At 41.2% G+C, this 288,358-nt stretch overlaps 4 protein-coding genes and 1 long non-coding RNA gene across 8 annotated transcripts; 2 read left to right on the top strand and 3 right to left on the bottom strand.

Annotated features, from left to right (window-relative positions):
• Window positions 1–54,226: 54,226 nt before the first annotated feature.
• On the top strand, window positions 54,227–240,520 carry si:ch211-207d6.2 (SRC kinase signaling inhibitor 1). Of its 2 annotated transcripts, none has more exons than XM_063461399.1 (23): window positions 54,227–54,916; window positions 111,334–111,662; window positions 148,165–148,363; window positions 164,560–164,758; window positions 167,628–167,721; window positions 180,664–180,940; window positions 181,458–181,734; window positions 187,630–187,950; window positions 188,824–188,919; window positions 189,162–189,199; window positions 189,294–189,463; window positions 191,268–191,443; window positions 197,584–197,720; window positions 201,610–201,757; window positions 201,830–202,148; window positions 202,775–202,897; window positions 218,403–218,694; window positions 219,702–219,797; window positions 221,250–221,454; window positions 221,545–221,629; window positions 227,060–227,260; window positions 234,786–234,908; window positions 238,731–240,520. In XM_063461399.1, the coding sequence occupies exons 1-23, from the start codon at window positions 54,667–54,669 to the stop codon at window positions 238,755–238,757; spliced, it is 4,182 nt and encodes a 1,393-aa protein (XP_063317469.1). In that variant the 5' UTR covers window positions 54,227–54,666; the 3' UTR covers window positions 238,758–240,520. The 2 variants fall into 2 exon arrangements, with proteins under 2 accessions (XP_063317469.1, XP_063317468.1); XM_063461398.1 differs by having other exon boundaries at window positions 227,057–227,260.
• Window positions 108,208–116,053, bottom strand: LOC134616539 (uncharacterized). 2 transcript variants are annotated; one of them, XM_063461401.1, is made up of 4 exons: window positions 115,064–116,053; window positions 113,371–113,526; window positions 113,050–113,145; window positions 108,208–110,361 (listed from the first exon to the last, which is right to left on the bottom strand). In XM_063461401.1, exons 1-4 carry the CDS (start codon window positions 115,304–115,306, stop codon window positions 110,233–110,235), a joined length of 624 nt encoding a protein of 207 aa, XP_063317471.1. In that variant the 5' UTR covers window positions 115,307–116,053; the 3' UTR covers window positions 108,208–110,232. The 2 variants fall into 2 exon arrangements, with proteins under 2 accessions (XP_063317471.1, XP_063317472.1); XM_063461402.1 differs by having other exon boundaries at window positions 115,545–116,053.
• LOC134616538 (uncharacterized) lies at window positions 128,560–133,831 on the bottom strand. The gene is made up of 2 exons (XM_063461400.1): window positions 133,713–133,831; window positions 128,560–133,410 (listed from the first exon to the last, which is right to left on the bottom strand). Exon 2 carries the CDS (start codon window positions 129,870–129,872, stop codon window positions 128,697–128,699), a length of 1,176 nt encoding a protein of 391 aa, XP_063317470.1. The 5' UTR covers window positions 129,873–133,410; window positions 133,713–133,831; the 3' UTR covers window positions 128,560–128,696.
• Window positions 153,516–156,427, top strand: LOC134616540 (uncharacterized). Its single transcript, XR_010091461.2, has 7 exons — window positions 153,516–153,684; window positions 154,345–154,456; window positions 154,768–154,856; window positions 154,970–155,121; window positions 155,235–155,267; window positions 155,572–155,756; window positions 156,215–156,427. It is a non-coding gene; the product is annotated as an uncharacterized LOC134616540 (long non-coding RNA).
• A 24,948-nt stretch (window positions 240,521–265,468) lies between the features above and the next one.
• On the bottom strand, window positions 265,469–288,075 carry paxip1 (PAX interacting (with transcription-activation domain) protein 1). 2 transcript variants are annotated; one of them, XM_063461709.1, is made up of 23 exons: window positions 287,899–288,075; window positions 285,689–285,823; window positions 285,422–285,465; window positions 285,084–285,147; window positions 284,857–284,967; window positions 284,583–284,658; window positions 283,737–284,258; window positions 282,290–282,399; window positions 276,666–277,302; window positions 271,116–271,210; window positions 270,918–271,013; window positions 270,486–270,623; window positions 270,210–270,331; window positions 269,612–269,796; window positions 269,287–269,330; window positions 268,780–268,847; window positions 268,556–268,658; window positions 268,244–268,412; window positions 268,000–268,100; window positions 266,846–266,980; window positions 266,544–266,619; window positions 266,357–266,416; window positions 265,469–265,788 (listed from the first exon to the last, which is right to left on the bottom strand). In XM_063461709.1, the coding sequence occupies exons 1-23, from the start codon at window positions 287,977–287,979 to the stop codon at window positions 265,772–265,774; spliced, it is 3,189 nt and encodes a 1,062-aa protein (XP_063317779.1). In that variant the 5' UTR covers window positions 287,980–288,075; the 3' UTR covers window positions 265,469–265,771. The 2 variants fall into 2 exon arrangements, with proteins under 2 accessions (XP_063317779.1, XP_063317778.1); XM_063461708.1 differs by having other exon boundaries at window positions 265,470–265,788; window positions 276,666–277,401.
• Window positions 288,076–288,358: the final 283 nt, after the last annotated feature.

Here is a 288,358-nt window from a genome sequence, read left to right as displayed (position 1 = left end):
CCTTTTAAGCAGAATCTTTGCCTTTTCACCTCTTTTCAGCAAACGTTTCTGTTTTTTCACTTGTTTTCAGCATAATTTTTCAGTTTCTTTGCTGCCATACAATTTTTGCAGCTTTTCATCTTTTTCAGTCATTTTCAGCAGACAGCTTCAGCGTTCCGGCATCCACACAGCATTTTCGCAGGAAATGCAAACTTTTTCTAGTTGTGTGGATGCCCTAAAGGGCTTCCACACTATTGTTTTCCTGTTTCTCTTTATTCTTTATTATTCCTCTAGTTGCTTCCGTACGTTTTTTGCCGATTAACTACTCCCTCAGTTTTCAGCCGATTTTCTCAGTTCAAACTCTAAACTGTTCTGCTCTTTCTGCTAATGCCAGCTATGACTTTTGGTGTTTATTACTATTATACTTTTTAAAATATTACACTTTTTTCCTTTAATTTGTCCCATTGAAATGAATGGAAAACTTCCACAATTCTGCTAAAACTTGCTTGTTTTTGAAACTTAACTGCTTCCTCATACTTTCACCTAGAAACTCCATTCAAACTTTAAAATGTTCTCAGATTATTGGGCTATTCCTGTGTGATTCAGCTTTTTCAGATCTTCTACCGTTTTAATTTTATACCTCTTTAAGTTTTCAGTTGCAAAATTGTGATTTTTCAGAAAATACATGCGTTGTTATGGTTGCTATGCAATTAACTCAGAGTGAGTGCTGGTCTGTTCTGAATTTTCTCTTCATGTCCGAACAACTTCTTGCTACTCGCTCAATTTCCACTCAACCCCCACAAATTATACATCAAAACGTAGGTATTTTTGCTGGCTTTCAGACAATGTTACTGTCTTTATTGTGAGATTTACCGTTTTTTCGCAATTCACCTCGAAGTGACACATGGTCAGGTTACTTCCCATTCAAAGGCTATAGGGAGGTTTTGAAATTCAGAGCTGAAATTCTGTAACAGGAGGCATTTTAAAATCGCCATATCTCTTGAACAAAGCAAAGTTAGGACATGAGGCTTGTGCCAATATATCTTCAGACACTGCTGACACTCACAGTGGAATCAGTTTTTACAATTATCTTACCGTTGAGCAATGAATTACGTTTGTTTGAGGGGTGGAAATCTGTCCTTCTCTCAGTCTTCAAACTCTGGAAATGAAGCCGTTTCTTCTCTCGTCATATCTCCGCGACGGAGGTACAAAGAGCTATGAAAATCGCAGTCAAAATACACCAAAGTCCGCTGATTCACCCAGTACAAGAATTATGCTGCTAGCCCTCCTAGTTTTTGAGTTACACGACGTTTTGTAACTCCAAAAACCGGCGTTTTTCGCCTCTCACCGCGATCTATTTCTGATTGCTGATCTACTTGTTTTTCAACCGCCCGCCCCCTTCCCAGGTGGCGCAATCAGTAATGACACGGCTCTGCACCTCAAAGGTCCTGGGTTCAATCCCACCTTGCTTCAACATTTTTTTTTCATTATAAATTCATACACTATCACAGACCTGTCATTTATATTGATCATTTATTACAATTCTGCAAAGTTTTATCATTTTAGCAGCTTTTCTAATATGGACCGAAATACATACAAGTACCCAGCCTAATGAAGCACACAGAGGCAGTAGCTCTGATTGGTGAATTTGAGCAGAATCAGGTTGTTCTTTCATTTCATTTCTTTATTTATTTCACACATGGTTCATCCTGTTTCTTTTTCTACATACAGAACCTTCTGCCTCTTTTCAGCAGAAATTCTGCCTCTTTTCAGCAGAAATTCTGCTCATTCACCTCTTTTCAGTGCAACGTTCTGCTTCTTTGCCTCTTTTCAGCAGAAATTCTGCTCATTCACCTCTTTTCAGCGCAACGTTCTGCTTCTTTGCCTCTTTTGTGCAGAAATTCTGCTGATTCATCTCTTTTCTGCTCATTTCAGCCTTTTCACCTTTTTCAATGCTTTCATCTTTTTCAAATCATAGAGTTAAAATCAAAATATAGTATTTTTACCAAAGCATTGTATTTGTACGGAGTACAGTATTTCTGCCAAATCATAGAATTACTGCAATTTCATAGTATTTTGAGGAATCCCTTTTGTTATAGTATTAGTTCTAAGTCATAGTATTTCTGCTTTGTCATAGTATTTGTACTGAAACATTGTATTTCTGCCAAATCATAGTATTACTGCTATTTCACAGTATTTGAGTTAAATTACAGTGTTTCTGCAAAAACATTGTATTTCTGCTACTGTATTTCCGCTGTATTACGTAGTGGCAAAGTAGGAGGCTGACTGTTACTAAGTGCATCAGTGTACATAGGTCATCTCTTGTGTTGGAGTGCCCTCTTGTGGCGCCTTTTGGGTAGTGCCTTACTAAATGTGAAAATGTGAACACTGCAAAGAAGTGGTATCAGACTGGTTTGTAGTGGAGGAATTTGTTGCCAGTTTCTTTCATCTTTAATCCGTATTCCTGTTGTAATGTAGTAGTACCACAATATGGTAGAAACACTATGTTTTGGCACAAATACTTTGATTTGGTATACTTTAGCTTCTTCACCCCTTTTCAGCACAAATTCCAGCTTTTTTGGCTGTTCTCAGAAAAAAAAAACTCTTTTCAGCAGAAACTCTGCTGATTCATCTCTTTTCAGCGCAAGTTTCTGCTTCTTTGCCTCTTTTCTGCAGAAATTCTGCTGATTCACCTCTTTTCTGCAAAATTTTCAGCCTTTTCACCTCTTATCAGCACAATTCTCAGCCGCTTCTGCTCATTCCACCATAATTGTCAGTCTTTCCATCTCTTTCCTTGTGAGAGTGAGTTTGGCACAGTGAGATGAGTCTCTGCCTTGAGCCCAGGAGGGCCAGGTTGGAATCCTCCTCAGGGAGGCATTTTTTTTCACACCACCATAAACTTTTTGCAACTTTTCATCTTTTTCAGCTTTTCAGCAGACAGCTTCAGCGTTAAGGCATCCACACAGCATTTTCGCAGGAAATGCAAATTTTCCAGTTCTTTATTATTCCTCTAGTTGCTTCCGTACGTTTTTTGCCGATTAACTACTCCCTCAGTTTTCATGCTATTTTCTCAGTTCAAACTTTGAAAAATTCTGCTCTTTCTGCTAATGTAGGCTATGACTTTTGGTGCTCATAACTTTTATACTTTTTGAGATATTGAATTTTTTATGCAATATTTTTTGCCCATTTCTGCCATTTTATCAGTGGCCTCACTGATTTTCCTTGCCGAGATGACCTGTGTTTTAGCTCAGTGAGATGAGCATCCGTTCTCAGACTGGGAGGCCGGGGTTCAAATCCCGCTTATGGCAACATTTCTGTCAGTTAACAATTAAACTTTTTCAACTCTTTTCAACACAAATTTCAGCTTTTTGACCTCTTTTCAGCAAAATTTTCAGTTTTTTCACCACTTTTCAGCACAAATCCCAGCTTTTTCAGCTATTTTCAGCAAAAACATCTTTTCAGAAGAATTCTGAAAAGAGTTCTGCAGAACTCTTTTCAGCAGAAATTCTGCTGATTGAACTCTTCAGCAGAATTTTCAGAATTTTCACCTCTTTTCAGCCTAAATTCTGCCTATTCACCTCTTCTGCAAAATTTTCAGCCTTTTCACCCCTTATTAGCACAAATCTCAGCTGTTTTCAGAAAAAACTCTTTTGAGCAGAATTTCTGCTGATTCATCTCTTTTCAGCGCAACTTTCTGCTTCTTTACCTCTTTTCAGCAGAAATTCTGCTGATTCACTTCTTTTCTGCAAAATTTTTAGCCTTTTCACCTGTTATCAGCACAATTCTCAGCAGCTTCTTCTCATTTCAGCAGAATTGTCAGTCTCTCAACCTCTTCCTTGTGAGAATGAATTTAGCTCAGTGAGATGAATAGTTACCTTCAGACCAGGAGGGCCAGGTTCGAATCCTGCTCCGGGCGACATTTTTTTCTTCACCACCACACAACTTTTTGCAACTTTTCATCTTTTTCAGCTTTTCAGCAGACAGCTTCAGCGTTAAGGCATCCACACTGCATTTTCGCAGGAAATGCAAATTTTTCTAGTTCTTTATTATTCTAGTTGCTTCCGTACGTTTTTTGCCGTGGAACTACTCCCTCAGTTTTCAGCCGATTTTCTCCGTTCAAACTCTAAACTGTTCTGCTATTTCTGCTAATGATGGCTATGACTTTTGGTGTTTATTACTATTATACTTTTTAAAATATTACACTTTTTTCCTTTAATTTGTCCCATTGAAATGAATGGAAAACTTCCACAATTCTGCTAAAACTTGCTTGGTTTTGAAACTTAACTGCTTCCTCATACTTTCACCTAGAAACTCCATTTAAACTTTAAAATGTTCTCAGATTATTGGGCTATTCCTGTGTGATTCAGCTTTTTCAGATCTTCTACCGTTATAATTTTATACCTCTTTAAGTTTTCAGTTCCAAAATTGTGATTTTTCAGAAAATACATGTGTTGCTATGGTTGCTATGCAATTAACTCACAGTGAGCGCTGGTCTGTTCTGAATTTCCTCTTCATGTCCGAACAACTTCTCGCTACTCGCTCAATTTCCACTCAACCCCCACAAATTATACATCAAAACATAGGTATTTTTGCTGGCTTTCAGACAATGTCACTATCTTTATTGTGAGATTTACCGTTCTTTCGCAATTCACCTCGAAGTGACACAAGGTGTGTTAACTCCCCATTCAAAGTCTATGGGGAGGTTTTGAAATTCAGAGCTGAAATTCTGTAACGGGAGGCATTTTCAAATCGTCATATCTCTTAAACAAAGCAAAGTTAGGACATGAGGCTTGTGCCAATATATCTTCAGACACTGCTGACACTCACAGTGGAAGCAGTTTTTACATTCATCTTACCGTTGAGCCATAAATTACGTTTGTTTGAGGGGTGGAAATATGTCCTCCTCTCAGTTTTCAAACTCTGGAAATGAAGCCGTTTCTTCTCTCGTCATATCTCCGCGACGGAGGTACACAGAGCAATGAAAATCGCAGTCAAAATACACCAAAGTCCGCTGATTCACCCAGTACAAGAATTATGCTGCTAGCCCTCCTAGTTTTTGAGTTACACGACGTTTTGTAACTCCAAAAAACGGCGTTTTTCGCCGCTCACCGCGATCTATTTTCTGACTACCCAAGTCTCTTTCTTTCAGCCGCCCGCCTCCTTTCCAGGTGGCGCAATCAGTAATGACACGGCTCTGCAGCTCAAAGGTCATGGGTTCAATCCCACCTTGTTCATCATTTTTTTTTCACTACAAATTTATACACTATCACAGACCTGTAATTTATTTTGCTAATTTATTACAATTCTGCAAAGTTTTATGATTTTAGCAGCTTTTCTAATATGGACCTCAGATTCTTGTTAACGCTCCATGGCAGAAACAAGTACACAGCCTGATGAAGCAGACAGAGGCAGTACCTCTGATTGGTGAATTTGAGCAGAACCAGGTTGTTCTTTCATTTCATTTCTTTATTTATTTCACACATGGTTCAACAGTGTTTCTTTTTCTACATACAGAACCTTCTGCCTCTTTTCAGCAGAAATTCTGCTCATTCACCTCTTTTCAACGCAACGTTCTGCTTCTTTCCCTCTTTTCTGCAGAAATTCTACTGAGTCACCTCTTTTCTGCAAACTTTTCAGCCTTTTCACCTCTTATCAGCACAATCCTCAGCAGCTTCTACTCATTCCACCATAATTGTCAGTCTCTCCATCTCTTTCCTTGTGAGAGTGAGTTTGGCACAGTCAGATGAGTCGTCACCTTGAGCCCAGGAGGGCCGGGTTCGAATCCTGCTCAGTGTGACATTTTTTTTTTTCACCACCATACAACTTTTTGCAACTTTTCAGCTTTTTCAGCTTTTCAGCAGACAGCTTCAGCGTTAAGGCATCCACACAGCATTTTCGCAGGAAATGCAAATTTTTCTAGTTATTATTTTCCTTCTTCCGCCTAAAATTTCGCCGCGTAACTCGCCCCACAGTTTTGACACAAGGTTCACATATGTTACATCATTTTGTGCGGCTGGATCTGGAATGGTGTGCTATGACTTTTGGTGTTTATGACTTTTTTAGTTTTTTAAATATTAATATTTTAGTGCAAATTTTCCCGCGCTTATCTGCCACACAGTTTTGACACAAGGGTTACATATGTTAGATCATTTTGTGCGGCTGGATCTGGACTACTATGCTATGACTTTTGGTGTTTATGACTTTTATATTTTTTTTAAATATTCAGATTTTAGTGTATATTTTGGGCCTTTTCAAGGCCCATGAGAAAGATTCATCTTTTGGCCCCATAGAAACAGATTTCAAACTTCATTTGTGGTGTGTTGGCTCTCTCTAGTGGTATGCCGGGAGTAGTACGACCTGTCTACCCTTATTTGGATTACCGTAGTAACGACAAATCAACGGCGTGCACAGCGTCGCTGCTTTCAGGAACCATTGGAAGTTTTAAGGTTGCGCGAACCATTGAATACTTACGGTAAGCGAAATGGTGTGTGCTTGGTGGAAAACTCCATATCCCACAATTCATAGCACACCTCTGCCGAGTGCAACAATGGCGGCCGCCACCTCGTTTTTATATTCCTCTTATTCGTGTTTCTAGGTCACAAAATAAACTTTTAAGATATGTTCAGGCGAGAATGTAGGTGTGTAAACTTCAAATATCTGCTCGTTTTATCAAGACATCCCATATTAGCAACAGTTCTCTTACGTGTTGCTGCTAGCCGGCTAGCTAGCTAGCGCGGCTAGCAACCCTTCGCTAAAATGCACCCGGGCTTGGCTTACAGTACCTTTCACCCCCCGATCGCTCGCAAACAGTCTGTGTCTCAGCTGGACGTATTTTTCGTTTATATGGGCCGATGATGCTGGTCGATGTGGAAAAAATAACTGAGTTGTTTGGTGGTGGCTAACGCGGAGCTACAACAGAGGGCAGCTAGCCACCGACGTATGACAGAAAGGACATAAATATTTATTTTACATGTTTGATGTGTGTGGCGGGGCGTGGTCTACAGTGCCGCTGCAGGGGAGGTGGACCCACCTGAGCAGCATCTGCAATCACGCCTCTCGGGCGTAAAGTCTGTGCTGTCTCGGCTGTTTTTTGGGTGTGTGTCGGGCTGGGAGTTGAAAAGCTATAGCTGGCTGTGTGGGTAAACCAACCATGTGTGAAAAGTGGTCCATAACGTAATGCTTCAAAGCGTGTTCATGCAAACATTGTCGGGTCTACCATGGTACAATGGGACTTTTGCTCATGAACCTGTGTGCACAGCGTCTGCAAATCGGGACTGTACGAAGTCACCTCATCTTTACACAAAACTGTAAGCTGTCATCTGTGAGGTGCGAGCGGTGTTTGTTTTTACCATAGTTCATGGTGGAGAATGGCTGCTCTGGTGAGTTTTGCTCTCTGTAGCCGTGTGAATGGCAAACTACACTGATTAGCAGCGGCATAGGCACACTTAAAATTTCTTCTGAAATTTTTGCTTTCTAGTTGTTGTTGTTATTATCAGCATTATTATTATTATCATGTCAGTGTAGGTTTAGTTTAGTGTCTAGTCATCCCTGCCCATGTGTGCCCTCTGTACTCTGTCAGTATGGTGTCTCTGAGTTCAGTCAGTGTATTTCATGTTTTACTTTGAAGGTCCTTGTCTGACGTCAGTGTATTCTGTTTTGTGTCCTCCCTGTCTCATCACGTTAATTAGGTTCAGCCGTGACTCCCTCCTGTGTGCTGTTTCCTTGTTTTCCTCTGTGTATATTTATTGTGTGTTCTCCTGTGTTTATTGTCTGTGTTCCTCCGCTCATCATGCGCTGTGTTCCTTTGCTTATCATCATGTTTTTTTCCCTGAATTTTATGGTTTCAGGTTTGTTTACCAGTTATTTCTCAGTTCTGTCCGTGCCACCCTCGGGAGACACATGGTTTGAAAGAGGAGTGAAAGAAGCCATCTATGTCCACTGTGCTTAACATATTTGTGCTTAACACTAACACTTCAGTGGATGCATTAAAGACTGAATTGGGGTTAGTGCGGATATTTGGCATCCATTCTGGAGCAGCCAGGGGTCAAACTACCAACCTTCGGATTAGTATATGACCTGTTCTACCTGAGCTACAGCCACTCCATTTACCCCTACATCACAACACAATACAAAATGTTTGGTTTAATTAAACGTTAGAGCTTCAGGTCATTAAGGCTAAAGGAGTATTTTTAGTTCACTTTTTTAAAATTGTTAATCCAAACTTACAGTTTATTATTATTTATTATTATTAATAAAAACATTACAAATCTTTATAATAATATTTTTAATAATGATATATAACACAGGGTACTTGCACATACAGGCTACTTGTGCCTTATAGTGTAATTATTTCATTGTTTCCTGCAGAAATCTGTGTTATTGCCAAATTGCACATAACAGGGTATTTACGCCTTATTCGCATGTCGCATTATAAAGTGTTACCGTAATAGTTTTCCAAATTAAGCAAAACAAGTCTTCCCTCTTATTTTGGGGATAGAAGTTTTTTGAAATTAATCTGGGTTATTTTGCTTTGCCACAAGAACTTCAATAATTTTTTTCATCCAATGCCCAACAATGAATTGCATGGGCAATGACTGTTAGGGATGGGTATCGAAAACCGGTTCTTGTTGAGAACCGGTTCCCACTGTTTCAATTCCTTGGAATTGTTTGCCATTTTTGCAAACGATTCCCTTATCGATTCCAGTCACCCCGAATGACGTCACCGCGTTGTGGAGCGTCATTTACCTGGCAGGAAACATGGCGGCTCAAACGCTAAAAAGTTTGGTTATACTTTACGAGAACGGATGACAACAGGGCAACTTGCAATACTTGCAAAGTAGATATTTCATATAAGGGAGGAAACACTACGAATATGCAAAAGCATTTGCTCACAAAACACGCGATGACCTTAAATGAATGTCGTGTTTTTAATTCCACTCCGGACTCGTGTATCTCAACCCAGCAGCAGCGGTAATGTTTGCACGTCCTCTCCCATTAATGCGGCACTAACAGTGCATATTATGTTAGCGCGATCTGCCTTATTACAAAACCTGCCATTACTGTGCATTTAGGTGACCATGATGAGAGAGACAGACAGAGTCTGGCTGGCTCAGATGCTGGCAGTTTTCGCTGCAGTCTACCGGTAGCATCTCCTTTCAGGCCAGAATGTCACCAAGCAGTGACTAAGTTTGTGGTAAAAGGCATTTGCCAGACCAGATGCCCCCGATTTTCGGTAAGTGAATGTGTTTAATTGCAGGCAGGGAGATTACTGGATATTCTAGTGTAATTGCTACAGAATAATTTATGTTATACTTTGTTATTGCTACAGAAGAATATTTATTTTATTATTTTACATTTACAATTTTTTTCCCCGGGGACCCTGTGACACCCCATTGAAGAGCCGTAGGCTGTGGATCTCTTAAGATCTCACTGTTGGGTTTGTAAGGCCATGTTACTCCTAAATTTCTATCTTGTTCAAAGAGAAGATATAAAACAAAGTTCTGAGCTAATCGACCTTAGTGTTCTCCTTTTTAAAAAAAAAAGAAAAAAGGAATCGATAAGAGAATCGATAAAGAATTGAATCATTAAACAGAATCGAAAATGGAATCGGAATCGTGAAAATCTTATCAATACCCATCCCTAATGACTGTAAATAAATAGTACATTCATCCTCACTGTTTCTATTCTTCCTGATAAAAAAAACTATATGGGAAGGTCTTCACTGATTTTATGTGTCTTATTAGCTTTCCATAGTTAGCTTCATAAAGATGTGATATAATAGGTGTATCCATTATACCCAGGTATGTGAATCCTTTACCAGTCCTACTGAAATATTTTTTTTCCTTCAATTCAGTCAGACATTCACGCGCTAAAATCAGGGCTTCTGATTTGCTTTCATTAGTCAGGTATCCATACATTTGTCAATATTCAGGCTGGACCAGTGATGGGATTAGCATGATTGGTTGTGGAATCTAGAGTCAACCATTATGCTCCTATGTTTCATCTCTAATACTTTGATAATACTCTCCAAAACCTTTTGTTGTTTCAACCTCTCTTTTTTTAAGCCTAGAAGTTCTATCTATAATATTTCCTCTTCTCACTACTTTTTCAGCATCCCACAGTTTATAATGATACTTCTCCATTACTGATTATTTTGCTTAATTTTGGTTAATTTCTTGTATCATCTTTTTAAGTGATATAATTAAAATGTTCCTGACTGGCCATCAGGCCCGGTGGGTCGATGGTGATTTTTTGTTTTTACGGGCCAATGTTTTTTGTTTTGTTTTGTTTTGTTTTGTTTTTTTTTTCATTCTAGCATTTTGCTAGAATGAAAAAAAGACACAAAGATGGAGTTATTCTGTGTCTTTAAGCTGTGAAGCTGCTTCTTCTTTTCTCATTCTCTCTCCCTCCCTCTCCTGTTATCTAACCCAATTAGCCGAATGGGCATACTTCCTTACATGTGGCAGTGGCAGGTCCTTAATTAAGGTGATGGTACCTCTCCTGCAACACTCCAATTGGGTAACTATGGCATGCTAGGCCAAGTTCCTTTGCAGTGAAGGCTCAGTGGATCTTGAAGAACGTGTCAGGCTGTGAGGCAGGAGAAATGGAGAATGCCACAGCGGTACTATGTATGGTACAGATGTCTTGACAGACAGTGTGGAGTGCAAGGTCCTTGGCAGTAGCGGTTTTTGATACGGGCGACACGGGCAGTTGCCCGGGGCGGCATCGTGGTGGGGGGCGGCATCACGGGCATCGGCAAAAAAAAAAAAAAAAAAATACTCGTACTCTACCGCCCATTTGCTGGGAGTAAGGGCGCCCTCCGTTTGCGAGGTGCGCCTGCTACTTGCGGCACAGGGAGGAGAGGGCGGGGCGGCGGGGGATTCTCTGGCTGGCTGGAGCGGCATCTAATAAACAACTCGCAAAATAAAACAAAATAAAAACAAAACAACAAACACGAAAACACCAGACATCATGATAAAGACTTATAATTTGCACCGATGTTTTTTCGAAATTCTATACGTGAAAAGTGAGCGCGAGAGCCCTCGGTGCGCCTGCTTGCTGCTGAAGTCAAAGTAAACTTTATTGTCATCTCCGCTTTATACAGTCCAGTATATAGAGAGACGAGACGACAAAGCTTCAGTTACAGCAGTGCAAGTAAACAAACAATAAATATAAGAAGAGTAAGAAAATAAATATACACTTTAGGACCAGGGGTAAAGGGATCAATAACAATTTAAAATTTATAATTTTGTTAAGATTCATAAATTGAGGGGGATTCCAAAATAACGACCACTGATCCGGCCGGGTAAAGTTAGACGACATTTTAATGAATACACGCAGCGTGGAGCCAACACTGTACAGATTCAGTGTTGAACTCTCTTACAATAGTCAGAACACAGTATTTATAGGGGTGAAACAGTACAGCCCCCCTTCTGTTGCCAGGCAGACTCAATATCTCCTACGTCAATCCAAAACCACAATGACTTTTAACATAGTTTAAAAGAACATCGTCTCGTCTCCATCCAGGTGCTTCCCCTCAGCTCGCCTTTGCTGTCGCTTGTCTCTGGAACATCCTGCACCTGCTTCTTCATCAAACAGTCACATATGCACGCACAATTTTGCAGTTGCAAGCAAAACATGATTAACTTTTACCTATATAACTGAGTCTATCTACGATGTGTGTGTGTGTATGTGTCAGCCTCTGCTTGCACTTTGTTTCACCTCTCAGCTCCCCAGCTAGACCTTGTAACCTTTCCACCAGACAGAAGGCCAGCACGTACACAACTGAAACTGTATGTGTAATTTCTAGACTAAATGTCACACTCAAATGATGTTACTCAAAATATAAACGAGACTGCTTAACTCTTAAAACTTAAAACTTTAAAACTTAATCAAAGCTTAATCAAAGATATAAATGCATAATAAAATAACCTGCTCAAAATACTTGCACTCAGACTCTGCTTTCGGTTTCACTTTTGCAAAGCATACTCTGCACAAGCCTGTGTCTCCTGTCAAGACCTTGTAGGCCTAAAGTTAGACCTTCTCTTCTATAAAATAATGTGGCCAGGAAGTACGTATTCAGATTATAAATTTAAATCTCAATAGTTCCCCCTTTTTGTGTTTCCATAGAAACACAACACAATTCCTAGTTTTAACCCTATCTGTCCCCTCAAAAGGTTGTATGTTTTCAATGTTTCTTTATTATTTTGTCATAATCAAATAAGCTGTGACCGGTCCTAAATCTACTTCCTTCACCCCCTTTTCACCCAGTTTAGTTTCCTTTCAATCCTAGTTTAAACTCTTCCTGACTTTTCTTCATATATAGTCTTAAACATCCCTTATTGTAATCTACAATATTCTAACAGTCTTAAAGCGCTGCGTTCACGCCCCTGCATATATTTCCTGCTGCTCCCCTTATCTCATCATCAACATCCTGTACTGTCACAGCTGCATGTAACTCTCATCTAAAATCACCTTTCACAATAAAAATCATCATAAACTCCTATTCTACTAAAGGATTGAAGAAAAAACAACCATTCTAATCAACTAGATGTAAGCATATAATCAATTACTATGTGTTAACCCTAACTTAATTTTTTAAAACCCACATTTCCTGTGTTATTTCGATTCTTGGTATAACATTTTATTTCATTCTGCTGCTCTTAATGTAATGATACATTCTAATTTATACTTTATCAGACTTAACCAAAATATATAAGCTTTCTCCGTTTACTTCTTGTTTTAAAGCAAAAAACTTGGTCACTTCCCCAAGCATTTGTTATTCTGTAACTGCATTTTATATAATAAGACTAATTTAGAGCTGCATGTGTTATCGCAATCTTTTACATGTCGCACAGTTTAGTTACAAGCAAACTCATATTCAGTTCCTCTTTTCTGTCACCTGTTAGTGAGCCAACTCAAATTCAGATAAAAGCTAAAGGAATTTCAGGCCCTTGGCCTCAACTCAATACTGTCATGTGTGTTAAGAACTCCATATGTCTGTAAGCGTGTGCAATCCTCCAATAACTCAGGTCATTCTCACAATAGATTGGCTAATCATTAACGCTAACCAAAAGTTTATAACCCTCAAGAGACGACTTTCTGAGCCACAACTCCTTTAAAGGCACAGAATGCAATGTGTATGAAATCATTTCTATGTATGTAATCTTCAATGCTATTCCTTTGGGTCAGTGACACTTTTAACATCCTCATAAAAAGCTCTCCTCTACCCTAGAAATAAATCTATTTAATATCTGTTTCTAAAGCCTACATTATAACAGCTTATTCTAAACATCAAAAGAAATCACACATTTTCTGCTCGTCAAATCCTCACTAATCTTCCCCGTTATTATTATTATTCCCACAGTTTCCCTTTAAGTTTTCGTGTACAGCTTCTTATGAACACCGACATTTTATCTTCTGAACAGAATTCAGTTCATTTTAATCCTTTTTTAGAAATAACAATTTCTGCCTCAGTACTACCATATCTAAATTATCAACAAACCCCAATAATTATAAAATCATACTAAAACCCATTTCAATCCCCCTTTTTATTTGGACTTCACATGTGTGTCCAAACAAAACTCAAAATGTGTCACCTGGGCTTAAGAAATCAAAGGGAAAAAAGTTTAGTCTTGTCATCTCTCCAAACACTTCAGCCATCCTCCTCTCGGGTATTTTGCTCCGGCCCTAAAAACCTGTGTTTAAGGAATAAAATCAATTTAATCATCATGACACATCTCCTCGAACTCCTTGCTCCATTCGAAATCTGGATCCTTGGAAATTCCTGGAAACAAAACCTGTACTTTACATTTCATAACCAACTCTCCCCCTTTATGATCCAATCTGTGTTATACCAAAAATAAACTTAAAACAGAACAGTTATCAATCATGTGTTACTTCAGTTAATGGTAACTTCAGTTACATCAAAAAATGTTTCCCTTTTCGCATTTAGCATTTTATAATGTATTAACATAATCTACCCCCAGTCAGTAAAACAGAAATTTTCTCCAAGCAACTCAAAAATCAGCATCCCCAGAATTAAGTCTTCCACTCGTCCTGCTTATGACAAAAGCAAACCAAAGCATCCCATTTCTCTTCCTGGCATGGTAAATTGTTTGTCCACATTTATTCACCCCCACCTTGGTCCAGTCACTCACATTCACTCACACGCATTCACACATGATATTTGCTGATAGGGAGCCTTCCACGCAAATAATGAGATACTCCACATCAGCAAAATGAGCTCAATCATTTGTTTTATTTATTTTTCCTGTTTAGGAAAATAGTTCTCTAGGCCTTTGACTGGATTGAATCGCTACAATCCTTTAAAACAGAGACACACCACCAATCAGGTCCCCACGATGGACTCCTCTTCAGCCAATTACAATCTGAAAAGCCCACCTTATTTTTTCTCCCGAGAATTTTGTCAGCGCCGTCAGTTCACTCTCTTCCAGGCCTTCTTCAAAACAAAAATGAGAAAAAGAGAGCTGATTATTAGCTCATCAAAACACAAAACAAAATCACCTGACAGGTTTTTTCTAAGTGCACTGTTACAAACTAATGGGCCCCCTTACACATCTCCATGTTTATTAAAACTCCCCCTATTGAAAATAAAAAACAACAACCTCAAAAATCTTACACAATCTTAAATGTCACCCGTTCAACACACCAAAAACCTCGTCAAAAGCTGCACCGTTTTCCACACAACAATGTCTCCCTAGACACTTCACAATAATTAGATTCAGCATAAGATATACACCCATTACAACAACGTATCATCACTAAATTATAAATTTCCTGTCCAAATCTGCATCTCTGAACAGACCTGACCACCGTAATCAATTATCCTGTTACTTTACCATTATATATTTCGCCAAATGATCCTCCCCAGTCACTGCTCTGTTTCCTCAACTGAAAGCCTCAGTCACACACGCACACAGGAAGCTTCATCGTCACCACTCACTCCAGCTAATTTGCATACTTAGTCATATCTCAACAAGTTAACCTAACAAGAGAAATACATGTTTAAACCTTATCACATTATTCAATCATTTTAATTTTCTTTCTATACTAATCACTTGCTTTGATCAATCAGTGCAAGAGCACTCCTAACTCACTCTTTTAAAAACTACTTTAATCACTTTTCTTTTGCTTGTTTTTCCATAACTCACTCCCCTGTCATACAGCTTCTTTTGAGTCAACTTCAAGCTTTAAGTCTATTTTATTAAACATTCACACCTATTTTAACACTCATGAAATTAGCAAGCTGATTTAATTACATATGTTTGTGTTCTTAGCCAAGTTTAATCACTATCTATGCATTAATCTTCCTGAGCTTGTCTCTGTAAGGTTAGTGCGTTTTCCGTTTGTATGTGTGGTTTTTTTTAAATGTTTCTTTTACTGTGTTTCAGACTCCTTTTAGACAGCGTGTTTTTCTCTCTTTGACTCATCCCTGGTCATTGTCAATGACATTTCCCCCCTGGCTCTGCCCAGCGGCTGTACCCTTGAAGTCCCATCTCCACCAGTGAGTCCGAGCTCACACGGACTTAGGTCAAGTAGTCGTGACTGTGCCTGCCTTAGGTTGTCCCAGGATTTTCAGGTGGGATCTTACCCGTCATGGGCTATCCAGCCTTCCGTACTCGCCTGATACAGGGGCCAACTGGGCAATGGTGTTATCAGCTTAGGGGACACACTGGTTCTGGAAATTAAAGGAGTGTAAACTGCTTTCTTTATTTCATGTGTATATTAAACTTTCCAACAATAATCTCACATGTAACAATTGTGTACGTGCGTTTTCAATTCATTAATGTAATTGATAGTTCTTCTATTTATTTTCTCGGTCTTTCTCTTTTAAAATTAATATAATTTTATTACTTTCTCTTAAGACATTCATTCGCTTCATCTTCTTAGAGTTTACCTCGTCTGTTTCTCTTTGTCAGCTGTCTTGACACAGTCAGCTCCTTTTTATGGGCATGCAAAGTTCCTCTCACAACCACCGCTTCCTCTCACACACAGCAGCACAGTATTTTCTGTCTCTCTTTCCTGTTTCTACAGATTAATCAAACTCTTTTGTTTTTCATCGTATTTATAGTCTACAGACCCTCTTTAATTCTACTAAATCTTAATCTAAAATACACCTTTATTTCCTGCACACTTTTAAATATTCTAACCTCTTTCAGACATCATGAATCGTCTCACACACACTGCCTTTTCTCTCAAACTTTCACTTTTTCACTCACTCTACTATCAACCTCCTGAGTGTTATTATTACCTATTTACTTATTTTATACAAATCACGCACAGTCACTCAAATACTTACATCATTCACACAGTTAAAATCACTCAAAATACACTCTCCTAGGAGTATTTTAGACATGCTTTTCATAATCATAAAAGCAAGTCAAAGAAAAACAATTTAAACCTCTAATCATTCTCACAGCACACACATAACTGAAAAAATAAAACACACCAGCATTTGTGGCTCAAGATAGGTTACTACTTTAAAATAATATATTGGTCTTAGGTACTGTACAATGCACTCAATCTATATATATCTATCAAAAGTCAGTCAACTCCTGTACATCTACAGTAATCAATTCACACTCTATTTATACAATTCTAGTGAGCAAAACCAGCATCTGTCCCAGGCATTTAGCAAAATTTACAGACAATAGTTATAAAGCTCAATCACACTCTAAACTGAAAGCAACACTCTCCATGCGCGTCACCGCCCCTCATTTGCATTCTCACACACACACCATCAGTGCACATCCGGCAGTGCACTGATGACTCAGAGACTTCTCTCACACAAAGATCTCTTATTTTATATTACACAGACGTCTTATACTTACAACTGCACAGATTTTAGGCCTGTTAGCTCCTACCGAATTTAGATAAATTTATCCTAACGGTCCAACCGATAAAGCCTCTGCTTTTTTGCGACCAATTCACCAGGCCAGACTCGAACTGCTCTGTCCAGATTTCTAACCCTAACTTAATTTACCAGTAGCCAAAAAAGCGCAAATAGGAGACTCGAACTCCTAGCAATTTTGAAGGTTCCCCAGTTCTTCCCGGCTGTCGGCCGTACTAACCCTAGTCGCCGGTAGGTGAAGGATAAACGTCTTTATCCAGCAGGGAGCGTTGCCTCCGAGAAAATACGCTTCTTAACAGACGCCGCTGTCGTTCTAGAACAATTTATAATAATTTAAAACAACAATCTACCCCCAAAACAGGATTAAGATTGAGGCAGATCTATCCTTGTGGACATAGGGGACTCGAACCCACAAAATGACCATCACAAGATAGACCAAATGACCAATGGGACTTGAACCCACCAAAAATGACCAAATTCCCTACTTTCTACGTGAGACTCGAACTCACTTTAATTCTTTTCCTTTTCCTTTATTCTCTTTAACTCAGTACTGTCACTTTATCCCTTTCATTTCATTATCATTACTTCAACTTCAGTTTCCATGAGATTTTCACCAAAATCAAAACAGACATTCACCAGTAATTTCAGTGATTAGGCTTTAATTTTGTCATGTCCAATTTGACACCTTTTGGAAATATATTTCAACAGGCAGTGTCTTACCTTTAGATACGCCGGCGAATGCCTCCTCACTTTCACCACTGATTAGCGTCTGCCCGTCTAATCACCACGGACCCCGGAGCTCTCCACCTACACCTCCAAAATCCCCCTCAACCCCCGGACGAGCCCCCAAATGTTAAGATTCATAAATTGAGGGGGATTCCAAAATAACGACCACTGATCCGGCCGGGTAAAGTTAGACGACATTTTAATGAATACACGCAGCGTGGACCCAACACTGTACAGATTCAGTGTTGAACTCTCTTACAATAGTCAGAACACAGTATTTATAGGGGTGAAACAGTACAGCCCCCCTTCTGTTGCCAGGCAGACTCAATATCTCCTACGTCAATCCAAAACCACAATGACTTTTAACATAGTTTAAAAGAACATCGTCTCGTCTCCATCCAGGTGCTTCCCCTCAGCTCGCCTTCGCTGTCGCTTGTCTCTGGAACATCCTGCACCTGCTTCTTCATCAAACAGTCACATATGCACGCACAATTTTGCAGTTGCAAGCAAAACATGATTAACTTTTACCTATATAACTGAGTCTATCTACGATGTGTGTGTGTGTATGTGTCAGCCTCTGCTTGCACTTTGTTTCACCTCTCAGCTCCCCAGCTAGACCTTGTAACCTTTCCACCAGACAGAAGGCCAGCACGTACACAACTGAAACTGTATGTGTAATTTCTAGACTAAATGTCACACTCAAATGATGTTACTCAAAATATAAACGAGACTGCTTAACTCTTAAAACTTAAAACTTTAAAACTTAATCAAAGCTTAATCAAAGATATAAATGCATAATAAAATAACCTGCTCAAAATACTTGCACTCAGACTCTGCTTTCGGTTTCACTTTTGCAAAGCATACTCTGCACAAGCCTGTGTCTCCTGTCAAGACCTTGTAGGCCTAAAGTTAGACCTTCTCTTCTATAAAATAATGTGGCCAGGAAGTACGTATTCAGATTATAAATTTAAATCTCAATAATTTACAGTTTGATGATTTAACCCTCTGGGGTCCAGGGTATAATTGGCCGTTTTTGACTACTTTTGATTTTACCTCTATATTTCACCTTTAAAATATGTTTTTCTTGCCTTGTTTGGTATTATTATTTTCAGCACAACCTCAAATATCTGAAATTTGAGTTATTTTTTCATTTTGGCATACTATATTAGCACAGTTGATCTAAATTCAGACAAAAAATTCAAAATCCGAGTAGAAAAAAGTTATATTTTTTACTGTAAAACCCACAAACATGTTTAACGAATCATTTTCATAACTTGAAATGCAAATAGAAATTGTACATTTCTAAAAATTATGCACAAGTTTTGCAAACAAAGTGATATGGTACTCTTTACCTAAAAATGCAGCAAAGGCCTCAGGCATTTTTTTATATAACCATTTAAATCTATTTACAGAACAATCAGGTGTGCTGGATCAAATATGAAGGCACACAAATTATTTGTGCCAGTCCAAAAAATGTAGTTTGTGTTCAGTATAAGACAGAGGAGAACACCACAGGCCTAAACCCTGCAGGTCTGACTGCAGGAGGTGCATCAGTCCAGTTTTCCATGTGGGAACATGCGTTTACACTGGAATCTGCCTTTGACGGCTTTTTTAGAGCAAATATGAAATTTAGCAGTCTAACTTCAATTCAATTTAATTTTATTTATATAGCGCCAAATCACAACAAAAGTCGCCTCAAGGCGCTTTATATTGTACAGTAGATAGCACAATATTAAATACAGAGAAAAACCCAACAATCATATCATATGACCCCCTATGAGCAAGCACTTTGGCGACAGTGGGAAGGAAAAACTCCCTTTTAACAGGAAGAAACCTCCGGCAGAACCAGGCTCAGGGAGGGGCGGCCATCTGCTGCGACCGGTTGGGGTGAAAGAAGGAAAACAGGATAAAGACATGCTGTGGAAGAGAGACAGAGATTAATAACAGATATGATTCGATGCAGAGAGGTCTATTAACACATAGTGAGTGAGAAGGTGACTGGAAAGGAAAAACTCGATGCATCATGGGAATCCCCGGCAGCCTACGTCTATTGCAGCATAACTAAGGGAGGATTCAGGGTCACCTGGTCCAGCCCTAACTATATGCTTTAGCAAAAAGGAAAGTTTTAAGCCTAATCTTGAAAGTAGAGATAGTGTCTGTCTCCCGAATCCAAACTGGAAGCTGGTTCCACAGAAGAGGGGCCTGAAAACTGAAGGCTCTCCCTCCCATTCTACTTTTAAATACCCTAGGGACAACAAGTAGGCCTGCAGAGCGAGAGCGAAGTGCTCTAATAGGGTGATATGGTACTACAAGGTCATTAAGATAAGATGGGGCCTGATTATTTAAGACCTTGTAAGTGAGGAGCAGGATTTTGAATTCAATTCTGGATTTAACAGGAAGCCAATGAAGGGAAGCCAAAACAGGAGAAATATGCTCTCTCTTCCTAGTCCCTGTCAGTACTCTTGCTGCAGCATTTTGGATTAGCTGAAGACTTTTCAGCGAGTTTTTAGGACATCCTGATAATAAAGAATTACAGTAGTCCAGCCTGGAAGTAATGAAGGCATGAACTAGTTTTTCAGCATCACTCTGAGACAGGATATTTCTAATTTTAGAGATGTTGCGCAAATGGAAGAAAGCAGTCTTACATATTTGTTTAATATGTGCCTTGAAGGACATGTCCTGGTCAAAAATGACTCCAAGGTTCCTCACAGCATTACTGGAGGCCAAGGTAATGCCATCCAGAGTAAGAATCTGGTTAGATACCATATTTCTAAGATTTTCAGGGCTGAGTACAATAACCTCAGTTTTATCTGAATTAAGAAGCAGAAAGTTAGCGGCCATCCAGGTCTTTATGTCTTTAAGACATTCCTGCAGTTTAACTAATTGGTGTGTGTTACCTGGCTTCATGGATAGATAGAGCTGCGTATCATCTGCATAGCAGTGAAAATTTATGCTATGTCTTCTAATGATGCTGCCTAGGGGAAGCATGTATAATGTAAATAGAATTGGTCCTAGCACTGAACCCTGAGGAACACCATAATAGACCTTAGTGTGTGAAGAGGACTCTTCATTTACTTGAACAAATTGGAGTCTATTAGATAGATATGATACAAACCACTGCAGCGCAGTACCTGTAATACCTACAGCATGTTCCAATCGCTCTAATAGGATATTATGATCAACAGTATCGAACGCTGCACTAAGGTCTAGCAGGACAAGCACAGAGATGAGTCCACTGTCAGAGGCCATAAGAAGATCATTTGTAACCTTCACTAAAGCTGTTTCTGTGCTGTGATGAGCTCTGAAACCTGACTGAAACTCTTCAAATAAGCCATTCCTCTGCAGATGATCTGTTAGCTGTTTGACAACTACTCTTTCAAGGATTTTTGATATGAAAGGAAGGTTGGAGATTGGCCTATAATTAGCTAAGACAGCTGGGTCTAGAGATTGCTTTTTAAGTAAGGGTTTAACTACAGCCACCTTGAAGGCCTGTGGTACATAGCCAATTATTAGAGATAGGTTGATTATATTTAAGATTGAAGAATTAATTAATGGCAGGACTTCTTTAAGCAGTGTTGTAGGAATGGGGTCTAAAAGACACGTTGATGGTTTGGAGGAATTAATTATCGATTGGTAAAGATCGATTGGAGAAAAAGAGTCTAACTTAACATCAATGGTACTAAAAGTAGCTGTAGATAATATTACATCTGTGGGATGATTATTGGTAATTTTTTCTCTAATGATAAAAATTTTATTTCTGAAGAAGTTCATGAAGTCATTACTAGTTAACGTTAAAGGGATGGTTGGCTTAGTAGAGCTCTGACTTTTTGTCAGCCTGGCTACAGTGCTGAAGAGAAACCTGGGGTTGTTCTTATTTTCTTCAATCAGTGACGAATAGTAAGATGTTCTGGCTTTGCGGAGGGCTTTCTTATAAAGCAGCAAACTATTTCTCCAGGCTAAATGATGATCCTCTAAATTTGTGACACGCCATTTCCTCTCCAGCTTACGAGTTATCTGCTTTAGGCTACGTGTTTGAGAATTATACCACGGAGTCAGGGACTTCGGATTTGAGGCCTTAGTTTTCACTGGAGCTACAGTATCCAGAGTCGTACGTAGTGAGGAGGTAAAATTATTAACAAGATAATCGACCTCTGTTGGAGTAGCGTTCAGATAGCTGCCCTGCTCTATGTTGGTACAGGGCATTGAAGATGATAACAGTGGGTGGATTATATTCTTAAACTTAGTTACAGCACTTTCAGAAAGACATCTACTTTGATAAAGTCTACTCTCCATTGCTGTGTAATCAATCATTGTAAATGTAAATGTTATCAGGAAATGATCAGACAGCAGAGGGTTTTCAGGAAACACTGTTAAATGTTCAGTTTCTATGCCATATGTTAAAACAAGGTCTAGAGTGTGATTAAAGTGGTGGGTGGGTTCTTTTACATTTTGAGAGAAGCCAATTGAGTCTAATAACAGATTAAATGCAATGTTGAGGCTGTCATTTTTAGCATCTACATGGATGTTAAAATCACCCACAATAATTATTTTATCAGAGCTGAGCACTAAATCAGATAAAAAGTCTGAGAAATCAGAGAGAAACTCTGTGTAAGGCCCAGGTGGACGATAGATGATAACAAGTAAGACTGGTTTCTGAGTTTTACAGCTGGGTTGGACAAGGCTAAGCATCAGGCTTTCAAATGAATTAAAAGTCTGTCTTGGTCTTTCGTTAATTAATAGACTGGTGTGAAAAATTGCTGCCACACCGCCCCCTCGGCCTGTGCTTCGAGGTTTCTGGTAGTTAGAATGACTCGGGGGTGTTGATTCATTTAAACTAACATAATCATCCTGCTGCAACCAGGTTTCTGTAAGGCAGAGTAAATCGATTTGTTGGTCAATTATTAAGTCATATACTAACAGAGACTTGGAGGAGAGAGACCTAATATTTAATAATCCACATTTCACTGTTTTACTCTTTGGTTCAGATGTGGATTCTGTATTGTTCTTTCTTTTTGATTTTTTATGTTCAAGTTTTTTATTGCTGGTTTTTGGTTTGTTTTTTGTCTTTTTGGGAGCTGACACAGTCTCAATGGAGATGGGTTTTTGGGGGGGTAGCAGGAGGAGAGAAGCTGCAGAGAGGCGTGTAAGACTGCAACTCTGCTTCCTGGTCCCAACTCTGGATAGTCATATTTTGGGGGGGTTTAATAAATTGGTCCATATTTCTAGAAATGAGAGCTGCTCCATCCAAAGTGGGATGGATGCCGTCTCTCCTAACAAGACCAGGTTTCCTCCAGAAGGTTTGCCAATTATCTATGAAGCCCACATCGTTTCTGGGACACCACTCAGACAGCCAGCAATTTAAGGAGAACATGCGGCTAAACATGTCACTCCTGGTCTGATTGGGGAGGGGACCAGAGAAAACTACAGAGTCCGACATTGTTTTGGCAAAGTTACACACCGATTCAATATTGATTTTAGTGACCTCCGATTGGCGTAACCGGGTGTCATTACTGCCGACGTGAATTATGATCTTACTGTATTTATGTTTACCCTTAGCCAGCAGTTTTAAATTTCCTTCAATGTCGCCTGCTCTGGCCCCTGGAAGACAATTGACTATGGTTGCTCTAGCTTCACATGTCTGAGAACAAAATCACCAATTACCAGAGTTTGACCCCCGGCGGGTGTGTCACCGAGTGGGGAAAAACGGTTAGACACATGAACAGGTTGGTGGTGTACCTGGGGCTTCTGTTTAAGACTATGCTTCCTCCTCACCGTCACCCAACCGCCCTCGTTCCCCAGCTGCTTGGGGTCTGCCGGGGGAGAGCTAGCGGGGCCTACGCTATCGTCGGCTGCACCAGCTACAGGGGCCTGGCTAGCTACGGGTGAATGAAGGGTGCGAAGCCGAGTCTCCAATTCAGTAATCCTGGCCTCCAGAGCTGCAAATATGCTACATTTGTTACAGGTATCATTACTGCTAAAGGAGGCCGAGGAGTAACTAAACATCTGACACAATGAGCAGGAAAGTGCAACAGGGACAGGTGAAGTAGCCATGGTGCTAACGAGTCGGCTACGAGCTAAGCTAAGCTAGCGAAACAGTAAAGAGACAGTGAGTGAATACTTTGGCTATAAATTAGGTAGTGAGCACACAGAAAGGGTGATTCAGATGAAGCACGTTAAGATTATACTATGAAAAAGGGATGTATCAAAAGATTTCAATTAAATTGCTAAGCAGAAAAGCTACTCAGAAACACCACTGTGTTTGAGCAGGAACAGGAAGTGATACTCTACCACAAAGCGAGCGAAACACCAAGTGACAGCGCCACCCACAGACCAAGGACACACAATACAAGACAATAACTACACAACACACTAACTATAGCCTCCAAACACGCTAAACGTCACTAATGTCTCACATATGAAAACTCGCTCTCTCTCTTTCTTTCGCTCGCCTGCTTTCCGTCGCGGGTGTCACTCCTAAAAACGTCCCCTTCTCCCTAAACAACCAAGTGCCACATGTTGCCATATCATTTTTTTGATTGGCTGACATGGTAAATTCTAACACCAATAGGGAAGGGGTATTTTTTGTTATTCTTTTTTCACTCGCAAAGGGAGAGTGTATGCTAGCGCTGTCCGTAGAAAACGCCGTTTTTACCGTTCTTCCCGCTGTAAACACCACTGTTTTGTTCAGAAAAAAACATCGCGTGTATTTTTTATCATAACTCTGGTTTTACGTGGCCCATCGACACAATTCAAAAACTGGTATGTAGTTTGAAGTCCGCACTTTCGACCCAAGTTGAAATGGAGACTCTGACGTGCTGCATCTTGTAGCTGTGTCGTCCTAAATTGGTCATGTGATTTTGACGCGCCGGCACGTCCAGCGACACCAGAGGGTTAAAGTCTCACACACAACCCGTCGAAAGGGGAGGGGGGCCGGCTGCTTCCAAATAGAGCACATTTCATTCATAATGATGTAAATCCAAGCCCATTATGTATTCATGATTTGAATCCTGGGTTGTGCGAAATCCCAGAAATACACCTTAGACAAAGTGAATATGTGAACTAAGGTGTAGGTCTATTAGGTTATGTTGTGGCGATCCTCGATATGGGGGATTTGTCTTCATACTGGAGTGCAAAATTAAAACCAATGGAAGATGGACAAGAAAAGTTCAAAGCTATCAGGTGCTCAGTTTAGAAAAAACAGAAAAGAAGAGGAGGAGAAACGAGCAAAAGATACAGGTAAGCAGATGTGTCATTGGATAATGGTGGGTCATCCTGAAACAATCAGAATCAGAATCAGAATACTTTATTAATCCCTAAGGAAATAATGTGGGTTACAGTTGCTCCAAAAAGAAATGGTGAAAATAGTAACAGTAACAGACTAAACTCCAAACAATACATTATGTTACAGATTTTAATATCAATTAGTTCCGACAACAGTTTTATGTTAATGTACAATCCTTAATCTGTTTTAAGTGTATGTGTGTGTGTGGGGGGGGCGGTGCCAGAGGGAGTGTTCGCCTGGGGCGCCAAATAGGCTAGGACCGCCACTGGTCCTTGGCTTTCCCATGAAGCTCCAAGCAATCACCTGCTTCACATCAAATATAGCATAGGTCTCAATCATGTTGTTCGTGCTCTTAATAATGACATAACTTAGCTTGAGTAACACCTGACTGCTATTGATTGGCCCACATAGCGAGTCTCAGGAATGGAACTCACTAAGCAGGTGCTTTCCTGCAGCGCACTCGTTGAATCAGAAGCTGTAGCATTTTGGCTGGTATTCAGCTGTAAATAGTACATCAGCAGAATTTCTGCTGAAAAGAGTTCTGCAGAACTGAAAAGATGTTTTTGCTGAAAATAGCTGAAAAAGCTGGGATTTGCTGGGATTGAAAAAGTTTGCATTTCCTGCGAAAGTGCTGTGTGGATGCCTTAACGCTGAAGCTGTCTGCTGAAAATAGCTGAAAAAGATGAAAAGTTGCCAAAAATTGTATGGAGGTGAAGAACTGAAAATTCTGCTGAAAACAGGTGAAGAAGCAGAAAATTTTTGCTGAAAAGTGATGAAAAGCCAAAAATTGTACTGAAAGGGGTAAAGATGGAGAAATCTTTGCTGAAAAGTGGTGGAAAAAAACCTTGCCATGAGCAGGATTCGAACCTGGCCCTCCTGGTCTCAAAGCGGCCACTTAGCTCATTGAGCCAAACTCATTCTGACAAAGACTAGATGGAGAGACTGACAATTTAGCTGAAATGAGCAGAAGCTGCTGAGAATTGTGCTGATAAGAGGTGAAAAGGCTGAAAATTTTGCAGAAAAGAGGTGAATCAGCAGAATTTCTGCTGAAAAGAGGTAAAGAAGCAAAAACTTGCGCTGAAAAGAGATGAATCTTGAGATGAATTTCTGCTCAAAAGAGGTTTTTTCTGAAAAAAGCTGATATTTGTTCTGATAAGAGGTGAAAAGGCTGAAAATTTTGCTGAAAAGAGTTCAATCAGCAGAATTTCTGCTGAAAAGAGTTCTGCAGAACTCTTTTCAGAATTCTGCTGAAAAGAGGTTTTTGCTGACAACAGCTGAAAAAGCTGGGATTTGTACTGAAAAGTGGTGTAAAAACTGAAAACTTTGCTGAAAAGGGGTGAAAAAGCTGAAATTGAGTTAAAAAGAGTTAAAAAAAAGTTTAATTCTTAACTGAAAGAAATGTTGCCATAAGCGGGATTTAAACCCAGGCCTCCCAGTCTAAGAACTGCGAAAATGCTGTGTGGATGCCTTAACGCTGAAGCTGTCTGCTGAAAAGCTGAAAAAGATGAAAAGTTGCAAAAAGTGTTATGGTGGTGAAAAAAAAATGTCACCCTGAGCAGGATTCTAACCTGGCCCTCCTGGGCTCAAGGCAGCTACTCATCTCACTGACTAAAACTCATTGTCACAAAGAAGAGGTGGACAGACTGACAATTCTGCTGAAATGAGCAGAAGCTGCTGAGAATTGTGCTGATAAGAGGTGAAAAGGCTGAAAATTTTGCAGAAAAGAGGCGAATCAGCAGAATTTCTGCTGAAAAGAGGTAAAGAAGCAGAAAGTTGCACTGAAAAGAGATGAATCAGCAGAATTTCTGCTCAAAAGAGGTGAATGAGCAGAATTCTGCTGAAAAGAGGTTTTTGCTGAAGAAAGGCTGAAAATTTTGCAGAAGAGGTGAATAAGGAGAATTTGGGCTAAAAAGAGGTGAAAATTCTGCTGAAGAGTTCAATCAGCAGAATTTCTGCTGAAAAGAGTTCTGCAGAACTCTTTTTAGAATTCTGCTGAAAAGAGTTTTTGCAGAAAACAGCTGAAAAAGCTGGGATTTGTGCTGAAAAGTGGTGAAAAAACTGAAAATTTTGCTGAACAGGGGTGAAAAAGCTGAAATTGAGTTAAAAAAAGTTTAACTGTTAAGTGAAAGAAATGTTGCCATAAGCGGGATTTGAACCCCGGCCTCCCAGTCTGAGAACGGATGCTCATCTCACTGAGCTAAAACACTGGTCATCCTGGCAAGGAAAATCAGTAACGCCACTGATAATATGGCAGAAATGGGCAAAAAATATTGCAAAAAAAATTCAATATCTCAAAAAGTATAGAAGTTATGAGCACCAAAAGTCATAGCAAACATTAGCAGAAAGAGTAGAATTTTTTAAAGTTTGAACTGAGAAAATCGGCTGAAAACTGAGGGAGTAGTTGAGTGCCAAAAAACGTACGAAAGCAACTAGAATAACTAGAAAATTTGCATTTCCTGCGAAAATGCTGTGCGGATGCCTTAACGCTGAAGCTGTCTGCTGAAAATCTGAAAAAGATGAAAAGTTGCAAAAAGTTGTATGGTGGTGAAAAAAAAAAAAAAAAAAAGGTTGCTCTGAGCAGGATTCTAACCTGGCCCTCCTGGGCTCAAGGCAGCTACTCATCTCACTGACCCAAACACATTCACACAAAGAAGAGGTGGAGAGACGGACAATTCTGCTGAAATGAGCAGAAGCTGCTGAGAATTGTGCTGATAGAAGGTGAAAAGGCTGAAAATTTTGCAGGAGGTGAATCAGCAGAATTTCTGCAGAAAAGAGGCAAAGAAGCAGAACGTTGCGCTGCAAAGAGGTGAATGAGCAGAATTTCTGCTGAAAAGAGGCAGAACAACTTGGTTCTGCTCAAATTCACCAATCAGAGGTACTGCGTCTGTCTGCTTCATCAGGCTGTGTACTTGTATGTATTTCTGCCATGAAGCCTTAACAAGAATCTGAGGTCTATATTAGAAAAGCTGCTAAAATCATAAAACTTTGCAGAATTGTAATAAATTAGCAATATAAATTACAGGTCTGTGATAGTGTATAAATTTGTAGTGAAAAAAAAAGTTGACCAAGGTGGGATTGAACCCATGACCTTTGAGCTGCAGAGCCGTGTCATTACTGATTGCGCCACCTGGGACGGGGGCGGTCGGCTCAAAAGCATAGACATGACCAGTCTGAAAACTTAAAGAGAGATAAGATTAAAACGGTAGAAGGTCTGAAAAAGCTGAATCACACAGGAATAGCCCAATACTTTGAGAACATTTTAAAGTTTGAATGGAGTTTCTAGGTGAAAGTATGAGGAAGTAGTTAAGTTTCAAAAACAAGCAAGTTTTAGCAGAATTGTGGAAGTTTTCCATTCATTTCAATGGGACAAATTAAAGGAAAAAAGTGTAATATTTTAAAAAGTATAATAGTAATAAACACCAAAAGTCATAGCAGGAATTAGCAGAAAGAGCAGAACAGTTTAGAATTTGAACTGAGAAAATAGGCTGAAAACTGAGGGAGTAGTTAAGTGCCAAAAAACGTACGGAAGCAACCAGAATAACTAGAAAAATTTGCATTTCCTGCGAAAATGCTATGTGGATGCCTTAACGCTGAAGCTGTCTGCTGAAAAGCTGAAAAAGATGAAAAGTTGCAAAAAGTTGTATGGTGGTGAAAAATAAAAAAAGTCACCCTCAGCAGGATTTGAACCTGACCCTCCTGGGCTCAAGGCAGCAACTCATCTCACTAAACCAAACTCATTCATACAAAGAAGTGGTGGAGAGACTTACAATTCTGCTGAAATTAGCAGAAAAGAGGTGAATCAGTAGAGTTTCTGCTGAAAAGAGTTTTTTTTTCTGAAAACAGCCAAAAAAAGCTGGAATTTGTGCTGAAAAGGAGTGAAAAAAATGCAATTTTTGCTGAAAAGGGGGTGAAGAAGCTAAAGTATACCAAATCAAAGTATTTGTGCCAAAACATAGTATTTCTGCCATATTGTGGTATTTGTGCCACAAAAGTTACTACATTACAACATGAATACGAATTAAAGATGAAAGAAACTGGCAAAAAATTCCTCCACTACAAACCAGTCTGATACCACTTCTTTGCAGTGTTCACGTTTACTAAGGCACTACCCAAAAGGCGCCACAAGAGGGCACTCCAACACAAGAGATGGCCTATGTACACTGATGCACTTAGTAACAGTCAGCCTCCTACTTAGCCACTACGTAATACAGCGATATTACAGTGTACAAATTCACATAAATTTGCAGGTGGAACAAACAAAGCAGGAACAAGCCCAAAACAATAAAATAACTGGGCTGCCATAGCTATCGCTAACTAGCACATACGCTAAAGGTAACTAAAACCAATACACACAAGTAGCAGGGTAAACATCTTAAGCATGGAACATTAACTCACGCTTATGTGACACACACCATCCCCAACAAATACAGGATGAGGTGAAAAAGCTGGAAATTGTGCTGAAAAGAGCAGAAGAGTCTGAAAATTGTGCTAAAAAGAGGTGAAATAGCTGAAAAATTGTACTGAAAAGAGGTGAATCAGCAGAATTTTCTGATGAAAAGAGGTTAAGATACTAACCCCATGTTTGCCTACTGGTGGTGGTCAGAGGGCCCGGTGGCGCCTGTGTCCGGCAGCCTCGCCTCTGTCAGTGCGCCCCAGGGCAGCTGTGGCTACAATGTAGCTTGCTATCGTCAGTGTGTGAATGTGTGTGTGAATGGGTGAATGACTGAATGTAGTGTAAAGCGCTTTGGGGTCCTATGGACTAGAAAAGCGCTATACAAATGCAGGCCATTTACCATTTAAGAAGCAGAACTTTGCGCTGAAAACTGTTGAATTTGCAGAATTTCTGCTGAAAAGAGGTAAAGAAGCTGGAATTTGTGCTGAAAAGTAGTGAAAAACTGAAAAATCTGCTAAAAAGAGGTGAAAAAGCTGAAATTTGCGTGGAAAAGAGTTAAAACAGTTGAAGTGTTAAGTGAAGAAGATGTTGCCATAAGCGGGATTCGAACCCGGCCCTCCTGGTCTGAGAACGGCTACTCATCTCACTGAGCTAAAACATGGCTCAGCCCGGCAAGCAAAACTGGTGATCACACTGATAATGTGCTCTCTGTCAGCAAAAAGGGCCAAAAAATGGCATAAAAAGCTTAATATCTCAAAAAGTATAAAAGTTATCATCACCAAAAGATATAGCAGTCGAAAGCAGAAATAGCAGAACAGTTTAAAGTTTGAACGGTGAAAATCGGCTGAAAACTGAGGGACTAGTTAATCGGCAAAGAAACGGAGCAACTAGAACTAGAAAATTTGCATTTCCTGCGAAAATGCTTTGTGGATGCCTTAACGCTGAAGCTGTCTGCTGAAAAGATGAAAAAGATGAAAATTTGCAAGGTGGTGAAAAAAAAATGTTGCCCTGAGCAGGACTCGAACCTGGCCCTCCTGGACTCAAATTAGCTACTCATCTCACTGACCCAATCTCATTCTTACAAAGAAGAGGTGGAGAGACGGACAATTCTGTTGAAATGAGCAGAAGCTGCTGAGAATTGTGCTGATAAGAGGTGAAAAGGCTGAAAATTTTGCAGAAAAGAGGTGAATCAGCAGAATTTCTGCAGAAAAGAGGCAAAGAAGCAGAAAGTTGTGCTGAAAAGAGATGAATCAGCAGAGTTTCTGCTGAAAAGAGTTTTTTTTTCTGAAAACAGCCAAAAAAGCTGAAATTTGTGCTGAAAAGGGGTGAAAAAAATGAAAATTTTGCTGAAAAGGGGTGATTACTAAGGCACTACCCAAAAGGCGCCACAAGAGGGCACTCCAACACAACAGATGACCTATGTACACTGATGCACTTAGTAACAGTCAGCCTCCTTGAATTGGCAGAAATACTGTGATTTAGTAGTAATACTATAACAGATATACTGTGATGTTGCAGACATAGTATGTTTTTGCACTACTCATTTGTAGTGAAAAAAATTAGCAATATAAATTACAGGTCTGTGATAGTGTATAAATTTGTAGTGGAAAAAAATGTTGACCAAGGTGGGATTGAACCCACGACCTTTGAGCTGCAGTGCCGTGTCATTACTGATTGCACCACCTGGGACGGGGGGGGTCGGCTCAAAAACATAGACATGACCAGTCAGAAAATAGATCGCGGTGAGCAGCGGAAAGCGCCGTTTCTTGGAGTTTCAAAACGTCGTGTAACTCAAAAACTAGGAGGGCTAGAAGCATGATTCTTGTACTGGGTCAATCAGCGGACTTTGGTGTATTTGGACTGCGATTTTCATAGCTCTTTGTGCCTCCGTCGCGGAGATATGACGAGAGAAGAAACGGCTTCATTTCCAGAGTTTGAAGACTGAGAGAAGGACAGTTTCCACCCCTCAAACAAACGTAATTCATTGCTCAACGGTAAGATAATTGTAAAAACGGCTTCCACTGTGAGTGTCAGCAGTGTCTGAAGATATATTGGCACAAGCCTCATGTCCTAACTTTGCTTTGTTCAAGAGATATGGCGATTTGAAAATGCCTCCTGTTACAGAATTTCAGCTCTGAATTTCAAAACCTCCACATAGACTTTGAATGGGGAGTTGTCAGACCATGTGTTACTTTGAGGCAAATTGCAAAAAAACGTTAAATCTCACAATAAAGATAGTAACATTGTCTGAAAGCCAGCAAAAATACCTACGTTTTGATGTATAATTTGTGGGGGTTGAGTGGAAATTGAGCGAGTAGCAAGAAGTTGTTCAGACATGAAGAGAAAATTCAGAACAGACCAGCACACACTCTGAGTTAATTGCATAGCAACCATAGCAACGCATGTATTTTCTGAAAAATCACAATTTTGCAACTGAAAACTTAAAGAGAGATAAGATTAAAACGGTAGAAGATCTGAAAAAGCTGAATCACACAGGAATAGCCCAATAATATGAGAACATTTTAAAGTTTGAATGGAAACAAGTGAAAAAACAGAAACTTTTGCTGAAAAAGAGGTGAAAAGGCAAAAATTCTCCTTCAAAGGGGTACAGAAGTTCAAATTTGTACTGAAGAGAGGTGAAAGGGTTTCCTCTGAAATGAGCAGAAGATACTGAGATTTGTATTGATAAGAGGTGAAAGGCTGAAAATTCTGCTTAAAATAGGTGAATCAGCAGAATTTCTACTGAAAAGAGGTAAAGAAGTAGAACGTTGCACTGAAACAGGTGAATCAGCAGAATGTCTGCTAAAAAAGAGATTTCTGTTGAAAACACCTGAAAAAGCTGGGATTTGTGCTGAAAAGGGGTGAAAAAACTCACAATTCTGATGAAACGGGGTGAAGAAGAGGTGTTGGGCTGTTGAGAAGAGTTAAATAAGTTGAACTGATATGTTTGGGTACAAATACTATGATTTGGCAATAATACTGCGTTTTAGCACAACTACTGAGATTTGATTGAAATACTATGATTAAGAAATATTATGACTTTGTACAAATACAATGTTTTGGCACAAATACTATGATTTGGTTCGAATGCTATGATTTGAAACAAATACTATGATTTGGCAGAAATACTATTATTTAGTAGAAATACTATGATTTACCAGAAGTACAATGTTTCTGCAAAAATACTATGATTTTGCAGAAATACTATGCCTTAGTAGTAATACTATAACATCACAGATATATGATGATTTTGCAGACATTCTGGTTTTACACAAATACTATAATGTGGCAGTATACTATGTTTTAGCACAAATACTATGATTTGCTGTAAATACTATGATTTGGCACATATACTATATTCAGCACATATACTATAACAAAACAGAAAGTCTACGACTTAGTAGTAATACTATAACATAATAGATATACTATAATTTTGCAGACAGTCTATGTTTTTGCACAACTAGCACAATATGGCAGAAATACTATGATTTGGCACAAGTACTATGTTTTAGCACAACTACTGAGATTTGGGTGAAATACTATGATTTAGAAGAAATACTATGACTTTGTACAAATACAATGTTTTGGTTCGAATAATATGATTTGCAAAAAAACCCATGATTTGGCACAAGTACCATGATTTAGTACAAATACTACGATTTCGCTCAAATACTATGAAACTGCAGTAATACTATGATTTTGAAGGAATACTATGATTTGGTAGAAATACTATGCCTTAGTAGTAATACTATAACATAACAGATATACTGTGATTTTGCAGACATAGTATGTTTTTGCACAAATACTACCATTTCGCTCAAATACTATGACATTGCAGTAATACTTTGATTTTGAAGGAATACTATGATTTGGTAGAAATGCTGTGCCTTAGTAATAATACTATAACATAACAGAAATTCTACGACTTAGTAGTAAACTATAACATAACAGAAATTTTAATTGGGCACAAATAACATGATTTGGCACAAATACCATGATTTGGCAAAAAAATACCATGATTTGGCACAAATACCATGATTTGGCACAAATACAATGATATGGCAGAAATACTATGATTGGGTACAAATACTGTGATTTGGCACAAGTAATATGACTTAGTACAAATACAATGATTTGGCACAAATACTATGATTTGGCAAAAAAATACCATGATTGAGCACAAATACGATGATATGGCAGAAATACTATGATTGGGTACAAATACTGTGATTTGGCACAAGTAATATGACTTAGTACAAATAACATGATTTGGCACAAATACTATGATTTGGCAAAAAAATACCATGATTTGGCACAAATACCATGATTTGGTACAAATACCATGATTTGGCACAAATACTATGATTTGGTAAAAAAATACCATGATTTGGCACAAATACGATGATATGGTAGAAATACTATGATTGGGTACAAATACTATGATTTGGCAGAAGTACTATGACTTAGTACAAATACTATGATTTGGCACAAATACTATGATTTAGCAGAAATACTATGTTTTAACATAAATAATATCTTTTGACAAACATTTCTGCTAAAAGGTACTATTTCTGCTTTTTAGCAGAAATACTGTAATTTTGCATAAATACTATGATTTGGCAGATATACTATATTCAGCAAATATACTATAACATAACAGACATTCCTCCACTTAGTAGTAATACTATAACATAAAATGAATATTATGGTTTTGCCCCAAAACCATGATTTGGCACAAATACCATGATTTTACAAAAATACTATGATTTAGCAGAAATAATATGATTGAGCAGAAGTACTAAGATGTAGTAGAAGTACTTTGATTTAGCACAAATACTATTATGGAGGAGTAATACTTTAACATGGGAGAAATATTGATACACACACATATACACAGAGCCTAAAGGGAACAGTGGCTGTTAAGAGTCGGGGCTTGGTATATCTAGGTCAGTTAAATTAGCTGCACCTGCTGTAATCAGCACTTACACACACAGACACAGAGAGACGTGTGAGTTTTCTTCAGTGTATTTCTCACATTCAGGATTCCCCTCGAACAAATGGCCATAATTTCCTAACCGTAGGGGCTAGAACGCTCATTCTGACACCGTTTTGTTCAGAAGAGATGGGGGAATCTGCAGGTCTTCATAAATCAGAGATAAAATATAAATTATTAAAGATATATGACTTGTAATACACTGTAACTGAGGAGAGGCAAAGCAAAACTGTCTTGACTTGCCCTCAAACAATGTTTTGTAACTCTAAATCTATATGGAGCATCAAAATCATTCTTTCACCGTAAGAAACAGCAGGCTTTGGTGAACAGTCATGGGAATTTTCAGGTCTCTGTGGAAATCCATCAAAAAGATATGATGAGAGAAAAAAGTGCCTCATTTCCAGAGTTTGAAATCTGAAGAAATCTGAGCGAGGGACAAATTTCCTATCCTCAAACAAGTGTAATTCATGGCCAAACGGTAATAGGTGAGGAAAAAATTCTTGAATTGTGAGCATCAGGGATGTCTGAAGATATATTGGCACAAGCCTCATGTCTCAACTCTGTTTTGTTAAGGAGATATGATGATTTGAAAATGCCTCTCATTAGAGAAATCCAGCGCTGATTTTGAACAAACTCTCCATCGACTTTCTATGGAGAGTTTTCAGACTTTGTGTTGCTCTGAGGAGATTTGCAAAAAATGTGTAAATCCAACAAGAACGATAGTGACATTTTGTGAAAGCCAGCAAAAATACCTACGTTTTGATGTATAATTTGTGGGGGTTGAGTGGAAATTGAGCGAGTAGCAAGAAGTTGTTTAGACATGAAGAGAAAATTCAAAACGGACCAGCCCTCACTCTGAGTTAATTGCATAGCAACCATAGCAACACATGTATTTTCTGAAAAATCACAATTTTGCAACTGAAAACTTAAAGAGGTATAAGATTAAAACGGTAGAAGATCTGAAAAAGCTGAATCATACAGGAATAGCCCAATAATCTGAGAACATTTTAAAGTTTGAATGGAGTTTCTAGGTGAAAGTATGAGGAAGTAGTTAAGTTTCAAAACCAAGCAAGTTTTAGCAGAATTGTGGAAGTTTTCCATTCATTTCAATGGGACAAAAAAAAGGAAAAAAGTGTAATATTTTAAAAAGTATAATAGTAATAAACACCAAAAGTCATAGCAAACATTAGCAGAAAGAGCAGAACAGTATAGAGTTTGAACTGAGAAAATCGGCTGAAAACTGAGGAAGTAGTTAAGCGGCAAAAAACGTACGGAAGCAACTTGAAGAATAACTAGAAAAAATTTGCATTTCCTGTGAAAATGCTGTGTGGATGCCGGAACGCTGAAGCTGTCTGCTGAAAATGACTGAAGAAGTTGAAAAGCTGCAAAGATTGTATGGCAATAAAGAAACTGAAAAATTATGCTGAAAACAAGTGAAGAAGCAGAAACTTTTGCTGAAAAGAGGTGAAAAGGCCAAATTCTGCTTTAAAGGGGTACAGAAGTTCAAATTTGTACTGAAAAGAGGTGAAAAGGTTCCTTCTGAAATGAGTAGAAGATACTGAGATTTGTATTGATAAGAGGTGAAAGGCTGAAAATTCTGCTTAAAATAGGTGAATCAGCAGAATTTCTACTGAAAAGAGGTAAAGAAGTAGAATGTTGCACTGAAACAGGTGAATCAGCAGAATGTCTGCTAAAAAAGAGATTTCTGTTGGAAACACCTGAAAAAGCTGGGATTTGTGCTGAAAAGGGGTGAAAAAACTCACAATTCTGCTGAAACGGGGTGAAGAAGAGGTGTTGGGCTGTTGAGAAGAGTTAAATAAGTTGAACTGATATGTTTGGGTACAAATACGATGATTTGGCAATAATACTGGATTTTAGCAAAACTACTGTGATTTGGGTGAAATACTATGATTTAGAAGAAATATTATGACTTTGTACAAATACAATGTTTTGGCACAAATACTATGATTCTATGATTTGGTTCGAATGCTATGATTTGAAACAAATACTATGATTCGGCAGAAATACTATTATTTAGTAGAAATACTATGATTTACCAGTAGTACAATGTTTCTGCAAAAATACTATGATTTGGTAGAAATACTATGCCTTAGTAGTAATACTATAACATAGCAGATATAATGTGATTTTGCAGACATGGTATATTTTTGCACGAATACTACGATTTCGCTCAAATACTATGAAATTGCAGTAATACTATGATTTTGAAGGAATACTATGATTTGGTAGAAATACTATGCCTTAGTAATAATACTATAACATAACAGATATACTGTGATTTTGCAGACATGGTATGTTTTAACACACATACTACGATTTCGTTCAAATACTATGAAATTGCAGTAATACTATGTTTTTGAAGGAATACTATGATGTGGTAGACATACTATGCCTTAATAGTAATACTATAACATAACGGAAATTTTAATTTGGCACAAATACCATAACTTGGCACAAATACCATGATTTTGCAGAAATACTTTGATTGAGCAGGATGGAGGAGTAATACTTTCTGCAGAAAAGACGGAGAGAAGCAATCACAGTAGCTGCTCATCTCACTGAGCCAAAGCAGTTCTTGTTCCAACAAGAGATATGATGAGAGAAAAAATATGCAGGGGGGCCGAAGAAGCTGAATTGTTGTGAAAAGAGGGGAAGAAGCAGAACTGTATGCTCGAAACAGGTGAAAATGCTGAAATAGTGTTGAAAAGAGGTGGAAAAGCTGAAATTCTTCTGAAAGAGCAGAACAGGCTGAAAATTTTCAGATACTCATTGAGCCAAACTGGAAAAGAGGTGAATCAGCAGAATTTCTGCAGAAAAGAGGCAAAGAAGCAGAAACTTGCGCTGAAAAGAGATGAATCAGCAGAGTTTCTGCTGAAAAGAGTTGTTTTTTTCTGAAAACAGCCAAAAAAGCTGGAATTTGTGCTGAAAAGGGGTGAAAAAAACATGAAAATTTTGCTGAAAAGGGGTGAAGAAGCTAAAGTATACCAAATCAAAGTATTTGTGCCAAAACATAGTGTTTCTGCCATATTGTGGTACTACTACATTACAACATGAATACGGATTAAAGATGAAAGAAACTGGCAACAGATTCCTCCACTACAAAACCAGTCTTATACCACTTCTTTGCAGTGTTCACGTTTACTAAGGCACTACCCAAAAGGCGCCACAAGAGGGCACTCCAACACAACAGATGACCTATGTCCACTGATGCACTTAGTAACAGTCAGCCTCCGTGGATTGGCAGAAATACTGTGATTTAGTAGTAATACTATAACATAACAGATATACTGTGATGTTGCAGACATAGTATGTTTTTGTACTACTCGTTTGTAGTGAAAAAAATTAGCAATATAAATGACAGGTCTGTGATAGTGTATAAATTTGTAGTGAAAAAAAAATGTTGACCAAGGTGGGATTGAACCCACGACCTTTATGCTGCAGAGCCGTGTCATTACTGATTGTGCCACCTGGGAAGAGTATGGACGGCTGAAAAACAAAGACATCAGCAATCAGAAATAAAAGAGGTTTCTGTTGAAAACACCTGAAAAAGCTGGGATTTGTGCTGAAAAGGGGTGAAAAAACTCAATTCTGCTGAAACGGGGTGAAGAAGAGGTGTTGGACTGTTGAGAAGAGTTAAATAAGTTGAACAGATATGTTTGGGTACAAATACTATGATTTGGTAATAATACTGTTTGGTAATAATAATTTTGGTAATAATTTTCAGCCTTTTGAAAAGGCTGAAAATTTTGCAGAAAAAGAGGTGAATCAGCAGAATTTCTGCAGAAAAGAGGCAAAGAAGCAGAAACTTGCGCTAAAAAGAGATGAATCAGCAGAGTTTCTGCTGAAAAGAGTTTTTTTTTTCTGAAAACAGCCAAAAAAGCTGGAATTTGTGCTGAAAAGGGGTGAAAAAAATGAAAATTTTGCTGAAAAGGGGTGAAGAAGCTAAAGTATACCAAAGCAAAGTATTTGTGCCAAAACATAGTGTTTCTGCCATATTGTGGTACTACTACATTACAACATGAATACGGATTAAAGATGAAAGAAACTGGCAACAAATTCCTCCACTACAAACCAGTCTGATACAACTTTGCAGTGTTCACGTTTACTAAGGCACTACCCAAAAGGCGCCACAAGAGGGCACTCCAACACAACAGATGACCTATGTACACTGATGCACTTAGTAACAGTCAGCCTCCTTGAATTGGCAGAAATAATGTGATTTAGTAGTAATACTATAACATAACAGATATACTGTGATGTTGCAGACATAGTATGTTTTTGCACTACTCATTTGTAGTGAAAAAAATTAGCAATATAAATTACAGGTCTGTGATAGTGTATAAATTTGTAGTGTAAAAGAAACGTCGACCAAGGTGGGATTGAACCCATGACCTTTATGCTGCAGAGCCATGTCATTACTGATTGCGCCACCTGGAAAGGGGGGCGGATGGCTGAAAAACAAAGACATCAGCAATCAGAAATAAAAGAGATTTCTGTTGAAAATACCTGAAAAAGCTGGGATTTGTGCTGAAAAGGGGTGAAAAAACTCAATTCTGCTGAAACGGGGTGAAGAAGAGGTGTTGGACTGTTGAGAAGAGTTAAATAAGTTGAACAGATATGTTTGGGTACAAATACTATGATTTGGTAATAATACTGTGTTTTAGCATAACTCCTGAGATTTGATTGAAATAATATGATTTAGAAGAAATATTATGACTTTGTACAAATACAATGTTTTGGCACAAATACCATGATATGGCAAAAATACTATGATTTAGCAGAAATACTATGATTGAGCAGAAGTACTAAGATGTAGTAAAAGTACTTTGATTTAACAGAAATGCAATTATGGAGGAGTAATACTTTAAAATGGGAAAAATATTGATACACACACACACACACACACATACACAGAGAGCAAAGTGTACAGGGGCTGTTAAGAGTCTGGGCTTGGCATATCTAGGTCAGCTAAATTGGCTGCACCTGCTGTAATCAGCCCTTACACACACAGACACAGAGAGAGCTATGGGTTTTCTTCAGTGTATTTCTCACATTCAGGATTCCCCTCAAACAAATGGCCATAATTTCCTAACCGTAGGAGCTAGAACGGTCATTCTGACACCCTTTTGTTCAGAAGAGATGGGGGAATCTGCAGGTCTTCATAATTCAGAGATAAAATGTAAATTATTGAAGATATATGACTTGTAATACACTGTAACTGAGTAGAGGCGAAGCAAAACTGCCTTGACTTGCCCTCAAACAACGTTTTGTAACTCTAAATCTATATGGCGTATCAACATCATTCTTTCACTGTAAGAAACAGCAGGCTTTGGTGAACAGTCATGGAAATTTTCAGGTCTCTGTTGAAATCCATCAAAAAGATATGACGAGAGAAAAAAGTGCCTCATTTCCAGAGATTGAAATCTGAAGAAATCTGAGCGAGGGACAAATTTCCTATCCTCAAACAAGTGTAATTCATGGCCAAACGGTAATAGGTGAGGAAAAAATTCTTGAATTGTGAGCATCAGGGATGTCTGAAGATATATTGGCACAAGCCTCATGTCTCAACATTGTTTCATTAATGAGATATGACGATTTGAAAATGCCTCTCATTAGAGAAATCCAGCGCTGATTTTGAACAAACTCTCCATAGAGTTTCAATGGAGCGTTTTCAGACCTTGTGTTGCTCTGAGGAGATTTGCAAAAAATCTGTAAATCCCACAAGAATGATAGTGACATTTTCTGAAAGCCAGCAAAAATACCTACGTTTTGATGTATAATTTGTGGGGGTTGAGTGGAAACTGAGCGAGTAGCAAGAAGTTGTTCAGACATGAAGAGAAAATTCAGAATGGACAAGTGCACACTCTGAGTTAATTGCATAGCAACCATAACAACGCATGTATTTTCTGAAAAATCAAAATTTTGCAACTGAAAACTTAAAGAGGTATAAAATTAAAACGGTAGATGATCTGAAAAAGCTGAATCATACAGGAATAGCCCAATAATCTGAGAACATTTTAAAGTTTGAATGGAGTTTCTAGGTGAAAGTATGAGGAAGTAGTTAAGTTTCAAAAACAAGCAAGTTTTAGCAGAATTTCAGAAGATTTCCATTCATTTCAATGGGACAAAAAAAAGGAAAAAAGTGTAATATTTTAAAAAGTATAATAGTAATAAACACCAAAAGTCATAGCACACATTAGCAGAAATAGCAGAACAGTTTAGAGTTTGAACTGAGAAAATCGGCTGAAAACTGAGGAAGTAGTTAAACGGCAAAAAACGTACGGAAGCAACCAGAATAAAGTATAAAGAATAAAGAGAAACAGGAACTCAATAGTGTGGAAGCCCTTTGAGGGCATCCACACAATAATAAAGAAGAAAGAGAAACAGGATCTCAATAGTGTGGAAGCCCTTTTAGGGCATCCACACAACTAGAAAAAATTGCATTTCCTGCGAAAATGCTGTGTGGATGCCTTAACGCCGAAGCTGTCTGCTGAAAATAGCTGAAAAAGATGAAAAGTTGCAAAAAAGAAAAAAAAAATTGTATGGTGGTGAAGAACTGAAAATTCTGCTGAAAACAGGTGAAGAAGCACAAATTTTTTGCTGAAAAGTGGTGAAAAGCCAAATGTTCTACTGAAAAGGGGTAAAGACGGAGAAATTTTTGCTGAAAAAAAAAAAAAAAAAAGGTTGCTCTGAGCAGGATTCTAACCTGGCCTTCCTGGTCTCAAGGGAGCTACTCATCTCACTGACCCAAACTCATTCTCTCAAGGAAGAGGTGGATAGACTGACAATTCTGCTCAAATGAGCAGAAGCTGCTGAGAATTGTGCTGATAAGAGGCGAAAAGGATGAAAATTTTGCAGAAAAGAGGTGAATCAGCAGAATTTCTGCAGAAAAGAGGCAAAGAAGCAGAACGTTGCGCTGAAAAGAGGTGAATCAGCAGAGTTTCTGCTGAAAAGAGTTTTTTTTTCTGAAAACAGCCCAAAAAAGCTGGAATTTGTGCTGAAAAGGGGTGAAAAAAATGAAAATTTTGTGCTGAAAAGGGGTGAAGAAGCTAAAGTATACCAAATCAAAGTATTTGTGCCAAACCATAGTATTTCTGCCATATTGTGGTATTTGTGCCACAAAAGTTACCACATTACAACATGAATACGGATTAAAGGTGAAAGAAACTGGCAACAAATTCCTCCACCACAAACCAGTCTGATACCACTTCTTTGCAGTGTTCACGTTTACTAAGGCACTACCCAAAAGGCGCCACAAGAGGGCACTCCAACACAAGAGATGACCTATGTACACTGATGCACTTAGTAACAGTCAGCCTCCTACTTAGCCACTACATAATACAGCGATATTACAGTGTACAAATTCACATAAATTTGTAGGGGGAACAAACAAAGCAGGAACAAGCCCAAAACAATAAAATAACTGGGCTGCCATAGCTATCGCTAACTAGCACATACGCTAAAGGTAACTAAAACCAATACACAAAAGTAGCAGGGTAAACATCTTAAGCATGAAACATTAACTCACGTTTATGTGACACACCATCCCCAACAAATACAGGATGGGCTATTTGCTCCCCTTCCCAGCAGCTCTCTCCTCAATCGTTAGCCCAGGAACGAAGGAAGACCATCTAGATCAAAAGTCCCATGAATTCCCTCACTGCTCAGAGGCTGCTGGGTAATGTAGCTCACAATAACACAGGTTTTTCTACAAGCACAAATACTATAACATAGCAGAAGTACTGTGATTTTGTTGAAATACTATGCTTTAGGACAAATACTATGATTTGGCAGAAATACTATGTTTTAGGACATATACTATGATTTGGCTCAAATACTATGATATAGCAGCAATACTATGTTTTGGCACAAATACTATAATTGAGTGCAAGTAATTTAAGATAACAGAAATACTACGATTTAGCAGAAATACAATGTTTTTGCAGAAACACTAATTTCACTCAAATACTTTGAAATAGCCGTAATACTATGATTTGGCAGAACATAACAGAAATTCTACGACTTAGTAGTAATACTATAACATAACAGAAATATTCATTGGGCACAAATACTATAATTTGGCACAAGTACCATGTTTTGACAAAATCCCATAATTTGGCACAAATACTATGATTTGGCAGACACTATGATTTAGCAGAGATAATATGATTTGGCAGAAAAATACTAAACTTTGGCACAAATACTATAATTGAGTACTTTAAGATGAGAGAAATACTATGATTTAGCAGAAATACAATGTTTTTGCAGAAACACTGTAATTTCACTCAAATACTATGAAATAGCAGTAATACTATGATTTGGCAGAAATACTATGTTTCAGTACAAATACTATGACAAAGCAGAAATACTATGACTTAGAAGTAATACTATAACAAAAGGGATTCCTCAAAATACTATGAAATTGCAGTAATTCTATGATTTGGCAGAAATACTGTACTTTGTACAAATACAATGCTTTGGTACAAATAGTATATTTTGATTTGAATACTATGATTTGGCACGATTAGTATGATTTAGTACAAATACTATGAATTGGCAGAAATACTGTGACTTAGTAGTAATACTATAACATAACAGATATACTGTGATTTAGCAGACATAGTATGTTTTTGCACAAATACTACGATTTCGCTCAAATACTGTGAAATTGCAGTAATACTATGATTTTGAAGGAATACTGTGATTTGGTAGAAATACTATGCCTTAGTAGTAATACTATAACATAACAGATATACTATGATTTTGCAGACAGTCTATGTTTTTGCACAACTAGCACAATGTGGCAGAAATACTATGATTTGGCACAAGTACTATGATTTAGTAGAAATACTCTTATTGGCACAAATACTATGTTTCAGTACAAATACTATGATTTGGCAATAATACTGCGTTTCAGCACAACTACTGAGATTTGATTGAAATACTATGATTTAGAAGAAATACTATGACTTCGTACAAATACTACTATGTTTTGGTTCGAATACTATGATTTGCAAAAAATACTATGATTTGGCACAAGTACCATGATTTAGTACAAATACTACGAATTGGCAGAAATACTGTGACTTACTAGTAATACTTTAACATAACAGATATACTGTGATTTAGCAGACATAGTATGTTTTTGCACATATACTACGATTCTGCTCAGATACTATGAAATTGCAGTAATACTATGATTTTGAAGGAATACCATGATTAGGTAGAAATACTATGCCTTAGTAGTAATACTATAACATAACAGATATACTGTGATTTAACAGACAATATGTTTTTGCACGAATACTACGATTTCGCTCAAATACTATGAAATTGCAGTAATACTATGATTTTGAAGGAATACTTTGATTTGGTAGAAATACTATGCCTTAGTAGTAATACTATAACATAACAGATATACTGTGATTTAGCAGACATAGTATGTTTTTGCACAAATTCTACGATTTCACTCAAATACTGTGAAATTGCAGTAATACTATGATTTTGAAGGAATACTGTGATTTTGCAGACATAGTATGTTTTTGCACAAATACTACAATTTGTCAAGAAATACTATGTTTGGGCACAAATACTATGATTTGCTATAAATACTATGATTTGGCACATATACTATAATCAGCAGATATACTATAACATAACAGAAATTCTACGACTTAGTAGTAATACTATAACATAACAGAAATTTTAATTGGGCACAAATAACATGATCTGGCACAAATACCATGATTTGGCAAAAAAATACCATGATTTGGCACAAATACAATGATATGGCAGACATACTATGATTGGGTACAAATACTATGATTTGGCACAAGTAGTATGACTTAGTACAAATACTGTGATTTGGCAGAAATACTATGTTTTAACATAAATAATATCTTTTGACAGAAATTTCTGCTAAAAGGTACTATTTCTGCTTTTTAGCAGAAATACTGCAATTTTGCATAAATACTATGATTTGGGATAAATACTATGATTTGGCAGATATACTATAAACAGCACATATACTATAACATAACAGAAATACCTCCACCTACTAGTAATACTATAACATATCAGAATTGTCATGATTTGACACAAAAACCATGATTTGGCACAAATACCAAGATTTGGCAAAAATGCTATGATTACCCAGAATTACTATGATTGAGCAGAAGTACTAAGATGTAGTAGAAGTACTTTGATTTAGCACAAATACTATTATGGAGGAGTAATACTTTAACATGGGAGAAATATTGATACACACACACATACACAGAGCCTAAAGGGAGCAGTGGCTGTTAAGAGTCTGGACTTGGTATATCTAGGTCAGTTAAATTGGCTGCACCTGCTGTAATCAGCACTTACACACACAGACAGAGAGAAGTATGAGTCTTCTTCAGTGTATTTCTCACATTCAGGACTCCCCTCGAACAAATGGCCATAATTTCCTAACCGTAGGGGCTAGAACGCTCATTCTGACACTGTTTTGTTCAGAAGAGATGGGGGAATCTGCAGGTCTTCATAATTCAGAGATAAAATATAAAGTATTGAAGATATATGACTTGTAATACACTGTAACTGAGTAGAGACAAAGCAAAACTGCCTTGACTTGCCCTCAAACAACGTTTTGTAACTCTAAATCTATATGGAGCATCAAAATCATTCTTTCACCGTACGAAACAGCAGGCTTTGGTGAACAGTCATGGAAATTTTCAGGTCTGTGTGGAAATCCATCAAAAAGATTTGACGAGAGAAAAAAGTGCCGCATTTCCAGAGTTTGAAATCTGAACAGATCTGAGCGAATGATGAATTTCCTACCCTCAAACAAGTGTAACTCATCTCAGAACGGTAATAGGTGAGAAATAACTTCTTGAATTGTGAGCATCAAGAGTGTCTGAAGATATATTTGCACAAGCCTCATGTCTCAACTTTGTTTCGTTAAGGAGATATGACGATTTGAAAATGCCTCTCATTACAGAAATCCAGCGCTGATTTTGAACAAACTCTCCATTGACTCTCTAAGGAGACTTTACAGACTTTGTGTTGCTCTGAGGAGATTTGCCAAAATTCTGTAACACCCACAACAATAACAGTGACAATTTCTGAAAGCCAGCAAAAATACCTACGTTTTGATGTATAATTTGTGGGGGTTGAGTGGAAATTGAGCGAGTAGCAAGAAGTTGTTCAGACATGAAGAGAAAATTCAGAAAGGACAAGTGCACACTCTGAGTTAATTGCATAGCAACCATAACAACGCATGTATTTTCTGAAAAATCACAATTTTGCAACTAAAAACTTAAAGAGGTATAAAATTAAAACGGTAGAAGATCTGAAAAAGCTGAATCATACAGGAATAGCCCAATAATCTGAGAACATTTTAAAGTTTGAATGGAGTTTCTAGGTGAAAGTATGAGGAAGTAGTTAAGTTTCAAAAACAAGCAAGTTTTAGCAGAATTTCTGAAGAATTTTAGAACTTTCCCATTCATTCCAATGGGACAAAAAATTGCATAAAAAGCTTAATATTTTAAAAAGTATAATAGTTAAAAGTACAAAAAGATATAGCACAAATGAGCACAAATAGCTGAATATTGTGAAATTTGAACTGAGAAAATAGCACAAAAACTGCGGAAGTAGTTAAGCGGCGAAGAACGGAGCAACTTGAAGAATAAAGTATAAAGAATAAAGAGAAACAGGAACTCAATAGTGTGGAAGCCCTTTTAGGGCATCCACACAATAATAATAAAGAACTAGAAAAAATTGCATTTCCTGCGAAAATGCTGTGTGGATGCCTTAACGCTGAAGCTGTCTGCTGAAAAGCTGAAAAAGATGAAACGTAGCAAAAGTTGTATGGTTGTGAAAAAAAAAAAATGTTGTCCTAAGCAGGATTTGTACCGGACCCTGCTGGGTTCAAGGCAGCAACTCATCTCACTGTGCCAAACTCACTCTGACAAAGGAAGAGATGGAGAGACTGACAATTATGGTGGAATGAGCAGAAGCTGCTGAGAATTGTCCTGATAAGAAGAAGAAGAAGAAGAATAATCCTTTAATTGTCCCACAAGGGGAAATTTGGTTGTAACAGCAGCCAAAAAGATACATATACAAACAGACAGTACACAGGACACAGAACAGAAACATACACAATTTTTCTTAAATATTTACATTAAGGAAAATGGTTATAACACGTAAAAGGGTTGAAAATTTCGCAGAAAAGAGGTAAATCAGCAGAATTTCTGCAGAAAAGATGCAAAGAAGCAGAACATTGTGCTGAAAAGATGTGAATCAGCACAATTTCTGCTGACAAGAGGCAGTACAACCTGGTTCTGCTCAAATTCACCAATCAGAGGTACTGCTTCTGTCTGCTTCATCAGGCTGTGTACTTGTATATATTTCTGCAAGTTTATTGTGCTGATAAGAGGTGAAAAGGCTGAAAATTTTGCAGAAAAGAGATGAATCAGCAGAGGTTCTGCTGAAAAGAGGGTTTTTTTTCTGAAAACAGCCAAAAAAGCTGTAATTTGTGCTGAAAAGGGGTGAAAAAAATGAAAATTTTGCTGAAAAGGGGTGAAGAAGCTAAAGTGTACCAAATCAAAGTATTTGTGCCAAAACATAGTGTTTCTGCCATATTGTGGTACTACTACATTACAACATGAATATGGATTAAAGATGAAAGAAACTGGCAACAAATTCCTCCACTACAAACCAGTCTGATACCACTTCTTTGCAGTGTTCACATTTTCACATTTAGTAAGGCACTACCCAAAAGGCGCCACAAGAGGGCACTCCAACACAAGAGATGACCTATGTACACTGATGCACTTAGTAACAGTCAGCCTCCTACTTTGCCACTACGTAATACAGCGGAAATACAGTAGCAGAAATACAATGTTTTTGCAGAAACACTGTAATTTCACTCATATACTATGAAATAGCAGTAATACTATGATTTGGCAGAAATACTATGTTTCAGTACAAATACTATGACAAAGCAGAAATACTATGACTTAGAAGTAATACTATAACAAAAGGGATTCCTCAAAATACTATGAAATTGCAGTAATTTTAACTCTATGATTTGAAAAAGATGAAAGCATTGAAAAACATGAAAAGGCTGTAATGAGCAGAAAAGAGATGAATCAGCAGAATTTCTGCAGAAAAGAGGCAAAGAAGCAGAACGTTGCGCTGAAAAGAGGTGAATGAGCAGAATTTCTGCTGAAAAGAGGCAGAAGGTTCTGTATGTAGAAAAAGAAACACTGTTCAACCATGTGTGAAATAAATAAATAAATGAAATGAAAGAACAACCTGGTTCTGCTCAATCTCACCAATCAGAGGTACTGCCTCTGTCTGCTTCATCTCTGAAAAGAGGTGAATGAGCAGAATTTCTGCTGAAAAGAGGCAGAATTTCTGCTGAAACGAGGCAGAAGCTTCTGTATGTAGAAAAAGAAACACGATGAACCATGTGTGAAATAAATAAAGAAATAAAATGAAAGAACAACCTGATTCTGCTCAAATTCACCAATCAGAGTTACTGCCTCTGTCTGCTGTCTGGGTACTTGTATGTATTTCGGTCCATATTAGAAAAGCTGCTAAAATTATAAAACTTTGCAAAATTGTAATAAATGATCAATATAAATGACAGGTCTGTGATAGTGTATCAATTTGTAGTGAAAAATTTTTTTTTGACCAAGGTGGGATTGAACCCGCGACCTTTGAGTTGCAGAGCCGTGTCATTACTGATTGCGCCACCTGGCAAGAGGGCAGGCGGCTGAAAAACATAGAGATGAGCAGTCAGAAAATAGATCGCGGTGAGCGGCGAAAAGCGCCGTTTTTTGGAGTTACAAAACGTCGTGTAACTCAAAAACTAGGAGGGCTAGCAGCATAATTCTTGTACTGGGTGAATCAGCGGACTTTGGTGTACTTCGACTGCGATTTTCATAGCTCTTTGTACCTCCGTCGCGGAGATATGACGAGAGAAGAAACGGCTTCATTTCCAGAGTTTGAAGACTGAGAGAAGGACAGATTTCCACCCCTCAAACAAACATAATTCATTGCTCAACGGTAAGATAATTGTAAAAACGGCTTCCACTGTGAGTGTCAGCAGTGTCTGAAGATATATTGGCACAAGCCTCATGTCCTAACTTTGCTTTGTTCAAGAGATATGGCGATTTTAAAATGCCTCCTGTTACAGAATTTCAGCTCTGAATTTCAAAACCTCCCTATAGCCTTTGAATGGGAAGTAACCTGACCATGTGTCACTTCGAGGTGAATTGCGAAAAAACGGTAAATCTCACAATAAAGACAGTAACATTGTCTGAAAGCCAGCAAAAATACCTACGTTTTGATGTATAATTTGTGGGGGTTGAGTGGAAATTGAGCAAGTAGCAAGAAGTTGTTCGGACATGAAGAGAAAATTCAGAACAGACCAGCACTCACTCTGAGTTAATTGCATAGCAACCATAGCAACGCATGTATTTTCTGAAAAATCACAATTTTGCAACTGAAAACTTAAAGAGGTATAAAATGAAAACGGTAGAAGATCTGAAAAAGCTGAATCACACAGGAATAGCCCAATAATCTGAGAACATTTTAAAGTTTGAATGGAGTTTCTAGGTGAAAGTATGAGGAAGCAGTTAAGTTTCAAAAACAAGCAAGTTTTAGCAGAATTGTGGAAGTTTTCCATTCATTTCAATGGGACAAATTAAAGGAAAAAAGTGTAATATTTTAAAAAGTATAATAGTAATAAACACCAAAAGTCATAGCACACATTAGCAGAAAGAGCAGAACAGTACAGAGTTTGAACTGAGAAAATCGGCTGAAAACTGAGGGAGTAGTTAATCGGCAAAAAACGTACGGAAGCAACTAGAGGAATAATAAAGAATAAAGAGAAACAGGAAAACAATAGTGTGGAAGCCCTTTAGGGCATCCACACAATAAAGAGAAACAGGAACTCAATAGTGTGGAAGCCCTTTTAGGGCATCCACACAATAAAGAATAAAGAGAAACAGGAACTCAATAGTGTGGATGCCTTTGAAGGCATCCACACAATAACTAGAAAATTTGCATTTCCTGCGAAAATGCTGTGTGAATGCCTCATAGTGGAGTCTGAAAACAGCAGAAGGAGAACAATCTGCTGACAAGAGCTGAAGAAGCTGAAGTTTGTTCTGAAAACAGCTGAAGAATCTGAAATTTGTGCAGAAAAGAGGTGAAAAACTGAAAATCCTGCTGAGAAGAGGTGAAGAAGCTAAAATTTGTGTTAGAAAGAGTTTAAAAAGTTAAAGCGCTCACTAAAGGGTTTTTCGCCATAAGCATAATTCGAACCTCGGCCTCCTGCTCTGAGAACACCTGCTCAGCTCACTGAACCAAAGTGGTTTTCCGGTAACTGAAAGTTGAATAAGCTGAACTTTGTGCAGAACAGAGGTAAAAACCGAAAATTCCGCTGAAAATAGGTGAAAAAACTGAAAATTCCGCTGAAACCAGGTGAAAAAGCTGAAAATTCTGCTGAAAACAGGCAAAGAAGCTGAAAATTCTGCTGAAAAGAGTTGAATCAGCAGAATATCTGCAGAAAAGAGGCAAAGAAGCAGAACGTTGTGCTGAAAAGAGGTGAATCAGCAGAATTTCTGCTGAAAACATGTTTCTGCTTAAAACAGCTAAAAAGCTGAGATTTGTGCTGAAAACAGGTGAAATGTTGCCAGATTTCATACCTGGCCCTCCTGGTTTCAAGGTGGCTACTCATCTCACTGAGCCAAACTTGTTCTCAAAAAAAAAAGAGATGGAGAAACTGACAATTTTGCTAAATGAGCAGAAGCTGCTGAGCTTTGTGCTGAGAAGAAGTGAAAAAGCTGAAAAATTTGCAGAAAACAGGTGAATCAGCTGAATGTTCAGCAAAAAAGAGATAAGGAACCTGAAAATTGTGCTGAAAAGAGGTGAAAAAGCTGGAAATTGTGCTGAAAAGAGCAGAAGAGGCAGAAAATTGTGCTAAAAAGAGGTGAAATAGCTGAAAAATTGTACTGAAAAGAGGTGAATCAGCAGATTTTTCTGATGAAAAGAGGTTAAGAAGCAGAACTTTGCGCTGAAAACTGTTGAATTTGCAGAATTTCTGCTGAAAAGAGGTAAAGAAGCTGAAATTTGTGCTGAAAAGTAGTGAAAAACTGAAAAATCTGCTAAAAAGAGGTGAAAAAGCTGAAATTTGCGTGGAAAAGAGTTAAAACAGTTGAAGTGTTAACTGAAGAAGATGTTGCCATAAGCGGGATTCGAACCCGGCCCTCCTGGTCTGAGAACGGCTACTCATCTCACTGAGCTAAAACATGGCTCAGCCCGGCAAGCAAAACTGGTGATCACACTGATAATGTGCTCTCTGTCAGCAAAAAGGGCCAAAAAATGGCATAAAAAGCTTAATATCTCAAAAAGTATAAAAGTTATCATCACCAAAAGATATAGCAGTCGAAAGCAGAAATAGCAGAACAGTTTAAAGTTTGAACGGTGAAAATCGGCTGAAAACTGAGGGACTAGTTAAGCGGCAAAGAAACGGAGCAACTAGAATAATAAAGGATAAAGAATAAAGAGAAACAGGATCTCAATAGTGTGAATGCCTGTGAGGCATTCACACAATAAAGGATAAAGAACTAGAAAAATTTGCATTTCCTGCGAAAATGCTGTGTGGATGCCTTAACGCTGAAGCTGTCTGCTGAAAAGCTGAAAAAGATGAAAAGTTGCAAAAAGTTGTACGGTGGTGAAAAAGAAAATGTCACCCTGAGCAGGAGTCGAACCAGGCCCTCCTGGACTCAAGGCATCTACTCATCTGACTAAGCCAAACTCATTCTCACAAAGAAGAGGTGGACAGACTGACAATTATGCTGAAATTAGCAGAAGCTGCTGAGAATTGTGCTGATAAGAGGTGAAAAGGCTGAAAATTTTGCAGTAAAGAGGTGAAACAGCAGATTTGTGCTGATAAGAGGTGAAAACGCTAAACTTTCTACTGAAAAGAGGCAGAACAACCTGGTTCTGCTCAATTTCAGTCCACCAATCAGAGGTATTGCCTCTGTCTGCTTCATCAGGCTGTGTACTTTTGTGTAAAAAAAAAGAAAGAAAACGTTATCATGAGCAGGATTCGAACCTGGCCCTCCTAGTCTCAAGGAAGCTAGTCATCTCACTGAGCCAAAGTCACTCTCAAAAAGAAGAGGTGGAGAGACGGACAATTCTGCTAAAATGAGCAGAAGCTGCTGAGAATTTTGCTGATAAGAGGAGAAAAGGCTGAAAATGTTGCAGAAAAGAGGTGAATCAGCCGAATTTTGGCTGAAAAGAGGGAAAGAAAGATGCACTGAAAAGAGGTGAATCAGCAGAATTTCTGCTGAAAAGAGCTTTCTGCTGAAAACACCTGAAATAGATGGGATTTGTGCTGAAAAGGGGTGAAAAAACTCACAATTCTGCTGAAAAGGGGTGAAAAATGAGCAGTATTTCTGCAGAAAAGACAGAAAGAAGCAGAACATTGTGCTGAAAAGAGGTGAATGAGCAGAATTTCTGCTGAAAAGAGGGTTTTTGTTTTGAAAACAGCAGAAAAAACTGAAAATTTTGCTGAAAGGGGGTGAAGATGCTCAAATTTGTGTTGAAAACAGTTAAAAAAAAGTTTAACTGTGAACTGAATAATTTGTTGCCATAAGTGGGATTTGAACCCGGGCCTCCCAGTCTTAGAATGGCTGCTCATCTCACTGAGCTAAAACACAGATCAGCCCGGCGAGCAGAAATAAGTGACCACATTGATAATGTGTTCCATTCATTTCAATGGGCAAAAATATTGCAAAAAATATTCAATATCTCAAAAAGTATAGAAGTTATGAGCACCAAAAGTCATAGCACACATTAGCAGAAAGAGCAGAATTTTTTAGAGTTTGAACGGAGAAAATCGGCTGAAAACTGAGGGAGTAGTTAAACGGCAAAGAACGGAGCAACTAGAAGAATAAAGATAAAGAATAAAGAGAAACAGGAAAACAATAGTGTGGATGCCTTGAGGCATCCACACAATAAAGAGAAACAGGATCTCAATAGTGTGAATGCCTGTGAGGCATTCACACAATAAATCCGACAAATAGTAATAAGTGTGCCTCTTGGCATAGGCACACTTAATAATAAATCCGAGGAATAGTAATAAGTGTGCCTCTTGGCATAGGCACACTTAATAACAGATGGCCCAAGAGTAGAAATGACCTCTTTAAATAATCAAGGTGGAACATCATCATTAGGGGATCCTGAGTACTTCAGATAACAAACAACCTTGTGTCACGGGGTGGAAATGGACAAGTTAACTAGGTTTTTAACTCGCATGAGTTGCTGTGTTTTATTATTGTTAATATTTTAATATTGTATAGTGTTTTATTCTTGTTTTATTGCATGCTTTTATTGTATTTATTGTTGACTTGTCCTGGAGAGACTCGGTTTGGTTTAATTGCTTTTAATCTTTTAAACGGTTTTTGGGTAATAAATTATATTTTAGTGATACAGTTTTTATACTGTTCTATTCCCTTGGCTGCTCAACTGCTCCGTCCGTTTTTTGGAGGGTTTCCCTCCTTAGAATAACATCTGTTAATCCACTATTACACTTGTACAATAAAGACAAAATTACAGACTCAAACTGGTAGAAAGTAGTAGAGCAAGGAACAGGGACTGAAGGGTCAAGAGCAGGTAGTGTTATCTGAGCCCTGGCATCATTCACCTTTTCGACAAAGAAATTCAGAAATTTCTCACATGCTTCAGAGGAACGTTCCATACCATCAGACTGAGGAACATTTAGAACAACATCAACAGTATTAAATAAAACACGAGGTCTAACAGTTTAACAAAATGATATTTAACAGATACTTTATTTTGGCATCTTTCACGGTCTTCTGATACCCACAGTCCTCTAGCATTTGAAATGTCATATGGATGTTATATGTATATATTCAGAAAAACAGTCACTATTCTTCCGCCTGAGCCTAAAGTCCGGGAAGAATTAAAATAAGCACAGATAGGCGGTAAGAAAAGATGCTGGACTCCCTGACATTCACCAAGGTCTCTGTTACGTAGAGGAAATAGAGGGTATTGAAGGTGAAGGCAATTGATCTTTCTGAGTTAACTAACTTCTTCCAAACCATCCACATGCCTTTTAGATATTCCTACAAGACTGCTCAATTAATTCCTATCATTAATCATCCCAATACCACTCTGCCTTTAATCATTAGTCATTATTAATCTCGGTCTCTCTTTTACAGCATCTCTTTGTTCTGTCTTTCTCCCCTCACCCCAAACCAGTCGCACAGATGTGTGCCCCTCCCCGAGACTGGTTCTTTAGGATGTTTATTCCTGTTATAAGGGAGTTTTTCCTTCCCACTGTTGCTTAGGGGGGTGATATGACTGTTCGGGTTTTTTCTGTTTTCTTTGTATTTTTGTAGTGTCTTTACCATACAATATAAAGTGCCATGAGGCAACTGTTATTTTGATTTGGCACTATATAAAATTGAATTGAATAAACTTAAGTGTCATTGCTGTTTGTTACAGAAATGTTCCAAAAGGTGACGTAATGAAACATGGATATAAGAAGTTGGATATTGTATTTATCAACGTTAGAAGCAAGTGGAAAAAGTGTTGAAATGAACAAAAAGGGATAATGTCTGGTTAATGTGGGAATTGAGATATCAACATACATTAGTCTGTTAGAAAGTGAAAAGAGCAAAGTGTCTTAAGAAGAGCATAGTATTCAGCAAACACGGCTGAGTCATGACAGTGGAAGGAAGTGAAAGCTGAAAAATTTTAAAAGGGAAACAACAGAATTCATAGTGGCAATAGGAAAGAGAAGAAAGTGGGAGAGAGAGAGAGAGAGATTGCAAGAGAGAGAAAGACAGAGTAAAACAGAGAAAGGAAAAGCAAGAGAGCTAGTGTGCTATGCCCGAGGACTTGAGGCTCACAGACAGAGCACAGTGCTGACAGAGAGACAGCAGGAGAGGGGAAACTATAGAGAGAAATGGCTTCACACTCTGTGAGCAGCCACAGCTTTTCACAATGATCGCTACTGTTAACGCAGGGACAGTTCTGCAGTACACAGATAACAAGAGCTGAAAAGGGATTAAGAAAACTCCAACTGATCCAAGATTGAAGAACAGCGGAGTGGAGCTGGAAAAACAGAAGCCCACAGGAGGTAGAGGATAACATGAACTAAAGAGACAACCTGACAAAACCAAAACATTTTCAATCCCTAAAAAAACAACCAGACACACAGGAAGGAGACTGTGGCAGCTTTCTTCAGTTTTTTTTTTTTTCAAACAGCCATAAATGCCTTTTTGAAGACAAAACTTGAAGAAGCCGAAACTCTGGAAGAAGAAAAGGACTAACCCTGGAGTATAGAACTAATATTCTGCTCAGCAGCAAAGATGCCAAAGTCCTCCACCCATCTTGGTCAACCTGGATCAGCAGGTTCTAGAAGTCCCAGCTTAAGAAAAGAACAGCAGTTCAATCGCTCATGCATGCTGCGGATTGGAGAGAGGCTGATGAGGGCAGGCAGTGAGAGCAACCTGGTCCAGAGACCCACTCCAGTGCAAAGTCAAAACCAGACTTCCTCATCTGGATTAGGGCAAAGGTCAAATGGCAGGACACAAACTTCAGCCCATGAGGACAAGCTCAGTAAGTGTACAAGAATAACCTCCAGCAAGGGTAGGAAGTCTTCCCTCTGTTAATCTAACTGAATGCTTTAATAACAAAATGTAACAAAAGTTATTCTCCAGATATATTTCAGAAGTAGAAAACAGAAAAACAATCTTCCAGCACAGCTGCTGTCACTAAACTGGTTTTAAATTGAAAAAAGCAATGACTTTATCCATAATGTATTTTACCAACCATCTACATGTCCTCTTTCGCTACATCCATGAATCTCCTCTGAGGTCTTCCTCTTTTCCACCTTCCTGGCACTCTATTTTCAACTTCCAATATATAAACTATCCCTCTGTTGTATGGCCAAATCATTTCAACCTTGCCTCTCTAGCTTTTCTGATTTCACTTCTAATTTTGTCAATTCTGGTGACTCTCAATAAAAATCTCAACGTCTTCAACTCCACCTACACCACCACCACCTCCAGTTCAGCCTCCTGTCTTTTTGTCAGTACCATACATCATAGCAGGTCTCTTTACCATCTCGTGAACCTTCCCTTTCACTCTTGCTGCTATCCATCTGTCACAAAATCCCCCTTGACACTCATCTGTTCTATCCTGTCTGGACTCTCTTCTTCAACTCTCTTGTGCAGTATCTGTTGCTTTGGATGGCTAATCGCACGTATCTGCCTTCAATATATCTACTCCTTGCATGTTCATCTCTCCCCATGCCTCCCTCATACACATGTATTTTCGTGTTTCTAATAACTTTCACTCGTCTGTAAATAGCTGTAACTGAAAAAAGACTTCCAGTTTTTTTCTTGACCTCTGTAAACATGCTGCAGTGTTCATTGCCTTAATTACGGGTCATACTGAATGAAAAATCAAATATATTTTGTGAAATATTTCATATCACCCCCAAAGCCTCTTACTACACTCTTCATTTCTTTGCACTCCTTTCTGGCAATTGAATTGTAAAATTATGATATAACTATAGTTATCTATTTACTATTAGTTCATGCCTGGAACACCTCACTCAGGAGGTGCCCAGGAGAGATCCGTCTCAGATGTCCGAACCATTTCAACTCGTTCCTTTCGTCTGGAGGAGTAGCGGCTGTACTCTGAGGGACTCCTGGATGGCCGAACTCATCACCTTATCTCTCATTTCCACCACTGGTATTTTCAATCTTCTTTCAGTCAATACCCAAAGCTTGTGACCATAGGTGAGGGTGGGGACGTAGATCCATGGGTAAATAGAGAGCTTCGCTGCTACGTTCAGCTCTCTCTTCACTACGATAGATCAGTGCAGTGTCCATATCACTGCAGCCACAGCACCAGTCCGCCTGTCAATCTCCCACTCCCATCTTCCCTCACTTGTGAACAAGACCCTGATATACTTAAGCTGCTCCACTTGGGGCAGTAATTCGTTCCTGACTCAGAGTGGGCACTCCACCCTTTTCCGGCTGAGGTCTCAAGTCTGAAACCTCAGCCGGATTGTTCTTTTTTTTTTTTTTTTTTTTATAAACCTGTCCCGTTTGGTTCTTTTGCCATCAGAATTATTGTCTAAAGGCGAAGAAAGATGCCCAACGGATTTACTTTACCAAATGGAACATCCCAGCCTTGCCGTAATGGTCCATTTGATTTACCTTTTATTGTTTATTTTATTTTATTTTATTTTATTTTATTTTTTTTTACTTGCTAGATACGGGACAGGGGAAAAGGAAAGGGAGAAAGAAAGAGGGGGAAAAAAAAAAAAAAAACAGCGGAGAAGAGGGACGGGGATAAAGGGCAAAAAACAAAAACCAACAAAATAAGCAGACAAAAAATACATATATCGATCACCTGGATCACCTGTTGAGAAAGAAAAAAGAAAACAAGCAGAAGAAAACGAGAGTAATAGAATAAACAACATCACAATGATATATGGGAATATAACACTAAATACTTAATATTAAACATTATTGTGCAGCACGTAAGATCGACAGCGCACAGTGTGCTTTGAGGTAGGAGCCAAAAAGGGTGTAGTTTGTGTGTGTGATCACCTGTGTGTACACCTGTGAGCATGAGTGCGCTTGTATTTAAAAGGTTCCTTAATGTAATGATCTGCTAGAGGGTGTGGGGGGCCACAGTCCCATCCTCCAGGGCATGAAGCAGGTATGGAGGAGATCAAAACTCCAGACATCCAGAGGCCCCCAGAACACAAGAGACCAAGGAAGACCAACAGAGGGGCAGCCGTGCCACTGTCCCAGAAAGAGCTGAGGAGAGTCCCAGATGAGGGATCACTCAGCAGCCGCGGAGCAGAAGCCAGGGGGGGGTTACAGTGATGTGCCCGTGAGCTCCGCCGGCAGCCAGCTGTGCCTGAGTGACCGAGCCCCAGGCCGAGAGGCCGAGGGCACCCCACCCCCGAAGTGGCCCGAGCGAGCCCCAGGTTCCAGGCCCCGATAAGCAGCCATCAAGGAGTGAGCCGGTGTGTACCCGGACGCCCACCCCCGGACACAAAGAACCACCAACGCATCGATGTCTGAGGGCGTCTGCCACCGGCAGGGGAAGCGGTGGGGGGAGATAGGCCTCCAAACCTTGGAGGGCCTGAGATGTCCCCAGAGAGGTGGCGTCTGATACCCAACCTGACATATAGACACAGACATACAGGCACACTCAAATACAAACATCCATTCCCACCCTCATGCTCTCATAGGCAATTACTCCACACTCAACCAACGTGGAGACAGACATAAAGAGACGCTGTACACACAATCACACTCCCCAAGCGTACTCTAAGAACCGGGTCTAGGTACCCTTGCCCCTGGAGGGGGAAACTGCACCCAGACCCAGGTGGTGTTACCCTTTTCCCTGCAGTGGGGAGAAGCAGACTGCCCCGACTCCGCAGCAGCAGGGAGGCCCCACACACCAGACCCCAGTCGGACGGCCAACTCCTCCTCCTAGCCCCCCCGCTCCAGCAGGCCGCAGAGACCGGGGGTGTGAGAAGACTCCAAACCTCCCTCTACCCGCTTATATGTAGTGTTGATGTATGTGTGTTCTAAGGTGCAATTAAAACCCAGGAGGGCATGGAGCTACCTGCCAGAGAGCAGCAGGTAAGCGCATAGCCCCTTCTGATAGCCCTCAATGTCTACGTGTATTTAAAATTGAGAGGTGGGCAACGACGCCAGGGGTGAGGTGTACACCCTGATGGTAATTTGGAGTCCGTGTTGTGAGCCCACCCCCAAGATCCTATATGTATGTGTTATGAGAGTGTGAGTAATGTGAATGTCTAAGTTGTGAGATAAAATTGAGGCAGAGGCAGCCAGAAGGGGACAGAGGGGGGGGATGCCTCCTCTGCACCCTGGTGACACACCCCTACCCCAAGGCCCTGCATGTGTGGGTGATTGTGGTGGAGCGGGAAGAGGGAGGCAGCTGGAGATGGGGAGGGAAGAAAGGGAGGGGCAAGTGACCCCTCCCTGGGGCCAGCTCCCCCGCTGACCCCAGTAGGCACCCCCATGCTCTGCAACCCGCCAGGGAAAGGGGGCCCAGGCCCATCCGGACCAGGGCCCAGTGCAGCAGTGCCGCCCGGCCCCACAGAGCCCGGGACAGCCCACCCGACCCCACTACAGAGAAAACTGCACCCACCCCATCATCCACTCATCTTCCAGACTACACAAGACAATAGACGCCCAGGCTGAGATCTTCCTCCACCTCTCCTATATCCCCCCCTCCTGCAGAGAGAATTCCTGAGGCGAGGAAAGCTCCTGCAAGATGTGACAACCTCCCCCACCAGTTGAAGAGTCCCCCAGGTGGCTCGATGCACTGGCGGCGCCCTGCGCCAGGACTGAGCCCCCATATACCCACCCGCCCACAACCCCAGCAACACACCAACCAGGACCCGAGCCCCCGAGGCCCGGCCAGGGCCCCAGCCCAGAGACGGAGCGCCCCCAGAACCTCACGCCCGTCCCGGACCCACCCAGGGGCAGCCAGGCTACCAGGTCAGTAACCCACGTCCGTCAGCACAGACCCTCCCTAGCCCCGCTGCACGCAGCCACGAGGAAACCGTCACCTAAGAGCCAACAGAGCCCTTAATTGGCCATGACCGCTACCCCGGGTTGAGCCCCCCAAGGAAGATGCTCCTGGGGAACCCCCCGACGCCCTAAGCCTGTCCCTACCCCCACACCAATCACAACAGTGAAGGTGGGACCAAACTATGACCCCCCACCCCCACTAGGTGATGGAGCTGATCAAAGGAGCCCAGAGCAATTGATCTGATGTGGTGGCAGAGGCTGTATCAAGACTAATGTAATCTACTAGATAATTTCTATACTGGTTAGAATTAAGATTATTTTTATTTTTCCAGTTCATGAGGACTGTTTTCTTGGCTATGCATAGGGCAGTGAAAACCATGTGGGCTATATTCTTTTCTGAAGTGACATTATCTAAGCTGCCCAACAAACACACTAAAGGAGAAGTTGGAATGTTACATTTCAGACACTTCGATAAGTCTTCACATATCTCACGCCAAAACTTCTGAACTGGTGGACAGAACCAAAGAGCGTGGATATAATTGTCCGGTGAATTGGTTTGGCAGTGTGAGCAGTTGTTGGTAGACGTAAAGCCCATCTTGAACATCCGATGACCTGTATAGTGCACTCTGTTAGAGTGAATTGATAAATGTTTGTCATTTTTATGCTTGACCATCCATCTCTATATAGTTTAACTGTGGGATGAAAACAATTCCACTCTCCCCCTCCCCAGATTCTCGAGGTTCTGGGTGCGAGGTTGAAGTGTGTTATCACAGGTCTTTTGATGTAAGCTTCCTGCGGTTACGACCCTTTGGTCAGCAGGAGGACACACACACACACACACACACACACACACACACACACACACACACACACACACACACACATTCCTACTTACATATAGAAATTCACACATGGCATACAAAGCTTTGTCTTAGAACTATGTGGGCGTTACTTCTTGTGTGTCTCAATAAAAGGCAGCAGGAGGAGGTCATCGTCGGGGGTCATTTTCGTGTGAGACACAAGACGATACTTCCCTTGCAAGTGAAAACGATCGATTGCTGTTGACTTGTATTTCTTTCACGGGAATAAGTCTCTAGAATTAGTGGGGTCTGAGTTAGACCCAACACACTCTATGTAGTATTTTGTATTGAATTAATTGAAGACTGGGATTTCTAATTAGATGAAAGGTTTTTAAGCAAATCTGAGACCAGAAGTTTTGGTCTAAGTTAACTGATAAATCCGCTTCCCATTTTGCAATAGGAAGTGATATTGAATCATCTATTTTAGAAAGCATTCTGTATATTTTGGATAGTAATTTGGGGGTTTTAAGAGTAAGAAATTGAACCACACTTGGTGGTGTTTGTAGTTCAACTTGACCCGGTTTAAATTTCTTTTTTACTATGGATTTAATTTGTTGATATTCTAAAAATCTTTTCTTGTTGATCCCATATTGTGTAACTAGTCTGTCAAATGAAATAAATTCTGTTCCTTCTAGTATATGTTCTAAATATTTGATTCCTTTACCACTCCAATCTGAAAAGTTTATCATATTATTGTTTTGTAATATGTCAGGGTTGTTCCAGATAGGTGTACGTTTGCATGGGATTAATGAAGACTCTGTCAACTTCAGAAACTCCCACCATGCTGTCAGAGAGGAGCTAATGTTGACGCTTTTGAAGCATTCATGTCGTTGAATGTTTGAGCTGATAAATGGTAGATCTGAAATCTCTAGATTATTGCAAAGTGCTTGTTCTACATCTAGCCAAGGTTCATCTAAGAGGGTATGTTTTAGCCATCCTGAGATAAATTGGAGCCTGTTGGCTAAGAAGTAGTGCTGAAAGTTAGGTAGTTCTAATCCTCCTTTATCCTTGGTCTTTTGTAGTGTTTTTAAGCTTATACGTGGGGGCTTATTTTTCCAAAGGAATTTGGACATATATGAATCTAGAGATCTGAACCAATCTTGTGGCGGTTTAGTTGGGATCATTGAGAATAAATAATTTATTTTTGGTAAGACCATCATTTTTATAGTGGCAACCCTTCCCATGAGTGATATGGGTAGACATTTCCACCTAGCCAGATCGCCTTCTACTTTCTTTAAAAGTGGGATATAGTTTAATTTAGTTAGATCTGCAAGCTTGGGAGAAACATTAATACCTAAATATTTTATATTTCCCGATTGCAGTGGAGTAGAAGAGGAATTATGGAAGGAGCAATTAATCGGAAGGACTGTAGATTTTGACCAGTTAATTGAGTAATCTGATATTCTTGCAAAAGAGTTTATCAATTCAATCACCCCAGAGATATTGGTTTGCGAATTTTGGAGAAAGAGTAGCACATCATCCGCATAAAGGCTGATTTTATGTTCCACGTTCTTGCATTTTATGCCCTTAATTACTGAATTCTGTCTAATTGCTGCTGCTAGTGGTTCAGTAAAAATTGCAAACAGTGAAGGGGAGAGTGGGCATCCCTGCCTGGTGCCCCTCAGGAGACAGAAGCTGGAGGATGTCTGGTCATTTGTTCTGACACAAGCTGTTGGGGAATTATATAGTATTTTTAACCAGTTGATGAAAGAAGATCCAAAACCAAATTTGTGTAAAGTTGCAAATAGAAATTTCCAGTTAACTCTGTCAAACGCTTTTTCTGCATCTAAAGAAAATATTCAGCCGGATTGTTCTTCCCGCCACTTCACACTCAGCTGCAAGCCACTCCAGTGTGAGTTGGAGGCCACCACGTTTCAACTGATGTCTGTATTTTAGATTTCACAATGCAAGCACTGCTTGAATTGCTTGCACTGATGAAAAACCACTGCCATGTTTCAAAACAAAAGCTTAGCTGTGGCATTTTTCACTTGCTCACTGGCTAAATGAAGACAATCTTGCTTTTTCCCTCCGGGGCACATTTGATGGTATTACAGTGAATATGTTCCAAGGCTGGCTTTTTGTGTCATCAATACAGATATTACTTTCCAAGGTGAGGATTGGCCTGCTCTTAATAGAGCTTGAGGGCTTTATTGGATGTTGTCTTAAGAAAGCTCAATACATATATACTTTTTCAATAAGCAAATCTACCCTGAAAACACTATTTAACTCTAAGAGAAGAAAATGTGTGAAATGAATAATAATAAGTTAGGCTTTACCTCAGTGCTATTCAAAAAAAATAATCCTATTTCCTTAAATCCAAACAGTGGCAGCAATCTACCACTGCACTGATTTCTCAGACTTTTTATCTGATTTAGTGCTCAGCTCAGATAAAATAATTATTGTAGGTGATTTTAACATCCATGTAAATACTAAAAACGACAGCCTCAAAACAGATTTAATCAGTATTAGACTCAATTGGTTTCTTTCAAAATGCAAAAAGAACCGACCCACTTCAGTAACACTCTGGATCTTGTTCTGACATGTGGCATAGAAACTGAACATATAGCGGTTTTCCTGAAAACCTCTTTTGTCTGATCATTTCCTGATAACATTTACATTTACAATAATTGATTACACAGTAGTGGAGAATAGATTTCATCACAGTAGATGTCTGAAAGTGCTGTAAGTAAGTTTAAAGATATAATTCATCCACTGTCATCTTCTTCAATGCCGTGTGCCAGCACAGTACAGAGCAGCTACCTGAACACTACTCACACCAAGGTTGATTATCTTGTTCTTGTTATTTTTAATTCTTGTACTTGACTCCCTAACACAACTCTCAAACACGCACCTTAAAACTAGAGATGGACCGATCCGATATTAAGTATCGGTATCGGTCCGATACTGACCTAAATTACTGGATCGGATATCGGCGAGAAATTAAAAAATGTAATCCGATCCATTAAATATCAAAAAAGCACCTCACAAAACTTGCGACACAACGTAACTCGGCTTGTAACCGTAGCACATCGAAGCAGTGTGCTCACGATAGAGCGGCTGTGTTTATTTGTAGCCTCGCTAGCAATCCAGCATTTCATCTCCGAGGAAGTTATCCCAGAGAGAAGTAAAGCAAGTGTGTAAGTTCATCTCTGAATGTTTGTAAAGCGTACCTACGTTAAGCTTAACAACCGATATATGGAGCCTCTTCTCTCTCCCTCTCTTGCTGCTACTTCAATCATGAAACTGCTTAATGATCAGCTGATCGGCTTTTCTGTCGCGAGTCCGTCTCTCTTCTTTGTTTTTGGCCCACTTTGCACCAGAAAGAGGAAACCAGCGGCTGAACAACAGCAGCATGTTTAACCTTGATAAGCTGTTGTTAGAATTTATTTAATATTACTTTCTACACCAGGATCCTTTTCTACGTAGCTGACGGCTGGTAACTGTGCAGGGGCGGATCTAGCAAAGTTTAGCCAGGGGGGCCGATAGGGCATTAACAGGGAAAAGGGGGCACAAAGACATACTTATCTTTCTTATTCTCATTTAAAATGTCTAGCTTTTAATAAATAATTATCTGAATCTTACACCCAAAGTTTTAATCTGATGTAAAATGTATAGAAGTCATTACTGTATATAGTAACTGTTAAGTCTAATATACCCTAGTAAGCTATACTACTTTTTCCTTTGGGAACCATCTGTGCAGTCTGCAATTCTGTAGAAGAAAGATGTTGAATATATTTAATTATTCTTGAAAAATAATTTATTTCTGTGCATTTTTTTCACACTGCATCAAATTAAAGTTGATTACGTCGATTAAGCATCATGAGGTGGAGGGTGGGGGTGGTTCCCTTTTTTTTTTTTTTGCTGGGAGTTTGCAACCCTATTAGTTAGGTTGCTTAATATTTCTGCTAAGTACTCTTTAAAATACCAGAATAGGAAGGATGGAGTAGGTTTAAGTTTATTAGATTGATCGGTATTGCTGAACTATGAAATATTTTGGGTGCAGTGTATTTTTTACATACAGGTATAACAGAATAGCTTTAGTGTTGTTGTTTATTTAAACTTGAGTATGAACTTATACAAAATGCAGCAAGATATTAAAAAAAAACAGTTTTATTGATTAAAAAACACACTATATCGGATTAATATCGGTATCGGCAGATATCCAAATTTATGATATCGGTATCGGTATCGGACATAAAAAAGTGGTATCGTGCCATCTCTACTTAAAACAGATAACTCATAAGCTGGAGAGGAAATGGTGTCTAATTTAGAAGATCATCATTTAGCCTAGAAAAATACTCTATAAAAAAGCTCTACATAAAGCTAGAGAATCTTACTTTACTATCTCAGAGTGAAAAAAAACAAGTTAAAAAGTAGTTGATCCAAAATGCTGCAGCAAGAGTCCTGACAGGGACTAGAAAGAAAGATCATATTTCTCCTGTATTGGCTTCCCTTCATAGGCTCTATATTATCTGGAGCTGGGTCGCGGGGGCAGCAGCCTAAGTAGAGAAGCCCAGACCTCCCTCTCCCCAGCCACCTGCTCTAGCTTATCCGGGGAACACTAAGGCGTTCCCAGACCTAGGACACGCTGGGCATCCTTGTCAGATGCCCGAACCGCCTCAACTGGCTCCTTTTGATGTGGAGGAGCAGCGGCTCTACTCTGAGCCGCATCACTGCGGCCGCAGCACTAATCCAACTGTCGATCTCCGGCTCCCTTCTCCCATCACTCGCGAACAAGACCCCGAGATAATTGAACTCCTCCACTTGGGGCAGGAACTCATCCCCGACCCGGAGTGGGCACTCCACCCTTTTCCGGCTGAGAACCATGGCCTCAGATTTGGAGGTGCTGATCCTCATTCCCGCTGCTTCACAATCGGCTGCGAACCATTTCAGTGCGAGCTGGACGCCATCACCCGATGAAGCCAACAGAACCACATCATCCGCGAAAAGCAGAGATGAGATTCTGAGGCCACCGAAGTGAAAGCCCTCCGCCACTTGGCTGCGCCTAGAAATCCTGTCCATCAAAATTTCTGTTAATTCACAATCAAATTTAAAATCCTGTTCCTCACAAAGAAAGTCTTGAATAATCAGGTCCCATCTTACTTTAATGACCTTATATTACCGTATCACCCGGATAGAGCACGTTGCTCTCAGACTGCCGGTTTGTTTGTGGTTTCTAGAGTACCAGCTTCCAATTTGGATTCGGGAGACAGACACCCTCTCTACTTTTAAGATTAGGCTTGAAAGGTTCCTTTTTGACAAAGCATATAGTTAAGCTTACCCTGAATCCTCCATTAGTTCACTGCAATAGGTGTAGCTCGCTGGGGGATGATGCAATGAGTGTTTCCTCTTCCTCACCCTTTTTACTCACTATGTGTTTATACATCTCTCTGCATTTAATTATTGGTTATTATTAATCTCTGGCTGTCTTCCACAGCATGTCTTTGTCCTGTCTTCCTCCACTCACTCCTAACCAGTCATGACAGATGGCCACCCCTCCCTGAGCCTGGTTCTGCTGGAGGTTTCTTCCTCTTAAATGGGAGTTTCTTCCTTCCCACTGTCACCAAAGCACTTGATGTTAGGGGTTTCTTAGGGAGTATGTGAGTCATTTGTGTCAGAGATCATTTTAGTGATAAAGGGGAGAAAAAATGATCTTGTCAAGCCAAAATGTATGTTTCCACAAGACTACTTCGTCTGTTCTGGACAAAAGAAGACCTCATTATTTTCATCCAGTGTATGCTATTGTTTATCATCAGCTGCAAGGCTAGAAAGGGGGCCAGGGTAGAGCATGTGAGTCATGTTTTAGTTGCATGTGTGCTTCTAGATGTTAATATAATGTACTAGACAAAGTTAGAAAACTTTGAAAAATATGATGGTACCATCAAGGGAGTGATGATGTGTTCGTTATTTTTAATAATAAATAATCAACAATGTGATCACCCAGATGGTGCACACCATCAGGGTGCAGCAGGGGAGCAGAGGACTTCAACCTACTTGAAGTGGCTGAAGCCTAAAGACTCTCCTCGTTTGACCATAAACTGAGCTGTGAAACCAGAAAAACTGGGTCAAGAAAATGAAAGCTCAGAAGAAAATTGAGGCCAAACATTAGGACCTTTAAAACTGACCAGAAACAGCCGTCTTTCAGCTCCATGGTTGCTTTAAATATATTTATTGGAGATTGTTTGCACGGCATGATCTGGAAGAAAACACATGATCAGGAAGACCAAGGACACCACGGAGATTATTTCCGCTACTGTGGGAATGCCTCAGTTTTTCATTAGAAGAGCTGGAGGAGGTAGCTGGGTCTCTCCATCAGTCATGTGAGGTCCATGTGTCTCTCTTGCCCAGGCAATCTAGACTTGGATAAGCGGCAGAGGATGGATCAATGTATGGAGGGATGATTTTGTTCATAATTAGTTGCAGCTTTTTCTGTCCATCTAGTTACTGCAGATTACAGTCCACTGCTGATTAGTTACAGTCCTTCTCGTATGACATTCTCCCTTTCATTATAACGTTTCCTTTCATCATCTCTCTGTGCTTGTCCTTTCAAAAGATAGAGGGATGAGGAAGGGGGGGGGAGTTAGAGAGGGAAAGGGGAGAGAGAAAGGCTAATGGTGTGATAGCTAAGACACTGTAATGTCCTTACCATGCAGAAGTTTGCTGGTTCTAAATTAGTGATATATAGGGATAGAAAGTAAATAAACAACTTAAGCTCAAGTGCATAGAACAGAGTAGCCAGTAGTGGATGCCCATTCATTAATATCCACTTCTGAACAGAAAAATTGTTTTGTCTCTTGTAAGTTCATTTGGTCTGAGACATTAAAGTTCCCAAACTAGAGAATAGTTGGGTTTAGGATACTGTCCTTGAGGCTCTGTCATGGGTGGAAGAAGTCTGCAGGAAAATGCCATAATTTGTTTGTGAGAATAAAGGACCCAAGGCACAAAGCACTGACGGTACATGGGAGCTTTATTTGCAATGTTTATATTCGCACCTGTGCAGGTGCCTTGTTCCGTGCCACATCTTTCTTGTCAGGTCCCGACATCCTACTGAAGTAGGGAGGCATGACAGGGTGATGGAAAACAGCTGTGTGGGCCAGCCTTCCCTGACACCACACGCTTGAACCTGTTGCTCCACTCTAGGGCTGCCACAAACGATTATTTTGATAGTCGACTAGTCACCAATTATTTTTGCGATTAGTCGACTCATCAGATCATGCATCCATTGGACATAAAACGTACAGCTTATTGCACCAGCATGCATCTGCTCTTATATAACTATCATTAGCTTACAGCTTGAAGTGTTTAAGATATGTGCTAACTAAAAATAAAGACAAGATGATACTTTATTAAATTTTAATGAAATTAGCAGATTGTCTCAGTGGAGTTTAATAAACTCAGCCGTCTGCTCCTTGCTATCTAAAATATAACAGGATACCGAAGTATATTCTCGAGCATCTCACACTTCTAATCAGTTGTCTGCTTGACATTTATTCAGCTGTATAAATACTATAACTTTAATCTCAGCCAAACCGATTTACTCAGGAACAAATAAGATACTGAAAAAAGCCAAACAATAACATTTTTAAGTTATCTAAGTGACTTATATATCATGTTTAACCTGAGTAGCGAAAGACAGCGGCGAGTTTGAAAACTGTTTGCTGGGAGTCCGCTGTTCTCACCGGCTCTAGTGAGCCTTGAACCCCGGCTAGCTATCGAGCTGGTGGGTAACAGACATCTCCGAAAACATCGGAGCACTTTTGAAAATATGTGGCGTCTTGATAAACCAAGCAGATATTTGAAGTTGCAGCTGAGCTACAAACCACACCCCGCCACATAGTTATCATGTCTTTTTTGTGAGTCTTTGGGTTTGTCCCAATTCCTAGGCCGCATCCTTCGGAGGCTGCATTTGAAGGCCGATTACATCACAGCCAGGCGGCGAAGGCTGTCCCAATTCAAATGCATCCTTCATCACCCCGGATTTCAAGGATGGGTCGGGTGTATCTTTCATGGCCCAACCTATTACAGAATTCATAGTGCGGCCCAAGAATAACTCCAAAACTTTAATTTTAAGTGTCACTTGTAGGCATTGCTTGAAATAGAATCAAATGTGGAAAAAAAAACAAAAACCAAATGAAAGCTGTAGCATAAACTTGTTATTTATTGTATTTATATATTTATTTTTGGCACGATAGTATAGTAACACAATAAAGATGTTCTTCTTCTGATAATGTTATCAGAAAAATGTGATTAGAAAAACATGACACTGACACTAATAGAAAATAATTACCTAGACCAGAGACTCTGCTTTGCCAAAAGGCTGGAGGGCTTTCACTTCATATTGTGCTACTGCTTTGAAACATTCACTGACCCTGTCCTGGCTCATTTTTGTCTTTGCTGTAAGGGAAAATTGTGTTGGCTCAACTCTATGCTACAGATGCAACTGATCAAATAAAATCGAGAGGGGGGGAGAGAAAAAAAAAAGAAAAGATAAAATCTACTTTATTCAGTAAGTACAAGCTTCTTCTTTTTTTAAAGACACACTATTACATTGATGTGCAGCAAGGTAGCTTTGTGGTTAGCACTGTTGCCTCATAGCAAATGTCCTGATTTCACTATCTGACCGGGGCCTTTCTGTGTGGCGTTAGCATGTTTCTCCCTATGCTTGTGTGAGTTCTCTCTAGGTACTCCAGCTTCCTCCAACAGTACATTACCATACTACAACTTTGGGGTGAAAATTGAACCAGTTCCTAAAAAGGACAAAGCAAATAAGTATGGTGAAGAGAAATATCTTTTGTTCAGCTTAGAAGGTTTGACTTTAGATAGCTGCCTATCTCTTTTCACAACAGAGAGAGATTTACATATATTTGTGATCACTCGTCTTGATTATTGTAATGCAGTTTATGTTACATTTACTGTTACGTTTACAAATAATCCAGCATGCTGCTGCTCATTACTGACATAAACAGTCACATGGCAGGGCACATGGGAGAGGCACAGAAATTAATTGGCAGGAATACCACAGGGGCAAAACACCTACTGGTAGAACTAGAACTATAGAACTGTATAAAATCAACAGGGCCTTGAGAACCTTCATCAAGAATTCAACTGGGATGTCACAGTCGTGCCGAACCCCAGTTGTGGGACAATGGACCCATGATCGACACAATCAGTACTGGAACTGTTCATGTATTGGGAGCAGGCATCAGTGGAGCAGCAACAACTCAACCGGCTGCAGGAACCGCCCAACATCGCCAATGATCCCCCTAGCTCCAGAGGTCCTCTTTGAGTGCATTGGAATGGAGCTCATTGTGCCATTTCACAGGAGTGCATTTCTTTGTATTAGTTCTGGTGGATCATGCAACACGATATCCCGAAGTAGTGCTGGTGTGCACCATTTCTGCGAAAAGTGTGGTGCTGTTTCACGTCATCTCTCGAGTAAGCATCCTGTAAGTGTTACTCATTGACCAGAGCACATTGTTCAGGTCTCCCACACTTAAACTGTAAAAACTACTGGGCATTAAATATGTTTGGAAGCTGAATAAGACCATGATTCGTATGTTCATTCATGAGAATGAACGCAATTGAGATTGCTGCTTTTGTTTTCAGTGCATGAGGGCACAGCCTTCATGTCTTGCACACTAAAGGACCTGTATGAATTACTGGGCATTAACTCTCTTTGGACCACCATCTGCCAACCTCAGACTGACAGGCTGGTGAAGTGCCACAGGCCTCCACGGGGTCTTCTGCCTTTGAATTATTGATAGGTAGGAAGCCGCAGAGCATACTGGGCATTATTAAAGAAAACTGCTTATAACCAGTGTAGGGACTAACGCGTTATTAAGTAACGCGTTACAGTAACTACGTTATTATTGTGTTAACGAGCACGGTAACTAGTTATTATGCCAAAATCAGGAACTCGTTAATCTCTACTGAGATTTAGATAGGGTCGTTATTCGTTACTTCTTGCGGTGCCTATCGCGGAGCTTCCACAGATTCAGTAACATTAGCAAGTGGTGGAGGCCAGCAGGTGGATGAGGGAAAGGGGAGGCAGGTGAGTGTCAGGTGAACTGAACTTCAGGTAAGAAGTTATGACCTGCAGTCTATCTGGGTCAGGTATATACGGAGCCCCTCTGATGACATGGTCCAAAAAATAAATAAATGTGGCCACAAAACGGTTGTATCTGGTGAGAGGGAAACATGAAGATGAAACCAGGAGATGTCCTTACTGAATCATCAGAGCTGAACAGGTGATGGAGAAACAGGTTTACCTTTTAGGTGACATGAATGAGTTGAAGGGAAGTTATGAACTGTTTCTGAGAGACAAATAACACCAGGATCCTTTTCTAGCTGACAGCTGGTAACTGTGCAGGGGCGGGTCTAGCAAAGTTTTGCCAGAGGGGCCAGGTAGGGCATTAACAGGGAGAGGGGGGCACAAAGAAGTACTCTTCTTTCTTATTCTCATTTAAAATATGTAGCTTTTAAAAAATAATTATCTGAATCTTACAACAAACGATTGATAGATTGATGCATATATACCAATCAAAACAGTGTACATCACTGTCACAACAGCGTTTGTGTTCATTCAAAGGCTTTATGAGTTTTCCTATAATGGTGGGCCGGTCTCTAGTCAAAATGCCCGGGCCTATTTTTTTATTCCAAGTCCAGCCCTGTATGCAGCTCATCTGCAGTCTGGTGTTGCCTACATCTTCCTATTCGGAAGGCAGAATTTCCGAGTCCTGAGTACAATCGAAAGCACCATGACTGCAGTTTTCGTGTTGGATGTAAAAAGCGCACGTGATGCTGTGACGTAGGCTAGAATCATGGTGGCGGTCAACGACAGTCCAGGCGTGGGATTTCTCTCTTGGAAATACGCACATTAGGTCTCCACCAGACGGTGGCGTGGCAGCCGCAGGACCAGACGGCGGCGTGGCAGCCGCAGATAGTGATATTGCAGGCCAGATGGATCCCTCAGACCCTCCAGCGAAGACAGACGGCGGCCAAAGCAGACCCTCGGACCCTCCAGCAGGGTAGAAGACTAAACACAGAACAGAGGGCACAGAGAAACATGAGGGGCAAGGGATCAAAACCTAGGAACCATAGAATAAATCACAAATGAACTTGACATAATACAAAAATCACAAAGAACTGAAAACGCTGGGTCAGGAGACCCAGGACCCACACAAGCTATTTTCAGAGATAAGAAGAAGAAATATGCAGTTTGATGGAGGGAGGGAGGCGCAATATTTGTGGTACCACAAAGAGGCAGGGAGGTGCATCCACAAATGGATAAAAAGGCAGCCATCACATCCTATGAGCCTATGAGCCAGTTACTGAAACTCCAAAAGTTGATTCTGTTCATATGGACGTAGCATTTTTCAAAACGCTGCGATTTGCTTACCTGGATGATTGAGAATGCATCAAGAAGTTCCTGAAACTGTTCAAACTTGTCCCTTATTTTCAACCCATAAGAGAGGGAAGAGCACTTCAGATCTGGCCCCCTCCCAAGCCTCCTCGTGTACATCCAGTGGACCTCTGACACTGTGACCATACAAGAGCTGAAATGGAAAAAGCTAAAACGAGAGCCATTGATCCCAGTCTTTTCCTGAGCTTTTTTACACACTTCCTCAACATTGATTTCAGGGTTTTGTTAAACCTCTCAAGAAGTGCATCAGTTAGCATATGGTAGGGACTTGTTTTGGCTCCAGTAATTTCCAAAGATTTATAGATTTCCTTCAACAGGTTGGAAGTGAAGTTTGATCCTTGGTCTGTCGGGATTTCTTTGGTAATACCCACCCTTGAAAACATCTGTATCAGATAATTATCAATTTAGCAGGCTTTAACAGTTCTCATTGGAAAGCTTCAGGATACCTTGTTGCATAGTTGCACAACACTAAAGTGTACCATGTCCTGAACTACTTCTCTCCAATGTGCCAACAATGTCCATGGCAACACAAGAAAAGTGGGTGTCTATCACAGGCACAGGGATAAGTGGTGCTCGGTCTCCTTTCCTACTTGAGGCTGTCAACTGACACTGTGGGTATGATTTACAGAACTGGAGAGTCTCTGAAAATTGCTGTGGCCAAAAGAGAGAATAGCCATTCAGGAGGTTTTCAGATGCCCTAAATGACCTGCCCAAGGAACTGAAATGAAAACTTACAGGCCTTAGGCTCTTACAAAAACACAGTCGTTCGTTCTTTACAATGAATATGTCTGTGAAGGTTCTCGGTCATCCAGGTCATCGTAGTCTAAGGAGCTTGGAAAGAAAAGCCTCTGGACTTCTTTAAGTTGCTTAAAGACATTTCACCTCTCATCCGAGAAGCTTCTTCAGTTCTAAGGGTCAAATGGTGGAGAGTCCCAGATTTAAGCCCTGTGGAAGTAACCCACTGAGAGGGACAATGGACCCCCCAATGATCCTCTACCTTTACAATGAATACTTATGCGGTCTGTAATCTGTGTTGTTTCTTCAGCACATTTAGCAAAAAGGGGTGCTAAAGAGGGGTCCTCCCTTTGGAGTTGGACAATATTGCTTGGGACAACCAGTAGCTCATCAATCTCTGGTTCAGGATGTGAGCATTCCAGAATCACCTACTGCACCTTCCAACAGTGGCTGATGCTCCCAGCGTTCTGACTGGACTTCCTGCTGAAATTGACTGAACTGGTGTTGCATTTTCAGCCACCATTTATCTGGCATTGAATGTCACATGAACGGTGCTCTAGGCCCAGGAACATCACTGGCCTGATGCAGCATGCTACATTGTTTGTTCCTGAACAAAGGGACAAACAATGGTAAGTATAACCAAAGCAACATTAACAAACATAATTCACCAGAACGTTACCTTTTAACAGAAAAAAGAATCAAATTATATGACAGTTCAGTAGTATTTGCTTTGAAAATATATGCATGTGTGACCAAGTGGTCAGAGGGGTTAAATGAAACTAATAAAATGACAACTCCACCTGGGGGAATTTCACCCCCAGGAAATATGAAATCTTTTAAGAACAAATAAAAAGGGTCACACAAGTTCAAAGATCCACACTGAGACAGGTTAACTCAAATATTAAGACAGATTTATTTGGTACTTATAAAAATAAAATGAAGAATAAAACATTAAAAAAAACAGAATGTAGCACTGTATTTGGCAGTGTCTTAAAATACAACAAAACAATCATGGAACTGGGACTTACCAGCAGCCATGGACCCAAAAGAAAATCACACGGAAAGAAAAATCACTATGGCCTGCACCCAGTGCTGTACAAAGTGTGAAAACGACCCACCACCTGAGTGTCGTGTGAGGGCTGTGTGCAGGCAGGATAGGAGGAATGATGGACCCAAAAGTGCAGACTCAAATCAAAGTTTTATTACTAAATGGCAAAAACAGGAAACTGGCTAAACTGGGAAACACAAGCTAAACTGGAAGGGAGATGGACGGAACACACAGCATGGGATGATGGAGATCGCGACACAGACAAAAGAAAACACAAAGCTTAAGTACACAACAACGGAAACAAACAAAAAACAAGGAGCTAGACTTCAAAAACAGGGAACAAGAGTCCAAAACAGAGTGCCCACAATGGCACTGAGGCCCAAGAACAGTTCAAAATGAAAAAAACAAAAAAAAAGCCCATGAAAGGCGCCGGGGCCCAGGAAACTGTTCAGAAAAGGTTCAGGGGGCCGGCCTGGAGGTTGACAGCACAACAGTCCAGTTCAGGAGGCTGACTGTGCGAAAAGCAGCGGCAGCGACGCAGGCGAAGGAGGGCCGGAGGCCGACCGTGCAGAAGGCAGCGGCAGCAACGCATTTCAGGAGGCCGTCCCTGATGGCGATGATGTCCAGCCAGTGGTCCAGAAAGTGCCTGGCGACGTTGAGGTGGCGGCCATAGAAGAGCCAGGTGTGCTGGACATAGACGTGCTGTCCAAGCAGGTTGCAGACAAGACAGTGGCGTGGCAGCAGCAGGACCAGACGAGGCAGGACCAGATGAGGTAGAACCAGACGGCGACAGCGTGGAAGCCGCAGATGGTGGATCAGGTGGTGGTGCTGCAGGCGATTGGGTGCACTGCAGGCTGGATCGGCCCCTCTGAGGTGCTGAGATTTTATCTATGAGATAGTTTAAGAAGATTTCATAGAGAGCCAGAGAGGCCTCCCTCTGAATAGCAAAGCAAGGGTTAATCACAGAATTAAAGATATTGAACAGGATTTGGGGCTTTTGACTATTAGTCGTAATGATACCCAACAGAAAAGCGGCTCTAGCAGCTTTAACAGTCTTCTGATATTTTGATAGGTATTTACGCAGGATATCAAAGGACACCTGAAGTTTGTCTTTTTTCCATCTTTTCTTGGCCTGGCGACATTCACGTCTGAGAGTGCGGGTACAGCCATGGTTGGGTTTAGAGCGTTTAGTCTTTAAAGGAGCCAGAATAGAGGAGCATGCAGTATTAGAGTTAGTAAGCTCATCAACAGATAGAGCTACATTGCGGTTGGCATCATAAAGGGCAGAATTCTGTCTGTCTGTGTTGTGTGTGTAAGGTCGGGGGGGGGGGGTCCCATTTCACTGCAGGGCAACCTGCATGTGGCGAATAAAGCCTTGATTGATTGATTGATTGATTGAATTCGTAAAGGCAGCAGAAAAGTGAGCAATTGCCTGGGGATTGATCATCCTCACTTAGCGCAGGGGACCCTCACCTTTCAACTCCACATTACGTATTTCTACATTAAGCGTGAAGTGAAAGAGAAGATGGAGCCGGGTGTCATGGCACGCCGTCTCTCGGTTCTGCAATATTTATGTTTTGTGTTCTTAGTGGTGTCCCTGCTAGTTTTAAAAACCCACTCTTTGTTGGCGTATGAGCGACAGACGCTGCTTAATATCCGTGACTCACTGCTGAAGCTTCCCAGCGTTAGCGAGCGATGTGGAGGACTCCCGCCGCCTCTGGCGTCGGTACCGGAGGAACTGCATCGCCGTGATCCCCCCTGGAATCCTTCGAAACGGAAGCGCTGGAGAAGTGGACGTATGCGCGGAACGCGCTCTGGGAAGCATGTTCGGGTCAGAACTCAGATGGGGCGGGTCCTTACCATCGGCGACCCTGGCTGTTTAGGACTTTATTGTGGCCTCAAACAGCGCTGCCTTCTTCCTGTTTACCCGACGTCATCGGAGCATGCTCACCCAACGGTGCTTTATTGGTCGCCATGCTGACGGATATGAGGGGAGGTGGAGCAAATATAAACAAACCTACAATTACTGCCTGCTACCACGGATGGACAGAGAGTTAAATTAGCTCTCTTAAACGCAAGATCTGTATCAAATAAAACTCATGTTCTTCGGGACTTTTTTGATACTCATAAGCTGGACGTCATGTTCCTAACTGAGACATGGCTGCGCGTTGGTGAAGTGGCACCCTTGCTGGAACTTTGCCCCTCCGATGCCAGCTTCTTCAGCTCCCCCAGGTTGTCTGGGAGGGGAGGCGGGGTAGCCTCTATCATCAAAGACTGTTTTAAATGCAAACAGATACAAAGTCCTGGTGTTTTTCCCTCATTTGAGTCCCAACTCCTGACTTTAAGCTGTCCTGTGGTTCTAATTATAGTCATCTATCATCCACCTAAATATAATGACTTGTTTATTTCGGAATTTTCAGACTTCTTGACATGTTTTATCGCTCACTATGAAAGGATTCTTATAGTGGGGGACTTTAATATTCATCTGTGTTGTGAGGATAAACCCCTGGTCAAAGATTTCTTAAATGTAATTGATTCCTTAAACTTCACACAATTTGTGTCTGGGCCAACACGTAAGGGCCACACCCTAGACCTTGTCTTGGGTTACGGACTGAATGTATCAATGACTGAAAATTGTGTTTTACCTATCTTAGACCACTCAGCAATTTTATTTGATATTTTAATCCCTAAATCTCCAGCTTCTGAGAGGGGAAAATTGCCCCTCAGATCATCTCATTATATTAACCCCGAAGCATTGCTTGGAGTTAAATTACATCTACCTGATGTGTTGGACCCTATTTTTACCCAGGGGTTATGTGTGGACACCTTGACTGCAAACCTTAATAATACACTTCTTGAACTACTGGACTCTGTTGCTCCCGTAAAGAAGTTAAAATGTCAAAAAAGGAACCCTATGCCTTGGCTAAATGAGGAGCTCTTGAACTTGAGAAGAAATTGTAGAAAAGCAGAGCGTCACTGGAGATCTTCCAGACTAGAAGTATTTCTCCAGGCTTGGAAGGACTCACTGTCTACTTTTCAATCAGCGATGTTGGCAGCGAAAGCAAATTATTTCTCAAATCTCATCATGAGTCATAAACATAACTCAAAACGCTTATTCAACACAGTGTCGCAACTTACAGAGAGTAAGTCAACTCTCTGCTGTTCTAATTTGATAGCTCATGACTTTCTTACGTTTTTCAGAGACAGGGCTGAAACACTTAGACATCAGATAACTCCCTCCTCAAGCTGTTCATTAGACTACTCTGCTGCTTTGCCTGTTGCTGCTGATAAACTGTTCTCTGACTTCAAGGTTATTTCTCTGTCTGGATTAACTAAGGTTGTAAAAGCAGCTCGATGTACAACCTGTTCTTTGGATCCTCTACCAGCCTGGACTATAAAGGAACTGTGGTCAGCATTAGGACCCTACATTCTGTTTCTTTTAAATACTTCATTGACGACCGGAGTCTTCCCTGAATGTTTTAAATCAGCTGTGGTAGTGCCAATCTTGAAAAAGCCTGGACTGGATGTTAACATGGTCGCAAACTATAGACCCATCTCACATCTGTCTTTTTTATCTAAAGTCTTTGAAAAAGTGTTTTTTTAAGCAGCTCACTGAGCATTTGTCAATCTGTTTGAACCATTTCAGTCTGCTTTTAGACCAAATCACTCCACAGAAACAGCTTTAGTCAAAGTGGTAAATGATCTGCTGGTAAATGCAGACAACGATCGCGCTTCAGTTTTATTACTGCTGGATCTAAGTGCTGCGTTTGACACTGTGGATCACTGCATTTTATTGGATAGGCTTGAACATTTTATTTGAATTACAGGAAATGTTTTATCGTGGCTGAGATCTTACCTGTCTGGGAGGTCTCAGACTGTTAGTTTTAAAAATGATCTCTCCAAGACCTGTGCAGTGAGGCATGGGGTCCCTCAGGGCTCTGTACTTGGACCATTGCTGTTTTCTATGTACCTGCTGCCTCTTGGTGTTCTTTTACGTTCTTTTAATGTAACCTTTCATTGTTACGCTGATGACCTGCAGCTTTATGTTCCTTTAACCATTGGAAATTGTGCTGAAGTCTCTAAACTAGAATCTTGTCTATCTGCAATTAAGGGCTGGTTATCGGATAATTTCTTGCTCCTAAATACTGATAAAACAGAGTTGATGGTCATTGGGCCACACAAATTTCAGCACTTGTCCGAAAATTTCATCTTGAGAATTGATGACAGTGTCATAAATTGTAGGGACAAGGTAAAAAACTTGGGCGTGTGGTTCGACATGGTGCTCTCTTTCAAGTCTCATGTAAAAGAGATAACAAAGACCGCCTTTTATCATTTGAGGAACATAGCCAGAATCAAATTTTGTCAAGCGACACTGCAGAGGTTCTTGTCCATGCATTTGTGTCCTCAAGTATTGATTATTTTAATGCTCTTCTTTCTGGGCTACCAAAGAAAAGTTTTAGAGGTCTACAGATGGTGCAAAATGCAGCTGCTTGCATTTTAACAAGAACTGGGAACTTTGAGCACATTAGCCCTATACTGAACTCTCTTCATTGGCTACCTTGTCAGGTTCGAGCAGATTTTAAGGTCCTGCTGCTCACCTACATAGCTTTAAACGGATTGGCACCTTCATACCTCTCCGACCTTTTACATCTTTATGTTCCATCCCGTGCTCTCCGATCTCAGGACTCTGGCCTTCTAAAGGTTCCTAGAGCCAGAAAAAAGACAATTGGAGAGCGTGCTTTTTCTTTTCATGCCCCGTTTCTGTGGAACACCCTCCCTCAAGATATTAGGCAGGCATGCTCTGTGGAGGTTTTTAAAACTAAGCTGAAGACACATTTGTTCACCCTATCTTACATGTCTTAATTCTATGGCTTTTAGTTTTTAAATTTTTACTGTTTTTAACTTGTATTGTGTCTTTTACCTGTATTGCTATGTATTGCTTTTATTTTATTTATCTTTTTAGTTTCAAATAGTTGTACAGCACTTTGTTTGAAAGCGCTTTATAAATAAAGTTATTATTATTATTATTATTATTATTATTATTATTATTATTATTATTATTATTATTATTATTATTATTATTATTATTATTATTATTATTATTATTATTATTATCCAAAATCCCAGCGTCCTTGATGTCTGTAATGCAAATGTCCAGACCATGGGACAGTACCAGATCAAGAGTATGACCTTTTTGTGCCTTGGTTCGCTTACCCACTGGGTCAAATCAAAGGAGTCAATAAGAGCAAGGAACAAATATGGATGTTAAGTGGCCAGCAATGAGAACACAGTCATAGCGTAAGAGAAGACTTCCTAGTAGATCAGCAAATTCACAATTAAATTAAAGTTTCGGCGGTTGGTACACCACAGCACAGAGAATCAGGCACAGTTCAGCTCCAGTAGCTGCACTTCAAAGCTGGTGTACAGGACAAAAGGCAATTGCCGCACTCGAAATTCACTTTTAAAAACCGAGGCTAGCCCTCTACCTCTGCCAGACGTCCTGGGAGAGCTAATAAAAGTACAGTTGGGGCAGAAGTTTCGAGAAGGAGAAAAACTCACCAGGGCAAATCCAGGTCACCATCAGGAACAGGAAGTCTCGCCCCAATGAGAGCAAAAAGTCATTTAAAATGAAAGTCTTGTTAACCAACAGGTCCCCTGTGATTTTAAGCAGGCCTTGATTCGAACACATGTACCATTTCGTTTACCCCGTCTCCTAGGTTGTTTCTTATGTGGAGGGGCAAATGGAGGGCGCCATATGTAAGCAGAAATGTCCGATGGAAGTGGGGGGAAATTCCCTGGTTTCCATTTCAAATCCGGCGGTTGGTGATTCAGTGGCCGAAGATTCAAAGGAGTTTGACAATCATAGGCAATTATCGGGGTGACCTCCGGGCAACACACAGAAAGCAAAATAACAAACAGCAGGCAAAACTTGAGGAGATGGAGACGGAGACTGCTCGCCGTACACACTGGCACAATCTTGAAAAAAAAAAACAACATTTAAAAAAATGAAGCAACAGCAAGTAATATTATTAACCAGATAATACACAATTATTGTTTCTGAAATTCTAATCAGTGAGATCACAAAAGTATCAACAAAATGAACGTAAGAAATCCTTAATTTTTAGCTATAGATATTGAACCATGGCAGAATCTATAGCTGGTAAACTGACTAACTGAAAGTCATGTTGCTAACTAACTGATTTATTGGTTAAGCGGGCGACTATCTGCCCACATTGTTATCCAAATATTCACACAGTACTGCCAAGCACAGTGGAGAACTGAGATTTACCTCCAGGCATCCACTGAACTAGATCAATCAAAACTGTTCTGTCAACACAAGAGTGAGACTGAGATAAAGAGAGTGTAGGAGAAGAAACAAAGTCATTCATGATTTTTTTTTTAAAAAAAGAAACGTATTGTTCTTTGTTTCTTTGGCTGTATAGTTTCTCTTTCCGCTCCTTAGCCATAATTATTTTTTTCATGGGTGGCTGTGGCTCAGGTGGTAGAGCAGATCAGCTACTGATTGGAAGGTTGGTAGTTTGATCCTTGCCTTCCCCAGTCTACATACCAATTATCCTTGGGCAAGATACTAACCCCAAGCTGCTCTCTGATGTGTTCATCGGAGTGTGAATGTAGATTAGTTTGAATTTGAGTTTAGAAGTGCTTGTGTAAATAGGTGAATGAAGCATGTTGTGTACAGCACTATGAGTACTCTGGCAGAGTAGAAAAGCGCTATATAAGAATCTGTCCACTTACCATTGATCTTCCTTTGGCTCATTGACCAGAGTTTCTAAGGTATGCGGATTTTTCCACGAAAACATCATGGAAAACAAATCTATCATTAACTTGGTATATTCTGAGAAAAAAATGCTGTTCTGCAGAGAACAGAGGTGGATGATCACAGAATTCTTTATTGTGTTATAGAAAAAAAACGTGAAGTGAGAAACCCTCGAAGAGGTAGACAAGTCATTATTCCAGTCTACCTCAAAGAGAAAATATACAGGTTGACATGTTCACCCCACAAAAAAAAACCATTCACATGAGCTTCAAGATATAAATATTAAATAATAAATATTTTGTCAAAGCTGACTGAATGAAATCAGGCCCGGACTCGGGGAAAAAGTGCAAAGAGAAGGGAGAGAGAGCCTTCCTGGATACCGGCTAAAATTGGCACCTAACAGGTCGATAGCCATACCTTCTGCCCTAAAGTGAATTTAGGTGCTTGGCTGCGATGATGGTCAGCAAGGATCTTGTTGCATATCTTGGGCTGGAGTATTACAGCTCAGGTAGCTCTCCATGCCAAGCAGCACCTGTTCCCTCCATACACCTGATGCTGTATGGAGGGAACAGAGTGCTCACCTTCTAACCCTATTGCCGGGAAAAGTGGGGGTTGGAAACTGAGTGAGGCTTCAAAAGGTGACATTCCTATGGTTGAAGAGGTGAGGCTGTTATGGGCATACTCAATCCAAGGTAAATAATTGCTCATTCCAGATAGATTGATTGGTAGCGGCTACACAGCGGAGAGGGGCCGCCAGTTCAGCAGAATTCCTTCCATACCCAGCAGATGAATTGAGGTCCCCAATCTTCGGGAACACAGTGGAGTCGGAAAACCTGTGTGCTGAGTAGCCCCGTTGTTTCAAAGGTGAAGGGGAGCTTTGGTAGGGTGACAAAATGTGCAGCTTTTAAAAAGTGGTCAATAATAATAATTAAAGCTGCAAGCAGCGATACGAGGGCCCTCGCACCCCGGCGCGTCGAGCCAAGCCCAACACCTAAAACCAGCACGTCCGATCTGATGTCACATTGATGGAATTCATGCATTTAACCACCAGCTAAAATTTCATCTCATTCAATCATGATTATAGTCGTCCCACTAGGTGGCGCTGTAACCATTACTGACAAATGGCATAAACATTTACAAGCTCAAGTCTCATCACGCTTGTGACCTTTGGGAGAGATTGGACATTGTGTTTTTGATTGACAGCAGATTACTGCTTTTTGGCGAGTGATTGAAACTCCACGTGCCGCCACGACCACCCCGTTTCCCTGAACGTAAAAAGCTTCGCAATTTAACATCACAAAGGTCTTTAGATTCCATGCACAGGAGATCGCGTAAATCTGATGAAATCCCTTGGAGGAGTTCGTCAAAGAAAGGTGCCTGAAAAGAAGGGAAATTGTCGCCAAAATTACACATTAATTTTAAAATGGCTGACTTCCTGTTGGATTTGGGATATTGCTCCAAGAGACTTTTTTGTACATCTTGATATCTTCCATAAGCTTACCAGGTTTCAGACTCATACATAAAACACAGAGCAGGGGCTGTTGTTTTGAAATTTTGTAGGGGGCGCTGTGGAGCCATTTTGGGCTATTCAATGAAAATGGTAAAATAACAAGAAAGCGCTCATCACATTGGAGGTGTACGCCAAATTTCAAGACATTTTAAACTTTCCAAGCCCCTCAAAAGCCACTTCATTGTTCATGGTGAACCGCGTTGCCACCAGGGTGCGCCGTTCAGTTTAAAGTCACAATTTTCTCACTGAAGCATCATGAGGGACTGATGGTGATATTCACCACTTTTGAAATGGCCACGATGAACCAGTGAAAATCAGTGCAACAAAATGAAAGACATGACATTTCCTGTTCCCACTAGGTGGCGCTCTACGTATTCCTGACATTGGGCACATCAATCTGTTCAGGGCGGGTCTGACATCATGCCTGTAAAGTCTGGTTCTGATCAGACTGGATTTCATTGAGTTATATTCATTTGTTTCTTCATGGCGAGACATCAATGTTCGCCATGCTGCTGGGGTCACACCCTTTTGCGAAAAGTCACAGTTTTCACTGTAACCCAAGACCAACTGCTTAAGGCTTTCCTGGAGAAATTTGAGGCTGCAGATGTCACCCATCACAATACTGTACACCAAAGTGTAAAACATGACATTTCCTGTTCCCACTAGGTGGCGCTGTCCCTGGTGTCAAATATGGCAGTTAAAATATGTTCAGGGGTGGAGCCCTATCATATGTGTGCTCTTTGGTCCATGTCGGAAAATGTATGAGGGAATGAGAGACAATAAGATTTTCATGGCGAGTCATCGGAATTCGCCGTGGCGTCACGGCCTCACAGTATCACGAAAACTCAAAAGCTCCGCAATTTAACATGGCCCAGGTGTGTAGTTGAAACTGACCAAATATGAAGCTTATACGACCAAATCCCAAGGAGGAGTTCGAAAAAGTTCGAGGCATGGAAATGGCAAAATTAGAGCCAAAATGTCACGTTCACTTCCAAATGGCGGACTTCCTGTTGGGTTTAGGACATGGCCATAATAGACTTTTTTGTGCGTCTCCTAACGTTAGATAGGTGTGCCAACTTTCATACATGCAAGTCATACCCATCTCGGGGGCTCGCGTTTTTCATTTTTCTAGGTGGCGCTACTGAGCCAATTTTCCCTGGACATGTCTACAGACATTAAAATACGTAAATTTTCACCAGACCTGACGCGTGTGCAAAATTTCATGAGTTTTTGAGCATGTTTAGGCCCTCAAAAGGCCGATTCATTTGCCAGAACAAGAACAAGAAGAACAAGAACAAGAAGAATTAAAGCTGCAAGCAGCGATATGAGGGCCCTCGCACCCCCGGCGCGTCGAGCCACGCCCAACTCCTACAACCAGCACGTCCGATCTGATGTCACATCGATGGAATTTATGCATTTAACCACCAGCTAACATTTCATCTCATTCAATCATGATTATAGTCGTCCCACTAGGTGGCGCTGTAACCATTACTGACAAACATACATACACAACAAACATTTCCAAGCTCGAGTCTCATCACGCCTGTGACCTTTAGGAGAGATTGGACATTGTGTCCTTGAGTGATAGCAGATTACTGCTTTTTGGCGAGTGATTGAAACGCCACGTGCCGCCATGACCACACCGTTTCCCTGAACGTAAAAAGCTTCGCAATTTAACATCACAAAGGTCTTTAGATTACACGCACTGGAGATTGGTTCAATATGATGAAATCCCTTGGAGGAGTTCGTCAAAGTATGAGGCCTGAAAGGAGGTGAAAATGTCGCCAAAATTATACATTAATTTTAAAATGGCTGACTTCCTGTTGGATTTGGGATATTGCTCCAAGAGACTTTTTTGTACATCTTGATATCTCCTATAAGCTTACCAGGTTTCAGACTCATACATAAAACACAGAGCAGGGGCTGATGTTTTGAAATTTTGTAGGGGGCGCTGTGGAGCCATTTTGCGCTATTCAACGAAGATGGTTAAATAACAAGAAAGCGCTCATGACATTGGAGGTGTGCGCCAAATTTCAAGACATTTTAAACTTTCCAAGCCCCTCAAAAGCCACTTCATTATTCATGGTGAACCGCGTTGCCACCAGGGTGCGCCGTTCAGTTTAAAGTCACAATTTTCACACTGAAGCATCATGAGGGACTGATGGTGATATTCACCGCTTTTGAAGTGGCCACAATGAACCTGTGAAAATAAGTGCAACAAAATATAAGACATGACATTTCCTGTTGCCACTAGGTGGCGCTCTTCGTATTCCTGACAATGGGCACATCAATCTGTTCAGGGTGGGTCTGACATCATGCCTGTAAAGTCTGGTTCTGATCAGACTGGATTTCATTGAGTTACACTAATTTGTTTCTTCATGGCGAGACATCAATGTTCGCCATGCTGCTGGGGTCACACCCTTTCGCGAAAACTCACAGTTTTCACTGTAACCCAAGACCAACTCCTTAAGGCTTTCCTGGAAAAATTTGAGGCTGCAGATGTCACCCATCACAATACTGTACACCAAAGTGTAAAACATGACATTTCCTGTTCCCACTAGGTGGCGCTGTCCCTGGTGTCAAATATGGCAGTTGAAATATGTTCAGAGGTGGAGCCTTATCATATGTGTGCTCTTTGGTCTACGTCGGACCATGTATGAGGGAATGAGAGACAATAAGATTTTCATGGCGAGTCATCGAAATTCGCCGTGGCGCCACGGCCTCACAGTATCGCGAAAACTCAAAAGCTCCGCAATTTAACATGGCCCAGGTGTGTAGTTGAAACTGACCAAAGATGAAGCTTATACGACCAAATCCCAAGGAGGAGTTCGAAAAAGTTCGAGGCATGGAAATGGCAAAATTAGAGCCAAAATGTCACCTTCACTTCCAAATGGCGGACTTCCTGTTGGGTTTAGGACATGGCCATAACAGACTTTTTTGTGCGTCTCCTTACGTTAGATACGTGTTCCGAGTTTCATACATGTAGGTCATACCCACACCGGGGGCTCGCGTTTTTCATTTTTCTAGGTGGCGCTACTGAGCCAATTTTCCCTTGATATTTCTGAGGACATTAAAATACGTAAATTTTCACCAGACCTGACGCGTGTGCAAAATTTCATGAGTTTTTGAGCATGTTTAGGCCCTCAAAAGGCCGATTCATTTGCCGTAATAATAATAATAATAATAATAATAATAATAATAATAATAATAAGAAACGGAGCAGATACAATAGGGCCTTCGCACTCTCAGTGCTCGGGCCCTAACAAGAACAAGAAGAACAACAAGAACAAGAAGAACAAGAAGAAGAGCAGATACAATAGGGCCTTCGCACTCTCAGTGCTCGGGCCCTAATAATAATCAGAAGTGCTGTTACCTGCGGAAGGCAGCAGTCCGGTGATGAAGTCCAGTGCAATGTGGGACCAGGGCCACCCGGGTGCGGGTAGTGGTTGTAGTAAAATAGTCCGTGGTCGGTTGGAGGATTGGAGGACAAACAGTACAGTTGGTGAAGTACTGCCGGGGCTCCTGTCCCCAACCAGTCTCCTCAGCCAGAATGCAAAAGTCCATTGAAAATCCGACATGCTCTGCTAACCTTGCTTCATGTCCAGTAAGTGGTGGCCGGTGGCTGCCGTGCTTGACCCTTTATGAAAACGTTCTTGAATTTGGCAAGAAACTCGGGGTAAGTTACCTCAGGATTTGCCTTTAACACAGCCTGCGCCCACTTTAGCGTGCAATCGCGCAATAACTGCACAAAGTATTCTTTGCCCCATCATCCTAATACATGTGCTGCTGCTGATGAAAAAAAACAGAACACTGGGTAAGGAAACCACCACATTTTTCTAAGTCACCAGAGTACAGTTCCGGAGTGGGTAGCGATCGCTCCAGCAGCGGAATCAGAATCAGAATACTTTATTGATCCCTGGGGGAAATTATTTAAGCGGAGGAGTGAAAGCGAACATGGCTGGTACAGCCACTGGAGCCAGGTTTTTCGGTGGTGGGTTATTTCAAGGAGGTGGTGAGTTGGAACTGGCCAGGGGGTGTGCTGGCCTATCCCCTCTTTTTAGAGCCGGAATTTAGTGAGCCGATCTTTCGGATCGGCTCACTAAATTCCGGCTCTTTCGGCTCCCAACCGGTTCTTCAGGTTGTTTTGTCACTTTAATTAATTTATTATCAACAACAATGTAAAATTATGCACAAAATGAATTACTAATGTAAAAAAAATGTGTTTTTCATTTATATGTTTATTATATAAATATGCTTTTATTTATTCTCTCCACATAAAATGTAAACAAAAAAAAAAAATACAAAAACCAACTATTTGCAGTTCAAGTTTTAACTATTTAAATTTTAAGCTTCTTCCTTTTAATCAAATTTAAAGTAAAACAACACAAAACACTGCAAGCCACAACACAATAAAATATAAATCAAAATATGCAAAAGAATAAGAAAATGCATGTTCTCTGTCATATAGGCCTGGGATGATTTTTTGGGAGAGTCTTTTCCTGCTTGGAATTGCATACATAGGATTCAGTGCATGAATAAACTTCCTGAATCTTTTATCATCCACAACTGAAAATGGTTGGAAATCAAGTGCAGTCATTTTTGCCAGGTCTATATCAATTGAGCTCTCTCTTGCTGGGGTCACAGACTTCTGCAAAAATTGTCTAATAGAGCTCTGGGTTGGTTTAGGTAGTTGTGGTGATATACTGCAAGATGCTGTAGATGCAGCAGCAGCAGCAACAGTTGCAGGACACACTGGCTGGAACCTTCATTAATATCACACTCAACTGTGTTTTATCTTCCCATTGCACTGATGGGTGGACAGTTCTCAGGTGCCTGTTTTCTTGCAGACTCTACACCAGGGGTAGGCAACCTTTCTGATGGTGAGTGCCATTTAAAATTTCCTCAGAAGTCAGTGTGCCATATGATTGCATTAGCAATAAATTTAATAATGCTCTATATGAACAGTTACACACTCTATAGAACCACTTTATAGAATTATATTTGTTTGCAGATGTTGGCAGCTATCAGTGAATAGTTATCAGCCATTTGGAAACAAAAAGACACTTTTTATCCATAACAGCAAATGAACTGTACAACAGAAAATACAAATGCTATTTATGGTCTCCTCACAACAATGATAAGAAAAATAAATTAAGCCAATATGGCATGTTTGTTAATACAGAGACACATGTTAATGTGATCACTGGTGTCCCACTCAGAGACACAGGTCTCCGAGTGTCCAGCATTCAGACGGCTGCATGAGGACACTCTTCATGTGAAAGAAGATCTGCTCACACAGATATGTAGAGCCAAATACTGTCAATAAGGCCTCTGCAATGTTCTGAAGAAAGTTAAACTTGTCAGGTAGTGCTGTCCAGCAGGTGAAAATGCAAGCTCCATGAACACGCACAGCTGTGGATTCCAGCTGCTTCGATGTTGCATTAACTGGCATTAACTCAGCCAGCATTTTGACTAAAGACCGGCCCACCAGGTATTAAAGCCATAAAGCCTTTGAATGAAAACAAACACTGTTGTGACAGTGATGTACACTGTCTTGTTGGTATATGTATGATTTCTATACATTTTACATCAGATAAAAACTTTGGTTGTAAGATTCAGATAATTATTTAATAAAAGCCAGACATTTTAAATGAGAATAAGAAAGTATTTCTTTGTGCCCCCCTTTCCCTGTTAATGCCCTACCTGCCCCCCTGGCAAAACTTTGCTAGATCCGCCCCTGCACAGTTACCAGGTGTCAGCTACTTAGAAAAGGATCCTGGTGTTATTTGTCTCTCAGAAACAGTTCATAACTTCCCTTCAACTCATTCATGTCACCTAAAAGGTAAACCTGTTTCTCCATCACCTGTTCAGCTCTGATGATTCAGTAAAGACATCTCTTGGTTTCATCTTCATGTTTCCCTCTCACCAGATATACAAACCGATATCATGACCAGCAGGTTTTACGGCTGTGGCTCCAGCAAACATCAGATACTAGAAAGTAATATTAAATAAATTCTAACAACAGCTGATCAAGCTTAAACGTGCTGCTGTTGTTTAGTGCGACAGCCGCTGGTTTCCTCTTTCTGGCGCAAAGTGGGCGATAAACAAACAAGAGAGAAAAGCCGATCATTGATCAGTTTCATGATTAAAGTAGCAACAAGAGAGAGGGGAGAGAATGAGAGAAGAAGAGGCAGCTGTGCAGTGTAACGACAGAATAAATTCACCTTTGTGTCTTTTTCCATCCTAGCCAAACTGCGTCCCTTCTCAGCTCAACACGAAACGCATAATAATTTCTCTGAATGCAGGACGATTCCGTCTTTTTAAGGGACGGTTGGCAACTCTACTAAGTAACCTTATGAATAAAATAAAATTCACTATCAGTAACATCATAGCACCCGCCCAGCTGTATAGAAACTCCGTCATGCTAGCTAGTACGCAGTACGAGTTATTGTAACTGACTGCAAAAAGTCAGCACAACGAAAATAAACTCCACCTAAACTTGGTTTATATCTGATCCAGAGACTGCAGGTCATAACTTCTTACCTGAAGTTCAGTTCACCTGATACTCAGACCGGCGGCTGCCTCGGGTCTCTCCTCCTCCTGCCTCCCCTCTCCCTCATCCACCTGCTGGCCTCCACCACTTGCTAATGTTACTGAATCTGTGGAAGCTACGCCATAGCCACCACCAAATAATTCAGTTATTTTTACACACCGGCCAGCATCTGGCCAATCCACCACCTTTCATTGTTTATACCATTACAAAAAAAAAAAAAAAATCATCATCATCGGGCCACCGAGCAAATGCCCGGTATGCCCAATGGCCAGTCCAGCTATGGTCGTGCCATCAGTTAACCCTTCGGTGCCAACTGTGGCATGCATGCCTAGGGTGTCATGTACCGGCTGTGCGAAGGCAGGGAAAGGACCCAAAGTGCAGACTCCTCGACAGGAAAAAGTGTACTTCCAAAACTCAGCTTTATTGCTGGAAGGCAAAACGTAACAAAAAAAACGGAAAAATACAAAATAAACTTACACAGGCAGGCCGACAGACAGAAACCACAGCATGAATGATGGTAGATCGCGACACGGACAAACTGAAACACAGGGCTTAAATACACAGAGGGAACAATCAGGGAATGAGTAACAGGAGGGAAACACAGCTGGGGCAAATCAGAACTGACGAGACAAGGAAGCGTAAACTGAACACACTGAGATAAGACAGAGACCTACAAAGTAAAACAGGAAACACATAAACAGACTGAACAAAAGACACAGACTCACATGCAGGCACTACACCAGAGGGAACAGAGACGTGGGACCAGGGCAGACACAGACACTGACTAGACGTGGGGATACAGCAACATGGAACACAGACAGAAAACCAGAAACCCATAAAGCAAAGCTAAAATATAATGAAATAACAAAAATCAAAGAACCCAAAACACAAAACACTGGGTCGACGACCCAGGGACCCTAACATAGGGTTGCCGACCTTTGCTCTACACTCTGCCTATGTATTGTCAGTAAAATTGAAATGGTTCCAGATTTTGCTTCTTTTCTTGATGTCACTGATTTTCTTTACTATACCTTTCTAATGTGTTGATGTTGTCTCTTGTTGTTGCCCCTGGCTCTCGTTCTCTCTCTTACTCCTGCTCTGTTTGTGTACTACTGCAAGTGTAACTACCGCCCTTCCCCCCTCTGCTCAGTGCAAACACCAAGGCTCACGTGTTGTGTGAAGCGAAAAAAAGTGAAAGAGAGAGTGGGGGGTGAGAGAGAAAAAAAAAACACAGCCGGCTCCTGTCGTTCGCTTTTGCTCGTGACCGACACATCACTAGTTAGTATCTTGGCCAAGGATATTTGGCATGTAGACTGGAGTAGTCAGGCATGCAATCTTCTAATTAGCAAATGACCTGCTCTACCTCCTGAGCTACACCCATGGGATGGCTTTGTTTAAAGACAGAACAATTCAATTCAAATAAGTTTTAGTTATATTGAACCAATTCACAACAGCCTCGAGGTGCTTTATGTTGTAAGGTAAAGACCAATGAGCAAACACCTGAAGAAGGTTGCTGTTAAAAACCTAAAAAGGAAAAGTTGAAATCTAAGGGTTCCAGAGATTTGGATCTGAAAAATAATTTATGTTTATTTTAGTGCTGTCAATAGATTAAAAGAACTGACTAATTAATCTCACAATTTTCTGTAATTAATCGCGATTAATTCCAATTACTTGATCAATAGCCTGGTTGCACTTACATTTTTTCAATTTTATATTTAAGCTTGTAACTGACATTTATGCAATATAATGAAGTAAATGCAGAATAAACACAAAGAATGTACTTACATTCAAAGAGAATTTGAATAGTTTTCAGTCTTTTAGGACAGGTTCTCTCCTGTGAAATACAACTTTTTAAAAAACCCTATATACTAATAGGTAAGTATACACTACTATATAACATATATTAGTGCTGTCAAATAGTTAAAATGTTTAATCAGATTCTTCACAGGGTTACAGTGAATTAATTTTGATTAATCGCGATTAAATATCATTCATTTTTTATTCTATATTAATCGCATTTCATTTTGCATGACCAAAAAGACTCGAGAAAAAACGGAAAATATACGCACTTAACATGTTTATTGAACATCTTGCACATTCATGTTAACAAAAAACTCTGGAAACAATTATCCACTCTCTCTGCCACTCTTGGGGAGGCACTTCAAGTCCTTGAAACGAGGAACCAAAGTTATGTAGGCGCATGTTCTCAACGATATTAATAGGTCTGCAGTTTGTTGTAATCCACTTCTCATTTGTGTCTGTCAATATTTCTGAGGTAGCCTTACTGAGTCCCCGATACTCCGTGAGTGGTTTGTCACAAGCTGGGTGACGCATTAGCCAAAGTGCTAGCAGCATACTCCGCATCAATGTGATATTTTAAGCTGGAAGTGCTTCAGTGAAAAGAAAATTCCTTCTTGCATAATGTGCATAATACTTTATGTCGGTCAACTATTCCGTCTTGTTGTTTTTTTAATACTCAAATTTCCCATCAAGGGCCAATGTGCGTTTATCACCTTCCATATTGAGTTGATTGGTGCAGCTGCCCATCACTACCAGATCAACTGCCCATTTGTGCATGTGCGAAGGTAACTCTACTTGAACAAACTGCCCGAAATGCGTTGACAGAAAAAATTCAGGGATTTTGAGTCATTCTGCACTTCAGATGTATAAATTGCATTTAAAAAATTTAATCGCATTGACCGTGATGGCAGATTAATTTGCGTTAATGCGTTAATTTTGACAGCACTAGTTTATTTATGATTTATGATTTGTTCAATTATATTTGAAGCTCTGAATATAAGGCCTGTATATAAAATGCTTGTAATTCACTGAGAGTCAGATGGCATTGATCAAATGCAAGGAAAATCAGAGCTGGGGTGGGAATGAGGTGGGGTTTTCTACATAAAAGATCACTGCTTCCCAACAGCACAAGCTGTTTGTCCTGTATAAAGTACACGTAAATGTCTCTTCATGCTGATGGTGTAATCTGAGTCTATGGTTCTTAAGATCATGGGTTGTCACAGTTTTCTCCAGTCACTGAGTTAAGTAAATGCATGTCCAACCAAACACATGCACACACTTTCCCAGTAGAGCAGCTTGTATCATAAGTTGTTATTATTGATAAGATATTACTGAATGTTGACTTGTTTTGAAAGGATATATAAACCGTGATTTTAAAATCCTTCATCCTGATGGTCTAAAAGTCGGACTTGTTTGAGTAAAATTGAAAAAAAGAATCCCTTTCCACTTCACTGTTTTTCTCATTGTGTTAGATGAAAGTACTCGAAGAGTGGACCAACATCAGTGTATATAACGTTTTTCATTCAAACATTTAAAAAAATGTAAAACTGTCACGATTTACGGGGAAAGCCGTGTGGGATTTAAGTCCGAAACAGAAAAATTGTCCTTTTTACTCACCACACCCGGCCGATCTGAAATCCCGAGGTCTGACTGTGGCGAGGGGCATCGACGGCGAGGGGCATCGACGGCATGAGCGCCGCTTCCTTTTCGAAGGCTGGACCGACGGGCCGGACAGAACATCCTCCGGCAGGCCGGGCAGCGAAGCAGTAGTGGCTGGATGAAGGTTTGGTGTGTTAAAGATGAAGTCCTGTGCGATCGGGGGAAGCGATCCCAGTAGCCACGGAAGGCTGGAAAAGAGCCGTTGTAGCCGGCTTTCAACTGCGCAGCGAAGCTCCTTCAGAGGGTGTTCCAGCCACAGGTTGAGGAGAATCTCCGCCATGTAAATAATGTCATCTTGGAGCCACTCAAGTAGTTTGAGGGTCACTGCATGGTCAGTGCTCTGATTACTATGGGAGACCACTGTTGCCTTCATCCTCCACATCTTCTCGAGTTTCTCTCTCAGTCCTTGGTATTTCTTGAGCTTCTTGAGTTCCTTCTTCCTGATGATATTCCTGTAAGCATTTCATGCATGCCCTGCCTATTAGCATCTTGCACACTCCTGTTATGTGCTGGATTGACCCTGGGTCATCTTTGCACAGCCTGCACATGGGGTCTTGCCTGGTGTGGTAGACCCTAGCTTCTATCGATCTTGGGCTTAGAGCTTCTATCGATCTTGGGCTTAGAGCTTCTTCTGCCATGATTAGTGCCTCTGTGCTTTCTGGCTATATTCCTGATGTACTCATGGATCTTTGCCATTTCAGCCTGGATTGCGGATCTGATACTTACTAGTCCTCAGCCTCCTTCTACAATTAGTGTAGAATTTCAGTGTGCTGGACTTTGTTTGAAAAACCTCCCTGCATGGTAAGGAGTTTTCTGGTTTTGATCTCAGTGGCTTGTATTTCCTCCTTTATCTTATATCAGGAAGGATGTAGCATTCAGATCTTGTTCTTTCCATTCAGCTGACCCCTCAGAACTAGCATTAGAATTACTGACCCTTTTTTTTCCTGGTGCAAGTCCATACTACTAGATTTACTAACACTGCGCAAATTTGTGTAAATTCCCTGAACCTAACACCTCTTAGCACCCCGCTGAGATTTTTACAAGCCTTCAGCTCCATTGTTCTCCTGCTTTTGTTGTGCAAACACACCCTCCCCCAAACTAGGGCTGGGCGATATGACCCAAAATTCATATCTTGATATTCTTTAGCTGGATGGCGATATAAGATATATATCTCGATATTTTTTAAAGTAAGAACAAAAAGAGAGCCAGATCTCACACAGGCACTTTTATTAACATACAGCATAGATGTATATGAAAAAAACTACTCAAAAATAAATTATGAGCATTTATTAAATAATAATGCTCCATAAAGAAAAGATAACTATGCTGTTTTTGTGCATAACAAAAAGCTCACAATTGTGCAGTCAAAATGTAAACTAACAGACGCTGAGCATAATAACATAGACAGATTTCACAGCTGCTCTGTTCCCAACTTCTACTGCGTGACTGACAGCCTGGAGTTTGAAATCCGCTTCGTAACCATGTCTCTTAACAGGTGCCATTTATAGTCCTTATACACACACAATACGGTAATATTACGTTGAAGCGCAGTATGTATTACTACGCGAGGCTCCTCGGTAGCCGTAATGCTCCGACAATCCATCAAGCGGTGCAGCTCCGTAGCTTGCCAAAGTCGTACTAAAACATTTTTTGACAGATTGCTGAGCACCGTGTACCACATAAAATCGGTTCGCGGTCATCAAGCACAACCAGAATTCATACATAAGGCGCGCTGTCAACTTTTGAGAAAATGAAAGGATTTCAGGCCGTGCATGGCGTTAGCGTAGTTAGCTCGTTAACACGTTGACGCCGTCCAGCCCCACACACGGGGCGATGCGCAGTAACTCGTTAACGGAGATTTGCCGTGTCCATCTTGTCGCTGCTTGCAGGTGAAGCGATGGGGAAGGAGGGGGAGTTGTGTTCAGTGAAGGAGAGGTGAGGTCGAGTAACATTGCGTAAAGACGAAAGTGGACGAAAGAGAGGCAAACTTGTGGCTCCACAACTATAATTATAACGTAACATAGACTATATCGATATAAAGGATATTGTCACATCTTATATCTCGTATAAAAATATATCGATATTTTTAAAAAACTCGATATATTGCCCAGCCCTACCCCAAACCCCAACCAGGAGAGATTCAGAAGGTCTTTCCTTCCAATCATTTCAAGACTCTACAGCAAGTACCTGCAGCCAACAATACACCATGGTAGTTTCTATGTGCATTATTTCTCATATGCAATATTAGTTCTTGAGTTCTATTAGTCTGTCTCTACATTGCGTGCCTGTCCATAAAAATATATACACAGTGTTGTACATATAATTATATATCCACTCTGTACATAATATACATACAGTCTATATATATATATATATATATATATATATATATATTGATCTTTTGATCTTTGATCAAAGTAGCACGAAGGGAGGTTAGCCAACTAACGGAGTTGCAGACAAAGAAGACGACAAAGAAGGTGCATAAGAAATACAGCAAGCTGTCCATACCTGAGGCCTTGGAAACTGCCAAACAAAGACTCACAGCCTTGGCCAGCCGCTTGAGGAGGTACACCAGAGAGGTAGAAGGCAGAAGAATAAACCAGCTGTTCTCCACAGAACCAGCAAAGGTGTACTCTCAGTGGCAAGGGAACAATAAGAGAACAGCACCACCAAGGCTGGAGACGGAGCAATACTGGAAGAGCATATGGGAGAAGGACGCAACCCATAACGGCAATGCTCAGTGGCTAGTGGATCTGAGGGCAGACCATAGCGACCTCCCTGAACAGGGTCCAGTAACCATCACAGTGGCAGACATCCAAGAAAGGGTCTCCAGTATGAAGAGTTGGACAGCACCAGGGCCCGACATGGTTCACGCCTACTGGCTGAAGAAGCTGACTGCACTCCACGAGCGTCTGGCAGCACAAATGAACCAGCTGCTAGTTAACGAGAGACACCCGGAATGGCTAACCGAAGGTCGGACGGTCCTGATCCCCAAGGACCCCAAGAAGGGACCGGTCCCATCCAACTACCGACCAATAACCTGCCTCAGTACTACATGGAAGCTCCTGTCAGGCATCATATCGGCTAAGATGAACAGGCACATGGGTCAATACATGAGCGGGGCACAGAAAGGGATTGGCAAGAATACCAGAGGCGCAAAACACCAGCTACTGGTAGACAGAACAGTCAGCCGAGACTGCAAGACCAGACTGACCAACCTGTGCACAGCCTGGATTGATTACAAGAAGGCCTATGACTCAATGCCCCACAGCTGGATACTGGAATGCCTAGAATTGTACAAGATCAACAGGACCCTAAGAGCCTTCATCAGGAACTCAATGGGGATGTGGCGTACAACACTAGAGGCCAACTCCAAGCCCATAGCACAAGTCACCATCAAGTGCGGGATCTACCAAGGAGATGCTCTGTCCCCACTGCTGTTCTGCATAGGCCTGAACCCCCTCAGTGAGATCATTAACAAGACTGGCTACGGATACTGACTTGGAAACGGAGCGGTTGTCAGCCACCTCCTGTACATGGATGACATCAAGCTGTATGCCAAGAGTGAACGAGACATCGATTCACTGATCCACACTACCAGGCTATACAGCAATGACATTGGAATGTCGTTCGGACTGGAGAAGTGTAGTCGGATGGTAACAAAGAGAGGGAAGGTAGTCAGAACTGAGGGGATTGAACTACCAGAAGGCAACATTGCAGACATAGAGGACAGTTACAAGTACCTGGGGATCCCGCAGGCGAATGGGAACCATGAAGAGGCCGCTAGGAAAGCTGCAACCACCAAGTACCTGCAGAGGGTCAGGCAAGTCCTGAGGAGTCAGCTGAATGGTAAGAACAAGATCCGGGCCATCAACACCTACGCCCTGCCCGTGATCAGGCACCCTGCTGGGGTAATAGGCTGGCCAAAGGAGGAGATAGAAGCCACTGACATAAAGACAAGAAAGCTCCTGACCATGCATGGAGGGTTTCACCCCAAGTCCAGCACCCTGAGGCTGTACGCTAAGCGGAAGGAAGGGGGCCGGGGACTGGTGACTGTCAGCACCACAGTCCAGGATGAGACAAGAAACATCCACGAATACATTACAAAGATGGCCCCAACTGACAGCGTTCTCAGTGAATACCTCAGGCAGCAGAAACCCAAGAAAGAGGAGGAAGGCGAGGAACCATCATGGAAGGACAGGCCCCTGCACGGTATGTACCACCGGCAGATAGAGGAGGTGGCTGAAATCCTACCAGTGGCTGGACAAAGCTGGACTGAAAGACAGCACAGAGGCACTAATCATGGCAGCACAAGAACAAGCTCTGAGCACAAGATCCATAGAGGCTGGGGTCTATCACACCAGGCAAGACCCCAGGTGCAGGCTGTGTAAAGATGCCCCAGAGACAATCCAGCACATAACAGCAGGGTGCAAGATGCTAGCAGGCAAGGCATACATGGAACGCCATAACCAAGTGGCCGGCATAGTGTACAGGAACATCTGTGCCGAGTATAACCTGGAAGTCCCGAGGTCAAAATGGGAGATGCCCCCAAGGGTGGTGGAGAATGACCGAGCTAAGATCCTGTGGGACTTCCAGATACAGACGGACAAAATGGTGGTGGCTAACCAACCGGACATAGTGGTGGTAGACAAACAGAAGAAGACGGCTGTAGTGATCGATGTAGCGGTTGACAGCAATATCAGGAAGAAGGAACACGAGAAGCTGGAGAAATACCAAGGGCTCAGAGAAGAGTTCGAGAGGATGTGGAGGGTGAAGGTAACGGTGGTCCCCGTGGTAATCGGAGCACTAGGTGCGGTGACTCCCAAGCTAGGCGAGTGGCTCCAGCAGATCCCGGGAACAACATCGGAGATCTCTGTCCAGAAGAGCGCAGTCCTGGGAACAGCTAAGATACTGCGCAGGACCCTCAAGCTCCCAGGCCTCTGGTAGAGGACCCGAGCTTGAAGGATAAACCACCCGCAGGGGCGAGATGGGTGTATATATATATATATATATATATATATATACCAATATTTTTCAATACACGTGTGCACTTTTTATACTGTACTCTTGGTACAGTTTTTATTTTTGCCGCTTTTGTCTTGTACTGTCCACTTTTCTGCAATGACAATGCAGATTTTCCACTTGTGGGACTAATAAAGACAGATTTGCTGCATTTGTGTGTGTGTGTGTGTGTGTGTGTGTGTGTGTGTGTGTGTGTGTGTGTGTGTGTGTGTGTGTGTGCAACATTTGCATTTGTTTACTCTGAGTAGCTCAGATCCAAGGCAGGCCAACCCTCTGTGTTACAACTTTCAGAAATGCCTGCCGTATCTATACAAAAGACACACATTCAAAATATATTGATACACAAGTCTGTTTTATTTTAAAGTGTTTCAAACTTTACAACGTTTGCAGACCCAGTATCCATCATCCCTGCATTTGGCACAGGCAAATTTCTGACACAGCTAAACCTGCTGCGATTCCTGTTGCAAGTGGAGAATACCTCTCACTGTGCAGTGTCTTTTGCAAGTTGAGCAAGTTCTCGCCAGACTGTATTCACCGTGCCCAGTAACGTTGTTTTGCGCTGCAGGAGTCTGTGTGACAGTGACAGTGAAGTAAAGAAATTGTCCCTTGTGACATTTCTCCCATTAGGGCTGTGCGATATGACCAAAATCTCATATCCCGATATAAAACATCTATCGTCCCGATAACGATATAAATAAAAAATAATGTAACATTTTCTTTAAATTCTGTGAATCTCGGGCAGCTTGACTTGCATGAAGTGTTTCCAGCTGGGCGTCGTGTACCTGGAGTCGAGTGTTTTAACCGATGAAACAATACATTTTTAGACATAAGTTGTAGCTTTTTTGCTTCTCATCCGTAAACTCTCTGCATACTCTTTCATATGATTCAGTTTATTTTGAAAAGTCTCAACAGGATCTTGAGCTTTATTGTGAAAGGTTTATGTGGAAAATACACAAGCAGACACGCGATGGTTTTACAGTCGTTGTTGCTAACAACAACGCATAAAAACAGGCACTTGTCCGTCTGTAGTGTGGTTATATTAAATATAAGAGAAAGAGAGAACTTTAAGAAATTAATATAGCCACTACAGTGACCATCAAAACCATGAAAAAATATTGCCGTAAACAGTTTATTTTACGACACCACGAAACAAACGATAGCGTAAAATCAAACGATAGACGTTTTTATATCGTCATCCGATATATATCGTTATATCAAACAGCCCTATCTCCCATCATTCAAAAACGGCTCCACCAGTTTCATGACCACGTTCTCTGCCAGCCTTTCACCCCAAGGGGTCCTTTCCCAAGTAAGATGCATTGGAGACATATTTTGTCTCCAAATCCGTGGCCATCCAGAACTTGATCCCAAATTTGTCTGGATTGGTTGCGATATACTGTGTGAATGGACAACGAACCTTGGTAGGGAACAGCTGTTCATCTATGGTCATGTGTTCTCCTGGAGTGAAACTCTTAGCACAGTTCTAGTTGAAGCATGTCCAGATGTCGGAGATCGCCACAAATCTGTATGTTTTCACCCGTTCTGCCCGCATGTCCTTGTCATCAAATCGAAGGTGTTGCATAATTGAAATGAATCTATCTCGGGACATTGTCTCTTTGATTACTGGCACCAGAAATCCTTCTGACCAGCAATCCAGAATGGCACCAACGGGACACATGATTGCTTTTAAAAACAGAATTGAAATGAATGCCATCAGTTAATTAATTGACAAATTCCAGTCCTGCTCTGTTCTGCGGGCTTGATGGACCGTACACTCCCTGATGGGGAGTAAATAAATAAATAGAGAATGGTAAATTAACATGAAACTCACTCTAAATAGGTTTATATAAATATCATATGTACTGGGTCCAGCTTGCGTAGTGAAGCATGAGCAATTTGCTACTGCACTGAGTATTCCAATATCCTCCTCTACCCATACAGTGCCGCCTTTGACGTGTGGCAAAAGAACAGAACTGAGGGACAGAATTTATTTTTTATGTTTTTTACTTTTTGCTATTTTTACATGAACAGGCAGAGGAGAGAACATGCAAAGCTGGAGAGATCACACATGTCACTCATGTCATTGTATTAGCAACTTTTCATTCTGTTTTCACACATTTTTTTATAAATAAAACAGATTTGCGTTTCCATATATTGTGACTGTGTGTCTATCTATTTGCAGGTCAGTCAATGTGTGGGATATACGGCAGGCATTTTTGAGGGTTGTAACACAGATTTTTCTCCTGCCTTGGATCTGAGCTACTCTGAGTGAACAAATGCAAATGTGCCAGGCCTCAAAGATAATGGGTGGTTTGCACAACAAAAGCAGGAGGAGAATCAATCTGACGACCTGTGAAAATCTCAGCAGGGGTGAATAACACCTTGGGACTTGCGCCAGAAAATAAAAAGTAATTCTAGATGGTTTTAGGTCCAGGGGATTTACGCAAATTTGCGCAGGGTTAGTAAATCTAGTGCTAGGACTCTCTGCAGGTATTTGGTGGTTGCAGCTTTCCTAGCGGCCTCTTCATGGCTATCCACATTGTATGTAATTGTTGTCTTCTGGTATGCAATTCCCTCTGTTCTGACTACCATCCTTCTCTTTGTTACCATCCGACTACACATTTCCACTCTGACTGGCATTCCAAAGTCTTTGCTGTAGATCCTAGTGGTGTGGTTCAGTGAATCAATGTCTCGTTCACTCCTGGCATATGTTACACCCGTGAAAACAGGGGGAAACGAATCACGAGAGTGATTATGACTTGCGTCTCTCATGCAGTCGTTTATTGCAGTGAAAATGAACAGAAACGTTTCAAATTCTGTACTGCTTAATGTCACATGGTGGAAGAAAAACACTAAATAATAAACCAAAATACTAAAGTGCTTACTACACATATACCTGTGTAGTAAGCATTCATTTTTAAATGGCTGACAATAGCGGCGTTTTTAGCTCCTGACGTTATCTTAATGGCCATTACACAGTACAAAACTGAGGCTCAAAACCGCCATGTATATGTGCACAAAACTGTAATATAATGCTTCTAAAGCTTACAAAACAATGAAGGGTTACCTCTTAAATATCTTAACAGTGTACAAATTGGAAATATATCAACTTTTAAACACTTTTACCTGAAAACGGGGAAAAGAATCACGAGAGTGATTATGACTTGCGTCTCTCATGCAGTCGTTTATTGCAGTGAGGAGAACGCGCGAAAGCCCCCTAGTGGAGAATAGAGACACTACTAATCGATCCCAGAAAAGGCTTACTAGCCGATCAGTGATTTATAGATTGCAGTTCTCTTAAATAACATGAAAAATAATAACCTCTTAACCAGAGGCGGAGGCAGACATTTGAAACACCCGGGGCTTAGCCCTAAAGGGTAGTATGCATGTGGGATTTGGGGGGGGGGGGGGGGGGGGGGGGGGGGGGGGGGTAGAAATGACTGAAAGATTAATTGGCTCTCTTTTGAGTTTTGTTCAAAAAAGAATGACTTCATATAGGGAAAAATATATATCACATATGCAGGACACCTTAAACTAGTTTTTTAATTAAGCAGCAAGGCAGAACAAAGTCGGGGCTGTATCAAGACACACGGACTAAACCCCAATTCAACCAGACCCAGAACTGATCCAGAATTAAAACAGGACTACAACAGTTCAAAATCAGGACTACTTAGGACTTAACCAAGACAGAACTAGAATCAGAACTAGATGATAGTAGCACTAAAAATCATCACAGACCTGCACTACACTTATTTTTTAATTCTACCAAAGTACACTATTTAGAAAAGTTTATATAATTATTTAGCCTTGTTGTGCAAACAAGCCTGCAAAACTTAATAAATATAGAATTTGAAAAATTACGAACCTAAAAAGAAACACTAGGTACGAGATACATGAGTACCTATGATACGGTGATACTTTTGGTAAACAACCATTTGACTAACAGGTCTGTCTCACCTGCTCTTGTTCCATCTCTGTTCTGTCCTCATTCTCCTCTCTCTCCCTCTTTGTGCTGACAATCATCAAATATACAGTTGAAACCAGATATTTACATACTCTTCAGATCAAAACACAAACACTTTTTTAATTGTAACATCAAATCAGACTAAATGTTTATTTTTTTTAAGATTGATAAATATTAAAACATATTTGTTAACTTTAAGAGTAAAGAGAGAAACTATCTGTATTTCTTAATTGTAAATGGCACCAAATTGTATTCAAAATTGAGCCACACTTATGGAGCTCCACAATTCTTTTCCTGGTGTTTTGGTTGACATCTCTTGATTTTCCCATTTCAAAGAAACAGGCTCTGTGTTTTGCCTTATATGCATCCACAGGTGTGCCACCAATTTACTCACATGGACTCTACTAACCTATCAGAAGCTTCTTCAGCTCAGAATGGAATCGTCTGGAGTTTTCTTATTAATTAACAATAAACTTAGTGTATATGTACTCCTAAATTTGATGAAAGTGAGAAAAATAGACAGCTCTCTCTTTATTCTGACATTTAACTAATTCAAAAGATATTTCAATATTTATTTATCCAAAACAAAACAAGTTTACTCTAAATTGATGTACAGTAAAAAAAATGTTCTTGTGTTTTCCATAAAGTGTATGTAAATATCTGGTTTCAGCTGTAAATATACTGCTGTGTATTGAAATTCCTCTTGTTTTGCATAGAAATATACTGAACACCATACAAAGCATAATAAATAAAATAACATCTACCAGAGTTTTTTCTTTGAAAGAAGCCCCTTATGTCCATTCTTGTTTATCAGTACATTACTGAAACCGATTTAGCCGTGGAGGGTAACAACTGAAAATATGAAATAAACACACATGTAAGCTAAGACTCTGTAAAAAATCAGCATTGTTGTTGTTCGGCTTTTCATTTCGCCATTTGTTGATTCACTCGAAGAGCAAGTAACGTAATATGGGTCAAGTGATCAGTTTGATATCAATCTTTCGTGATACACCGTCATATTTACATTATTTGTACAGTACAAATGATTTGCTTTGGTATCTGGTCGAACTTCAGTTCTCCTCTGTCTGCCTAGCTTCGTTTCTCCAACAGCGCACTCGTAGGCAGCAGCTCCCCCCGCCCCCTCGCTTAGTCGCTTAGTGCCTGAGCTCGGATCATACCAATATTAGGGGGGATTTACGCACAGTCATAAATTCCCACAGTGTGCGCTATGTGCTTCGAATATTGTGTGTAGTTTTTTGTTTTATACAGTTGTCAGCCAGGCATCTAACTATGAAAAAATTACACTCCAAAAGACCCCGGGCTTCTGAAAAAACAACCCGGACTTAAGCCCAGTAAGCCACCCCCCCGCTCCGTCACTGCTCTTAACCATTTTCTTAGCATATTTACATTATTTTTGTCCTTATATCAGCTGATATGAATTAGTATTAACTGAACAGTTTCATATGCAGTAGTCCTTCAACAGTAGTCTTGTCTTGTGTAGCTGTTCTGTTGTGTAGTCGTTTTGTTTTGTGTGTCAGTGAGGGCACTAATGAATGTCACAAAGGCACATTTGTAAACACTGTCACTAAGTAGAAAACCAGCGGAGTGATACACCTCCTGTTGTCAGGCCTGCAGGTTTGTCCCTGTGCTGTTCTGTCTTTTGGTGGAAACTTTTTTTTTTTACTGGCACACATCATTTGTGGGGCATCTTATTGCGAAACCTGATTGTTCTCTCATTTTAGTTTTAGTAATATTTTTAAATGGTTGTAGAAAATGAAAAAAACGGCAGGTGTATTGGCTGCATTTTTAGATAAATAGTTGTATATGTTTACAAAATGTACAATTTATATTTGCATTTCAAGTTATAAAAATTTACTCAACATGTCTGTGGTTTTTTTACAGTAAAAAATACTACTAGGATTTTAAGTTCTTTGTGTGATTTCAGATCAGTAATAGTACTATTAATAGTAATAGTAGTACTAATGCAGTATGTCAGTGAAAAAAACAACTAAATTCAGTTGAGCTGAAAAGAATGATACCAAACAAGGCAAGGGGGAAAAAATAAAATGAAACAATTTGAGGGTGAAATACAAATGTAAACTCAAAAGGAGTCAAAAATGGCCGGTTGTATTTCAGACCTCAGTGGGTTAATCCAACAAATCATGAAAAATTAGGTTTAAATTTTTGTTCATGACAGTGCAGATTTCTGACATTTTGTGTAATTTAAGTATGTAACAATGTGATTGTTTTCTAACAAAAAACAGTGTGAAACTTAAGTTAGACTTGTGTTTGTAAATGAACCGCTCCATGTTGTGTAGCTTTCTGGATTTTATACTTATTGGGCTACATATTTATTTATTATACAGGCTATACAGTACATAACATCAAAACTCACATGTTTTATGTAACTAAAGTGTGTAATTATGTGGGCTACAGACAATAATTAAGTTATAGACTATATTTATATGAAAAACGTGTATACTTACTGCATTTGAATCATTTTAACCATATGTAACCACCTGCATATGTGTTTGGGGGGGAAAAAGGCTTTGATTTTGCCACCCCATTTGATTTCTTTGCCATCCTCATGCCACCCTAAGAAAATTTCTCTAGATCCGCCCCTGCCCTCCAGGGACGACATGTTAGTGGGATTAAGGACGTCCTTGTAGTATTCCTTCCACCACCCAACAATTTTCTCAGTTGAAGTCAGCGTTCCACCCGCACTATACACAGTCCTGAGTTGCCTGATGATTTGCTAGAATCATCTTCGAGGCAGTCTGAAAGTCTTTTTCCATGGCTTCTCTGAACTCCACCCACACCCGAGTTTTTGATTCAGCATCTGCCCAAGCTGCGTTCCGCTTGGCCTTTCAATACCTATTAGCTACCTCCGAAGTCTCACAGGCTAATCAAGCCCGATAGGATTCCTTCTTGAGCCTGGTGGCTCCCTTTACCTCTGGTGTCCACCATTTGGTTCAGGGGTTACCACCATGACAGGCACCAACCACCTTGTAGCCGCTCAGTGCAATCGAGGTGCTGAACATGGTCCATTTGGACCAGTCCCCAGTCTCCCTCGGAATGCTGTTGGGGCCTCTGCCAGGCATTCCCAGCGCACCCTCACTATACGTTTAGGTACACCAGGTCTGTCCAGCATCCTCCCCTGCCACCTGATCCAACTCACCACCAGGTGGTGATCAGTTAACAACTCAGCCTCTCTCTTTTCCTGAGTGACCAGAACATATGTCAGTGACCAGAACAGATCCGGGAGGCCGTTCCTCCCAGTCATGCCCCTCCAGGTCTCACTGTCATTGCCCACATGAGCACTGAAGTCTCCCAATAGGACAACAGAGTCCCCAGGCGGAACAAACCCTCTCGTCCACTGGGAGAAACCCCAATGTATGTACATATTTGCGTATTTTTGCATATTTTTAATGTTTTGGATCATCATACTAATTTAATATTGGACAAAGACAACATTAGTTAACACAAAATGTAGTTTTTAAATGATGACTTAATTTATTATGGGATATAAGCTATCCAAACCTGCCTAACCCTGTGTGAGAAAATAAACCTAAACCTAAGACGTAGTTGTGCCACCTTTGGCAGCAAGAGTGGCAACAAACCATTTGTGATAACTAGTAAGTCTTTCACATTACTGTGGAGGAATTTTTCGCCCAGTATTCTTTGCTGAATCGTTTTAATTGAGCCATTTTGGCAGGTTTTCAAGCATGAATGAGCTATTTAAGGTCATGCCTGTGCATTTTTGAACCATTTAGTCTACTTGCTGGTTTTAGATCATTGTCCTGCTGAGTAACCTATGCATGCTTGGGTTTCAGGACGTGAATTAATGTGCAGACATTCTTCTACAGGATCTTCTGGTAGAGAGCTGAATTCCTGGTTCTGTTATTTATGGCAATTCATTAAGGTCCTGAAGCAGCAAAACAGCATCAGACTGTCATACTACCACCACCATGTTTGATTGTTAGTATTATAATCTTTTTATGAAATGCTGTGTTTGTTTTACACCAGATGTAATGCAAACCTTCCAAAAGGTTGTCTCCTCTGTCCACAAAATATTTTCCCAAAAGTCTTGGAGATCACCAAGATGATGTTGGCAAATATAGGAAAAGCCCTTGTGTTCTTTTTGGAGTGGGTTTTGCCTTCGTGGTCTCCCATGGATGCCATTGTTGCCCATTCTTTTTCATGCTGTTGAATCATGAACTCTGAACTTAACTGAGGCAAGTGAAACCTGCAATTCTTCTTGGATCTGGGTTCTTTTGGGATCTCCTGGGTGAGACATTGGTGTTGTCTTGGAGCAATTCTGGTAGGCTGGACACTCCTAAAAAGGTTCATCACTGTTTTAAATTTTCTTCTATTTGTGGCATAATGGCTGTCACTATGGTTTGCTGTAGTCCCAAAGCATTAGGAATTACTTTGTAGCCCTTTCCAGACTTATAGATATGTCAGCGGTAGGTGCCAGGTACTTTGAGATAGCTTAATTAATGAAATAACCATTTCAATCAAATCTGCATTTTGTATTTACTCTGATTATCTTTGTCTAATAATAAAATTTGTTTGGTATACTGAAACATTCAAGCATGATAAAAATGTGAAAAAACAAGGAATCAGGACGGAGACAAATGCTTTTTCATAGCACTGTAGAACAATAATACTGATTAACAGAATTTTTACTTTTGTTTAAACTGAATATGTGAAGGTGATATACAGTGTTGTTGTTATTGTTTATGCGTGTATTTATTTTTATTTTGTAGTGCTATTATATTAAGAAAACTGAGCAAGGTGACAAATCCAAACTTATTCACTTATGAATGTGTTAGTTTCATTTTTAGTTTTTAAACAAAGAAAGTTCAGGTACCATAGTGTTTACATTTAAAGAAAATGTTTTTGTCCACACACAATAAAAAATAAATCCTTCCAGCTATGTTAGAAAATGATTTTCCATCCAACCAGAACAAATGTCCTTATTTCAGACAATGCTCCAGGACAGGTTTAAATGTCAAGAAGATGATGTAAATATGTTCTGTATCTGTACACTACAAGAAATGGGTGAATTTAAAACTTATGCTCGTTAAGTACTGGTGTCCATTATTATTCAATTATTTTTGGCCATACAAGCAACAAAAAATAGAATCTTGCCCAAGGATATTTGACATGCAAACTAGAGCAGCCAGGGATCAAAGTTATTAAACAAGATATTTACTTTATTTCTACATGGAAGTTATTGCAGTCCTTCTTGAAATCCTTGAAAGGACATACAAAAACTGTGATAAACCATTCATTTTTACTATTTAACTGGAGATTTACAAGTTGGTTTACTGTGGTAACTCATGACAAGGTAAAAGACAAAATAAACATTGAAATATTTTAAACATAAGTTTGCATTTCTACCACTTCTAAAAACGTATAAAACATACTTGATGACACAATATACACAATAATACGTGTTTTAATGTAACCTACGATGTGTAGATGTGATGCGTTAATGTGCGCTGGTTAATTTGCATATTTCTCCTAATACAGGACAGACAATTTTTGTCCCGTCACACAAAAAGTGGACTATAGAGCTGTTTGAAATATGACAATTTCATATTTGAACTATCAAGCAGCAATGTACACTGCTCAAAAATATTAAAGGAGCACTTTGAAAACACATTTTTGGTCAGACATTCACACCAGTGGCATGCAGAAGGTCATTTTGTAGGGATCTGTCAGTGCTCATCGTGTTCCTCCTTCACAAAGGAGCCGAGACCAGTCCTGCAGATAGGTTAAGGACCTTCTATGATCCTGTCCAGCTCTTCTTGAGGAACTTCCTATCTCCTATCTCTCCTCTATGGTGTTGAGACTGTTCTGGAAGACACAGCAAACCTTCTGGCAATGGTACATATTGATGTGCCACCTTGGAGGAGTTGGACCACTGTGCAACTTCTGGAGTGTCCAGGCCAAGCTACCAATAATGACACTGAGCCAAATGCAAAAGTACAGTCAGAAAAGACCAGAAGGGAAAAATATCAGTGTCCTCCATATGTAAAACCATTCCTGTTTGGGGGAGTGGAGGGGGCTGTCTTATTTTCCCCCCTCTAGTGCACCTGTTGTTAATTTCATTAACACCAAAGCAGCTTATTAGTGATTAACGATCCTCTCAGCTACTTAACTGACCACATTAATATCCCACAAGTGTAAATGACTTGATGATATACTCTAATAAAAACTGTTCCTATAATTTTTGAGGAGTGTATAAACACTCCTGAATAAACATATATCCTCATGCTAGTGCACTGAACTGTTATGGTTGTCAGCTGACATTGTTTTAACGTGCCAGTCTCCTTCTGTCCTATCTGAAAGTCTTAAAAGTCTGATCAAGATTACTTACAGTTGTCATGGGACAACTGAAATCATAATGAAGAAAATTGGTAAATAGAAAACAGTTCATTTTGAAATTATATATTATATAAATTATAATTATATAATTATTATTTTCCATCAAAACATGAAGATAAATAGGTATACCTGTACGAAGTATTTATAAGTAACAGTTAGTACAGTCAGAATCAGTGTGTTTCTTATGTTTCACCTGTGTTGTAAATCTGCTGTGCTGTCGTTGTTGGTTTTGTTTTGTTTTGTTGTTGTTTTTTTAAACAGGTTTTTCTGGGTCTATATCTATATGTGTCAAGGATTGGTGGGGGAAGAACAGTGGATTTATTTACACTGAACTGTACAAATAATATATACAGTTCAATTACTCTGTGGCTCCTCCGAGGCAGCTCCCAGAAAGTTCTCTCCACTGTGCGAGTGTCCGTGTTGGTGAAAAACAGTTTCAAACAATCCATGCTCCTATTTACAATCCTTTGCCGTGCTCCTACCCGTGGCTCCTCTCTCATACTTCTCCCGTGAATCCGCTCTCGTGGAAAGACACTCTCTGCTCCCAATTCCTGACAACAAAAACACACACGCGTTGACAGGCAATTCTAAACAATAAGCGAGGTTCAAACATGATTAATCACGGCCGTACTGATGAGGATTAACTCAACGATCCAGCGTTAACTGGAGCCTGGCCGCACTGCTAAATAGGTCGCTCTTCTGACTTAGTCAGCACAGCTGATGAGGGGTGATGAGTGGCAGGTCCGGCTACCTCCAGCACTGGACACTTCCAGGTTGAGAGGTGGCATCAGCAACCAAAACATCCAGGAGCGAGAGAAAAACAAAGACACAAGGAGACAGAGAAAGAGGGAGACACTAACAAAAAACAGCACACACGAGCACAACGGGCAGGTCGGCCGCAGAGGACTGCCGATCCGTGACAATATGAGTGTATGTCAGAGCCTGTAGATTCTAGGTGTGGATTGAAATGCCACACATCTATGCTGATGGCATCATTCTCAGCAGCTATGGGAGTAGGTTGGAGTTAGGGCTGAATCAGTGACATTTAAACTCCGCTAACAATGTGTAATGCCAAAGCTTATTAAAGTCATGCAATCAAGTTACAGTGAAGATACTGGAGGGAAGGTACATGTACATTTTAAAAGATATTGTTTCATCTTAGCAAACTGTGAAAGTACAAAGACGAGTAGAGGAGCAGAGGTTAATAGCTGCAGGCTTTGTGAAGTCTTTAAACTATACATGGAGTATTTTTAGCGTCTGTCAAAAGGGGCCTGTACGTGATGGTGGACTTAAAGGCAGAGCCAGATGCAGAGACGGCAGACACACAAACTTTATTTAGAGAACATGAATGCAAGAGTAAATTCAACATGGGTTAACAGGGTTAACACCAAGGTGTAATGGTCTAATGCAGTTAGCTCAGTTTGAAGGAAGAGTCTGTGATGCTTTTGGGGGGGGGGGGGGGGGGGGGGGTGTCGGTGATGGTCTGCACGATGAGCTGAGTTTAGCGATGAGGGCTGACCCTGAGTTCCAAGGGATCTTGTGAGGAGTGGTAACAAGAGGGCAGGTAGGTGTGATATTGAAACCCCATTCCGGGAGACAACGCGTGAAGCTGAGTGGCACATCCTGGGAGTATGATCTGCTGTCTAAGCTTAACTGAGGAGTGGAGCAGTTGCATGACCAGAGAGCTGTAGCACAAAGAAAACAAAGTAATGGGCTGGAGTAATGGGCTGAGTACTGGCATAACCTGGGATACACGGGATGAATCTTTAGAGATGTAGGGAGTTTTAGTTTGACAGCAGATGGTGAGATTTTTTCGGTCGAGGCGTGGGGCAGACTGAGTGAAGTGAGTGAGTGGACCCAGGAGCAGACAGAGACGAGGAGACTGAACTTCAGTTGCAAACCAAAAACGAGTCTTTATTGTGGCTGACATGAATACAACTCAAATGGAGGCAAACATGGGTAAGAGCTAACTGAAAACCTACACTGGGAAAAACTAAGATAACTGAGCAAACACAGACGATACAGAGGAACTATGATAACCATGAATGCATGAAACGAGGTAACACAGACGATGCTGTGATGCTGAACTTAAATACACACATGAGGTGATCAGGAGAAGTGGCGACACATGGGGACACAGCTGACTCGAATGAAACATAATGACAACACATCGGAGAGTAACACTGGACACACTAATATGAGACGCAGACCTTCAAAGTAAAACAGGAAACATGACAGGCACAGATTAGACACTGAACTAAACCTAAGAACAAACTCTTAACCAGAATAACACTGAAACGTAGGATTATAATATTCAAAACAGGACAACTAAAGAATCTGAAAATAAACCATAATACAGAAAAATACCAAAATACAAGAAACTGAAAATGCTGGGTCAAAATGACCCAGAACTGTGACAGAGATGATGGTGTCGATATCATAGGGCCCAATGAACCATCTTGCACCATGGTTCAGTTTACGGGAGTTTGACTTGAGAGGAATGTCCTCAGCGGATAGCCATACCTTCTTTCCAGGGGTGTACTGGGGTGCTGGTGTCCAAAGCTGATCCGAGTAGTGGTGCTGGTGGTTGACAGCTTTATGCAAGGCTTCCAGAGTTCTGACCGAAACGTTGTGCCAGTGCCAGAGGTGGTGCTGGACTGAAGGATTTGTGATGTCAGCCTCCTCCTTGGGAAGCAAGCTGATAGCCTAGTGACGCTTCAAATAGAGACCGGTGGATGATGAGGTGTGTGCATTGTGCGCCTACTCTACCGATGGGAGATTTGAGGTACAGGTGGCCAGGTTGTGAGTGATGGCTGTTGGTCTGTGGGTGGTAACTGGAGCTGAGATTGACTTGGGCCCCTAGAACAGAAAGATTTCTAAACCTATGAGGTGAACTGGGGACCTCTCTCCGAGGTGATCTCCGAGGTGATTCCATGAGGTTTGAAGATGTGATATACCACGAGCTTCACTGTTTCTGTGGACCATTTGTCCAGGCCAATGAAGTGTGCTGCCTTAGAGAATGTGTCAATTACAGAAGGGATTGCTGATTTTCCTGTGGAGACAGGTAAGTCGGTGACAAAAACGAGAGAAATATGGGAACAGGGGTGTGATAAACCACGGCAGACCCGATGACATGTTTATGCTTTTAAGCATCTCTTTATTAACACGGTAGCTTGTTCACACGACTAGGCTGCAGCATTCCAACTCCCAGCCACACACCAACAACAACAACATGACAGGACCCTACACCGCTCTTAAGCTGGCGAGGCATGATTGCAATGCCGCGCAGGTGCGTCCGCCTTCCCTGCCGCGGCACCGCCGCCTACGTCCTGCCACAATGGGCAGGAAGGTATGGATAGAGGCTGAAGCAGGCCCAATGGCTTCTGAGTTTTGGTCTTGCTGCCAGCAAAGACCAGCACTAGTCCTGCACATCCTTCTCTGTCATCCCCCACCAGAAGTGACGCTTCAGCAGAGGGATGGTCCGACCTACCTCATGAAAACTTGTGGGCCCAGCTTAGTATCGCAGCTCATGCTGCTGAGGGGACATATCGCCAGCCCAGGGGTCCGGTTCCTGGATCTGGCAGAGCCTGCCAAATCATTTCCTCAATCCCTCAATAGATGAAGCCCACGCGGCAGAAGGCAGGTAGCACAGTTGACAGCTCTGAGGGATCTGCGTCAGGGGCGTACTGGTGGGACAGGGCGTCTGCCTTGGTGTTCTTGGATTCTGGATGGAAGAACATAGCAAACTTGAAACAGTCAAAGAATAAGGACCACACGGCCTGGTGGGCATCCAGGTGTTTAACTGTCTTGAGGTAAGTGAGGTTCTTATTGTCAGTGAATGGATGTTCAGCCCGCTCTAGCAGATGATGCCACTCTTCTAAGGCCAGTTTTATAGTTAACAGTTCTGTCTCCTACAATATAGTTTTGCTCCGTGGGGGAGAGACAGCATGAAAACAATACACAGGGTTGTAGCTCGGGGTCCAGAGTGATGTAATGTATGTATGGTCGGAAGGGTAAGATGGCGCTGGCACGGCTGGCAGCCTTAACCCAATTTCCCTCGGGATGAATAAAGTATGATCAATCGATCAATCAATCAATCAATTAGTTGAATGAACAAAATGTGACATAATAGTGTTTTAAATATTTAAAAAATTACAAGGTGCAGCTGGTTCTCTGTGTTTAATTTAGGGTACTGAAACTGAAAAATGGTCCAAAATACTTAACTTTCAGACTGGAATAGCCAGGGATTTTGATTAATAGATGCCCTGTTCAACTTCCTGAGCTACAGGTATCCCAACAACAGAGATTTGAGGAAAGACAAAAAAAGACCACAGAGACACCACCACCAACAAACATGACAAAAGAATCTACAGAAGAGCGCAGGAAAACGTTAGATTGAGAATGGTAGCGATCAACTGTGATACACTGATAATTCAAAGTTGAGAAATCTGTCATGATAAAAGAAATACAAACTGAGTTAAATGTCTACAAATGCCGGCATTGGGTTACAAGCATTTTTAATTGGAGGCAAATCTTTTGTAGCACACCATACTTTCTTTTACATATTTCTTGACAATTAAATAATGTTAAGCTGAAAAAGGTTATCCTGTCATGTAAGTCCCCCCCCCGTAAATCTTCGTTCTCTCTGCACTTCCTTCTACCATCACTCCTTTTTCCTCTCATCCTTCCAACTTAGATCCAAGAATCTCCCCTTCAAGAGCCTCTTCTGCCTCTGCTGTGGGGGACAACAGCATAGACTGTCTGCTACAGAAGAAAGAACACACCACCAGAAGCCTGTTGTCTAACCCTGACTTCTCCTACAGTACATATCGATGCTCTCCCAATACCTTACCTCGAAGCTACCCCACCAATAACAGCAGCAGCAGACACAGCCAGATGGACAGCCTCATAATGCAGCACATACATGTGGAGAGGAAGAAAGAGGTGTTCCTGGACCATGTGAGGCAAAAATATCCTCAGCATACTACCATTATCATGGGACATCAGGACTGCACAGAGGAGCAGGTAAGATTTGTTCATCATTAGCAGTGTTTGAAAAATGAAATGTGGAGCGAATTTATGACTGATCTGATGCCATAAGAAGGCTACACTGAAAAAAATGTTTTGTTCAATTATTCAAAATTTTTATGACAAGTGGTTGCACGAAATAATTTTGTTTGAATCCAGAAATATTTTTTAAGTACACTGAATTTAATTTAAGCGAGTAAAACCAACATATTTTTAAGCTACTTTAACTTAACTGTTGTGGATACGACAACTAAGGTCGTGTTAAGTGTACCAGAATAATTTGTTTCCTTTAAACGTGTGTCCCAAAGTTATATTCAAATCAATCAAATTGTTAATTTCTCTCTATTTCAATTAAGTAAATTTTACTTAAAAAAATATTGCTTACCCTGATTTGTAGTTCTTTTAATAACTTCAATAATGAAAACTACAAAATTCTTTCACATCTTTTATTAATGCAAAATTTGTTGCAAACAGAACAAGAATCCACATCTCTAAGGGAAATTGCTGTAATTTGTATAATACAAATTACAAAACTTTTGCCTATGAACTAATAGCTTTAAAAAGCTCTATTCAAACAAAACAGAAACAACAGACAAGAGAAATGTTAACCAATGTTTCTCTTCCTCTAAAAAAGAAAAAAACTGCTTACATAAAAGAATAAAACACTGCCAGCAGTATAAAGTTTCAATTAGAAACTGATGCATCCACAAACTAACCAAAGTTTCAGACTTGCTGTTCTGCGATCCACATTTAGAAATTGCATTTTAATAAGGTAATTAGACTTAAAACTAAACTTGTGTTTTCCTTACTGCTTATTGACCACTGTCTTTCCATTCTAGTCCTTCCTTGAGGATTCTGAATGTTTTACATGTTTTCTGACCTAACATACTGGCTTCAAAACAATTAATAGTCTTTAAAGTGTTGCCAGTGTGCTGCAGTATGGTAATCATGCATATGTTTTTTTTTTTTGTTTGTTTTTTTAAATCGGGTGAGTTAACACTGATTATACGCAGGGCAGCAGCTATCAAGGACCGGAATAAAGAAAAATTGCTTCGGTAAACTGAATAATTACAAAGTTGCTCTTCAAGCTACTCAAATGTACCAAACGTGAAACATTCATTATTGAAAGTTAAAATGTTCAATCAAAACATAACACAGAACGTGAGAACGAATGATGGTTATACAAGAGTTTCACTCCTATTCACAAGAGCACCAGTCATTGGTAATTTACATAACAGCATTCTCTTGATGTGTGGTTTTAGAAATCTTCCTATCCAGTAGCAATTTTGTTCTTCAGCCCAAGGACTTTGGGGGAGAGCTTTTCACACACACACACACCTATCTAAAAAGTGTGTGTATAGATGACTTGCTTACAATGACTTACCAAGTACTCCCGAATAAGGCTTCCATCCTCTTCACCAAGGTAGAGGCAAAGTGCCCTGAGAACTGCTTCCCTTTTCACTTTAACATCACTTTCAGCCTGTTTAAAGAGAGTTGCTGATTAAACCAATTTGGAAAAAAAACAAAACAATGTCTGACATTCGCAATAAGTAAATTTTATCATAATGTCAGTTCAAAATTTATATATGAAATTTGAAAATTTAGATTGCTTAGCTGGTCACCTAAAATGGCTTATTTGACTCACCAGTGACCTGCCACTAAAGACAAAAGAAATCCAAATAGAATTTGCAATATTCAGATTTACCTCTTGCATTATCTGCAAGTGGTGGGCAAGTTTCTGCCCAGAAACACCGCCCTTCTTCTGGAAAACTGTCATCAGCTGAGGTGTAATTCTGTCTAACTGTGCCGCGAAGGTCGTCTCCAGTTGAAGTGTTGTAATACGCTGGAATTCAGCATTTACCTGTATCACACACACACCACACACACACAGAAAAAAAGAAGACTGGTGCTTAATCATTGGTATGATTATTTTGTTATTTCTTCATTAAATGCTACAATGCAATTGCCATCACTTCATAAAGCATGATTAGCATATGGGTTAGTATACAGTGCATGAAGGATGTTACTACTGTTAATCAAAGAAGAAATGAATGGCATCAGTCCATTTAACGGGTTTAAAGGGTTTTAAAAAGCAGATATTTGTCTGTTTCAGGTGGTTGGCAACACATTTTCCTGTGCTCTTTGTCCGCTGGTGGGAGTGTCTCACCTGTGAGGTCAGCGGGGCAGAACTCTGCCGTCAGCAACAGAAGCAGAGAAAATTTAGAGGTGCAACTAAAAACATGCTTGCCATGTAAGCCCCAAACATCTTTGAAATTGCTCTGCAAAACTGGATAAAACTATGACTGTCACTACTCTAAGCTGCTGATGGTCACACAGTGTACATTTACTATAGTATCTAGTGTATCATATGGTACCCCAATTGAAAGGCTCTCATTTTCTACTTTCTGAAACCTTTTTAATTTACACCAACAATTTAGCTGTAACAGAATTGAGAAACTAACATTACCCATGTGTGACCATAGACTATAAATACGTGTGATACCTGCTGTTAAATCTCATCTGTGGTTGTACTTCAGAAGTCCTGTGGGTACCGTAAAGACTCTATGCACACAAACCTCATTTTTTTTGCTCTCTGATCCTCTTTCTCTTGGCTGTTTCCTTCAGGGATCACCACAGTGAATGATCCACCTCCATCTAACCCTATGCTCTGCATCCTCTTAACTCACACCAACTAAATTCCTGTTTTTCATTTCACTTTCGCAAGTTTTTTTTTCCTTTTATCCTGGATATCTTAAACAGTTTAGGAGTTGGCTATGATGGTGATGACAATAGGAGTACTCTGAAAAATCCTCTTGGTGGTGAGAGGTCTTAGGGGTTTTAACTTGACCCATTTATTTTTTATCTTATGAGCAACAAAGTTTGTTCATCACGCATCACATTTTTAATTTACATTTGTTTAGCACATGCTTTAAACAATCTGAGGCTAATTAAAAACTAATAGCTAAATAAAAGGTTTTAGGTTAATTCACAATTGATAATCTGATTACACTCAATCTCACTATTAATTATTGAGATGATTAATCAATCATTTCAATAATCAAACTCACTATAAAATAGTTTGGGCCCTATATGTAGCGCAAACTTACTTAAATAATCAAATATTTTTGTATTTATAAGAAAAATCAAAAATTAATTTTATTCATGTTTCTACACTTTAAGTCACTTATGTTTTTCATACACAACTTGTATTTTAAGTGCTGCTCAAATAAATACTCTGTACGGTACACAGGTCAAGCATTTAACGACACAATAACTATAAATGCCAGCCTCTTTATACCTATAGTTGGACTCGTCTTAATCCAAGTGGCCCAGATTAATTAATGTATAACATAAGGAATTACTGAAAAGAACACTCAGCAAAAAAAGCATGCCTTTACCTCATTAATCTGGAAAACTGCAGGCCACCTGGCTTTAAACTCCCCAGCAGTTGGACTTCCCTGCACCACCTCTTGTCTACGGTAGGAAAATGTTCTTGACATCTTCTGTCTTACATCTGAGGCACTGTTTCTTTGTCTGACGTCGGTCAAAAGCTCAACCCTGATGTTTTCTAGACTTATCTGTTTCGCCAGCTGGGTGTAATGGACAAAAATTGACCTCAGCCTTTTTAGGTTTCTTAACATTTTTGGCTGGGCATTTATAGTCACTTCAGGACCAGGATCAGGATCTTTGTCCTGTAATTAGCCATCTTATATTTCAGGCTAATCATCCAGCCATAGTAACCTGTGGCAGATGGCTCTCGCAGACAAGGAAATTTTTTGATCAGTGCCCCTGCAACTTCATCTATTTGGTAATTTTGAGGATAAGCAGTAAACTGAAAAATCGCCTCAGCTAGCTTCTCGTAGATGTCAGATTTAACACCTGGAGTAATCTTGAGCCGAGTTCCAGTTTCTCTGAAGGTCTCATTTCCACGCTGAAGTTGCACCTCTACATTGAATGAAAATCGAGGAATAGTAAACTCGCGAGGCCATGCACATGATCTCAGCTCACTGTCTGACTGTGGTAGAATTATGGTGCTGTCTGAGTTGGATGAAGACGATGAGAGACTGGAGTTTCTTTGAATACTTTCTGGACTTGCAGATGAGTCAAGACTGCATGTGGGATACTGCTTTGACAAAGATGCACTTGTATCCAGATTTGCCATGTACACAAGTTTGATTGTACTTCGGTCTTGAATGTCTTGCATTGATGTTATGTTCATAAACTCATTGTTGAAGTCAGGATCCATGAATTGAATACGAAAGTCTCTTTCAATTCCAAATGCTTGGCGAATTGTGCTCTGAAGATCAGTCAAAGTTCTTGGCATCCGTGATGGAACGTCAAGTCTCCTAAAATCATCATCTGCCACGATGACTCTTCAGCTGCTCTGCCATTCTTCAATCTGATTTTTAAAGATATGAGGAGAAAAAAAAAAGTTAAAATACTTTGCATTGAATAATTTTATTAGGGAGCATGAGAGTGCAGAACTGCAACACAGGTTTTATGGGTAAAAAGCAGTTTATTTAATTTTATTCTATAGCTTCATACTGTTTTTTTGCATACGTCAGCCAGAATCCTCAAAAGGTGTCACTTTGCTTTTAGTGGTACGTGTTGAATTTCATCCTTTATCAAAATGTTTTGAGCATCATCAATGATGTTTTTTTAAGACAGATGACAACATGAGGCATGTTTGGCCAAAAGAACTCAAATGTAATTGAAAAAATATTACCCTTGTGGGAAGTATCCAATCTTTATTAAAAATAAGCTAAAAATTTGTGGTACCCCTCCTGTTGCCATGAAGATAACTGCAACTGAACACATGCAATTGAAGACAACATTTACTACCTTCTATATGAATGAATCTTTTAAGTATGACCATTCGCCGGCCTCCAATCCTGTAATCTGCCAAGGGGTACTGGTCTACCAAGGCACCAAGATCAACGAGGGAGATGTGTGATGTGGGAAAAAGTTCAAAACCTCTAAAATGCTCCCTATACCAGGCACCCATCTCTTTGACAATGAAGCTCAGGTTTTCCTCCACAACAACCATTTGGACAACTTCTGCAAATTCAGGCAATCCAGCAGAGGAGCCATAAACTACAATCATGCCAGGCCTGTAGTTTGTTCCATTCACAGAAGCATTCTTTGTGAGCTGAATATGGGTAATATCAGGGAATTTAATCTTCAAGTCTCGCTGTACATCATGATGCAGAATGTCAGAGACAGTAGAAACAGCTGAGACAGTTAGGCTCGGCCTTACAGTTGTGACAGACTCCAAGTGGTATGCCATTATGAACTGATGTTTCTCTGCCAGTGACAGTAGCACATTTTTAAAGCACCGTGTGTGACGAACAACCTGTTTGAAAAAACTGTGCTTTGCCTCGAACCTCATGGTCCACATGCCAATACGTGGCCCAAAGAATTTAATCATCTGTGGATAATGCTCCACAAAATGATGTTTTGGTAACAGCTTCAGTCCTGGAAACAGCTCTTTCAACCTACATCTGTGGTCAGAGACTCTAGACTCAAGGAAAGCAATTGATTGTCAGGGCTCGCAAAATCGCTAGCCCGATGTCCCGGGGCTAGCGATTTTTCCAGTCGGGCTACCAAAATCCATTTCAGCCCTGCCCGTTGGGCTATCATAGGAAGGAAAAATGTGTGTCAATGCTTTTGCATTCTTTCACAAATGTAGCTGAGTAATTATGTCATCGGCATCGATGAGCCACTGTCAATATGTGACATATTGAAATCGCGTTTGAATTTGCGCTTGTTTTTTGCTTTCACTTTCAGATCGTGTGAACTGTGTATAGAGAGCGGCAGCACTGATTAGTGAGTGTCAGATTAATTGCGCATCAGTTCCTCTGGCATCGTCTTATCAATCGTTAGCTTACTATCAAACATGACAAGTGAAATCTCCTGCAGCAAGCTTAAACATGTCATAGAGGTTGATTGCGCAGAGAATTGCTGACCGTTATGTAAGTACGTGTGTAACAGCAGCAGGATTTAAGCAGGTATTTTAGTTCTGCAGAGCCAAACAAGACAGGTCAGGGTGAAGAAGGGACAGCTAAAGAAAAGCCTACCACAAAACGGAAAAGTTATGACAAATCAGACTATGAGGCAAAGGGAAAGCGCAGCTTTTTTGGTTTCATGGACAAAATAATTTATGTGGCTGGAATATGACGAGCTAAACTACATAATGTTCTGCCGGGTGTGTTGCGAGTTTCCCTCAATTTCTGAGTCGACAAGCGCCTTTGTTACTGGGACCAGTCATTTTAAGAAAGACCCCATCAGAACCCATGAGAAATGCAAGAAATACTGCAGACTGAGCAATAATGTATCTTTCCCAGAACAAACACCAATTACAAAAAACATACTAAAAATAAACAAAGAATAACAAGAAGTTCTGAAAAAGCTGTTTAGAACAGCGTGCTATGTTGCAAAGAGTGAACTACCACTGGCAAAATTTAGCAGTCTTTGCAAACTTCAAAAAGCAAATGGCCTAGATCTTGGTTCCACTTACCTCTTACCTGTGACTTCAGTGGAAATTTCAGATTCAGGATCTGACACAGACTGATTCATGTTCTACACAGTTCTTGCAAGTTCATAGAAATTTCTGTTCAATTAGAACCAAATATTTGAGTTGATGATTATAATTTGTTGTTGTAATTTGTGTTTTAAATATTTTTAGATTAATGTATAATATTGTAAAGGAAACAAAACATCAATCAAAAAATTGTCCTTTTTTTTTTTTTTTCTTAAATTCGGGCTACCAGGGATTTTGAAATTTTGCGAGCCCTGATTGTTCTGTGTGTACTGGTGCAACAACTAGTTCAACAATGTCCTTTAGGTCCAAAATTACCTGCCAAGCTGTTTCATCTGGAGGTACCAGGTGTCCTACCAACAATGGAAGGAATCGTAAGAGACTCCAATTTTCATGAGCATTTCCTCCAATGCTTTTGTTCTGCATGAAAGTCCTGGGAATAGCATGAGAGCGATTACTCTTGTCTGCCCATTTGTAGGGAAATGTCAGAATGGACTCATTGAGGCCGTCAAGTAGAGCTGGGCGATATGACCCAAAATTCATATCTCAATATTTTTTAGCTGGATGGCGATATACGATATATATCTCGATATTTTTTTTTAAGCCATAAGGTAAGAACAAAAAGAGAGTTTAGTCAAAGCTGTGTGTCCCAGATGTCACACAGGCACTTTTATTAACATACAGCATAGATGTACATGAAGAAATTACTCAAAAATAAATTATCAGCATTTATTAAATAATAATGCTCCATAAATAAAAGAAACACAATGTTGTTTTTGTGCATAACAAAAAGCTTACAATTGTGCAGTCAAAATGTAAACTAAAAGACGCTGAGCATAATAACAAAGAGACAGATTTCACAGCTGCTCTATTCCCAAGTTCTACTGTGTTACTGACAGCCTTGAGTTTGAAATCCTCTTTGTAACCATGTCTCTTAACAGGTGCCATTTATGGTTCTTATACACACACAATATGGTAATATTACGTTGAAGCGCACAGTACGTATCACTCCGCGAGGCTCGACTACGGTAGCCGTAATGCTCCGACAATCCATCAAGCGGTGCCGCTCCGTAGCTTACCAAAGTCGTACTAAAACATTTTTTGACAGATTGCTGAGCGCCCTGTACCACATAAAAACAGTTCGCGGTCAGTAAGCACAACCAGAATTCATACATAAGGTGCACTGTCGATTTTTGAGAAAATGAAAGGATTTTAGGTCATGCAGCCCATGTGGGTTGCATGTCATTAGCGCGGTTAGCTCGTTAGCGCAGTTAGCTCGCTAACACGTTGACGCCGTCCAGCCCCACGCACGGGGCGATCCACGGTAACTCGTTAACGGAGATTTGCCGTGTTCATCTTATCGTTGCCTGCAGGTGAAGCTATCAAATCAAAATTTATTTATATAGCACATATTAAAACAGTGTTGACCATAGTGCTTCACAGTCAGTAAAAGCATGAGACAAGTAAAAAAAAAAAAACAATAAAAGAGGACAACAAACAATAGGTAACAACACAACAAGCTAGACCAGCCAACTAGACAGAATCAAAAGCCAAAGTAAAAAAATAAGTTTTAAGACGTGATTTAAAAGACTGGATAGACTCGGCAGTACGAATATGAACAGGGAGGTTATTCCAGAGTCTAGGTGCCACGGATGCAAAGGCCCGGTCACCTCTCGACTTCATTCGAGACCTAGGTTGTGCTAGGAGCCTGTGATTGGGGGAGGGGGAGTTGTGTTCAGTGAAGGAGAGGCGAGGCCCAGTAACGCAGCGTAGAGACAAAAATGGACGAAAGACTGGCAAACAAGTATAATTATAACGTAACATATACTATATCGATATAAACGATATTGTCACATCTTATATCTCGTATGCAAATATATCGATATTTTTTAAAAACTCGATATATCGCCCAGCTCTACTGTCAAGTGTAAAATATTTTTTCAAAATTAAGATATTCAGGCAGTATGCCAACTCAGCTGGTAATATGCCCTCAAAAATGTCATATGCAATATCTGGAGGATATCCACTGCAAACACTAAAATGGGAGAGATGTGCGGAGAAAACACACCGTCTTTTAACACCGTGACATGGTTTTGCATTACTCTGTGCAGAACTTACATGCATTTCATGCGTCTCTTTGCTTCTCAGAGTAAACGCACCTGAACTAACCTCTGTTTCTTGAATATCAGATATTTTGACCTCACAAAATCGGCAAAAGTATTCACCTGAAAAACTCTCAATAAATCCAGAAATACTGTGTGCTCCTAAATTATCTGCTATGACACACTGTATTGTGCCCCTGACAAATTCTCCAAGATGTGCAATAAAAATCCCTTGACTTTCCAAAGTAACAAGATCACTCAACAAGGGCTCTAGAATCTTTTCATATCCATATGTCTTTACATCTTCAGACTTGCAGAGTAAAGCCAGATAAATGGAAGTCAGTGATGAATGGCAAGCAGGTGGTAAATTGCTAAGAGTTCAATATATGGCACAGATTTTGTGCTTTTTACGGGAAGTGCCAAGTGGATTGCAAATCTCAAAATCGTCAATATACAAATTCAGTAACACTCGCAATTCACCTGCTGATAAAAAACTGTTTTCTTTGAAAAACAACCCCTCCCTAAAAGAACTGTAAATCACTTCTTCCCCACTTTGTTCTGCTATGCGACTGCCACGTTCTTGCTAAGGTTTTGGATGGTAATCACTGAAAAGCTGCTGTAAAACCTTTAAGACTGAAACATACTGAAATGTTCTTTTCTCCAACACATACTCTACAGGCTCTACAACTTTAAAATTTTCCTTGTAGAAATTTTTGCGCTTAAAGGATGTTGCTAGGGGACAGCCTTTACCCTACCGATTTATACACAGGATTAGATGTACACAGTACAGATGCAAGTTCTTCGATGACTGACTGGTCTATTTGCAAGCTGTGACTGTTCAATGTGTCTTGGATAACTTTTGCTGCACTACACAAAGATGCTGTGCCCAACAAATACTGAAATTCCTCCAAAGGTTCATCAACTGCAGCACTTGGAACGTGAAAAATATTTTCTAGTTTTAATAACACTGCCGCAAGCTTTAGCTGAACTACGTCTTCATGATCATTTGATGTCTCTAAATCAACAGGCTGTTCGTCACCCCACAATTCCTCAACATTTGAAGCATCATGCTCTGCAGTTTCAGTTGCAAAAGATCCTCTGACAATATCCTCTTTGAAATCTACCAGCGAGTGTAAACTGTGCTTGCGACTTTTGTGTGACTTAAAGGTACTGTAAATATTTGATTTGTAGTCACAACCTTTAAACATACATGTTACTGTCTCATTGTTTTTTAAATGACGGCTAATGTGCACAAAATATTCATGCTTTGTTCCTAGTTCACTACAACCACATAACTGACAGGAAAAAGTTGCAAATTTGTCAGAGTGCTCTGAGGTATTGCTATGATTCCTTGACAAGTGTGTCAGAAGTGAATTCCAAGTCTTTAAAACACATGGACACTCAGGATATAGGCACTTAATGTGATGGCCACGCCCAAAATGACTATGTTTCAGTCTATAGTGCTTAAGAAGTTCTGATCGTCTAGAAACTTCAGCACTGCAGTCTTTACACTTCCACATAAACTGGACATACAACAAAGAGAGAAAATTTGAAACCAAAAAACAAAACAAAACAAAACAAAACAAAAAAAAAAAAAAAAAAACCACACACACTTAGTACTTTACACAAAGAAAGCTTTAGCCGTGGTTAACCTACAAGAATGGATGCATCTTAGAAGTATGCTTGTAGGCTGTATTATCTAGAGCAGCGGTCCCCAACCTTTTTTGCGCCACGGACCAGTTTGTGCCCGACAATATTTTCACGGACCGGCCTTTAAGGTGTCGCGGATAAATACAACAAAATAAAACTAGTACCGGTACCGAAAAAAAGAAGATCTATTCATAACACACGTGAAAAGACCCAGGAAAACCGAGTTAACGAAAAAAAAAAAACGATAACAAAATAACACTAAAAACCGATCAAAACCCTGAAAACCATACATTTCACACCCGAGTCTCAACTCTCGCGGCCCGGTACCAAATGACTCACGGACCGGTGCCCGGGGGTTGGGGACCGCTGATCTAGAGCATTCTTTTCCCAACTCTGTTCCTTGAGGATGCCCATCCTCCATATTCTTAATGTTTCTCTGCTTCAGTGCACCCTGACATATTAACTGTGTCAGTGACAGACTTGTGCACAACTTAATGATGTAATTAGGGTAAACATTAATTCAAATCAGTGTGGCGATGCAAGGAGACATCTAAAAAAAATGCAGGACAGAGGTCTTTGAGGAACAGGGTTGGGAAACACTGATCTAGAGTGCACCTAAAATCTGATCAGGTTAGAAAGCAATACCATAACAGTGCCAATTTAACAATCAAATAAAAGAAAAAAAAAACAAAAACAAATATGTTACAGCCAGCAACTTTCATGTTCAACTTTAAATAATTTGCTCTAAAGGATGGGAACTGTTGGCAACACATGGAATCAGTGTTCTACGTGTAACACTGATGAAGCGCTAATGAATTAATAGAGGCTAGGAATTGAGTGAAATATTAGGTTAATCAGAAGATTTAGGAATGCTACTGGAGCTGATGGGCAGTAATTAATAAATACACACAACACAAAATGTTTTTGCAGGTACCATGTATTTAACCAAACCCCAAAGAAAAATAACAAGAAAAGAAAAGGAAAACTCAAATAATCACTCCTGCTGCAGCTATTCGATTAATCAAAACCCGGTGGGGGTGCACAAAGACAACTAAGCAAATCCTTCTGGTTTATGGCTTGTACCAAGCAATATAGATTCTCAAAAAAAAAAAAAAAACAGTTCCTCATAATTAACACATGTTAACATCAAAACCACTGATCCACACTGAAGTCCATGAGTTTTATCTGAATGTCCATGAGAGATGTCCAAGCGCTATTGTCCATAAACGGGGGGAATGGTGTGTATGATTGTGGGAATCAGTGTGTTTGGAAAATGGGGACAGAGCGTTGTCTTTGATAGCTTCCTACCCAACCAGTGGAAGCTTCAATGCAGAATGAGTCCTGCCGTTCATTGGCTCGCCATCCTTTTTCATACCCAAAAAAGGTTCACCTGGCCTGCATTAAACAAACAAGGTCAATAAGAAATCACAAGAATAATACAAAAAATGTCAGCCAATTAAGCTAAATACAATAAGTTATTCTTGTTCCCGTGTACACAATAAATAAACAAACAGTATATTTAACCAATAAGGATTTAACTGAAACATTTCAACTGCTATATACATACAATACGATATTTGTTTTTTTATTCAACAAATATTGGTCAAATCAAAATCAAATTGTTTGGACCGGCAGCAGCCAATTAGCGCCAGCTGGTAACAATACAAACAGTCAATTAAAAGTTCAAACTCACCAATTCCGTTCTGGTCAGTGCACAACAACACTATGGCTCTGGCTCACAGTAATCAGCGTCTGCAACAGCTCTGTCACCTGGCTTGCCTCCACGCATCTGACGGGAGGAAGCCGGGACAGGCTTACTATGACCTACATGCCATCCGATTGGCTGAGCAAAGTCATGTGGTTGGAGCCATGTATTTGTGATGCATTCAATGGCAGGATATAAGTGCAGGAGATTACTAAATGCTAGTAAAACAGATTTTACTCTGGGTTACACCCTCCCCTCTTGAATACATGCACGACCCGTTGCATGTTAACACTACACAATATGTAAGACTGAAGAATTAGAATTGGTGGTTGTGGTGGTTAAAGCATCTGACAGACTATGTAACAGAGACTGAACAACTGATATCAATGGATTGCCTAAGTGGGCATACTGAAGTTGCCCAGGTGGTGATCTGTGACGCGTTGACCGCCTCAGAGGGGGGTCAATAACCGAATCTGAGCTATTAAGAGTTGGTAATGTCACAGGACTAGGCTGGGCCGTTAAGTTGTCAGAGACTTCAGGATCAGACAAGTCCGTAGATACGGTTTCAAGAATGGGTTCGGGCAAGATTTCAAGCAGATCTTCCTCAGATGTCTCATCAGCATCAAATTCCAATGCTTCTTCCCTCTGAGATCCTAACAGAGCTTCCCCAGCTGATTCCATTTCAGGTGTAGCTGTTGGAGGAAGTTTTTCCTTGGTCTGTTGACGAGTTAAAGAGGGTGTGATTGGAATAGTCTCATCTAATGTTCCTGACTCTGTTGCAGGAAGAAACCCACACGGAAGGAGATCTCTGTGCAATGTGCGAATTGGGCCATCTTTGCATTCTGGTTTTACTGTGTAGACGGGGAGATCTTTGGCACATTTCAGCACTACAAAGACATCTGGTTCCCATTTGTCAGCAAGTTTATGTTTACCTCTCAGCCTTATGTTCCGCACCAAAACTCTGCTTCCAACTTCCAGCTTGGATGGAATATACGTTGGTCAAATACGTTGGTCAAATCGAGTCTTGTTCCTCTCAGCGTTCTTCGCAGCATTCTTTGAAGATAGCAGATAACTGTCTTTCAACCTAGCTTTTAAGTCTTGTACATACTGTGAATGTGTCTGATGTTCTTTCTCACGTACAGGAAGATTAAAAGCGAGGTCAATGGGGAGACGAGGACAACGTCCAAACATTAGTTCATATGGGGTGTAGCCAGTGACTTCATTTTTGGTACAGTTGTATGCATGGACGAGTGGTTTTACAAACTGTTTCCATTGGGATTTCTGTTTGGGTTCAAGAGTTCCCAACATGGCCAGTAGAGCGCGATTAAACCTCTCTACTGGGTTTCCTCTTGGATGGTACGGTGTTGTGTGACACTTTTGGACTCCCAACAGGGCACATAACTCCTTTATCAATTTCGACTCAAAGTCTGGCCCTTGGTCTGTATGGAGTCTTTCTGGAGTTCCATAATAAACAATGAAGTTTTCCCAAAGACATTTAGCCACAGTTTTTGCCTTTTGGTTTGGTGTTGGAATGGCAAGGGCATATTTGGTGAAATGAGCTGTCAGTACCAGGATGTCTTTGGTGTTGCTGGTATCGGGCTCGAGACTGAGGAAATCCATACAAATGAGTTCAAGTGGACGTGATGTCCGAATGTTAACAAGAGGAGCAGCTCTCTCTGGCAAGCTTTTCCGGCGAACGCACCGGCCACAGGTTTTTATTTTATTTTCCACATCCACTGCCATTCTTGGCCAATAGAACTGAGTCCTGGCAAGGTCAAGGGTCCGTTCCACTCCCAGGTGGCCCATATCATTGTGGAGGTTGTGGAGAACAGTTTGCCGCAGTTCTGTCGGAAGGACCAGTTGGTATGATGGTTGTTCATTTTCATATCTCTTCCTATAGAGAATACCATCAATCAGCTCCAATTTATTCAGTTCTCGAAGGAGAAGAGGAATTTCAGGAAGCTCTTTCCTGGCTGTCAGAGGAACTTTTTCTCCTGACTCCAACTGGTGAATAACCTCCCAGAGAGTTGGCTCAGTTCTCTGTTTTTCATAAAGCTCAGAATGGGTTATGGTGGAAATAACAGGAAGTCCATGGGAATCTTCTGAGTAATTCTCAGGAAGTACCGCTGTGTTGATGGAAAGGGATTCGACCAAACTATTCTCAGCTTGGGTCCTGACAAGACAGCTTTGGCAAATCGCATCGACAACTTCAACTGATATTTCACTGTCACTGCTGCTTGACAGATGTTGTTGAGTAAACTGATTAATTAGCTCCTCATCTTTTTGAGCAGGTTCACTAGAGGAAGTGCCATCATGGGGCCGACGGGAAAGTGCATCTGCATCCAGATTTTGCTTGCCAGCTCGATACTGTATCTTGAACGAGAACGTAGAAAGAGCAGCCAGCCAACGATGGCTGGTAGCATCCAACTTTGCTGATGTCAAGATATAGGTAAGTGGGTTGTTATCCGTGACCACTGTAAAATTTGCTCCATACAAGTAAACATTAAGTTTTTCTGTCACGCTCCACTTCAGTGCCAAGAATTCAAGCTTGTGAGCTGGGTAACGACTTTCACTGGATGACAAACCCCTACTGGCATAGGCTATTACCCTAAGTCTCCCCTCTTGCTCTTGGTAAAGGGCGGCGCCCAATCCGGTGGTGCTGGCATCTGTGTGGAGGATGTAAGGCAGTGCTGGATCAGCAAAACCTAGAACTGGTGCAGTGGTAAGTTTGTCAATGAGAGTATCAAAAGCCAACTGACATTCAGGACTCCACCTGGAACCAAAGGATTGCTTGGGATCAAACTGTGAGCTCTTAGAAGTCTCATTTTTAGAGTTTTTGTGTGTGGATGGGTACCACGTGTGAGGTTGTTGAGTGGTTTGGCTATCATGGCATATCCCTTAATAAAACGCCTATAATAGCCAGCGAATCCCAGAAAAGATTTCAAGGTCTTCAAGTTGGTTGGAATTGGCCAGGATTTCAAGGTGGCAACCTTTTCTGGGTCTGTCTCAACACCATTTTATGAAACAATGTGGCCCAAGTATCGGACAGATGTCTGAAAGAATTTGCATTTTCCTGGAGAAAGTTTTAACCCAAATTCTTTCAAGCGATTCAACACTCTCAGCAAACGGTCTTCGTACTCCTCAAGGGTGTTGGAGAATATGATCAAATCATCCAAAAACACCAGGACCTGTTTCGAGTGCAAGTCTCCCATGCACTTCTCCATGAGTCTTTGGAACGTTGAAGGTGCATTAGTAACTCCTTGAGGCATTCGGTTGAACTCCCAAAACCCGATTGGCGTTACAAAAGCAGTTTTGGCTTTATCAGCTTCATCCATCTCTATCTGGTAATAAACAGATTTGAGATCAAGCACGGAGAACCATTTCGATCCAGTGAGCGCTGTAAACGATTCCTCCAAATTGGGCAATGCATACGCATCCTTAATCGTTTGCAGGTTAAGTTTGCGGTAGTCAATACATAGTCGAATGTCTCCATTTTTCTTCTTGACAACCACTATTGGTGATGACAATGATCAAATCAAATCAAATCAAATTTTATTGTCACATCACATGTGCAGGTACACTGGTACAGTACATGAGAGTGAAATTCTTGTGTGCGAGCTTCACAAGCAACAGAGTTGTGCAAAAATACAATAACGTAAAAAAAAGCAAAATATAAGAATGGGTAAATCTGAAAGTAATAAATATATGTACAATATATAAGAGTATATGCATTACTGGATGTGTATACTAAATATGTTTCTCTACGTGTGTGTGTGTGTGTGTGTGTGTATATACATATTTTACAAATGAAATAGAGTAAACAATAAAATAAGATATATAAAATATACAGAGGTCGGTAGTTGACATGTGCAAAACAGTGGCATTAATGTACAGTATGGAGTGCATAATGTTGAAGTTCCAGTAGTGAAGATGAGGTGTCTATGACGTGTTCAGCAGTCTGATGGCCTGGTGGAAAAAGCTGTCTCTCAGTCTGCTGGTACGGGACCGGATGCTGCAGAACCTCCTTCCTGATGGTAGTAGTCTGAACAGTTTATGGCTGGGGTGACTGGAGTCCTTGATGATCCTCCCCGCTTTCCTCAGGCACCGCTTCCTGTAGATGTCTTGGAGGGAGGGAAGCTCACCTCCAATTATCCGTTCAGCACACCGCACTACTCTCTGGAGAGCTTTGCGGTTGTAAGCGGTGCTGTTGCCGTACCAGGTGGTGATGCATCCAGTGAGGATGCTCTCAATGGCACAGCGATAGAAGGTCCTGAGGATGTGGGGGCTCATGCCAAATCTTTTCAGTCTCCTGAGAAAGAAGAGGCGCTGCTGCGCCTTCTTCACTGTTTTGTTTATGTGTACTGACCACGTAAGATCCTCAGCCAGATGTACACCAAGGAAGCGGAAGCTGCTCACTCTCTCCACAGCAGCGCCGTTGATGGTGATGGGGGTGTGTACTTCTCTGCACCTCCGGAAGTCCACTATCAACTCCTTTGTCTTTGCGACGTTGAGGGTGAGATGGTTGTCTTGACACCAGTGGGTCAGGGCGCTGACCTCCTCCCTGTAGGCCGTCTCATCACCGTTGGTGATAAGACCCACCACTGTAGTGTCGTCCGCAAACTTCACAATGATGTTGGAGTTTCTAGTGGCCGTGCAGTCGTAGGTGTAGAGTGAGTACAGGAGAGGGCTCAGTACACACCCCTGTGGAGCACCAGTGTTCAGTGTGATGGGGGATGAGGTGGTGCTGCCCAGCCTGACCACTTGGCGTCTGTCAGACAGGAAGTTAAGGATCCAGCTGCAGAGGGAGCTGCTCAGTCCTAGATCCTGCAGTTTCCTGTCCAGCTTCGAGGGAACGATGGTGTTGAATGCTGAGCTGTAATCTACAAACAGCATTCTCACATACGTGTCTCTCTTCTCCAGGTGTGACAGGGCAGCATGGAGTGTCAGGGCTATGGCATCATCAGTGGACCTGTTGTGGCGGTATGCGAACTGTGCAGAGCAGATGAAGTCCCTGACCAGCTTCTCGAAGCATTTGCTCACGATGGGGGGGTCAGGGCTACAGGTCGCCAGTCGTTCAATGAGGAGATGGTGGAGGATTTGGGTACAGGGACGATGGTGGCCATTTTGAAGCAGGCTGGGACTACAGACAGAGAGAGGGAAAGGTTGAAGATGTGTGTAAACACTCCAGCCAGCTGAGCCGCGCATGACTTGAGGACGCGGCCGGGAATCCCGTCCGGACCAGTAGCTTTGCCTGCGTTCACCCTCCTGAAGCACTTCCGCACATCCTCCTCAGACACAGTGTGCGCACTGACGTCATCCTCGGTGCGCGCACTGTCCGGTCTCATGGTGTTCGCTGTGTCGAATCTAGCGTAGAATACGTTCAGATCCTCACACAGAGAGGCCGTGGTCTGCGGTGTGCTGGTTTTCCCTCTAAAGTCTGTGATTGTGTTTAGTCCCTGCCACATACTCCGAGGGTTGTCAAACTGTTGCTCCACCCTGTCCCTGTACTCACGTTTGGCTGCTTTGATCGTCTTCCGGAGTTGGTAATGTGCGTGTTTGTAGTCCGATGTGTTCGCGGAGGCAAAAGCGGTGCTCCGTGCCGCCAGCGCCGTGCGAACATCTCCGTTAATCCAGGGTTTTTGATTTGGGAAGGATTTAACTGTTCTGGATGGGACGACATCTTCCACGCATTTTCTGATAAATCCGCAGACTGAGTCTGTGTACTCATCAATGTCATTAGCAGCCACGTGAAACATTTCCCAGTCCGCGTGATCAAAACAGTCCCGCAGCATAGACTCCGATTGGTCCGACCAACGATGCACCGCCCTCAGGGTTGGAGCTTCCTGTTTCAGCTTCTGCCTGTAGGCGGGCAGGAGCAGGATGGAGCGGTGATCTGATTGGCCGAATGGTGCGCGGGGGAGGGCTTTGTACGCATCCCGGAAAGAGGTGTAGCAGTGGTCAAGAAGCCGGTCTCCACGAGTGTTGAAATGGATGTGTTGGTGGAGTTTTGGTGAAACTTTCTTCAGGTTACCTTTATTAAAGTCCCCGGTCGTGATAAACGCCGCCTCTGGGTGTGCGGTTTCCTCACTGCTGATCGCGCTGTACAGTTCCCTGAGTGCTCGGTCAGTGTCGGCTTGTGGGGGAATGTAAACAGCCGTAATAATCACTGCTGTGAATTCCCTCGGTAGCCAGAATGGCCGGCACTTAACCATCAGGTACTCCAGGTCCGGTGAGCAGAAAGATTTGACCGGGTGCACGTTCGCATAATCACACCAGCTGTTGTTGATGACTCCGACTCCCTGATAACACCAGCATCTAGAAGCTCTCGAAGATGTTTACGAACAGCTTCTATGTCCTGGGGATGAATAGGTCTTGCTTTGTGTTTAAAAGGGGTATTGTCATGGAGCTTGATGTGGTGCTTCACTTCTTTAGTGCAACCAAAATCCAAGTCATGATGTGAAAAAACTTCAGACATGGCATTCAGTTTTGTTGTGATTGGTTCTTTCCATTCTGCTGGTATTGGTGACTCACCAAAATTGAAAGTGAGTGGTGTTGACAGCATCTCCTGATCTGGGAGGTTGGTCACACTGTGCTCAGAGACTATGCAGTCATAGGCTCCCAGCTCTGCAATGACACTCAAAGCTGGTATGTAGATGTCTTGCTCTGTTCCATTGGATACAACAACTGGAACCTGAATATGTGTACCAGCTTTAAGAGCGACTAGACAATTACTGACACACAAACCACCCGGCAGGCCTGAACCCGGGTGCTGAATGACAACACATTGACTAGCTGGGCTGAGAAGCTTGGCAGAACCCTCGACCACACCTGTGCAGCCAGCTGGAATTAGCACAGGAGATTTACTAAGGGTGGTCACAACACCAAGATGATCATTACAATTCTGTTGGTACGTCACTTGGAGAGTTTGCAGAACTGCTCTGTACCCGTAAGAGGTAGGCTGGAATGATGAACAGTTACTAGAAGAGAATTGTTCATAAAGAATTTCAAGTGTATTCATGCCAATAAGTACTGAGGTTGGAAAATCAGGTCTCACATCAGGAACAACAAGTGCAAGTGTTTGAACTGGGAAGTCACTCCCAAGAAAGTCTTTTGGAAATGTCATGGCAACTTCAACATACCCAAGGTATGGAACACACTGACCAGCAGCCCCCTCCACATGAAGAAGCTCATTCAATGGGTGGACTGGCTGATCGGAGAGATGCTCATTATAAAATGAAACTGAAATTGTGGTAACCTGGGAACCAGTATCCAGTAGACACGGACAGTTGCAACCTGCAATGTTGACTTCTGCTGTACATCTGGATCCAACTAATCCTGGCGGTAATCTAGTGTGGATCTTTGTCTTTGTCTGCAATTTTGCACACTTGACATGCTCTTTGTTCTTAGCGGGACAAGGTTGGTCCAGCTCAGCTCCTGTTTGTCCCTCAACAGGAACTGGAACTAGTTTAAATCCTCAGAAGCAGAGGTCTTTTGCTTCTGCCACTTTTGTTTGTTGTCAAATTGTTTTCGCTTAGCGCTTACCAATGCCAAATTGGGTGCATTTTCACTTTGTGGCTTAATGTGACCATCTTCTCCACAGCGGAAGCAAAACCCTGGTTTAGGGCTGGAGACGCTAGGTTTTGGAGTCTTACCAACCTTCTTCGGCCCATAGGGCTTTGGAGCTGGGCAGGCAGCAACCGGTGGTTTGGCATTACACTGCTGTGCTGTCAAAGCTGCAAGCTGCTGTTGTATAGCTGCCATCTGTTGTGAGAGCTGTTTAGTCAGAGTGGTTAGCGCAGTACAGAGGTTAGTTTCTTCCCCAGTATTGGCAAACTGGGCATTAGTGGTGGCTTTCTGTTTTGTCGTTCCCAAATGCTGTTTCATCCTTAATGTCTTTGCTGCCTCTCTGTCCTCTTCAGTTCGAAGGAGTAATAAAAGTTCAGTAAATTTGGGGGGGTTGTGTTTCTTTTGTTTAAGTTGGAGTTCCGATATTAAATTGTTATCCCAACATCCCCTGCAGAATTGAGTCAACAGTCGGTTGTCCATGTCTTTCTCTAAAACACCTCCTCTTTTTGCTGCATGCTGTAATGCCACCTGCAGACGTTGCAAATAGGCCGAAGGCTTTTCTCCACTGTCCTGGAAGGTGTCCATGAACTTGGCATATAACTCTTCCCCATCTTGCACAGTGCCATAGGCTGAGTCAAGTTGTTTCATATAGACTTCTGGTGGTGTGTCAAGGCTGAGATGTTTTACCATATTACAGGCAGGAGGCAGTAGACTGTCACGAATCAGTCTGGTGCGCTGCAGATCAGATATAGATGGATCTTTCAGGGCTATTTCAACACCTGACCGCCATGTATCATAATCCGTCTCTTGAATTGGCCTGGGCACTTTACCAGAAAATGCTCTCAGTCGATGGAATGCATGCAGCGAGCTGTCCCCACTCCGAACAACGTGTTCCACAACAGCGCTGTACTTCAGGAAGGTTGAGATCAGCCGCTGGAATGGAGGCAGAATGCCTCTCTCCACCTTGTGCTTCAGCACCACTGGCAGCAGAAGGGGACTTAGATGGAAGAGAGGCTGGTAGTGAAGGAGGAAAGACTGAATCGGGAGGTGTTGAATCTTCTGGTTCTGGTTTCGCAACCACTGGAGTCTCTGGGTTGAGCTCTGCAAGGGACCGGCATATCTGGGTCATCCCCTCACTGAGGACTTCTGCATAATTCCTCCCAGATAATTTGGCTATTCTTTTTAAGTCTGCCAAGTAAGTATTTGTCTTGGAACCACTAACTTTTGATGCATAAATTTCAGATAGACTTTCAATATGGAGTTTGTCACCTGAATCTGAAATAGATGTGTGCGGTAACAACTGAGACAAACGCATTAAAGATAAACCTGAAGCGTACTCAGCGACAAGCATGTTATTAAATTCAGATTCTGGTGACTCTATAGTAACCTTGCGGCCTGTGTCACCATACTGTTCGAGGAAATGTATAACTTCATCAACCGAGTGCTCAGTTACTCCGTCAACTGCATTTGGGATCTTAATGGCAAGCGTCTCAAAAACTTCCATTATGGGGAAAAAATAAATTGGTGAGTTTGAATATATATTAATTACTAACCAAATCAGCTCCTGGCTGGCTCGCCAAGAAATGTAACACTGATGAAGCGCTAATGAATTAATAGAGGCTAGGAATTGAGTGAAATATTAGGTTAATCAGAAGATTTAGGAATGCTACTGGAGCTGATGGGCAGTAATTAATAAATACACACAACACAAAATGTTTTTGCAGGTACCATGTATTTAACCAAACCCCAAAGAAAAATAACAAGAAAAGAAAAGAAACTCAAATAATCACTCCTGCTGCAGCTATTCGATTAATCAAAACCCGGTGGGGGTGCACAAAGACAACTAAGCAAATCCTTCTGGTTTATGGCTTGTACCAAGCAATATAGATTCTCAAAAAAAAAAAACCAGTTCCTCATAATTAACACATGTTAACATCAAAACCACTGATCCACACTGAAGTCCATGAGTTTTATCTGAATGTCCATGAGAGATGTCCAAGCGCTATTGTCCATAAACGGGAGGAATGGTGTGTATGATTGTGGGAATCAGTGTGTTTGGAAAATGGGGACAGAGCGTTGTCTTTGATAGCTTCCTACCCAACCAGTGGAAGCTTCAATGCAGAATGAGTCCTGCCGTTCATTGGCTCGCCATCCTTTTTCATACCCAAAAAAGGTTCACCTGGCCTGCATTAAACAAACAAGGTCAATAAGAAATCACAAGAATAATACAAAAAATGTCAACCAATTAAGCTAAATACAATAAGTTATTCTTGTTCCCGTGTACACAATAAATAAACAAACAGTATATTTAACCAATAAGGATTTAACTGAAACATTTCAACTGCTATATACATACTATATAGCTTCACAACATTTTTTTATTCAACAAATATCGGTCAAATCAAAATCAAATTGTTTGGACCGGCAGCAGCCAATTAGCGCCAGCTGGTAACAATACAAACAGTCAATTAAAAGTTCAAACTCACCAATTCCGTTCTGGTCAGTGCACAACAACACTATGGCTCTGGCTCACAGTAATCAGCGTCTGCAACAGCTCTGTCACCTGGCTTGCCTCCACGCATCTGACGGGAGGAAGCCGGGACAGGCTTACATGCCATCCGATTGGCTGAGCAAAGTCATGTGGTTGGAGCCATGTATTTGTGATGCGTTCAATGGCAGGATATAAGTGCAGGAGATTACTAAATGCTAGTAAAACAGATTTTACTCTGGGTTACATACGCGCTAGTCTTTAAAAAAAAAAAAAAACTGTACAAAAAATAGAGGCATCTTTTCTTAAACTATATTAATCATATATATTAATTGATATTAATTAATATCAATATTAATAATCACAAGAACCCTTAAGATGAGATAGATAAACTTGTCACTGCAATACTGTCGTGATAAATATGTAAGGAATTTGCATGTACTTACCAAAATAACACCGTTTCCTTGAATAATACAATAACACATAAGGGGAAGAAAATCTGCCAGAAAAGGAACACAAATACAAAAAATTAAAATGAGGACTTTAGAAAGACAAACAATTACCGTTTCCAAGCCATTAGTGCATTACTTCATGATACTCCCTTGTAACAAAACAAATCTTACTTGTGCCTCTGTACAAACTACAGATGGCACGATACGACTTTTTTATGTCCGATACCGATATCATAAATTTGATTATCTGTCGATGCCGATATGAATCCGATATAGTGTATTTTATAATAAATAAAACTGTTTTTTATAAATATTTTGCTGCATTTTGTATAAGTTCATACTCAGTTTAAAAAAACAAAACATTAAAGCTATTCTGTTATACCTGTATGCAAAAAATACACTGCACCCAAAATATTTTATACTTCAGCAATACTGATCAACCTAAAAAACTTACACCATCCTCCTTATTCAGGTATTCTAAACAGTACATAGAAATGTTAAACAACCTAACTAATAGGGCTGCCAACTCCCAGCAAAAATATTAGGAAACCACCCCCCACCCTCTGCCTCATAATGCTTAATTGACGTAATCTACTTTAATGCACAGAAATCAATTATTTTTCTACAAACCGGATTCCAAAAAAGTTGGGACACTAAACAAATTGTGAATAAAAACTGAATGCAATGATGTGGAGATGGCAAATGTCAATATTCCATTCAGAATAGAACGTAGATGACAGATTAAAAGTTTAATCGGAGAAAATGTATAATTTTAAAGGAAAAATATGTTGATTCAAAATTTCACGGTGTCAACAAATCCCAAAAAAGTTGGGACAAGTAGCAATAAGAGGCTGGAAAAAGTCAATTTGAGCATAACGAAGAGCTGGAAGACCAATTAACTCTAATTAGGTTAATTGGCAACATGATTGGGTATAAAAAGAGCTTCTCAGAGTGGCAGTGTCTCTCAGAAGCCAAGATGGGTAGAGGATCACCAATTCCCACAATGTTGCGCAGAAAGATAGTGGAGCAATATCAGAAAGGTGTTACCCAGCGAAAAATTACAAAGACTTTGCAGTTATCATCATCAACTGTGCATAACATCATCCGAAGATTCAGAGAATCTGGAACAATCTCTGTGCATAAGGGTCAAGGGCGTAAACCCATACTGGATGCCCGTGATCTCCGGGCCCTTAAACGACACTGCACCACAAACAGGAATGCTACTGTAAAGGAAATCACAGAATGGGCTCAGGAATACTTCCAGAAACCACTGTCAGTGAACACAATCCACCGTGCCATCCGCCGTTGCCAGCTGAAACTCTACAGTGCAAAGAAGAAGCCATTTCTAAGCAAGATCCACAAGCTCAGGCGTTTTCACTGGGCCAGGGATCATGTAAAATGGAGTGTGGCAAAATGGAAGACTGTTCTGTGGTCAGACGAGTCACGATTCCAAGTTATTTTTGGAAATGTGGGACGCCATGTCATCCGGACCAAAGAGGACAAGGACAACCCAAGTTGTTATCAACGCTCAGTTCAGAAGCCTGCGTCTCTGATGGTATGGGGTTGCATGAGTGCGTGTGGCATGGGCAGCTTGCATGTCTGGAAAGGCACCATCAATGCAGAAAAATATATTCAGGTTCTAGAACAACATATGCTCCCATCCAGACGTCATCTCTTTCAGGGAAGACCCTGCATTTTCCAACAAGATAATGCCAGACCACATTCTGCATCAATCACAACATCATGGCTGCGTAGGAGAAGGATCCGGGTACTGAAATGGCCAGTCTGCAGTCCAGATCTTTCACCTATAGAGAACATTTGGCGCATCATAAAGAGGAAGGTGCGACAAAGAAGGCCCAAGACGATTGAACAGTTAGAGGCCTGTATTAGACACGAATGGGAGAGCATTCCTATTGCTAAACTGGAGAAACTGGTCTCCTCGGTCCCCAGACGTCTGTTGAGTGTTGTAAGAAGAAGGGGAGATGCCACACAGTGGTGAAAATGGCCTTGTCCCAACTTTTTTGGGATTTGTTGACACCATGACATTTTGAATCACCATATTTTTCCCTTGAGATGATAAATTTTCTCAGTTTCAACTTTTGTTCCGTGATTTATGTTCTATTCTGAATAAAATATTGACATTTGCCATCTCCACATCATTGCATTCAGTTTTTATGCACAATTTGTTTAGTGTCCCAACTTTTTTGGAATCCGGTTTGTACAATAATTAGATTCAGCATTTTTCTTCAATACAGCTGCAGACAGCACAGACGGTACGTTCCCAAAGGAAAAAGTGCTATATGTACTACTATTACTAGGGTATATATTAGACTTAATATTTACTACATACAATAATGGATTTCTATACATTTAACCAGATCACCACTTTGGTTGTAAGATTTAGACAGTTATTTATTAAAAGCTAGACATTTTAAATGAGAATAAGAAAGAAAATTATTTATTTGTGCCCCCCTTTCCCTGTTAATGCCCTACCTGGCCCCCTGGCAAAACTTTGCTAGACCCACCACTGCACAGTTACCAGCTGTCAGCTACACAGAAAAGGATCCTGGTGTTATTTTTCTCTCAGAAACAGTTCATAACTTCCCTTCAACTCATTCATGTCACCTAAAAGGTAAACCTGTTTCTTCATTAGCTGTTCAGCTCTAATGATTCAGTAAAAACATCTCCTGGTTTCACCTTCATGTTTCCCTCTCGCCACATATCCAAACTGATATCATGACCAGCAGCTATTAAGGCTGTGGCTCCAGAAAACACAAGCGGATACTAGAAAGTAATATTAAAAAAAATTCTAGCAACAGCTTATCAAGCTTAAACGTGCTGCTGTTGTTTATCTGCCGTTTTCCTCTTTCTTGCACAAACTGGGCGATTAACAAACGAGAGAGACGGGACTAGCGACAGAAAAGCCGATCAGCTGATAATTGACCAGTTTCATGATTGAAGTAGCAACAGGAGAGGGAGGGGGGAGAATGAGGGAAGAAGTTTTAGCTGTTCAGCGTGAAGACACCGAATAACTCCAGCTTTGTGTCTTTTTTCATTCTAGCTGAAGTACGAAACAAATCGCTTCCTTTCCCCCTCAATACAAAACTCCAACAGCCAGTCCAACTGTGGCTCCAAACATCGGTTGTTAAGCTCAACATGGAAATACTATCCAAACATACAGAAATGAACTTACACACTTGCTTTACTTCTCTGTGTTAGTTTTCTCTGAGATTAAATGCAGCGGTTTGGAAGCACGTAGCGAGGCTTCAAATGCTAAACCAGATCGCTGACAGGTCTCGCACTCAACAGCTCTATCACGTGAAGCAACTTCTTTTCTGAGTTAATTTCAGTCCTGACAAACATCACTCTCAGTGCCTTTTGATCTCACATTTTTGGCAACCACTGAGTTATTCTCCTCCACAGTTTACAACCATTATTTATTTCTGCACAAAAGACGTTGTGCAACGCCAATCCTACTTATTTATTCCTACTGCACCCCTGACTGTGCAGGTGCGTTCAGAAGCCCCCTCCCCCGCCCGACTATTCCTTAATGCCAATGTTGTGGCGGTAGGGACGATTTCTCAATTTAAAACTGCAGGCTGTCTATACAGTGAACTTTACACCTAACTACAACAGAGAAATTGCCTCGTTTCATAATTTGTTAGTACAAAGTGTGCCACCAGAACTAAGCTAAAAACATATGACATTTTAACGTAGCAGTTTTCATCAATACAATTACTCTTTTAATAGAGCAGTAGCTAATAGAGCACATAGCTAGCTTAAGTCAAATCACGACAAAGTTCAGAGGTGTACAACTACTTAGACTTCTTTCTCCATGTGCACACGTCTTAAAGAGTCAACATGCTTTGACTGAGGTAAAAAAAATAAATAAAACAAAAACGACCGTAAAAGGTTTACTTACCGAAGCTAGACCACCTTTACACGAAGTTGTGTGATTAACTTGAGACCGCTTGCAGCACACATACTATGGCCTGTCGTAACGCATGCGCAAAATGGCCGAGCAGGATGCTGTGAAAAACATACTTTTGAGCTACATTTAATTAACTAAAATTAATTGGATTATAACGCAGGGAATGTACTCTGGAGTTACTCGAATTATATATGTAGACAGGAATTACTCATTTGAATTAAAAAGATATACCAAAATAAAATATGCTATATCTAAAAGGAGCCAGTATCACTTTTTTCAGTGGACTTAAAAAAAGAGATAAAGTTTGATATCAAAATAATGTGATATGAAATAACAGAAGAATCAATGACAGGGTAGTTACAATGTCTGTCTTAATTCCTGGTTTACCATAATTGGGAAGTGGAGGAGACCTCAGCTTTTTGTTTTAGATATGGTCATCGTAAAAACTGGAGGCTGCTTCGCCATTTATAGTTTGGCCACTGAAGCAGAGATGGAGCAAATACCAAGATTATTATTATTTACCAAGCAAAAACAATAGTGAAGCTCATGACAGGGCGCCAAATAATAATAATAATAATAATAATAAACTTTATTTATAAAGCACACTTAAAAACCAAGGGTATGCCAAGGTGCTTAACAAGTAACATAGAGAATAAAAGGAAGATAACAGAAATAGGACCAAAGCAAGTACTAGGTATGCAAGCAGATAGCTGCCTGTCACGGATACATAGGAAAGGAACAGATACAGAACAAACAAGGAATTAAATGAGCATAAAAGTGCATAATATAAAATCATAAAAGAAATGTTAACTAGAGGGAAAGGCAAGATTGAATAAGTGGGTTTTTAGTCGTGATTTAAACAGTGCTACAGAATCAGGTGCGCGGATATCAAGAGGAAGGGTATTCCACAGTACCGGGGCAGCCAGAGCAAACGCACAGTCACCCCGGGACTTCAGCCGAGATCTAGGTTGCGTCAGAAGTAGCTGAGTGGCAACTTAAAGATATGGAGCTATTATTTTTTTGTTGAATTCATTTTAAGGACAGCCAGCAACAACCTGTTTTAATTTTAATGATCTTCTAAGCTTTATCAACAATTTTTTTCACATTGTGATTTCAATGAGTTGCTGACAGACATTTATCAGTTACTGTTTTGTATTTTTTAAAACGATGTATGTGTGTTGTTATAGTGGTAATGCTGAAGGGGCATGAGGTGTCTTGTAGCTTGTCATAAATTTCACGAGTAGTACTACTGATCTCCCAGTTAGACCGGTACAGCCAGCATTATTTGCTAAGGTGGAGTTGTGTTGTAACAGCAACGGGTGGAAAGGGGTGGAGTTTGTCAGTGCACCTGATCCAAGCAGAGAAACATGCGGCATGTAGAAACTACGACGTCTCAAAAGTCCGAGAAAAGAACCTTAAAACTGCCGTGAAACCGCAGGACTTGATTTTGACCCTTAGAGCTAAGTTACCTAGGAAGTGCTAAAACTCTAAAGCCGCACTGCTGACACCAAGCATCTCCTCCAGGTAAGTTCCTCTAATTTATCTGAAAAGACCAACAGTTCCTCTGAGCCACTCTTTTTCTACTACAACTTAGTGTAAAAGTAGCCAAAGCGATTAGTAGGATATGAACTTTACATTAGCGTTTCCTTCAACTTGCGATACACAAGCTCCTGAGTGTTTGGAGCCGGCTCAACAAGCTGCTCCATCAACGCGTCATTATGCGGGCTATTTAGCGTCTGCGTCTGATGTCTGTCACTGTTTGCTACGTCAGCTAGTGACGAGAGCCAAAACAAAGCAGAAAGGAAAGCTACCATCATTTAAGGTATTCAACGTGTGGAATCACCGTTCTCTCTGACCCAGCACTGCTATTGTAGGCGAAGAGTCCACCAGGTGAAAGAACTAAAATAACTCAAGACGCTGTTTCTTAATATCTATTTTCCACACATAGTCATTAAGAAAAATGACTCTGCACATTTGCGCAGGAATGGTAAGCATTCCTCACAGGTTTGATCTGTAATGACAACAGGGATGTCTGTTTGCTCTCAGATGAGTCATAATAGCCATAACAGTCTGCTGAAGCAGTGAGCCCGGGATTATGATTATTGCAGTGTACTGTTAGCTGTATGGGAAGATTTTTATTTTCTGTTCCAGTAAGTGGGGGGCACAGGGGCAGTAAGACATTACTGTCCTCTCAACCTACTTTATTTTCAGACTTTTTGAAGCTGCGGTGTGTTTTAAATATGTCTCTCTTTAAATGTACACCTATGGGCATTAGAGACTCTGCACAAACTAATATACCATTCACAAACAAATAATTGTGTAATTATTCACTATTGAAATATCACAGCTTTGGAATATTAACAGTCTCATAACAATTATATCCACCATTTTTTACTTTAAATTTTAAAACACAAAGCCACAAGCTCTTATTGGTCATATTGAATTATTATCTTTGTGTGTTTTTGTGTGATTTATATCTTTGGCTGTGTGCCCTGCTGATGATGCAGTTGTCTTTCTTTAAGTAGCTGGAATGCAGGTTGTTGCCTGTAATGTGAGAGAGACAGACTGATGGATGCTAAATGCAGACTGATGGTTAAACCTTGATTATGTCCTTCCTTCTAGACTACTCTTTTGTTTGCATTGAAATTGAAAAATAATTTTAAACATGCTAAAATATCCTTGCATATTATTTGATCTCATTTTAAATTACATCACAAAAGGGAATCTTGCCTTACAAGACTTTTTAATGATGTTTTATGTATTTCTTATTCTGTCTCCTCTGATGTCCTGGTGTGCTTTTCTCTCTCGTGGACCCTAAAATTTTAATCTCCAATCTTGAGCAGTCATCCGATTATTAAAATAGAATGTCATTCATAACACAGTCATACAAAAATAACATTGCAGTTAAGAAACGCATAATTCCTACTTCCCCCCCTTTTTCAGCATATTTTTAAGAAATGCGTTCAGGGTTTGTGTCTGACCTGCAGCCTGTTTTTCCCTTTCTCACTCTCTGAGAATTTCCCATAGATGAGAGAAGTTCGACAATTGTGGGTTAACATAAGATAACAAATGTATGGCTTTGCAGCTGCTGCAGCCAACAATGTAGTTTTATGTTGTCTGCCTTTGTCAATTTTTATATTATTTTTCTCTTTTGTGTTATGACTTTGTTTGTGCTGCTTTGGAGGGGAACCAGGGCCTGTGTCCAGGTGAAACTGAGACGGTACCAGAGGCTAGCTTCTAGGCTGTAGGGAGATTCAGTACCTGCGGTATGATAGTGTTGGCTTCTAATGTTTTCAACTGAAGATACATTGGGTACTGCCACATATCCGCTATTGTCTCCTAAGATAAGTCAGTAGAGTAAACTATGGCTTCCCAGATTGCTTTGACACAGTGCACCAAAAACCCTGCCCAGAAACAGCTAGTGGCACACAAAGGAGAGGCATTGAGCTGACCCAGCCTCTAAACTCCCAGATTCCAATGTCATCTGGCAATTACTGGATAAACTAACACACAATCCACAGAGGCCCCCAGCTTGCAGCCCACAGGAGACAATGGTTCTGGCGCCCTGTGTGACAAAGTGGATGAGCAGTCGTAAAACTCTCAACTTGTCCCAGAAGTATTGACTTTTTGCACATTAAGCACATTATTCTCTATGATTTCCTATTGTCAGAATAACATTGGTGCACTGACTATCCCAGGTTTGTTTGTGTAAACATTATGTTGCCAGACAACATCACACCATTATTATGAATGTAGCAGCTAATGGACTGTAGCTAGATAAAAGATGAATAAGTATTGCAAGCTGAGCAGATCGCAGGTGGAATATTGAGCCATGACAGAGCAGATTACATGGAGAAATGCATGGGTTGCTGTCCATACAGAGCAACAGGGCAACCATAGCTGAACTGAGCAAAGAGTCCAGAGTGTGGAGAACTAATCGAGTAAATTAAAAAGTGAACTCTGGAGCGGAGCTGCCAGATCAGAAGAGCAAAGCTAAGGCAGATTAGTGAGGACAGTGGACGAGAGAGAGGATGCAGGCAGATATGGACAAGATGATAAACTTTGACTTTTCTACTTTTACAATCATATATTATAATGTGTTTCCTACTTTGTTGAAGCAGTTGTGAGGTCAGTTTGAAAGAGCAGGCAGTGACTGGTTCATTCTTTCACAGTGAGTGCTCTGTTTTTTTTTATGCCTATTGTAATAGAACTAATACCTCTCTTTATCTGAAGTTTGTTTGCAACTTTTCCACTCTTCTGCTACAATAATGAAATGCCTTAGATGTTGGTATTGTGTTGTTTATTGTACCCTTTGTTTATTAGTAGGCTCTAAAATATATTTTAGCTTCATGCTCTGTAATGAAACAATCTAAACAATTTAGTCAAATCAGTAAAACCTCTAAACCACGGGTCGGCAACCTTTCTGATGGTGAGTGCCATCTAAAATTTCCTCAAAAGTCAATGTGCCATATGATTGCATTAGCAATAAATTTAATAACACTCTATATTAACAGTTACAAACTATATAGACCAACTTTATAGAATTATATTTGTTCGCAGATGTTGGCAACTATCAGCGAATAGTTATCAGCTATTTTAAAACAAACAAAAGAGACACTTTTTATCCATAATAAGAACTCCATAAGAGCAAATTAACTATACAACAGAAAATGCAAATGCTATGTATGGTCTCCTCACAACAATGACAAGAAAAATAAACTGGGCCAACGTGGCATATTTGCTAATACAGAGATACACATGTTAATGTGATCTCTTGTCTCCGAGTGTCTAGCATTCAGATGTCTACCTGAGGACACTCTTCATGTGAGAGAAAATCCGCTCACACAGATATATAGAGCCACACACTGTCAATAAGGCCTCTGCAATGTTCTAAAGACAGCTAAACTTGTCAGGTAGTGATGTCCAGCAGGAGAAAATGCAAGCTCCATGAACACGCACGCAGAGACCGGCCCATAAAGTCTTTGAATGAAAACAAACGCTGTTGTGACTGTGATGTACACTGTCTTGTTGGTATATGTATGATTTCTATACATTTTACATCAGATAAAAACTTTGGTTGTAAGATTGGATAGTATTTGTTAAAAGCTAGACATTTTAAATGAGAATAAGAAAGAAAAGTATTTCTTTGTGCCCCCCTTTCCTGCCAATGCCCTACCTGGCCCCCTGGCATAACTTTGCTAGACCCGCCCCTGCACAGTTACCAGCTATCAGCTAGAAAAGGATCCTGGTGTTATTTGTCTCTCAGAAACAGTTCATAACTTCCCTTCAACTCATTCATGTCACCTAAAAGGTAAACCTGTTTCTCCATCACCTGTTCAGCTCTGATGATTCAGTAAGGACATCTCCTGGTTTCATCTTCATGTTTCCCTCTCACCACATATCCAAACTGATATCATGACCAGCAGCTTTTACAGCTGTGGCTCCAGCAAACATCAGCTGATACTAGAAATTAATATTAAATAAATTCTAACAACAGCTGATCAAGCTTAAACGTGCTGCTGTTGTTTAGCGCGACATCCGCTGGTTTCCTCTTTCTGGCGCAAAGTGGGCGATAAACAAACAAGAGAGAAAAGCCGATCAGCTGATCATTGATCAGTTTCGTGATTGAAGTAGAAACGGGAGAGAATGAGAGAAGAAGAGGCAGCTGTGCAGCATAAAGACGCAGAATAACTCCAGCTTTGTGTCTTTTTCCATTCTAGCTGAAATACGGGACAAACTGTGTTCCTTTTCAGCTCAAAACGAAACGCGTAATATTTTCTCTGAATACGAGACGACTCTGTTTTTTACGGGGCGGTTGGCAGCTACAAACTAACCTTATGAATAAAATAAAGTTCACTATCAGTAACATCACAGCACCCACCCAGCTGTATAGAAACTCCGTCATGCTAGCTAGTACACAGTACGAGTTATTGTAACAGACTGTAAAAAGTCAGCACAACGAAAATAAACTCCACCTAAACTTGGTTTATATCTGACCCAGATAGACTGCAGGTCATAACTTCTTACCTGAAGTTCAGTTCACCTGACACTCGGACCGGCGGCTGCCTCGGGTCTCTCCTCCTCCTGCCTCCCCTTTCCCTCATCCACCTGCTGGCCTCTGTGGAAGCTCCGCCACAGCCACCACCAAACAGTTATTTTTACACATCTGCCAGCATCTGGCCAATCCACCACCTTTCATTGTTTATACCGTTACAAAAACAAAACAAAACAAAAAAAACAACCATCGGCCCATAAAAACCATCAGTTAACCCTTCGCATGCAGGCTGTGGCACGCTTGCCCAGAGTTGCCGACCCCTGCTCTAAACATAATCTTATTTACTTTTTCTGTTAAGTCTAATTTGTAATTGGGAAAATTAGTTACTTTATGATGCAGGATTGGCTCAAAATCTTTGCCACGGTATCAAAAATTGTATTGAATATTTTCACGAGTATTGTATCGAGTCTGAAATTTTTGTCTCCTAACAACCGTATTCTGTAATGCTCTTTTTTTTAGGTGTAGTGGCGATTCCATTGTTTGTCCAACCAAACATCCAACAATTTAAAATAAATGAGCTACTGCTGCACTGTGGTGATATTTCGTACATAGGCAAAACAAGTCCAATGTCCAAAACTTGAAAGTTTATTTAGCCAGTTTGACCAGCAATAAACAAAGATAAATTTTGATTGTTTTCTGCTGCTTCTCCTGCTCCGGTAAAAAAAACAAACCATATGCCGGGGTGGCTATAGCTCAGGAGTCAGAGCAGATCATCTACTGATCAGAAGGTTGGTGGTTCGATCTCTGGCCTCCCCCTAGTCTGCATGCCAAATATTCTTGGACAAGATATTAATCCCAAGTTGCTTAAATGTGTGTGAATGGTAGTTAGCACTTCAAAGCATAGAAACAGTGCTTGCGTGATTGGGTGAATGTGGCATGTTGTAAAAAGTGTTTTGAGTAGTCCAGGAGAGTAGAAAAGTGCTATATAAGAATCAATCCATTTGCCCACCCCAGTGCATGCTGGTCCTATACCATTCCTTTTACTTATAGAAGATGGCCCTATAGTTCTTCCTGGCTGACTTAAAAAAACAAAAAAACAAAATATAACAAATACCTAAGTATTCACAGTATGTGTGTGTGTGTGTGTATTTACATATATATAATTTTTAATCAGATTCATCACAGGGTTGCTGTGGATTAATTTGTTTAATCACGATTAAATATCATTCATTTTTAACCTATATTAACCTCCTAGGACCTGGCGTCCACATGTGTGGACATCGCATTTTGGGTTATTTAGACCAAAATACTCAATTTTGCTCTACAAGGGCCTGATATCCACTTACGAGGACATTATACTGCTACTGTTCTATCAAAATTTTAAACGAATATCCTCATAAGTGGCTCTGATTTTTCTTAAAAACAAAAATGAGGTAAAAAGAAAAAAAAAATCTGGTAATTCTTTGTTTTTACATTCATCGGGCCCCAATATGCCCAAATATCAAAGGGAAATTAAAAATGCATGCCGTGGAAGAGTTCGGGTCTTAGGAGGTTAATCGTATTTCATTTTGCATGAGCAAACAGACTCAAGCGGACGACTGAGCCACGCGATGGTTTTACCGTCATTGTTGCTAACGTCAACGCATAAAAACTGTCGCTTGTCCGTCCGTAGTGTGGTTATATTAAATATAAGAGAAAGAGAGAACTTTAAGAAATTCTACAGTGACCATCAAAACGATGAAAAAATATTGCCGTAAAAAGTTTATTTTGCAACAACAGGAAACACACGATAACGTAATATGCAACGATTGACGTTTTCATATCGTCATCCGATATATATTGTTATATCGAACAGCCCTACAGAACATGTTTATTGAACATGTTAACATTCATGCTTACAAAAAACTTTCTGTAAACATTTATCCACATTAATGTGGCCCTGTTACTGAGACAAACTAACTTGTTGACATTGTCCGAGAGGAGAGCTGACCGCTTCTTATTTACAGTGTTGCCTGCAACTGAGAACAGTCTCTCACAGAGAACAGTGGTTGCAGGAGTGGCCAGATATTTGCAAGCCAGCAGTGCCAGCTTGTCATGAGCTCCTGAATGAGCTACAGAATCAAATGCATGATTCTGTCAGGCAGCAACTCCTCATCTGATTCATCTGTAAAGGACTCATTTTCTTGGGTGGCTCATCTTCACAAGTCTGTTGAGGTGGGGATTGATCATGCAGCAGTCTTCCAAGTGTGGGCCACACCCTCTCTCTGTCACTCTTGGGGAGGCACTTCAAGTCCTTGAATTGAGCATCCAAAGCTGTTGAAATCTTGAGCCATTCATTGTTGATAAAGTTTTCTTGACGGGAGGTTAGGTGTTCTTGGAATGCTGTTTTAAACCTAGTTACATACGCAGAGTCATCATCAGAGGTTTCCATCACATGATGCAGGTGGGAGAGGGCAGGCAGTACCAGGTACACACAGGGGTGTGCGTAATTATTCAGCCCCCTGAGTCAATACTTTATAGAACCACCTTTTGCTGCAATTACAGCTGCCAGTCTTTTAGGGTATGTCTCTACCAGCTTTGCACATCTACAGACTGAAATCCTTGCCCATTCTTCTTTGCAAAACAGCTCCAGCTCAGTCAGATTAGATGGACAGCGTTTGTGAACAGCAGTTTTCAGATCTTGCCACAGATTCTGGATTGGATTTAGATCTGGACTTTGACTGGGCCATTCTAACACATGGATATGTTTTGTTTTAAACCATTCCATTGTTTTCTGGCTTTATGTTTAGGGTCGTTGTCCTGCTGGAAGGTGAACCTCCGCCCCAGTCTCAAGTCTTTTGCAGACTCCAAGAGGTTTTCTTCCAAGATTGCCCTGTATTTGGCTCCATCCATCTTCCCATCAACTCTGACCAGCTTCCCTGTCCCTGCTGAAGAGAAGCACCCCCAGAGCATGATGCTGCCACCACCATATTTGACAGTGGGGATGGTGTGTTCAGAGTGATGTGCAGTGTTAGTTTTCCGCCACACATAGCGTTTTGCATTTTGGTCTCATCTGACCAGAGCACCTTCTTCCACATGTTTGCTGTGTCCCCCACATGGCTTGTGGCAAACTGCAAACGGGACTTCTTATGGTTTTCTGTTAACAATGGCTTTCTTCTTGCCACTCTTCCATAAAGGCCAACTTTGTGCAGTGCACCACTAATAGTTGTCCTATGGACAGATTCCCCCACCTGAGCTGTAGATCTCTGCAGCTCGTCCAGAGTCACCATGGGCCTCTTGGCTGCATTTCTGATCAGCGCTCTCCTTGCTCGGCCTGTGAGTTTAGGTGGACGGCCTTGTCTTGGTAGGTTTACAGTTGTGCCATACTCCTTCCATTTCTGAATGATGGCTTGAACAGTGCTCCGTGGGATGTTCAAGGCTTGGGAAATCTTTTTGTAGCCTAAGCCTGCTTTAAATTTCTCAATAACTTTATCCCTGACCTGTCTGGTGTGTTCTTTGGACTTCATGGTGTTGTTGCTCCCAATATTCTCTTAGACAACCTCTGAGGCCGTCACAGAGCAGCTGTATTTGTACTGACATTAGATTACACACAGGTGCACTCTATTTAGTCATTAGCAATCATCAGGCAATGTCTATGGGCAACTGACTGCACTCAGACCAAAGGGGACTGAATAATTACGCACTTTACAGTTATTTATTTGTAAAAAATGTTTGGAATCATGTATGATTTTCGTTCCACTTCTCACATGTACACCACTTTGAATTGGCCTTTCACGTAGAATTCCAATAAAATTGATTCATGTTTGTGGCTGTAATGTGGAAAAGTTCAAGGGGGCCGAATACTTTTGCAAGCCACTGTACGTTGACAGGGACATTTCAGGAATTTTGAGTTATTCTGTGGGTGTTCTGCAGATGGTTAATTGCATTAAAAAAAATTATCAGATTAGTCATGATGATGGATTAATCTGCATTAACGTGTTAATTTTGACAGCCCTAATATATATGGATATATATGTTCCTCCTTCTCCTCTCTCCCATAATCATAATCTTTTTGCTTTTTCTTTCAATCCAGGTAAGGAGTCCCTGGTTTATTGACAGTCCCCAAGGTGCTGGTGTCCCACACTTGGTGAAAGAGCAGAACAAGCTGGTTTCAAGTAGCATGTCTGGTGGAGAGATGATACCCCTGTCTGCTGCCTTTACAAGGGGCTCTAAGGCCAGAGCAAGTCTACCTGTAGGCCGCTCAAGTGGTCAGACAAGAGGTTGGCCGTTAGGTATGTAGACACATCTAAATAAATCTGTTCAATAACACTGTATGAAACAGTTTACTTCTTAACTGATTTTGACAACACATGAATATCCTGCAAAAGCTGTATGGAAAATATGGTCAGGAAAATGCTGTCAGGATCCAATTTATAATAAAATACCATATTCCCAGATCACTTCCATCTCTCTTTAAAACATTTATTTTTAGAAGACATAATGATACAATAAACACATACACACACACACATATTAAAAAACACATAGGTGGGGGGAATGTTGGGCAAGTCTAGTGCCTGCCCCGAATCCAGATATATGGGAAGGCTTGCTTAAAGAAGGCATCTGGTGTAAAATCTTGGCCAAATTAACACTAGATTTACTATCCTGCGCAAATTTGCGTAACTTCCCTAAACCCAACACCCCCTAGAATTACTGGCTTTTTTATTTTCTGGTGCAAGTCCCGAGGTGTTAAGCACCCCTGCTGAGATTTTCACAGGTCGTCAGCTTGTTTCTCCTACAGCTTTTGTTGTGCAAACCACCCATTATCCTTGAGGCCTGGCACATTTGCATTTGCTCACTCAGAGTTGCTCAGATCCAAGGCAGGCCAAACCTCTGTGTTACAACTTTCAGAAATGCCTGGTAGAAATGCTTCAACTTACTCATGAGATTTTGACCACATTTTTTGCGGAAGTCACAACTGTACTGAATGCACGACCGTTGTTGCCAGCTGCAAGAAATGCTTGGTAGGGAACAGCTGTTCCCTACCAAGGTTCGTTTCAAAGTTTGAAACACTTTGAAATAAAACAGACTTGTGTACCCATATATTGTGAATGTCTGTCTTTTGTATGTAGGTTGTAAGACAGAGGTTTGGCCTGCCTTGGATCTGAGTAAACAAATGCCAATGTTGCACAAACACACACACACACACACACACACACACACACACACACACACACACACACACACACAGCAAATCTGCATTTATTTGTCCCACAAGTGGAAAATCTGCATTGTCATTGCAAAAAAGTGGACAGAGCACAGTATAGAAAGTGCACTATACAAACAATCTGGAAACATAAATATGGACACGTGTATTCAAAAATATTGGTGTATGTATACACACACATCTATCTATCTATCTATCTGTGTGTGTGTGTGTGTGTGTGTGTGTACACACACACATATATACATATATATATATATATATATATATGATATAGATGTGTCTGTGTGTATAACTAGACTTTATGCATATTATATAAGGTGTAGCTATATAAATATATAAATATATGTACAACTCTATGTATATATGTTTATGGCCAGGCATCCAATGTAGTGACAAGGGTTGACAAGATCTAATATTGCATATGAGAAATATTGCACATAGAAACTACCATGGTGTATAGTACGCTGCAGGTAAGGAAGGAAAGTAGCCTTGCAGGGAAGGAAAGAACTGAATCTCTCATGGTTAGGGGTTGGGGGAGGGTGTGTTTGCACAACAAAAGCAGGAGAACAATGGAGCTGAAGACCTGTGAAAATCTCAGCGGGGTGCCAAGAGGTGTTAAGGTCGGGGGGAATTTACGCAAATTTGCGCAGGCCAGTAAATCTAGTAGTAGGGACTTGCACCAGGGAAAAAAGGCTCAGTAATTCTAGTGTTAAACATCTAGATCATAGAGCATAAAATTTCCGCAATGACCACCTCCAGTGTTATTGGCTGTTGTTTGCCAAAGACAAAGAAAGAAGAAAGGTGAAATGCATCCTCAGACATTATCGTCCGGGTAAGAAAATCACAGAATGTTGATTCTGTTTATTTGGACTCCATCTCTCTGTGTGGCAAGAGACCTGATGGAAGGGAAGCAAAACCAGGAGCATTGGAGTTGGAAGTTGGTCTACAATGTTGTATATTAGAAGTGAAATGAATCGGGGTAATCTTGAAGGTAGAACAAGTGAATAGAGTTGTGGAGGTGATGAGATTGTCAGATAGGATCATCAGTTTGAAGCTAAAAACTGAAGAGGTGATGTTGAACTTTGACTGTGTATTCCTCACAATCTGGATGTTAGTTAGAAGAGAAAGAAAGAAAGCTGGATGAAGTGGGAGAGAGTGGTGACTGGAGTGTTGGGCAGGTGTGGTGTTAAAGTGAGAAATTCAGGACAGACGATTGTGGTTGGAAAGAATGGAAATAGTTGTCGTGAACTTGCACTCTTCTGTTCTTTCTAATTTTAGGCCTATTTCTAAGCTCCCCTTTCTATCAAAGGTTTTAGAGAAAGCAGTTTATACCCAACTACAGTCATACCTGGACTTAAACGGCATCTCTGAGATTCTGGTCCAAGTCTGGTTTCAATTGACAACATAGCACAGAAACAGCCCCTTTAAGAGTCTCTAATGACCTACTTTTAGCCGTTGATGCTGGCAGTTCTGCTGTCCCTGTGCTCTTGGACCTGACTGTGGCAGTCTTCTGTCACAGCTTGAATTATGTGTAGCTTATATGTTTCCAGTCATATATGCCAGATGTGCCAGAATTTCTGTCCATTTATAGCAGTATTCATCACCTGTGTCCCCACTTAGCTGTGGAGTGGGGCTGGCCATATTATACCGTTCACGGTAATACCGGTACAATGTTAGGCAACGATAAGAAAATAAAATATCGCGATAGAATATGGGTAAAACGCGCATGCGCAGTGCCTTTGTTTTCATACGCACATGGCCGAAAAGCATGGCGGCAACGGAGAATGAAAAGGGGGAAAGCGGATCGGATGAACCAGAATTGGTTTGTAAAAATGGTGCAACTTCAGTGATTTTAGAGTACTTTATTGCATTTAACCCATTCACTCAGTGAAGCAGTGGGCAGCCATTGGGCGCCCGGGGAGCAGTGTGTAGGAACGGTACCTTGCTCAGGGGTACCTCAGGGTAGCTGTTCAGGGGAATCGAACCCCCGACCTTCCGATCACGGGGCCACCACTCTACCTACTGAGCTATCCCTGCCCTGATGTGGAACTGGTTTGGTGTTTCTCTGTCAGATACCCACCGAAGCACATTTTTTTTGTAGAGCATGCAAGCGGGCCATCGTTATTACCGTATTTGTCGGACTAAGGTGCTTGTAAATCTGGGAGTAATCTGGGTCCAAAACGCAGTCCGCTTCAGGTCCCAAAGTCAAACGAACACTGCAGCATCACTGAGAGTTAAAAACTGTCTAAATTCTTTCATCTTTAATAAAATGATCAGCATTGCTGCTTTACCAGGTGCAACATCCAGGCATCCACGAAAACAGAATTTATTACATTTAACAGAGTTAGAAGTTAGCAGAAAGTTAGCGGAAGTTAGCTCGCTAGTTGTGCTAGTTACCTAAACATGATATAGCATGTTCTGACTAAGAGATTTCTGAAACAAATTAAAACATACAGCTCTGTTTTTACTTCCAACATAAATGAAGACAAAAAACTAAACAGCAGTGACGTTTGTAGGGTTACTGAAGTTGGGCTAGCTGATATATAATGATGTGCTACGTGATCGTTAGCGACACAGCTATGTTAGCATAACATACACAGTGAAGCTGGAGGATGAACACTAACTTTTTTCCACTCAATAAAAGTTAACATGAGGGTTCCTGATGGTTAGGGACAAATGCAATCGCATGGCAGGATGCTGTAAACGGACCAAACTTCAGTCAGGAGAGCAACTTTGAAAATCCATCCACAATACAAGGTTAGTCATTAATATACTGCAACAACATGGGAATAGAGCAGCTGTGATGGAATACAGCATTAATGAATCAATGGTACAGAAGTGGGGGAAGCAAGAAGAATGAGCTGAATAAAGTTTGATTTATCTGACTGCTTTGTTTCGCTTAATGTGCCTTATAATCCCGTGCACCTTATGGTCCGAAAAATACGTATTTGACTTTTTTATTTGGCACACTGGAGTTTAAAGCACCTCTTTTCAACTTTAGTGGATATTATACATGGTTACGCTCAGGATATGTCAGCTCATTTCTACTGGAAATGCCTTTTGGTTAAATTTTCAGCAAGGAATTTGCATTTGCACTGTTAAATTTTAAATAGCTTTAATGAAACTGAGTCAGCCACAGCATAAGGATGCAGTGGTGTGCATGGCTCTGTACATTATCACAATAAACGTTAAATGAAACAACTCAGATGTAGTTGATGTGCAGACTTTCAGCTTTCATTCAGTGGGTTGAAAAAGATTTAATAAAAATGTGAGGAACTAAAGTATTTTTTAACAAAGCCCCTTCATTTCAAGGGCTCAAATGTAATTGGACAATTAAATAACTGAAAATAAAATGTTCATTTCTAATACTTGGTTGAAAATCCTTTGCTGGCAATGACAGCCTTAAGTCTTGAACTCATGGACATCACTAGATGTCCTCCTGAAACTGAGTCAGTTTCCTCCTGACTCTCCCAGGCCTCTACTGCAGCAGCTTTCAGTTGCTGCGGTTGGGCCTTTCTGTCTTCAACAAGTGAAATGCTCAATTAGGTTAAGATCAGGTGACTGACTTGGTCATTCAAGAATATTCTGCTTCTTTGCTTTAATAAACTCATGGGTTGCTTTGGCTGTATGTTTTGGGTCATTGCCCATCTGTATTTTGAAATGCTGCCCAGTTAATTTGACTGCATTTAGCTGGATTTAAGCACACAGTATGTCTCCGGACACCTCAGAATTCATGGGGCTGCTTCCGTCTTTTGTCACATCATCTCTAAACACTACCCAGATAGCAAGACGACATTGAATCTATGTTGATTTTTCATCCGAACCGTCGTATATGGTCGGGGTTGAAATGCCAATGTTGTAACAACGTTGAAATACTGTGGTAAACCGACGGTCTTACTATAGAGACGTTGTAACGATGTTGATTCACCGTTGTTTTTTTGTCATTGATATTTGATCTATTTATAGTCGACCAGGTGACAACAACAACGTCGAGAAAACGTCTATTTATAGTTGACGATCGATCGGCTCCGGTCACCATCAAAAACCATCGATTTGTAGTTGAGCATTAAATTGCTTTGCAACTGATCGGGTATAAAGTACCAGAGAAAGTAGATTTATTGTTCATTTGTTATCAATGACTTGGTCTAGTTCACCAGCTTTAAAAAATCGTGTCTACGTGCAATTTATGTATAGTTGACCGGGAAATTAAAGCAGCGATCACTTGGACTATTCCGCAGCACCCCTCTCACATTGGTACACCCCCCCCTCCCCCGGTATTCATTGTCTTCTACAGTAGAGCGGGACATTTAATTTACTCTCAGCGGAATTGACCGGAGAAGGCATCAGTTCATGCACTGCACTGGCCTGCACCACGATTAGTATAAGGTAAGAATGAATGATTTTTTTTCCTACTCGGTATTTCCATGTTTGCATTTGAATAACAGTAAAAAAAAACTTGTTAATGTTGTACATTAACGAGTTTTTTTTACTGTTATTTAAATTGTGTCTACTTCTTACAATCCGGCAACAAATAAATTGCACTGCGAACAAAGTATATCAACAAAGAAAACATTTTTGTTTCATAATTTCTTCGTTATATTCCCTTACAAAGCTAGCTTTAACGCTTCGAGGTTTCCTTTGTTCTTGCCGTCGCCTCGGCGCTTGACCCAGACTTTCGCTCTGTAGTTGCTTAGTACTACAAAAAATTCTAAATCTGTGATATATGATTGATAAACGTAAAGTTAACTGTATAAACGTGTTCAATGACTTTGTTACTTTTGATGATTGGAGAGCACTCGCTTCAATTCGCACACGAAAACTTTAGACTCAGTTTGAAAGCTCACGCAGCATGCGTGACTGTACGTTGCACGCTCACCTAACTTTACGTTGCACGCGTACATGACTTTCCGTTTGTGCCTTGAATAATGAATAAGGCTACGTCCACACGTACCAGCGTATTTTTGAAACCGCTGATTTTTCTATGCGTTTGCACCTTTTGTCCACACGTAATGTATGTCTGGCCATACATTGTGTTTGTATTTCCAGGCACATTTCACGAAGCAGAACGCAGTCTTCAGAGATATCCACGTGAACGCTGTGATACGTCTGACCTTCAGTCCGAAGAAGAAACCCAGACCAGTCTTAAAAGAAAGCACAAGTAAAACCTTTATATTCACAAACATATCTTTGATTGTTAAGAATTTATGATCTTGTCTTTTATACATATCTGTGGTGCTTGCATACTGCAATATCACCACATAATATAGTCCAAAAAGTGGAAGTTTGTAAACTTTTTAAAAATGCAAAGCCGTGTACACTTGTGCACTTCAAAAATTCATTGTATGCTGTACCTTCTTGCACGTCTCTGTTTCCTGTGTGTGTTGTTAGAAATCAAACTAACTTTAGGAAACAATATGCCAAAAGCATATTTACAATTACTTAAGACCGTTTTTAATTTCTTTTCTTTAGACCAAATCCCCTGTACACATATACGGACTCAGAGGATGAGCAGCCTACAAAAAAACGGTTTCCCCAGGCCCCTCGAGTGAAAATACCAGGTAATAAAATACTGTCTAGTGTCTGTGTACATATCTGTGTCTGACACAAGGAAACTTTTTTGACAAGTTGTCTGTATTCTTAAATACTTAAAAAATTATCTTTTTCTAAACAGCCCTCATCACTCCGCAGTCTGCCCCCCAGCTCACTGATAGCAACCATCATAATGCCCCACCCAGCTTCCGGCACCTTTCGCCACTCCGGCACAAACCGACACAGCTTTGCGATCTCCCCAGCATGCAGAGTCTGATGTCTTCCCTATAGATGGTATGCTTTTAAAAAAGCTTTAAAGCTGCATCACAATGTCATTGTACTCTTATCTTCAAAACACCAGTTTATACTCCTGAATGTCATCTTGTTGTGATTTTTTTTTTCTGTAGATTCCAGAGACTCTGTGAGGCCACTATTACAAGGCAAGTTTGAAAATCTTGGAATTTCACAGTTTACATGGTATAACAAATATATGTGACAGGCAAAAACTAGTAAACACTTTTAGCAGTTACAAGAACTAACAAATGAATATCCAACAAAAGGGAATAGAAATACATTGCACTGCCAGTACTTTGGTTTATTCTTTGTATGACTTGAAAATCAGGCTTTAGGGAAAACTAAATGACATGTTTCTATCATCAATTACATGAAGTAAACACACAAGCACTTGCATACACATTTAAGACATGAGACTCGCTAATTCCATCTCATAAAATGTGTCTATAGGTGAGACGCTTTGCGTTGATTGGTGCTGCTGGACCACACTGGAGGTGCGAGTCCGCCGTGTAATGGTTTATGCCATTACAAAGGAGCTGGCCTCTGTACTCAACTGGACAGGGGAAAAAAAAACAAGGACCAGACAAAGCAAAAAAGGGCATTTAAAGAGACAGCGCTGTGCAGATGCATATTTGGTAAGTTTTAACATTTATTGTAGTTTTATGAGCCTAAAGTGAACAATAAAGGGATCAATTGATGTGCTGGGTGCGTTTCACATTTCCTATGTCTGTTTTTTGCTATATTACTTTGTCTTTCTTAATAACAAGACTTTCATGTCCGGTTAATCTGGAGATGGAGTCTTTGGTCTTCGGCTTGTTTTGTCCTCGGGTTGTACACTTTGTACAGCCCGAGGACCCATGTTTTCTTTTTTTTTTTTAAAGGATACACGGCACACCATGCTAAGACATATCGCATTTTCAGCTTATAGCTCTTTGGGAATCAAATGCGGCAGTTTGCTGATTTCCGCCTGGTGACTTTCATGTTTATCAGCCTAGGAGTTTACATACTTTCTCCCTGCTGAAGACAATTAACAAGAGCTTATTCATGTGCTCTAATTCCCTTTTTTTGTGTGTGTGTCTATTTTTTGTCCTAGATGGCCTGGCGCAGCAGGTAGGGGCGAACTCTATGTCTGAGTTGGTCTTTGCTCAAGCAGTCCAGAAATGGCTCAGATATGATCCAGATCGTACGGGTGGCGCGCAGGAAGCACATCATCCATCCCCATCCCGGAGTAAATAATAAAAAGTGACGTGAAACATAGAAATGTAAATAGGAAACTTTGTCTTTTAATAAAGTATTTTGCAAATGATACATGTCTATTGACCTTTTTTGGTTTTTTGGTTTTTTTCAATAAAAAGCAACTGTGCGAAAGAGGTGGAAAATCAATACCATATCTCAACAGTGTTTCAATATCAGAATCTGACATTGTTTCAATGTCAACAGTGTTAGAAAATATAACGTCGAATCAATGTCAGGTTTCAACATTGATTCAACATCAAAACCTGACGTTGTTTCAACGTTAAAAATGGGTGCAAGAGTGATGTTGGGTCAACGTCACACTTCAACGTTGCTTCAATGACGTCGCCTGATATTGACTCAACATTGTTTCAATGTTTCCTTGCTATCTGGGTAGTGCCATTGCCAGCCATGCACATCCAAGCCATCACACCGTCTCTGCTGTGTTTTACAGATGATGTGGTCTGTTTCGGCTCATGAGCTGTTCCACGCCTCTCATACTTTTTGCTAAAAAAAAAAAAAAAAATTAAATTATAAAAAGCCATCACAGCTTTGGAAAAGCATTCTTTGGACAGATGAAACCAAGATCAAAGTCCAATCTAGCCTGTCTATTCTTGAGGCTTATGAGTGTCTTGCACCTTACAGTTATATTCTTTGTATTTACTTTTATGCTGTCTTCTCTTTAATGGAACACTGGATATGGATACTCCTGGAGAGTGTTGTTCACTTGGTTGGCTGAAGGGGTTTCTCATCACCATGGAAATGATTCTGTGATCATCCACCAGTGTTGAATTCTGTGGACATCGAGGTGTTTTTGCATTGCTGAGGTTACCAGTGCTTTCTTTCTTTCTCAGAAAGAACCCCTGGATGCAGATTTCGCCACTCCTAATATTGTAGCAATTTTCTGTTTTAGTTTTTTCTGTTTTAGCAGATTAAGGATGGCTTGTTTCACTTGCATGGAGAGCTCCTCTGACAGCATGTTGTCTGTTCATAGCAGAATCTCACAAATGCAAGCACCACACCTAAAAACCTGCTTAAGGCCTGCTTAATTGATAATGACATAATGAAGGAATTGCCAACACCTGCCAATGAAATAGCCTTTAAGTCAATTTTCCAATTACAGTGGTCCCTCGCTGTAACGCAGTTCACCTTTTGTGGCCTCGCAAAATTTGTTTTCTGAAATTTTGCGTTCCTTTTTTTCTTTTTTGTTTCTTTTTTTTTTTTTTTACAGCGCATTGTGTTCTGCGTCCTGATTGGTTATAGACCACTGTCAATCAATGGTTGTTCTCTAGTGATGTGTCGGTCGCGAACGAAATGGCTCTTAGAGCCGACTCTTTGAAGTGAACGACGCGAGCCGGCTCCTTATTGGGAACCGTGGGTTGTTTTTTTTTTTCTTTCTCTCACCCTCTCGCACTGTTTTTCCACTTCACTCCGCATGCGAGCCTTGTGCTTTACGCTGGGAAGGGGGGGGGAGGGGCGGTAGTTACACTCGCAGTAGCACAGGAACAGAGCGGGAGGGAAAGAGAAAGAGCCAGGGACAACAACGTCACATTAGAAAGGTATAGTAATCATCCACAACTAGTTTCAGTTGCGGATGATAAAGGATTCAGAAAGTTTATTCATGCAGGCCCATATGACAGAGAATATGCATGTTCTTTTTGTTTTCATATTTTAATTTATATTTAATTGTGTTGTGGTTTGCAGTGTTTTGTGTTGTTTCACTTGAAATTTGTTTAAAAGGAAAAAGCTGAAAATTTAAATAGTTAAAAGTTGAAATGTAAATAGTTGATTTTTGTATTATATGATTTATTTATTACATTTTAATGTGGAGTGAATAAATAAACGTATATTTACGGTGGCCGCTAGAGACAAAGCACGTATAAACTCCAAAACACGTAAAAACTCCATAGCACGTACAAACTCCGAAGCACGTACAAACTCCGAAGCACGTACAAACTCCGAAACACGTACAAACTCCAAAGCACGTACAAACCCCGAAGTATGTACAAACTCCAAAACACGTAAAAACTCCATAGCACGTACAAATTCCAGAGCACGTACAAACCCCAAAACACGTAAAAACTCAGAAGCACATACAAACTCCAAAACGTGTACAAAACACAACAGAAGTGCTCCAGGATGCTAAGCGCAGTGTTGAGCTTTTGTTACCTAGTGGCTACACAAGCCAGGAAGTACCAAAGACCGGATTTGGTGTGTGGTAGTAACAGGTAAATGAACATTTTTTGAATTATTTGAATATATATGAGTGCTTGTGTATAAATACACAAACAATACACATATGCTTTCAATTGTGTAATTTAAGTGATCTAGGTAGCTCTGTTTTGGAAGTTCAGTTAACGCGAGAAATGTGTTTTGGAGTTTGTACGTGCTTTGGAGTTTGTACGTGTTTTAGAATCTGTACGTGCTTTTTGGACTGTATATATTTATATATAAACATATATAAATAAAACCACATTTTTTTTACATTAGTAATTCCTTTTGTGCGTAATTTTATGTTGTTGTTAATAATAAATTAATTAAAGCAACAAAACAACCTGAAGAGCCTGTTGGGAGCCGAAAGAGCCGGCTCTTTTTAGTGAGCCGAGCCGAAAGAGCCGGTTCTCTAAAAAGAGCCGGAAATCCCATTGCTATTGCTCTATTCCCATGTTTTGGACCTGAAAACAGGGTTCGATGTTTGGTTTCATTCTATAATACTGGACTTATTTTTCTACGAAGGTTTGAACTTTGAGGCTGTTTAAACGAGAGAGAAAATGTTCATGCTTGTCTGAGAAAATTGTATAAAGTGTGTAGTGAGGGGTTTTAAACCCTTAAAACATCTATAATAATTGTAAAAAATAAAGCTGACTAGTTCGCAGATTTCACCTATCGCGGGTTACTTTTAGAATGTAACTACCGCGATAAACGAGGGGCCACTGTACTTTGGTCCCTTTAAAAAGATGGTGGCACATGTTAAGGAGCTGAAACTCCCAAACTCTAAATCCAATTTGAGTCTCAACTCAAATGAAAGCTGAGAGTGTAAACATTATATCCATGCCCATTATATAACTATAATTGGAATATGTTTCAGTAAACAGATAAAAAAAAAAAAAAACTTGTGTCAATGTCCAAATACATTTGAACACAGTGTCCAAATGTATTTGGACACTAACTGTATTTGCCTATACAAACCAACAGCCATGCTTCTATCCAGGCACTAGTGAACTGTCCCAGAGATGTACAGTCGTGGGGAAATTAAACTTTTGGCAACCCAATCTATTACATGGGTATGACAGCACTATTGGTCCTTTAGTGTCTTACTGTCATCTGGTTGCAAGGCACCTTGGTGTGACCTTCGACAGTGCTTTAAAATTTGATAAACAGATCAGCTCTGTTGTTAAGACAAGTTTCTTTTAACTAAGGCTCCTCAGTAAGGTGAAGGCCTGCCTCGCTTTTATTACCTCTCATCTTAATTACTGTAACTCTTTATATGTTGGCTCTGATCAACAGGAAAGAAAAGGTGTGATCACATTACACCTATACTGGCATCCTAACACTGGCTTCAAGTCCATTTCAGTATCCAGTTTAAAATGTTATTACTTGTTTTTAAGAGTCTCAATGGTTTGGGGCCACGTTACTTAACAGAACTTTTGAAACACTATGTAGGGTAATTTCCAATAAACCAAGTTCAAAAAAAGGAGTCTTTTGTTCCTGGTTTCCAAAAGAAATGCTTCCAGTTGCATTATGATTTGAAGATTGTTTATGTATTACAAACTGAAGATGTAACAATGAACTCCTTCCTAAATAAGCATGAAAGTTCCAAAAAATAAGCAGTTATCCAGAACCTGTGCACACGGTCAGAAAACGGTGAGACTCCTAACCTCTCTGTCCATCCTCCTCCCCTTCCCCTTCACACAGGGTTTCATGCTGCTATTGCACTTACATACTTAAAGTGATAGCCATCCCTTTTTAGGTTCCAATCCCAAACAGTGACATAACATTACTTTATGTAAACACAACATATATTTTTATATTTATTAATCCTGAAAAGGTGACTTATAATTCATAGATTCATTACATAAAACAAACATGAACTCAATCGTAAATAAAATAAATAAATAAAAGTATAAAGCAGACGTCTGGCGGCTACACCCTATAAGCCTACCAGAGCACTGATTTCCACTTCACCTAAGATGAGTTTAAAAGCAGACGCGATAGCCTTTTCAGTGGTGGCTCCTAATATTTGGAACAACTTATCTTTTTACATTAGCTGTCCACTTTCTCAATCATTTTAAAAGACTTTTAAAAACCTATTTTTGCTTGCTTTCAGGTTTAGTTGAGCAGAATATCCTGGCTTTTTATTCAATCACAGTTTTATTTACTACTTTTATTTGATTTTCAGTTTATATTTATTGTTAATTTAGTGACTGTTTCTATTCATTGTATATTTTGTATAACTTGTACGAGACTTTGGTCAACAGATGTTGTTTAAAACATGCTATATAACTAAACTTTGACTTGACTTGACTTGTGGGTGCACAAAGAAGGACTACATCTTATGCAGAAGGTACAGTATGAAAGAAATAATGGATTGCAACGTGGTGCTGGGGGCTTTGGGTGATAAAGTAAAGTTGAGTTGTTAAGGTAAATTGCCAAGAAGGTGTTTGTTATATCCGCTGGACAAAGTAGGAAGTACAGAAAAAGAAAGCAGTTAGCAAATGAAAAGTCAGGGAGATGAAGGAAGTAGACAGTAGTACTAGGGAAACTAGGCATATGGCAGAAAGAAGTGACAAAGGCAAGGAAAAAGACTTGAGTGAGTTGTATGTGAGGCTGAAAGGAAGAAAAGGACTTGTATCTATTGGCTAGACAATGAGATCAAGCTGTAAAGGATGTGCAGCAGGTTAGAGTGTTTAAGGACAAAGATGGAAATGTTCAAACAAGTCAAGAGAGTGTGCCGAGGAGTACATAGAGGAGTTGATGAATGTCTAAAACTAGGGAGAAATGAATAAATCAGGAAGTCAAGAGGATTAGTAAGTGGGAAGTGAGGGCAGCTATGAAGAGGATGAAAAGTGGAAAGGCAGATGTTTCAGATGATATACCTGTGGAAGTCAGGATATGTATTAATTCTTTAACCAGACTGTTTAACACAGTGTTGTAGAGTGGGAAAAAGAGTGTACTGGTTTTCAAGAACAAGTTTGATACTACAGTTCTACACAAGGGTGAAGAACTTTACATCCGATTTTCTTCCTAACACAAACAAAGGCATTTGTCTCCCCCGCTGGAATCAAACCAGCAACCTTTGGCTTGATAATCAAGCGTGTTAAGCATTACACAGTTGGAGGCATTAGAGTTGTAGCTGCAGAAATCACTTTAAAAACAAGTTTCATTTTATCAAGTTACCAACTGAATTAACATTAATCCTGGCAGCTAATTTGACTGCTGAGGTTTCTCCTAGCAGCAGTTCTGTTAGATAGACAGTGTTGCAGTGGTTAGCTCAGTCATTTCACAGCTAAAAGGCCTGTAGGTCTGAACCTTCCTCAGGTTTTGTGGAGTTTGCATGTTCTCTATGATCCTGATACTTTCAAGTTTCTTATCTCACCATTTGAAAACTGTATGTTAATTATCAGGTTAATTGCTGATTACAATCAGACATAACTAAGTATGTGTCATGGCTGGGGCAGCAGTCGTATGGTGTTACGAGAAAAGGACCCAAAATGCAGGAACTGGCTGGGGTGCGAGTGAGTGTTTATTTACAGTGACGGCGAAGTACAAAAGCAGGAAATAAGGAACAGGGAGCTACTAAAGCCTAGACTGGGAAAAACTAATAAACATACCTGAAAACATAAGGACACAGGATGATACGGAGATGACACAGAGGAAGCATGGCAGAGAGACGCGGAGAAACACTGAATAACACAGACGAACCGACAAAGATCACAGGCAGGCACACACTATAAAAACACACAAGGTAATTAGGGAATGACACACCAGAGGGGAACACAGCTGAACCTAATAGACACGACGAGACACAGACCTTCAAAGTAAAACAGGAAATTCACAAACTGTTCTACAACACTAACTCAGGGACACGAACAGAGCACAGGAGGGAGAACACTAAAACACTAAACACAAGAACCAAACCCTAAGAACTAATATAAAATAAGAATTAACACAAAACATAAGATGATACCAAAATGAAAGACAAAACGCTGGGTCAAACAACCCAGGACCATGACAGTATGCATATGAGACAAATTGAGTGCGTAGGATAGCTCGTGAATCACTGGGATTTAAATAATCTCTCAACATGAATCTACAGTGGCTTGCAAAAGTATTTGGCCCCCTTGAACTTTTCCACATTTTGTCACATTACAGCCACAAACATGAATCACTTTCATTGGAATTCCACATAAAAGACCAATACAAAGTGGTGTACACGTGAGAAGTGGAATGAAAATCATACATGATTCCAAACATTTTTTACAAATAAATAACTGCAAAGTGGGGTGTGCGTAATTATTCAGCCCCCTGAGTCAATACTTTGTAGAACCACCTTTTGCTGCAATTCCAGCTGCCAGTCTTTTAGGGTATGTCTCTACCAGCTTTGCACATCTACAGACTGAAATCCTTGCCCATTCTTCTTTGCAAAACAGCTCCAGCTCAGTCAGATTAGATGGACAGCGTTTGTGAACAGCAGTTTTCAGATCTTGCCACAGATTCTGGATTGGATTTAGATCTGGACTTTGACTGGGCCATTCTAACACATGGATATGTTTTGTTTTAAACCATTCCATTGTTTTCTGGCTTTATGTTTAGGGTCGTTGTCCTGCTGGAAGGTGAACCTCCGCCCCAGTCTCAAGTCTTTTGCAGACTCCAAGAGGTTTTCTTCCAAGATTGCCCTGTATTTGGCTCCATCCATCTTCCCATCAACTCTGACCAGCTTCCCTGTCCCTGCTGAAGAGAAGCACCCCCAGAGCATGATGCTGCCACCACCATATTTGACAGTGGGGATGGTGTGTTCAGAGTGATGTGCAGTGTTAGTTTTCCGCCACACATAGCGTTTTGCATTTTGGTCTCATCTGACCAGAGCACCTTCTTCCACATGTTTGCTGTGTCCCCCACATGGCTTGTGGCAAACTGCAAACGGGACTTCTTATGGTTTTCTGTTAACAATGGCTTTCTTCTTGCCACTCTTCCATAAAGGCCAACTTTGTGCAGTGCACCACTAATAGTTGTCCTATGGACAGATTCCCCCACCTGAGCTGTAGATCTCTGCAGCTCGTCCAGAGTCACCATGGGCCTCTTGGCTGCATTTCTGATCAGCGCTCTCCTTGTTCGGCCTGTGAGTTTAGGTGGACGGCCTTGTCTTGGTAGGTTTACAGTTGTGCCATACTCCTTCCATTTCTGAATGATGGCTTGAACAGTGCTCCGTGGGATGTTCAAGGCTTGGGAAATCTTTTTGTAGCCTAAGCCTGCTTTAAATTTCTCAATAACTTTATCCCTGACCTATCTGGTGTGTTCTTTGGACTTCATGGTGTTGTTGCTCCCAATATTCTCTTAAACAACCTCTGAGGCCGTCACAGAGCAGCTGTATTTGTACTGACATTAGATTACACACAGGTGCACTCTATTTAGTCATTAGCAATCATCAGGCAATGTCTATGGGCAACTGACTGCACTCAGACCAAAGGGGGCTGAATAATTATGCACACCCCACTTTGCAGTTATTTATTTGTAAAAAATGCTTGGAATCATGTATGATTTTCGTTCCACTTCTCACGTGTACACCACTTTGTATTGGTCTTTCACGTGGAATTCCAATAAAATTGATTCATGTTTGTGGCTGTAATGTGACAAAATGTGGGAAAGTTCAAGGGGGCCGAATACTTTTGCAAGCCACTGTATTCATACTTCACACTTCACCTGCAAGCTCTTGTGTTGGAGCTTGAAGGTTTTGTTTATAAGCTGTCTTCTTCATAAGCCATTGAGAAGCAAGCACCTGTACCCTATTTAATTTAAAGATTTTATTGTGGATTATGTATCTTATGTTGTATATGGCTAAATATATTAAAATAAACATCAAAAATATTTATTTTAGCTGTCACTCATCAGTTTGTGTATTAAGATTTGAAGATGTTTCAGCACCATCATTGTACGGTTCTGACACAGACTGATGCCCCCTCTTCCTGCCTGTTTGTGCTGTGTCAGGTGTGCTGTTCCTGCAGTATGGGGAGGAAACAAAGCAAGCGTGGGTGCCCACAGAAATCAGCAGTCAGGATGCTCTTCGGGCTTTGTTTGTTACAGCTTTCCCTCAACAGCTCACCATGAAGATGCTACAGTCTCCAAACATGGCCATCTACATCAAAGATACCACCCGCAATGTTTACTATGACCTGGAGGATATTAGGTGAGGGTGGTACTGAGAATGATATACACAATTACATAGTTGTGCTCATAAGTTTACATACCCTGTCAGAATTTGTGACTTTTTTGGGCCATTTTTTTGTTTTAGGGAATATGAATGCTAATGGAAAAACTTTTTACTCGCTCGTAGTTAGTGGTTGGGTGAAACCATCTATATAAAAATGTATTTATAATGACAACACAAACAATCAGGGGTGTTAAACTAATTTTACATCATGTACACATACAGCCCACTTTGATCTTAAGCAGGCAGCACCAGTGACACTCGCCTTTCTGTCAGTGTAAAAAATTACATATTTAACTGTTTGTTTGTTTTTTTACATGATAAAGCGAGAAATGTGTCTGTTAGACTCTTTGGAGTTAGGTTGTTTAAAAAAAACTTCTATAAGAGAAAGTGAAAAACAGAAATTTTTCCTATTTTTACAAAGTTGGAGTGGTTTTGTTAGAGACATAGGTAAGTGTTTTGCAATTTGGAATAGTTTGTGAAAGCTGAAATTTCTTTGGTACTGAATTACACGTTTTTCTCCTCTTTGCAATCTTCTCTGAAGAGTGGCAACATGGGAGCCTCAAAACAACTCTCAAATGACCTGAAAACAAAGATTGTTCAACATCATGGTTTAGGGGAAGGATTCAAAAAGCTATCTCAGAGATTTTAGCTGTCAATTTCCACTGTGAGGAACATAGTGAGGAAGTTGAAGACCACAGGCACAGTTCAAGTTAAGACTCGAAGTGGCAGGTCAAGAAAAATCTTAGATAAGCAGAGACGAGGAATGGTGAGAATGGTCATAGTCAACCCACAGACCAGCTCCAAAGACCTACAACATCATCTTGCTGCAGATGGTGTCACTGTGCATCGTTCAACTATTCATCGCACTTTGCACAAGGAAATGCTGTATGGGAAAGTGATGCAGAAGAAGCCTTTTCTGCGCACATGCCACAAACAGAGTCGGTGGAGGTATCCTAAAGCACATTTGGACAAGCCAGCTTCATTTTGGAATAAGGTGCTGTGGACTGATGAAACTAAAATTGAGTTATTTAGACATAGAAAGAGGCGGTATGCATGGCGGGAACAGAACACAGCATTCCAAGAAACACACTTGCTACCCACAGCCAAACTAGTTCCAGTCCCAAACAAAGATATGATGAGAGAAAAAATGTGCACTGTGCAGAAGAAGCTGAATTGTGCTGAAAAGAAGTGAAGAAACTGAAATTTGTGCTGAAAAGAGGTGAAAAATCTGAAAACTCGGCTGAAAGGGGGTGAAGAAGGTAAAATTTGTGTTGACAAGAGTTAAAAAACGTGAACTGTTTAATGAAAAAAATGTTGCCATAAGCTTAATATCTCAAAAAGTATAAAAGTTATGAGCACCAAAAGATATACCTGGCATTAGCAGAAGAGCAGAACAGTTTAAAATCAGTGCAGCACTGTGGGTTTGTCAGGAACCCAGAAACTCACTGACTTTTTATACACACAAACTAATTACAAGCAAACAGATCACAGACTGGTTACCTTTATTATTAAAACTTTCATGTTATATAAACATTGATCATGGTCATTTTGGTAGTTTCTGTCTACCAAAAAAAGGGTATGTTTGATAATAAATGGTTTCTCCCAACCACTAATCATGATTGAAATAAAAGTTTTGTATTATCAATCATATTCTCTGGAAAATGGCCCAAAAATGAAAAATTCTGCCACGGTATGTAAACTTATTAGCACAACTGTTTATAAACAAATCACAATCCCCTCTGTCCTTTTTACTCATTAACAAAGTCAGATTATCTGTCATTGTGTTTTGTTATATTGCTCTTACATTTACTAAAGATGAAAAATTCTGAAGCTCTAAGATTTTGATTTTGGTGTCAATTGTAAATTGAGGAAACATTTTTTTCACTTTTGCCATCTTTAATTCATACACAGTTTTCCTTAATCTTGTTTTTAGCACTAAACCTTACATACCCAGTCTGGCAGCTACACTTTTTGCTTCTTGTCAAATTCAAAAGGATTAAGAACCCTGAGGTTAAAAGGCTTCATCATTCAAAAAAGCATACACTTCATGTAGTGCTCTAAATGGTTTGTATCCTCCATCCCCTGCTGTACCTAGAGATAATGTCACTCTCAATATCATCTCCTTTCAGTTACAGAGCCCCCCACCTTCTACATTCCCTCTACATTAGTATTAAAGCTCATAGAGTCTGACGATTTTCAGTGCTACATTAATTAATGCTTCAATTCTGAAAGTATGACATGCAACAGCTACAGATGGTACTTAGGACCTGAAGACGTGTTTCGATAATGCTCCGTCTAATAAATGGCATTTCTACTACACATAGGTTCTCCGTGTTATTTCATTTCTAGTTGCTGATGTTCATGGTCATTGTTTTGTTTTTGTTTGTTTCTTGCAGAAAAGTATACTTTTATGACCTGGACAGCTAATTTGTGAGCATAAGAAGACTTGCTCACAAAAAGACTTCTCAGCGTTTTAGGTTTAGGCAGCAAAAGGAAATCAATTTGCCTTATATATCAACAATAACTGAATTGAAATAGACAGCAAAATATTAACAATTGCATCCTGAACATCACAATGATAAACTAAATAAAACTGTTCTCACAAACAAAATTTAGACCACCCCTTTATTTTACAGTACACACTGCACAGCCATGAGACTTGTTTTGACCTTTTCAAACAACATGTCTGATCCATTCAATGACTACTCGGTGATTTCAGCATACCAGAACTTAAGCTAAATATTTAATAATGCATTTCACATGTGTGAAAACTGATTCTGTATACCTTTTGTAGAACTTGCTGCACACATTGATTTATCACATCATGCAAATCTGTTGCTTCTAGAAACATCACCCCCAACTCCTTCCTGAAGGCGTATCATAAAGACCCTGAACATGTGTTCAAACATCATGCCAAGTCTGCCACTGTAGGAGGAAAGGTGAGTCAGTCAGCTTTTAATTTTTTTTTATTTTGTTTTGTTTTGTTTTTTTCAATTTAATGCATTGTGGTTTATTTTCTCCATAGAAAATGGTACATGCAAAAAGTCTTTAATTTACAGTATATACAAGATCTATAGTCAAAGGAATAGTTAAACACACTACAAATAACATTTTCCCATTACATTTCAGCATTACTAGAATTTTGAGCAAAGGTATTAACATCTATCTCTTTGATTTCAGGACACAGCACTGAAAGTGAATATAAAATGCAAAAATATTAACAGTAGTTATATGAGAGCCTGCACACTGAACCCGTGTCTGGTGTGGATCAGGCCAAGTAAACATAAAGATCAGAAACTTCTAGTTAGGTTGTTAATCTGTCCATCAGATTAAAGGATTAGCAAAATGTATCCAAGCACAGGGCCCATTTACAGAGCTCTAACTGTTTAAAAAGCTGTGAACTTTGTTACACCCCAGCCCCAGGGAAACCGGTGCACAACACAAGGAAAATAAAAAGAAAAGGGAGAATGTCCCCACACTCCCGCTCTCAAGGAAAACAAACCAAAAACTGCCACAGATTTACATAACCAGTCAGTTTATTAATTTCCAAAAGGTAGTGGGCGTCAGGGTGAGCATGGCCAAAACAACAAACAAAATTCTCTAGAAATGAAATGAAACTGGCTTACCTACACGGAGAAAACCCAAAGGAAAATGCAGGTGTCTTATCTGCCTCCCTAACCAAAAACAGGAGAAAATAGCTTCTCACCCCTACAGCTACTGAGTAAAAATATTAACAACTATTTACAACAAAACTATTCACAACACAGCAAAAGCTTCTCATTCCAGAGAACAGATTCTGACACACAGGCACAGCTCATTGGGAACAGGAAGCAGACAGGGGCAGAGCCAGGGGCAGAAGGGTCCTCATTTATAGCCGGCCTCTCCCAGTCCTCCACCAATGGTCAGCCTCCACCTGGAACTCACATAACATCAGTAACATAGAACACAAACTACGCCACACTCTGGTGTGGCAGACAACAACCACACAGTACAAAACATGACTCCATGACACTGACTCATAACAACTTATTTGTGTTTTTATTTATTTTTTTTTTTGCATTTATTCCAAGCTATCTAGTGGTAACTTAAACTAAAAATACAATGGCCTTTCTTACCCAGATATGAGCATATATTTTAAACAACTTACAGTCCAGAAACCAAGGTGATGTCACAGTTTGTCCCCTCTTTTACATGCTGTTTTAACAAACAAAAATGGGAATGTTATCCATGATCTCATCATCAAAGGGAATAAGCTGTTTATATGAAGTACAGTTAAATCAGGCTTGAAATGCCCCCAACTTTTCTTCTGGTCCTACTAGAATGTGAGGAAAAAGTGATAATGAGAAAGTGATACTTGTCATTTGGTTGTTTTAACTCAACATTATTTTGGTGAAGCCTGAGGAGAAAACTGATGGGAGTTTCTTTTGCAGGTTAAATAATGATTTCCTTTGTGCCTTTCTTAATGTTTTTCTTTGTAGCTGTAGATGCTGGGTTAGAAATAAACAGATTTTGCTGAGGAAAATAAATTAATGCTAGGTAGAAAACACGTGCATGTGTGAATGAGGCATGTTGAGTAAAAGACTTTGAGTGCTCAACTAGAGTGGAAAAGTGCTATGAAACAGTCCAATTCAGAATGTATTTGAAACAGACAAACAACAGTGGAGGTGGAGGTTTGTGCATTTATATTAACAATGCTTGGTGCATGAACTCCACTACTACTGAGAGTCACTGCTCACCTAATGCGGAGTTTTTAATGGTCAAATGCAGACCTTATTATCTCCCCAGAGAACTCACTTCGATCATACTCACTGCAGTATATATCCCCCCCGACGCTAATGCTAGGTTGCCATGAAAGAACTTTCTGCAGCCATTAACAAACACCAGAATAAACACCCCGAGGCTGCTTTTATTGTTGCTGGTGACTTCAACCACACCAACTTAAAGACAGTCCTCCCCAGATTCCACCAACATGTCTCCTGCCACACCAGAGGAGACAAGACTTTAGACCATGTTTATTCCAACTTGGCTGGAGCCTACAAAGCAACACCCCTCCCCCACATTGGACAATCGAACCATCTCTCCCTGTTCCTCACACCTAGGTATTCACCACTCATCCAACGTGTGAAACCTGCTGTGAGGACAATTAAAGTGTGGCCAGAGGGGGCAGACGCAGTGCTCCAGGACAGATTTAAAAACACAGACTGGAATATGTTCACCAACACAGACCTGGACCAGTACGCCTCATCTGTACTGGATTACATCTCCGAAACCACAGACAGTGTCACCACCCAGAAACGGATCACCATGTACCTCAACCAGAAGCCTTGGATGAACCGGAATGTTCGTCTCCTCCTGAAAGCCCGCAACACTGCTTTTAGGTCAGGAGATGCACACGCCTACAGTACAGCCAGGGCTAATCTAAAGAAGGGGATCAAAAAAGCCATTATAAAAAGAAGGTAGAAGAACACTTCTCCAACTCCAACCCCCGACACATGTGGCAAGGACTCCAAACCATTACAGACTGCAGGACCACCAAACCCTCCCCCGCATCCTCTGATGTCTCCTTCCTCAACGAGCTCAACAACTTTTATGCTTGTTTTGAGCGAGGGAACCCCACAACCACAACCAAAACAGACATGACGCCAGACCACCAACCTCTGACTCTCTCCCCCACCGATGTAGGAGCGGTGCTGAGCAGGATCAATGTCCACAAGGCTGCAGGTCCTGATGGCATCCCCGGGCGTGTTTTCAGAACGTGTTCTGGGGAGCTTGCAGGAGTGCTCACAGACATATTCAATCTGTCCTTGGCCCACGCTGTGGTACCGGCCTGCTTCAAATCCACCTCCATCGTCCCGATACCCAAAAACTCCAACCCATCTAGCCTCAATGACTACCGCCCAGTAGCACTCACCCCCATCATCACTAAGTGCTTAGAGCAGCTGGTCCTAGCACACTTCAAATCCTGTCTCCCCCCCACCCTGGACCCCCACCAATTCGCATACCGCCAGAACAGGAGCACAGAGGATGCAGTCTCCATCGCACTGCACTCTGTCCTCTCACACCTGGACAACAACAACACCTACGCCAGAATGCTGTTTATAGACTTCAGTTCAGCATTCAATACAATCCACCCCTCACAACTCATCAGGAAACTGACAGACCTGGGCATCAGTTCCACCATCTGCAAATGGTTACTGGACTTCCTGACCCACCGCCCCCAACAGGTCCGACTGGATAACCGCTGCTCATCTACAATCACGATGAACACCGGTGTACCACAAGGCTGTGTGATGAGCCCTTTCCTCTACTCCCTCTTCACCCATGACTGCGGACCTGCTGATGGTTCCAACACCATCATTAAGTTTGCAGATGACACCACGGTGATTGGCCTCATCAGTGACAACGATGAAACCGCCTACAGGGAGGAGGTGGATCGTCTGGCTGAGTGGTGCGACACAAACAACCTGCTGCTCAACACCGAGAAGACCAAGGAGCTCATCGTGGACTGCAGGAGGAATGCTGACCCACATCCACCCATCTACATTAAAGGGACGGCTGTGGAGCGTGTGAACAGCTTCAAGTTCTGGGAGTCCACATCTCCGAGGATCTCATCTGGACAACCAACTGCTCCAAGCTGGTCAAGAAGGCTCACCAGCGCCTCTTCTTCTTGAGGACTCTGAGGAAGAACCACCTGTCCTCAGACATCCTGGTGAACTTCTATCGCTGCACCATCGAGAGCATCCTGACCAACTGTATAACAGTCTGGTATGGGAACTGCTCTGCCTCGGACCGGAAGGCGTTGCAGAGGGTCGTGAAAACTGCCCAGCGCATCGCCGGAGCACCACTTCCTGCCATAAAGGACATCTACAGGAAGCGGTGTCTGAAAAGGGCTGGGAAAATCATCAAAGACTCCAGTCACCCATCACATAGACTCTTCACCCTCCTGCCCTCTGGGAGACGCTACAGGAGCCTCCGGACTAAGACCACCAGGTACCGGAACAGCTTCTTCCCCACAGCTGTCAGACTCCTGAACTCTGCCTCCTGACATCTGACCCACCTTAACACATGGACTGAACATACACACACCCACAACCACCTACACACACACACACACAATGGACAACCGTACCCTCAAACACACAATAATAACATGGACTGAACCACCACTCACAACCACTAGCACTTTATATAGCCTCTGCAGAAATTATCCACATATCTCACTTATCTTAACTGCACTACTGTATAGTTCTGTGTAAATAATCATTCTGTACATATGATAATTTTTAATCCTACAACTGTTCATAACTTGCATAGTTCACATTTCTGTATAACTGTATATCTCAGATTTCTGTATAGTTTTTATTTCATATTTATATCCTGTTCATAGCCTGTACATAGCTTGTACTCACTACAGCCTGTACATACTTATAGTTATAGAATATTCATAACATACTTCATACCGTGTACATTATAACATACCATAATAGACCCATTTCTGTAATATACTTACATATCTATATTATTGCTAATATATATTGTAATATATCTATATCACGGCTAAAGCACTTCTGGATGGATGCAAACTGCATTTCGTTGCCCTGTACCTGTGCATGTGCAATGACAATAAAGTTGAATTCTATTCTATTCTATTCTAAAACTATTTAATATAATTTTCCAACTAATTGGATAATTGAATATTGTACACTGATAAAACTCACAGATGAACTTGGTCATGAGTTCTGCTACTAGTGCTTTTCTACTCTTCTGGTGCACTTTATACCACATGCCTCATTCACACAAGCACTTTTTCTATAAACATTTACACATGCTCATACTCCCACGGATGCATCAGTGAACAACTTGGGGTTAGTATCTTGCCCAAGCCAAGGATTGAATCCCCAAGTGGACAAGTACTCATATGATGCTTTTCTACTCTAACTGAGCACTTCCTACTACAAGCCGTATTCATCCAGGCACACACACATTCATACAAACACTTTTTTCCATTCCAAGATTTGTTTGTCTTACATTCACAAATGCTCAGACTTGGGAACATGCCACTAACCGTACTTGCATTACTCATGAGAGAGAAATGTGTTTGAGGTTCCTATATTGTAGGGTGAACTTGGGTAATGTTAGGTTTGGGTTAGTGTTAGAGAAAGTGTAGAGGGAAATAATTGAAGTCAAGTAAGTAGTACTGGATGTCTGAATGGTGAAGTGAAAGACAGTCAGGGCAGAGTCATAGCTGGAAGAATATTTTGTTGTTGCTGGGAATCTGTGTCAACTCGGTTTGTACTCGAACAATCATCTGTTTGACAGGTTGCTCTCCTTGTGTAACTGGTCTGGACAAAAGGAGAGCAACCTGTTGGATTTTTAAACTTCTGGCAGTTCATCTGTTTTGGCATGCCAGCTCTTTGTAGGTTTAGAGATCAACGCCCTTTTCAAATAAAGACTTGGCTTTGAGTTGTGCCACCTACTCAGTCACATAGACTAATATGCATCTCTTATTTGCACAACAATAGGAATATTAACTGTGGTCATGCAGAGCTAAGTCAAAATATGCACACATTATTTATTGTTTCACTTGATAGTGTGGAGAATTGAGACAATAATGGAGAATGGAGAAAACAAATCGGTCTTTACCATGAGAAGATTCATATTTGAGAATTTGTAAAGAAATTTAATATGTAGGATTAAAGAAAAATGGAGGTGGAGGAATCTGTACTCATTTGTCCCATTGCACAATTATTTGGCTTATAATTTGGTTTCAGAAATGACTTGTTCACTGACATATTCTCCATTCAGTAATTGACAATACCATAACACCATATGTTTTTATATCTAGGAATACCTTCATCTGATATGTAGCTGCTGGCAGAAACCAAACTTGTGACTAGAGCTTGCAGTGGGACGACATTAGTTGTAATGCTGATCATGTTGGCATTGTGACCCATGCATATTCAGCTAAATTTGCTAAAGACTTTCATGATAGACACACACAGATTCATCAGATAGGCTCATATCTGCTATGGCTTTGCAACTTGCACTTATATTTCTGGCTGCCATTTACATTATATTTACACTTACCTCTCTTGAGGACAAAGAGGCACAATTATACTTTCAACATTTTCAGTAAATGTTTGTATGTGAGATTTTGGGGTGGTGGTTTGGTATTTGGTACATTTTTGTATCGTTTGTATTATTATTATTTTTTAATTAGCTGAGATTACTTATTCTTTGTTACACATTATTTCTTTTTCTTAAGACCCAGAGTCAGGAACGTTTTTGTTTGTCTGAGTGAGTGATACATATTTTATGTAAGGATGTATCCAGAATTCACAAAAACATAAAAATTCCATTTATCAAATGGAATGGTCTCTGAATGCTATTGACACCCTTTTCTCAACGAGAAGTCTAGGCTTGGGAGAGCCCGAGTGCCCTGGAGGGACTTTCCCGGCCGGATACATGATGGACGGGTGGCAGAAATGGAGGATCGTGTGCCTGGTGGGACTGTCGATCGAGGACGCTGAAGATATCTACGACGGGATGAGGTGCGGCTTCTCAGAAAGGGCTCATGGACGGCAGCATGGTTAAGAGCTTGGAGACGATTGCAGCTGCAGTGAATACTCAGAACAACATCTCTGAGCGGATATTGGGACACATCAGGGAAGAATCTGCTCAAATCAACACCTATGGGCGGAAGCTGGAATACATCACGGATCAGTTGGCTGCAGTCGTGAGGTCTCAGAATCTGCTCTGTGAGCAAAAGAGTGACAAGACCACGGAATTAAAGGTAAACAACATCATGGAGAAGCTGGCAGCTATACAACGGGAGATGGAGAGACCAGTGTCGGAGTGCTAAAAAACAGCTCGAAATTCTTATGAGTTGTTGGAAAACAAAATCGCCATCACAATGCGGCTACCCCTCCGGCGCCAGCTGTGCTCAAGGCTGGAGCCGAACAAAAACTCCCTGATAACGAGTGTGTTGAGACTGTTCCTTCCCATTCCATGCAAGGCCACCTGGGTTGGCTGGTAGACTGTTTACTTAGCCTGGCAGGGCGAAGGACACTGTCTCTGCTGAACTATGGACACGCACACACATACACTTACACTGATAAGCAAACACTCATCCCCCTTCCCTTTCCAAACGCCTTCGATGCTTATTTCCTGTGGGGGAACACGGCGGGTCTACGTGTGGCGCTGGGAAGATAGCGACGTGCGAGGCGGCTGCTGGGTTCGCTTCATATTACTCCTCACCCAACACCCAACCCTATGGCTTGTTATGTCTTCACAATGTTGTGCTGTGGACATTTATGTGCTTTTTTGTGCAGAGGAGTTTTTTTGTTTCCTGTTCTCGTGCTGTCCTACCATGGAAGCACAGCATGAGAAGGGGTCTCTTTTTTTCCTCTTGTACTTTCCCATTGTGATGTACATTTCAGTGTTTTTTTTTTCTCTCCAACGCTGCCAATCTCCGACCTGTATCCCCATGTAATGTCTGTGTTGTGTATGTAAGGTCGGGGGGGGGGTCCCATTTCTTTTTTTTTTTTTTTTTCTTTTTTTTTTTTTAACCTGTCCCGTTTGGTTCTTTTGCCATCAGAATTATTGTCTAAAGGCGAAGAAAGATGCCCAACGGATTTACTTTACCAAATGGACCATCCCAGCCTTGCCGTAATGGTCCATTTGATTCAACTTTTTATTGTTTATTTTATTTTCACTTGCTGAATACGGGACAGACTTGACTGGAGGAGAGAATGTGGAGAAAGAAAGAGGGAAAGAAAAAAACCTGAGAAGAGGGACGGGGAAAAAGGGCAAAAAACAAAAACCAACAGAATAAGCAGACAAAAAATACATATATCGATCACCTGGATCACCTGTTGAGAAAGAAAAAAGAAAGCAAGCAGAAGAAAACGAGAGTAATAAACAAGATCACAATGATATATGAGAATATGACAGTAAATACTAAATATTAAACATTATTGTGCAGCACGTGAGATCGACAGCGCACAGTGTGCTTTGAGGTAGGAGCCAAAAAGGGTGTAATTTGTGTGTGTGATCACCCGTGTGTACACCTGTGAGCATGAACGCGCTTGTTTTTAAAAGGTTCCTTCATGTAATGATCTGCTAGAGGGTGTGGGGGGCCACTGCCCCGACCTCCAGGGCATGAAGCAGGTATGGAGGAGATCAAGACTCCAGACATCCAGAGGCCCCCAGAACACAAGAGACCAAGGAAGACCAACAGAGGGGCAGCCGCGCCACTATCCCAGAAAGAGCTGAGGAGAGTCCCAGATGAGGGGTCACTCAGCAGCCGCGGAGCAGAAGCCAGGGGGGGTTGCAGTGACGTGCCCGTGAGCTCCGCCGGCAGCCAGCTGTGCCTGAGTGGCCGAGCCCCGGGCCGGGAGGCCGAGGGCACCCCATCCCTAAAGTGGCCCGAGCGAGCCCCAGGCTCCAGGCCCCAATAAGCAGCCGCCAAGGAGTGAGCCGGTGGGTACCTGGGCGCCCACCCCCGGAGACAGAGAACCACCAACGCACCGATGTCTGAGGGCGTCCGCCACCGGCAGGGGAAGTGGTGGGGGGAGATGGGCCTCCAAACCTTGGAGGGCCTGAGATGTCCTCAGAGAGGTGGCGTCTGATACCCAACCTGACATATAGACACAGACAAACAGGCACACACAGATACAAACATCTATTCCCACCCTCATGCTCTCATATACAATTGCTCAACACTCACCCAACGTGGAGACAGACATAGAGAGACGCTGTACACACAATCACACTCCCCAAGCGTACTCTAAGCCCCGAGTCTAGGTACCCTTGCCCCTGGAGGGGGAAACTGCACCCAGACTCAGGTGGTGTAACCCTTTTCCCTGCGGTGGGGAGAAGCAGACCGCCCCGACTCCGCAGCAGCAGGGAGGCCCCATACACCAGACCCCAGTCGGACGGCCAACTCCTCCTCCTAGCCCCCCTGCTCCAGCAGGCCGCAGAGAACGGGGGTGTAGGAAGACTCCAAACCTCCCTCCACCCGCTCATATGTACTGTTGATGTATGTGTGTTCTAAGGTGCATTTAAAACCCAGGAGGGCATGGAGCCACCTGCCAGAGCAGCAGGTAAGCATATAGCCCCTCCTGCTAGCCCTCAATGTCTACATGTATTTAAAATTGAGAGGTGGGCAACGACGCCAGGGGTGAGGTGTACACCCTGATGGTAGTTTGGAATCCGTGTAGCGTGCCCACCTCCAAGATCCTATATGTATGTGTAATGAGAGTGTGAGTAATGTGAATGTCTAAGTTGTGGGATAAAATTGAGGCAGAGGCAGCCAGAAGGGGACAGAGGGGGGGGATGTCTCCTCTGCACCCTGGTGACACACCCCTACCCCAAGGCCCTGCATGTGTGGGTGATTGTGGTGGAGCAGGAAGAGGGAGGCCGCTGGAGATGGGGAGGGAAGGAAGGGAGGGGCAAGTGACCCCTCCCTGGGGCCAGCTCCCCCGCTGACCCCAGTAGGCACCCCCATGCTGTGCAACCCGCCAGGGAAAGGGGGCCCAGGCCCATCCGGACCGGGGCCCAGTGCAGCAGCGCCCCCCGGCCCCACAGAGCCCGGGACAATTCACCCGACCCCACCACAGAGAAAACTGCACCCACCCTATCATCCACTCATCTTCCAGACTACACAAGATAATAGACGCCCAGGCTGAGATCTTCCTCCACCACTCTCTCCTGCAGAGAGAGTTCCTGAAGAGAGGAAAGCTCCTGCAAGATGTGACAACCTCCCCCACCAGTTGAAGAGCCCCCCAGGTGGCTCGATGCACCGGCGGCACCCCGCGCCAGGGCCGGGCCCCCATACACCCACCCGCCCACAACCTCGGCAACACACCAACCAGGACCCAAGCCCCTGAGGCCCGGCCAGGGCCCCAGCCCAGAGGGGGGTCCCATTTCACCGCAGGGCAACCTGCATGTGACAAATAAAGCTTCTTCTGATTCTGGAAGTACTTTTAAAATTCAGCTATACACTTCTTGGGGTTTGGTGAAATGATGAAATTTCCGCTTGATTTTCATTGGAAGGTTGACTGAGTTTCATTAATACATTACATGTGCTTTATGATCAAAGCCTGAAAGATGAAACTGACTTGTTGGGATCAGCCAAACACTTTTGAATTAAATGCATATTCAGACCTGTTAAACAACTACTGACCAAAAAGGACTCCACAGCAGAAAAGGAAGGAATCCCCAACTCACTCAGAATGGGGGTGTTCATAAAAGGTGATTGAACAAAAACATGAAATTAAACTAAATGAGCAGAAAAAAGTATCATGTTGCAATTGTGAGGGTTACCCAGCAGTACTAGTGTGCACCAGTGTGAACAACAGTGCTTGGCATCCAGCACCTGAAACCAGTAAACTCTGGTGTGACTATGTCTCTGCCCTGAGATTGGAGAGCACTGAATGGAACATAAAGGTGCAAAAGGTCAGAGAGATATGAAGGCGCCAGACCATTTAAAGTCTTGTAGGTGAGCAACAGGATCTTAAAATCTGCTCGAACCCTACAAGGCAACTAGTGAAGAGATTTCAGTACTAGAGTAATGTGTTCATATTTCCCTATTTTGGTTAAAATGTGGGCAGCTGAATTTTGTACCGTCTGTAAACCTCTACAACTTTTCTTCGGTAACCCAGAAAGGAGACCATTACAATAATCAATACGCGAAGATAAGTGAAATTTTGTGGTCCAATGACCATCAAATCTGTCTTATCAGCATTAAGAAGCTGAAAATGATCAGATAACCAGCCCCTAATTGCAGATAGACAAGCTTCCAGTTTGGACAAGTGAGCACAGTTTCCAATGGTTAAAGGATCATATAGTTGCAGGCATCAGCATAACAGTGAAAGCTTATGTGGTGGGGCGTGGTCTGCGGTGCCGTGCAGGGAGGGCAGACGCACCTGCACGGCATCCTTAATCACGCCCGCCTAGTTTAAAAACACGGGGACTCAGAGGTTGGTGTGTGTTGTGGTGTGATAAATAGTCAATAAAATGGCTCAAACGTGTGATCCCTGGACTCGCCGTGTCTCATTCTCACCACACTGGTGCCGAAACCCAGAAGCCGGCACGGCGGGTCCATACTGGAGCCAGGGAAGGGAAGAGCTGGCCCAGAGGGTGGCCGAAATGGCGGCCGCCCAGCGCGAGCAGGCGGCGGAGGTGCGTCGCCAGCAGGAAGAGCTACGGGACCGGTCCGAGCGCCACCTGGAAAGAATTGGGGAGCTGGCGGCGCTGCTCTGGGCCTGGGCGCCACCCCCACAGGTGTGTCCCGAGGACAGTGAAGCGGTGGAGGAGCCGCGTGAGGCACCTCAGCAGCCGGAGGTGGCAGACGAGGCGCGCGGGGATCTGCGCCTGCCGGAGGAGGGGGAGCAGCCGCGCGAGGGGCTGCTCGAGCCGGGGGCGGCGGCGGCGGTGGCGGTGGCGGTGGCGGTGGTGGTGACCGTGGAGCCGCGCAAGGGGCTGCTCGAGCCGGGAGCGGCGGCGACCGAGGAGCCGCGCAAGGGGCTGCTCGAGCCGGGAGCGGCGGCGACCGAGGAGCCGTGCGAGGGGCTGCTCGAGCCGGGAGCGGCGGCGGTGACGGCGGGGCCGTGCAAGGAGCCGGAGGTCCCTGTGCCAGGGGAGCCTGCTCGACTGGAGCTGACGAGCGAGGCGTGCGCCACGCTTGAGATCGCCGTGTTCGCCAGACCGGCCTCACCACCACCAGAGGCCGGCAGACGCCGCACGTCTGCCCAGCCGCCGCACGTCTGCCCAGCCGCCGCACGTCTGCCCAGCCGCCTGAGAGCTGGGGCTCACGATTGTGCCGGCCGCGCTGGGTGCACCTGCCACGGGGCCGACCTCCGACCCAGCGTCACCTGCGCCGCTGGATTCGCGGGCGGCCACCTGAACTCGCACCTCCCCGTCGCTTGGCCGGGGCCCGGGGGCGCCAGCTGTCATGGCTGATTCCCTCTCCCACTCGCGGTGGGGGAGTAGATTCGGCCAGATGGCTCCCCGGCCTCAATCGGGCGATGCGGGTATGTGGTGGGGCGTGGTCTGCGGTGCTGTGCAGGGAGGGCGGACGCACCTGCACGGCATCCTTAATCACGCCCGCCTAGTTTAAAAACACGGGGACTCAGAGGTTGGTGTGTGTTGTGGTGTGATAAATAGTCAATAAAATGGCTCAAACGTGTGATCCCTGGACTCGCCGTGTCTCATTCTCACCACAGCTTACATGAAAATAACATAGAAGAAGACCAAGAAGCAGCAGATAGAGAGAAAACAGTAATAGGCCAGTTACAGATCCTTGAGGGGACCCCATGCCTCACAGCGCAGGTCTCAGAGAGATCATTTTTAAAACTAACATTCTGAGATTTCCCAGACAGGTAGGATCTCAGCCATGATACATGCCGATAAAAATGCTGATAAAATGTTCAAGTTTATCCAGTAAAATACAGTGATCCACAGTGTCAAACCAGCACTTAGATCTAGCAGTAATAAAACTGAAGTGCAATCATTGTCTGATTTACCAACAGATCATTTACCACTTTGATTAAAGCTGGTTCTGTGGAGTGGTTTGGTCTAAAAGCAGACTGAAATGGCTCAAACTGATTGTTTGTTGACAGATGGTCGGTGAGCTGCATAGAAACAACTTTTTCAAAGATCTTGGACAACAAAGATAGATGTGACATGCGTCTATAGTTTGCAACTGAGTCAACTGAGTCCAGGCTTTTTCACCATTGTACCACCACTGCTGATTTAAAACAGGCTGATGTGACTCCAGTCGTCAATGAAGTGTTATGGAAAGTGCTCTATCCCCCGCGTCTGTGGTTCTAAGTTGTGGTGATGGTGCAGTTTCTGAGCACTTTTTTCACTTTCTTCAGATCCCCAGAGAAGTGTTGTATGGCAGTCACAGTCCAGTCCACACCTTGTCATCATCCAGTCGTGGCACCCTCCAAAGCCTGCAAGGTTCCATGTCTCCACCCATGGCCCGGTCTATGCCCTCCTCCCCTTCCAGGGTGGCATATGGTGGAGGGGGCAGTGGGGGAGTGCGGGACCCCAGCACTACATTAGCACAGACACTTCGCCTTTCGGGAGCAGGACGATCCAGTGCTATATGCACCAGCAGTGCCATCATGGAGAGGAGAGATGTCAAGCCTGGTGAGATTCCTTCATTGATCAGTAGGAATGTGCTTTTTAGCTGATTCCTACTGAACAATGAGTCACTACTGCAAGTGTTTTTTTTTCCCTTTGCTGTGACATAAGGGAAGAAGTTATGGGCTGTGATTAGTTGTAATGATGTAAGCCATCTCTCATGAATGCTGTATGTCAATGTCTGCCGCTGCTATACACACAGATAATCAGAAACCTCGTTACTGCTGTGTAAACTAGCTTTATTTTCACATTTAAGCAGAATGTCTAAATGTTTGGGGTTTGTGTGTGTGTGTGTGTGTGTGTGTGTGTGTGTGTGTGTGTGTGTGTGTGTGTGTATTTGAGCTTTTTGCATTTTTTTTTGTTTTTTGTTCCACATGGCAACCCGCTGTACAATGCTGAACTGATTTTACTTGCACTACACTCTTGGAAACATAACCACTGGCTGTGTTTTTACTCTTTATGTGTGTTTGCTCCACATTCTAAAGTGACAGTGTGTTTATGTGTAAATGCATGTATGTGTCAGATGAGAACGTTGACAGCAGTAAGGTCATGGCCTTGGTGGTGCGTGGTGAAGGAGGACCACATCCAGACTCCTACTGCGCTTCCCTGCAGGATGGAATAGGTCGCCACAGCATCTCCTCCCAGTGCAGTGCCCCTCCATCTCTCGCAACAGATGTGGTGAATGTTGGAGTCCTAGGAATCCCAGCAGGGCTGCAGCGGTACCGAGCCTCCATTAAACCCCTGATGGGCTATGGAGAGAGCCAATCTAATCTAGAGGACAGGACCCATTCCCTCCACAGGTATACTTGTCTATTTACACACATATGCAATAGGAAATGTCTGAAGTTTAATACTTCATTTCTGCACCATTTGGGTGTATGCAGCAACCAGGAGGCAACAGTCTGTACCAGTTTAGGTACATGTGTTAGATATAGTTCTTATAATGGGTTAAAAATGATCATTTTTAATTGGGCAGCATCAATGACTGCAGAAAACATGGACGACGCGACAGCTCCACAAAAATGAAGCCAAAACGTCTCTATCGCCCCCTGGTGTCTGGCTACAGTATAGGTCATAAACCCCGCCTCCTCCATGTTAGCTGATGGGACTGGGGTCAGACTGAAAAAAAAGAAAAATTTTTTCCAAAGATTCTTTCTTTTGTTATCAATAGTTCTCATCACACTGATTTATGTCCAAGGGGTCTCCTTTCCCATAAGTTTGATTCTAATTCCTACCGCGGTGATGTTAAATTGGGGTGTAACGTCATCATAACAGCTTTGACTGACAGCTGCAGTCACAGAGAAACTTGCGTATCTCTGTTCGTGAATAGCAGATAGAGCGTAGGCTCTGAGAGGAGGACCAGCGTTTACGTTACGAAAACACGCCTGACTGTTTTAACCTGACAGACTGAGGTGTTCTTCAGTAAACTGGACTACCCGACAGTTTTCTACAGGCATTGGGCAGCATATAAAAGAAACATCTAAACACACAAAAAACACACTTTTTTGTCAATGTAATCTTTAGTTCGACATTTTTCCAGTAATGCAAATGTAGGTAAATGAGCTGATTATTATATAGTGATTTCTATCTAACATTCACACTCTGATAGCTGCATGCAAAAGCAACTTGGGGTTATTATCTTGCACAAGGATATTTGACATGCAGACTGGAGCAGCCAGGAATCAAACCACCAACCTTCCAATTAGCAGATGACCTGCACTACCACCTGAGCTACAGCCACACCGTTTCTTTGGTTAGCTAAACCAAAGAAATAGAAAAGTCACTTTGGGTATGTGGCCTGACAGTTATAACATGTCATTTTGCAATCCATCAGTAGAAAGTGCCTTGAGGCAATTGTTGTGATTTGGCACAAAACTGAATTAAATTCAAGTAGGAGCTGACTGGGCAAGGCCTATCTGAGTGTGATGTTCAGTGTTGGGGAGTAACGGAATACATGTACCACCGTTACGTATGTAAAAGACAAAATATGAGTAACTGTATTCCGTTACAGTTACCGTTTAAAAAGGTGGTATTTAGAATACAGTTACTTTGTTGAAATAAGAATAGAATAGAATAGAATAATCCTTTAATTGTCCCACAAGGGGAAATTTGTAAATGGATTACACCGCGGTATTTTCCTGTTTCATAAGGCTATGCCCTCTCTTTTTCTGGTAATTCCACGCTGGTGGAAACCTAAACAAAACGCGCATTAAGAGGCTCTAATGCGTGTGACTTAACCTCGCGGCACATGTCACCCCTTATTGTGGCCCGCATAATGACATGAAGAAATATTTTTAAAAAGTATTATTCAACAAATTATTTAATATGAAGACGATAGGCAGTGTGGTAAAGGCATAGCATGTATGAAGCATGTAAATAATAATAACCACTGCAGCCACAAAAAGAGTGCCTGACGAGCCCAGTTGTAAGTAAGTTATTAAGACTCGACTGTACACTGTGTTCGTGTTTTCCTCCGAAACAATAAGTTCCGTTGGAGCAGCCTTTCAGCGCCTCTCTCTGTCTCGCTCGCGCTAGCAAAGTTGACCCAGACAACAAAGTAAAGCTAGTTTTCGGCTACAAGCCCGACATGAACCCGACGTATTAGCCAGAGGTCCCTTTACTACAGTTCGGAGCCACAGACCTGTTTTATATACGCCCGGAATAGTTTTCTATACGAGATTGCTGCAAAAAGTGCAGCCTTACCTAATGTCCACCTACTGTTACTCATTTATATTAAACATCTAGTTGGTATTGATATAGCGAGTAACCTTCAGTAATAGTAATAAATCACACAGCAATAGTACATTCATGTAGTTGTAAAAAGCATGATAATATATAAAGTAATCCAAAGTATTCAGAATACGTTACTCTCATTGAGTAACGTAATGTAACGGAATAAGTTACAAAATACATTTTGGGGCATGTATCCTGTAATCTGTAGTGGAATACATTTTAAAAGTAACCTTCCCAGCACTGGTGATGTTATATCACTCAAGCATCAGACCCAGCCATCCTGTAAGTCTTTTATATAGCAAATATTTTAAAGTGAATGTACAGCCTGTGTCTGCTGTTGAGGGCAGGCCTGGCCAAAAATCATATAATCAACAAGTTTTGGCACAGGAAAACAAATCTCTACATGGATTGTATTAATTTAGTAATTTACTCAATTGATTATTTTTGTGCATAACGCAGGCCAGATACAACAGTGTTTCCTACTCATAAGCTTTATTGCTCAGATATATATCTAAATCCAGAACTGAATTTAAAATCCTTCTCATTGCATACAAGGTCTTGAATAATCACGCCCCATCTTATCTTAAAGGCCGCTTAATATCTTCTCACTCCAGTAGAGAATTTTGCTCTCAGGCTTCTGGTTTACTTGTGGTTCCTCGGGTATTCAAAAGTAGAATGGGAGGCAGAGCCATGTGCTCCCAGTTTGGATTTGGATTTACTTTTAAGATTCATCTTAAAACTTTCCTTTTTGATAAAGCATATAGTTAGGGCTGGATCAGGTTACTGTGAATACTCCCTTAGTTACACTGCAGTAGGCTTTCCATTATCACCGAGCGTTTCTTCTTCACTCTTTTTTTTTTCTGCTCTTTTTTCTCTGCTTTTAATCATAAGCTATTATTAATCTATGGGTCTCTTCCCTGGCATGTCTTTGTCCTGTCTTCCTTCCCTCACCCCCAGGCGGTCGTAACATATAGCCGCCCCTCCCTGAACGTAGGTAACCGGAGGCTTCTTACTGTTAATGGGAGCTTTTTTCCTCTACACTGTCACCAAAGTGCTTGTTCATAGGGGACCATCTGATTGTTGGGATTTTATTTGTTTTCTCTGTATTGTTGTGGAGTCTTTATCAGTTTAAAGCACCTTGAAGCAACTGTTGTTGCGATTTGGCACTATATAAATAAAATTGAACTGAACTGGATTATATTTCTTCCAGGAGTATCTGAATCAAAATCAAAATCAGAATACCTTAATAATCGAAGAGGAAATGATGTGGTGACAATTGCTCCAAAATGAAAAGAGCAGTAATTAAATAAACTGAACTAAATAAAAGAATATATTACAAAGTTACAAAATTTAACAAAATATCTCTAATAAATGCAAATAGCTCTAATTATAAATATATTACAGAAAATTAAATATGCATTGAAGTTGTAAAAAAATATTAGGGAGTAGAGTTTAAGTACCTGCTCGGCACTGTGTTGGCACATGGGGAAATTATATCCTTAAACTTAGTTACAGTCCTTTGAGAAAGATATCTACTGTGATGAAATGTATTTTTCCACTGCTTTGTAACCCATTATTGGAGATTTAAGTATTATAAGGAAATGATCAGACAAAAGAGGATTTGGGTTGGGGTTTTTTTTTTTTTTTTTTTAAAGTTTTCCAGTTAGGGTAGACAAGGCTAAGCATCAAGCTTTCAAATTAATTAAAACTCTGTGTGGGTCTTTGGATGATTTGTAAGATGGAGTGGAAGATTGCTGCCACACCCTCTTTAGCTTGTGGTTCAAGGCTATTGATTCATTTAAACTACACATAAACAAAACAGTGAAGAAGGCGCAGCAGCGCCTCTTCTTTCTCAGGAGACTGAAGAGATTCGGCATGAGCCCCCGCACCCTCAGGACCTTCTATCGCTGTGCCATTGAGAGCATCCTCACTGGATGCATCACCACCTGGTACGGCAACAGCACCGCTCACAACCGCAAAGCTCTCCAGAGAGTAGTGCGGTGCTCTGAACGGATAATTGGAGGTGAGCTTCCCTCCCTCCAAGACATCTACAGGAAGCGGTGCCTGAGGAAAGCGGAGAGGATCATCAAGGACTCCAGTCACCCCAGCCATAAACTGTTCAGACTACTTCCATCAGGAAGGAGGTTCTGCAGCATCCGGTCCCGTACCAGCAGACTGAGAGACAGCTTTTTCCATCAGGCCATCAGACTGCTGAACACGTCATAGACACCTCACCCTCACTACTGGAACTTCAACATTATGCACTCCATACTGTATATAAATACCACTGTTTTGCACATACCAACCTCTGTATATTTTATATATCTTATTTTATTGTTTACTTTATTTCATTTGTAAAACATGTATATACATACTATATACACACTCAAACACACACACGTAGAAAAACATATTTAGTACACACATTCAGTAATGTATATACCTTTACATATTGTACATATATTTATTACTTTTTAGATCAGCCATTTTTATATTTTGCTTGTTTTACGTTATTGTATTTTGCACAACTCTGTTGCTTGTGAAGCTCGCACACAAGAATTTCACTCACATGTACTGTACCAGTGTACCTGCACATGTGATGTGACAATAAAAGTGATTTGATTTGATTTGATTTGATTTGAACTAGCATAATTATTCTGCTCTAACCAGTGTTGAGATTTAAATATATCTTTTTAATGCTTATTTGCTGATTATATTGTTTTATGTATAAGAGAGGGCCAGCCTTGAGTTTGAGCTAAGAGTACTGACAGGAAACGACATGCTTTTGCAGAGCACAGGAGCAGAAAGTGAAACTAAGTAGAGTGTTTGATCGAAATTTAAAGTGTGGGTGACGTCTAGAGGAAGAATATAAATAACCTGGCTTCCTGTTTCTGCTTGAGACTTTGGCTGGCGTGTCTGTGTGCCTGCTCGGTCTCCATATTCCGGAATATGTAAAATTAAAGATCATTTTTTGAGTTTGACCACTTTGAGCCGTGTCTTTCTTTGCCGTAAAGAATACAAAGAACTGGATTTAATACCAGGGTTCTTTAAAGCAAACTAAATCAATTTGTTCATCAATTACTAATTTATGTACTGACAGGGACTCAGAAGGGAGAGACATAATGTTTAATAATCCACAATTTGGTGCAGTTGTGTATACTATATTGTTCTTTGTAAAAAAAAAATTGTTTGTTTGTCTAAATCGCTTTTGTCATATAAAAAAAATCAGTGGTCTAGAGCTCCATGTAAGCTCTTTCCTCCAGACCATCCTGTAGAAAGCCTGTGAAGGTAGCTGAAGCTTCAACTTGCTTGGCAGTAGTAAAGAAACCTAAAGGATTTAGAGTTAGTTAGAGAAGTAGGCAAAAATTCCTCCTGAGATGTGTGCAAACCTGGTGACCAACTACAAGATTGGGAACAAATATTTATTTCAATCAATGACATGAAACTCAATTGATGACTTGTAATAACTAACTATGTAATGGTTTTTTCTGGATTTTGTGATTGCTATTATATCCATCTCTATTATAATGGTAAATGGACTGATTCTTATATAGCGCTTTTCTACTCTCCCGGAGTACTCAAAGCGCTCTATACAACTGCCTCATTCACCCATTCACACCCACTCATACAAGCACTTCTAAACTCAAGTGCAACGTAAACTACATTCATACACATTCACACTCCGATGAACGCATCGGAGGGCAACTCGGGGTTAGTATCTTGCCCAAGGATATTTGGCATGCAGACTGGGGAAGCCAAGGATCGAACCACCAACCTTCCGATTAGTAGCTGATCTGCTCTACTACCAACTACGATAGATGAAAACTACGATAGAAATTAGAGACTTTGATGAATTGATTTTTCATCTATTTATCAGTTTATCAAAGGACCATATTGTATGTGGGTTTTACACTGCTGTACATACATTCATTTTCTATTCCATCTGCTTTTCCTTTCTCTAGGCGGAAGAGTAGGAAGTATGCTGGCGGTCAGCTTCCCCCAATGGGAACCAAAATCCCGCCTAGTTCCCCTCACAGACTCAGTGAAGTCAGGATGTTTGATGGTGGACAAATCATCGGAGGTGTGGGCCTAGTGTCTCCTGAGAAGAAGTCACTGATTCGCCAGTCCCTGGGGCAGGACAATAACAGTACTACACTAGAGATTACAAGCAGAAGCAGAGGAAGTGGATCCTCATCCTCCACCTCATCTGTTTTTGCTGACAGTCCTCTCGGACAAACTGAGAGACTGTTTCAGGGCCATATGAATGCCAGCAATGCCCAAAGGTGAGCTGATAGCCAGAGTAATTGCCTTGTTGCATTGCGCCTATGACAAAACCACAGAAAACATAAATCACAGATATTCTTTTAAACAACAAAAAAGAACAACTTTTCTTGTGTCTTTCATAATGTATGAGAAAGATAACTAAGTAGTGGGTTCAGTTATTTTCCATGTTTAGCCAGTTGCATCACAAAAATAGTCCTTATATTACACTCAGTGGATGCTTATAGTGATAGATTATACCAGTAGCTGATAATCAGCCCAGATATACTCTGCTACAAGAACAAAACATGACATGTTGCCCTTTTTGAATTAAATACACAACTAACGACTTATCTCGCATTTGTCCTATGAGATATTTCTGTTACTAGGTCGAAATTACGTGGTAGAAGTTTGAAAATCTGACACTCAGTAACTGCAAAACTGACCCCACTTAAGTCACAAAATGCATGAAATTATTAACCTTATTTTGTCCTTTAAGGCTTTTTCAAGTATGATCAGTAGGTAGCACAAGGAGCTCAGATTCATAGCTAAACTAAGTGTCAATGGGGAAGTGACCAGTGAGGAAGTGGAGAGGGGAGTTGTTTTTAAGATTAAGCTTCAACTGTTCCTTTTGATAAAGTGTATGGTTAGGGCTGATCATGTGCACCTTTCTTCCTCCTGATGATGTAGACTCAGGGTGAACTACCAGGATGCTCTCAAAATTTCTCATCCACTAATATTGGAGTGTATTTCCCTTCCAATATAAAGAATCATGAGACCAATGGTTGGGAAATGGTGCTTAAACGAAATTATGACAGTTGCATGGTGGCAAGCTGTTCTCATGGTTCATATAAGTGTTATACGATGGATATAATGTATGTATTCCTATTTATCAGTGAGAGAATCAAAGCCATGGAGGAGCAGATAGCCAGTCTAGCAGGGCTAGTGCACCACGCTTTGTCCGTAGGACCAGGAGACAAGGATGCTGTCAGGTCTGTAACATCTACTGATATTGACAATTACTATATTAATTATTCTTACATTTATTATGTTTGTTGTTGGTAGTATTTAAAATAACAATGTGTATAAAACAAGAATTAATTTAATCAAATATAATATTAGTTTGACTAACAGATCTTTACCTCATAAAGTAAGATTATTTCTGTATACGATATAAACCTGAGTTAAAACAGTCATTTTAGGTCTTTTGTCTGTCTTACTCTGTGTTTTTCAGTGAGAGTCCAGAATGCAACCTTATAAACAACAGTCTTGGTGAGAGGTTTCTTAAATGTACATATTGCCACTATGAGTGTATCTCATGGTGTGAAAATTCAGAAAAAAAAAACCCAATTTCTTTGCCCTTCAGGAGTATCATCTGAGCCTCAGAATCCTGCTGCTTTGACTGACAGCTTTACCTCGATCCATCCAGCTCCTCGGGCCCCTGCTTCTGACAGCAGAATGCAACAGCGTTTAGTGTCAGCCAAGAGGAATGTGTGTGAGCTGCGACTCCAGTTGAACCAACTCAGACAGTTACAGGTACTCAATTCTGCTCACTATTTACAGTTAATGCAACACAAGTAATACTGTTGTTAATAATAATAGTAAATATTGACGTGTACTTTTTAACTACTTATGTTGTCTTACTGACAACTCAAAGCGCCCCAAGCCAAATCAATTCACTTCAGTTTAGTTTTATTTATGTAGCGCCAAATCACAACGATAGTTGCCTTAAGGTGCTTTACATACAGAGAAATCAGAGAAAACCTCAACAATCAGACCCCCCCCACACACACACACACACACACACCCCCACCCCCCCAGTCTTCTTCTAGTCCCTGTCAGGACTCTTGCTGCAGCATTTTGGGTTAACTGAAGGCTGATAATATCCTGATAATAATGATTTGTCCAGCCTAGAAGTAATAAATGCATGAACTACGTTTTCAGCATCAGCCTGAGACAGGATGTTTCTAATTGTGGAGACACTGCACAAATGCAGTTCTACATATTTGTTTAATTTGACATTGAAGGACATATCCTGGTCAAAAAGGAATCCAAGATTCCTCACAGTGTTACCAGAGGCCAAGGTAATGCCATCCAGAGTAAGCATCTGGTTAGATACCATATTTGTAAGATTTTTGGGGCTATGCATAATAAGCTCAGTTTTATCTGAATTTACAAGCAGGAAATTGGAGGACATCCAGGTCTTTATGTCTTTAAGACATTCCTGCAGTTTAACTAATTGATGTCTGTTATCTGGCTTCATGGATAGATAGAGTTGGGTGTCATCTGCATAGCAAATGAATGAAACTGTATGCTATGATTGATGATACTGCCTAAGGGAAGCATGTATAATGTAAACCGAATTGGTCCTAGCACGGAGCCCTGTGGAACTCCATAATTAATACCTACAGAATGCTCTAACTGCTATAATAAAATATTATGGTCAACAGTATCAAACTGTTAAATGGGTGGGATTACACCAGGGATCAGCTCTGAGCCCCTTCTTGTTTGCAGTGCTGATGGACAGGCTGACAGATGAGTTTAGACAGAGTCTCTGTGGACTATGATGTTTACAGATGACACTGTGATCTGTAGTGAGATCAAAGAGCAGTGGAAGAGAGCCTGGAGAGGTGGAGGTAGGCACTGGAGAGAACAGGAATGTAAGAAGCAAGACAGAATATAATGTATGTGTGAATACGAGGAAGACAGGTGTAACAATGAAGATGCAAGGAGTAGAGGTAGTCAGGGTTTAAATACCTGGAGGCAATCATCCAAAGCAACAGACACAAGAGAGCTGAAGAAGAGTGCAGCCAGGGTGGTGTGAGTGTCAGTGATGATTTGTGACAGAAGGAATGCAGCAAGACTGAAAGGGAAGGTTTATAGGCTGGTAGTGAGACCTGCTGTGACTTGTGTTTTGTATGGTGGCAATAATTTACTGCCACCTTAGGTTGGAGTAAAAGTTAGAGATGTGCAAAGGAGGGGTAAACAACATATTGTGCAAAGAATTCTGAGTATGCAGCTGCCCGGCAGGAGGACAAGGAGAAGACCTCATGGATATAGTGAAGAAGGACATGCAGAGGGTAGGTGTCACAGTGGAGGATGCTTATGATGGCTGGATGGTGAGATCGAGGTAAATTATCACTTGTTGTGATCCCTAAAGAGAGCAGTCAAAAGGAGAAGATGATCTTATGCTGGGCCTTGCTGCAACACCTCAGTTCATCATTTGCCTAAAACAAGCTATTATAGATTAAGTGTTATGTTGAAATGGCCATATTACCAATATTTGCTCTGAAAACCCCAAAAAGTTTTCCTGATTCCTGACTTGCTGGATGTTTTTCAGTTATCAAACCAAGAGACTGTGAGTTCTACACTGCAGATGGCAGGCCACGAGCTAGTGGTGTTGATGTGTGATCGGCTGGCTCAATTTGAGGAGGCAGCATTCAGACAGAGAGCTGAATTGGAAGAGGAGAGGACCCTCTACCTTGCTGAAGAGGAGAGAATACTCACACAGCTTAGGTAAGAATATGAATTTAAGAATTCAAGAATTTTTTAAAAAAATACTAATCTTTTGAAGGAGTAGCCATGAACCACACTGTGCTTGTCATCAGACATATTGTAATGGTCTGTTATGACAGACCTGCTGTCAGAGGCCACAAGAAGATCATTTGTAACCTTCACTAATGCTGTTTCTGTACTGTGATGATTTCTGAAACCTGAGTTAACCTGGCCAATTGTTCCTCTGCAGATGATCAGTTAGCTGTTTCACAACTTTCTCTTTCAAGAATTTCTGAGATAAAGAGAAGGCTTGAAACTGACTTAAAATTAACTAAGACAGCTGGGTTTAACTAAGGGCTTTTAAAATTATCTAGTTTTTCCTCGATCATTGGCAAATAATAATGTTCTAGTTTTACGAAGGCCTTTTTAAAATAAAGAAACAAGCAGTTTTTGCAACCTATGAAGATCTGTTAACATGGTGAGACACCATTTCCTCTCCGCCTTCTGAGTTAACTGCTGCAAGGCCTGCATCTGTGAGTTATGTGAGCTATTTGTGAGGCTTTCTTTGTCATAGGAGCCACAGTATCCAGTGGATAAGATCCATCCAGGGATGTAACGCTATTAATAACTAAGGACACCCCATGAATCAGTAGCTTGTAGAACCACATTTCACAGCATTAACTTGTAGAAATATTTTCCCCTCTCTTTACAGCATTGTTGAAGTTTGTCAAGGTCTATGCTCAGCTGTTTGAATGGCCCGCCACAGCATTTCAGTCAGGTTGAGGTCTGCACTTTGGACCACTGCAGCACCTTGATTCTTTTCTTTTTCAGCCATTATTATTGATGATAAGCTCTTGTAGATTTCCATATTGTCTTGTTGATGACCAAGTTTGATCCAAGCTTTAGCTGTAAGATAGATGGCCTCACATTTGACTCTAGAATACTGAACAGGTGAACAGATGAGTTCATAGTCAACCTGGTAACGACAAGATGCCTGAATTTTCATCCTTCCACCACCGTTCTGATGGTTGGTGTTAGGTGTTTGTGCTGGTATGCTGTATTAGGGTTTTTTTTTTACCAAATGTTATGCTGTGCATTATGGATAAACATCACTTTGGTGTCATATCTCTAAAGGAAATTGCTCTGGCAGTCTTGTGGTTTGTTCAGATGCCATTTTGCAATCCTAAGCATCAATATCTTGGTGGTTTTAATCCAAACAAGTGAGGAGTGGATCTAATGGAGAAACTGAGATACATAACTTGCTTTATCATCATGCTGGACTATAACTGGGATAATCATTTACAAAATTAACATTATGTTCAATTGAAATTTATCTAATGCAGTTTTATAATGAAACTTGAAACTAGCAACTGAAACCATAAACTTATCAACAAAATATTTGTTGAGGTCATAACTGCTGCTAAAGGTTCAATTTCCCATAGATTTCTTTTTGCAACCAAAGCAATCATCCCCTGATGTGACTCAACATCACTGTTGGCCGACAGAGCCACCCCACTCCCAGTGAAAGCTTTTACTGCAACTCCAAAAGTCCTACCTTTGTTTGAGCCCATGTCTAGTGTTAAGGTTCAGAAGTCAAGGAGAGATCTAGGAGGAAATCCAAATAACAACACTGGTCTGGCCAGGTGAAGTCAAACGATGATTTTTAATGAACACACGCAGCGTGGGGAGATGTAACACTGTACGCAGGCAGCATCAGATCTTCGCCCAGCAATGACACAGCAATACTTTTATAGCGTCGAGGTATGTTTACTGACGCCCTCTCTACGTCATTACATGCATCAGTTTCAAAACCACAAATGTTCTGTTGACAACTTTTAACACAGTTTAAAAAGAACATTCTCTTCGCCTCGAAGCCAGGTGCTTCCTGTCACTGCCGGACGCTCGCTTATCGTCTGGAACATCAGCAATAGTTCTGCAACAAACTGTCACGTATGCAGGCACAATTTTGCAGTTGCAAGCAAAACATGATTAAACTTTCACCTATTAATGATTCTCTCTAACTTGTATATGTGTGTATGTGCTAACCAAATAGGGTGCTAACCACAGTTGCACCCTATTTCACCTCGCCGACTAGCTCCTGACCTCTCACCAGACAGAGAGACAGAAGCCACTCTCATATATGTAATAACCGAACTGAAACTATGTATATATAATCTACTGAATAAATGTTTTAATCAAGAACCTCTACTAAAAGCTTAATCAAAGATATAAATGAATAAAAGATGTTAAACATCATCCAAACAACTGCTCAAAATAACTTGTACTCAGACTCTGCTTTCGGTTTCACTTCCTGCAAAGCACACTCTGCAAACCTGCAGTTTCCTGTCAAGACTTTTAGGCCCAGATTATATTCAGAAGTGATAATGCAATGTAATCTGCATATAAACATTTTGAGATTATAGATTCAACTCAACAGTTTAAAGTGGTTCTTACTGGACCTGTAATAAAGACTAATGTGATACCAATATGTTTGAACATCTGAATGCAATATCAATATTAATAATTACTGGAATGGTAATGATGATTATAAAAATAGCAGCAAATAATAGCAGCAAAATAGCTTTCTAATCTCTACACTCCCTCTCTTGGTGACTCTCTTTAGAGGGTCACCACACTTCACTTGTGTCATTTCTCTGACCCTCTCTAGCCGTCCTCTGGCTCAGCAAATCAGACAACAACCTCATGTCATCTAAGTGGTCCAGTAATAAAACGCCAGCTCCCACTTGATAACACTCATGCTTAACTGGTCTATCCTCCTCTTCTGGGTCCCTCTCTCGTGGAAATCTTCTCCTGTAAAGGATAAAAAACACTTTCTCCCTACTACGCTTCCCCTGACTTATGTTCATCAATTGTTCTCTTTATTCAAACTTGGTTCAACCTATTATGTTTGGGATTCTTTAATCAAAAGCATGAACCTAATTATCTTCTCCCTTATCTGATCTTCAGCATCCTGTACACAAAACTGTTGCAAGTAACTCTAACCTAAAGTCACCTTTCACAAGAAAATCATCATAAGCGCCTATTCTACTATAGGATCAAAGAGAAAACAACCATTTTAATCAACTAAGTGTAAGCATATAATCAATTACTCCTAAACAAATTTCATCATAGCTAAAAGCTGCCTAGAAACAACTCCTGTGTGTTAACACTAACTTCAGTTTAAAAACTCCCATTTCTTGTGTTATAACCTGTTTTGGTATAGCATTTTATTTCATTTTGCTGCTCTTAATGTAATGGTACATTCTAATTATACTTTATCAGACCTAACCAAAATATATATGCTTTCCTCCCTTTGGTCCTGCTTTAAAGCAAGAAACCTTGGTCACTTTGACAAGCGTTCGTTATTCTGTAACTGCATTTTATCTAATAAGACTCATCTGGAGCTGCATGTGTTATCTCGATATTTTACATGTCACACAGTTTAGTTACAAGCAAAACTCCTATTCAGTCCCTCTTTTCTGTCACTTGTTACTAGACAGGCTCAAATTCAGTTAGAAGCTAAATGAATTTGAGGCCTTTGGCCTGGAATCAATACTGTCATGTGTGTTTATGGACTGCAATCCTTCAATAACTCATATCATCCTCACAGTAGATTGGCTAATCATAGCGCCAGCCAAAAGCTCTTGACCCTCAAGAGACGAATTGAGCCACAACTCCTTTAAAGCCACAACATGCGATGTGTATGAAATCATTTCTATGTGTATAATCTTCAATGACACTTTTAACATCCTCATAAGAAGCTCTCTCCTCTTCCCTAGAAATAAATCTATTTAATATCTGTTTCTTAAAGCCTACATTATAACAACTTATTCTAAAAATCAAAAAAGAAGTCAAACATTTTCTCCTCCTAAAATCTTCGCTAGTTTCCCCCAAAGCATATATTTTATTCAAAGTGTCCCACAGTTTCCCTTTAAGTTAGGTGTACAGCTTCTTATGAACACAGCATTTTATCTTCTAAACCGAATTGAGTTCATTTTAATCCTATATTTAAAATAACAATTATCAAAAACCCCAAAATGTCATTAAGTGATCCTAAAACTTATTTCACTAGCCTTTGTCCAACCTTGTTTTGTTTAGATCTGTTCCCTTCCAGCTGTTATATAAACGAGTAGTTATGTGTAGTGTCTTTACATCAGACTTTAAGAGTTGCTGACCTAAATAGATGCTGATGTCAAGATGTCAGCTGTCCTCTTTCATTTAAAGTTAAAGCACTGATTGACCATGATTTAGTCCTTTCAACATTCACAGACGTGGTCTGACATCATGACCCTTTATAGTGTAAAATGCAGCTGAAGTCAAATCATTAGTGGCATGCATGGCGTGACATATCAACATTTGTAGGCCTAATGTTAAAAAGCAATTGTTAAAAATAGAGGGGTGGGGTGGGAAGTGATTTGATTTGGTATGGCATGGTCTTCCAAACACATCATAATTCATTCACATAATAACATGCTACACACTTTTTTCAACGTACTCTGCTAACATGGTTTGGCATTTATGAAGGTTCATGAGTAGGAGTTTCAGAATAACTGGGACACAGTTATGTTTCTCTATGCGAATTCAAACACACGTTTAACCAAATACCAACATATCAAGCCAGCCTACTCTCTTAAGCCCCAAGGTTCTTTCTGATGTTCCTGCTCTTGGTATCAAAATAAAGCTAACACTTGGGAGACTTCATCAGAGGTGGAAATATTAGAGAAGATGTTACTATGTCAAAGTAGCTGAGGCTGGAACATAGAACAAAAGGAATACTTTTTTCCTTGCCTAATTTATTTTGGAATTTTATTGCATATAACCATATTGAAAATATGCTTCAGTAGATAATAAACTCCAGAAACCAATCAACATACAGTCCCAATCAAAAGTTAAAGAACACTTGAAAAATGGCCAAAAATCATATTTTGCATGTTTGGATCTTAACAAGATTCCAAGTAGAGCTTCAACATGCAACAAGAAGAAGTGGGAGTGAGACAAAACATTTTTGAACATGCAATTTATTGAAAACAGCACTTAAACTGAAACAGGCTGTTTTACAGCTGATCAAAAGTTTAGGATCACACACCTTTAAAAGGCCAAATCTGTGGCAAAAATGTGGATTCATTGTCATTTTCTGTCACGCTGTCATGACGTTCTGATGACAAAGGCAACGTGAACGTGGTCGAGTTGTTGAACTGCATAAGCAGGGTCTCTCACAGCGCTGCTGATATGGGACGCAGTGAGACAGTCATTCAACCTGTAACCACAGCCATAAAGCTTTGGGTTAAGATAAACACGTTTGGTTTCTGTCGCTGTCACATCTACACAACACTTAATGTAGAAAGGGACAGACTGACTGACGGTTTCCAGGTCCCGTTGTTCAAAGATGGACCAGGCTGTTATATCAAAACAGTCCTGTAGTTAGAGGAGAGCACCATCTAGCCATGTTTTAATGACCCAGGTGCCTGGATGGGTCTGTTTGCTGCAGGGGATGTAGGCAGGGATGAGGACCAGTGAGAGGTGGTCAGATTATGTCAGGTGGGGGTGTTGTGTCACTCTGTAGACCTGCTTGATGTTGCTTTAGCTCTATAAGCCTGCTTGATGTTGCTCACTTAGCTCTGGTTATTATATTATGTATATTTATATATTTATGTGCATAGTGTCTATGCATTTATTGCTCCTACCCTTGAGGTTAGAGGCTAACTGCATATGTACTTTTATATTACTTGTAAGCTGTGCAATGAAATTGAAGTTCAATCTAATCTAATCTTGCAGCACCCCAGCTTTTATGTATACATCACTTTTGATGATGGTTTATGTGTTACAAATTTGTAGATGTTGTCAGACTGGTCTATCTAGTAAAGTGCTGGCAAGCTACAAGATGCCATGTCAGAACATTCCAGTCACTTGAACATTTCATACAGCAGACTTTTAGGTGCAGCACTTTTCAAGTTATTCACAAAAAGAATTAATGTAATAATCACTGATCTGGATCTCTATTATCTTTATATTAGGGCCACACACAGGACCATTGACTGTGACTCCTTAAATCTGCTCTCTGCTGCCATCTTGTTTCTACAGCAGGCCGTCACACAGTTGACTATGCTGCCTGTGACTGTTAATGCCATATGTTTCTGTCTTCTGTGTTCTTTACTTTGCAGTGAACTGGAGGACTATGTGGACCATTTGCAAAAAAGCTCCATTACCAGTACAAGCCAGCTGAGTGTAACTCTGAGAGATGTAGAGGAAGGAGCGATGAGCCTACGGGGGGTCGGGGAAACTCTGGCCATTCTCAAAGGTTAGTGGGTTTAGGGCAGGGGTCAGCAACCTGCAGTGCATGCGGCTCTTTCATCCTTATACTGTGGCTCTGCGTGGCTTGGGAAAATAAATTATAAGTATTTAATTGAGGTGCACTTTATTTTTGTTAGTTCTTTTTTAAATTGTAGTTCAAATTGGAAGATTATTGTGATCTTGAAATATTAAAATTAAATGATATTTTATTATTTTTCGGCGCTCAAAACAAGCGTCACGCTTGCGGAAGCCGGAGAAAAGTAAGAAAAGAAAAATATCTGAAGAAATAGAATAATTAATGATACCTGGGCAGATTCATTCTGGCCTACCAGTATTCCTAATTTGTCGAGAGAGACTGGCTAACAATAAAAGCTTACATGCCGCAAGACATTTCCAAACTAAACACACAACCTTTGCTGAAAAATATCCAAAGGGAGAAGAGAGAAAAAAAGATGTTTCGGAACTGATGCGGAAGGCTGATCTGAGGAAAAATCAATTCAAGAAGTGGATTAAATCGGCAAATTCAACTATATATGCAAATTTTGTAACCGCTCAGGAAATAGTCAGGCATGGAAGAATGATTGAGATGATACCACTAAAATGCCAGACACTGGAGAAGGACATCTGTGAAGCTGTGCTTGATTGTTTAAGAGCTAAAGAAATAAAAACAACCCACCTAGTGTCAGTGGCTACTGATGGGGCGCCAAGTATGATTGGTGTGCACAGGGGCTTCTTGGCATTGCTGCAGAAGTCACTGGATTGAAAGCTGCTGACATTTCACTGCATCCTGCACCAAGAGACATTGTGCGCACAAACCTTTCCTCCAGAATGCACAGAGGTCATGAATGTTGTCATTCAGATTAGCAATAAAATAATGGCAAAATGTTTAAATCACCGTCAGTTCCATTTGTTATTGGATGAGATGCAGAGCACGTACTCTGATCTCCTCATGTATAACAGAGTCCGGTGGCTGTCCAGAGGAGAGGTGCTGAAATGCTTTGGTGCATGTCTGGAAGAGGTGAAAACTTTCATGAGCAGCAAAGGGCTCGCCTTTTCTGAGCTGGAACAGCCAGAGTGGCTGGAAATCCTGCACTTCACGGTGGACATGATAGCAAACCTGAACAAGCTGAATACAACTCTTCAGGGGAGAGGAGGCACAGCGCTACACATGCTGGAGGAGGTGTTAGGGTTTGAGCGCAAGCCGACAGTTTTAGTCAGAGATTTACAGAGAGGCACACTGTCTCACTTCCCCTCTTTAAGAGAGTTTAAACAAGGTCACAAGGTAATAAATTCAGAATATTTGCAGTCTGCAATCACCACGAGGCAAGCATCATTTTGGAAAATGATTCCAAGAGTTCGGAGAGGAAAAAAACACATTATCTTTCCCCATCACTCCCCTGACCATCGATCCCTTCCTGTTAAATGTGACTGCATTTGCAGGTGTAAGTCAACCTGATCTGGAGCTGGCTGACATAGCTGACAAAGATATGTGGGTGTACGAATTCAAACGCTTGACAGAGGGTCAAGATGTTGCCCATCAGAAGGCCACTCTTGTTCAGGATCATAAATGGAGTGATGGTGACAACCTTTGAAGACCGGACGAACATGGAATGCCGTCCCCGACACCTACATAAACATGAAGAAATATGCATTTGGAGTCCTGTTGATCTTCGGATCCACATATATACAGTGGCTTGCAAAAGTATTCGGCCCCCTTGAACTTTTCCACATTTTGTCACATTACAGCCACAAACATTAATCAATGTTATTGGAATTCCACATAAAAGACCAACACAAAGTGGTGTACACGTGAGAAGTGGAATGAAAATCATACATGATTCCAAACATTTTTTACAAATAAATAACTGCAAAGTGGGGTGTGCGTAATTATTCAGCCCCCTGAGTCAATACTTTGTAGAACCACCTTTTGCTGCAGTTACAGCTGCCAGTCTTTTAGGGTATGTCTCTACCAGCTTTGCACATCTACAGACTGAAATCCTTGCCCATTCTTCTTTGCAAAACAGCTCCAGCTCAGTCAGATTAGATGGACAGCGTTTGTGAACAGCAGTTTTCAGATCTTGCCACAGATTCTCGATTGGATTTAGATCTGGACTTTGACTGGGCCATTCTAACACATGGATATGTTTTGTTTTAAACCATTCCATTGTTTTCTGGCTTTATGTTTAGGGTCGTTGTCCTGCTGGAAGGTGAACCTCCCCCCAGTCTCAAGTCTTTTGCAGACTCCAAGAGGTTTTCTTCCAAGATTGCCCTGTATTTGGCTCCATCCATCTTCCCATCAACTCTGACCAGCTTCCCTGTCCCTGCTGAAGAGAAGCACCCCCAGAGCATGATGCTGCCACCACCATGTTTGACAGTGGGGATGGTGTGTTCAGAGTGATGTGCAGTGTTAGTTTCCCGCCACACATAGTGTTTTGCATTTTGGCCAAAAAGTTCCATTTTGGTCTCATCTGACCAGAGCACCTTCTTCCACATGTTTGCTGTGTCCCCCACATGGCTTGTGGCAAACTGCAAACGGGACTTCTTATGGTTTTCTGTTAACAATGGCTTTCTTCTTGCCACTCTTCCATAAAGGCCAACTTTGTGCAGTGCACCACTAATAGTTGTCCTATGGACAGATTCCCCCACCTGAGCTGTAGATCTCTGCAGCTCGTCCAGAGTCACCATGGGCCTCTTGGCTGCATTTCTGATCAGCGCTCTCCTTGTTCGGCCTGTGAGTTTAGGTGGACGGCCTTGTCTTGGTAGGTTTACAGTTGTGCCATACTCCTTCCATTTCTGAATGATGGCTTGAACAGTGCTCCGTGGGATGTTCAAGGCTTGGGAAATCTTTTTGTAGCCTAAGCCTGCTTTAAATGTCTCAATAACTTTATCCCTGACCTGTCTGGTGTGTTCTTTGGACTTCATGGTGTTGTTGCTCCCAATATTCTCTTAGACAACCTCTGAGGCCGTCACAGGGCAGTTGTGGAGCTGTTTTGCAAAGAAGTATGGGCAAGAATTTCAGTCTCTAGATGTGCAAAGCTGGTAGAGACATACCCTAAAAGACTGGCAGCTGTAATTGCAGCAAAAGGTGGTTCTACAAAGTATTGACTCAGGGGGCTGAATAATTACGCACACCCCACTTTGCAGTTATTTATTTGTAAAAAATGTTTGGAATCATGTATGATTTTCGTTCCACTTCTCACGTGTACACCACTTTGTATTGGTCTTTCACGTGGAATTCCAATAAAATTGATTCATGTTTGTGGCTGTAATGTGACAAAATGTGGAAAAGTTCAAGGGGGCCGAATACTTTTGCAAGCCACTGTATGTTCTCCACCACCACAAACACCGCTCACACCTCACAGACGACAAAATGTGTTCATTACATTAAGTAAAATTTAACTTTCTCTGTAGCACCTCATGGATTTCAAAAGCAACACACTTTTATACAAAGTGCAAAGATGAAAAAACAATATACAGTGTTATCTTCATTTAAGATGTCAAAAAGTATTTGCGGCTCCCAGTATTTTCTTTTCCGTGGAAACCACGTCCAAATGGCTCTTTGGGTGTTAAAGGTTGCCGACACCTGGTTTAGGGTGACTCAGTGAAAGGTTGAACCAAATCATATCATTTTATTGGCCAACATGTAATAGGATGCATTAGATCTGTATTTTTATATATGAATGGTTTGGTCATGTAATGTTCTAATAAATATTATAGTGATTTTAATAATTAATTCATTAAAAACTCAAAGACTAAATTTTAGTAGTGTAAAAAAATTCAATCAATCACCTCTGGGAGTTATTGAAATAATGAAATAAACAATTAACCTGATATGTCATGTAGAATTTGGTAGTGTACACAGAGTAAAGTTCCCTTCCATGTTTGATATCTTCCAGGTGAGTTTCCAGAGCTGCAGATGAAGATGCGCTTGGTGTTGAGGCAGGAGGTAGAGGCAATGCGTTTCCTGAAGGAGGCCCCTCTTAAGATGGACTCCATGTTAAAGAGGGTCAAAGCCCTGACTGACACCCTCAGCTCTCTCCGCAGGTACTCAGTACTTTCACTCAGAGTTAAAACTGCTCAAGAAAACGCTCTTGAAAATGCTCCTGTTTTCACCAGGTGTGTGTCCGAGTCGGTCCCATCACCCAGATCAGCCCAGTTAGAGCCGGTAGAAGCTGTTGAACTGGGCAACGGACCAGCAAAGACCCAGAGTCTTCAGAACTCCCCAAAACCCCAACCTCGGTCCTCAGTCAGGCTGCCTCAGCTCACTCCTTCTCTCTCTGGGAGCCAGGCTGAGACCAGGTTGGTGGGCTTGCCGTCTCCGATTGTGGCCCACGGAACGAAGATCACAGCACCTTCTGTGGCCCAGACCTCCCAAAATTCCCCCGGTCTCCCTCTGAAACCCATCCCCGGACGGCACTCACCCACTGTGGCTAAGGTACCATATGGATAATAGTTCTTGTGCTGAATAACTGATCACTTCCACCTCTTCTTAAAGTCATTAAAGAACTCTTTAATGACTTTCAAAAGAGTTCTTTTTCTGATGGCATGAAGGTGGCTTTCATATGAATTGTACAATCTTGGGATTGATATTGTTATAGCACCTTGATCACAAACTAGGCCACCGTTGAAAAAAAACAACATAAAATTCAATGAGATAGTAAGACGAGTAAAACAGAGACATAAAATGATCTATATAACTTATAAAACATACCTCGCTGGCTGACCCATGCTTAGAGGCAGAAATGAGCACTTTACAGACACTTTTAAGAACACTTTAACTTCCGCTGACTTAAGTTGCCCTCTCCTGCTTCAACTTGCCATGTTCATACTTCAACATGGGCGTGCATGTCACTCAGGTGCTCCAGCGGAAACAACGTGCAGTACAATAGTTCCTACATGAGAATTTCCAAAATAAATGACCTGATTACATATAAAATATGCATAGTGCAAAACAAAATACATTAACTAGAGGTATGGCAGTAAAAACTGTAAAGCAGCAAAATGTGAGCACCTTTTTTTGTCTGTGGTGTAGAATGTAAGACATGTTGTCATGTTGTGAAGGTGCATCCTCGCAGCAGAGAGGGCAGTCCCGCCCTGCAGAGGAGAACAGGTCTTCAGGAGTCTGACGAACTGGACCAACTTGCACCAACACCAGCAGAACACACCCACAGTGAGCGGACCATGGTAAGACACAAAGACACACAGGTTAGAGGTCAACACTAAACTCTCATTCACTTATAGATAAACCTCTGGACAATAGGCTACAGAAATGTAAATGTCAACAATCTGTGTCACTTTGGCATCATTTATCATGTTATTGATTGAAAATGTTGCAGGAATCATTGTTGGCAGATCCCAAGGCTACTTGAGTTCTGTAAATTTAATAAAATCAAGAAATTTAAAATATATAAAGATTGCTGCCAAAGATCTGGCAAAGTTGAACCAAGCTGGACATAAAAATTTGAGATCCCAACTCAGCTGTGCCATATCCCAGCTCTACCTCTCCAGCGTAAGTGCCCCCATCACCGGGGGCGCTGTAATGGCTGCCTGGTGAAGCTGGAAGTTTCTTTAAGGTGCTTTTTTACGCTGTTATCGAAAAAACACGGAGCGGTGCCTCGGTTCTCTATCTCTCTGCATTCACTGGAACCTGTCGATGACTGGCTGGTACCTGTCGCCAGTCTGGATGGGACATTCCAGCCCCGAAAACCCTGCTCTGCTTGTCCCAGCTGGCTTGGAGTGAATTTGCAGAACCTGTGGCCTCTGTGTCGGGCTTCTAGGATGGCTAACAACGCAGATCCAGCGCTTACTGTCAAGATTGGTCTGGTAAATGCTAGGTCCCTAGCAAACAAAACTTTTATTCTGAAGGCTCTCTTCATATCCCGAGGACTGGATTTTCTGTGCGTGTGAGACGTGGCTGAGCACTGTTAAATGTAGCATCTTCTCTGAACTTTTACCTGACGATTGCTGCTATTTTGATTCACCGCAGATGTTGGGTTGCAATGATTTTTAAAAGTCATTTTAAATGTAAGCAGTTATCAACACCATTCAGCAGCTTTGAACTGGCTGTTTGAGCAGGGCTGCTCTCACACAGTGTTGTGCGCAGTGGTTTCTCATTGTAGTGGCGAATTTCTGTCCCAAGCCTTGAAAAAATAATTCTTCCACTTCTTAATGTGAGCTGTCCAGATTTATTTCTGACTCGTACATACAAACAAACAATGTCACAGTCAAAAAGCTATTTGCTGCTACAGCGCACATTTCCATTGCCGTACTGGCTCATTCTAACCTGCTACCACACATGCGCCATAATTTTTATCTTTCCAGACAAAAATTAAACACGCAGCATATATTCTCCGATAACGTCTTATATAAACCAAACATGTAACATAATAACTGAAACAGTACCAAAAATATTTTTCTATGGATTGGCTCTAACAATTGTCCTCCAAAATACAATAAAGACTTTGTGAATGACTTCTTGGCATGCCAAGATAGGATTGTGTTCTTCTTGTTGGGGATTTTAATATTCACGTGTGTTGCCCTGATATGCCCATGGCAAAGGGCTTTTTAAACCTTAGCGATTTTTTTAATCTTGTGGAATGTGTGACCTGTCACACACATGAACGTGGAAACACACTTGATCTTGTTTTATCTCTTTTTTTTTCTGTTTTTAACGTAGAGATTTGTGATGCTGTGTTTTCTGACCATAGTATTGTTATTTTTGAAGTTCCTCTTGCCTGTAGCAGTGCTGCTGCTCGGCGCTGTTGCGTTTTTAACTCCTCCACTGTTGAGCAGCTTTCAGCAGTTTTTAACCTGGAGTTTTTATGCAGCCAGACTGAGGAACTGAGCTCATGGTTTTATTCCACCTGCCAGACTGCTTTGGACACTGTGGCTTCATTAAAAACCAGGCAGCCTAAAACTCAATCTGATCCCTGGCTGAATGACACAACCCAAGCTGTCCAACGCAAGTGTTTTATCTATTATTCCTAACTAGCTACTGTACAGCACTTTGGTCCTATGCTGGCTATTGCTTTATAAATAATGTTGAATTGAATTTGATTGGATTTGCCTTCTTTTTTTTTTTCTTCCATGTGTTTATTGAGTTTTAAACTTCATCTTTTATAGTAACATCACCATTTAAAAAAAAAACAAAAAACGAACAGACAACAGAACTAAACAAAACATAAGAAAACAGACAACCGAGCTCAAGAATACAATTAAACAGACAAAAGAGGAGAGACTCTTTAATTATGAGATAAAGTTAGCAGTACTCAATTCAATTTTGTTTATACAGCACCAAATCAAAACAACAGTCACCTCAAGGCGCTTTATATTGTAAGGTAGACCCTACAATAACACATACAGAGAAAAACCCAACAATCATATGACCCCCTATGAGCAAGCAGTTTGGCGACAGTTGGAAGGAAAAACTCCCTTTTAACAGGAAGAAACCTCCAGCAGAACCAGGCTCAGGGAGGGGCGGGGCCATCTGCTGCGACCGGTTGGGGTGAGAGAAGGAAGACAGGATAAAGACATGCTGTGGAAGAGAGACAGAGGTTAATAACAGATATGATTCAATGCAGAGAGGCCTATTAACACATAGTGACACCCAGTGCATCATGGGAATCCCCCAGCAGCCTACACCTACTGCAGCATTATGATAAAGAAGAGTATTCCATTTGTACATAAAAGCACAATATCAGACAGAAACGGGTGCTATTTGATTGTAGTTGGGGAGCTGTTTTCTATACCTCTCACTCTACTGAATATTAGGGCTGCCACGATTAGTCGACTAGTCACGATTACGTCGACTATCAAAATCGTCGACGACTGATTTAATAGTCGATGCGTCGTTTGAAGCTTTGTAAGACCACAAAAGATGCAGGAATAAGTAGTAGGATTTAAGAGTGTAATAACGGACTGAAACAGAAGATGGCAGCACTGTCGTTTTCAAACCCACCGCCGTCTTTCGCTACTCAGGTTAAACATATATAAGTCACTTAGATAACTTAAAAATGTTATTGTTTGTTTTTTTTTTAGTATTTTATTTGTTCCTGAGTAAATCGGTTTGGCTGAGATTAAAGTTATAGTTTTTACACAGCTGAATAAACGTCAAACAGAAAACTGATTATCAGAAGTGTGAGATGCTCGAGAATATACTCCGGTGTCCTGTTATATTTTAGATAGCAAGGAGTAGACTGCTGAGTTTATTAAACTCCACCGAAACAATCTGCAAATTTCATTAAAATTTAATAAACTATCATCTTGTCTTTATTTTTAGTTAGCACATACCTGAAACACTTAAAGCTGTAAGCTAATGATAGTTATGTAAGAGCAGATGCTGCTGGTGCAATAAGCTGTACGTTTTACGTTCAATGGATGCATGACCTGATTAGTCGACTAATCGCAAAAATAATCGGTGACTAGTCGACTATCAAAATAATTGTTTGTGGCAGCCCTACTGAATATATACGCCCCCGAATGTGGACAGTGATGGCACTTATCCCAGACATGTCCCAAACAAACCTTGTCATTGGTGGGAATTTTAACTGTGTGTTGGACCCCTACCTTGACAGATCTTCTTTAACCAAGCAGGTCAGGAACAACTCCAGTGAATTACTTAATACCTTTATTGATAATTCGAATGTGTTTGATGTTTATAGAATTACAAACCCCATTGGCAGGGATTACACTTTCTTTTCAACTAGGCATAATTCATATAGTAGAATTGACTACTTTCTTTTGGATGCCAAATTAATGCCATATGTCATTGACACAAAATATCACAATACAGTGGCTTGCAAAAGTATTCGGCCCCCTTGGACTTTTCCACATTTTGTCACATTACAGCCACAAACATGAATCAATTTTATTGGAATTCCACGTGAAAGACCAATACAAAGTGGTGCACACGTGAGAAGTGGAACGAAAATCATACATGATTCCAAACATTTTTTACAAATAAATAACTGCAAAGTGGGGTGTGCATAATTATTCAGCCCCCTTTGGTCTGAGTGCAGTCAGTTGCCCATAGACATTGCCTGATGAGTGCTAATGACTAAATAGAGTGCACCTGTGTGTAATCTAATGTCAGTACAAATACAGCTGCTCTGTGACGGCCTCAGAGGTTATCTAAGAGAATATTGGGAGCAACAACACCATGAAGTCCAAAGAACACACCAGACAGGTCAGGGATAAAGTTATTGAGAAATTTAAAGCAGGCTTAGGCTACAAAAAGATTTCCCAAGCCTTGAACATCCCACGGAGCACTGTTCAAGCCATCATTCAGAAATGGAAGGAGTATGGCACAACTGTAAACCTACCAAGACAAGGCCGTCCACCTAAACTCACAGGCCGAACAAGGAGAGCGCTGATCAGAAATGCAGCCAAGAGGCCCAATCTCTGTCTCTCTTCCACAGCATGTCTTTATCCTGTTTTCCTTCTTTCACCCCAACCGGTCGCAGCAGATGGCCGCCCCTCCCTGAGCCTGGTTCTGCCGGAGGTTTCTTCCTGTTAAAAGGGAGTTTTTCCTTCCAACTGTCGCCAAAGTGCTTGCTCATAGGGGGTCATATGATATGATTGTTGGGTTTTTCTCTGTATTTAATATTGTGCTATCTACTGTACAATATAAAGCGCCTTGAGGCGACTTTTGTTGTGATTTGGCGCTATATAAATAAAACTGAATTGAATTGAATTGAATTGGTGACTCTGGACGAGCTGCAGAGATCTACAGCTCAGGTGGGGGAATCTGTCCATAGGACAACTATTAGTCATGCACTGCACAAAGTTGGCCTTTATGGAAGAGTGGCAAGAAGAAAGCCATTGTTAACAGGAAACCATAAGAAGTCCCGTTTGCAGTTTGCCACAAGCCATGTGGGGGACACAGCAAACATGTGGAAGAAGGTGCTCTGGTCAGATGAGACCAAAATGGAACTTTTTGGCCAAAATGCAAAACGCTATGTGTGGCGGAAAACTAACACTGCACATCACTCTGAACACACCATCCCCACTGTCAAATATGGTGGTGGCAGCATCATGCTCTGGGGGTGCTTCTCTTCAGCAGGGACAGGGAAGCTGGTCAGAGTTGATGGGAAGATGGATGGAGCCAAATACAGGGCAATCTTGGAAGAAAACCTCTTGGAGTCTGCAAAAGACTTGAGACTGGGGCGGAGGTTCACCTTCCAGCAGGACAACGACCCTAAACATAAAGCCAGGACAACAATGGAATGGTTTAAAACAAAACATATCCATGTGTTAGAATGGCCCAGTCAAAGTCCAGATCTAAATCCAATCCAGAATCTGTGGCAAGATCTGAAAACTGCTGTTCACAAACTAGAGATGGCACGATACCACTTTTTTATGTCCGATACCGATATCATAAATTTGGATATCTGCCGATACCGATATGAATCCAATATAGTGTAATTTTTAATATCTTGCTGCATTGTGTATAAGTTCATAGTCAAGTTTAAAAAACAAACAAAGCACTAAACACTAAAGCTATTCTGCTATACCTGTATTCAAAAAATACACTGCACCCAAAATGTTTCATAGTTCAGCAACACTCATCAAGCTAATAAACTTAAACCTGCACCATCCTTCCTATTCTAGTGTTTTAAAGAGTACTTAGCAGAAATATTAAACAACCTAACTAATAGGGTTGCCAACTCCCAGCAAAAAAAAAAAAAAAAAGGGAACCACCCTCTTCCTCATGATACTTAATCAACGTAATCAACTTTAATTTAATGCACGTGTAAAAAAAATAAATAAATAAATAAATAAATAAAAATGCACAGAAATCTATTATTTTTCTACAATAATTAAATAGATTCAACATCTTTCTTCAACAGAGTTGCAGACTGCACTGATTAAATCTTCCCAAAAGTACTATAGCTTACTAGGGTATATTAGACTTAATAGTTACTATTTACAGTAATGGACTTCTATACATTTTACATCAGATTAAAACTTTGGTTGTAAGATTCAGATAATTATTTATTAAAAGCTAGACGTACTAAACGAGAATAAGAAAGAAAAGTATTTCTTTGTTACCCCCCCCCCCCCCCCCCCTTTCCTTGTTAATCCCCTACCTGGCCCCCTGGCTAAACTTTGCTAGATCCGCCCCTGCACAGTTACCAGCCGTCAGCGACGTAGAAAAGGATCCTGGTGTAGAAAGTAATATTAAATAAATTCTAACAGCAGCTTATCAAGCTTAAATGTGCTATTTGGAATCATGTATGATTTTTGTTCCACTTCTCACGTGTACACCACTTTGTATTGGTCTTTCACGTGGAATTCCAATAAAATTGATTCATGTTTGTGGCTGTAATGTGATAAAATGTGGAAATGTTCAAGGGGGCCGAATACTTTTGCAAGCCACTATATTGTCATCTCAGATCACTCCCCTGTCACATTAACCTAAAACATCTAAAATGCAACTAGACCGTGTTAAGGGTTCGTAATTGAGGATGAGAGTAAAACAATGATGGTCCAGAAGAGGTCGGTCAAACAATTGATTTTAATGAATACACGCAGCGTGGGGAGACGTACACTGGAAACCATCAGTCGTAAATCCCCACCCAAAAATACACTTCAGATTGCTTTTATAACATCAGGGTATTATGACGCCCCCTCATGCGTTTACAAGCACATAATTTGCATCTTAAGAACATTATTTGCCTCTTTTACAGACAATGATCAATTTTAAGAGATAACTGCAGACACAGAAGTTCCCCTTTCTGGCATCCATCCAAATATGGTGATGATCTCAGGCCTTTGAGATCCCCATGGACTTGTCCTCCTTGTGTCACCTGTTGGTAGGCAAACTCAAATGCAACAAGAAGCTGAATACATTCAGGCCTTTGCTCAGACTATTTTACTGTAACAATATACTCAGCATATAAGCTTTTAAGATGATAGATTTAACTCAACGATTTAAAGTGGTTATAACTGCACCTGTAATAAACATGTTAATATTTGATTATGATAACCCCTGTAATACAAATTATAACATAATGCCGACAGCTTCAATAAATGCTTTGATGAAATGATAATTAATGTAATGATAAGGATGATGGTTATATACAGTTCAGCAGTAAACTAATTTCTTTAATTCTACAATTCCCTCTCTTGATGTCTCTCCCAGAGACATCATCACACCATTTCCTTGTGTCACTCCTCGACCCACTCTATCACCTCTAGATCCATTAATGGCATCATGGGCCCCGAAACCACCATTCCCAGGCCCACTGCCTTCGCTCTGACCCTCTCTAGCCGTCCCCTGACTCAGCAAATCAGACAATAACCTCATGTCCTCTAGGTGGTCCAGTAATAAAACACCAGCTCCCACTTGAAAACACTTCATGCTTAAGTGGTCTCTGCTCCTTTTCTGGGTCCCTCTCTAGTGGAAATCTTCTCCTGTAAGGGATAGAAAACAAACAGCCTCTCTCTGCTACCCCTCACTAATCTACTGTGTTCATCTACTGTTCCTTTAATTATTCAAAGTTGGTTCACAATATCATGTTCTGGGCTCTATCCTTTATATTAACTTTACTTAATCTCAATACTCTTAATGTGTGTGAGCAACGCTTTTAGTTCTATTAAAAACACCCCGGGTAAAATATACACCATCCCCCTGTCAGCCTAAATGTCCGCTAGAAAGCACACTTCAAAATTTTCTATCAGGATTTACGCCTCTTTTGGCTTCAAGCATATACATAACATGCAAAAGTTACTGTTAATGCCAGTTAGACAAGTTTCCATTATCTCCAACATTTTGTTTCACCCGTCTCACCCTCACACGTTTCCTGTTCACTTATTGCATATTTATCTTTAACACCTTTTACCTCAGTAGTTGCTAAGCAGAAACAAAGCAACATGTGTTCCACCTTTACCCTGTAAAATAAACCCCTGTCATGTTTGTGTCTGTAAGCATATTTTGCATTCATTCATTACACTCCACGCCATTCCTGGAAGTTAGGAGCTGTAAAGTTAAAAGCTACATCAAGTCCAGGCCTTTGGCCTCGCCTATGTTTAAATCATGTGTGTGTGTAAGCGTGAATGCTGTTTATCCTTCTGTTGCTCCAAGTCCCCTGCAATATATCGACTGAGACATAGCGCTCGTCGAAGCTTATGACCTTAACTGGACCGAACATCAACTCTGTTAATGAGCACGATTGCAATGTGTAAGAAAAGATCATTTCTACATATATAATCTCCAATATTATTCATTTGAGTCAGCAACACTTTTAGCACTCTCTTAAGAAGCTCTCTCCTCTACCCTACAAAGAAATCTATGTAATATCTGTATGTGTAAGCCTGCATTATACACACTTATTCTAAAAATAAAAATAAATCAAACATTTTCTACTCCTAAGATCTTCCCTAGTTTTCCCCAAAGCATATCTTTTATTTTAAAATGTCCCACAATTTCCCTTTAAGTTTTATATACAGCTTCTTATGAACACCGGCATTTTATCTTCTACACCGAATTCAGTTCATTTTACTTTAAAATAACTTTATTTAAAAATAACAATTTCTGCCTCAGTTTTACCATATCTAAATTATCAAAAACCCCAAATAAATGTCATTAAATGATCCTAAAACTTATTTCAATCCTATTTCCCCCCTTTATATTTGGACACATCAGATGTGTCCAAATAAATAAAAACTCAAAAAACTCAAAATGCATCACCCGGGCTTAAGAAATTAAAGGAAAACGGTTAGTCATATCATCTCTCCAAACACCTCAGCAATCCTCCTCTCCGGTAGATCTGCTCCAGCCCTGTAAACCTGTGTTTGAGGAATAAAATCAATTTAATCATCATGTCAAATCTTCTCAAACTCCTTGCTCATGCAAAAGTCTGGATCCTTGGAATTTCCTGAAAACAAAACCTGTACTTTACATTTCATACTCAACTCTCCCCCTTTATGATCCAATCTGTGTTATAACAAAGAAAACTTAAAACAGAACAGTCATCAATCATGTGTTTCTTCAGTTAATGGTAACATGAGTTATATCAAAAAATGTTTCCCTTTTAGCATTTAGCATTTTATAATGTAATAACATAATCCAACCCCAGTAAATAAAACAAAAAAATCCCTCCAAGCAAACATCAGCATCCCCAGAATTAAGTCTTCCACTCCTCCTGTTTGTCAACATTTCATTCATCCCAACCTTGGTCCAGTCACACACTCACTCACATGCATTCACACATCATATTTCCAATATTCGAGACTCCCGCACGAATAACCAGATTCTCCACATCAGGAAAATGAGATCTTTCATTTGTTTTATTTTGTTTTCTCTTTTTAGAAAATAGTTCTTTATGGTTTTGTCTGGATTGGCTCGCGGCAATCTTTTAGACAGGGACTTTCAATCTGATCAGGTCCCCACAGGTAGCCTTTCCTCCACCCATTGAAATCTGGAAAAGTCACCTCATATTTGTTTGTCCGGAAATTTTGTCAGCGCTGTCAGTTCACTTTCTTCCAGGCCTGCTTAGAGGAAAAATGAGAAAAAAGCCTTAAGAAACTTCATTCATTTATTTATTATTATTTTAAACCCTTAAGATGTTGTGCTGTGTTTCCTCTGTGCCCGCTGCAACCTATATTAACATAAAGCCAAACTGTAAACAAGTCTGTCAAATCTAACTACTTATATATTATCGGACTAACAGAAAAACCACTTACAATCTTCTAAAGTCCTCCTTAACCCAACAAACATCAAACGACTTACATTTATATGTATCACTCAAAGTCAACCACAATACCTGAGAAACACCAAATGTAACTGTGTATATTATCTCAAACTGAAACAAAACCCATCTAAAAATCCTAAAACATCTTACTTGGACACACCAAAAGAGACATCACTTACAGACATATTTATTAATGAAATTATTTCAAAGTCAATTTCGGTTTTCAGACCCCAAATAGCGGTCCTAAGTTTCAACAGTTTATGTATTCTATCTCAAAACCCAGCAAAAAGTCATACAGACATGGCAAGAAATAAAACTTTACTTACATTCTTGTAATAAACAAAACCAGCATCTTAAATACAGGCATTCAGCAATGTCTAGCAGTCTCTATAAACTTCCTCATACTCTATGCACCTCTCAGCTCCCTTATTTGCATTTTCACACACACACACAGTCTAAAAATAATACCAGCCTGACTCACAGACTCAGACAAGTCTCTTAATATATTACACAGACGTCCCATGATTACAACTGCACAGATTATCAGGCCTAACATTTCAAAACCTACACAATTTCGACAAAATTTAAGTTAACCCTCCAAGGGATAAACTCCAAGTTTTTTATCATCAATTTACCAGTCTCGGCAGCGGGCCGTGGTCACATATCTAAGACCCTACACAATTTAAAAGCGTCCAACGCCCAAGTTCCGAACTTTGCTGACCAAAAAAGTGCAAACCACCGTCCCGGACGGTAAACTGACCCAGTCAGTAGCTATTTTGGAGCGTCGTTGTTCTCCACACTTGCCAAGTGAACTATCCCTCCCCGAGGAAAATGCCGAGCGTCCCCGACAAGTTGGAAGCGTCACCTTCCGACAATGCACTTCTTAGAACTCCCAGAGTTCCGTTCTACAAAATTTAATTACTTTGAAGACACCCCACAAAACCACAAACCCACTATATTGGTGTCCAAGCCCGGCTTTATATTCAATTGAGACTTTACTGTCACAAACTTCACCAATTACCTATAACTCTAAATTCACTCTGCAGTCCAACTGCTTTAAATACACTTATTCTCTTTACTCTTTACTTATTTTCAACGTTTCATTATCTGTACTTCAACTTATACTTTAGTTCTCATGAGATTTTCACCAAAATCAAAACAGACATTCACCAGTAATTTCAGTGAGTAGGCTTTTAATTTTGTAATAACCAATCCGGCACAGTTTGGAAATAATTCAACAGGTAGTGCCTTACCTTTGAATAAGCCGGCTTATGTCCACTCACTTCGACCACTGACTCGTGTCTGCCCGTTTGAGTACCTCGGACCCTCTCGGTCTCAATCTCCAACTTTCTCCCTCTCTCAACCCCGGCCAATGCACCAAATGTTAAGGGTTCGTAATTGAGGATGAGAGTAAAACAATGATGGTCCAGAAGAGGTCGGTCAAACAATTGATTTTAATGAATACACGCAGCGTGGAGAGACGTACACTGGAAACCATCAGTCGTAAATCCCCACCCAAAAATACACTTCAGATTGCTTTTATAACATCAGGGTATTATGACGCCCCCTCATGCGTTTACAAGCACACAATTTGCATCTTAAGAACATTATTTGCCTCTTTTACAGACAATGATCAATTTTAAGAGATAACTGCAGACACAGAAGTTCCCCTTTCTGGCATCCATCCAAATATGGTGATGATCTCAGGCCTTTGAGGTCCCCATGGACTTGTCCTCCTTGTGTCACCTGTTGGTAGGCAAACTCAAATGCAACAAGAAGCTGAATACATTCAGGCCTTTGCTCAGACTATTTTACTGTAACAATATACTCAGCATATAAGCTTTTAAGATGATAGATTTAACTCAACGATTTAAAGTGGTTATAACTGCACCTGTAATAAACATGTTAATATTTGATTATGATAACCCCTGTAATACAAATTATAACATAATGCCGACAGCTTCAATAAATGCTTTGATGAAATGATAATTAATGTAATGATAAGGATGATGGTTATATACAGTTCAGCAGTAAACTAATTTCTTTAATTCTACAACCGCAGCAAATATGGAGGCTTAACCCTCTATTGTTAGGCAAGAAGGACTTTCATGAATATTTAGAAACACAGATCTCTCTGTATTGATGGAAATGGCAACTCAGAAACTAAGCCTGCTACACTTTGGGAGCCTATTTAAGGGGTGCTATTATCTCTTTTGAATCAGCCACAAGGAAGAGAAACCGGGCTAAGCTCCTTGACTTGGACAAACAAATTAAAGATCTGGATAAAGAGAATGCCTAAACGCCATCCACTATGCTACATAAGAGAATACTGTCTTTAAAATATGAATATAATAATCTACTCTCAGCAAAAATCTGTAAAATCTTTTTGTGCACCAAGCAGATATACTTTGAGCTTTGAATTTAGTGAGATTCTGTGCACATACCTGCATAAAACATTTGCTCAAACTCTAGTAGATAAAGTCCTCCCTCCCACCGTTACAGAGGCAATTATAACTGTTATTTGTAAAATAGGTAGGAATGCTGAGAATGTTGGTTCTTATCGTCCCATCTCCTTGCTAAATCTGGATGGGAAAGTATTCTCTAAAATACTTGCCAATAGATTAAGCCCCCTTTTAAAACAGTTAGTACACCCAGATCAAACTGGATGTATACCCCAGAGAAATTCATCTTTTAATCTCAGGCTAATATTTAACATTATTTACTCCACTGCCAGACCTAAAGAAGAGTTGGCAGTTTTGGCACTCGACACTGAGAAGGCATTTGACCAGAATGAATGGCCCTATTTGTTCAAAATATTAGAAAGATTTAAATTGAGTAAGAAATGTATGTCAATGGTGAAGTTGCTTTATGTCAGTCCTCATGCTCGCGTTCTTACCAACCAGATTCTATCACCATCCTTTGGCTTATACAGAGGGACAAAACAGGGATGCCCCTCTCCCCATTGATATTTGCCTTGGCAATAGAGCCCCTTGCTGAAAGCATACGCAAAGATCCAACTATTTTTGGTTATAATACTGATACAACTACTAATAAAATCTCACTCTATGCAGATGATGTGTTATTATATATCACCCAACCAGGAAAGACTATTCCTGCCATATTAGACAAAATTAAGTTATTTGGGTCTTTCTCTGGATACAGGATAAATCTGAATAAAAGTGAACTAATGCCTATACATGTGAGCAACCCATCATGGCTGCAAAACCTCTCATTCAGTATAGCTTATGCAAAGCTCACTTATCTGGGTATTCAGGTTACAAAAAGCAATTCCTCTCTATTAAAATCTAACTTCTCTCCCTTAATATCTGAGCTTCAGTCAAGTATACAGTTCTGGAATACGCTTCCTATATCACTCATTAGTAGAGTTAATGCTATAAAGATGATAATTTTGCCTACATGGTTGTACTTATTTCACAATCTCCCTGTGTTCCTTCCTAAAACATTTTTTAAAAACCTAAATTCACTCATCTTACCTTTTTAATGGAGCAATAAAACACACAGAATTGCTAGGAAACATCTTTGCAAGTCTAAAAAGCAGGGAGGGTTAGCGCTTCCGAATCTCTTGTTTTATTACTGGGCTTCGCATATAAAATTCATGACATACTGGTAAGTTGACAACGGCAACCCCCTCACATGGTTGCAACTGGAGCTGGAAGCTTGTCAGCCTTACAGTATAGGAGCTATACTGCTGTCTCCCCTGCCCATTGATAAGTCTATATATGACGGCAATGTGGTAATACATAGCACCATACGTATTCTTAAGCAGATTAAACTACACTTTAATTTGAAGTCTCTGTCCCCTATTACACCTATTGTAGGGAATCCATCTTTTAAACCATCTATTCTAGACAATACATTTATACTTTGGAAACAGGTAGGACTTTGCTCAATCAGTAATCTGATTTTTGGCTTCTCATTATGACAAGCTAGCTGGACAGCTGGGACTGGGGTTGTGGGCGTGTGGGAGGGTATTGATTGATTGATTGATTGATCATACTTTATTCATCCCGAGGGAAATTGGGTTAAGGCTGCCAGCCGTGCCTGCGCCATCTTACCCTTCCGACCATACATACATTACACAAATATCACATGGGGAAGACAGGTCAGAGGGGTATAACATGGAAAATGCACAACACGAGGTAAGATAAGGAGAAAAAAATAACTCCCCCCAGACTGAGCTCCAACAGGGAGATCAGTTTGAGAACAGAAAAAAACACCTCAGCACATAGCACATGAAAAAACTCTTAATACACCAAAGAAACACATGACAAGCAACAGGGGTGGGTAAAGGGTGAGAGACAGCCAGTGTAGACAGTGCATCCGGGCCTGCAGCATAAGCGCTGGTCTCCTTGATCCACCGTCAGCATCGAAGGGGAATAAGCGTCGAAGGCGTTTGGAGGGGGGATGAGTGTATATCTGCATGTGTATATATGTCTGTGTGTGTATGTGTATATGTCCAGAGTTCAGCTGAGACAGTGTCCTTCGCCCTGCCAGGCTAAGTAAACAGTCTTCCAGCCAACCCAGGTGGCCTTGCATAGAATGGGAAGAACAGTCTAAGCACAGTCTGTTTTCAGGGTGTTTTTGTTCAGCTCCAGCCTTGAGACCACAGCTGGCGCCGAGTGGTAGCCACATGAAGTGATGATGGTTTTTACTTTAGTGCAAACAACTCATATGAATTTCAAAGCTGTTCTAACAGTCCGACACTGGTCTCTCAATCTCCCGTTGGAGAGCCGTGAGCTTCTCCATGATGTTATCAAACTTACGCTCCGTGATGTTGTCATTCTTGTGCTCAAAAAGCCGATTTCTGAGAACTCACGACCGCAGTGACCTTCTCCAAGATGTGATTCAGTTTGCGCTCAGAGGTGTTATTCCGAGCGAGCCCCTCCAGATGTAATCCAGTTTGCACTCAGAGGTCTTATTCTGAGTATTCACGGCAGCCGTAAGCTTCTCCAAGATCTTATCCGTGCTGCACTCAATGAGCCCATTTTGATAAACTCACACCTTGTCCCATCGTTTCAATCCCAGCGGGCAGCCTTGTGGGGGTTTGAACAGCCAGTTCCGCTTCCTTAATTCTTCGATAAGCCAGGGCCAAGCCAGCTCCGATCAGCAAGAACCCTGTTATCATGGTTCCGAATAGATAGATATCTTCAGCATCTTTGATCAACAGTCCCACCAGGCACACGATCCTCCAGGTATGCCACCCGTCCATCGTGTATCCGGCAGGGAAAGTACCTCCAGGACACTCAGGCTCACACGAGCCCAAACTTCTCGTTGAGAAAAGGGTGTCAATTGCATTCAGGGACCAGTTGATCAAATCCATAATTCCTCTTTTAGGTTTTAGAGAACAGACTGTGAGAGAGTGTTCCAGGGAAAAGTAATACAAAAAACACGAGACTAGACAAGGACACAAGAGGCTAAGCAGGGAAGCTAAGGGAGAGGAGAGGAGGAGAGGAGAAAAGTGCGACCGCCTTCGTCAAGAGCAAGAGAGAAAGTCTTCTCTCTTGCCATGTTGTACCATGTTATGTTATGTTTTGTTATGCTATGTGATGTTAATGTACAAAAACAGAGCAACTATCTCATGCTGTAAATTCCATTGTCATACAGACATGTGAATTGCTCAATAAATATATATTGGAAAAAATTGCATATATCTGTTGCAGTCAGCATGCTCAAAGTTTTAGAGGTTTCTACACATATCGGGGATAATGTAGAGTTCCAACCCACCTGATCCGCCTCGCCTCATCCCAGGCTGTGTTATCCCTACTGTCATGATATCACAAGCACTGGCTTTTTTTCCGGGGTTGGAGGATATTTAGGTCCTATTTAGAAATCGTTTCCAATCTGTTTTAGAGTAATTGTTGTCAGTCTGGTTCAGACCACGATTGTCTGTCTAAACTGCATTCTTGTGGTATTTTAAAAAAGCTCTCATTCAGTTTTGTGCCTAGTTTGAAACAAACTTTCACTATTCTCCACAGACAACAGAGAAACAAACTCAAGGGGGCAGCCTCAGTGGAAAAGCCAGCTGTATGAGTCAGTCCAGTCCCAGCCGAGTGAAACAGCCAGCCAACTTCAATTCTAGCCACACTCAACCTCCCAGCACCAGTATCGGCTTTAACCAGGTCCTACAAGAGGTCCAGGCCAGCGTAATGGAGTCTATCCCTAGTTTGGATGTGTCAGAATTCAGAGTGAACAATTCTGCCTCACAACATACAGCTCGACTTGCATCAAAATCAGAACAGAACACACCTCTGAACCTGACACTACAAGGTAGAGTCCCTGTAACCCTCAATGCTTCTCATGCAGTTTGTTTTTTGTGTTTTTTTTTTTTTGGGGGGGGGGTTGCGCCGGTCCTGTCCAGCACTCTAACAATCAGAATTATTGTCTGTAGGCACAAAAAATGCCCAACAGATTTATTTTCCCAAGTGGATCAATACGGCTTTTGCTATACTGGTCCACTTGATTATCATAGTTTATTCAATCTTTATTATTGATGTATTTATTTTTTTACTTTTAAGTTATTACAATCAGAATGAACATTACTGGGAGACGGGAAAGAGAAAGACAAAGACAAAGAAAAGAGAAGTTGGAAAGAGACTCAACAGAAAGAGAGGGAAAGAAAAAGACAGGAGAAGAGAGCGAGAGAGAAAAGACACTAAAAATCTGTTTGATCGCCTGCTGAAAAACAAAAAACAAGCAAAAAGAGAACAACACAGTAGGGAAACCACAGCAACAACCAGCGTAAGCATCAGTAACAGTAAATAATAAATATTGAATGTTACTGACCGGCACACAAGACTGACAACGCACAATATGTTTAGAGGCAGCAGCCAACCAAGATAGTGTGTGTCTGTGAGGGAGGGGCTAGAGCCAGCTCCCCCGCTGACCTATTATTATAACCCTTGAAATTTGAAGAAAACTGTTTTGGGTTTTTTTTGCCAATCAGCACTGTATAGTGTCATAAATATGTTAAGGCATGCATGAAACCCTTTGTTATTGTGTTTAAATTCAACAGTTCTTAACTTTTCACTTCAAATATTTTTGTATTTGACCATGGGACTCTTGTCTGGCTCGTGGTCTGGCTGCCCAAACAATATGAAACATTATGGCTGCAATAATCAGTCTATAATGGTGAACTATAATAACTTTCACAGTATTACCACTAAAGTAATGGTAAAGTGGTAGTGTGATTTTTATGTTCAGTCTAAATTACTTTTTTAGTTGAGCATATTGTGACCAGCTAATACAGATACTTTGTGTTTGTGCTGAAATCTCAGGGGAGGATCAGGCACTTGTGTTTGCCATCCAGCAAGACACACCTTCCAAACAAAGTGATCAAGGGGACTCCACTGATTTAAAACCCCCAAACACAGGTATGACTCCAGTTTGAAGAAAGATATAGATATCACCTCCTTGTAGTAAGTTAATACAGCTCTTTTCATTCTTATCAAGGTCATTTACACTGCTCAAAAAAGTACTGATATGGATATATAATGTGTTAGAAACAAAAGGATGCTGCAGTGTTTGATGGAAATTAAAATAATCAATATAAAGAGGGCTGAATTCAAAGACACCTCGAAAATCACAGTCAAAAAATGATTTGGCACACTAGTGCTAAAATGTCATTACAGCAACTCAAAATGGTACTCAATAGTTATGGTCCCCACATGCCTGACAACATTGGTGCTCCAAATGAGAAGACAGATGTTCTACAGGATTTAAGACAGGCAGGCACAGAGGCAGGTCAATCAATTCCTTCAAACTCAGGAACTGCCACCATACTCTCACATGAAGCTGGACATTGTTGGGCACCACGAGGAACCCAGAAACCCCAGCACCAGCACATGGTCTGACAGTGGGTCCAAGGTTTTCATCCTGATGCTTGATGAAAGTCAGGCTGCCTTGCCTAGCCAGTAGAGGTCTGTGCGATATGCCTCCCCAGACTGCCACAGACCCACCAACAAACTGGTCATGTTGAGCGATGTTACAGGCAGCATAACATTCTCCTTTGCTTCTCCCTGTGACCCTTTTGCATCTGTCACATGTGCTCAGGGTGAACCTGCTCGTCTGTGAAAAGCACCTGACAACAGTGGTGCAGCTGCCAGTTATTATTCTTTTGAAAATGTCAGTCAGGCTCCACAGCGCTGGGCAATAAGCACAGGGCACACTAGTGAATGTCAGGTCCTCAGGCCACCTTCATGAGGTCTGTTTCTGATTGTTTGATCAGAGACATTCACACCAGTGGCCTGATGGAGGTCATTTTGTAACTTTGTCAGCACTCACGCTATTCCTCCTTGCACAAGAGAGCAGATAACAGACCTTGCTGATGGGTTAAGGATTATAGAACAGCCCCCTCCTTCTCTCATAGGGTAACTGCCTGTCTCATGGAATCCCCTCCATGCTCTTGAGACTCTGCTGAAAGACACTCCTGGAGGAGTTGGACTACCTTTGTGACTTCTGTAGGGTCCATGTATCACCTTGTGGCACCAGTAGGCACACTGACTCTAGCCAAATGCAAAACTACTGAAACAACAGTCAGAAAAGATGAGAGGAAAAATGTCAGTGGCTTCCACCTATAAAACCTTTTCTGTTTTGGGAGTTGTCTCACAGTTGTCCCTCTAGTACACATGTTGTTAATTTCATTAATTGTTCCTTTAAGTGAGCAGAGTAGCTTCTCAAAGCAGTTTCAAGATCATCTTGAATGGCATCACGATGAAACCAGGCTGATTAAATATTTCAAAATAGGCAGACATGAATCTACATAATTTCTTTTTTCATTTATATGAAAGACAATTTATTAAATGACAGCATTGTGATGTGTTTAGCTCCAGCAGCAGTATCACAGCTTCCTGCAGCCGCTGTGGACCTTCAGTCATCGGTTGGTCTTTCAGCTACCTCATCAGCTTCTCCTGGTGCCGAGTGCAGCAGCCGGCCACAGGTGGAAAAACCACGCCGCTCCAGCTTAGACAAGGAGATGAAGCACAGTCCAGACAGGGCAGGCAAGAGCCCTCCTCCTCCTCCTCCACGGAGGTCAGTTGATCACTGAGCATCAGGAAGGACTTTCTACTGGCTAAAATCACAATTCACCTAATATTTGTATTTGTTTTATTGTCTTCTCAGAATTCATGCTGTCACTTCAGGTCTTACAACAGGAAGGTCAGGAGAGGTGGTCTTTGTAACTAGGAAAGAACCTGTTGGAGCCCAGGTTTGTTGTGTCTTCAGCTAAGACAGGTGTACCATGGACACTTCCAGTCTGGCCCGTCACCCTCCTGACATGAATAACTTTACACGCTAACTAGTGCCAAGTGGAAGTACATTATAAATTTTCCCATAAAAATACTTTCTTAAAATACTATCTTTTGTTTTTGAAATGTTTTACATTATATAAAGAAGAGTCACAATAAAGAACAAGCTAGGAGAAAAGAATGAAAACAACTTGAACACTATTTTGTTGGAGGGATTCACTCATCCACATTATTAAATTCAGGTGTTCCAATCACTTCCATGGCCACAGGTATTTAGAATCAATCACCTAGGCAAGCAGACTTGTGCAAAAGCACTACAAACATTTCCAAAGCTTTATATCACAAGTACAATGTAAAGTGTTGGATGCAGTGGGGTAAAGCATGCCACCACTGTACTCTTTTTTTTTTTTTTGACAACTTTATTTATGATTTTCCAATATGACAAAAGTACAGAAAAATACAACTCGAATTGCGATTACAAACAGAGCCGTTGTGAAACCGGTTGCGCCACACAGTGGCAAACCAGTTGGATGCAGGAAAACGTATAATCTATGGGCACAAACAAAAAAAAACAATACCCACCAAAAAACAAAACAAACAAAAATAGAGTAAAATAAATACATAAATAAAAGGGGGGGGGGCTGCATTGTGCGCAGTTCTTTTTGGCTTGCTACAGATAGTAGGTGGCTTTAAAGAAAGAAAGAGAAAAAAAACCCAAACACAGATAAAAGCAGTAATACATCATACTTCAGTAAATGACAACTTCTCCACATATTCAACAAAGGATGACCAGGTTTTGTAGTATTTACTTTGAGACCCTCTCAAACTGTATCTCAGATGCTCTATCTGCAAGCACCTCATCACCTCTCTCACCCACTGAACAAACACTGGCGGACCTGAGTCCTTCCATTTAAGAAGAATTAGCCTGCGTGCCAGGAGAGATGAGAAAGCCACTGCATTCATTTGATAAGAAGTTATACCGTGTTGGTTTGGGAGTACACCAAAGACTGCTGTCATCGGATTGGGATCAATTGTTTTCCCACACACATATGAAAGAGCTTTAAAAACGAATTCCCAGAACCGGTTCAAATCAGAGCAGGTCCAGAACATATGGCTAATAGTGGCAGGTGATTGCTTGCACCTCGGACATCTATCATCAGAGGTATTGTATATTTTGGCTAGTTTAGCTTTGGTTAGGTATGCCCGGTGAAGAATTTTAAACTGGATCTGAAATGCCATAGTTTTGAAGAAATGTATTCGGAACGGACACTGATCTGGAGGTCCCAATAGACTGACGTGGCTTAGACCTGTCAAGGTTGGAATCGAATTCCAGATTCAGATCCCCACCCATAATCAGGTGATGCGTATTTAAGTCTGGCAGCAGGCCAATTAGTCTTATAAAAAATTGTGGATTGTCCCAAATTGGTGCATAAGTATTTACCAAGATCACTGGAGTGTTGTGGAGCTCACCAGTAACTATCAGAAAGTGACCATTCACATCGCATTTTACATTTGAGATGATGAAGGGAAAATTTTTCCTAACAAGAATGGCAACCCCCCGCGATTTAGAGTTAAATCCAGAATGGTAGACCTGGGAAACCCAACTTTGTGTCAGCGTATTGCTTTGCGTGGAACACAAATGTGTCTCCTGTAGAAAGACAATGTCCGGTTTGAAAGTTGACAGATGAGTGAATATCCTTTTGCATTTTCTAAAATTATTTAGGCCTTTCACATTCCATGTAATAAATTTAGTAGAATCAGGTGTAGTTGCAGCACTTTTGATTACATAGTTAGCCATATTCACACTTTCAAGACAATCATGACAGGCAAGCCGAACAATAATTTGGGGTAAGTATACGCACAAAACTGCAGCCAACAAGAAAAAAAGAAATAAAAAAATAAAAACAACAAAAGTAAAAACCCAGAGTAACTATAAACGTAACTCCCACAAACCGGGAGCAAACTACGCCCTCCCCCCCAAAAGAGCTTATATCCCCCGCTCATTTTCTTTCCCTCCTTCTTTCTCCCTTTTCTTTTCCCCAGTCAAGTCTGTCCCGTGTTCAGCAAATGAAAATAAAATAAACAATAAAAGCAAAGGTGAATCAAATAGACCAATACGGCAAGGCTGGGATGGTCCATTTGGTAAAGTAAATCCGTTGGGCATCTTTCTTTGCCTTTAGACAACAATTCTGATGGCAAAAGAACCAAATGGGACAGACAAAAAAGAAAACAAAACAAACAGCTTATATCCAACATGTCTCTTCACTCCCCAAAACAAAAGTTGCCCCTAGCAGGGAACGCCAACTATGACACAATGTTTAGACATCTGGCAGATTGGAAAGGCACACGTGACTTCTCTTGGTCGATTACTTCACTCAGTGATAAACGAGTCAGTGAACAATAGAGAGTCAAAAAGCAACTGAGGTCGCACAGTCCACTCAGCCCGTGTCTTGATTCCCACACACAGCCAAGATGCAATTCTTGATGTAGTCTTTAGCAGCCGTTGGATTGGTGAATATTTCCTCACCAAGAGGAGAAGAAATCCTCAGCTTCGCTGGGTACAGCATCCGGAATCTCACACCCCGACATCCGCGCAGTAGATCTTTAACTTCTTTAAAGGCCCCCCGTCTCTTCGCGACTGCAGATGGCAGGTCCGGGAAAATTAGGATTTTGTCTCCATCATGCGTCAGGGGACTGTTTAACGCAGCCCTGCGAAGTACCTCCTCCTTTTCTTGAAAGTAATGAAATTTGACAGTAAGTGGCCTGGGTCTCTGGTCTCTCACAGGGACGGGCTGGAGGCTGCGATGTGCCCGATCCAGTGTCGGAGCGGTATCCAGGGCCAAAACCTCCTTTAGTAGCTGGGCCACAGAGTTGACAGGGCGCGTCCCAGTCTCAAAGTGCTCTCTCACGCCAAGTATTCGAATGTTGCATCTGCGCTGTCTCCCTTCAAGGTCTTCGGTCTTGTCCAACAGAGCTGACATAATTTCTTTCAGATCGTGAACTTGCTTCTCCAAGTCCACAACCCGGTCCGAATACGTGTTTGCAGCTTCTTCCAGGCTAGTTAGCCGGCTATGGTGATCAGTGCAGGTAGTAGCTAGAGCATCAATCTTAGCACAAAGTTCAGTCCGCACTTCATCTATTTGGTCAGAAACATTGCTGCGAAGCGAATCGATCAGCTCATTGAGAGCTTAGCACCTGGTCTCGACTTTTGCTTCCAGCGTAGGAATTTTGGCGACTACATTCTTCTCCGAGTTAGCTATGGCAGCCATTAGCGCGGCCGTGTCCGGGGATGCAGCATTGCTATCAATCGCCTTGGCTCCATCAGTCTTTCTGGTGTTTTTGGACCCTGACATTGTTGTAAAGTTCCCTTGGGTGATGCGCACGTTTGCAGTGGTAACTCAGCTGACGACAGATAGCGCGTTAGTGCCCAATGTCACAGTATTTATATGAAAAAATAGCGTATCCCCACAGAGCAACTCAGCCACGCGTCTTTACATGTCGCTGCTCCTACGTCACCCCCCGCCACCACTGTACTCTTGAGCAGACGTGTTCTCTGGAGTGACAAATCACGCTTCTACATCTGGCAATCCGATGGAGGAGCCTGGGTTTGGTGGTTTCCAGGAGAACAGTGTAAAGTTTGGTGAAGGGTTGTTTTTCAGGTGCTGGGCTAAATCCCTTAGTTCCCGTGACAGGAAGTCTTAATGCTTCAGCATACCAAGACATATTCATCCTCCAAACTTGTGGGAACATCTTCCCGTTCAAACATGACTGCACACCAGTGCACAAAGCAACATCCATTAAGCCATGGCTGCAGAAGTTTGATGTGTGGCCTCACAGAATCCTGACCTCAACCCGATAGAACACCTTTGGGATGAATTAGAGCGGAGACTTCTCATCCAACATCAGTGTCTGACCTGCAATTCTAAAAGAATAGTCAAAATTTCCCATAAAAAATGAGTTCAATTCAATTCAGTTGCCTCAGGGTGGTTTATAATGTAAGGTAAAGACTAAGGTAACACAAAGAAAACACATGTAACCCCAACAAGGAAGGAAAAACTCCAGTTTAACAGGAAGAAACCAGGCTCAGGGAAGGGCAAGTCATAAGACGTGCCCTGGAAGAGAGCCAGAGATTAATAATAACTCATAATTAAATGCAGTGTGATGTGAGAGAAGGAGAAATGCTCAGTGCATCATGGAAAGCCCACAGCAGCCTAAGTCTATTGTAGCGTAACTAAGGGAGGATTCAGGGTCACCTGATCCAGCCTGAACTATAAGCTTTGTAAAAAAGGAAAGCCTTAAGCCTAGTCTTAAAAGCAGAGAGGGTGTCTGTCTTGGGTCTACGCTTCCACAGGCCCCGCTGGTTTAGAAACTTATTCCCGTTAACGAAGCAAGGAAGCAAGACGAACAGCGATTTTACTTGCTAGCAAGGGAGGCTGGTCGGAACCAGGCTCTTGGAGCTAAACGCTCCTCACCCATCTCCTAGCCAGCATCAAATAAACAGTCTTCCTTGCCGCCTTTTATTGAAATCAGTTACAGTACACACAAGCACCACCCATGGTTCCCCCCTATGGTTCTAAAAGATACGGTACTATGTGTGTATGTGTGTGCACGTGTAAGCACGTGTGTGTATGTGTGTGTGTGTATGCTTGCGCGAGAATGTGTGTGTGTGTGTGTAAATGCGAGAATGTGTGTGTGTGTGTGTAGGTGCACGTGACTGTGTGTTTGTGTTTGGGGGTGCGTTTGTGTGACCTCCTGCCCACAAAAGGGTCATAAAAGCAGGAAGTTTACTAAGCAAGAAAACAGAACCTTCACATAGGATGTCCCATAATAAAACACTACAGCCTCCCCCAACAAACTGGCTGGGGAGGGAGTCAGAGACAAAGGAATGTCTTTGATCATACAGTTTGAACCAAGACTTACAAATTTAAGTAACACAATGACAACATTTAATAATTTGACTCCAACAGTCTGTCTCCCAAATAGACAATCTAAGCAACAAATAAGCACTTTCTTTTTAGTTCTTCACACTTAACATTGAAACACTGCACTATATTCAAAAGAGTAACTGAGTAAATAAATCAAACCACAGATTAGATTTTTAATTTTAGTACAACAGACCCTGAAGTTAGAGCGACAGTTGTATGTTTTTTTTATTAGTAGTAGTTTATTACCAGTGTCTGTGTTAGCCCTTTGGCAAACTGGTCAGGGTGACAAAATGTTAAACCTATGACATCAAATTGTAGTTTAATTAATATTACACATCCTTTCACAACAGCCAACAGCGCATTCTTGTTTAAAAAAGATGAAGTGACTCCAGGAGTTTTAGACAATGAGCTTTCTCAGTGACAGAAGACACCTAAATTCATTCTGTTCTGTGTTTTCACAAGCAGTCTGCACAGGATGAAGCTGATAAAGAAAAAGAGCTACCTCTAGTTCCTCAGCTCAAACCTCCACGACAGCCACCAGAGGTCAAACACAAACTCCAGATGTGCACTGCTGCACATCTGGCTATATCCACCTCTGCCCCTGCTGCAGTGTCAGCACAAAGACAAGAGGAAGAGGAAGAGGAGAAATTCTTGAAAGAACTGCAGGTATGCTAAATAAATAGTTATTTTTAAGATACAATTTTTAATCTGAAGAAAACACCAGGTTGCTAATACTGAGATGAGCATGTGGAAAGCTAAATCTAACAGTTAAAAATCCAGGTTTGTGTTTTAGTTTAGCCTGCCCTAAGTGGACTAAACATTCTTCTGCTTTGACTAATAATTTCAGGATTTTCTCTGCTTTTAACTGAACTTTACTTGTTTTCCTGTTAATAATGAATTTGTCATGACAAACAAACATTAAACCTGTTTCAGAAAAATTAATTTCCAGTGAGCATCACTGGACAGTATTCTGCTGTATTTGCTGTAAGATACTGATTTTTATAGTTAGAGATGGACACTGTGTAAACTCAATGTCAACAGAGATCCCAAGGCATATTCCTGAACATATGGGGTGGCTGTAGCTTAGGAGGTAGAGCAGATTCCCTCGAAGTGTGAATGTTAGCTTGAAAGCACTTAAGCCTAAAAACGTGCTTGTATGAATGGGTCAATGAGGCATGTTGTCTAAAGTGTTTTCAGTGCTCAGGTAGAGTAAAAGCTCTTTATAAGAACCAGTCCATTTACTTTACCATTTGTGATTATGTGCAGTGTGAAATATTGCCATGTTGCAATATAGAGGTTGACCTTTATATGTTTTTTGTTAGCTCTGGTTTAACTCATCTGGAAGTTTGTTACATTCTCATGTAATTCTGTTTAAATGGTGGCTGAAATGAACTGCTGCAACCTAACTGTTTGCATTATATTCATGTCACTCTGATTTTTTAATTTCCTATTACAAAAACGAGAAGAAAAAAAGATTACAGTGAGGAATTAGGAGTAAAATGACGTTTTAGTTTTTCTTAGCCCATATGAGAAGGTTCCTTTCTTCATAAACATGCTGTCAGCAGGTGCACAAAATCGGTAATTTGTGCACCTGCCCGTGCTGTTCGTGCTCTGTACCTACCTTTTTGGAAAAATAAACTGTAGCTGTTCACGTTCTTTGGCTCTTCAAATAATTCATTTCCTTGTAAAATGGTATCAAACTTTGTTTCACCCTTAAACCATTTATTGCTAAACACAGAGTTGTGGGTTTTTTCATATCAGTTTATGGGTTAAATATGGTGGTGGCAGCACCAAATCAAATCAAATCAAATCAAATCAAATCACTTTTATTGTCACGTCACATGTGCAGGTACACTGGTACAGTACATGAGAGTGAAATTCTTGTGTGCGAGCTTCACAAGCAACAGAGTTGTGCAAAAATACAATAACGTAAAACAAGCAAAATATAAGAATGGCTAAATCTGAAAGTAATAAATATATGTACAATATATAAGAGTATATGCATTACTGGATGTGTATACTAAATATGTTTTTCTACGTGTGTGTCTGTATGTGAGTGTGTATATACATATTTTACAAATGAAATAGAGTAAACAATAAAATAAGATATATAAAATATACAGAGGTCGGTAGTTGACATGTGCAAAACAGTGGCATTAATGTACAGTATGGAGTGCATAATGTTGAAGTTCCAGTAGTGAGGGTGAGGTGTCTATGAAGTGTTCAGCAGTCTGATGGCCTGATGGAAAAAGCTGTCTCTCAGTCTGCTGGTACGGGACCGGATGCTGCAGAACCTCCTTCCTGATGGTAGTAGTCTGAACAGTTTATGGCTGGGGTGACTGGAGTCCTTGATGATCCTCCCCGCTTTCCTCAGGCACCGCTTCCTGTAGATGTCTTGGAGGGAGGGAAGCTCACCTCCAATTATCCGTTCAGCACACCGCACTACTCTCTGGAGAGCTTTGCGGTTGTGAGCGGTGCTGTTGCCGTACCAGGTGGTGATGCATCCAGTGAGGATCCAATGGCACAGCGATAGAAGGTCCTGAGGATGCGGGGGCTCATGCCAAATCTTTTCAGTCTCCTGAGAAAGAAGAGGCGCTGCTGCGCCTTCTTCACTGTTTTGTTTATGTGTACTGACCACGTAAGATCCTCAGCCAGATGTACACCAAGGAAGCGGAAGCTGCTCACTCTCTCCACAGCAGCGCCGTTGATGGTGATGGGGGTGTGTACTTCTCTGCACCTCCGGAAGTCCACTATCAACTCCTTTGTCTTTGCGACGTTGAGGGTGAGATGGTTGTCTTGACATCAGTGGGTCAGGGCGCTGACCTCCTCCCTGTAGGCCGTCTCATCACCGTTGGTGATAAGACCCACCACTGTAGTGTCGTCCGCGAACTTCACAATGATGTTGGAGTTTCTAGTGGCCATGCAGTCGTAGGTGTAGAGTGAGTACAGGAGAGGGCTCAGTACACACCCCTGTGGAGCACCAGTGTTCAGTGTGATGGGGGATGAGGTGGTGCTGCCCAGCCTGACCACTTGGCGTCTGTCAGACAGGAAGTTAAGGATCCAGCTGCAGGGGGAGCTGCTCAGTCCTAGATCCTGCAGTTTCCTGTCCAGCTTCGAGGGAACGATGGTGTTGAATGCTGAGCTGTAATCTACAAACAGCATTCTCACATACGTGTCTCTCTTCTCCAGGTGTGACAGGGCAGCATGGAGTGTCAGGGCTATGGCATCATCAGTGGACCTGTTGTGGCGGTATGCGAACTGTAGAGGGTCCAGTGAGTCGGGTAGTGCAGAGCAGATGAAGTCCCTGACCAGCTTCTCGAAGCATTTGCTCACGATGGGGGTCAGGGCTACGGGTCGCCAGTCGTTCAATGAGGAGATGGTGGAGGATTTGGGTACAGGGACGATGGTGGCCATTTTGAAGCAGGCTGGGACTACAGACAGAGAGAGGGAAAGGTTGAAGATGTGTGTAAACACTCCAGCCAGCTGAGCCGCGCATGACTTGAGGACGCGGCCGGGAATCCCGTCCGGACCAGTAGCTTTGCGTGCGTTCACCCTCCTGAAGCACTTCCGCACATCCTCCTCAGACACAGTGTGCGCACTGACGTCATCCGCGGTGCGCACACTGTCCGGTCTCGTGGTGTTCGCTGTGTCGAATCTAGCGTAGAATACGTTCAGATCCTCACACAGAGAGGCCGTGGTCTGCGGTGTGCTGGTTTTCCCTCTAAAGTCTGTGATCGTGTTTAGTCCCTGCCACATACTCCGAGGGTTGTCAAACTGTTGCTCCACCTTGTCCCTGTACTCACGTTTGGCTGCTTTGATCGTCTTCCGGAGTTGGTAATGTGCGTGTTTGTAGTCCGATGTGTTCGCGGAGGCAAAAGCGGTGCTCCGTGCCGCCAGCGCCGTGCGAACATCTCCGTTAATCCAGGGTTTTTGATTTGGGAAGGATTTAACTGTTCTGGATGGGACGACATCTTCCACGCATTTCCTGATAAATCCGCAGACTGAGTCTGTGTACTCATCAATGTCTTTAGCAGCCACGTGAAACATTTCCCAGTCCGCGTGATCAAAACAGTCCCGCAGCATAGACTCCGATTGGTCCAACCAACGATGCACCGCCCTCAGGGTTGGAGCTTCCTGTTTCAGCTTCTGCCTGTAGGCGGGCAGGAGCAGGATGGAGCGGTGATCTGATTGGCCGAATGGTGCGCGGGGGAGGGCTTTGTACGCATCCCGGAAAGAGGTGTAGCAGTGGTCAAGAAGCCGGTCTCCACGAGTGTTGAAATGGATGTGTTGGTGGAGTTTTGGTGAAACTTTCTTCAGGTTACCCTTATTAAAGTCCCCGGTCGTGATAAACGCCGCCTCTGGGTGTGCGGTTTCCTCACTGCTGATCGCGCTGTACAGTTCCCTGAGTGCTCGGTCAGTGTCGGCTTGTGGGGGAATGTAAACAGCCGTAATAATCACTGCTGTGAATTCCCTCGGTAGCCAGAATGGCCGGCACTTAACCATCAGGTACTCCAGGTCCGGTGAGCAGAAAGATTTGACCGGGTGCACGTTCGCATAATCACACCAGCTGTTGTTGATCATGAAACATACACCACCGCCTCTGCTTTTCCCAGTAAGCTCCTGTGACCTGTCCGCGCGGTGCACAGAGAACCCCGGTAGTTGTATTGCGGAGTCCGGTACCTTGTCCGATAGCCAGGTTTCTGTGAGGCAGATCACGCAGCAGTCCCGCATCTCTCGCTGGAATGAGATCCGTGCCCGAAGCTCGCACAGCTTGTTCTCCAGAGACTGCACATTAGCCAGTAATAAACTGGGTAACGGTGGTCTGTTAGTGCGCCGTCTCAGTCAAACCAGAACGCCAGATCTTCTCCCTCTGCGTCGGCGTTTGCGGCCTCCACAGGCCCAGAACAAAGGCGTCTCAGGTGAGATGAATGGAGGGTCTGCAAACGGAGGGTCCGTGTTGCAAAACTTGAACTCCGGAAAGTGATGAGAAAGTCCGTCTTTTATGTCCAGTAAGGTTTGTCGGTCGTACACAAGGAGACATGTGCTACTCGTGAAAAAATAAAGGAAAAGTAAAATTAAACACAAAAAACAGCTGTTGCTTGGGGGAGCTCGCGACGAGGCTGCCATACTCGGCGCCATCTTAGCATGCATCACAATAGAGAATAAGTGTGCCAAGGCCTTCTCTAAGGAAAAAAAGTCATTTATTCTGTCTCAAGAGCTATTCCATTAAAAATCATCAATAGTTGATTGTCATATATCTGCTCTGATCATTGCTGTATTACATTTAAAGTAAAATAATGAGTGATTGTACTGAGAAAACATGGATGTAAATTTAAAGTAATTATTGTGCAGAAAAGGCAAAATATGTACTGTTTCTTTTGTTGTTTCATATTACCTTTTCTATTTATAGGTGACAGAACTGACAAATAAGAATCACTCATCAGGTGGAAATAAACAAAATGCAAAAAAGGAGAGGACATCTCTAAACTCACAAGTAGCTAATGAGTTAGCAATATGTGACCAACAGTCAGACCTTCAGCTGTGCTTTACAAATGACTACCCTCTTAAACTCATAACAGCAGCTGGACTAAAAGCACACAGGGAAGGTGGGGAAAACAGTCTCACTGAGAACAAAGTGGAGACTGTAATTGAACAAGTGCCTTCTTGTCCAACAGTAAAGGATGTGGAGATATTTCCACTGGGAACTTTAAAAGATGTTAAACGTTTCCAGAATGATGAGGAGGAGCCAACATCAAGTCAGGACAAAGATATAAAAATAGATGAACTTAGAGTAGGAAGAGTTTCACAGAAAGAAAATGTTAGAACTCCTAATCAAGTGAAAGAGTTTATTGGACAGGTATCGTCGCCAGCCACAAAAGAAAAGAAGGTCAAGATTACAACAGTTGTTACTCTACAGAAAGAAAACATTCAAGGATGTGCCAAAAGTCCCAAAGACATGAATAAAACCGCCAAAGAAGTGTCAGAGAAGAAGTCTAATGTGATGGTAGTTGTAACTTTAGAAACCAGAGAAAAAGAGAGGACATCAGGACCACCAGTCCAGCAGAATACGTCACTGAGGCCTGACCAGGAGTGTGTAACTTCAACCTCCGTTACAAAACCTTCCCCATTTTCACCCATCTTAAATTGTAGTAGCAAGCAGGAGAACCTGGAACAAACAGTGCTAGTATCTGGTAACCAGTTGCAATACACAGAAGACGGAGGTAGCCTGAGCTGTGATGAGGCTGGTGAGGGACCGCCCCCTCCACCACCTCAGATTTGTAAATATAGCCGTATAATCTCCAAGACCAGAGTCAGACCACAGTCCAAAGAGGAAACCTTAGCCAAAATGAATGGCTCTCAAATACAAACAGTATCTGGGGACACCGCTGGTGAGCCCACCTATGTAAGACATGAGAACCATGGTTTTGAGGACGGTAATGATCAGTTTGACAGAAAACCTATTATTGTTATCTTGAACCAGCCCGTGGACATTCAGTCGGCCTACAAGCGGCTGTCTACAATCTTTGAAAGTGAGGAAGATACTGATGGGGTTTTTTCTCCAGTGAGCATTTCAGATGAGGAAAAGTCAAAACAGGAGGAAGAGGAACAGGGTATTAGAAAAAGTGGTATCACGAATATTAATATGGGATCACTCTCGACAGGAGATGGTCAGAATCCTCCACAAATACAGCATGAAGGACCTTCAACAGATAAAAGCTCCGTTCTTGAAAACAAGGGCCAGACTGAATCACCTTCACTTAAAAAAACCGAGACAAAAAGGAAATTCAAATTCAAGTTCCCTAAAAAAAGACTGACAGCATTTAGCCAGGCTATCAAAACAGGGAACAGGGTCAAACAAAACAGGGAAGAAGTTGTTGTTGATGAGGAGGAAGTAGCAGCGTATGGCACAACAGTCAAGGAGACCAAGAGCCAGACAAATGAATCACAGATGTTTAAAATTAATAAAATGGAACAAATGAAGTTGGACAAAAGCAATACCTGCGACAGAGACATCAATATCTTCTCTTATATTAATACCAGACATTCAGAGTCACATAACCGGGTAGAGGAGCTCTGCAGAAATACATTTGACTCTATAGACAGTCTCGAGAAGTCGATTAAACAGTTGGAAATCAGTGTGGAGAGTATAACTGCCCCTGCTTCTTTATGTGACTCAGCTGACAAAGCTCATCTTAAAAGAAAAGTCAAACAAGAACGAGAGAGAAGTCCGTCCAAAAGGTCAGCGACTCAGATCACTAAGGGTCCAAATCCACCTGAGAGTAAGAGAGCCAAACCCCAGACTGCACGCGACACCGAAAGAAACGGCATCAAGAAGCAGGTCTGATATTCCTCTGCCCAGCTGTTTCACTTCAGATTGCTGGGATGGTGGTGGGCACCGTTACCATCTACCTCTGTGTTCTTTGAATTTTTCTTTCATTTGCTGTGAAAACTGCACCAGCTTTGAATTCTTCTCTCACAGACAAATCTTCAAACTACCCAAAATTAACAAGAAAGTTGTTTTCCTACCATAACCTAGGTTTTCTGAACACAAGTGTGGGTTCTGCATTGCTGTTTGTCTTTTTCTTCTTCGTGTGTGCCTTTTAGGGAAATTCTTTGCTGCTGTTGCTGATGTTTGAAAAGGAAAACAGTACTATGTGAGAGGGTGATGTACTTAACTCATAGATGATCCTTAAAAATCCCGACTCTTCTACTGCTTTAGAAGAAGAAGAAGAAGTCAAGATTTTTTCCACTTTAAATGACTCAGTCTTTTAAAACTACTTCAGTAGATATCAAAAATTAGTTATAATTCTTTTTATTTTAACCTGTTAAAGGCCAGTATGAATACATAGCTTCATTGCTTGTTTTTTTATCGTAAAAAACAAAAAGAAACAAAAAATGGCAGCTCCCCTGAGATGGGTCAGTGATTGGCAGCAGCATTGATTTTCATGCATTTTTATTTTTTCTACAGTGTCATAAAATGTCCGATGTTATTTGTAATCTAATTTATGCTTTAATCTAAAGCTCTTGACTGCTTCTAACTGAATCTTGTAAAGACAAATACTGTATCTCCTACATGTTTTTCAGCAACACACAGTATAGTTTTTAGCTTTGACTAGTAAAAGGGCTATATAAATGTAGTTTATCCACCATTGTCTCATACTAACCTTTTGTTTACTTTTGTAAATGGCAGACCTCCAGCAGCACCTCCGGCTCTTCTGCTCTGCGATCTCATGCCAAATCTCACCGTGCCTCTGGTTCACCAGAAAAGACTCCTAAGGGCCAGCAGCAGTTCACCCAGAAACAGGCCAGCCAGGTAAATGAAATTTGAGGACACCTGATGTCAACAGCTCTGAGTCATCGTAAACTAAAGAGGAGTTCATATAATGTTTCAAGGATTTGTATTCTTGTTTGGTGTTTTTTTGTTTGGTTTTGGTGTTTTTGTTGTTGGTTTTTTGTGTCAACCATCATTATATTCTTCTACAATTGCACCTCGCAGTGCAAAAACATAAATTATAGTTTTATAATAAATATACTGAAACTTCAATTCAATTCAGTTGTCTCTAACTCAAGTCAATAAACTTATACTTGTAACTGTATTGGACAAGAGTCAATATAACTGTGCTATTAGAAAAGCAGAAACCATGCTATACATGATAGAAATGTAAGCACTGCACAACTCTGGTGCTGTTTCAACCACTTATATCTATCTATCTATATCTATCTATCAATATATATATATATATATATATATATATATACATATATATATATATATATGTGTGTGTGTATATATATATATATATATATATATATATATATATATATATATGTATATGTAGAGAGAGAGAGACAGAGAGACAGAGAGAGAGAGAGAGAGATTCCACAAAGTGATCCAAATGGAGCAGGATAGCTGGGTGCTGTGTATTAATGGACAAGGAAATTACCTTAGATTGAGTTTGATGTTTTGATTGTACTTGAGTTTTGAATGTGTGTTCTGCAGTGGATTTTTGTCCTGTTCTTCTTTTTTTAGATGTGCATCTTCCTAAAGTTCTGTCTGTCTCTAGATGTACCCTGTACTGTCAAGATACACTCCCTGTATACATTAGAGATTTAGTGACATCTCCTATATCGAAATTAAACATATAATGTCTTGAAACTAGACAAATTTACACTAAAGTTTCTACATCAGTGAGTGAATCTTGACCTGCATGTAACCTGTACAACTATCCTTCATCTGGGAGTGAGTTTTTCTGTGTTCAGAACTCCATTTCTTTAGACGCAAACACATCAGGATTCATCATTTACAGAAATTAATAATTCTGTGGAAACATCTGCCACTGATTCACTTCATGCTTATGGCATGAAGAGGTTTCCCATCCTTTAAGCACTGCATGAATGTTTTACCGTTCTTGTTTAGTGATGCATTGAAAAAGTGCTGCAGCTATTGATTATTTTAGTAATCAAATAATCTATTGATCATTCCATTGATTAATCCGATAGGAAATACTTTTGTATGTACTTAATGAGAAATAATAAATATTCAAAAGAGAAAAAACACAGGTCTTTCAAATAAACTGCTCATTGGTTTCTATTCTAGAAATTAGTTTAACTGCATAAATCTGATTAAAAAAACAAAACTAGACCCTTTCATTGTATTTATGTGCCATATTCAATTACATTTTATTTAAAAAAAAACATTTTCTTAAATGGAAAAATATATAAATAGTCTCAAGTACTCTCTGACATAGTTGTATCTCCTGGATGAGGCAGATTTGTTGTTTGTTCATGTTTATGATTTTTGTGCATGCGTGTGAAGAAGTCAAGCGAAGAGTGAGTTTGTGTGTGTAAGCCTTTAGAGGAGAATGCAATGAGGAAAAGCAAGCATATCAGCATTCTGAAGTTTGCGCTGTGCTTTGACACATGTTTTCTGTGCTGTTGAAAACAGATTTTAGAATGGTGTTTACTGTTTACTGCCCCATGTACGTTTTTATTGGCTTGTGAAAAAACATCATTATTTTGTATATTTTTTTATAACTTAACACAATATTTTATATTATTTCATTTTCAATCTTAAAAAATTAAAAATTAATATAGTCTTGTACACCTTGATCAGGATACCGCTCGCTTTTTCCTAATAAACGTTTTAATAATGGTTACAAGGAAACAGCGCTGCTGTTTTGGAAATTAGAAACGCATTAAACTGTGCCAGCATCATCATCACTGCTTGGTGTATCGGTGTTTCTGTGTAAAACCGCAGGCTGCATAGGTTTAATGTCGCTGCTCCTAAATACACTTCTATTGCAGCTCTGTTTTTCATCGCGAATGTGGGCCAAACGCTACCATTTCCATGGTGACAGTGGAGCGCTACAGAGGATTGAAGCTGAGGATTAGGAGTTTGTAATCTAAACCATGCAGCAGCATATTAATGACTTGCCTCGTGTTGTAGATGGATCATTGTAGATGTTCTTGTAACTCAAGTTCAGTTCTGCATTTGTGTCTGCCTGTCTGGGATCTTTACATTAACTATTACTGAGGGGAAAAAAGTTAACCCTCATCCTTTGCTGTGCTTATGTGTAACAGAGCAGTTCAGTTCAATTCAGTTTTATTTATATATCACCAAATCAAGGCGCCTCAAGGCGCTTAATATTGTGAGGTAAAGACCCTACAATAATACAGAGAAAACACCAACAATCAGACAACCCCTCTATCAGCAAGCACTTTGGCGACAGTTTGAAGGAAAAAAACTCCCCTTTAACAGGAAGAAACCTGTGGCAGAACCAGGCGGCCAGGGAGGGGCGGCCATCTGCAAAGATGGGCTGGGGGGGGGGAGACAAGACGCACTGTGGAAGAGAGCCAGACATGAATAATAACTCATAATTAAATGCAGAGTGATTTATAAACACATGGTGAGTGAAAAGGGGTGAGAAAAGGAGAAACGCTCAGTGAATCATTAGAAGCCCCCAGCAACCTGTCTACTGCAGCATAACTGATCCAGCTTTGTCATAAGCTTTGTCAAAAAGGAGCCTAGTCTTAAAAGTAGAGAGTAGAGTAGTGTCTGTCTCCTGAATCCAAACTGAAAGCTGGTTCCATAAAAGATGGACCTGAAAACTGAAGGCTCTGCCTCCCATTCTACTTTAAAATATCCACAAATAAGCCTGCAGTCTGAGAGCAAAGTTCTCATTTGGAGTGATACGGTACTATAAGGTCAGTAAGATTAGATGGGGCCTGATTATTTAAGACCTTGTATGTGAAAGCCAACATTATTTGGCAGCTAACAAACTTCACTGTAACACCTGGGAGAGCAGCCACACTGAACATATTATTGAAGAATTTGGGCCATTTTAACCCTCAGTGTTTTCTGGTTTCTTTTAGTTTGGGAACCAAACAAGAGTTTGACCCGGAAATGGCTAATGACATCAGAGTTAAGAGGTGGATAATAACAGGTGCAGAAACACCTCTTAAATACTGCATAACAAGCTCAATATAGACAGAATAACATGTAACATGGAGCTGAATCCTGTGCTTAATGACTTCAGTTTTACTGTATTCATCAGGGAGATATGTTTGAAATATAAATTCAAAAGTAAAACTTTATGTATTAACTCTGTGAACAGGCCTTACAGCAGATGAATATAGTATATCAAGAATAACCTCTAGAAGGGGTTTGACTGGCTAAAGCTGTAGCGATAACAGGTATTAGTGCTGAGATCAAGTGATGTTCTCCTGTCGTGTGCATGTCACTGCCACTGATTTGTTGTAACCCATGGTGTGTGTTTGCAGGCTGTCAGCAGAAGCAGTAAAACATTGTGTTGTTGCTTTGCGTGCTTCTATGATTAAAGCCTAGCTCGAGGAAACACCCATCTGTCCACTTCTCACTGCCCAGATGCCACTGATGACCTCCAAAACCTGTCCTCTTCCTGCTTCTCCACTGCTTCTTCACTTTCAGCCTTCTCTGCCTCCTTCAGATGTGCCTACCTGTCATTCCTGAACTCTTTGCTGAAAAACTCCTTCAGTTTGTCCATCAGGCTCTTCACCTTGATCCCCCTCTCCGTCCTCTTCATTTCCTTCCATTTCCTTGTCCTCACAAAACTTTTATCCCATCTCTGAATCTGAGTCGTCTCCTCCCTTCTTCTAGCCACGCCTTGTCAGCACACCACGTTAACATGAGTCCAGCCCACCGTGGGCTTCGCAGCAATGGCAAGTGTCAGCATCGCCTCGTCTTCACCTCCACCTCCATCACGTCCACCTCGGCTAATATTACTCCTCACCCTCCTCCTCTATCTCGACTTCTTCCCCATTTTCTTCTCCCCCCATCACAGTGACTCAAGGGGCAAAGAGTGTACCAACCCCAGCATCCAACCCCAACTCTGCAGGATGTAGCAAGAGACGCACAGGGAGCCAAGCTGTACGTGTGCTGTGCACGACGGGCACTGTAATGGCTTCAAAGGATACAGACATATCACTGTGTATAATGCATGTATAATGGCATTTAATGGCATCTGGAAACACAAAATTCCTGAACAATATTACTATGAGAGAAAATGCCACACAAGACCACACAGGCCAAAAAAAGTAACTGAGAAAAAAATCCCAAATGCGAAGATACACAATAAATAAAAGTGTCATAAAGATGCCCAGTTGCTTTCTTTCCAAGTGCTACATGTATGATTTTATCCATGCACATAAACAAGCAAATTATTCTTAACGTGTGTTTATCCCCTAATCACCATTATCAAAATGTGAGATGACAAGAAATTAAGGTCCGGTGAAGATGGCATTTCTTTAGCTCTTCAGTCCTTCACAGAGAAGTCCAGATGTTAGAACAGTGTGTTAAATGTAACATGCTTCACCAAGCTTTTTTAGAGTCTTCAACCTGTATGTCAAAAATGTAACCAGTTATATTGAATAAAATTGTCTCAGTATATTAACTTTAATCCATAAATATTTCTTTTACACGATCTCCATGCAGATGTTGACCCTGTTCTTATGAGCTCAACGACTACAGATAATCAAGTGAAAATATTTCCCAGCAGATTGTAAATGACTTCAAATCAGCTCGGCCTTACCCATCCACTGCACTAAATTGCTTAAGTAATTTCATGAACTGAATATAAATGCTAGGGCTAGTTTAGTTCAATAGCATAATATATAACAGGAACACAAGGAATATTTTTAACAGTGTAATTACCTTTATTAATGATGCTCACAACCTAGCAAGGTTTACTTCTAGTGGAGTATTTGTATACTACTGGGGCATTTATTAAACCAAATACTTCTTTCACCACTGGTGTTTGTCAGTAAATATTTTGATTGTTACTGTAGAAGACATTTTTAAGATATTTTTCCTCTTTGCTGCAAATTTGAAATGCTTAGTTTAAAAAAAAAATCCTAACGCTTCTTCCTCCTGAAAGAACTGCAAAGATGTCCATAAAGAGTTCACGAGACTTTCAGTGAAAGACAGACATTGCTATGGTTTAGTCTGCTCCATTGAGTTACCAGTTAGCTATTCATTAGTTGATAAATCAGCTGAAATCCATTGAACTGGATTGCGCTGTTTTTTCTGCCTGTCATATTATCTTTGTCTATGAGTTAACTTCACAACATGCCCACAACATTTACACCCATTGGTCAGTTCTTCAGAAGAGAAATTGAACCAAATAACACACTGTAGTTGCTGTATTCATCATAATGAAGCCATGGTTTAGTATTTTTCGAAACCATTTTTCCAGAAAGCTTTTCCTGGTGTTTTTTTAGGTTACAGCAGAGAGCTTTCTGTCTTGGGGGTTCAATACTGCTGAATATAGAGGTTGTGCCTATCAGAGTTTATCCAAAAGACAATCCAATACAGACTGTAAGCTGTTTAAGAATTTAATGTGTAAAACTGTCAGTATAGAGCTTTTATGTAGCTACTTTCAACATGAAGTGCTGTGCAAATGTTTCAGGTATTAAAACTAAAGTGTTAAAAACTGATGCCCTGAGTAGTTTTTCTTTTGCCTGCACTGTACTGTAGCTGGTGCATACTCTGCTCATTTCCATTTGTTTGTAGTGACTCTTGTCAAAATGAATGCACTTAATGTTTTATGATGGCTTTTATTGCACTTTCAAGTATGATCATTAGACCATTATAGGAGTCCAGTGAGAAGAATCACTCGGCTCAAGCAAAAGTAAAGAATAACCACACTAACACGCCACTTGCCACTTGGTTGAAGAACTAAAGCAAAAACATTTCAAATTTAAACAGTAAAAAGAATATACAGAGGTCCAGTGTTGCTTACTGATATTTACCATAGAATTGGTGTTTTAATCTCTTGTAATGTCATATTGACTTCAGTTGTTGCTTCCAGTTGGGCACTGGTACCTTCCTGTCATTTTTGATGTGCAGTTCTTTGCCCAATTACTGTGACTGTACCATTAAAAATAGTAATATGCTCCTTGTTAACTCCATTTAATGTTGTTAATATTTTTGCTTTCACTGATAACTACCTAGTCAGTGTTGTCATGTTATAGTTTGTGTGTGATTCTTACTCTGAATCGGAATAAGTACGCGGGACAACTGTGTGCACTAAGACCAACTCTACTCACTTTATTTCCGCCTCCCGGCATGCATTGCCAGTGTGCAACACGTAATTACACAATCGAACAATAAACACATACAGCACATACAACAAATGTACCAGTGTTGCATCTTCAAAGACAAAAATAAATAACTGAGCCTTACACCAGAGTATCGTTGCGACTTGTTTACTGAACCTTCTTTTCAGTACATGTTCAGAACATCAGTGTCCATTTTACTGCCTCCTACAGGACACTCTCTTCTTCCACTTTCTTACAACATTAATGTAACACAGAACCAATACTGCCTCTCCTGGCATTACCATTGTAACAACACACTCATTCTATCTGTTTCTTTCAGATGAATAACAGGAACTTAGGATGTAGGTATCTATGAATATTAACTATTATGCATACCCATATATTTATATAAACAACTAATTTCTTGCGATACCACAACCAGGGACCATTATGAATACACCACATCTCCCCTTTTAAACAAAAACAGAATATTTCTTTTCTCCCTTTCCTTTTGAGCGAGTAGTGCGCCGTCTGGCAGTGTAGGCTCCAGCTGCGATGGAAGTATCGGCAGTGTGGTTCGCAGACGTGGTGCAGTGCAGTGGTGTAGCTTTATAGGCAAGAAGAGCTAGATAAGGATCAGCTGCTTTTTTTTTTCAGAAGATTTTTTACAGTCTGAACAGCACGTTCTGCTTCTCCATTACTTTGCGGAAACTTAGGACTGCTTGTGATGTGCTTAAAGCCGTACGCTGCTGTGAAGTCTGCAAAGGTTTGACCTGAATACTGTCGCCTATTATCAGACATGAGGACCTCTGGGATGCCATGACGGGCGAAGAAAGATTTCAGGTGGGTAATGACATCGTTTGATTTTGTTCTGTTTAACAAAGCAATCTCAACAAATCTAGAGTGCTAGTCAACAGCAAGAAGGTACATTTTCCCCCCACTCTCTGCCAGGGTATTCTGTTGGCATGAGTGGCTCACTGTGATTGTGTCTTTCGTGAATGCATGTTCTGCATTTGAGCACCGTCTCAGAGTTTTGTTGACTCAGCCAGGGCCACCACACTGTTTGGCGTACACGAGCTTTACATTTTACAACACCTTGATTTCCTTCGTGTAGTTTTTCCAGCACTTCATTTCTCATTGCAGAAGGAATTACAAGCCGTGTATCTTTTAGCAAAAGGCCGTCTTTAACAGTGAGTGTGGCTCGGTCAGGCCAGTAATTTCTCAGTAAAGGCTCTTGTTTTGCATGTTCTGGCCAGCCTTGGGTGCACATGTCCATGACGCAGGCACACACACTGTCCCTTTTCAGTTGTTCCTTCAGTGTTTGCATATATGGTGAGCTGACAGGCATGTTTGCTACAATACTGTCCACATATGTCTGTGCTTTCCATCTGACATGTTCATTGGTTTTTTCAGAGGCGAGCGGGAAAAAGTATCTGCTGTCCAGAGTGATTTTCCTGGGGCGTTCTGCACACTGTACGAGTAACGCATGAGTCTCATTCTGAATTGCTTGATCCTGGGTGGCAAGAGATCCAGAGCTTGTCCTCCCAGTAAGGAAACGAGAGGTTTGTCGTCCGTTTCGAGACAAAAATGTTTTCCAATCAGAAAATCACAAAATCGCTCACACGCCCATGTAGACGCCAGTGCCTCTTTTTCCACTTGTGCGTTTTGTTGTTCAGTAGGAGAAAGTGACCTCGAGGCATACTCCACTGGTTGCCATCTTTCTTCCCACAGCTGCAAAAGAACACCAACGAGACCATAGGATGAAGCATCTGCTGATACTTTAATGTCTCTGTTGGGGTCATACATTGCAAGTAGGGGTGGGTTTTGATTTCATTAAAATCCTGAATCGATTTTTAAATATAAATTTATTTTTTCCTCAGGTTAAACCTCACAAAATTTCAGCAACCACCAAACAGCTAAAACAGTAAAGGAGAGCAGGTACACGGATTCTGCGCTAAGATGTAAACACAAAGCGCGGACCCGCCGACGGATCACAATCAGTGAGCTGTCGGCTTTCTCACCCGACGGCACGGACACGGTCAGGGCTGAAAGCCGACAGCTCGCTGATTCTGATCCGTCGGCGGGTCCGCGCTTTGTGTTTACGTCCTCTTTGCGCTAGATTCTGAAGCTGCAGGTTTGATCTCTCTCCAATATTGACTGAACCAGCAGCAACAGAAGATCCAAACTAGGCTTCACATTTCGCTTAACGTAAACATCGTCATGAATTCCCTCTGACTTTTCCTGTTTTGCTTCCACCATGATAAAATCACACTTCTCTCTCTCTCTCTCTCTCTCTCTGTGTGTGTGTGTGTGTGTGTGTGTGTGTGTGTGTGTGTGTGTGTGTGTGTACTTCAAGAACAGTTTCCCGTCTAAAAATCTATTTTCTGCATTATACACAAGTCTACCGTTGTTTACAGCGCTGTCGGCAGCTGTGTTTTCCTTTTACTTACTTCCGACAAGAAAGCCTCATTTCTGCCGTTCAATAGGCTACTGAACAAATTTAAACTTTTTAAAATTATGCAAAATTGCAAAACGCTTGGTTGTGTCTCTAATAAAACCTCTGTAACTTTGCTCTGCTTCACTTCAGCAGCATCAGGAAATGTTCATATGGTGATTCATGGTTTTCTTTCGTTTTTGATCTACTGCAGAATATTTTTAAGGTTATCTGTTATAAAATCCCAGGCCAGGAAAATCTCCTTCATGTTTTTCTGTGTTTTATCCTCAGTTACTTTGACACAAAGGCATCTGCTGTGATGCTTACACCTTGGATAAAGTCTCGCAAGTGTCAGCTTTCTTTTTATAGACAAAAAAATATAGAAATGTACTGATGCGTGATCAGAATTATAATATTTCTGACTGTCTGAGGCAAAATTTCCCAGATTCGATTTGAATCGTAATAGAATCGAATCAAATCGTGGATCGAATCGATTCGGGACCTTGTGAATCGGAATCAAATCAATTCTAGAAATCAGTGACGATACTCAGCCCTAATTGCAAGCACTGGAGGTGAGGCCACTTGATTCACCATGCCCAGAAAAATGCGCAACTCTGACACATTAGTTGGCTCCGCCATTTCTGTCGCATTTTTCAACATTCAGCGTTATGCCTGCTTTTTCCAATCTTTGCAGTGTAGCATGGAGACTGGAATCGTGCTCCTGATGGTTACATCCCCACACCAACACATCATCAATGTGACACACCACTCTTTCAAGACCCTCAATGACCTCCGCTGAAAGTGTTCGGGCGCTGAGTTGATCCCGAACGGTAGGTGATTAAAATGGAACCGCCCAAAGGGTGTGATGAAGGTGGTGAGTTTGGCAGACTCATCGGACAGGGGAATCTGCCAGGAACCCATGTTAGCGTCCAGTTTGCTAAACACTTTGGCTCCTGCGAGCATTCTGAGATTTGTTCAACCGATGGCAGCACATATTTCTCCCTGCACACATACTCCTTTAGTCCGGTAAAGTCTACACAAAGTCTCAGCGTAGGGCTGTTTTTCTTTGGAACAACAACCATGCCGGCACACCACAATCCGTTGGTTCCTCAATTCGGGTAATGACACCAAGTTCTTCCATTCGTTGGAGTTCCTCTTTTACACAGTGTTTGGTTTGAGTTTAATATGATAGGCCCGCTGCACTTTCCCTAGACCATTGCAAAGTTTAAGGTAAGTAGTCTTCAGAGTGTCCACTGAAACCACATCAACTCGCACCAGCAGGCCAAGAGTTGTAATGGCAGGCAGGCCTAGCAGTGGAGTGCTCAGGTTTTTTACAACATAGACCTTCTCTGTTTTCTGTTTTGCTCCGTAGTTGAGCTGTAGCTTTGTAAAACCTGCGACGTCCAGTGGCCTAACAAAGGTCTTTCTGGCTGCTGGAGAACTGGTCTTTGTTCGTTAGCAAAGATCTTTGACAAGTCCAAGTCAGCTATTACAGTCACATCTGCTCCAGTATCCAGTTTGCAAGTAATTTTTGCATCATTCACTTGTATGTTGGCTGACCACACCTGGCCGTCACTGGAAACTGAGCCTAGGAAGAAACCTTGCTCCTCTTCCTCCTCAATACTTTGTACTGTCTTGCTTTGTCTGCAGACATGCTGGTAGTGACCTTTTTTCCCACATAAACGACATTTTACATCATTTGCTGGGCACTCGAGTTTCGGATGTGGAGAGCCTCCACACTTGTAGCATTTGTTACTCTGTCTCTTGCTATATTGCTGTTGTGTTTTGACAGTTTTATTTTTGAACATGTTGAACTTTGTTTTGTCATGCTTTTTTATCACTCTGTCAATTGCATTCACATTTACTTGCATCACATTTGTTTCACTTCTCAAAGCTGACTGTTGCTTTTAGATTTCTTCTGACGGCCTGGCCATATTTATAGCTTTATCCAAGTTCAAGTCTTTTTCCATCTGCATGTGCTCAGACAGCCTCGTGTCGGCCAAGCCCACTACTATTCTGTCTCTTATCAGCTCATCGTGGAGCGGTCCGTAGTTACAGTGCTCTGCTAATGCATGCAAGGCAGTCATGAATGCATGAATGACGAAATCTCTCGAAGCGACGGACCCATCTTGTCCATTCGTGTGGTTTGGAAAAATCAAAGGGCTCCGGTGTTCTGGGAATCCATCCTACTTGGCAAACCATCCTACCCGTTGTTTCTGCGCATGTGCACAACACGAAATTAAGTGGCGAACCGTCCTACCTTTGTGAATGTGACCTAGAAGCATACTTTAACGGCTAAAATTAAGTGGCAAATCATCCTACCTTTGTTAATAAGAGCTAGAAACATACTCTGACGGGTGAAATTAAGTGCCAAACCATGCTACCATTGTGAATGTTACCTATAAGCATACTTTAACGGGTAAAATGAAGTGGCAAACCATCCTGGCTTTAAGAATATGAGCTACAAGCATACTCTGATGGGCAACGTTAAGTGGCAAACCGTCATACCTACTTAAATTTGTGCTGGAATTACTCTGTGACAGCAGAAATGTGCATAAACTACTTACAGTAGGATGTTTTGCCAAAGTAGGATGGTTTGTCAGAACACCAGTGGTTGGATGCTAAACATAGTGCTGGGAGTGCTAGCCGCAATGCTAACTCCTGCCCTCGGACGATCGTCTGCATTGTCATTTGGCATTTCCTTTTCACCTTCCACTTCTCCTCACACTTGGCAGATGTATGTCTTACAAGTCACACAGCACTTCTGACACCATGTGTGATTCTTTCTCTGAATCGGAATAAGTACGCGGGACAACTGTGTGCGGTAAGACCAACTCTTTACTCACTTTATTGCCAGTGCGTAACACGTAATTACACAATTACACAATTATTACACAATTGAACAATAAACACATACAACAAACAAATGTACAACAAATGTACCAGGGACAATTATTCAGTTGTGAATACACCACAGTTTGGTGCTTGGATTCTTATAAGAAAAGGTGGTCTTTGGAACATTTTGTCCTGAAAGTTAATTTAAGCTAAAAATAAATAAATAAATCTCAAAATCAAAGTCAAATTAATCAGACACACTGACATTTAATATTTCATGTGGGACATTAAATCCTATGTTTCACCCATCAAATTCTTAACCACCTGCTCACTACATGGACTGTTTTACTCACTTGGAGTATTACATGTAAATAAACACAGTCAAAGTTTAAAAACGGAGATGAACTGTATGCAAGTGTACTGTTCTCTTCCCTATAAAGCAGCCATGTGAGCTATATGATTTAATACACTGTGTGGACCTTTTACTGCGTTCTGTCTATAGAAATTAAAAAGAAACAAAAAAAACTTTAATGCCTAAATGCATAGTTTCATATTAGCTTTTACATTTATGCAAATAAATTTCTGGTTGTTTATTGTCTTGCCAAGATGAGAGCCTGTGCATGGCTTAAACTGTCAGTTTTAAAATGTATGGAGATTTTATGTCCTGTAAATGTCTTGTTCTCTGATTTTATAAGCTGTTGGCTCTCATGGGTTGGAAAAGTAATAAAGGCCCTCCTTTGATTTCACAATACAATGATGTTTTTTACCACTAGAGGGCAGTAGACACACACAATGACCTAATTAATTTCATCTGATCCTCCGATCATATATAAATATAGTTTGAATGAAATTACCCTGAATATTTACAATGAAAACATTTATCTGCTAAAAATAAAATCAAGAATGGATTCATTTCATAGGAACCACTAGTATTAGTACTGGTACATAAATTTTGTGCTTTTACTTTATATAAATAAATATACTTTCGTCATGAATTATGCACTTCTGCATTGTGTGCTAGAATATACAGCTATATATAAATTCAGCACCTTGTACATTCAAAACATGCACAAACAACCTATCAGTATAATGCTAAAGACTGTTACAGGTTATTGAATAAATTGGTTTTTAAATGTTATCTGATCATAGATTCTTTTTCTCTTTTTTTCTCTCATGGAGTGCTCAAGATAGAGCAGAAAAGCACTAGATAAGAACCAGTCCATTACAGTTTAACTTATCAACTTTTTAATACAACGTGACGTCATAATAGAGAAAACCTGTCAGTCTCCATAGCGTTAATGCGTTAGTTACAGTGTTCTTCAACGTTCTTGAGAAAACTTGAACGAAGAAAACTTCATTTAAGTTTCCTCTTTCATCCCTCCCGCTTGCCCTTTTCCATGGTTTTCCTCCTAATTTCTTTCATGCACCGATCACCTGTTTTTCTACGCAGTCACAAACGTCACCCGCTATTTCTACACACCTGCACAGCACGATCACGCACATTTGCACTCAGCGTCACCACATCCACTACAGCCTCACAGCATACACAGACATAGAGGAAACACATTTATATGTGTCATATATATATGAATATGCACGTACGTAATAAGACTTATGGAGCCTCTCGCCACACATGTTTTTCTCTGTTTTTTTCTTACACTCGATTGACGTATTTCCTTGTTCCTCACTCATTTGAGCATGCAACATTAGCTGCACACACACAACTATGGGACGCTAAGGTTTGTCACATGGAATGTGCATGGAGCTGGCTCCAGAGAGAAGAGGTTAAAAATTAGGCCTGGGTATCGTCACTGATTTCTAGAATCGATTCGATTCCAATTCAAGGTCCCGAATCGATTCGAATCGGGAAAATTTTGCCTCAGACTGTCAGGAATATAATTCTGATCACGCATCAGTACATTTCCATATTTTTTTGTCTATAAAAAGAAAGCTGACACTTGCAAGACTTTATCCAAGATGTAAGTGTCATGGTTTGCCAGGGCAAACCGTGGGGAAGTGAGGAAGGAGGACCCAAGATGCAGGACTCTGCGATGCAAACAGTGCATTTATTTACAGTGTGGTTAACAATAGATGCACAGTTTATCCCCGTTGCTCCCCAAGACTCCCGTGCGTGTTTCCCCCTCAGACGTCCGTGTACTTGCTCCCCGCTGTCATGTTTCTGCACACCCTGTGCATGCTGTCCTTCCTCTCCAGGTTCCTTCTGCAGGAAAACAATATAAACAGCTGTTAAACACTGACCCCCGCGTGCACACACAATCTGCACTTCCTATTACTAACACACACACTGACTTGGAATCTAACTCAATGATCCCGCGCCGGTGGGAGCTCCAACACTCTCCTAAATAGCTCCCCCAACGAGCCCTGATCAACAGCAGGTGTGTGGCAGGGGCTTCGGGTGTGGCCAGTTGCCTAGCAGGGCCACACCCACCATGCCTGAAGGCGCCTGTAAACAGGTGTTCGCAGAAACACCTGCATCCATACACACACACCCACACACACACATATCTGCAAACAGGGAGAAGAGGGACAGCACTACCAAAAATACATATAATGAAAGATAAGTCCATAACTGCTCAGGGACCCTGGATCGCTCAGACCCAGGACCCTGACAGTAAGTATCACAGCAGATGCCTTTGTGTCAAAGTAACTGAGGATAAAACACAGAAAAACATGAAGGAGCTTTTCCTGGCCTGGGATTTTATAGCAGATAACCTCAAAAATATTCTGCAGTAGATCAAAAACGAAAGAAAACCATGAATCACCATATGAACTGTAAGTTCGCTGCTGCTCCGCTGGTTAATAAAACCACGTCAACTGAATCTACTGCTTCATCATTATCATACTGGTGAACATACAACATGGTGTCAGAAGCGACGGAACACCTACTTCGTAGTTAACGGTATTTTTTTTTCGTCTCAAGTCTATTTTGTGGGTGCATTTTTTTTTTCTGTCTCTGGACTACAGCCGACATGGCGGAAGGATTCAGGAGGCCCGACCCGCTTGTTTTCGATGGTAATGTTGCTGAAAATTGGCGCATTTTTGAGCAACAATATGACATTTTTATAGCAGCGGCACACTCTGACAAGCCTACAAGTTCAACACATGGAATCAGAGGTCCGGTGAGACTGTTGAATCCTATGTAAGTGATTCATGGATTAAAGCAAAAAGCTGCAGATTTGGTGATCTGAGTGAAGAACTAATAAGAGACAGACTAGTTTGTGGCATCAGCAATGACAATTTAAGGAAAGTGCTACTGCGTGACAGTGATTTAACGTTAGCAAAAGTCATATCTGTCTGCCAGATTCATGAAATGACTGAAGAGCATAATAAAACACTTGCTTTTCCTCAACAATCTGCGACAAATGTTGATGTGCTCCAGCCCAAATTTACAAGAAAGCACAGAGGAGATAAAATAAAAATACCAGGAGACAGGTCTGAAACACAGCATATCACTAACTGTACTAACTGTGGGGGCACTCATGCTGCAAAAAAGAGTAAATGTCCGGCTTTTGGGCAGCAGTGTCATGCATGCAAAAAGTGGAATCATTTTAAAAAACGGTGGAGAGCCATTCAGCCTACTCAAAACGTAGCAAGACACAGAAAGTCAGTTCATCATGTGGAAACAGACCAAGCTGATGACAGCGGAGATGACACATTCTACGTTGATGGAATAAACCTGCAATATGCAATCCATGCGACTGATGTGCATGTGGAACACAAAGAGGAAGTTTTTGTCACCGTGCAGATTAATGGAATTCCTGTTGAGATGAAAGTGGACACAGGTACTAAATGTAATGTGCTTCCCAAGAAAACAGTTAACATTATAAGAGCAGATAAACAAATAAAAGCACACCCCAAGTCCGTTAACTTAGTAGCATTTGGAGGCAGCAAGATTCAAACCTCAGGCGTAATTAAGGTGCAGTGTTTTCTGCATGGACAGTCACATGTGCTATCATTCTTTGTTATTAATGAAGATGTTCATCCAATACTGGTACTATGTGCGTGCAGAGAAATGGGACTTGTATCATTCAGCAATGACGTCCACCAATTGAGCACGTCTGCAGATGACCTGTCACAACAGCTTATCACAGAATACAGCGACTTATTTTCTGATGAGCTTGGAAAGTTGCCAGTCACCTATCGCATGACACTGAACCCAGATGTGAAACCAGTTGTTCGCCCAGCACATCACATCCCTTTGGCCATGAAAGACAGAGTCAAGGCAGAGCTGGACAGGATGGAGAAATTAGGCGTCATTACTCCCGTCTCCGAGCCGACAGACTGGGTGTCTTCTATGGTAGCCACCAACAAAAAAGGCAAAGATGAAATCAGGATATGCATCAATCCTCGAGATTTAAACACAGCTCTGAAAAGACCACACCATCCCATGCGCACAGTAGAAGAAGTGGCTGCATTAATGTCAAATGCTACTGTGTTCTCTGTTTTGGATGCTAAGAACTCTTTTTGGCAGGTGTCATTGGATCAGAAATCATCAATGCTGACCACCTTCAGCACTTGTTTTGGTCGTTACAGGTTCCTCAGAATGCCTTTTGGTCTTAACGCTGCCAGCGAGGTGTTTCAGCGAGCCATGGAGCAGATATTCGCTGGGTATCCATGTGCCATCATTGTTGATGATATATTCATTGGCGGAAGAACCATGAAAGAACATGACGACAACTTGAGAAAAGTCCTTGATCGTGCCAGAGAAGTAAACCTGCAACTAAACCCACTAAAGTGCAAATTCCCGCTGAATCCGGTCAGTTATGTCAGACACATTTTCACAAGCGAGGGACTTAAAGCAGACCCTTCCAAAACAGCCGCAATCAAAGAGATGCCAGTTCCATCAGATGTCCAAGCCCTGCAGAGGTTCCTGGGGATGGTCAATTATCTTGAAAAATTCATTCCAAACTTCAGCCATCTGACAGCTCCTCTGCGACAGCTCACACACAAGGACACCGAGTGGATGTGGGACACACAGCATCAGACTGCGTTCGAAGCACTTAAAGAGCACATGTGTAATCCACCTGTTCTGTCATATTATGATGTCAGCAAACCTGTGACACTAACATGCGATGCATCACAGTATGGTCTTGGTGCAGCTTGCTTACAGGAAGGGCAACCTGTACCATATGCTTCACGTACTCTGACAGACACTGAAACCAGATATGCTCAGATAGAAAAAGAGCTACTGGCTGTTGTTTTCGCATGTACAAAGTTTCATGACTACATTTATGGCAAGCCTGTGGTCGTAGAAACAGACCATCAGCCACTGGTCACCATACTAAAGAAATCTATTCACACCGCACCAGCCAGATTACAGAGGATGTTGTTAAGGCTCTAAAAATACACGTAAAGCCGTGATCCCAAAATCACTGCAAGGAGACTACATCACCATCATGCACAGAGGACATCCTGGCGTAGAAGCTACCAAGCGGAGAGCACGGGGGATCGTCTTCTGGCCATTCATGATATTGAACAAACAGTCACTTCCTGCTCGATGTGTAACAGCAATAAGCCTCATCAACAAAAAGAGCCCCTTCATCTGCATGAAGTCCAGATCTTCCTTGGTCAACTGTGGCTACAGATATCTTTGAGTGGCACTGTCAGCACTATTTAGTAGTAGTCGACTCATACTCAGGCTGGTTTGAGATAGACCTGCTAAAGGATTTGACATCAGCAACAGTCATCAAGAAGCTGAAAAGACACTTCTCAGTTCATGGTGCTCCACACACTCTGATCTCAGACAATGGAAGGCAGTTTACGAGACAGCGTTTCAAAGACTTCGCTTCACAGTGGGACTTTCAACATGTCACCAGCAGTCCAGAGTATCCTCAATCCAATGGGCTTGCTGAGAGAGCAGTGTGCAGTGCTAAACAGCTGATGGAGAAATCACACAGAGATGGCACTGATGTATTTCTCAACCTGCTGAATCTCGGGAATGTTCCACGTGATGTGAACCTGGGTTCCCCTGCAGAACGACTTCTATCCAGACAGACTCGAACTACGCTCCCAATCACAACCAAACTGCTCGAACCACAACACCGTGAATCTGAGAGAGTGAAAGCCCAACTACTCAACAAGAGACTGACTCAGAAGGTCTGTTATGATAGATCCAGCCGACCACTCCCACCTCTTGAAGAAGGACAAGTAGTGAGGTTACAGACCCCACAGGGTTATGACCGCACAGGTGTGGTGAAGGAACTTTGTAAAGAACCTAGATCCTACCTGGTACAGTCAGATGGGAACATTTACAGGAGAAATCGCAGACATATATTGCCTGTATCTGAGCCTGTTACTGTTCAGAAAGACACTGATCATCATCATTATGATGGACTGCAGGTTGTGGGTCAAAACAATGATGTAGAACAGTTTAAAGACAGCACTCATGTTGAGAGCTCTTCTGATGTTTTGCATTCTCCAAAACCTTCCAAGAGTGATGGTGTTTACAGGACACGCTTTGGTTGTGTATGCAAACCAAATCCAAGATATAGGGATTAATTGGGTACAAGTTAAAACACAGAGCGTGTTCAGGTTTGATATTTGATCCAACAGTAACTGATGTCCACGTTTCAAGTTAAATTCAGTTTGAGGTAATTTTCAGTAGTAATCATATTTCACTTTATACAGCTAAAGGATATTTTGTCATGTTTATTTCTTCCATCTGGTTGCAAATTTAAATGTTCATAAGGACCAGCATATGTCACCTTTAATGCTGTGATTATTATTATTTAGCATGCATTAAACTTTATATCCGGTTAGGGATGTACTAAAGAAGGGGGATGTAGATAACCTGTTGTCAATTTCGTATTTTGTCCTAATCCGCTTGCTGTACCTCCGTGTAGGTCTGTTTGAGTGGTGTATGCGGCATTCGGCTATTGAATCCGAGCATGTAAGTTCGCTGCTGCTCTGCCGGTTAATAAAACCACGTCAACTGAATCTACTGCTTCATCATTATCATACTGGTGAACATACAACATGAACATTACCTGATGCTGCTGAAGTGAAGCAGAGCAAAGTTACAGAGGTTTTATTAGAGACACTGTTACGGCCCTGGGCCTTGGAGGGAGTGAGACTGCCTTTTTGTGTTCATGCAAATCCAAGTGTGCTATTGTTTGCTAAACCTGTTGGCAGTGTTGCATTTTGTCTGTTATACTCGGTATACTGCTGAACTTAGTTTAATTAGAGTTTTATGATGCTAGCTTGGCTTAGTTAACCCTTAGCTTTTACTCTTGACTGTTTTTTCTTTATGTATTAATTGTTTGCCCAGTGGTCTGTTGAACAGCCCTGTCGGTTTTCTGTTTAAAGTTTGCAATAAAACCTTTTATTTTACTCAGTTTTCATGTGGGGGCTTGTGTATGTTACTCCCCTCCTGTCGCCTAGCAGAGGGGGTCGTAACAGACACAACCAAGCGTTTTGCAATTTTGCATAATTTTAAAAAGTTTAAATTTGTTCATGTTACGGTCGCTGACCTCTAGTGGCTCTCCCTCGGGGAGAGGGTTTTTTTTCCTTTTCTTGTGTTGCAGGTGTGCCTCATGAGCCACAGCTGAGGGGTGTTTCAGCTCGTCAGCCACAGCATATAGTCTGCCATCCTAAACTGCCACACCCCTGCCATTTTCCCCCATTTTGCCAGAGCTGCGAGCCATAGTGTTTTGGGCAGCAGGCCTTAGTGTGTGTGTGTGAGAGAGAACTTAAACTCTGTGAAACCTTGATTTTCTTTCTTTTATTGTAAGCAAAGGTGTGCCCTTGCTGTGTTAATTAGGTCATCGTTGTGGAAGCAGGTAGGGGTTCTCTGCCATTTTTGTTTTAACTGTTTTCTCCTGTTTTGGTTAGACAGGGAGCTCAGTCATTGTATTTTGTTTTGGTTAGAGAATTCTTGGTTTGATTTTTAGCTAAAGGGGGGTGTTTTGTTTGTTGCTTTGGCCTTGGAGACCCCGACGAGAAGAGCTTCCCTGTGTTTTTTTTTTTACTGTTGTAGTTTTGGGTAATAAATCGTGTTTAATGACAGTTATCTTCCAGTAGTTCATGTTTTCTTTTTCTCTTTGTGTTACCCCCCACCCCGGTCAACACTTTGTTTTTAAGTGGGGCGTAACATAAATGGGGGCTCGTCCGGGATCAATTTTGGATATGGCACAGTTTAGCCTGGGTGATTTTATAGCTAAGCCTGCGTTGGACCAGCTTGATGCATGTAGGAAGGAGGGTTTATGTGCTGTTGCGGCACATTACGAAATCCCTGTGGCCAGGTCCATGAAGAAGAGCGAATTGATGTCTCTTGTTGTCAGTGGGTTGGTTGGGAAGGGTGTGTTCCCTTTAGACGTGGACTCGGGGGATGCCGCGTCAGTCCTCGAAACCTTTGATCAGCCTGACGTTTGTGCTGAGGAGGGGATGGGGACACCCACTGTGGTCAAACCAAGTGGGGGAAAGCCACCAGCCTCTCTTCCACGGTTTGAGCCCTTCTCCGTCGAATCCAGTAATCCTGGTGTTAGTGCACGCTTAAAGGTACGTTTGGCTCGTCTTGAACTTGAAGCCAAGGAAAGGGAACGTAAGGATGAGCTTGAGTTCAAGCTAAAGTGTCGGCAGCTAGAAGCTGAGACATCTATTAGGTTGCGTCAGCTGGAGTTGCAAGCTAGCAAATTGTCTCCCGAGCCTTCTGCTCCACCTTCAGTGAAGGATGAAGATAACATTAGTAATCCTTCAGATAATTCTCCCCCTGCTCCTGCACCTCCGACATTTGATGTAGGCAAAAATATTGCCCTGGTTCCACCATTCAGGGAGACGGAAGTGGAGGCCTATTTCAATGCGTTTGAGCGCATTGCCGTGGCTTTACATTGGCCCAAGGAGGTTTGGTCCCTTTTGCTTCAGTGCAAACTAAGTGGTAAAGCACAGGAAGTATGCGCAGCTCTCACTATTGAGGACAGTCTTGTGTACGACAATGTCAAAAGTGCTATACTCAGAGCCTATGAGTTGGTACCTGAAGCTTACAGGCAGCGTTTCAGGACCCTGAGGAAATCCACTGCTCAAACATTCCTTGAGTTTGCAAGGGAAAAAGGGATACTATTTGATAGGTGGTGTCAAGCAAGCAAAGTTTCAGAGTTCAACGCACTGCGTGAACTGGTATTGTTGGAGGAATTCAAAAACTGTGTTCCTGAGCGTACAGTGCTGTACCTGAATGAACAAAAAGTTGCCACTTTGCAAGAGGCAGCTGTCCTGGCAGAAGAATTTGCTTTGACGCACAAAAGCGTGTTCGTGGGAAAATCTGAACCACCCTATCATGAACAGATGAAAAAGGACACAAAGCCGCACCCTCAACAACCTAGGGGTTACTCGGGTTCCAAGTCTTACTCGGGTTCCAAGTCTGATAGACAATGTTTTTACTGTCACAAAGTGGGGCATATAGTTTCTGAGTGTTTGGCTCTTAAACATAAACAGGTGCCCCAGCAATCAAAACAAGCGAAAGGGGTCGGCCTGGTCAAGGCGCTAAACTGCCCCTCTCATGTGACCACGAGTGAACCTGATAAGTGTTTTAAACCCTTCATTTTTGATGGTTTTGTCTCCTTAACAGGGTTTCCTGGGGATCAGAAGCCCGTGAGAATACTGAGGGATACAGGTGGCTCACAATCATTTCTATTGGCCGACGTTTTGCCAGTCAGTGATGAGTCATCTTGTAATGCGAGTACAATAGTGCAAGGCATTGGGATGGCCTATATACCTGCACCATTACATTGTGTTCATGTGCAGTCGAAGTTAGCCTCTGGTTTTTTCAAGGTTGTGGTGAGAAACTCATTTCCTGTTCAGGGTGTTGAGTTTATAATGGGAAATGATATTGCTGGGGACAAGGTACTCCCTGTTCCTGAAGTGGTGGATAAACCCAGCTGTATCCCAGAAGAGGATGAGCTGTTGAAATCCCACCCTGATGTGTTTTCTGTCAGTGTGCTTACCAGGTCGCAAGCTTGTAAGCTGGAGGAAGTGAACCTGAGTGAGACTGTTCTTGGACCTGTTCTAACTGGGGACAGAGAGCCGGCTGCTAGCCCCTCTAAACCAGCACTCGATGAACAGGGTCTGACTACTCTGTCTGAGGTACTTCCTTTGCCAATCTCACGTGAGTGTTTGAGCCATGCTCAGGGAAAGGATGAGTCACTCGCTAAGTGTTTTAAGGAGGTAAGCGAGGTAACAAACAATAAAAAGGCACACAGGTTTTATCTTGAGGATGGGTTACTCCTAAGGAAATGGGTCTCAAGACCTGCATTACAGCAGGAAGGAGGTGATGAGGGTTGGGGGGTGGTACGCCAAATAGTCGTTCCTAGGGATTACCGGGTTGGCATATTGCAGCTTGCGCATGAACACCCATGGTCAGGTCATTTAGGAATCACTAAAACCTATGACCGCGTTCTTCAGCACTTTTTCTGGCCAGGTCTGAAGACAGATGTTGCCAAGTTCTGCAAAACATGCCAGGTTTGCCAAAGTGTGGGTAAACCTAATCAGACGGTGCCACCTGCTCCTCTTAAACCCATCCCAGTAGTTGGGGAGCCTTTTGAGCGTGTTTTAGTGGACTGTGTGGGTCCTCTACCCAGAACAAAAGCGGGCAATCAGTTCCTCTTGACAATCATGTGTGCCACAACCCGTTTTCCTGAAGCCATACCACTTCGAAAAATCACCGCTCCCACTGTAATTAAGGCTCTACTTAAATTCTTTTCAACATTTGGTCTGCCTAGAGTTGTTCAAACCGACCAAGGCAGCAATTTTCAGTCAAAACTGTTCAAGCAGACTTTACAATCACTTGGTATCAAACACATCCCTTCCAGCCCTTACCATCCCCAGTCACAAGGTGCACTAGAAAGATGGCACCAGACCATAAAGTTGATGATGCGAAAGTATTGTCTGGTGACTGACAAGAACTGGGATGAGGGACTGCCATTTCTACTGTTTGCAGCTCGTGAAGCAAAACAGGAGTCCCTTGGTTTCAGCCCTGCTGAACTAGTTTTTGGGCATAGTGTGAGAGGGCCACTAAAAGCTCTAAAAGAACAATTTTTATCTGATGTGCAGCCGCAATCGAATGTGCTTGAGTTTGTCACGCAGTGTCGGGAACGTTTGTACCATGCTTGTGCAATGGCTAAAAAGTCTCTGTCAGCAGCCCAAGGGAAAATGAAGGGACAGTATGACAGGAAGGCAGTGCAGCGTTCTTTTAAACCTGGTGATCAGGTGCTCATGTTGGTGCCCACATCTGGTCCATCTCTGTCAGCCCAATTTGCGGGACCATATGTGGTAGAGAGCAAAGTCAATGACACAGACTACATTGTTCGCACTCCGGATAGAAGGCGCAAAACCCGGCTCTGCCATATAAATATGCTGAAACTGTTTCACTCTAGGGAGGACGATGGCGAGGGCTCCATCTCACTCATTTCTGTGCCCATAAACCATGATGATGGTTTGGTGAAGGGTAGTGAAGGTCAGCAGAGCGGTAGGCTCGCAAACTCAGAGGTTCTTGGTGCCTTGGACACGTACCTCTCCTATCTTCCTCATGACGAGAAGGATGACGTGAAAACTCTGATCCAAGTGCACCCTAGTCTGTTTGGGGATGTACCGTCTAGAACCCCGGTGTTACAGCACGACATTGACGTGGGTGATGTGCGCCCTATTAAGCAACACGCATACCGGTGCCCCCCACTCAAGAGGGAATTAATGAAAAAAGAGGTACAGTACCTGCTCGAAAATGGTTTGGCGATACCTAGCCATAGCTCTTGGAGCTCTCCATGTCTGCTGACACCAAAGTCAGATGGTTCTCCTCGTTTTTGCACTGATTTTAGGAGGGTAAATGCAGTCACAGTCCCTGACTCATACCCGTTGCCTCGTATGGAAGACTGCATAGACAGTATTGGAGCTGCCACCTACATAACAAAGCTAGATCTGTTAAAAGGGTACTGGCAGGTTCCTCTAACTAGCAGAGCCTCTGATATTTCAGCATTTGTTACTCCAGACCACTTCTTGCAGTACACAGTGATGGCGTTTGGCATGCGGAATGCACCAGCCACCTTCCAACGACTTATGAACTTTGTGTTAGCGGACATTAACAATTGTAATGTGTATTTGGATGACATTGTGGTATATTCTTCTTGCTGGACTGATCATGTGAGTACTCTGAGGGATGTTTTTGCTCGTTTAACCCAGGCTTCCCTAACTCTGAACCTGGCAAAGTGCGAATTTGCCAAGGCGGTAGTAACGTACCTCGGAAAACAAGTAGGACACGGCCAGGTGCGTCCTGTGAATGCAAAAGTGGAGGCCGTACTGAGCTACCCGGTGCCCACCACAAGACGGGAGCTCAGGCGCTTCTTGGGTCTAGTGGGCTACTACAGATGTTTCTGCCGGAACTTTTCGACAGTAGTGGCTCCCCTGACTCATCTGTGCAGTCCAAAGGAACCCTTCGTATGGACTGCTGAGTGTCAACATGCATTTGACTGTGCCAAGTCTCTCCTTTGCAGTGCCCCTGTACTGGCTGCTCCGGACTTCAGCAAGGCCTTCAAGCTGGAAGTGGACGCAAGCGCTACGGGCGCTGGGGCAGTACTGCTACAGGATGGAGTCGATGGCATTAGTCACCCGGTTTCCTACTTCTCAGCTAAGTTCAAGCCTCACCAACTCAATTATTCCACCATTGAGAAGGAAACCCTGGCCATGTTGCTTGCTCTGCAGCATTTCGACGTGTACGTGGAGTCAACCACTACTCCTGTTATGGTTTATACTGACCATAACCCTCTAGTATTCCTAAAACACATGTACAATCACAACCAAAGACTGATGAGATGGGCGTTGCTTGCTCAGGAGTACAACATAGACATCCGACACCAGAGAGGTATGGACAACGTGGTGGCTGATGCACTGTCCAGGACCCAGTGTTAACCTCAATAACGGACTTGGTGACAGTTGTTAATTGTGTGTCTGCTTCACTGTATGTGATATTTTATGTGGGGGGGTGTTACGGTCGCTGACCTCTAGTGGCTCTCCCTCGGGGAGAGGGTTTTTTTTCCTTTTCTTGTGTTGCAGGTGTGCCTCATGAGCCACAGCTGAGGGGTGTTTCAGCTCGTCAGCCACAGCATATAGTCTGCCATCCTAAACTGCCACACCCCTGCCATTTTCCCCCATTTTGCCAGAGCTGCGAGCCATAGTGTTTTGGGCAGCAGGCCTTAGTGTGTGTGTGTGAGAGAGAACTTAAACTCTGTGAAACCTTGATTTTCTTTCTTTTATTGTAAGCAAAGGTGTGCCCTTGCTGTGTTAATTAGGTCATCGTTGTGGAAGCAGGTAGGGGTTCTCTGCCATTTTTGTTTTAACTGTTTTCTCCTGTTTTGGTTAGACAGGGAGCTCAGTCATTGTATTTTGTTTTGGTTAGAGAATTCTTGGTTTGATTTTTAGCTAAAGGGGGGTGTTTTGTTTGTTGCTTTGGCCTTGGAGACCCCGACGAGAAGAGCTTCCCTGTGTTTTTTTTTTTTACTGTTGTAGTTTTGGGTAATAAATCGTGTTTAATGACAGTTATCTTCCAGTAGTTCATGTTTTCTTTTTCTCTTTGTGTTACCCCCCACCCCGGTCAACACTTTGTTTTTAAGTGGGGCGTAACAGTTCAGTAGCCTATTGAACGGCAGAAATGAGGCTTTCTTGTCGGAAGTAAGTAAAAGGAAAAAAAACAGCGGCCGACAGCGCTGTAGACAACGGTAGACTTGTGTGTGATAAGCAAGCGAATAATGCAGAAAACAGATTTTTAGACAGGAAACTGTTCTTCAAGTACACTGAGAGAGAGAGAGAGAGCTCTGCATGAAGTGTGATTTTTATCATGGTGGAAGCAAAACAGGAAAAGTCAGAGGGAATTCATGACGATGGTTATCTGAAGCGAAATGTGAAGCCTAGTTTGGATCTTCTTTTGCTGCTGGTTCAGTCAATATTGGAGAGAGATCAAACCTGCAGCTTCAGAATCTAGCGCAAAAAGGACGTAAACACAAAGCGTGGACCCGCCGACGGATCAGAATCAGCGAGCTGTCGGCTTTCAGCCCTGACCGTGTCCGTGCCGTCGGGTGAGAAAGCCGACAGCTCACTGATTGTGATCCGTCGGCGGGTCCGCGCTTTGTGTTTACATCTTAGTGCAGAATCCGTGTACCTGCTCTCCTTTACTGTTTTAGCTGTTTGGTGGTTGTTGAAATTTTGTGAGGTTTAACCTGAGGGCAAAATAAATTTATATTTAAAAATCGATTCAGGATTTTAATGAATCGATATCACGTTATCCAAGCTAGAATTGATATTAATCGATAAATCGATAATCAAAACCCACCCCTAGCCACGACTTCTGAGGGACAAGCTGGAGCTATCAGGATTGGACGACCACATGTCCCAGTGGATACTGGACTACCTCACAGGACGCCCACAGTATGTGAGGACACAGGGCTGTGTCTCTGATACGCTGGTCTGCAGTACGGGGCCCCCACTGTGCTGGCACCGTTCCTCTTCACCCTCTACACTGCAGACTTCTCCATCAACTCCCCACGCTGCCATCTACAGAAGTTCTCTGACGACTCTGCCATAGTCGGCCTCATCACAGGTGAGGACGACTCAGAGTACAGACAGTGGACTTTGTGGACTGATGCCAGCAGAACCACCTGCTGACCAACGCTGGGAAAACCAAGGAGTTGGTGGTGGACTTCCGGAGACACAGACCCACCACACTGACACCGGTGAACATCCAGGGAGTGGACATTGAGATAGTGGACTCTCATAGGTACCTGGGTGTTCACCTGAATAATAAACTGGACTGGAGCCACAACACTGAAGCTCTTTACAGGAAGGGTCAGAGCAGACTCTACCTGCTGAGGCGGCTGAGGTCATTTGGAGTCCAGGGAGCGCTTTTAAAGACCTTCTATGACTCTGTGGTGGTGTCTGTCATTTTTTACAGTGTTGTATGTTGGAGCAGCGGTTTATCTGCAGCTGAGAGGAAGAGGCTGGATAAACTCATCAGGAAAGCCAGCTCTGTTCTGGGATGCACCCTGGACCCAGTGCAGGTGGTGGGAGACAGAAGGACTCTGGCCAAAATAACATCTCTGATGGGGATGCATGGGGAGTCTCCCACCCCATGCATGTAAATGTTGCTGAACTGCAGAGCTCCTTCAGTGACAGACTGCTGCATCCTAGATGCATGAAGGAGCGTTTCCCCATGTCCTTCCTCCCTGCAGCTGTCAGACTGTACAATCAAAACTGCTCCCAACAAACACAAATGTTTACATCTGCGCTGTAATTTGCACTAATCAATCTTAATAACTGTACAGTACTCTGTTGTTTGTAACTATAGTCCATAATGTAAATATTTTTTTCTGTAAAAATTGTGTGTGTTTCTGTTCTGTGTCCTGTTTTGTTTGTATGTGTGCTTTTCTTCTGCTGCTGTTACAACCAAATTTCCGCCTGTGGGACAATTAAAGGATTATTCTATTCTATTCAGAAACCCAAGAAAGAAGAGGAGCAAGAGAAAGACAGGACCCTGCACGGTATGTACCACCGGCAGACAGAGGAATTCTCTGACCTCCAGAAATCCTACCAGTGGCTGGACAAAGCTGGACTGAAAGACAGCACAGAGGCACTAATCATGGCAGCACAGGAACAAGTTCTGAGCACAAGATCCATAGAGGCTGGGGTCTATCACACCAGGCAAGACCCCAGGTGCAGGCTGTGTAAAGATGCCCCTGAGACAATCCAGCACATAACAGCAGGGTGCAAGATGCTAGCAGGCAGGGCATACATGGAACGCCATAAACAAGTGGCCGGCATAGAAACGTGCTGAGCAGAGGTGGCAAATTAGATACTAGTGTTAAAAAATACTCTAGTAAAGACGTTGAATAAGCACTTCAACTTTTACGAAAGTAAAAGAAACAGTACTGGCTTTGAAATGTACTCAAAGTGAGAAAGTAAGAAATAGCTCGTTGAAGAAACTTTCCACCACCTATTTTTATGCAAAATGAACTAGACCTTGTGCTATATTAATGTAATAATAAAATAATATTTGTAGATAGGAATAGAAACCTTTTCAGTCTAAATATTGTTTGTAATAAAGGTACTCAGCTTGAATCAGTTAAGTAGAATATGAGCAGAAGTAAAATAAAAAAAGAGCTTTATTTTTAAGTCACTCTCTAGAGAGTCACTTGGCCTCTTAACAGGGAAATGAGTAGGGAAGGGGTTAAAATGGGATTCAGTAGGTGGGGAAACCCTAAAATCAGTTGTAATGGCTCAGCACGGGAAAAAATCCACAGTTCAGAATAAATTCTATTGAGAGCTCCATTTGATTTTCTTTAATGTGCAGACTGTGATCAGCTGCTCTTTGTGGCACCTGAGTTCAACAAGTGTCGGGAGATGTTTCATGAGTTGTCCTTGCTGATTTCTATCCTCTACACTGACTGTGCACTGCTTATACTGTATACAGTTACTATGAAGGTGGAATTCAATGAATTCATCATTATCACCTCACATCACCAAACTCAAAATGCTGGGACAAAAAACCCAGAGCCAACCATGACATAGAGCAGTATACAGGACTCTAAGACCAGGCAGACCAACCTAAGAACCACCTGGATTGGGTACCAGAAAGCCTGTGATTCAATAGATGAAAAAATCCTGTCACCACTTGCCACAAGCAATTAAAAAACATTCACTACTCTGAGATCCACTAAACGTATCATTTACATTGTATTCATTTGTCTGTTTTCTTCTTATATGGCTTTATTTGTTTTTTTGGTCATGTAATTTTATTTTTCTGCCCTATTGCTGAAAAACCTACATTTGATCTAAAAATGTACTAGTTTCTCAGTACTATTTCAGCCTGCAAAGCTGTTGCTTAAAATACTAACATTCATCACCACCTCCAATTATATATAGCAGCCCCTGAGCAGGGCACTAAGGCTGCTGCACAGTGAACATGGAAACCTGACTGTAAAACCAACCTTTTCCTGTTCTAGTCTTTGTCTGTGACTAAAACAATGCATTCTCCTCCAAGCATAATTTTCTCCAAAAGTAGAATGAGATGGCCCAGCCCATGTAATTGGTTACATTATTAGTCATTAGTGCCATCGTACGCTAATTAGCTCATATGTTAATTTGCAGGGCCCGATGAATCCCAACGCCCGTCTCTGTGTAATTAGTCTGTAATTCCTTTGCATCCTGTGGAACAGGCAAACCAAAGTGTGTCTGATCCAACAGAGGGAGGAACTGGGGACTAATTAGAAATATCTCACATGAAGCATTTCTGTATTAATTACAACAGTTTCTGTGTCCTTCCTTCTCCCCATAACTGGGCTGTGTCAGAGGAGGACATCGCAAACCAACAAGGAGCCCAACTGCTGCTTAATCAAAGATGTGGCTCTTTTTTTTTTTGCATCTTTAATTGGAATTAATTAGGATTGCCCAAATACTGTGTGTGCGTGTATCTGTGTGTATTCACTGTACTCTGAGATATTCTTACTTCTTTTGGATTTCTTCATTTATCTGATGATATCATTCTCAACAACACACAGGCAGCAGGATTGAACCAACATATCAGAGGGAATCGACTGTTTTTAAGGCTAACACATTGTGTCCAAAACTGCCAATGCCTTGCAATACACTGTAATGTACTGCAGTTTAACAGATATCACTACTGTGTCCCGTAGATCTTATTAGGATCAGCTTAGTCACTCAAGAATGTGCTTTCAATCACATTCTTGGCGTAAGGTTTCTTCTTTTTCACACCTCATTTTGTCCAATTAGCAGTCTTTGGTTGCGTCATCATCTTCATGCATTCCATCAGCCCAATGTCATCTCCCGCTGCAGATATACAGGGCTTTCTGACCCTCTTAACGTTTCAACAGTAAATATTACAGGTCGATGCTTTCATATTTTTTAGAGCCTTCTTAGAAGACAACATCAAGTTAAGGGAAGGACAACCACTGAACCTGTGAAAGAATCATGAGCACATAAGGCTCAATGATCGGCATAGAGAGCAAAAGCTGTCTGCGTAGCTTCAGAATGGACAAAGTGCCAATGCCAAAAGATCCTACATTGAACACAAGCATCAAAATCGAACCATGAAGAGGTGGTTATGCTGTGTTTTAGTTAAAAGTACTGAGTGAGAAACCTCTGGCAGAACTTTTAACAGTATTTGCTCTGATTGCTAGTTTTCTCTCCAATACTGTGGGATCTTTACAATACAAAGCACCATTGTTGTTGTTAAATCTAAATTCATCTCAGAATCATGGAGTCCCTATCTCAAACACTTCCAGTACCTAAAGTATCTGCTGCTAATGTGTCTGCGCTCAGTCTCAGGAATTCCTGCGCCCACAACTTTAGTCAGGCTTTAAAATTGTGGCTTATTGGTGTATTCAGTGACACGCCAAGTGTGTATGATGGCTCTTTTTCAATACAGCAACATGAATCTCTGTGCAGTTCAGCCGTGATTCTGCATGGTCAGCCATGAAACATCAAATCTCACGTTCATGTAAATACACATCGAGCAGTGCTACTGGCACCCACACATAGAATATGTAGTACATGACCTTGGCTCAGGCTGTGTCTAATTCAGTCTGTCGTTTTTGAGGACAGCACCGCAGGCGACGCCGCACGTCTCACTCCCACCCACCCAACCCACATGATCTCAGGCTGTCTGTCTGACAGCCAGCAATTAGAACTTCACCAGTAACTACCCCAGACCCTCATTAACAGTTAATTAAATTAAATCTATCAGGAATTATCCGTTTAAACCTGGGAGGAATAACATCAAGAAAGCGTTCAAACCCTCAAAAACATGAGAAGTCAACAGACCTTTTGTTCTCAACATGTCCATCTTTTACTGCATGACTGCTTGCATTGTGAATTTATCTGTTATCCAATGATTCTCTGCATGGCCAATCACACTCTGCTATGAGGCTTTATTGCACATGCTAAAGACATTAACTTTATCTAAAAAGCTAATGTTTTACTTTAGTTATTAACACAGTTTTCTTGATCAGGTATGAAGCTGAAAGCATTTTTCACAATCAAAGTGTAGTTTTTATTCCAAAAAGCAGCATTTGTGAGCTGAAGCTTTACACATCCTATTCTCAACAACAGAAAAAAAACGAGTTTCATCCTCCATAATTTAAACAATTATTTCACAAAAATAACATCCATTTAATTAGTCTCAAACAGGTAACAAAAGGCTACAAAAAGACTGGAGACATTTGCACAGAAATAAAAACATAGAAAAGTCAGTGTGGCTGGACTGTACACATAGGCTGTCCTCATTCTGTCCCGTGTCCTCCTCTTCTTTATGCTTCACTGCTGCGTCATCAAGTGAACTTATATGTGTGACTGTCAAGGAAACTGACTAAACACAGTAACACCACACCACCATCCGGTCACTCTACATCACATCAGCAAAACATTTCTCGATGGGCTCAAACGCAGCTGAAGTTTCTGGCCTCTATCTGGTAATAACATCCACATTAGTATTACCAGAAAGGGGAGGGGGCTCCAGGGCGCTTTGGAAAAGACCCCTATTGCGTACTTTTGTTGATGCCAAACGATCGACACGTGTGCATTAGTTCATAGATAACATGACAATAAGTGAAGACCTGTGCAATCTCAGGCAGACTTATTAGATTCATCACTGTGGATTCATCATGAGTGATGAATCCACAAATCTCCCAATAGTGTGTTTAGTCCACACTGCAGTAAAGATGACATGTCACTAATGCGTTTGTTTCCCACTGACTACATGATTCCTGCCTGGAAGAACAACTCTACAGCTTTAATTTGGGATCATTTGGGTTTAAAGACTGAAAGCGAAAAACTGTTGTATCATTCAGCCATACAACATGTCAGCAAACTAAACTAGTTACTGTGAGACTGTGTCACTGGGTGTAAAGGATATGATTCATAGTCAAGTTTCTGGGTGAGAACTCCAGTCAGAATGAACTCAGCATTGTGGACATCTGGAAAACAGAGAGACCACAAGAGTGCTAATGAAACACAATGTCAACTTTATGAAGATACTCTGTAAAAATAAATAAATAAATAAAATCAGGATAAATACAAATGGGCCCTGGGAGAGCATCTTACCAATGTTTTTCAAGAAGTATTCCCTACAGAGGTGAAGGTCATTGTCACAGGAAATTAATATGATCTCCGGAAGGTTCTGCAACCAAATGCCAACATGTGGTTACTGATTTATAGAGAAAAATTGTAATAAAAGACTTCTGTCAAATATATTTCAGTTTTATTTTGTACTGAAATGAAAATACATGAAAATAAAAGCTATACTCCTCCCAGGTTTCTGCCATATCGTCACACAAGAACCTGCCACCTCTGTGGACATTTATGAGTGCAGAGAGACCTGAAAGAGTTGCAGCAACTTTCAGCACCTTATTCTGATTGTGCTCCATGATCTTTCTGTATGAGGGCTGCTTGGTTAGCAGCTTTCCTCCAGCGCTCTCCAGAATGGACTTCATTGTGCTGAGGCTTGGACAGATCCCTGGTGTGAGGTAGAAGTACTTCCCCTGCATCACCGTGTCACAGGAAACGGAAAAAGAGACTCAACCATTAATCATCAGAACAATTAGTACACTGGTATCCAGTTAGTCCAGCTCAGTTTAAATATACTAGTTCGGTCGACTGACCCACTATATATAAAGGCCTAATATATTTAAATGTTGTTGTGTGATCATCAGCACGAGTGACTCGATATCAATGACTTTTTAATAGTTGAACAAAAAGGTAAAATGAGTTTAGCACTTCTTGCATTTAGATGTTACTTCTGAATAGGGCTGTGCTATATGACGAAATATATCAGATGACGATATGAAAACATCTGTCGTTTCAAATTATACGCTATCGTTTGTTTCATGGTGTTGCAAAACACACTGTTTACAGCAATATTTTTTCATCGGGGCACAGAGAATCCCAGCATGGCCAGTGAAGAGGAGGCAGAAACAACTGGCTCCAAACAGAAAGACCAGTCAAAACAAATCAAGGACCTTAATCCTAAACGAGGGGCTACCACTGTAGCATGGACATGGTTTGGTTATAAAAAGTCTGACACGGACCAGAAAACTTTACTATGCAAATTATGCCGCAAACCGGTCCACCTCAGACTCAAAACTCGACAAACCTCTTCTACTACCTATGCAAGAATCACGTGAAAGAGGATGGAGAGTGTTTACGGATGAGAAGCAATAAAAAAAGAGCCGTCAGGTGCTCAAAATAAACTTTAGACTCAAACGCTTTTCCCCACAGCACGGCATGTAATAAATACAAAGAAAATAGCGGCCGTTACAACTTATATCTAAAAGTTTCATGCATCGGTCAAAACACTTGACTCCAGGTACAGGACGCCCAGCTGAAAACACTTCACACAAGTCGGGTTCCCAGAATATATACTGTTATCAGGATATGAGATTTTGGTCACATCGCACAGCCCTACTTCTGAATTCTTTAATTGGCATCAAGAAGAAAACTGTTTTTGTTTTTTTTTGGAGAATGAGTTGTCATGAACACAGCAATTATGTAGTCAGAGGACCTTAAAGAGAGGTGCACTTTGGGCTCTCTTTAGTGACTCCTCCAGGCTGAAGCCAAACAACACCTCCGCTTCTGCATCCCTCAGAGTGTAACTCTGCTCATCTGTAACACACACAAACAGGTTTGCTCCCGTTAACAAAACATATACAGGTAAAAGTGTACAGCACAAGACCAATTTTAGTTCCACTTTAATCTCTAAAAAACACAGTTAGATAAGAAAAAGGAGGGGTGGGACGCAAACATACCCACAAACTTCTGACTTCTCCAGCTTTCCTCCAGCCACTCTGGGGTGACTATGTGTTTGACCACAGACATGGCAGTGAGGAACTTGACGGTGCGAGTCACCTTACTGGCCACAAGGTGAGTGACTTTCTGACTGCTGTCTGCAAGCTCACCACCTAAAGCATGTAACCTCTGCAGGAGGAAAGAAGGGGACAAATTCAAATAGCAGCTGAGGCTGCAGATGCGCTTTAAGAGTAACTTCAGAATTCTCACTAATCTGAGCTTCAGTCTCTAACAACACATTGAATGTTTGAGCGTGGGAAGGCTGCTTTTACCTTGGTGTACTGCTGTACTTGCATAGGCTCAAAGCCTGTGAACATGACCCGAGGAGTGGACTCTGGAGGAAGCTTCTTACTCGGGGACTGGATCTCTTCCAATCTTCAGAGACAGAGACAGAAATGCAAAGTATCATCAGAACATGGCAGTCTGGGGGGTGTGTGGTCCAACTCTGTTCTCGTGCAGAAGAGTGACAGGCTAGTCCCTAACCTGCTATACCGACCTGGCCTTCTTGTTTGCAGGTGGGTTTGCTGAGTCGCTGATCTTCTGCTTCTGCAGCAGCTGGAGGCTCTAAACACCAAACAGACACCACAAAAGCACAATCAGACGAGCCTGTACACTGTTTATCTGTTGCTTCTCTCTCTTCCATGAGTGATTCAACTTTTTAAGGACAAACGCACTAAAAAAACAAATCACATTCACACAGATATTTTCCTGTGAATAACTGCCCCCAACAACTGAATAGGTGTGTGAGGTATTGTGGTTAAAGCTAGAAATGTGTGGCTGAGATGATCTTATTAGTAATATCCTCTGACGTAATGTCAATCCAAGAGTTGGAAAACTGTCTGGAGCAGAGGATTCAGAGCAGGCTGAGAGAGGGGTTATGGAGCACAGATGTTACTCCTGCACACTGATTTCAGTTATCAATGGATGACAATTAACTACACTGAGAAGGTTCTTGACATTCCAAACAAAAAAATGTGAAGAACACTGTGACACAAAAACTCACCGCCAAAGCTTCAGAAGAGACTTTGATTGGTGTTCTCCAAGCGGCTACAGAGAAATGCACAAGGTAATCAAGACAGTATCTTACACTCACACAAAAGTGTGGCCATTCCGAGTGATAAAACATCAAAACCAGAGAGCTCTTCACTCTCCTTACAAACCAAAATCAAGCCACACAAAATCAGAGCTCTTTGTGACTCCAATCAGGTTAGACTAACTAAGCATACTCCACAGAAGAGAGTGTGTGGCAAGTAAGAGATATTGGGTAATATCTTTAAGCCTTCATGTAATTGCTCACTACGTAACAACTCCAGTGACGGCGTACCTACCAAGCAAGTTCTGGACCAGCTGTGGGTTAGGCACCAGTGGTTCAGGATGTGTGTAGATGGAGTATCGGCTGTGCTGGATTTGTCTCAGTGCTTCAAAGTTGCCCAGCAGTATATCACACAGCCACTGGGCATTCACACAAGGGATCTTCCACTCCTTGGCCTTCTCATATTTAAGCCCACTGGGTCTAAAGTGATATTAGCAAGACAACCATAAAACTGACAGTGTGCTTGAGAAGTGAAGAATCTCAAGCAAACCGAAGGTTCAACCTTCACACAAGAAGATTCAACCGAAAAATGTTTAAAAGAAAATGACACATTTCAAACAAGTTGCAACAAAGTTGGGAAATAAAAGAGTGAAAATGCTGGACTAACAAAACAAACTATCTGATCTGACTAAAAAAGGTTAATACTTAGGATAAAGAGAACCTTGAAGATAGGCTGAGTCCTTCAGACATAGAAATGAGGAGGAGTACACTCCAAGAACGACATAAAACCAAAAGTAAGATTGTTCTTGTATAGTTTGAGTTCTATGGATATACAGCATGCAGTACAAAAGAATACCCAAAGAGGAACTCATCTACCCGACCCCAACTCTTACTCTTTGCAAATGAGGACAGTGTTACTGCGACAAAGATATCCGGTGTATCTGGCACCAGCCAGGTAGGCCATCAGTTTTAGATCATCTCTGTCAGCATCCATAAAACCAGTCACTGATATGATCTGAGGAAAGACGGCAACAAACAGAGAGCTGGAGTAAAGATCTGACGAGCAGAAATACTTCCTGCCAATTGGAGTGCAGTATTTTGAAGTTCATTAAGTTCACTAAGTACAAAGACTGTAGAAAAACTACTGTTAAAAGAAAAGGCAGACGTACGTGCTGAGAACAGGGTTTGGCTCCAGGAGGGAAGGCAAATGGCAGATGTAACGTCCGGTGAGGAGGAACCATCCTCTTCTTCTTCAGCACAGTGTTGAGCCAGTGGGCGGTTACACAGCGCTTCCCCTCTCTTAGTGCCTGGAAGAGGAAACGTGCTTTTGGTTCAATTTCAACCAGCAGAGGTTCAGTATTTATCACAACATGCAGTCATACGCTTTCTCCTCTAGCCTTTGAGGAGAAAGCGGGTAATATCTGTCCCATTCAAGGGTTTGTCTCATTCCATCACAATAAAGTATCAACATTTAGGTGATACTAAATGTTGCACTCCAGTTAAAGGCCAATAATGAATGAGTATGAAAACTTTCATGATAGTCATACTGGGATTCCACACTCCATAAACTCTGTGTCTGTTCTCATGGGAGACATCCTTACCTGTACATACATGCTGCTGACCTGACTTTCACACAGCAGATGTGTGCAGCGGCTGGTTAGGGTTGGATCAACTGAGCCTCCACACGCTTGAATGACCTGACGAAGGAGATCGGTAAACAAACACTGATCTGTCTGATGCTCAGCATTGTTTCCTGTCTTTCACCCTACTTGGGTACTCATACTCTCTCAGTGACTTACCCTCTTCCATGTAGCAAGGAGCTGTTTGTCAGCCATCTGTTCTGGATAGTCGGCAATACCAAACACACAGCCCAGGAGGAAGCCATCCTGTGGGACTGGGGAAAGAAAGAAATTACTGTCACTGAATCACAGACTGAAGATAGTGCAGGACTGACAGCAGTTTCAATCCTGCAGTTACCAGAGACCCAGCCTTCTATAGAAATTCATCATCTCAATCAGCAGGTGTGCTTATTTTCTTAATTAGACTTAAAAGACTTGGACAGGTTCAGTCTGTGGTCACACAGACTTTGTGTGACTTGTGTTTTAGTACGTTCTGTGATCTAAACTCACCCATTAAAGCACAAGTCACGCAATAACACAAAACAATATCAAGCCAGCAACAGATAATCAGTCACCCTGCCCTGTATTACTTGGAGTCTCCTATGTTGGAAAGAGCGCCATGACAGCAGGCAGGTGGTGAAAACAGCTGCTGTCCTCTCAGCCATCAAAGCTGACTCTTTCTCCCATCTTCGACCTGCGCTGCTGCTGACTGTGAGCACAGCAGCACATCAGTTTCTGTGTGGCCGTTACACCACCTATTAGTGTTTAACCCAATGACTATACATGACCTTTCACCTCTGCTGGATAAAATGAAAATCACCACTTGTCCAAATGACATACTACCTGCTGGGCTGTTTAAAAAAAAGTTCTCTCTGCTATTGGCTCCTCACTGTAGAGATATGCAATGCCTCTGTTTTAACAGGTGTGGTCCCTAGGCCCTTTAAGCATGCTGTTGTTTTTCCGATATTAAAATAAGAGCAGTTTGGACCCAACAGAGTTTAAGAATTATAGGTCCATCTCCAAGCTCCCGTTATTGTCTAAAATTCTGAAAAAAGGAGTTTCACATGAACTTGTGGCTTTTTTAGAAAAAAATAAGATATATGACAAATTTCAGTCTGGATGCCACTCAAAGGAAACCACATTACTTAAAGCCTCTAGTGACATAATTACAGTTATGGTTTTGCTGGCAGGCCTCGCGGAGTGATACGTACTGTGCTTCAACATAATATTACTGTATTGTGTTTGTATAACCTCTTTTTAAGTTTTGTGGATATTATACATGGTTATGCTGAGGATATGTCGGCCAATTTCCACTGGAAATGCCTTTTGGTTAAACTGTCAGCAAGGAATTTGCACTGTTAAAGTTTATATAACTTTAATGCATATAAAATAAAAAACAGCTGCTTGTTTAAGAGAAAATACATTGATGGTTTTTTGCACTAATAAAGTTGTGGAGTTGTAAAGTATTTTGTCTAGTGTCAATTATATCGTCAGTTCTATCGTTATCGCAAAGTTTCAAATGTATATCGTGATAAATATTTTTGGTCATATCGCCCTGCTCTACCGGACACAGCTGCTTCTTCAGGGTTCGGGGTCCAGCTGGCATCTCTGGACATGCAGTGCTGCCATCTTCTGTCTCAGTCCGCTATTACACTCTTAAATCCTACTACTTATTCCTGCGTCTTTCGGGATCTTACAAAGCTTCAAACGACGCGTCAACTATTAAATTAGTCGTCGCCGATTCGTAATCATGACTAGTCGACTATTCGTGGCAGCCTTACTTGCAGGTGAACTCAGAGAAGTCAGAAACAGTAATTATTGCTCCCGACAGCGAAATATCTGTAATCAAACAGCATCTTGGTTCTCTTGGCTCCTCTGTTCAGCCGAGCCTCAGGTACCTCAGTGTTATTTTTTGAGTCTACCATATCCCTAGAGCAACACTCTCGACAGATAATTAGGAACTGCCTCTTTCAGCTAAACAAAAAAAATTATGAACCCTGTTGTCTAAATCTGAATTGGAAATAGTTAATCATGCTTTTACTTCATCTCGCTTAGATTATTGCAACAGCCTTTTTCTTTGTTTGAGCAAAAAGAATCTTTACAGTCTCCAGTCAGTTCAGAATGCTGCTGCAAAGCTCTTAACAAAGACACGAAAAAGAGAGCACATTACACTGGTTTTATTCTTATTACACTGGTTTCCAGTATGTTTTAGAATTCATTAAAAAAAAATCTTAGTACTGACTTTCAAAGCTCTGAGTCATGACGCTCCTGCCTACATCTCTGACATCATCATCTCAAAGGCTAATCAAAATCAGTCTTTTAGAGCGGCGGCCCCTAAGACGTGGAATGCTTTGCCTCGATCTTTACGTTGCCTTGATTATATTCATTCTTTTAAACAACAGCTAAAGACTCATTTATTTAGACTAGCTTTAATTAGATTTGTGCTAAATGATCGATTGTGTTGTTTTTGCACATCTGTTTTATATTATTGTGAAGCACTTTGTGGTTCTTATCCTGTGAAGAGTGCTATATAAATTATTATTATTATTATTATCATTATTATATGTGACACTCATTCTGTCAGGCCCTTAAACAAGCCCACCACAAAGAACCTGAAGCATCTGTAGCTGAGTCTAAGCAATTTAGATGTTGTTATAACAGAGAGCAGAAAGAAGTACGGAAAATCATTGTACTAAATTTCCTGAAGACTGCAGTAGCTTCTGGTAGAGCATGCAGCTACTTTATTGAGGGCCTAATAAAATTATATTTGGCTCATTCCATTTCAAGTCATCACATCGAAATAAAAACTTTATGGGCCAAAGTTTGGGTATAGACAATGATTGTACCAAAATTTTAGCTTCAAATAGCACAGTGGTGCAGTTGTTCCCTCACAGCAAGAAGGTTCCGAGTTTGAATCCACCACTGAATCTGTGTGGGTTCTTTCCAGGTACTCCAGCTTCCTCCCACCGTCCTGAGATGTGCACCTTAAGGCCCTTCACATGCACTGTGCTCACCGCTAACTAGAGCGAAGGACCCAAAATGTGTGTTGCACTGGCCGCTGCGCTCTGCTTGTACTTGATGCTGAAATACTAGCTCGTGTACTTATTACTTCTAGCGTGGGCTATTGTAATTCATTATTATTGGGCTGTCCCAAAACCTCCAATGAAAAGCCTTCAAGCTGATCCAAAATATTGCAGTTAAAGTACAGAGAAGGACTAGAAAGAGAGAGCATGTTTCTCACATACTGGCTTTTCTTCACCAGCTCCCAGTTAAATCCAGGATCTAATTTAAAATAGTTTTCATCACATACAAGGTCTTGAATAATCAGGCCCCATCTGATCTTAAAGACCTCAAAGTATCACATCACCCCAATAAAGCACTTCGCTCTCAGACTGCTGTTTTACTTGTGGTTCCTAACATATTTAAAGTAGAAAAGGAGTCAAAGCCTTCAGTTTGCAAGACTCTCCTCTGTGAAATGCAGCTTGGATTCGGAACGGTCTGGTTCTGTTTCTGCTCTACTGGAGCACTCAAAGTGCTTCAAATTGGACTTCAATCTGTCATTTTCACATAAAGCATACAGTTAGGGTTAGGTGACCCTGGATCCTCTCTTAGTTAGGCCTAGGCCGCTGGGACTACTGAGTGTTTCGTCTACACTCACTTTTTATTTAATTATTTTCCCCACTATGTGTTTTTACATCACTCTGCATTTAATTACAACCCAAATTCCATAAAAGTTCATTAAATTTGAACAAAATGAAAACTAAAAGACTTTCAAATCATACGGGCCAATATTTTATTCATAATAGAACATAAATAATATAACAAATGGGCGATCGTGGCTCAAGAGTTGGGAGTTCGCCTTGTAATCGGAAGGTTGCCGGTTCGAGCCCCGGCTTGAACAGTCTCGGTTGTTGTGTCCTTGGGCAAGACGCTTCACCCATTGCCTACTGGTGGTGGTCAGAGGGCCCGGTGGCGCCAGTGTCCGGCAGCCTCGCCTCTGTCAGTGCGCCCCAGGGTGGCTGTAGCTACAATGTAGCTTGCCATCACCAATGTGTGAGTGAATGGGTGGATGACTGGATGTGTAAAGCGCTTTAGGGTCCTTAGAGACTAGTAAAGCGCTATACAAATACAGGCCATTTACACTGAGAAATTGTATAATTTTATGCACAAAAAAGGGTCATTTCAAATTCGATGCTTGCTATAGGTCTCAAAATAGTTGGGAGCTCATTTATTGGATGAAGGTGTACAATTTCTCAGTTTAAACATTTGTCATGTTATTTATGTTTTGTTGTGAATAAAAAAAATGGCTCATGTGATTTCAAAGTCTTTCAAATTAAAAGAAAGTCCCAACTTTTCTGGAATTTGGGTTGTATTCATTTTTAATAAACTCTGGCTCTCCTCCACAATGTGTCTTTTGTCTTGGGTTTCTCCCCTCACCCCCAGCCGGTTGTGGCAGATACCTGCCCCTCCCTGAGCCTAGTTAGGCCAGAATTTTCTTCCTGTTCAAACGGAGTTCTTCCTTCCCACTGTTGCAAAGGGCTTGCTTAAAAGGTGTTCTTTAACTGTTGGGTCTTTTCTCTGTATTATTGTAGGGTCTTTACAATATAAAGTGCCTTGACGCAACTGCACAATATAAATTAAATTCAACTGAATTGAACTAAACTGAAAAAAGATAAATTTCTTTAATAAAATAGCCCATTCACCCCCCTTAAGAACCTGAAATTTTCTCTTACCATAGAAATGAATCAGGATCTATAATTTGTGAAAGATGCATCAAAAGTCTGAGTAAAAAGTATTTAAAAAAAACAAACAAAACTAAAACTAAACTGTCCTGTACAAACTTAATATGATTAAAAGTGCAAAAAACAATTAGTGAATATCTGAATGGTATATAGCTGTGGTAAATGGACGGATTCTTATATAGTGATTTTCTATTCTCCCGGAGCGCTTTATACAACATGCCACATTCACCCAATCACACCCATTCACACAAGCACTTCCTTCTATGCTTTTAATTGTTTACTAACTAAAATTTAAACAACACTGTTCAATCCCTGGGGAGCCAGGGATCTAACCTTCCGATCAGTAGATGACCTGCTCTACCTCCCGAGCTACAGCCACCCCAGTTGTGTTACACAATGATGCAACAATAGACACTTAGAATTTCACATCAAAGTTTTCTAAGTCACAAAAATGAACAAAATGCTATTTTAACTCTTATTATAACTTGGAAAACATGTGTATACTTTTCATATTCAAGGCCCACGTTTTAGACGTGCACATTGCCCTGCAGCAGTCTTACAACTGTACTAACTGATATTAAAAACGTAACAATCTAGCATATTCATAAAATTATTCAAATTCTTGCACTATTACTACTAATCCCTTTTTCATTGCTCTTAATTGTTTGACATTTCTTTTTATGACAAAAAATTATTCCCGTACTTTTAAATGTTTTGATCTTTTAATCTGTAACTTCAGATTCAGACACATCAGACTCCTACAGGGCAGTAGGTCTAAACAAAATTATTTTCTCTCTGTTGTAATTTCTCAGTCATTTCAATGTGTGGAAAAAAATCCCTGAACGTGGATGGTTGGGTCGAAAATTATTATTTTGTTTTTTTTAAAATGTGATGATTTAAATACAATGAGGGAAGCTTCACTCTGCCCTTCTTTAGTTCTAGCAGTATAAATGTGACCCTAGCCCACAGTAATCAAGACTTAACTCACTTTCTTGGCCCGGCTCGTGTCCAAACAGCTGGGAGACGTGAGGAGGCTGCTGGAGCTGTGGCTGCAGCATAGCTGTCTGCTGCTGCTGCACGGCCTGCTGGTTCTGATGCTGGTTCTGCAAATGCTGCTTTTGTTGCATCTGATGGTGCTGTTGCATGAAGTGCTGCTGCTGCTGTTGTAGATGCTGTTGGTGCATCTGCTGTTGATTCTGCTGTAACATCTGCATTCTTTGCTGCTGCTGCAACTGCTGCAGCTGTTGTTGCAGCAGCTGTTGCTGCTGCAACTGCTGTAGTCCAGGCCGTAAGGGCTGCTGAGGTCGCAGCTGCTGCTGGGAGAACACATGCTGCTGCTGTTGCTGGGAAAACATCTGCTGTTGGTGCATTTGTTGCTGCTGCTGCTGTTGTAGGAACTGCTGCTGCTGTAGAGGCAACTGTGGGAACCCTTGTTGCTGAGCAGCCTGTGGCTGTTGTTGTTGGTGGTGTTGTAGCTGCATCATCTGTTGTTGCTGCTGAAGTTGCATCATGGGGTGCTGTGGTTGCTGTGATAACTGCTGATGTTGCTGAGCGGCCTGGTTTGACTGCTGCTGTTGTAGTAATTGCTGCTGCTCGGCTGTCAGGGGCTGACTGGTCAGTTTGGCCTGATTGAAGAGAAGAACATTGGTGCTGTTCAGGGTCTGAGCATGACTCTGATTCGTCTGCTGCTCCAGTGGCTTTGTTTGATTAGCAGGCTGGATAATCTACAAAAGAGATGATCAAATGAAATGAGAAAATGAGAATTTGCTGGGGGAACAGCAAATTGAGGATGTTTTCAAAAGGAAAAGCCATGAGGAGCACATCTGGAAACATGCCCGCTGTAAGAAACAACTCAAGGAGCATGACCCCCTAGTGTCAGGTTGTCTAGAGTCAGACTTTCCACACAACTTTGTGTTCTCCAGTTACTAGTTACTTCTTCAAAAAAGTAACTAAGTTAGTAACTGAGTTACAAGATTCTAAATCAGACAAAAAACATAAAATCCAAGTAGAAAAAGTTATATTTTTTACTGTAACAACCACAAACATGTTTAATGAATCACATTTCATAACTTTAAATGCAAATTTAAATTGTCAATTTTAAAATCATATGCACAAGTTTTGTAAACGAAGTTATTTGCAGCCATTTACCTTTGACCCTTTTTTTTTAATGACCATTTCAAACTATTTACATAACAATCAGCTGTTCTGCATTCAATAAGATGCCACACAAATTATTTGTGCCACTCCAATAATTTCTGTCCACTATAAAGGAGAACATCACAGCCTGATACCTGTGAGTAGGGCTGGACCATATCATACCGTTCACGGTAATACCGGTATGTTGGGCAACGATAAGAAAATGAAATATCGGCGACGGAGAATGAGAAGGGCGAAAGCGGATCGTTGAATGAAACAGATGAACCTGGACTGGTTTGTAAAAATGCTGCAACTTCAGTGGTGTGGAACTGGTTTAGCTTTCGTCCGTCAGATACACAACAAAGCACTATTTTTGGTAGAGCATGCTAGCGGGCCGTCATTATTACCGTGTTTTTTGGAAAATACGGCACACTTAAAATCAATCCTTTGATTTTTCTGAAAATCGACAGTGCCCTCACAACCCCGTGTGCCTTATGTATGAATTCTGGTTGTGTTTACTGACCTCGAGACGATTTTATGTGGCGCTCGAAAATCTGTCAAGTGTTTTAGTACGACTTTGCTAAGCTACGAAGCCGCACCGCTTGATGGATTGTCGGAGCATTACGGCTATCGTAGGCAGGAGCCTCGCGGAGTGATACGTACTGTGCTTCAACATAATATTACCGTATTGTGTGTGTATAACCTCTTTTTAAGTTTTGTGGATATTATACATGGTTATGCTGAGGATATGTCGGCCAGTTTCCACTGGAAATGCCTTTTGGTTAAACTGTCAGCAAGGAATTTGCATTTGCACTGTTAAATTTTTATATAACTTTAATGCACATAAAAAACAGCTGCTTGTTTAAGTGAAAATACATTGATTTTTTTTTTTTTTTGCACTAATAAAGTTGTGGAGTTGTAAAGTATTTTGTCTAGTGTCAATTATATCGTCAGTTATGTCGTTATCGCAAATTTTCAAATGTATATCGTGATAAATATTTTTGGTCATATCGCCCTGCTCTACCTGCAGGTCTGACAGCAGCAGGTGTATCACTCCTCCTGTTTTTTACCTGGAGACAGCAGTTGCCTCATTGTTCTGACACACAACACAAAACTATCCACAACACTACACACTAACTACACAAGATAACACATTAACTACACACTCCAAACACGCTAAACGTCACAAATCTCTCACACCTCAAAACTTGCTCTCTCTCTCTTTTTCTGCTCTCTCTCTCTCGCTCTCTCTCTCTCGCCGTCACTCCTAAAACTTCCCCCTCTTCCTAAACAACCAAATGTCATGTTGCCATATCATTTTTGATTGGTCAATACAGTGCATTTTTCCACCAACATGAAAGGGCTGGTTTTTGTTTTGTTTTTTAATTTTTTGCTCATAAGCAGAGCTTGCACTTGCTAGCGCTATCCTTAGACAGTGAACGTGACGAAACTATTCAGGAAAAAACGTGTATATATCTGGTCTGTAAGTGATGACGTGATGAATCCTGCTTCCGGGCCCAAACTACTCTGCCTTTAATCAGGCTTTTGTGTTTTTTACATGTTTTAATGCTTTGTATCTTGTTCTATTTAATCTCAACAACCCCCTAAAACAGTCAGTGATCATTTTCGGCCTCTCTCGGTTTTTATTACCGCTAATCATTTTAAAGCTCAGCTACAGCATCCTGCCATGCGATTGCATTTGTCCCGAACCTTCGGGAACCCTCATGTTAACTTTTATTGAGTGGAAAAAAGTTAGCGTTCACCCTCCAGCTAACATAGCTGTGTCACTAGCAATGACGTAGCACATCATTATATACCAGCTAGCCAAACTTCAGTAACCCTACAAATGTCCCTGCTGTTTACTTTCCTGTCTTCACTTATGTCGGAAATGATAGCAGAGCTGTACGTCTTAATTTGTTTAATAAATCCCTCAGTCAGAACATGGTATATTATATTTAGATGCAAACTAGCGAGCTAACTTCCTGCTAACTTCTAACTCCGTTAAATTTCATAAATTCTGTTTTCATGGATGCCTGGATGTTAAACCTAATTGTTATACCTGGTAAAGCAGCAACGCTGATCATTTTATTACAGATGAAAGGATTTAGACAGTTTTTAACTGTCAGTGATGCCACAGTGATCGTTGGACTTAGGGACCTGCAGCAGAGTTTGGGCCCAGGCACGGCTAATGACGTCAGACTTAAAGACCGGATTGTTTATCATGACTCTGGTTTTACGTGGCCTAGTTTGAAAACTGGTATATATCACCTTGTTGCTTTGTCATCTTGAAGTAGTCATGTGATTGGTTTACCACGACTACTTTATTCTTCCTCAGTCAAACAGCAGCACTCCTGCGATTGTTTTGCCCCCTTAGCTCCAGGTGCTGTGCCAAAAAGTTATTGTTGCCCGCGGGAGCGCGCGCAGCTGCTTTAAAGCTGTAGCGCCCAGATTACTTACAGCTACTTCCGTGCAACTGATATAAGATGTGGTAAGCTGAACACAGCTTTAACTGTCTGTTTGTTGAAAAATAGTAACGCGACCGCACCGCATTTTCTTGTTAGTAACGGTAACAGCGTTGTAACGATAGAAATAGTAATTAGTTAGATTACTCGTTACTGAAAAAAGTAACGCCGTTATTCCCATCACTGAATATAACTATTTATACATGTACATGACATCATTACAGTCTCTATATAAAAAGACTTGGTCACCATCCCCCAATGGTATGTAAGCCTTATGTCACCGTAACGTATTTCAAACCAAATATTACAAGTGCAGCAGAAGATCTGAATGAAAAACTAATAAAGCGGGATTTATAGTCCAGCAGAGGTTGAGAGTTTATAGTCTGCTCTGCTGCAGTCAGCCCATCTGTCTGCAGAGAGCTCTGCTGTCGTTGGAGGCAGTGTACAATACATGCATTCCAGCCGGTCTGTGGACAACTTGTGCTTGCATTGTAGTTAGTCTGTCAGCCAGCCACAAAGAACAGTGAAAATCCAAAGAGTTGAAGTGAAACTGAATGTTAGAAAAAAAAAAGAAATTTGTCACTGCAGCCTAACTGCACGCTTCATGCTTGATTTTTTTTAATGTTTTTGCCTGTTTGTGTTTTTTGGAGTTCCCATTCCCAGTGAACTCCACTGTCACGTCCTGCTTTGTTGTGACCCACAACTAATCAACTCTTACCACTCTTACGTTATTTGCTTCTGGTGATGCGCAGTCAGAACCACGGTGGGCTGCAACAGAGAATGTCTGCAGTGGGTCAAAAGCCCCTCTCCCCCCTCTATCCAATCGTAATTGTGTAAATGGATGGACACATTTGCTAAACTATAAAGCCCCTTTAACACTGCATGCTCCTAACTGTTCTGCCCATTCAAGACCTGAAGTCTTTACTGGATCATAAGGTGATTGCGGGGGACATAGAAGAAGCTGCCTTTCCACTGATTTCTACACCAGTGATTCTCAACGGGTGGGTTGCAACCCAAAAGTGTGTTTTTTGTATTGTCATACTGTGATATTATGATCTACTATCTCAGATTCAAACCACACAATATTTTCATTCACCAAATTTCAGAATCTGAAAATTTGGGTCACAGCTTATCTTTAAGAGGTGATGGTGGTGCGTCCTGAAGCCAGACAAGTTGAGAACCACCGTTTTATACAATCGGATTTGGAAGCCAAGTTCAACTTATACATACAGAATATGGTCAGAATTTGGTCAGAAGCGTGTTACCTGTATTGGCCACTAGTAAAAATGCCTACAGCCAGCTTAGAACCCCCATTAACCTAATGTGCATGTAGATTAGAAGAGGTACCCAGAGAGAACCCACACAGGCTCTTCTTCTGATTTTTGTTTCCGTCTGTATTTTAATGTAGTGCTACTCATTCGGACTACATCCAGCAAACTTCAAGCTACGCGGGCAGGAACAGCTGTGACTGGATATGCTATATGTAGCTGTGTTGTTGGGCGGGATTTAGGGAGTGCTAGATTTGCTTCTCATTCTATTTGATGGAACATTCATTTTTTGTATTGGTTGATCAGATTAACCGTGGGAAGTCAAAATCACGATTGAGATTCAAATGTGAGTTGACGTGTGCAGTCTCATGGAGCATCCATCCACTCAGCATAAATCACCACCCAAGACACAGTGAATATCTCAATGAAATCTTCTACGCACCCTGTGCTCCCACTTTGCAGTACTATCCAAATATTCCATCTATGCTGTTCTAACAACTGTACAACTCTTAAGGTTTACGGCCCTGTCTGTAATAGCTACTGCCCCCTCTCTTACTTTCTTCAACAGCACGTGTGTCACTATCACAGTGCAAAAGTAATGATTGAAAATGTGAAATAGAACCAATAAACACAGAAAACAAATAACCACTCAAAGCACACTCCTTTAGCATTGTTTCCTTTCTAGCCAATGTAAGAGTGTTGGTGAGAAGTGCTGGTGCTCAGTGGAAGCAGGCTGTGTTTCTTACATGAACGCTGGCTGCTCGATTGGCAGGCTGCATGTCGGAGTTGTTGGTGATGTTGCGGAGCGTTCTAACAGCCGGGCTCCACCCCGACATGCTCTCTGGAACAGATACACCTGAAGAGGCGAGAGAAGTAGCATCTTCATTGACAGGATATTGCATCAGGAGTAACAAAACAGAAATCATACAATTTAATACATTGTGCTCAAAGAAAAACATCATTAGAATGTTCTGGGCATTTTTCACTTTTATTGGACAGTGCAGAACTGAGGAGTAGACTGGAAAGAGTGTGTGTGTGTGAGAGAGAATGTACATGTAAACAAAATCTAAACAGCACTGAGTTTGGCTCTGCTGGCTGCTCTCCCAGCGCACCAAATCCTGTGAGCTCACTGTACTCAGGGAATTTTCTATGGCATGTTGTCAGACATATATGTCTAAGTTTTATTTAGAGAAATGCTCAATGACTGACCGCAGTTTTCTTGGCTAATTCCGACTTGCAATTTTTTTCTAAGGGTGACCTGCTGATTCTCCTAGTACTTGGATGGGAGACTGCCTGAGAATACCAGGTGCAGTAACCTTGGGCTTTTTGTAGCTCAGGAGGTAAGATAGATGTTAGATAGAAAGCACTGAGATGGTAAAGTCATAGAAAAGGTTCTTGTGTGAATGGGTGAATGAGGCAAGTTGTGTGAGTATTTTGAGCGCTCAAGTAAAGTAAAAAAGTGATATATAAGAACCAGTCCATTTACAAACAAACAAAAAAACTCAACTTTTCTTCAATGCTAAAAATTATTTTCATAATAAAAGAAATTCTTACACTTTAAAATTTCCCACAAACTGCACTCATTTATAGGACCTATTCTCAGTGAAACAACTGAATATGCAGTGCACTCAATATGCTTCAGGCAGCACCGTATACCTTTCCTGCTAATGATTGGCAACAACCGTTCACAGAATACGCACTTTCCCCCATCAACATGTGGTTGCCGGGAATCACTGACGGGTCCAGCACGAATGGAGTTTTAGGAATCGATTCCATAGCGGCTGCCACCAGCTTCTAACCACCACTGACTGACTTGTCAGGGAGGACTGATTTTCCTTGTGACTGGTGGTTACCAGGTCGTCACAAAGCAAATCTTTAGGCCCAAATCATTAATTGCTGCCTTGAGGAGACTGTTGTTGTGATTTGGGGTTACATAAGTGAAACTGAATTAACCTGATTTATATGAGCCAGAGGTCTCTCACTTTACAGCTGCTTATGTTGGCAAAGGATATGAAGCTGCACAAATCCAATGCTCTCTCTGTTGCGCACATGATGCATTATAGTGGCTTAACAGTGTTGCATTAATTTTTATTTCCACAAATACTTCCCATACTATCTGACATTTCTCAACACACAGTGTGCAAGAGGATCTAATGCAGGCCTGAGCTGCAAACGAAGCTTTTAAAAACCTACCTTGCTGTGCAGAGTGAGCGATGGCGGCAGCAGCGGAGCGAGCCTCTGCAGGCACGGCACCACCACTACCGGGCACAGGAGGCACATTCGCACATAGGTTGATCAGCCCACTGCCTGTGGACGACACTGGGTCTTTGATGCCGGGTGGCCCACTCCGACGCCTGGCTGTACCGGTTGTAATAGGGGGAGCTGGGGTGACCACTTCAGCCGGCGTCCAGTTGAGGTTGGTGCCCTCCTTCTCTGTGGAAGAGTCGTCGTCAGAATCATCAAACATCCGTTCGCTGCGGCGCTCGGGTTTGCGTGGAGAGGTCGGGGAGACAGAATTCAGTCTTTTGGGTCCCGGTCGTCTGCGGGGGCTGGACTCCTCATCTGATGAGCCACCACTGGACAGCCGGGATCGCTGGGGGCTGTAGCTTCCATCAGAATGATGGTTGTATGACTCTGCTTCACTCTCCTCCTCTTCCTCTGGCTCCACATATGTGAGTCTGGGGTGATAGAGTGCCTCCTCCTTTCTGGCTTTATCTTTAAATGGTGAAGAGAGGGACAGGTTATTACAAATCTTCTGACTGACAATGATTACTAGCAGCTCCATTATTGGTCAGAATTTATACATTATTAAAGTTGAATAAGGAAAATGAACTGATACAAGCATACACTTTCTTTTTGCAACAAAAATAGTGAAAATGCCTGTTTCTCAGTAATTTAGTCCAAAACCAAAGATATTCAGTTGAACATACAATGTTAAACAGAAAAATACAGTTTGAAGAAGCTGATAATTAACAACTTGCTTTTAAAAGAACAACAACTTGATAAAACGCATCATTAGACTGCCTGCACTGATGTTACCTTTAACAGAATCTGTGATCCAGTCAGGGGTGACAATCTTGATGCCGGAGTGCTTCAGAGCACACTCAAATTTAGCCTGGAGACAAATATATATATATGTATATGCAATCAAATACCATCTGTAGTGAAAATAAATAAGTGAACCTATGAAAAAGTCAGATATGACTTTGTGTCAAGAAGAAAGTAGCCGCTAACACCATATCAGCACCGATGGCAAAGAATGAACTGTGGCACCAAGCTAGTTTAGACTCAGCTCCATGGAGCGCACACTCACCCCTTTAGGTTCCTTCAATACTAAATGAGTGACCTTCTTGTTTAGGTTAAGCTGGCATTCTCCTCCATAAAAGGTTATGTAAGCCCACAGAGCATTGAGATCATCAGGAAGCTGTGTACAAACACAACAAACAAGCTTCACATTTTTCAGAGTACAATACCACTGAACATACACAGTGCATGTCTACACACCTGATAGTAAGCCCTCTCACTCACACACACACTTACTCTGGGAAGACAAGCTGTGACACCAAAGAATATCTGCCCCGATTCTGGCGAGAAGCCAGTAACTCTGTGGCGTTCTTGGTTATGGAAAAAGTAAAAAAGGGAGAAGCCACTCTTATTTGACAATTTGTTATTACCAATATGGTTACATCAGTCTCTAGGAACAGACTGATGTTTAAAAAAAGGATTTGACCATTAGCTGATGCTCACATTGATGTGAACTGTTTTTGTTTTTCATAGGTCAAGTTATTACCCTTCAGTACCAATCAATGAATTAATATTGATTTATGTATTGGCAAACAGCAGTCTGAGCTGTGCTGGTCTGGACAGTGGAAGGATACGGTAACAGGTCTCCACATCGGACTGACAGAATGACCCAGGATGGCTGAAAAACATGAGCAGAACTGTAAGTCAAAGGCTGACAGCGTGTCTGTAAGCTGCTGGTACAGATTCAACCAGAATGCAAAAATAATCAGGCAGAAAAAATACTGCTGTATGACAATTTTATGGCAGAGGAGCTAGAGCTGTCTCAAAAGTTATGTTGTTACAGAATCAAGTGAGAAACAGAAAAACTTGGAGTAGTGAGTATGTTGTAACACCACCCTTACCTTGACAACAGGAAGGTCAAAAACCTCTCTTGACTCGCCCACCTCAGGGTTGTCCCCATCCTCTGCAATGATGTGAGTGGCCAGAGCATTGTAGGACACCTCCTTTGCTTTTCCTGCTTTTAGCAGCTGCACCACCTGGAGTATGAGCAGAGAATTCCACATCAGCTTGGGGACTATACATTATGAAGTTACATCAATTTAACTAACTAACACAGACGCTGTGGGAGCCACAAGTTCACAAAGTTATTTTGAACTAAATAGGTCAGAAGGATAAGTGTGGATGAATACAGATACAAATACTGATATTCTTAATAAACTGTAGATGCTCTGAGCACAGTGTTTCCAACAAAAGTCTTGTGCAAGTATATTTTGTGATTTCTTTATCATCCATGTGAGAGTATCAGTGATTATGAAAGCTCAGTTGCTGCTAACCAGAGAGCTTTGATCTAGTGTTTCTCTAAAGGCAGGCTGCTGTTGTTGGCTTCCTCAGTGTCAGTCAGCAGTCTCAGCTCACTCTCAGTCAGACAGGTGGAAACTCCTAGATTTCTGACTGCAAAGAGACTAAGTGGACACTTGGTTTTATTGTAGCTCACCTTTGTTGCTTAGCAGAACAAGTACTACCAGCTAAAGTCCAAGACCTTAAAGTCTATCCACACCAACTTTGGACAATGTCCACATTATGAAAACTGTAGACTAATAGTCATCATTCTTTGGAGGAGGAGCACAGAGTCTGAGAGACAACTTCAAACTACCTTCACCCAGGCACCCATTCAGGGCAACCTCCAACATTTTAATAACAAAATCTTATTAGCAAAGGAGCATTGTTTAAGCTGACGCTTGTGGCAACTATCTGGCAGTGTGAGCACTTATCTGAGAAGGCCCATCCCTGACAAACAAAATTATGACTAGTGGATTTCAAAGGCTGTAATGCTTCAATTAAACTTTGCATCAAAGATTTGAGACATTTCATTTATATCTTGATGCCTATTTTTATCACTGGAACCATTTCCACACATTCTGATCAGGACATGATCCCTTAAGAGACAGCAGTGTCAGATCTGTTGCTGGCAGACCAAAAACCTTGCTGGTTTAGGGTGTAAATGTCGGCATATTATCGTGACTGTAAATATGTACAAAAATATAATTGTTCAATGCAATCTTCAAGACTAAACCGCCATTAAAGCCCCTTCTCACTGGCTGAAAATTGGCCTGTCACATCCCTTAACATGGACTGCATGAAGCACTAACAACTGACCATTTAAGAGATGAAAAAGATGAGAAGCCCTGTGCTCCACCCAAATCTAGTGTTAATAATAGCATGTTTGATAATAATATTACAATTATTACCTGTGTGCCTTAATAGACAAAGACGGAGCTGGTTACTGTCATTTTTCAATGACTGATATAACAAAAACTGAAATACTTTTTTTTTTTTCATCTCTCCCACCGTGCACTACTGCATTCTAAAGGAAGACACGGCACTGTCCACCACACCTCTCTGTTCCGAATAAGTGTAACTGAGCCTTTAACCGCAGCCAGACTTCAACACGACCCACTTGCTTTTAGAATGTGAGGTTTAGCTTGGAGCAATCCCAATAAGACATCAATCCATGAGAAGACTGTAAATGATAATTGTATTGTTTGTTCTCGGTGCAGACTCAAAGCGTCTGGATAGTGCCATTTGACAAGAAGGACAGCTCTTTACCACAGGTGTTCAGTACCAACGAGTGGAATTGCGGACACATGCGCAGTAATGGGCGAATAACTGAGCAAGATGCTGACTGTCATAGGTTGATGAAAAGTAACACAATACACCGGCAGTGCAGCGTTTCACTGCTTATCAGAAGTGCCAAGCAATATTGCTGAGGCTAATCGTTTAGAAAAAGAATGCTAACAAGCGGCAGCAGCAAGCCTTAGCCTCACAAACCGCAAGCTAGAAGCTAGCAGCTAACATGCAAAACTCGCAGCTAGTGCTAAAGGGCTGCGTGAAAGTGCAGTTTGAAGGAGCTTCTGCACAAAGTATTCAGTGAGCGAGCGTCACTTGAAAGTCTCAAGCACCGTTACGTGGCCTGACAGAGGTTAGCTAAAGACAGCTCGAATACTTAGCTACTACTTAGCTTCTCTTGCATCACCTGCTTTAGAGTCAATGACTTTAGCTAGTTAGCACAGGCTACCAACTTGGCTAAAGCTGCTAACGTCCAGAATCTCACCTTTTGGTCAATATCCCCAACCACGTAGAATTTGACATCTTTGAAAAGCTCATCGGAAACCTTGATCTCTTCTTCAGACATGACTGGCCATGAAGGTCACGGCACTGTATGATTCAAAAACAGCCAGAAGCTCAAAGTGGAAAGTATCTGCGCTGCAGCAGCTGATTACAGAACACCGGACACACACTAGCGCCAAATCGCTTAGCGCGCCTTGGACTGCAGCATTATGTGCTTGCTGAGGGGGGTCTGTCGCAAATCAACACTTCTGTATTCAGTCGCTTTGTTTTTCATAACTCTCTAAACATTGCATCGCTAAATCTAGTTTATCGTAAATATTACTGGGGTAAAAGAACTCATATAACAGAATAACGGCGACGGGAACTTACAAATATGTTTTCAAATAGACACATAACCCCCTGTGACGTAAAGGTTATTGTTTTGATCTAAACGTGTAACCAGA

This window comes from Pelmatolapia mariae, linkage group LG18, assembly GCF_036321145.2.
Source record: "Pelmatolapia mariae isolate MD_Pm_ZW linkage group LG18, Pm_UMD_F_2, whole genome shotgun sequence".
NCBI lineage: Eukaryota > Metazoa > Chordata > Actinopteri > Cichliformes > Cichlidae > Pelmatolapia > Pelmatolapia mariae.
Note: the sequence above shows the minus strand (reverse complement) of the source record. Positions and strands in the feature narration are given on the sequence as shown.

Excerpts from the sequence above, each read along its gene's own strand:
- LOC134616539 (XM_063461401.1), bottom strand. The coding sequence starts at position 115,306 with ATGTTAAGAAACCTAAAAAGGCTGAGGTCAATTTTTGTCCATTACACC. Across the intron at positions 113,527-115,063 it reads CAGTTTTCCAGATTAATGAG|GTAAATGCTGAATTCCAGCG; the intron begins GTAAAGGCATGC and ends TGTGTGATACAG. Across the intron at positions 113,146-113,370 it reads ACTTGCAGATAATGCAAGAG|GCTGAAAGTGATGTTAAAGT; the intron begins GTAAATCTGAAT and ends CTCTTTAAACAG.
- LOC134616538 (XM_063461400.1), bottom strand. The coding sequence starts at position 129,872 with ATGGTTAAGTGCCGGCCATTCTGGCTACCGAGGGAATTCACAGCAGTG.
- si:ch211-207d6.2 (XM_063461398.1), top strand. The coding sequence starts at position 54,667 with ATGCCAAAGTCCTCCACCCATCTTGGTCAACCTGGATCAGCAGGTTCT. Across the intron at positions 202,898-218,402 it reads CCCACAGTGAGCGGACCATG|ACAACAGAGAAACAAACTCA; the intron begins GTAAGACACAAA and ends TATTCTCCACAG. Across the intron at positions 221,455-221,544 it reads CCTCCTCCTCCTCCACGGAG|AATTCATGCTGTCACTTCAG; the intron begins GTCAGTTGATCA and ends TTGTCTTCTCAG.
- paxip1 (XM_063461708.1), bottom strand. The coding sequence starts at position 287,979 with ATGTCTGAAGAAGAGATCAAGGTTTCCGATGAGCTTTTCAAAGATGTC. Across the intron at positions 268,101-268,243 it reads GAGAAGTCAGAAGTTTGTGG|ATGAGCAGAGTTACACTCTG; the intron begins GTATGTTTGCGT and ends TGTGTGTTACAG. Across the intron at positions 266,620-266,845 it reads TGGAGCACAATCAGAATAAG|AACCTTCCGGAGATCATATT; the intron begins GTGCTGAAAGTT and ends ATTTGGTTGCAG.